This window comes from Salvelinus namaycush, chromosome 9 (assembly GCF_016432855.1).
Source record: "Salvelinus namaycush isolate Seneca chromosome 9, SaNama_1.0, whole genome shotgun sequence".
NCBI classification, from domain to species: Eukaryota; Metazoa; Chordata; class Actinopteri; order Salmoniformes; family Salmonidae; genus Salvelinus; species Salvelinus namaycush.
The window spans coordinates 28,078,979-28,348,348 of NC_052315.1; the positions used below are offsets into that span (position 1 = coordinate 28,078,979).

General features: G+C 42.2%; 2 protein-coding genes across 3 annotated transcripts; both read left to right on the forward strand.

The window, feature by feature from the left end:
* Nucleotides 1-11,064: 11,064 nt before the first annotated feature.
* On the forward strand, nt 11,065-137,478 carry LOC120053929 (myocyte-specific enhancer factor 2A-like). 2 transcript variants are annotated; one of them, XM_039001244.1, is made up of 10 exons: nt 11,065-11,202; nt 13,861-13,989; nt 52,994-53,186; nt 78,535-78,738; nt 107,057-107,191; nt 110,395-110,608; nt 131,391-131,575; nt 136,448-136,565; nt 136,725-136,848; nt 137,036-137,478. In XM_039001244.1, exons 3-10 carry the CDS (start codon nt 53,133-53,135, stop codon nt 137,442-137,444), a joined length of 1,443 nt encoding a protein of 480 aa, XP_038857172.1. In that variant the 5' UTR covers nt 11,065-11,202; nt 13,861-13,989; nt 52,994-53,132; the 3' UTR covers nt 137,445-137,478. The 2 variants fall into 2 exon arrangements, with proteins under 2 accessions (XP_038857172.1, XP_038857171.1); XM_039001243.1 differs by lacking the exon at nt 107,057-107,191 and adding an exon at nt 107,260-107,394.
* Nucleotides 137,479-151,324: 13,846 nt separating this feature from the next.
* On the forward strand, nt 151,325-191,676 carry mctp2a (multiple C2 domains, transmembrane 2a). The gene is given in 23 exon segments (XM_039000371.1): nt 151,325-151,640; nt 152,193-152,395; nt 153,288-153,347; nt 153,451-153,547; nt 163,941-164,083; nt 164,296-164,372; nt 164,492-164,603; nt 167,388-167,390; nt 167,469-167,630; nt 168,366-168,496; nt 168,600-168,786; nt 168,969-169,062; nt 169,190-169,292; nt 169,392-169,494; nt 169,641-169,742; nt 169,894-169,968; nt 170,283-170,402; nt 180,922-181,041; nt 182,068-182,109; nt 186,672-186,781; nt 186,950-187,059; nt 189,177-189,274; nt 191,575-191,676. Coding segments are annotated over 23 exon segments (2,670 nt in total).
* Nucleotides 191,677-269,370: the final 77,694 nt, after the last annotated feature.

Below are 269,370 nucleotides of genomic sequence, written 5' to 3' on the forward strand. Positions count from 1 at the left end.
TGGTTTCTTTCAATTGTCATTCATAAATTAAAGTCAACAATGCATTAGTGAATCATCTTCAGAAATATATTATATATACTGTATATAAAAAAATCCCAATAATGGGTAGAACCTCTTGTTTGCTCAGAGTACAACATCACACTAGTCAGACTTTTCAATCTGTGTTTATTGCATAGATACTGCTAATGTTACCTGACAACAAAATGTCAGAGTGAATTATTTGGTAGTCATTTTAAGTGATAAATGAAATGATACTTGAAATTAAGGCCAAAATGAATAATGGGAAGAAGAGTTTCATTTCTGACCGTGTTCAATTTTTAATGAGCTCAGTACTATGGCTGGCACATTTTGTAAATGAAGACATAGTCTGAATATTTGAGATAATTAAGGAGCTCATATTGTTGCCGGGAACTATTTACTTCTATCAGAGAAAGGGCCTGACCAAAACAAACAGACAATAAGTTGTTTTGGGCTCCTCAACCCTTCAGAGTCCGTAAACATCGAGCAGTGTGAAGAACAGAGCAGCATGGGCTCCTCAACCCTTCAGAGTCCGTAAACATCGAGCAGTGTGAAGAACAGAGCAGCATGGGCTCCTCAACCCTTCAGAGTCCGTAAACATCGAGCAGTGTGAAGAACAGAGCAGCATGGGCTCCTCAACCCTTCAGAGTCCGTAAACATCGAGCAGTGTGAAGAACAGAGCAGCATGGGCTCCTCAACCCTTCAGAGTCCGTAAACATCGAGCAGTGTGAAGAACAGAGCAGCATGGGCTCCTCAACCCTTCAGAGTCCGTAAACATCGAGCAGTGTGAAGAACAGAGGAGCATGGGCTCGAAAACCACAGCCCAAGGGGTTTAGAAATCCCCAGGGGAGATCATCTACTCATTAAAACAACATGCTTTACATGCCACCTCAGTCACTCCTGAGATAAGCACAGATGCAGGTACTAATTTCAATAACCTCTATGTACGCTGTTAAAGTTATTTCACTAGAAAAAACATACATGATACACTCCTGTACATAAATCAACAGAGGCACACAAATACCTGTGCTTTGTCTTTGAAGGTGGATCGTACAAATGTATTGTGCTCCCTTTTGGTTCTCCCCTGCCCCCAGGATATTCACCAATTGTGCAGAGGTAGTGAGGGCTTATGACTCCTCAACTATAGTACATGACCCTAACTCTCACCCCTAAACAGTTTTCATGGATCTGAAAGGATTGGATGGGTGTAAGCAACATGGTGGAATCTGTCTAGCCTGCAGGTAGCCTAGTGGTTAGAGCGTTAGGTCAGGTTGCTGGATCAAATCCCTGAGCTAACAAGGTAAACATCTGTTGTTCTGCCCCTGAGCAAGGCAGTTAACCCAATGTTCCCTGGACACCAAAGACATGGATGTTGATTTAAGGCAACCCCCGCACCTCTCTGATTCAGAGGAGTTGGGTTAAATGCGGAAGACAAATTTCAGTTGAATGCATTCAGTTGTACAACTGACTAGGTATCCCCTTACCAGAGGATAGGAGTTTATTTTGGACTGGGTATTTGGAAGGCAGGACTTTTGCTTTCATGAGTGACATGTATCTTGGCCTACCCACATGATTATAGATCTTGATCAGCCTGACCCGTGAGTCATGGTTTTGTATTCCCCTGTCTATGTGCTACGTCTCGTTCCTCTCCCTCAGGGAACTAAGATGACATATTGTAATCAGTCATTCTCATTACACATGTCATACCTCCACATAACAGTTGTGTGCTGCTCTACACTACTCTGAGTTGGCTGGGCTTGGTTAGTGTTAATTACAGTTGGTAATGAGAGAACTGATCCAGACTGAGACATTGGGTATTTTTAGATATTTGACAGAGTTATCTAACACATAGCTGGAGTCTGCACAGAGACAACGTAATATTTCCTTATTCAACTTACTTACTCCTTTATTCCATTAGAAATAAGCAGTGCTTTCACCTGAAGACTTGCTACCTGTGTTTTGTTGAATAATATTTTTGCTGCAAATAACATGCTGTAGATATGTAATAGTGTTAGTGATGATTTTACTGTCTTTTATAGGCTTTAATAAAAAATATTTGTGTATTGTTACATTCAGACATTACTGTATATACAAGTTCTTAAAGTTGCTTTATGTTAAAATATATATAATCGTTTGTTGAAAAATTAAAATCAAGACATTTGGAAAATATTCAGACCCCTTGACTTTTTCCACATTTGTTACGTTACAGCCTTAATCTAAAATGTATTAAATTATCATTTTTTCTCATCAATTTACACACACTACCCCATAATGACAAAGCAAAAACAGTTTTTTTTTTTTTAAATGTTTGCTAATTTTTTTAAATTAAAAAACTGAAAAACCTTATTTACGAAAGTATTCAGACCTTTGCTTTGAGACTCGAAACTGAGCTCAGGTGCATCCTGTTTCCATTGATCGTTCTTGAGATGTTTCCACAACTTGATTGGAGTCAACCTGTGGTAAATTCAATTGATTGGACATGATTTGGAAAGGCACACACCTGTCTACATAAGGTCCGACAGTTGACAGTACATGTCAGAACAAAAACCAAGCTATGAGGTCGAAGGAATTGTCCGTAGAGCTCCGAGACAGGATTGTGTTGAGGCACAGATCTGGGGAAGGGTACAAAAGGTTTCTGTAGCATTGAAGGTCACCAAGAACACAGTGGCCTCCATCATTCCTAAATGGAAGACGTTTGGAACCACCAAGACTCCTCCTAGAGCTGGCCCACCCGGCCAAACTGAGCAATCGGGGGAGAAGGACCTTGTTCAGGGAGGAGTTCCTCTGTGGAGATGGGAGAACCTTCCAGAAGGACAACCATCTCTGCAGCACCACCAATTATTTAATTTTTTGTTTTATTTAACCTTTATTTAACTAGGCAAGTCAGTTAAGAACAAATTCTTATTTACAATGTCAGCCTACCCCAGTCAAACCCAGATGGCACTGGGCCAATTGTGCACTGCCCTATGTGACTCCCAATCACAGCCAGATGTGATGCAGCCTGGATTTGAACCAGGGACTGTAGTGACACCTATTTTGCATTGAGATGCAGTGCCTTAGACCCCTGCGCCACACGGGAGCCCTAAAAAAATCGGGCCTTTATAATAGAGTGGCCAGACAGAAGCCACTCCTCAGTAAAAGGCACATGACAGCCCGCTTGGAGTTATGTAAATGTGATGTTTCAGAATTGTTTTATTTTTATGTTTGCAAACATTTCTAAAAGCCTGTTTTTGCTTTATAATTTGGGGTTATTGTGTGTAGATTGATGAGGGGGGGCAACGATTTAATCAATTTTAGAATAAGGCTGTAACGTAACAAAATGTGGAAAAAGTCAAGGGATCTGAATACTTTTCGAATGCATTGTATGTGGTTTGTTGACTGTCTGACTGCCCCATGACTGGGTTTGGAGAGTGCCCCCATCGAGAAGCAGAGATTGGAGAAATAAAGATTGGAGAGTCACAGATTTGAGAGTCACAGATTGGAAAGGGGCACTGACAGCGTTTTAGAGGGGCTGTTCTAATGAGCCATATATAAGTGTTATTTCAGAGCTGCATGGCCAGACGACATCTTGGAAAACTGTGAGACACGGGGAATTGTTTGCGGAGTCCTAATTTACCAAGTAAACATCTATCTCTTTCTTCAATATCATATACAAGTATTTTCTTCAATCCATTTTTTTATTGGAGGGAAAGTGTCTCTGGAGCTTTTTTGTAGTCTGGTGCAAAGTTGGTACTCTGATGGAACCGGTTGTTATCGTTTGTATTTGTCCAACTTAATATTAATGCAAAATATTATTTGTTATTGATACATAATTCCCAAATGTGGTGACCCTTGTGACCTAAATAATTATCGGCCAATTTTCACTGTCGGCTAAAATATTACAATCCTTGATTAATTCTCAGCTAGGATCTTTCAATTTCAAGTCTCATAGCAAAGGGTCTGAATAGTTCCGTAAATACGGTATTTCTGTATTTTTTTTAATACATTTGCAAAAATTTCCAAAAACTGTTTTTGCTTTGTCATTATGGGGTATTGTGTGTAGATTGATGAGGAGAAAATATATTTAATACATTTTAGAATAAAGCTGTAATGTAACAAAATGTGGAAAAAGTCAGGGGTTCTGAATACTTTCCGAATGCACTGTACTTTGGATTGTGATCATATCGATCGTGTCCCTGTTTACAAATATCTGGGCATCTGGATAGATGGAAAGCTGTCTTTTAAAAAGCATATTGATCGGACCGACGTTCCTATCGGTCCTAGACTATGGCAAGATCACCTATTTGAACGCAGCTGCCACTTCATTAAAGCCACTAGATGCAGTTTATCATAGCGCACTGCACTTCATTAAAGCCGTTATCATTGCGCACAGCTCTTTATTACGGGTGACATTTTAAGTACTCATCACTGCATTCTCTACCAGAAAGTTGGTTGGCCCTCTTTGATGTCACGTAGCTTGATACATTACTATGTTTTCATTTACAAAGCCCTTTTACAAAAAGTCCCACTGTACCTAACATCTTTACTAAACTTTAGACACACGAGTTACCACAACTGGTCTCAGGGATGGCTAACTCTGGAAATTCCTTTGGTCTCTATTGAGTTAAGTAAACCAGCTTTTAGTTTTTGTGGAACAATCTTCAAAATGTTCTTACATCTGTACTCTTGTGCCTCTAGGGCAATTCAGAAAGCTGATTGAGGACCTTATTATTGAAGAATGTTTTTGTTTTTCTTTCTTTTTGCATTTTGTATTTATATTTGAAGTGTGTATTTTCTGTAATTTATGTAATTCAGGGCTCATCTGTAAAAGAGACATTGGTCTCAGTATGACTCCCTGATAAAATAAACATAAAAAATACATATGTAGTTTTTAATACAAATGTAACTTTGTTTACAAACTTTTTTCATACTTGGAAGGCGTTGCACCACGCTTCTAATGCCATGTTGTAAAGATGAAGGATCTGACTTTCTGAACCTAACATTAAAAGTATATCTTGTTTATGGGTCAGTTTAAGCATAAGCTCATAAATACACTAAAACATAATTTATCTGGAAAGTCATTTTTTTACTTGATAAGTCATGATGTTTGCACTCCATCTTCACATTTATATTAATCACAATAACACAAGCAGAAAAAACCTAACACCTTCTGTGCCCATGACTGACAGCTGTGGCTCGTCCAGAGAGCCCCAGAGCCCTGTCACACAACGCATGCCCAGCATGTCTACGTCCATCTGGGGTACTACCCTTCCAACTGCTGTCGCCCCACTCCCACCCGGCAGAAAGACCAAGGGACAAGAGGAGGCAGAGGGTGTGAAGTCAGGCCTGTCAGGGGCAAGAAGGAAAGCATCCAAAGCCAGCTGGTCTGGCTTTGAAGAACAAGAGAGAAGACGTGATAAAAAGAAGAGAGAGAGTCAGATAAAGAGAGGAAACAAGAGATACAGAAAGTGAATCCTTGCAGGAAAAAACCTGAAGACCGTTTACAGCAGGTTCTGTTAAGGTATTTGTGCAACAACTCAAACAGGTGAGACACACAGCGACATAGGCTTGGTGTTACACAAAGTGTGGGGGTGTCATGAGTAGCGTCTCTGTCTTGACTCATGGAAGAGGAGGGTTGTATATGAAGGAGTGTTACCCAGGCAAGGAGCATTCATGTGGTGAGAAATGGCTCATTCTACTGAGATGTCAAAGTATTATGCATTATTATCAAGGTGGTGATGTATAGGAATATAACTATTTCCCAATCGTATCACAGGTGACTGGGTATATGCTGAGGTCTTCAGTGGTATATGGTGAGGTTTTTCAGGGGTATATAGAGAGGGTTTCAGGGGTATATTAGGCTGAGGTTACAGGGTTCCAGAGCTTACAAGTGTTTGTGGAATGGATCTACAGAATCTGCCTCACCCTGGCAGGACTATTTTTGTAGACGGCCTGGGTTTTGCTAGGACTGAAGTCTAGCTACGAGAGGGATAAATAAACCCACTAAAATCAATGATAGTCGAACCGTAGGAACAATCTAATGAGGGATTTTAACAGTGGAGAGCTTCATTTGAGGAATTCATTATTCAGACACCTGATGTGGTTTGGAGATCTGGGATGTAACTCTGTGTCTGTATACACCCTGTTTCCATCCACAGGTGCTGGTCCTTTCTACTCTAACATTCACAAGCTCTGACACAAATGCCATGTACATTAGTATGAAAAGGGCAATGTATACCTTACTCCCTGATCTTTAATGGGGTTATAGAATAAACTTATATAATAGCTAGAATGTGATACCCCAAGGGTAAAACTTTAACTTTCATGAGTAATCATTAATAAATTATGTATAAACTGTTAAAGAATAAGTATTTAATTATTTGTAAGCATGTATAACAAATAATGCATTTATACACATATATGAACATTTCATCCTTGATAATGCTTTATGAAAGTTATGATAAAGTGTTACCCAGGTCATAACAGAGTGTGTAGACAGTGCACCAAAGTTACTATAGTAAACTAAAACTAAAATGAAAACTAATCATCCAAAAACTATTTAGTAAATTCAAATACAATAATTAACAAAACCGTTTGAAAAACTAAAACTATTCTGGAACTATTATATTTGACTCCAAAATGAACAAAAATAAAATAAAAACATAATGTTTTGATTAGGACAAGGCAGAGCCAACATGAAATATGGCTCAGAAACATACTTAAATACAGGAATAGCATTGTACTCCAAAGTTTCCCATTATCCAAAAAGCTACATTGAGGCGATTGAAATACTGCTATTTTGTTTAATTAAACTGCCTTTGTCATTTAGGTAGCAGCAGCCACAGCAGCCATTTTGGAATGCATGTTGCATTGAACAACAAGGGGCCTGTGTCACGCGGGACTAGGTGTGTGAGGAAGAATCAGGCGCAGAGAGCAGAGAGTTCCACAGGGAAAAGTACACTTTAAAAAGTCACAAAAGCAAGCCCACAACACAGGGCGCGGAAATAAATGGACCACCCAAAACACAGGGTACCAGGTCTAGAACACGAACACACCTAAATAACGCACACACGTAACACAAGAATAATCCCGCACAAAACAAGGGCGGGTAAACGTACTACAAATAAGGGAGCCCATCAAGCACACAAATAGACACAGGTGCAACTAATAAGACAAAACAAACAGACAACGAAAAAGGGATCGTGGCGGCTAGTAGGCTGGTGACAACGACCGCCGAGCACCGCCCGAACAGGCAGGGGAGCCAACTTCGGCCGAAGTCGTGACAGCCTGATTGGCTGACTATTCTTTGTTGTTCAATGCAACATACAGTGGGGCAAAAAAGTATTTAGTCAGCCACCAATTGTGCAAGTTCTCCCACTTAAAAAGATGAGAGAGGCCTGTAATTTTCATCATAGGTACACTTCAACTATGACAGACAAAATGAGAAAAAAAATCCAGAAAATCACATTGTAGGATTTTTTATGAATTTATTTGCTAATTATGGTGGAAAATAAGTATTTGGTCACCTACAAACAAGCAAGATTTCTGGCTCTCACAGACCTGTAACTTCTTCTTTAAGAGGCTCCTCTGTCTTCCACTCGTTACCTGTATTAATGGCACCTGTTTGAACTTGTTATCAGTATAAAAGACACCTGTCCACAACCTCAAACAGTCACACTCCAAACTCCACTATGGCCAAGACCAAAGAGCTGTCAAAGGACACCAGAAACAAAATTGTAGACCTGCACCAGGCTGGGAAGACTGAATCTGCAATAGGTAAGCAGCTTGGTTTGAAGAAATCAACTGTGGGAGCAATTATTAGGAAATGGAAGACATACAAGACCACTGATAATCTCCCTCGATCTGGGGCTCCACGCAAGATCTCACCCCGTGGGGTCAAAATGATCACAAGAACGGTGAGCAAAAATCCCAGAACCACACGGGGGGACCTAGTGAATGACCTGCAGAGAGCTGGGACCAAAGTAACAAAGCCTACCATCAGTAACACACTACGCCGCCAGGGACTCAAATCCTGCAGTTCCAGACGTGTCCCCCTGCTTAAGCCAGTACATGTCCAGGCCCGTCTGAAGTTTGCTAGAGAGCATTTGGATGATCCAGAAGAAGATTGGGAGAATGTCATATGGTCAGATGAAACCAAAATATAACTTTTTGGTAAAAACTCAACTCGTCGTGTTTGGAGGACAAAGAATGCTGAGTTGCATCCAAAGAACACCATACCTACTGTGAAGCATGGGGGTGGAAACATCATGCTTTGGGGCTGTTTTTCTGCAAAGGGACCAGGACGACTGATCCGTGTAAAGGAAAGAATGAATGGGGCCATGTATCGTGAGATTTTGAGTGAAAACCTCCTTCCATCAGCAAGGGCATTGAAGATGAAACATGGCTGGGTCTTTCAGCATGACAATGATCCCAAACACACCGCCCGGGCAACGAAGGAGTGGCTTCGTAAGAAGCATTTCAAGGTCCTGGAGTGGCCTAGCCAGTCTCCAGATCTCAACCCCATAGAAAATCTTTGGAGGGAGTTGAAAGTCCGTGTTGCCCAGCAACAGCCCCAAAACATCACTGCTCTAGAGGAGATCTGCATGGAGGAATGGGCCAAAATACCAGCAACAGTGTGTGAAAACCTTGTGAAGACTTACAGAAAATGTTTGACCTCTGTTATTGCCAACAAAGGGTATATAACAAAGTATTGAGATAAACTTTTGTTACTGACCAAATACTTATTTTCCACCATAATTTGCTAATAAATTCATTAAAAATCCTACAGTGTGATTTTCTGGATTTTTTTCTCTCATTTTGTCTGTCATAGTTGAAGTGTACCTATGATGAAAATTACAGGCCTCTCATCTTTTTAAGTGGGAGAACTTGCACAATTGGTGGCTGACTAAATACTTTTTTGCCCCACTGTACATTCCAAAATGTAGCTTTTTGGATAATGGGTACATTTATAGTATTCCTGGATTGAGGTACGTTTTATGACTGGCGGCTCTGCTGTGTCCTAATCAAAACAGAAGCCATGTCCTACCTTATAGGGTAAGGTGTACTTAGAACAATTGGGGCGGCAGGTAGCCTAGTGGATAGAGCTTTGGGCCAGTAACCGAAAGGTTGCTAGATAAAAAGCAGTCGTTCTGCCCCTGAACAAAGGCAGTTAACCCACTGTTCCTAGGCCATCATTGTAAATAAGAATTTGTTCTTAACTTACTTGCCTAGTTAAATAAAGGTTAAATAAAATAAAGAAGATATAAAAATGAGCATATGGTTGGAATCTAGTCTGGCTAACAGTTAACCATACTTGAAAAATGTGGCTATAGCTAATAGTGATGGGGGGTAAAAATGTATACAGTTAAATATTGCAAGATTATTTTGGACTATATTATATAGATACTTTAAATCCCAAGTATCGATTTGTAGGTAGCATTAGCTAGTGCTAGTCGGCTGTACCTGCGCCAAATCTCTGGTATTTTTCATTCTATAGCTTGTTCTCCATCTTCTTTTTAAATAGTGAGCCAACATGTTTTCAGTACTTATATTTCCATGACTGATCAAAACTAATGTTCTCATGCTCTCTCTTGTCTCTGCAGCAGATATATAGTGAGTAATATGTCTGGAACATCAAATTGGAATAAAATTGCAGTATCAAATCGCAATACATATAGAATTGTGAAAATCGCAATACATATCACCTCGAGACCTAAGTATTGTGATAATATCGTATCGTGAGGTCCCTGGCAATTCCCAGCCCTAATATCTAACTTAATTCTTACATGCACTACAGTTAAAAAGCATTTGATTGGTGTAAACATGGGCGAGGGAGTTTCCTTTTAACATATTTTTTTTGCACCAGTCTCGCATGATTCCTTTTAAATCCAAGTCATATTGAGATTGACATTATAATGTAAATCTAACCTTTGACCTGACCCATCACCTTATGTATTATAATTTAAAAAACTATACAACACAAATGGCTCCTAGCCTCCCACGCAACACTAAAACTGAAACTAAATATTGTTATACAACTAGGTCTAAAACTAAATAAACACTAACAAATCAGGTATGAAAACTAACTGAAACTAAACTGAATTTCAAATAAAACGAATATAAATAAAAATGAATATGAAAACACAACTATATGAACCTTCCCGTGCTTACTGTGCACATTGATGGATATATGGTGCAAGATCATTTACTTGTTTCTAGATGCTTCCAAAACCCATTCTAGTAAGGCGCCTATGCAAAATATTATTTAAAAAAATAAATAAATTGAAACTAGAATTGACCTACGTTTTCTTTCACATGCACATGTTCCTTTAAATCCCGGTAAAAACAATCTGAGATCAGGATCTGCACCACACCTCTTCCTCAGATCCTGCACTTACACGTGACTTTGTCACATGCGAGTTATACAGGTCCCACCTCCCTTCTGTAATTGGTTCTGACCAGCCGCTGAGGATTTCTATTGGATCAGAAACATGTCCTTTCAAAATTAATCGTCCTATGCTGCTGTTGTCTTTTAGAGATATGACGTCAATCGTATCTAAGGGGTGTGAGGTGGCTGGGGCCAACAATCATTAACACCAGAAAAAATATATATTTGTCGTTGAGATTTCATACTGTAGTTTCAATTAATTTGACTGTAGTTTCTGCCACAAGTAAACTCTGTCAATCACTTACAATGTAAGATCATTTGTTGCGTTACACTACCCACGTGTCAACCACTTGACTGTAGCTGCCTACCTAAGAGAGGATCAGTAACAAACGTAGCCGAGTTTGAACATTTAAAGGAGTGTTATTTTGACACTAAGATTTCAAAGAATGAAATTATAATGCTAATATCATTGAACATGTATTACAAACCACAGATATCCCGCTCGGGAAGTGTCCTTTCCACATACTGTTTCACTTTTTAGAGTCAGCTTTTGGAAATCCAGATGATATAGGTAGCCTACCTACAAACCTACGTTTTTTGTAGTGATGATGAGACGAGTGGGAGGAGGTTGATTTCTACCTCGTCTGGTATTAGTCAGATAAGGGGAGGAGTCTCTCACTGACAAGAGACTGGCTCTTCTGAGTTTGTCTGCTCACTAAAATAGCAGTTCGTGTGTAAATGTGACTGAAATTACGTGTATGTCTATTGGAGCCCCTGATATAGAGTGTCTATATACAACGAGGAACTTGGGAGACAAGGTGAGTAGCAAAAATAGCAACAATATTGCACAGAGGGGCACTAGTGAGAGAGAGAGAGAAAGCGCAAGAGGAAGACGTAGAGTGAATGTGGGATCGAAAAGCCATCCCATACTGTAGCCTACATGTAGCGCTATGTGATTATGCCATGCCAGTTTCTGTGTCTATATTCTGGATGAATATAGTATGAACTATTGTTTATTAGTATGCCTAATAATAGGCGACACTTATTTTAGATATACATTGATTTTACCCTAGATGCCCGTGCGTCTTTGCTCTTATAGCTCCAATAAGTAAACAGTTATGCTTTATCTTATTTGGTAGCCTACAGTAATTCGATCAACTTTATCGTAGTCTGTCAATTTCAGGATATTTCTTAGAATAATAGATTATATCAATCGTCTTGAATTACCTAGCTATGACTTTACTATAACTTGTTTACTGATTATGTTTGTGAGCGCGCAATATCGTAGAGTTAACAGTGTCGTGGACTTCTCAGACAACGGGAGGAATGCGTTTGCTTGCAATTTTACTTGGTTTTGTATTACCTACGTTTAAATATATATATTTTTTACGTTCACATCAATGCCATCATATCACAATAGATTAGGGTTAGGGTTAGGGTCCGATTATTTTTCGGCTTTTTACTTTGGTTGCTCTGAAATCCTTTATAATTGTCTGTGTAGACACTAGGCTAATTAATATAACCGTCTATGGGCACTATAGCTGTATGAACAACTAAAACTTGACTTCATCCATTCCATTGCATACCACTGTAAAATCGAATGCATTTTCTTAGTTGTGGACTAGAATATTTCCTTATTTTAATAGGTTCACAATAATAAGTTAGTACCCTAAACATGTGATTACTTTGTTATAAACAAATAATAGTAGTATTTACAGTGTCAGTTTATTGGTAAAGATACTTTGCATTGTTAGTCCTGAAATCAAAATTTTGCTGGTCAGCTGGTGGTGGTCATTTGTCCATTTAGAACTAGGCTACTCCAACTTCTATTGTTGCTTTGCTTTTATCACTGCTATTTGCTTGAGTTAGAGCAATATCTCCTCTGCTATGGAGCAATGTATGTTTGCCACCAATAAGATGTGACGTATGTCTATTTTTGAAGCAATTTTGTTTTCTTATAGTAGGCCTATGTCTTGATCTCAGTTATAAGGGACTATTTTGATGATTTATTATATTTATAGTTTGAATCTGATGTTTTTTTTTTAGCCTGGGGCATATCTCCAGTAAGGATTCATCCCACAGTCAGGAACTGCATCAAACTCAGTAAAGGATTAATACAGCAATGCTTCAATCTTTTGAATGGAAGAGTCATTGCACCTGTTTTGTATGGTTTTATTTCTAATTACAAGCCTGATGAGAGGCAGTCTGGTCATAGTGAATAGTTAGGAGAATGACCTCAACACCAGGCTTTTTCTGCACTAATGACTGGATGGATTGAACTACAGCTACAGCTACAATATTATGAAGGAGCCATGGGGGTATTGACTGTATTGATTTGTTGTGATCATTTATCTGCTATTTAAAATTAACATACATCATTAAATGAAGGTTCAACATTATAACAAATTACACTTTTCTGATTCAGCATATTTGTTTTGGAAGTCCACAAGCCATATTGTACGTGTCAGTGTAAAGAGTTATGTACAATCACTCAAGAGCTCGTAAACTCACACAAGATGGTAAAATAATAAACCTCAGGACCTTAGTTTGTTGTAGATGATTTACTGGCACAGTGAACTTCAGTATGAGGACAAAAGTTTATGGCATCTCCACTTGATTTGACCCCATTGTATATAATTCCAGACAGATAACAGTAGAAAGTGTTTGGTTGACTGATAAATGTCTAACGTTCCCCCCGGTTTCCCCAACCATGAGGTATTCCTAGCTTGTTGATAATGAAAATAGCAACGTTTTTTAAGGGACGGCAGTCTTGGCAGCAATATAAAGGTATATCTGTGTGTATTTTTATTGAGTGTCTGTTTTGGTCCCATCTGGATTCATTTTTCCCCCAGCCGATTACTGCCCTAGCTTATAGAAAGGTGTTTTGCTGCAGTACAGTTAACTTCTTTAAGAACATATAGTAAAATTGGTCATATGCCACTCATAGTATGATAGTATCCTGATCTGTAATATACATCCTTGTCTGTAATATATTTATGTGTGGCCTTATTAACAAAAGAGCAATGCAATGTTTTGTTTGTTTCTCTAGTGTTATGTCAGGGTGCAGTAGATACAGTTATTCATTTAATATTGTCTTTCTCAGTACCATATTACATAATGTGTGTGTGTTTGTGTGTTCAGGCCTAAATGTCTCTCTGTAAATTGATAGATGTGTAAATACAGTATTTGTTGTGAGTGGAGAAAGTTGACCCAGGTAAAAGGGAGAAGTTCTGAGGTGGTGATTGGTGTGAGGAGTGGGGGTCTGGAGTGTCTCCCACCTCGCTTCTCTTCATAGCACCAGAATATCACAGCTTGGATTCAGCTCCTTCCAGGAGACACACAGGAGAAACGTTGAGTGTGTGGGCAAGTCGGATATGCAATTAACGCTGGTTGTCAGAAAGAGAATGCTGGCGTTTACACCATGCCTCTGAATTAATGAGCGAAACACTTTCTCAACTCTCCTCTCCCCCTCCCAGGACATTTTTCCCAAGGAGGAAAACGCAGCAGGAAGCTTAACGCAAGCGAGGGAAGCATTGAAGGGAAAGGAAGAGACAGACAGGAGCTGGATATTCCCATAAAGAGGATATCACTGCTTTGATAGTTGGGTAAGCCACTTGTTCTTAAAAATCTTGGTATTGTTGTTGTTTACCTGTTTATTTACTCTCCTGTTTTTTTAAGAGTCACTTAACTTACTTAATTGTATATGCCATGGATCTCCATAGGGTTGGATGATGTCAACCTTTGTCCTATGGTGATTAGGTACTCATAAAACATTGTGATATAAGATGGCATCGCCCCCTATTGGCCAACCCCCAAAATAGTTTTTGTGAAAAAAACTCTGTTAAAACAACTGTTGGGCTATAGCCAGAAATCGCATGCTACAACTTGACAAAAGATACGTTTGGTGAAAGCCTGGACAAAGCCTAAGTGGAGCAAAATCTTTGATAATATTTCGGGTGGAGCTTCAGTATGGCCAGGTCAGTGTGTGTGTGTGTGTGTGTGTGTGTGGCATGCACATGATGGAGTGACAGTCAACTGATGAGGAATGGGCTGTTTTACCATAGTGAGTTAGGTTATAAATCATGGGCTTGATAGAAGCAAAGCGTAGCGTCTTCAGAACTATAATTGTTTGTTATATTTCTCATAAAGCTGTGATTGAGAATAGCATATGCCTAGGCCTATAGATTCCATCTTTCATTCTTGTAATTTTTGATAGCGGCACATTATAGACAACTCCTTCTTAAGCTATTTGAATATTTAGGAAATAGGTTACTGTTCATAACTTCATAGCTATTTGAATATTTAGGAAATAACTTGTCTTGAAGCTTTTATGATAGACCTAGTAGGAGGATAGGTTATAGGCTATTTGGTTTTCAACCTCACATGGGGGGATTTTTCCTGGCACGCACAGAAAATGTATTTCTTAATCAGCTTAAACTTGATTGAACTTGTCATTTTATTTTTCTGTAGGCTATTTATATTGTTTGTTCTCTCTCATTATTAGTCCCCTGGCTAAGTTACGTTTTTAGAGAATTTAAATAATATTTTGCTCTCTCCGACTCCATTCTTTACTGCACGCTGCAAGTCAAGTTCAAATAGGCTAAACCATCGTCTGTCACATCACGATGTCGTCAACATCGACGATGGCTGTCAGTCATTGTTGATAGATGATGCTGTTGTAATATCGCCCAACCCTAGATCTCCAGTAATGTTTTATGCTTTCTTTGGTCCTTTTGGTTATTCTCTTTATCTGAAGTGGGAAACATCATTAAGACCATCTGGTTTCATGAGAGTGTCAGCTGTACATGGATTTTGTAGTGTTCACCATGTTACACCATTGTACTGTGGCACAGCACTTCCCCTACAGTACACTTGAGAGCTGAACTGGTGTCAACTGCAGCTGACTCATCAGGCACAGTTTTATAGCAAATTACATAGCCTTTTTTGAGAGTTCTACAAGGCTACTTGTTTTGAGAGAACCAGTAGCTAACACAATTAACCTTTACACTTCTTTAGATAGATACAATAACAAAGAAGAGAAGCAAAGAAGACAGGTTGTGTATCACACAACCTCCCCACAATCAACAAGTATCAGCAAAGGTCATGATATTACATTTTTTCATCAAAGTACTGAATGTGTTTATACATTGAGGTGTAAATTAGTAGTTGTTTCACTGTTACTCTCTCTTTATTCACTAGTGTGACTGCGACCCTATGTAGGAAGTCCTCTCTTATTCTCAGAGTTAGGTGTGAAGGAACTTTGGCAATTATGTTCAAGATATTTGTCAGAGCAACAACAGGAAAAACACTATGCTTCTTCTCTATGTCCACTTTGCTTAATTTTTTTGTTACAAAGCCCTCTGCACATGCTCTCAGCAACATGATTCATTGTTTAATGGAGCTCCATCATCAAACTGGAGATTCCAGCATTCTCCCGTGAGACCTGGAGGCAGGATGCAGAATTTTGAGCCCAGCAGATAATGACAATTGTGTACGCTCTAGACTATTTATTCTAAAGGAACGCTTCCTGAGTACTTTAATAAATAAAATGGGTATAAATGTAGTTATTCTATTCCAGAAAGGGCGAACCATGAATATGGATGTTCTTTCTTGTGTTTATACACTGCATTAAATCAACTCTGACTTCCCCTGCTATCGTGTGTGGCTACTGCAATGGCTGTGTAACACAGAGGAATGCACAGTGTCCTAGCAGTGTCACCCAACCCCACAATCCAACCCAACAGAGAGCTGAGTTCCAAACCCAGAACCCCCTGGCTGCCTCCTGTCTGACCACCAGGTCACAGAGCCTCACCTTTGATGCTAAATGGGTTAGTTACCCCAGGATACCAGCCAGTTTGACAAACACACAAAATCATCATTTAAAATGTGTATCAAAATATTAGCTCCTTGTTCGTTTTTTCTCTCTCCTCCAGTCTCACAAAACTGAGTCTGTGTTATTGTGCAAATACGTTGTGGAGTGTGCCAAATCAAACCGTCTATCATGTTGTGAGGCTGCACAGTTGGAACTTTATTAGGCAGGCCCTTAATGTGCTGTGATGATGACTTCCAAACCATTAGCCTGTGGATCAGGGACCAGCCCTGGCACAGGCTAATATACCACATATACACTTTATAAATACGGCTTAATATCCTACATGGCGGTGCGGTTTCAAAGTTAATATAATTAAAATATTTTGAAATCATATTCAAAAACTTATTATGCAGTTCTTAATTATTATTATTTTTTAAAGAAAAGCCACACTCAAATATATAATTTGACATGATTTTAAATCTGAAATTAAGAAAGATTTATACTAATAACGTACAGGGGTGCGGCCGATTGTCACTGTATACTTGGAAAAGCAAATGTAAAAAGCACCAATTTTTCCTATAGACCTATTTATAATTCTCATCACATCTGCCTGCTATGTCACTGTAGTATGTCAACAAAGCAACTCTGTTGACAATTAGCCCCCTATCATTCTGACCTAAATATCAATATCCTAAACTACAGTGGCTTATAAACATCTGATAGCCTGAAAACTGTTTCTAACAAAAGCATGAGTGAACCACTCACTAATGCACTGTTGTCTAAGGGAGCACCTAACAGTGACCTTTCAACTGCCCTGCCCTTGGCTGTGACCTCTGGTAGTAAGCCACCCCATACGGCCCACTCAGCACATGTGCTGCTGAGCAGGGCAGAGCGGCTTAAAGATAGACAGCTTCTTCCTGTCTTCTTTGCCTTTCCCCTTCGAGCCCTCAGTCAGACAGAGTTGTCCTTACCCCCTCAGCTCTCTCTGGTCATACTGAAGAATCAGCTGAACCAAAGCGGCAGCCTCAATCTGCAGTTAATCCTCTTTCACTACTATCATCCCTGTCTCTCTCTCCCCTTCACTGTTTAAGTGGCCCACACAGGGTTAAGACTGCAAGTCAACTTTGAATGTAAAAATGTTTTACTTGTTGAAGTGAGGAAGTTCATAGTGTAAGTTGAGTTATCAATGGTTTATGATAACCTTTCCTTTTTAAATCTATAAATCATCACAAGGATATTTTTTAAAGTTTCATAAGGACATTATGAACCATTTGTTACCAGGCATTATATGATCACAGCTGTCTTTCTATATGGCATTGATTTGGGCTATTGCCATTTGAATGTCTCCTGTAGGCTGGTTCAAAGCATTGACAGTAAAGCCTAGCTCTGATAAGAGCTCTTATATTTGCTTAATTTAGTCCTTTTCCATCAGATTTCCCTTTAAAAGGCTCAGCAGTAACAGAAAATAACGTATTCTACGAATCCAAATTGACACAGGTAGGGTTGTAGAAAAGGAATATTACTGGAAACTTTCTAGGTTTAACACTAAACTACAAGAATTTCAGTAGCTTTCAAGTTTTGGGGGGAATTTTATAAAATTACATCTAGTGGCCTTTTTGGATACTTCAGATTATCACAGATGTACCTCTGTGTGGCCTGATCACATAATACACAATAACATTGTATTTAAAAATGTTATGACAAAGCTGTAAAACATTATCCTAAATATAAACCATAAATTTAAACCATTTGGGTTTAATATGAGGGTTTCAACATGAAATTGTATTCAGCGCATGTGACAAATAAAATTGGATTTGATTTGAAATATCCTTTTACAAAGTGTTGTGTTGAAATGGTCTATGGGCGATTCCATGCCAGCATGTCCCGGAAATATTTTTGGTAATTCAGATTGTTCTGGCAATTCTCAAACAGAAACTTAATTAGGAGGAAGGATGTTTGATTTGCTTTCTAAATATGTATCACAAACCATTTTTTTTTTAATTAATGTTTAAAGTGGCCATTTTAGGCCCTTTTTAGACCTACCGTGCCTTCAGAAAGTATTCACACCCAGGGACTTTTTTCATATTTTGTTGTGTTACAGCTGGAATTTAGAATTGTCACTGGCCTACACACAATACCCCATAATGTTTTTCAGAAATGTTACAAATTAATAAAAGTGAAAAGCTGAAATGTTTTAACTATTCAACCTCTTTCTTATGGCAAGCCTAAATAAATTCAGGAGTAAAAATTTGATTAACAATTCACAGAATAAGTTTCATGGACTCACTCTGTGTCACGTTCTGACCTTAGTTCCTTTTTTATGTCTTTATTTTAGTTGGTCAGGGCGTGAGTTGGGGTGGGCATTCTATGTTGTTTTTCTATGTTTTGTTCTGTTGTTATATTTCTATATGTTTGGCCTAGTGTAACAGTATAACTTTAGACCGTCCCCTCGCCCCGACCTCGGGCGCGAACCAGGGACCCTCTGCACACATCAACAACAGTCACCCACGAAGCGTCGTTACCCATCGCTCCACAAAAGCCGCGGCCCTTGCAGAGCAAGGGGCAACACTACTTCTAGGTTTCAGAGCAAGTGACGTAACTGATTGAAACGCTAGTAGCGCGTACCCGCTAACTAGCTAGCCATTTCACATCCGTTACACTCACCCCCCTTTCAACCTCCTCCTTTTCCGCAGCAACCAGTGATCCGGGTCACGGCACCAATGTAACAGTATAACTTTAGACCGTCCCCTCGCGCGAACCAGGGACCCTCTGCACACATCAACAACAGTCACCCACGAAGCGTCGTTACCCATCGCTCCACAAAAGCCGCGGCCCTTGCGGAGCAAGGGGCAACACTACTTCTAGGTTTCAGATCAAGTGACGTAACTGATTGAAACGCTAGTAGCGCGTACCCGCTAACTAGCTAGCCATTTCACATCCGTTACACTAGTATGGTTCTCAATCAGAGGCAGGTGTCAGTCGTTGTCTCTGATTTGGGAGCCATATTTAGGTAGCCTGTTTTCTATTGTGTTTGGTGGGTGGTTGTTTCCTGTGTTAGTGTTTGCACCATATGGGACTGTTTTGGTTGTTTGTTTGTACTTTTGTTATTTTGTTCAGTGTTCTGTTGATTTATTAAATATCTCATTATGGACACTTACCACGCTGCACATTGGTCCGATCCTTGCTACTCCTCCTCAGACGAAGAGGAAATCTGTTATACTCTGTGTGCATTAATTGTATTTGACATCATTTTTAATGACTACCTCATCTCTGTTCCCCACATATACAATTATCTGTAAGGTCCCTCAGTCGAGCATTACATTTCAAACACATGTTCAACCACAAAGACCAGGGAGGTTTTCCAATGCCTCGCAAAGAAGGGCACCAATTGGTAGATGGGTAAAAAATAAAATAAAAAGCAGACATTGAATATCCCTTTGAGCATGGTGAAGTTATTAATTACACTTTGGATGGTGTATCAATACACCCAGTCACTACAAAGATACAGGCGACCTTCCTAACTCAGTTGCCGCATCGGAAGGAAATCGCTCAGAGATTTCAGCATGAGGCCAATGGTGACTTTAAAACAGTTAAATAGTTTAATGGCTGTGATAGGAGAAAATTGAGGATGGATCAGCAAAATTGTAGTTACTCCACAATACTAACCTAATTGACAGAACAAAAAGAAGTAAGCCTGTACAGAATAAAAATCATTCCAAAACATTCATCCTGTTTGCAACATTCATCCTGTTTGCAACAAGGCACAAAATTAATACTCCAAAACATGTGGCAAAGCAATTCACATTTTGTCCTGAATAGAAAGTGTTATGTTTGGGGAAAATCCAATACAACACATTACTGAGTATATTACTGAGTCCTACTCTCCATATTTTCAAGCATAGTCGTGGCTGCATCATGTTATGGATATGCTTGTTATCGTTAAGGACTGGGGAGTTTTTTAGGATAAAAAATAAACAGAATGGAGCTAAGCACCAGACTTTCCACCAGACACTGGGAGATGAATTCACCTTTCAGCAGGACAATAACCTAAAACATAAGGCCAAATCTACACTGGAGTTGCTTACCAAGAAGACAGGGAATGTTCTTAAGTGACCGAGTTACGTCAAGGGTTGTGAATACTTTCTGAAGGCATGGTACATGTAAGATTCTATGGCTGCGTTTAGAGGTAAGTCTAGGTTCTGAAAAAAATTCACATTGATTTATTCAACATTGAAAATAGTAAAATCAATATCTCAAAAGTACCCTTTTAGATGTCCGTATCCTGCACGGTTCACATATCATATGCTGCATTTAGACAGGCAGCCCAATTCTGATATTTTTTTCACTAATTGCTTAAAAAAGATCTGATGTGAATAGATCTGACGTGATTAGTCAAAAGACCAATAAGTGGACAAAAATATCTGAATTTGTCTCCCTGTCTAAACGCAGCGTATGATACGTGAACCGTGCAGGATACGGACATCTAAAAGGGTACTTTTGAGATATTGATATTACTATTTTCAATGTTGAATAAATCAATGTGAATTTTTCTCAGAACCTAGACTTACCTCATATTTTAGAGGACACTATAACGAGTATAATGACACCAAGATGTTGTCTGTATCATGTACGGTTCACAGATCAAAGGTTCTGACAAGAGGCATGTATAGGTCTCAAAATGCAAATGTAAAAAACATGTCAAACATCCTTCCTTCCAATGAAGTTTCTATGTGAGAATTGACAGAAAAATATATATTTGGGCCATGCTGTCGTGGAATCGCCCCTAAGTGAAATTGACTAGAGCAGTTTTCATGTTGAGTCATGTTGGATCAACAGTGCACTCCAATCTTTAGATGTCTTTCTTTCTGAGTGCATTTCTGACAGGCTCTCTACAGATACAAATAAAGCAGTGCCACTATGGCATTTGAAGTGGTACACATCATTAAAACAAACAGAGGGCTAAACTGACACGTTGTCATAACAAATGTGATGCAATTGTATTGCATGTGAACTTTAAGGTGTACTGCTATGTTACTTAATTGGAGTAGGACAAGAACAATACTTTTAGTTTGATATATTCACCTCTACCAAGTCAAGTTAAGTGACTTGAGTTATACTGAGGACTGACAAAAGATATAAACTGAGAAAAAATAAGTAGTAGATGCATGCTAGCTGCAGTGTGGCTTCTGAGGTTAGCGTGTTAAAGCGTCTGCTATGTGGTGGAGCAGAGGTGATGGCAACAAACAAAGTCACCATGCGCCTGATGGACCTCTGGTCTCTCATTCTACAATATTAGTGTCACTATTGATACGTTAGCAAAACCACAAACATGTTGTGCATCAGAAAAACAAGAGCCTTATGTATATAGTCAAGGAAGTCCATCCTGTGGTTCATTTGTTTGTTCTTTGTTTGCATGATACTATAGGTGTTAGAAATGGATCTCATTTTGTTGTTGAAGATTTGTTGCATCGTAATAGCAGATTTTTTAAAAAGAGGTAGCCTAACAGTTAACACTGAAATACATACAGTATCATAGATCAGAATTGTTTTAGGAATTTTCCCATTAATTTAAGGAAAACATCACTTTGCTGAGTTGCAGTTTGACTGAATTTCAATGAGACTTTGAAAAAACATTAAGGAATACATTATAATCTAATTTGTCAGATCAAAAGATTTCTTGTGACCGCTAATATGCTCACCTGTATCACATTTAAGACACATCCACTTAATCTTAACATAAAAAGTTTGGAGTCCCGATGGAGGACCTGAGTTGTCTTGCAGGGTCTATAGGTGTCACGCCCTGGCTATAGAGAGGTTTTTTATTCTCTATTTTGGTTAGGCCAGGGTGTGACTAGGGTGGGCAGTCTATGTTCTTTTTTCTATGTTTTTTGGTTTTCTATGTGTTTGGCCTGGTGTGGTTCCCAATCAGAGGCAGCTGTCTATCGTTGTCTCTGATTGGGAGCCATACTTAGGTACCCTGTTTCCCATTTTGTGTTGTGGGTGATTCATTTCTGTTTAGTGTGTTGCACCTGACGGAGCTGTTTCGGTTGTCACTTTGTTGTTTTTGCTTTTTTAGTGTTCAGTTTCTATTAAACATGACGAACACTTACCACGCTGCGTTTTGGTCTTCACCTTCTTCCGACGACAGCCGTTACAATAGGGTTGCACATTTTGGGGAATATTCAGAAGTGGAAACTTTCCATGGGAATTAACGAGAATATATGCAAATTAATATTAATACCATTTAAATGTAGATGTTTTTTGCATTGGATATATTTACCATATCATATGGAAACAGAAACAGAAACCTTTTACCATATCATAAGTAGACATAATTGGGGCGGTAGGTAGCCTAGTGGTTAGAGCGTTGGACTTGTAACCGAAAGGCTGCAAGATCGAATCCACGGGCTGACAAGGTAAAAATCTGCCGTTCTGCCCCTGAACAAGGCCCACTGTTCCTAGGCCGTCATTGAAAATAAGAAATTGTTCTTAACTGACTTGCCTAGTTAAATAAAGGTTAAAAAATTCTAATGATTAAATCCTTCCAGTAGAAATAAAAAAAACTATTTAGTTACGAATTTAACTTTAATTAAATGAGTTGACTCTTTACATGGGATGATTTCACTGAACAACAAAACAAAGGGAATATTGAATGATCCCCATTGCATCTCCCAAAATGTGTAAAATGATTTAGTCTAGAAACTAAAGCTTTGGTTGTCTTCCTCTCAGGCTTCCATGTCTTCTCCCTGGACCTCCTCAATGTCCACCTCTTGAACATCAGACTCTGAGGCCTCATCTTCACTGTCACTTTCCAACATTGTTGAGGATGGCTCGTTGTCAGGCTCAAAAAGCCTAAAATTTCCTTGGATGGCCACCAATTTTTCAACCCTTGTTGGTCAGCCTGTTGCGTGCTTTGGTGTGTGTGTTTCCAAACAACGACCAGTTGCGCTCTGAGGCGCCTGATTTTTGTGGGATTTGGAGGATGATGGAGGCAACAGGGGAAAGAGCCTCAGATCCACAAAGTCCCTTCCACCAGGTGGCTGATGAGATATGTTGGCACGACTGCCATATTGCATCTCCATCCCATAGCCCTTGCTTGGAAGTGTACTTCGCCAGACTGCCAAGCACTGTAGTGAGACACTGAGACACTGTAGTGATGACACCATAAGCCTTGTTGATCTCTGCACTAGACAGGATGCTCTTGCCAGCATGCTTGGGGTCCAACATGTACGCTGCGGCGTGTATGGGCTTCAGGCAGAAGTCTTCACGCTTTTTGATGCATTTCAAAACTGCAGTTTCCTCTGCTTGGAGCAACAGTGAAGTGGGCAGGGCAGTACGAATGTCTTCTCTTACATCTGCAAGCAGAGTCTGAAAATCAGACAGGATGGTATCGTTTCGCTCAATCCGTGCAATGGCTACTGCTATAGGTTTCAGGAGTTTCAGGCTGCTTACCACTCTCTCCCAAAATACATAATCCAGGAGGATCCACTTGATGGGGCTGTCCATATCGGCAGACTGTGATATGGCCATTTCTTGGAGAGACTCCTTCCTGTCAAACATGATGACAACACCACCCCAACGGGTGTTGCTGGGCAGCTTCAATGTGGTGCTCTTATTCTTCTCACTTTGGTGAGGTAGATTGCTGCTATATCTTGATGACCCTTCGCATACCTAACCATTTCCTTGGCTCTCTTGTAGAGTGTATCCATTGTTTTCAGTGCCATGATGTCCTTGAGGAGCAGATTGAATGCATGAGCAGCACAGCCAATGGGTGTGATGTGAGGGTAGGACTCCTCCACTTTAGACCAAGCAGCCTTCATGTTCGCAGCATTGTCTGTCACCAGTGCAAATACCTTCTGTGGTCCAAGGTCATTGATGCCTGCCTTCAGCTCATCTACAATGTAGAGACCAGTGTGTATGTTGTCCCTTGTGTCTGTGCTCTTGTAGAATACTGGTTGAGGGGTGGAGATGATGTAGTTAATTATTCCTTGCCCACGAGCATTCGACCACCCATCAGAGATGATTGCAATACAGTCTGCTTCCTCTATGATTTGCTTGACCTTCACTTGAGCTCTGTTAATCTCTGCATCCAGCAAATGAGTAGATAAAGCATGTCTGGTTGGAGGGGTGTATGCTGGGTGAAGAACATTCAGAAATCTCTTCCAATACACATTGCCTGTGAGCATCAGAGGTGTATCAGTTGCATACACAGCTCGAGCAAGACATTCATCAGCATTTCTCTGACTATGTTCCTCCATTGAGTCAAAAAAACTTCTGATTCCAGGAGGACCATGAGCTGTTGCTATCGATAAGGTGTCTGATTCATCATTTTCACCTTGAATAGAAGTAGAGGGACTTTTGTCAGAGGTTGCTTGTTGTGAGCACTGAGGGAACTTTATGCACTTGGCCAGATGATTCTGTATCTTTGTTTAATTCTTCACATATGATTTGGCACAGTATTTGCAAATGTACACTGCTTTTCCTTCTACATTAGTTGCAGTGGCATTTTCCTGCAAAGATGAGAAAAAATGTGTTTAAAAAAACCCAAATACAATTCCATGAACAGATAAATAGTTAACCTCTAACGAGCCTCAACCCCGGATCCGGGATCACCCCCCACCCCCCCCCACACTGATTAGCATCGCTAGCATAGCGTCACAATTAAATAGTAGCATCTAAATATCATTAAATCACAAGTCCAAGACACTTAATGAAAGATACAGATCTTGTGAATAAAGCCACCATTTCAGATTTTTAAAATGTTTTACAGGGAAGACACAATATGTAAATCTATTAGCTAAACACGTTAGCAAAAGACACCATTTTTCTTTGTCCACCATTTTTTCTCTCCACCAGTAGCTATCACCAATTCGGCTAAACTAAGATATTGATAGCCACTAACCAAGAAAAAACCTCATCAGATGACAGTCTGATAACATATTTATGGTATAGGATAGGTTTTGTTAGAAAAATGTGCATATTTCAGGTATAAATCATAGTTTGCCATTGCAGCCACCATCACAAATCTCACCAAAGCGACTAGAATTACTACAGAGAGCAACTTGTATTACCAATTTACTCATCATAAAACATTTCTTAAAAATACACAGCACATAGCAATGGAAAGACACAGATCTTGTGAATTCAGACAACATTTCAGATTTTCTAAGTGTTTTACGGCGAAAACACAATAAATCGTTATATTAGCATACCACATATGCAAACGTTACCCGAGCACTGATTCTAGCCAAAGAGAGCGATATCGTATCATCGCCAAAATATATTAATTTTTTCACTAACCTTCTCAGAATTCTTCAGATGACACTCCTGTAACATCATATTACAACATACATATAGAGTTTGTTCGAAAATGTGCATATTTAGCCATAAAAAACCGTGGTTATACAATGAAAATAGTAGCAAAACAAGCCTGGAAATGTCGGTCGCCATCTTTGAGTGATCTAGTTTAATCAATAGCTAATCATATACTTGACTAAAAAATACAGGGTTGACAGGAATCGAAAGACAAATTAGTTCTTAATGCAATCGCTGATTTACATTTTTTAAATTATCCTTACTTTTCAATACAGGTTGCGCCAAGCGAAGCTATACAAAACAAAATGGCGGCGTAAGCGTTTAACATTTTTCGACAGAAACACGATTTATCATCATAAATTGTTCTTACTGTGAGCTGTTCTTCCATCAGAATCTTGGGCAAAGAATCCTTTCTTGGGTCTAATCTTCTTTTGGTCGAAAGATGTCCACTTGTCCGTCGAAATGCCCACTAACGTACGACCGGGACCCCGAAACGTGCCCAGCGCTTCAAAGTGCATAACAAAGCAATGCCTCAAAATCGCACTAAAAGGATATAAATTGCTATACAACGGTTCAAATTAACTACCTTATGATGCTGTTAACACCTATAACGGGTAAAAACATGACCGGAGAAATATTACTGGCTAAACTAACGCTTGGAAGGAGGCGAGTCCGATGTCCTTCGCGCGCAAGGCGCAGGCAGCAAAGGGAAGCTACTTCCGGTATTTGCTGTTTTATACAGCCCCTGATTGCGCAATCGACTCCATTCAAAGCGTCATCACGCACTGACATCCAGGGGAAGACGTAAGAAGTGTCTGTTTCTTCATAGCATTTACACGGACCTTTAAACTGACTCCAGATCAGTGGCCAAAATGTTTGAAATCTGACTCCCTATCATGAAAAGTGCTGTAGATTGAGTTCTGTTTCACTCAGAGACAAAATTCCAACGGCTATAGAAACTAGAGAGTGTTTTCTATCCAATAATAATAATAATATGCATATTGTACGAGCAAGAATTGAGTAGGAAGCCGTTTAATCTGTAGTGCAAATTATGCTAATGCGAAACAGCACCCCCTATATTCGCAAGAAATTAAGCAGTTGGATTAAACAATTCCTTTGTAAGATAAATGTTTAAAAATGAAACATGTATGGAAATGAAGGTGAATTAACACTTCTCAGTTAGCAGGCTCAAGCAAGCTAACTAGCAGAAATTGTTAACAAGTTACAAATTATTTCAACACACTTTGCTGTAGGCTACTATTTACTAGTTATGTATGTCATATAAAATATATTCACCCAACCCAGTATTGTAATCAAAACTTTAAAAAGCATGTAGTCCTTGGATCAGACAGTGTAGTAGTGTGGGCTCAATTGCATCTCATTAGTGTGCAAGATCTTGAGAATCAGCTGTACATGTGATGGAAGAGTGCACTGCACATGTGATGGAAGAATGCACTGTGCATGCAGAAGGTTGCAATTCCATTGAATTGGGGACAGTTTAACCAAAATATGCCAGGAGACCTCACTGTTATAATCAAACTTTTTTGATGAATTTAAGCAAAATTCCCGAAATACCCAGGCTTAACATCCCATGGAAAGTTTCCGGAAAAATTCCAGAGCTGTCATCAAGGCTAAGTAAGGGTGGCTACTTTGAAGATACTGAAATATAAAATATATTTGATTTGTTTAACACTTTTTGGTTACTACATGATTTCATAAATGTTATTTCATCATTTGATGTATTCGCTGTTATTCTACAATGTAGAAAATAGTAAAAATAAAGAACAACTATGGAATGATTAGGTGTGTCCAAACTTTTGACTGGTACTATACATACAAAAATATAGAAATGAATCCGATTAAGTGTGTCCTGAATAATAAACAGATTTGCAGGTGTATGGCTTGTATTTGGGGATCTGGAGGTCATAGTCCCTAGTGTGACCCCATGCAGTCAGTAAGTACAGTTGCTGGTGGTGGGAAGAGTCAGGCCTCCTGCAGCTGGAGGGAGAGCGGCATTGTGGGCTGGAGGAAGAGCCAGGGGCCTGACTGTATCCTTGTTTTTCTGCCTGTCTCTGAAGCCGTCTGAACCTGGACAGCTGGAAGTATGTCATAATTCCCATTATCCTCCAGCACACGCCATGTTTATTGTCAGTGAAGGAAGTGACCTAACACCCTCTTCTGGTTTGAAAGCTGGTCGGGTCCACCTCTTTGAACTATAGTTCAAAGTCCCACCATCTCTCTGCTATGAGGGTCGTAGCAGTAGTTTTGTTTCAGTAGTTTTGTTTTCAAACTGAGCATTTTAAGTAATTAGGGACACTATGGGTAGGGGGTTTAAGTCCACTAGGTTGTTTTGTATTCAGCAAAACATGTAGAGTTGTGTAGGAGTGTGTGTGACGCTTACGAACTTGATCTTGATTTCAGAATGTCTTTACTCACCTTTGCTTTGACACTGTAAAATTATATCAGAAGTAGGTGCAGCCCAAAAACATTCTCCCCATCAATTTCCCCTATTATGCTCCTACACCAGTGTAAGAAAGGAGACTTGACCCTTGCCATATGAGGAGAAGTGGAAGGCGGGGCAGGGACGTGTCACTAATACTGGGCTGGGCATGACATCATTCCTTGGCCTTTACAGCCCTGGCAGCATCCAACCAGGGAAAACATTACACCACTCCTGTAGTAAAACATGTAGTCTCACAATAACAACTTAGTGCTGGGAGCGGTAATACATTACAGGTTATCACCTGGAATGGAAAAACATTTGTAGATGTCTGAAATGTTTGAGTTTGAAAGTGAGCTGTTTTGATATGGTGATTTATATTAGGGCACTCTTTGTCTTTCTTCATCCCCCCAAAATATATTTCATCCCTTTCCAGGCTGCAGTAGTTGTACCCTACTCTCCATCTCCAGAGCCCAGCTCTCTGAAGCCTCTGTGTGAAAGTGTGTTGAGGCTGCCAGCTGTCTGTGCCCTCCCTCCCTCCTCTTCTCCTTCTCTTTACCAGTCCAGTCTCTCTCTGCCTGGGAGCAGACTGTGTGGCTTGCGTGAGCTGCTGATCCAGGTGAAATGGTAGACAAAACCCACTGGTCTATCAGCTGTTCTCTGGCTGTACTCGGCCAGTGTCACACTCAATGCTCCCCAGCTTGTTCCTAGTCCCCTCCCTCCCCTCGGCCCCCCTGTCACTGACCCAGCTGCCAACAGTGTTCAGACCATGTATGGGGGAGAGGCATCCTTCACCAGCAACTGGGCCACAGGCTATCACAGAACAGTTAGGCTGAAAAGATTCCTGGAGAGGCAGGCAGCAGGGCCAGTGAGTTTATCTCACTGTGTGTTGTGTGTGCGTGTGCGTGCGTGTGTGCGTATGTGTGTGTGTGTGGTTATGTATGGATGTGAGGGTATGTTTGTTTGATGACCTATCAAACTGTTTGATGACCTATCAAAGTTTCACAATGTGTCTGTCCTATTGACTTTAAAAGGAATGGGTTTGATTTGGTATAATATCGAGTCAGAGGACATTTAGGGAATTCCAAAAGGCTGAGTTGTGCGTCTACAAAACATGTAAATTGTGTTAAAGATGGATTGTATCAGCTCTACTTTCTCCATCCATACACAATTCCTGTTGTTCCCCAGCACCGGTATGTTATGGAGGTACTGAATCATTATGCAAACTAAGTCAATTCTTCCTGGAATGCCTGGAAATATTCATAATATTGTTTATTTGATGTCGAGCCCTTTGCTTAAACAATACATTCTTGCATAATTTACAATACTTTTATTCTTGATCGTGAGACAGATTAGTTGGAGGAAAGTTTTCATGTTTTGTTCAGATTCAGTGTTCTGAGCAACAAACAACAAGTATAGAGAAAATACTTTAATCTGACTCATTTTCTGTCCTTTGTGTCCTGTAAGAACGTAGAGTTTCCAAGGATATGCCCCCATTCAAACCCGATTGCATAAACACCAGTCATGCACCAGGCAGACAATGTTTATATAAGAGCATATTTTTATTTCAAAGTGAAAATTGTTACTCAGCTTTGACTTGGTATTGAAGTAAAATTACCTTGCATCCCATGAACGTTCTCCCTGGTGCCTACATGATGTGGTTGTGTTTAATGTTATCTCTACTGTACATCTTTCCTCTTCTCCCTGTCGGTTTTAACAAGGACCCATTTACAATAAACGGAAGAGGTTTTATCATGCCAAAAACACTAAACAACAAATTGAAATCAGCAGACATAAAAATGAATTGTTGAAAATTAGGGCTTACGTTGTAATGGAAACAAATGGTTTCACCTTGCCAAAGTGACATGGATTTATTGGCTATATGTTGAAATCAGTCTATTAAACCAATTACAATTATGTTGTTTAGCATTAGAAAATCTTCCAACTGTTGTACTTTTACCTCAAGAGATTAGTGTTACATTAAGTCAGTTCCACAATCATCCATGTAGGCCTAGGTTTGTGTGGAGTCATATTTGTATTTTTTTATCTAATCAATGTTGAACCTTTCACAGTTATTCTTATGAGTCATAACCGTCCATGCTGCTTGGGTTGCATAAACATTTTATGTAATGGAACACTGAGCAACAGAGGGATGGAGAGCACAAGAAAAATGGGAAGAGAAAATCTAATTCCAAGCCATTTTTAAACTTCCATTAAAAGAAGCACCAGTGCTCTGTTGGTCAGGACAGGAAGAAACACACTAACAGCCAACAGAAACTAGACAGGATGTGTACAACACAATATGGTAAACTCAGAGCTGTTTAATTTGTTTGTATAGTTAAATCTGCCCGCTGTTGATCAAATAACATATTTGAAGGAGAATGAAATATCTAAACTGAATCGGAATGTCTCATCTGGATATTCAGTGAATTTAGAGAGGGGATGAGAGTGAGGAACTGTAGTGCTGCCGATACACATTAATGCATGACGTCCCTAACATCCTTACACAGCGTATTCCCCCAGGAGGAAGATCTTGATTCATCTGTGCTGTTTACCATTTCAGTGTTGTGTTCTATGGAACATCAAAAGGCTGCCATGCCACTTAGCACAGCTTGCAGGGGGCCTGGGGGGTAGGGGGCTGTCGCACCCCTCTGCGTTGGCGGGATTATCTCTCCCTGGTGAGAAGTCCCTGTGATGATGGACAACCGTGCAAATGGACACATACCACCACATCACACAGACAACAGGTTAGGATTTAGAATGCGTGAATTTGGGTGTGGGTGCATGCATGTTTACAGAAGACTCTGAAAGTGGGCTTTTCCTGATATCCCTGAAAAGTTGAGGTTATGATTGATGAAGAAAATCTACAGAACTGTACAGAAAAACGGAGGAATGTGTAGTCTGAATTTCTTTTAGACCTGTGTCATCTGTGACTCTGATTTAGAAAAGGAGAACGTGGTGCGTTGTGACACTTGAAGTGCTCATACAGAGAGAATGTCAGATTCTGACGCTAACTCCTGACAGGAAATCCACTGGTAAAATTGGTGTACTGTCATAAGAGATGTTGGTGATAAAATGTTTTTGGAGAGAGATTTTTGGCTCTGAGACATTAAGTGGCTGTTACTGTTTATTTTTAAATTTAACTAGGCAAGTCAGTTAAGAACAAATTCTTATTTTACAATGACGGCCTACCCCGGCCAAACCTTCCCCTAACCCAGACGACACTGGGCCAATTATGCACCACCCTTTGGGACTCCCAATCACAACCAGTTGTGATACACCCCAGGATCAAACCAGGGTCTGTAGTGATGCCTCTAGCACTGAAACTCTACGAGATGCAGTGCCTTAGACCGCTGCGCCACTCGGGAGCCCTAAAATTTTATGTGAGTAGTTAATTTGATGTAAGTAGGTAGACACTTTAGTCAGTAAAATTTTTGCAGTAGAATATTACATTTTGGTTGATTAGAAGTGATTACTGACTATCACATAACAAGGTATTAAGGATGATGGAACAATATTACATTTGGGGCTTCATCCAAGAACAGCAACATATTCAAGTGAATATACTTGCATATTGTTTGGGTTTAGCCTGTGGTTTGTTGACTATTGATGGAAAATTGCCAATGCCAGTATAATTTAGGATAGCATTAATGTACATCATGCATTTCTCAATTGCCAAAACCAGATCTTTTTAATCAAGAATAATCAAAGCTTGCATCCGTTTCTTCATGCTTAAACTTGTACAACAATTAGCATAACGAGATGAACCTTGAGAAGGAGAGTGGCCTCTGCACATGAAATGGATATACCCGTTAGGAGAGGGTCATCTGTTTATCCTTGAGAAACTGAGAATCCATTCATCGGCTAGGCTCGAAAACCTGATTGACACAAATGGATCATTGGGAATAGAATTGTCCCAGCAGTAATTATGTTACAACGCTGCGACTACTGCACACAACCAGAGTGCCGGGGCTGGGGGTGGGGAGAACTCTTCCTCAAATCCATCTCAAGGTTTTATCCCTGTTTACTCTCTATTTCATTTAAGTTCACACAGAAACACATACTCACACACACACAAACTCCAGCACAACAACATCTGTTTAGACTGTGAAGTTACAAAGTCTGAACTTCACTGCACTGTCAGTAGAAGTTACCTGAACAGTTCAGTGTAGCTGGCTCTGTCTGCTAGAGTGTACATGTTGGCAGTGATTACAGTACGCGGTATCTCCAGCTTGTTGCAGTTGTCTTACTGGCCTCAGATTCTTCTCACTACGCCTTCAAGCCAGAGGAAAATGTGTATTGGTTTTGTTCTTCCTGCTGGTTCCATCATACAGGTTTGTAGGACTCAATATGGTGATAAATGAGAAACAAATGCCATATTAAAGTCACTTCAATGGAATTCTCTCATGGACCCCAAGGCATTTTGTCAAAGTCACCTTGCATAGTCCTCTCATCCCCTGACATTACTGTGTGACTGAGAGTGAGGGTGTCTGTCTGCTAGCGCTCAGTTTCACTGTCAGCATCTGATGTCCTTTATGTTTCTGAATATGTAGCCTATTATCCAAACCTTACCACACCTTTGAAACCTGCTCAATTCAGCTGATTTCAGCATGCAATAGAGGAATACATTAAAAAGTAACAATAGGATACCTGTAGTGATTGGCAAGGGTGTATGTTCTGTTATTGTGCTCTCTCCTAAAGAGCTGAGTTTTTTGCATTTGTCTCCCAGGTTATTGATGGATGATGTATGATGTGGGGGTCTGAAGCTATTTTCCCCAAGAGAATATTCAGTTGATCCAGTGGGGTTTTCCTGATGATGTCATTGTGGAGGTGATACGTATCTTTGTCTCTGCGTGCCGCTGTCTGTAGCTCCATCGTCCCAGCCAGAGTTAGGTGCTAGCAGGATGGATCATGGTTTGAACTTGCGTTGATCCAATGAGGGATTACAGCTGGGTCAGTGGAGAGTTGGATTGAGGTAGCAGTCATCATTTGGAGAGATTAACCACTCGCAGCCAGGCCTGCTTTGGTTTGACTCCTCAACACAAACACTCAGAGCAAGATTCATGACGAAAAACGCTAACCTTTGCATCATTGTCCCCTACAAGTCACTCACTCATACATGTCAATGGATTTCTTTTTTTATCAACTTGATCAAGGTAGGTCTAAAATGCATGCTAAAATAGTTAGGAAAGTGGAGAAGCATTGCCATGCCCCAGTAGCCATAAGCTCAATAAACCATTATTGTTTACTATGCAAGCTGTGCAGAACATGCTCTGGAATGTTTGTGAGTCACTGTCCAACCCTGGTTGAACTCTGACTTGAATTACCAATGTACAGTATGTCAGGGCTGGATCTACTAACATCATAACAAGCCCTACTTGAGTATAACTATTCATTGAAATAAACAAAGGAAAATACTTTCTATTGCCTGTTGGTATCTCAAGGTCATCTAAAAAAAACACATTCACCATTCATTCCGTCAGTGACATAAAGCCATTACTCAATGTAACATTTTCATTATGAGTTCTCACATAGCTTTTAGTGGTTCAACGTATCACAGCTATTTCTAAGGGTGTGGGTTTAAACTCATTGTTCACACAATGGTTCCTAGAAGTTATCATTTGGTGAGATTTGCAAGTCAAATGTTTTTTTCTTCACAACTAAAATAACAGTACATTGCAAACCTCTTCAGAGTATAGCCTTCACTCGTCTTTCACATTCATGCTTTTAAAAAATCTAAATCTTAAGCCAAGCAATTCATTTTAAACTTACTGACCATATAGAAAATATCTACATATTTCAGTTCACCCCATAGGTTTATGTTTTGTTTTCTTTATAACAGTGTCATGGTCCTCATATAGTTATTGTTTTAGCTTCTCAGTACTGTTTTTCAAGTCATTGTCTAGGAAGACAATGTCACCCCAATAAATGTTTTACAAATAAAGTTAACAGGCTGTAGAAAGTCCAATACGAGCACATATTTAAAGCATTTTATTTAACTCACAAGGCAAGCAGCTCTCCCTCTTTTTCTCAAAGCCTATTTCCCACTAATTTTTGTTCACACAGCCCTTTGGTAGATCTTATTAATATCTCATTAGTTGCCTTGGAAACAGAGGTGAGGGAATGTACAGAGTGAGAGAGCGAAAGAGAGAGATAAGAGGGAGATCGAGAGGGTGAGAGATGGGGGAGTGAGAGAAAGGGAGATAGATGAGAAGGAGACAGGGAGAGGGAAAAAGAAGGAGAAGGAGAGAGAGGAATGGAGAAAGTGGTTTGTGAAGGATCAGCCTTGTGTCAGATTAGCATCAGGAGACATTAACACTAGTGATGCTGCTTCTGGGTCCACAATCCTCCGTCTCCCTGCTGGAGTGGGAGATAAGCGTGCAATCACAAAGGGAAGTGTAGGAGCGGGAAAGAGGCTGGCTCGCCTCCACTCACCCCCAGGCCAACAGCCCCATTTACAGGTACAGCACAGCCTGATGATAGGAAGAACAAAGAGTTGGGGTGTTCATTTCTTAATGCACTTATGTCAGGGTCTCATTGAAATTAAGCAGCAGAACCGTGAGGGTTTTCTTTGCTCTATGTCCCACTCTGTTTAATGCCTTGCAAACTGGAACTGAGCCATTTCCTTACACTTTCAAGTTTTGGAGTTGAATTTAATATTTATACTGTTTTACATGGCTGTTTTCTTGTTATGTATGAACTTGCATAACTCATCATTATGTAACTCAGGTTATGTTTCAAATCATTATCAGTATTGGCCAAAACAAGGAAAGGCCTAACGTCTAACTGAATAGAAAGTGGTTGTGTACTTGGTGTGGCAGCATGTGCCTGTCCAGCCTGTCTAATGGCCATGTACTGTAAACATAATAAAAACACGGAGAGAATCAACAGGAGATGGAGTAGTGTTGTTGTTTAGTCTCAGACTTACAGTCAGGAAGGTAACAAGCAGAGGGATCAGAGAGGAAGGGTGTCCCCAAGGCACACTCCTTCTCTTTTTTCTCTCCCTCCATTTTTCCCTCCCTCCCCTGCAGTGGGCATTTAGAGGGATCCTGAAAAACAGGAAGTAGAGAGGCAGGAGGTTGAGTCTTGTCTGCTCACGCCGTGGCCTGGCCCTGTGGTAGGATAGTCAAATGAGGTCATCACACACAGGAAGCACAACTGTCATGGCTATGCTCAGGACTTTGACTGATGTCCATCACAGTCAGAGGAATAAGGGAAATAGGGAAGGCTTTCCTCATATTAAACACTCAGACAGACAGCACAGTACACGTTTGAAAGTACAGAGTCTTAAGCAAGGAAGAGCTGAACATTCAAACCATTAGATGTTTTTCTTGGCTTTAAGTTTTTATAGATCATTGTAACCACATCATGCTCTGGATGTAGTTTTAGACTCTTGTGTTGTAGTTGATAACAGCATAATAACATGGTCAATAACAGGGTCCATAATAGCTCCTGTTCTCATCATTTTTATGAAATAAACCATGTAGGATGTCATATTTTGTGTTTGTCAGCATTGCAAGATGTATTGTAAGGTTAAGTAATGCTAGGCATACGTGCAGAGCTTATTCAGACTTACTGACTGAAAGCGAAAGAGTGAGCGAGGCGGATGTGCTGTGTTCAGTAATTACAGAGGTAGTGGACTATGTTTTATTGAGTGTGAAAGGGCCGACCCCGTCACCAACCCTGCCCGTGTTCCAGAGGCCTGTCTCACGGGAGGGAGGAGGGGACAGAGAGATGGAGAGTGGCTGCTACTGGGCTTGCCTCTCTGGGCCTGTCTCTCACACAAACAGTAACACACAACAAAAGTGGTCAAACATCACTCTGACTTAGATGAATACCAAGGATCTACAGGGGCTTTTTAAGCTAAACAATGCACAACATCGTTCCACTATTTTAACAGCTTCACTACACTCAAATGGTAGTCGTGAGTGAGGCTTGGTTTCATCTGGACATTCTGTGGGACATGTAGCTGGTATTGATTTTGATGTCAGCCTGATGTGGTCTCCGTAGAGACATTTTCACTGTACATTGATCTCTGTGGTGTAAATGTTTGGTAAGCAACCTTTCAGAATTGCTGGAGCGGTTTAAAGACAAAGTGGTGCAGGTGTACATTATCGAGGTCTTCTAAAGAGTACATGGTGAGATGTATATGTTTACATTCTTAAGCAAGGTTAAATGGACAGAATCATCCTATCAAACATCATTAGCATTGAGTAATGCTTTAAAGGGAGAGTTCAGTTTACCTCACCTTATGGATCAAATTGTTGTATTGGCCTGGAGTGCAAGGTTATAATAGTTGTATGTTTTTATATTCATTCTTTTTTCTTCTTCTTAGTTTTTCGATTTTTATTTGAAATTCTGTTTAGTTTCAGTTCATTTTCAGACCTGATTTGCTAGTTTTATTTAATTGTAGTTAGGATTGCAACGCTACCAGTAATTTACCAAAGTTACTGGAATCTTCAGTAATTTTGGTAATTAACAGAAAATCTAAGGCAATCTATTATAACTTTGGTAATTTATACTTGAATAAAAAATTCATAAATAAAATTCATTTTTTTTTTTATATCTGTGTCCATATTGTCAATGAGTTTCTAGTAGATAGACCATATGGTTCAAGAGAAAATAGCCTAATTCATTTTTAAAAAGCATCTAATCAACAATGGCATTATTTTCAATTATATACTGGGTGGTTTGAGGACTGAATGCTGATTGGCTGAAAGCCGTGGTATATCGTATGCCACGTGTATGACAAAAAAAGTATTTTTACTGTTTTTAATTACTTTAGTAACCAGTTTGTAATAGCAGTAAGGCCCGAGGGGGTGTGGTATAGACAATATACTATGGCTAATGGCTGTACAACTGTGTTGCGTGATTGTGTTAGCTGTGTAGTTGGCTAGCTAGCCAGGGGGAAAGACAGCCTCCATTGCAACCATTTTTGTTTAGCATAGCAACCTGCAAAGTTCTTGAACTATCAACAAGTGCTTTGGTAGTTTTGCTTTACATGGCAGTCAATACGAATAGAACTAAAGACCAGAGAACACCTAAAATTACACTAAGCAACCAGTGTTAGTGAATGTAGCATCACATTTTGTTGAAAAATGTATGGTTTGGGAAAGAATCTTACTTTTTAATGTTGGTAACCCGTTGTATAAAAGCAAAAATACATGCGAGTACATGTGTTATGACATTTTTGTCATGGCTGTGGTGGTCTACGCCATGCCCACGTTACAGCCATGTAATAAAACATTATTGCTTAAATTAACTTTGCAACTCTTCCAACTATTTACTTTTTTCACACACTACCACCAGTTTGACGACAAAACATTGACAAAATAAATACAAGTATTTAAAAATTGATGGAAAGGATATTTCATGCTGAAACCCTCATATCAAATCAAAATGTATTTGTCACATGCGCCGAATACAACAAGTGTAGACCTTACCGTGAAATGTTACTTGCAAGCCCTTAACCAACAGTGCAGTTCAAGAAGAGTTAAGAAAATATTTACCAAATAAACTAAAGTAAAAAATAATGAAAACACATAACAATAACGAGGCTATGTACAGGTGGTACCAGTACCGAGTCAGTGTGCGGGGGTACAGGTTAGTTGAGGTAATTTGTACATACTCATCTTCACATCACTCCAGTGTTAATTGCTATATTGTAATTACTTCACCACTATGGCTTATTTATTGCCTTACCTCCTTAATTTGCACACTGCATACAGATTTTCTATTGTGTTATTGACTGTACGTTTGTTTATCCATGTGTAACTTGTTTTTGTCACACTGCTGTGATAATCAGTATCACAGCAGTGATACACAGCAGTCACTGCTGTGACACCTGTGATAATCTGAAGTACCCAAAAGAGACACTAGATGTCTTGTGATAGATTACATAAAATCCTTGAACGATACCAAAGTTCTGGTAGTTTACTGGTAAACTTAAGTGTACAAATATTTATATTTAATTTTTTTCTATTTAGTTTTAGTGTTCGGGACAGAAAGGATGCGTGGGAGGCTAGGAGCCATTTGTGTTGTATAGTTTTTTAAATTATAATACATAAGGTGATGGGTCAGGTCAAAGGTTAGGTTTAAACTATAAAGTCACTGTCACGAACTGGCTCGAAGTCCATAACAAAAAGGGAAACAATGTGGAGATTAGGAATAACAAAAATATAAATAACCGATGTAACGTAAACACAATTAACAATGGTGTGTGTAGTCAGTAATCAGAAGTGTGAGTGAGTGGTTGCGTGCATAAATGTGATAATGAGGGGTGTTGAAAGGTGCCAAAGCAAGCAAACACGCAAAACGGTCACAAAAACGCCACAACCAAAATCTAACAGTGCGTCTGCATGTACAAAGTCTCCTCAATGAATGGGGAAGAGGTGTATTTATCCCGGGACACACCCGGGCCCAGGTGTCTCATGTCGCTGACGACCCTCTCGGCTCCGCCCACCGGGATCCTAATAAGGAAAACAAGAGCAAAGAGAAAGAATACGGCAGACAGGGTGGGAGGGTCGTCACATTTCCAAGATGGCGTATCAGTCAGACGTCTTTGTCTCTGTCTTGTCTCGTCCCATGTATATATCTTTTATATATTTTTCTTCGCATTCTTTTTAATATTTTTCCTAAACCTCAACTTCAAAATACTCTCCTGCAACCCGACTCACCCAATGTGGTGTGGATCTGTTTATTTTAATTTTTTCTAAAGTATTTCTATTTACCTCCGAACTGGAATACCTCAACTGAAGCTATCTAGCTAACTAGCTACCAGCTATCAATCAGCTAACCACTGCTAGCGGTCATCAGCTAACCTTTAGCTCAGAAAGCGCCAGTTCGTACAACGCGTTTCAAACCAGAGCATACCGGACCTATTTTTCTCTCCATATCCCCGGATTCCTACCGCAAACTCTGAACCTTTTCATCTGGATCATGGCAGCTAGCTAACCGCAACCCGGGTTGACTACTCCTGGCTAACGCTTCCATCCCGGAGCAAGCACCAACTAGCCCGGAGCTAGCCCATGCTAGACCCATCTCCCGACTAGGGCTCCTGGGCTACTCCTGAAGCCTACTCCTCGGCTACAATATCCGGACCCATTCTACTGCCAGTACGGGGCACAGAACCCGCCAATCTTTCACGACTGGAATACCGACGTAATCTGCCCGAGGATCCCAACAGGCCCCTCAAGCGCGACGTCCCCTGAAGGCCCATTCTGCTAACCGCGGCCTGCTAGCTATCTATAGCATATTGGACTGTTGGACCCTCATATTGGACCCTCTGCTACTTGGAACCCTACTAATTCCACGACTGGTCTATCGATGTCACCACACGAGGAGTCAAAAACAGACTTTCCCCCATCGCGACGTCCCTCTAAGGCCCTTATGCTAGCTTGCTAGCCCCGGCCTGCTAACTGCTAGCTTGCTAGCCCCGGCCTGCTAACTGTCTGAATCACTGTGTACCCAGCCAGCCCAACCACTCACTGGACCCATACGATCACTTGGCTACGCATGACTCTCCCTAATATCAATATGCCTTGTCCATTACTGTCCTGGTTAGTGATTACTGTCTTATTTCACTGTAGAGCTTCTAGCCATGCTCAATATGCCTTAACCAACCGTGTTTTATAAAAAAATTTAATATATTTTTTTCTTTCTTCCCTTAACCAACCGTGTTGTACCACCTCCCACATATGCGATGACATCACCTGGTTTAAACGTCTCTAGTGACTATATCTCTCTCATCATTACTCAATGCCTAGGCTTACCTCCAATGTACTCTCTTCCCACCATACCTTTGTCTGTACATTATGCCTGGAATCTATGCTATCGTGCCCAGAAACCTGCTCCCTTTACTCTCTGTTCCGAACGTGCTAGACGGCCAGTTCTTATAGCCTTTAGCCGTACCCTTATCCTACTTCTCCTCTGTTCCTCTGGTGATGTAGAGGTTAATCCAGGACCTGCAATGCCTAGCTCCACTCCAACTCCCCAGGTGCTCTCATTTGTTGACTTCTGTAATCGTAAAAGCCTTGGTTTCATGAATGTTAACATTAGAAGCCTACTCCCTAAGTTTGCTTTATTCACTGCTTTAGCACATTCTGCCAACCCGGATGTCTTAGCCGTGTCTCAATCCTGGCTTAGGAAAACCACCAAAAACACTGACATTTCCATCCCCAACTATAACATTTTCTGCCAAGATAGAACTGCCAAAGGGGGCGGTGTTGCAATCTACTGCAGAGATAGCCTGCAGAGGTCTGTCTTACTATCCAGGTCTGTACCAAAACAATTCGAGCTTATACTTCTAAAAATTCACCTTTCCAAAAACAAGTCTCTCACCGTTGCCGCTTGCTATAGACCACCCTCTGCCCCCAGCTGTGCCCTGGACACCATATGCAAATTGATTGCCCCCCATCTATCTTCTGAGCTCGTGACCTAAACTGGGACATGCTTAACACCCCGGCCATCCTACAATCTAAGCTTGATGCCCTCAATCTCACACAAATTATCAATGAACCTACCAGGTACCACCCCAAATCCGTAAACACGGGCACCCTCATAGATATCATCCTAACTAACTCGCCCTCCAAATACACCTCTGCTGTTTTCAACCAAGATCTCAGTGATCACTGCCTCATTGCCGGCATCCGTAATGGGTCTGCGGTCAAACGACCACCCCTCATCACTGTCAAACGCTCCCTAAAACACTTCAGCGAACAGGCCTTTCTAATCAACCAGGCCGGGGTTTCCTGGAATGACATTGACCTCATCCCGTCAGTAGAGGATGCCTGGTTATTCTTTAAAAGTGCCTTCCTCGCCATCTTAAATAAGCATGCTCCATTCAAGAAATGTAGAACTAGGAATAGACATAGCCCTTGGTTCACTCCAGACCTGTCTGCCCTTGACCAGCACAAAAACATCCTGTGGCGTTCTGCATTAGCATCGAATAGCCCCCGAGATATGCAACTTTTCAGGGAAGTTAGGAACCAATATACACTGGCAGTTAGGAAAGCTAAGGCTAGCTTTTTCAAACAGAAATTTGCATCCTGTAGTACAAACTCAAAAAAGTTCTGGGACACTAATGTCCATGGAGAATAAGAGCACCTCCTCCCAGCTGCCCACTGCACTGAGGCTAGGAAACACTGTCACTACCGATAAATCCACAATAATTGAGAATTTTAATAAGCATTTTTCTACGGCTGGCCATGCTTTCCACCTGGCTACCCCTACCCCGGTCAACAGCCCTGCGCTCCCCACAGCAACTCGCCCAAACATCCCCCACTTCTCCTTCACCCAAATCCAGATAGCTGATGTTCTGAAAGAGCTGCAAAATCTGGACCCCTAAAATACAGCCGGGCTAGACAATCTGGACCCTCTCTTTCTAAAACTATCTGCCGAAATTATTGCAACCCCTATTACTAGCCTGTTCAACCTCTCTTTCGTATCGTCTGAGATTCCCATAGATTGGAAAGCTGCCGCGGTCATCCCCCTCTTCAAAGGGGGAGACACTCTAGACCCAAACTGCTACAGACCTATATCTATTCTACCCTGCCTTTCTAAGGTCTTTGAAAGCCAAGTTAACAAACAGATCACCGACCATTTCGAATCTCACCGTACCTTCTCCGCTATGCAATCTGGTTTCAGAGCTGGTCATGGGTGCACCTCAGCCACGCTCAAGGTCCTAAACGATATCATAACCGCCATCAATAAGAGACATTACTGTGCAGCCGTATTCATCGACCTGGCTAAGGCTTTCGACTCTGCCAATCACAACATTCTTATTGGCAGACTCAACAGCCTTGGTTTCTCAAATGATTGCCTCTCTTGGTTCACCAACTAATTCGCCGATAGAGTTCAGTATGTCAAATCGGAGGGCCTGTTGTCCGGACCTCTGGCAGTCTCTATGGGGGTGCTACAGGGTTCAATTCTCGGGCCGGCTCTCTTCTCTGTATACATCAATGATGTCGCTCTCGCTGCTGGTGATTCTCTGATCCACCTCTACGCAGACGACACCATTCTGTATACCTCTGGCCCTTCTTTGGACACTGTGTTACCTAACCTCCAGATGAGCTTCAATGCCATACAACTCTCTTTCTGTGGCCTCCAACTGCTCTTAAATGCAAGTAAAACTAAATGCATGCTCTTCAACCGATCACTACCCGCACCTGCCCGCCCGTCCAGCATCACGGTTCTGACTTAGAATATGTGGACAACTACAAATACCAAGGTGACTGGTTAGACTGTAAACTCTCCTTCCAGACTCACATTAAACATCTCCAATCCAAAATTAAATCTAGAATCGGCTTCCTATTTCACAACAAAGCATCCTCCACTCATGCTGCCAAACATAAAACTGACCATCCTACTGATCCTTGACTTCGGCGATGTCATTTACAAAATAGCCTCCAACACTCTACTCAACAAACGGGATGCAGTCTATCACAGTGCCATTAGTTTTGTCACCAAAGCCCCATATACTACCCTCCACTGCGACCTGTATGCTCTCGTTGGCTGGCCCTCGCTTCATACTCGTCGCCAAACCCACTGGCTCCAGGTTATCTACAAGTCTCTGCTAGGTAAAGCTCCGCCTTATCTCAGCTCACTGGTCCCCATAGCAGCACCCACTCGTAGCACGCGCTCCAGCAGGTATATCTCACTGGTCACCCCCAAAGCCAATTCATCCTTTGGCCACCTATCCTTCCAGCTCTCTGCTGCCAATGACTGGAACGAAGCGTCCCACCGGCCAACATCCAATGAAAATGCAGAGCGCCAAATTCAAATAAATTACTAGAAAAGTGTAACTTTCATGAAATCACACATGCAATACACCAAATTAAAGCTACACTTGTTGTGAATCCAGCCAACATGTCAGATTTCAAAAAGGCTTTACGGCGAAAGCAAACGATGCTATTATCTGAGGACAGCACCCCAGTAAACAAACACAGACAATCCTATTTCAACCCTCCAGGCGTGACACAAAACGCAGAAATAAAGATATAATTCATGCCTTACCTTTGACAAGCTTCTTCTGTTGGCACTTTAATATTTCCCATAAACATCACAAATGGTCCTTTTGTTCGATTAATTCCGTCGATATATATCCAAACTGTCCATTTATTTGGCGCCTTTGATCCAGAAAAACACCGGTTCCAACTTGCGCAACGTGACTACAAAATATCTCATAAGTTACCTGTAAGCTTTGTCCAAACATTTCAAACTACTTTTGTAATACAACTTTATGTATTTTTAACGTAAATATCAATAAAATTGAAGAACTTATTTGTGTTCAATACTGGAGGAAAACAAAGTGTAGCTAGCTTTCAGGTCACGCGCCTGGAAAAAAGAGTACACTTCCCTCGAGCCTCATTCTGAACAGTGGTACTTCTTAATTTCTCAAAGGAAAAACGTGAACCAATTTCTAAAGACTGTTGACAGCCAGTGGGAGTGATAGGAACTGCAAGAAGGTCCCTTAGAAATCTAGATTCCCAATGTAAACCCATTGAAAAGAGAGTGACCTCAAAAAACAAATTCTGATTGGTTTGTCCTCGCTGTTTTGCCTGCCAAATAAGTTCTGTTATACTCACAGACATGATTCAAACAGTTTTAGACACTTCAGAGTGTTTTCTGTCCAAATCTACTAATAATATGCATATCCTAGCTTCTGGGCCTGAGTAGCAGGCAGTTTACTTTGGACACGCTTTTCATCCGGACGTGAAAATACTGCCACCTATCCAAGAGAAGTTAGGCACCAGTTGTCAGAGCAGCTCACAGATCACTGCACCTGTACATAGCTCATCTGTAAATAGCCCATCCAATCTACCTCATCCCCATACTGTATTTATTTATTTATCTTGCTCTATTGCACCCCAGTATCTCAACTTGCACATTCATCTTCTGCACATCCTACCGTTCCAGTGTTTAATTGCTATATTGTAATTAATTTGCCACCATAGCCTATTCTTTTGCCTTACCTCTCTTATCCTACCTCATTTGCATATGCTGTATATAGATTTTTCTACTGTATTATTGATTGTATGTTTGTTTATTCCATGTGTAACTCTGTGTTGTTGTATGTGTCGAACTGCTTTGCTTTATCTTGGCCAGGTCGCAGTTGCAAATGAGAACTTGTTCTCAACTAACCTACCTGGTTAAATAAAGGTGAAATAAAAAATAAAATAAATAAAACATCACTCAATGTGATTTTGATTTGAAAGGAATAATGCTGAGACTGGTGAAAACAAAATATGTTGTTAAGAAACTCTCTCGCCCATGTTTACACCAATCCAATGCTTTTTAACTGTAGTTAATTAAGTTACAGTAGAAGTCGGAAGTTTACATACACCTTAGCCAAATACATTTAAACTCAGTTTTTCACAACTCCTGACATTTAATCCTAGTAAAAATTCCCTGTCTTAGGTCAGTTAGGATCACCACTTTATTTAAAAAATGTGAAATGTCAGAATAATAGTAGAGAGAATGATTTATTTCAGCTTTTATTTCTTTCATCACATTCCCAGTGGGTCAGAAGTTTACATACACTCAATTAGTATTTGGTAGCATTGCCTTTAAATTGTTTAACTTGGGTCAAATGTTTCGGGTAGCCTTCCACAAGCTTACCACAATAAGTTGGGTGAATTTTGGCCCATTCCTCCTGACAGAGCTGGTGTAACTGAGTCAGGTTTGTAGTCCTCCTTGCTCCACATGCTTTTTCAGTTCTGCCCACACATTTTCTATATGATTGAGGTCAGGGATTTGTGATGGTCACTCCAATACCTTGACTTTGTTGTCCTTAAGCCATTTTGCCACAACTTTGGAAGTATTCTTGGGGTCATTGTCCATTTGGAAGACCCATTTGCGACCCAGCTTTAACTTCCTGACTGATGTCTTGAGATGTTGCTTCAAAATATTTTCCTCCCTCATGATTCCATCTATTTTGTGAAGTGCACCAGTCCCTTCTGCAGCAAAGCACCCCCACAACATGATACTGCCACCCCCATTCTTCACGGTTGGGATGGTGTTCTTCAGCTTGCAAGCCTCCCCCTTTTTCCTCCAAACATAACGATGGTCTTTATTGCCAAACAGTTATATTTTTGTTTCATCAGACCAGAGGACATTTCTCCAAAAAGTACAATCTTTGTCCCCATGTGCAGTTGCAAACCGTAGTCTGGCTTTTTATGGCGGTTTTGGAGCAGTGGCTTCTTCCTTGCTGAGCGGCCTTTCAGATTATGTCGATATAGGACTCGTTTTACTGTGGATATAGATACTTTTGTACCTGTTTCCTCCAGTATCTTCACAAGGTCCTTTGCTGTTGTTCTCGGATTGATTTGCACTTTTCACACCAAAGTACGTTCATCTCTAGGAGACAGAATGTGTCTCCTTCCTGAGCGGTATGACGGCTGTGTGGTCCCATGGTGTTTATACTTGCGTACTATTGTTTGTACAGATGAACGTCGTACCTTCAGGCATTTGGAAATTGCTCCCAAGGATGAACCAGACTTGTGGAGGTCTACAATTTTTTTTATGGGGTCTTGGCTGATTTCTTTTGATTTTCCCATGATGTCAAGCAAAGAGGACCTGAGTTTGAAGGTAGGCCTTGAAATACATCCATAGGTATGCCTCCAATTGACTCAAATTATGTAAATTAGCCTATCAGAAGCTTCTAAAGCCATGACATAATTTTCTGGAATTTTCCAAGCTGTTTAAAGGCACAGTCAACTTTGTGTATGTAAACTTCTGACCCACTGGAATTGTGATACAGTGAATTATAAGGTAAATAATCTGTCTGTAAACAATTGTTGGAAAAATGACTTGTGTCATTCACAAAGTAGATGTCCTAATCGACTTGCCAAAACTATAGTTTGTTAACAAGAAATTTGTTGGGTTGAAAAACGAGTTTTAATGACTCCAACCTAAGTGTAATTAAACTTCCGACTTCAACTGTAGATAGTAGGGCTGGAAATTGCCAGAGACCTTAGGTGCCAAGATGATATGTATTGCGATTCTCACAATTCTATGTATATTGCGATTCGAGACTGCAATTTTATTCCGATTTGATGTTCCAAACATATTTCTCACTATACAGTATGTCTTCTGCAGAGAGACAAAAGAGAACATGAGAAAATGAGTTTTGATCAGTGATGGAAATTAAAGTGCTGAAAACATGTTTGCTCAATATTTAAAAAGAGGATGGAGAACAAGGATTTAGGATAAAAAATGCAGAAGTTTTGGTGCAGGTACAGCCGACTAGCGCTAGCCAATGGTCTAGTGGTGCCTGGAGAAGTGGGTATACTCTAATTTTGCCAATTTCTTTTCCAAATGGCCCCCTTGGCAAAGGAAAGGCACCCTGTTTGAAAAAGTATATGAGAAACAGTGACATACACTTCGAATTAACTAAAATGATGAATCCCGTATTGGTCTTTCACAGTCAGGCCACCCCAAGCTGTTCTGTGCAGTAGGCTCATTCTGTAGTAGGCCTACTATTGAAACAGATAAACTGAGTCATAAATTCACAGGTTTCATATTTTCCCACATTTTTCAGGTTTTCATTCTTAGTCACACTTTCTTTCTTTTTTTTACAGAAAAACAACAAAATTATGTATGTATGTTCTAAGTCCATAACAATGCTTAAACCTGTCACGATCGTCTTTAGGTGAAAGAGAGGACCAAGGTGCAGCGTGATATAAATACATCCTCACTTTATTTGAAGATGAAACGAACACAAACTAGACAAAACAACCGTGACGCTACAAAACGAAAGTGCAGCCACACGCTACTAACGTCAAACATAGACAATTACCCACAATCTACCTAATGCCTATGGCTGCCTAAATATGGCTCTCAATCAGAGACAACTAATGACAGCTGTCTCTAATTGAGAACCAATCCAGGCAACCATAGACTACATAAACACCTACACTGAACACAACCCCATGAAATCTACAAAAAAAAACTATACAATACAAACACCCTATACGAGACAAAAACACACAAACATCCCCCATGTCACACCCTGACCTAAAATAATAAAGAAAACAAAGATAACTAAGGCCAGGGCGTGACAAAACCACATTTGAGGGTAGTTACTATTTTATTCCAGTGTGCTGGAACATAGTACTATTGTTGATTAGCAGTGTTTCTTTAGCTCAAAATATCATTATTATTTAACATTTAACTGAGAAGGTTTTGGGGAAAGTCTTTCCATCTACCAGAAGATGGTTAGGCCTATCATTAGCATGGCTATATTTTTCCTGTTCCTTAAAACTTCTCTAGGATAGGGGGCAGCATTTTCACGTTTGGATGAAAAGCATACCCAAATTCAACTGCCAGCTACTCATCCCCAGAAGATAAGATATGCATATTGTTAGTAGATTTGGATGGAAAACACTCTGAAGTTTGTAAAACTGTTTGAATCATGTCTGTGAGTATAACAGAACTTATTTGGCAGGCGAAACCCCGAGGACAAACCATTCAGAATTTTTTTTTTGAGGTCACTCTCTTTTCAATGGGTTTACATTGGGAATCTAGATTTCTAAGGGACCTTCTTGCAGTTCCTATCACTCCCACTGGCTGTCAACAGTCTTTAGAAATTGGTTCACGTTTTTCCTTTGAGAAATTAAGAAGTACCACTGTTCAGAATGAGGCTCGAGGGAAGTGTACTCTTTTTTCCAGGCGCGTGACCTGAAAGCTAGCTACACTTTGTTTTCCTCCAGTATTGAACACAAATAAGTTCTTCAATTTTATTGATATTTACGTTAAAAATACATAAAGTTGTATTACAAAAGTAGTTTGAAATGTTTGGACAAAGCTTACAGGTAACTTATGAGATATTTTGTAGTCACGTTGCGCAAGTTGGAACCGGTGTTTTTCTGGATCAAAGGCGCCAAATAAATGGACAGTTTGGATATATATCGACGGAATTAATCGAACAAAAGGACCATTTGTGATGTTTATGGGACATATTGGAGTGCCAACAACAGAAGCTCGTCAAAGGTACGGCATTAATTATATTTTTATTTCTGCGTTTTGTGTCGCGCCTTCAGGGTTGAAATATGCTTCTCTCTCTGTTTACTATGGTACTATCCTCAGATAATAGCATCGTTTGCTTTCGCCGAAAAGCCTATTTGAATTCTGACCTGTTGGCTGGATTCATAACCAGTGTAGCTTTAATTTGGTATCTTTCATGTGTGATTTAATGAAAGTTTGATTTTATAGTAATTTATTTGAATTTGGCGCTCTGCATTTTCTCTGGCTTTTGGCCAAGTGAGACAGTAGCGTCCCGCCTAAACTCAGATTTTTGGATATAAATATGAACTTTACCGAACAAAACATACATGTATTGTGTAACATGAAGTCCTATGAGTGTCATCTGATGAAGGATGTCTGGAAAAATGGCTGTGTTTTTCTGTGGCTATGTACTGACCTAACATAATCGTTTGGTGTGCTTTCGCCGTAAATCCTTTTTGAAATCAGACATGTTGGCTGGATTCACAACAAGTGTAGCTTTAATTTGGTGTCTTTCATGTGTGATTTCATGAAGGTTTGATTTTTATAGTAATTTATTTGAATTTGGCCCTCTGCATTTTTACTGGCTTTTGGCCAAGTGGGACGTTAGCGTCCCACATATCCCAGAGAAGTTAACCACCTGGCTATCTGCTGCCCCAAAAGAGAAACCAGATGGGAGACAGACAATCAACACCTTTACTGTTTAAATGTACTGTTTTAAACATTTTCACATAACTGCCTACACAATAACATTCAAAGTAAAAATTAAGTTAAACTTCATCCATAACGAAACTAAAAGAAATGCTTTTGGGTTGGTTAACTGCTTGATGGATGTGAAGTGAACTTGTTCACAGGTGTAAGAGTTAGGTAGGTAAAGAGCAGAGTTATAGTCTTGGCTATGAGACCTGTCCTAATCTTGTTGGGTGACAGAGCAGAGCAGGGCAGGGCCGGGGCAGCAGAGGGGATGAAAGTAGTGTAGTGGAGGTATGCGGCCTATCAATTAATAGAGCTGATGGAACAGATCGGAATGTTTGGCTTTAAATGTTGATAAACTGTCATTTTTTCACATTTTAGGCACAGCAATGCAATGTACACACGGCAGTAGGCCTACGCGTGAATGGTCCAAAATGCAATTTGCAGGAAAACACTGTTCTAAAATGTGCACCGCACATGCAAGTGGTTTCATGGACAGAGATGGAAATATCCGTTAGAAAGAGGGGGGACTTAAAGATGCAACTATTATGGGTTGCCAATTTGATTAGGATAATGCCTTTGGCTGCTAGACAATGAAAGAAAGAAATTATAAAAATAATTGCCTCCACGTTTCTACGGTGGGATTTTGTCTATATGCTACTTTGAAGCAAGGTAAGACATGCCTCATAATGAGGTAAAACATTCAGGTTTCAGACAATTAGAGCGTTGGGCCAGTAACCGAAAGGTTGCTGGATCGAATCCCTGAGCTGTCAAGGTACAAATCTGTTGTTCTGCACTTGACCAAGGCAGTTAATCCACTGTTCCCCGGTAGGCCATCATTGTAAATAAGAATTTGTTCTTAACTGACTTGCCTAGTTAAATTTAAAGAAAGTATGCCTTAACATTCACCAGTTATTATGTGTAGATTTTACATTGGGATTCACAACACCTTTTATTAGGATAAAATTGGTCTGCATTTTTGTAATGGCAAACAACTTGTACTGTGTTAATTATTACTCTCATTCAAGTAAAATGCTGCAAGTAAATCTAGGTTTACAGATAGAATAAGGAAATATATTTCTTCAGAGTGGCTGTACCAAGCGGAGTGCAGCACACCTGGTGTCTGAGGGGCCTCAGCTTGTCATCTCATATTTATGTAACAGAAATGTCATGACACAAGGCATTACACCACAAGAACCTGCACTGTCCTGCACTGCTATGACAGATCCTCTCACAGTTTAGAGACGTGGTGGAATGTGTGTGTTTTACTAGCAATAGATTCAGGCCTACTGTACAATTGTACAATACAGTGTCAAGACAAGCAAGATAACTTATTTTCAAAGTAAGAGACAGACAGACAAACACACTCATATAGACACACCAGTAGAAAGTGTCAGTATGAGTATTTGGAAACGGTGAATGAAAAAGTACACTGTCGTTCTCACTGGTGTGTTGTGATGTGGTTTAGGGAAATTCTTAATGGGTTTTTACGTGGTTAGTTTCCTTACTGTGGACAGCCATGCGTGGGTTGTTGGCGAGGTGAACTCATGTTGAGTTTGCCTAACAGTGGAGGTTAGATTCAGACAGCCAGACACTATAATGCCAGTGTCACAAATCCCCAAATTACTGTATGCCACTGGAACTGGCCATTTCTGGTCCCATGATGTTAGTCAGCTCTCAAGTGTAACCACACAGTAGTCTGTAATGCTGACTGTATCTCTGGACGTGGGCTGAATACTCTAACGTTAACTTCATTCAGAGGTTCAGCTCTATGGTGAAATGTAGTTGTATATGCATTTTTTTGTGTCAGTGATGAATGCTCCTCCAGGGAGAGGTATATACAGTGCCTTCGGAAAGTATTCAGACCCATTCAAATTTTCCACATTTTGTTAGGTTATAGTCTTATTCCAAAATGTATTAAATCGTTTTTTCCCCCTCATCAATCTACACACAATAGCCCATAATGACAAAGCAAAAACTTTTTTTTTAAACATTTTTGCTAATTTATTACAGCATCGATTCTTCTTGGGTACGACGCTACAAGCTTGGCACACATGTATTTGGGGAGTTTCTCCCATTCTTCTCTGCAGATCCTCTCAAGCTCTGTCAGGTTGGATAGAGAGTGTTGCTGCACAGCTATTTTCAGGTCTCTACAGAGATGTTCGATCGGGTTCAAGTCCAGGCTCTGGCTGGGCCACTCAAGGACATTCAGAGACTTGTCCCGAAGCCACTCCTGCATTGTCTTGGCTGTGTGCTTAGGGTCGTTGTCCTGTTGGAAGGTGACGCTTCGCCCCAGTCTGATGTCCTGAGCGCTCTGGAGCAGGTTTTCATCAAGGATCTCTCTGTACTTTGCTCCGTTCATCTTTGCCTCGATCCTGACTAGTCTTCCAGTCCCTGCCGCTGAAAAACATCCCAACAGAATGATGCTGCCACCACCCTGCTTCACCGTAGGGATGGTGCCAGGTTTCCTCCAGACGTGACTCTTGGCATTCAGGCTAAAAAGTTAAATCTTGGTTTCATCAGGTCTGAGAAGGTTTGGTGCTAAAGAGTTCAATCTTGGTTTTTCTCATGGTCTGAGAATCTTTGTGCCTTTTGGCTTCTGTCTGGCCACTCTACCATAAAGGCCTGATTGATGGAATGCTGCTGAGATGGTTGTCGTTCTGGAAGGTTCTCCCATCTCCACAGAGGAACTCTAGAGTTTTGTCAGACTGACCATCGGGTTTTGGTCACCTCCCTGACCAAGGCCCTTCTCCTCCAATAGCTCATTTGGCAGGGCAGCCAGCTCTAGGAAGAGTCTTGGTGGTTCCAAAAAACGTCAATTTAAGAATGATGGAGGCCACTGTGTTCTTGGGGACCTTCAATGCTGCAGAAATACTTTGGTACCCTTCCACAGATCTGTGCCTCGAGACAATCCTGTTTCAGAGCTCTACGGACAATTCCTTTGACCTCATGGCTTGGTTTTTGCACTAACAAGCACTGTCAACTGTGGGGCCATATATAGACAGGTGTGTGCCTTTCCAAATCATGTCCAATCAATTGAATCTACCACAGGTGGACTCCAATCAAGTTGTAGAAACATCTCAAGGTTGATCAATTGAAACAGGATGCACCTGAGCAAAATTTTGAGTCTCCAAGCAACGGGTCTGAATACTTATGTAAATGTGATATCCGTTTATTTTATTTTATACATTTGCCAACATTTGTAAAAACCTGTGTCATTGTGAGTATTGTGTGTAGATTGCTGAGTTGAAAAAAAACAAAATGTGGAAAACGTCAAGGGGTCTGAATACTTTCCGAAGGCACTGTATTTCCCTTAGAGCAGAGGAGCAGCGTTCATAAGGCCTGCTGAAGTCTGAACCAGTCGCCAGGTTGGCAGGTTACAGAGCACCTCACGTGGGAACTACCTCATCCACCTCAGAGGATTTAAACCTGAGGATGTCAACCTGAGACGAGGTGCACTCTTAATCATCTTAAGAGCAAAGCTGGGAGCAGCCTGGGTCAGATAAGGAAGAGTGAAGCTCTGTCTTCACAGGCATCTTATAGAGACTTTCTACTGACTTCAGGTGTATACAGTGAGAGAGAGAGAGAGAGAGAGAGAGAGAGAGAGAGAGAGAGAGAGAGAGAGAGAGAGAGAGAATAGGATGAATGTATTAGTTAAAGCTCTGTGATTCTGTCATCCTGTTACTGGTTATTAGGCTTTAAGATCGAAGAAAGATAAACCCAGTAGAAATGTACTTGGTTGGGAGTCATCACCAGCAGCTCTAAATGGCAAGGTTCACTTCAATAACAGCTCAATGCAGTAGTTTCTCACTTCAAATGGAAAACATAATTTCACAATTAAGTTAAAAATGCTTTTGAAAGTCTTTTCATTGGTTCTGAATCAGGCCTATTCAACACTAAGGACATAGCAATTGCGTTTCGCATTTTCTAAACAGTTTCCCCTTAAAGTCTGAAGTATTCTGCAAGTGGCTCCAGCTGCTGTGGAAGTGCATGTGGGGAGATAAGGAGACATCATGGTCTCCGGTCGTTCTCAGATCCTCTCTGTATGTGTCAGGGAATGGAATACAGAGTCCTTGGCTGCTTTGATGTGTCTGAGAAGAGATCACTCAGTGTTATGTTGCATATGAGTGCTACAGGCGTCACTAAAGACCCTGGTTCGATCCTGGCCTGTATCACAACCGGCCGTGATCAGGAGTCCCATAGGACGGCGCACAATTGGCCCAGCGTTGTCTGGGGTAGGCCGTCATTGTAAAAATAAGAATTTGTTCTGTACTGACTTGCCTGGTTAAATAAAACAAATATGTTGTTCTTTCCTCTTTCTATCTCTCTCTCTCTTTCTCTTCTGCAGATTGTGGTGTGGTCACAAGAAGGAGAGAGTAAAACCGAGTAGAGTGTTGTACAATGTGCTAGGAGTGAAGGAAAGAAGACAAGCTCTGTTGTTTTTCTGATATTCTTGAGGTGTCAGAGAGACCGAACAGGACGTAGAGATGGGACGGAAGAAGATACAGATCACGAGGATCATGGATGAGAGGAACAGGCAGGTCAGTGTCATCCCCCTACCCTCCACTCAACATAAAGAAGCCTCTCTCTCTCTCTTGCCACACACAGGCTAATGGCGGTAGGCTACTGTTGCCCTGTATGGAGTTGAAAACAGGAGTTAACTTCTCAACACTTAACCACCTGTTTTGAAATCTTGACAGGGACTCAGAGTGCCCACTGACTACACAGGACCAGGCATGTGCACAGATAGGGCTCTACCTGTGCAGAGCACATGCCCCTTTGCAATACCACTCACCAAGTGCCCTTTTGGGTGGGGGTATACCATTTTTTTGTAAACAGTTTTTGTTGTTGTTGTTCTGAACCCACTGCCCGCAAGTCGTTGTGACATTGTGAAGTTCGCCACGAAATGCATCAGTGATTCGTATTTCCAGAAACTTTCTGAAACGGCACGTATGTCTACACTTTGTGTAGCCGTTAGCGATGAAGCAAATTATAACAATCTTCTGGTAGAGATGGAAAGGCTTTCCCAAAAACCTTTTCAATTAAAATGTTAACTACAATGTAGCCTATGCCTACCTGACAGAATGATATTATGATCATTTAAATCAATCCAGTGGCCATTTGTTTTGCAAACTCTGAAATCACATGAGTCTACAGAAACATCACTAACCAAACAACGGTCTCTTCCTGGTTCGAATTAAAGGGTAACTACACACAAACTTTAAATGTTTCATTTTTCCCAGACCTCAAAAGTGGTCTCCTGTTGTGGTGTAAACATTTTTTTGGACTTAGAACATTCAATTTGGTTTTTGTGAACGGAACTGGGAAAAATGGAAAACGGAATTGATGAAAAAATCTATACGGAATCAGGCAAAATTAGGACAGGTGGAAAGGGATGGATCTGCTTGGGTAGGGGCTTTATGATTGGCTGAGGGGGACCCAGGAAGAGGAAGTGTTTGGGGCTGGTGATGTCACAATCTTCTTATCCAATGGCAAGGAAGAATGGGCTCTGAGGTTGACTTTTTGGGGGGGAGAGAGACTGGTAACTATCTCACCGATGTCTATCCATTAATTTCTCTGTCTCATGCTCTATTGCTCTGGCTGGCTCTCCCTTTTCCCCTAGTTTACTTCTCTCTTCTGGGGGTCGTAGAGAAAAACGGAGAACACCATCTTGTAGGTCAGACCATTCTGACGCCACAGACATTTCCATGATTAAATCAATTTTCAGGATGTCTCATGCTGTTAAAAAACACAGCTCTATCTTTGCCACCTTTCACCGCAGATGCGTAAGTGCGACACTGGTGGATGGAAAAAAAACATATCTCTAGCTTAAACTGACAGATTTTGGGGCCTCCCGGGTGGCACAGTGGTCTAGGGCACTGCATCGCAGTGCTAGCTGCGCCACCAGAGTCTCTGGGTTCGCGCCCAGGCTCTGTCGCAGCCGGCCGCGACCGGGAGGTCCGTGGGGCGACGCACAATTGGCCTAGCGTCGTCCGGGTTAGGGAGGGTTTGGCCGGTAGGGATATCCTTGTCTCATCGCGCTCCAGCGATTCCTGTGGCGGGCCGGGCGCAGTGCGCGCTAACCAAGGGGGCCAGGTACACGGTGTTTCCTCCGACACATTGGTGCGGCTGGCTTCCGGGCTGGAGGCGCGCTGTGTTAAGAAGCAGTCCGGCTTGGTTGGGTTGTGCTTCAGAGGACGCATGGCTTTCGACCTTCGTCTCTCCCGAGCCCGTACGGGAGTTGTAGCGATGAGACAAGATAGTAATTACTAGCGATTGGATACCACGAAAGGGGATAAAATAAAATATAAAAAATGACAGATTTTTGGGGGGATTTTTGTTATGTAACTTAGATTGATGCGCCGGTGCGTCAATCGACTCTAGGGGGTTAAAATGACCGATTTTTATAGGCATTTTTTTATTATGCTAATTTGATTTTCGCGAGGGCGCGGACATCGACCTTAAAGGGTTAACATGCTTTTTTTAATGACATCTCTGTACCCAGCACATACAATTATCTGTAAGGTCCCTCAGTTGAGGAGTGAATTTCAAACACAGATTCAACCACAAATGCCAGGGAGGTATTCCAATGCCTCGCAAAGATATGCCTCCTTCCGTGGCCTCCAACTGCTCTTAAACGCTAGTAAAACTAAATGCATGCTCTTCAACCGATTGCTGCCCGCACCCGCCTGCCTAGCATCACTACTCTGGACGGTTCTGACTTAGAATATGTGGACAACTATAAATACCTAGGTGTCTGGCTAGACTGTAAACTCTCCTTCCAGACTCATATTAAGCATCTACAATCCAAAATTACATCTAGAATTGGCTTCCTATTTCGCAACAAAGCCTCCTTCACTCATGCTGCCAAACATACCCTCGTAAAACTGACAATCCTGCCGATCCTTGACTTCGGCGATGTCATTTACAAAATAGCCTTGCAACACTCTACTCAGCAAATTGGATGCAGTCTATCACAGTGCATCAGTTTTGTCACCAAAGCCCCATATACTACCCACCACTGCGACCTGTATGCTCTCATCGGCTGGCCCTCGCTACATATTCGTCGCCAAACCCACTGGCTCCAGGTCATCTATAAGTCTTTCCTAGGTAAAGCTCCGCCTTATCTCAGCTCACTGGTCACCATAGCAACAACCACCCGTAGCACGCGCTCCAGCAGGTATATTTCACTGGTCATCCCCAAAGTCAATCCTCGTTTGGCCGCCTTTCCTTCCAGTTCTCTGCTGCCAATGACTGGAACGAATTGCAAAAATCACTGAAGTTGGAAACTTATCTCCCTCACTAACTTCAAGCATCGGCTGTCAGAGCAGCTTACCGATCGCTGCAGCTGTACACAGCCCATCTGTAAATAGCCCATCCAACCAACTACCTACCTCATCCCCATATTTGTTTTTGTTTTTTTCTGCTCTTTTGCACACCAGTATCTCTATTTGCACATCCTCATCTGCACATCTATCGCTCCAGTGTTAATTGCTTAAAATTGTAACTACCTCGCCACTATGGCCTATTTATTGCCTTACCTCCTTACTTCATTTGCACACACTGTATACAGATTTTATCCTGTGTTATTGACTGTACTTTTGTTTATCCCATGTGTAACTCTGTGTTGTTGTTTTTGTCGCATTGCTTTGCTTTATCTTGGCCAGGTCGCAGTTGTAAATGAGAACTAGTTCTCAACTGGCCTACCTGGTTAAATAAAGGTGATTTACATTTTTTTTTTTAAAGAAGAGCACCTATAGGTAGATGGGTCAAAAAACAAAAACATTGACATTGAATATCACTTTGAGCATGGTGAAGTTATTAGTTACACTTGGATGATGTATCAATACACCCAGTCACTACAAAGATACAGGCTTCCTTCCTAATTCAGTTGCCGGAAAGGAAGGAAACCGCTCATGGATTTCACCATTAGGCCAATGGCAACTTTAAAAGAGTTGCAGAGTTTATAGCTGTGATAGAAAACTAAGGATTGATCAACAAATTGTAGTTACTCCACAATACTAACCTAATTGACAGAGTAAAAAGAAGGACGCCTGTACAGAATAAAAATATTCCAAAACATTTATCCTGTTTGCAACAAGGCAGTGAAGTAATACTGAAAAAAAATTGTCAAAGCAATTCACTTTTTATCCGGAATACAAAGTGAATACAAAGTGTTACGTTTGGGGAAAAAACAATACAACACATTACTGAATACCACTCTCCATACTTTCAAGCATGGTGGTGGCCACATTATGTTATGGGTATGCTTGTTATCATTAAGGACTGGTGAGTTTTTCAGGATAAAAAATAAACGGAAGGGAGCTAAGCACAGGCAAAATGCTAGAGGAAAACCTGTTTTAGTCTGCATTCCACCAGACACTGGGAGATGAATTCACCTTTCAGCAGGTCAATAACCTAAAATACAATGCCAAATCTACACGGGAGTTGCTTTCCAAGAAGACAATGAATGTTCCTGAGTGGCAGAGTACAGCTTTGACTTAAATCTACTTGAAAATCTATGGAAAGACCTGAAAATGGTTGTCCAGCAATAATGGTTGTCTAGCAATAATCAACAACCATTTTGAAAAGAATAATGGCAAACGTTATGCAATCCAATCCAAGCTCATAGAGACTTACCCAGAAAGGCTCACAGCTGTAATCGCTGCCAAAGGTGCTCCTACAAAGTTTTAACACAGGGGTGTGAATACTCAGGAGAATGGCAAAATGACATCAATCTGTAAGTCATTGAGAGAGGACATCAGTTTTGTATGTGAATCCATGATAACAATGACGGAGAAATCAGATTATCTCGAGGGACAATCAAGGCGGAACAACATTGTTGTGGACGGAACTGCAGAATCTCCACATGAGACCTGGATGGAGTCTGAGGACAAAGTGAGGGAAATGATCTTGGAAAAACTGAAGTTGGACCACAGGAAGGTTGAGGTGGAGCGCGCCCACATGACTGGAAAACCCACCACCGGACCAGGTGACAGGCTCAGGCCGATAGTGGTCAGGTTCCTGAAGTTCAAGGACAAGGTAGCTGTTCTGGAAAGTGCCAAGAACTTGAGAGGAACGTATATCTTCCTCAATCAGGACTGTCCTGAAGCTGTGTGCCAGAAGAGGAAATAACTTATCCCAGCCATGAAAGCTGCTGGAGCCCGTGGGGACATTGCTTACATCTGTTATGACGGGCTCATTGTCCACCCTCTCTCCAAAAAGCCTGGAAGGAATGAGAAAGCCAAGCCTATGGGTTTGTAGCTTCAACCCCGCAGCACACACACATACTTACACACACCAACTGATTAATGGACTGCTGAATGTATATTTTTTTTCTCTTGCTTTGTTTGCTCTTTTCCATTTTATGTCTATCTTTGATAAGCTACCCAGGAAAGTGATGAAAATAGCCCATATTAATATATGTAGCCTTAGAAATTCATGAAATCAATAACTTGCTAACATCCGATAACATTCATATGTTAGCCATTTCTGAGACTCACTTAGATATTTAATTTGATGATACAGCAGTAGCAATACAAGGATATAACATCTATATAAGACAGGAATGCTTATGGGGAGGTGTTGCTGTATATATTCAGAGCCATATCCCTGTAATGCTTAGAGAATATCTTATGTCAAGTGTAATTGAAGTGTTGTGGTTTCAGGTTCACCTGGCACATCTAAAGCCTTTTATTTTGGTGTGTTGCTATAGGCCACCAAATGCTAACAGTCCGTGTCTAAATAATATGTGTGAAATGCTTGATAGTGTATGTGAAGTAAACAGAGAGGTCTACTTTCTTGGGGACCTGAATATTGACTGGTTTTCATCAAACTGTCTGCTCAAGAGGAACCTTTCACTGTAACCAGTGCCTGTAATCTGGTGCAGGTTATTAATCAACCTACCAGGGGTTTACAAACACTACAGGAACAAGATCATCCACATGTATTGATCACATTTTTACTTATACTGCAGAACTTTGTTCTAAAGCTGTATCCGTACCCATTGGATGCAGTGATCACAATAAAGTGTCTGTATCCAGGAAAGCCAAAGTTTCAAAAAGCTGGGCCTTAAACATTGAATAAGAGATCATACAAAATATTTTGCTGTGACTCTTATGTGGAAACTGTTTAAAATTATTTGTTAGTCTGATGTGATTAATAAGGAGCATCCAGAGGCTGCACTTGTTGAATTCATGAAATTGCTTCTTCCAATTATTGATAAACATGGACCTGTTAAGAAACGTACTGTTAGAACTGTTAAGGCTCAATGGATTGATGAGGAATTGCAGAACTGTATGGCTGAAAGAGATGGGGGAAAAGGAGTGGCTAATAAGTTTGGCTGTACATCTGACTGTCTGACTTACTGCAAATTGAGTAATCATGTGACAAAACTCAACAAAAAGAAGAACAAACTGTATTATGAAGCCAAGATCAATGATATAAAGAATGATGGGGTTAAAACATTGCAGCACTTTAAATTAAATGATGGGCAGAAAGACTAATTCAACTCCTTCTTTCATCGAATTAGATAGCTTATTCATCACAAAACCATTTGATATTGCCAATTATTTAATGATTACTTTATTGGCAAAGTGGGAAAACTTACGCAGGAAATGCCAACAACAAACAGTGAGCCATCGTACTCATGTATAAAAAACTAATAATGAAAGAAAGGCATTGCAAGTTTGAATTTTGTAAAGTTAGTGTGGGAGAGGTGGCAAAATTATTGTTATCGATCAATAATGACAAACCTCCTGGCATTGACATCTTAGATGGAAAGCTACTGCGGATGATATCTGACTCTATAGCCACTCCTATCTGTCATATCTTTAATCTGAGCCTAGAGGAAAGTTTTTGTCCTCAGGCCTGGAGGGAAACCAAAGTTATTCCGCTAAGGAAGAGTGGTATGTGGCCTTTACAGGTTCTAACAGCAGACCTATCAGCTTGCTGCCAGCTCTTAGCAAACTGTTGGGGAAAAATGTGTTTGACCAAATACAATGCTACTTCTCTGTAAACAAATTAACAACATACTTTCAGCATGCTTATAGAGAAGGGCACTCAACATGTACTGAACAATGACTGATGATTGGTTGAAAGAAATTGATATAAGAAGATTGTGGCAGCTGTACTGTTAGATTTCAGTGCAGCCTTTGATATTATTGACCATAACCAGTTGTTGAGCAAATTTCTGTGTCATGGCTTTTCAACCACTGCCATATTGTGGATTCAGAGCTATCTATCTAATAGAACTCAGAAGGCTTTCTTTAATGGAAGCTTCTCTAATGTCAAACATGTAACGTGTGGTGTACCGCAGGACAGCTCTCTAGGCCCTGTACTCTTTTCTATTTTTCCTTCTTTTCACTCTGTCAATTAGGTTAGTATTGTGGAGTAACTACAATGTTGTTGATCCATCCTCAGTTTTCTCCTATCACAACCAATACAATCTCTAACTGTTTTAAAGTCACCTTTGGCACTGTGCCATGAGGGAGGAAGAATTTTAAAAATTATGAGCATGGCCTTATTTCTATTACCGGATGTTGGATGACTGACATTCATATTCCATTCACCCAGTTCAATGTAGCATCGATAGGTTTAGGCTACTACATTATATTCAAATTTTCCCCATACCCATCTTGAGGTTGCTACAACCAAGCCTATGAATGAAAGTTTACACTGTAGGTGCACACAGGTCGAGAGAAAAATATGAGGTGACAGACAGTGACCGATGGATAGACTGTGACACATTCAGTACTGCCTTGCACACTCTTGCCTGCATCTAGCTTATCTAGGGTGTAATCATTAGTTCAACAGTTGCAAACGAGAGTTTCTATTGGACAAATTCTGGTGTTTTTATCCCCATTTCGTTTTCTTCCATTTAATAAAAGTTTTTCAACAGAATCGTCGGACGGAATACACCCCTGATCGCGCCTAAACACAGTTCACTTTCATAGCTGCCACGTTGTATTCCTTGTAGCCTCTATGCACTCTCCTCCTCTCACATTTTACATTTGTTTGTAGACTTCAATGCACAACACATCAGCTGTATGTGACCAGGCAAAAAAAATATTCCAATGCAAACCATGTCATAACCCCCTCACACATCCTACATCGTTGTCCCGATAGCTAACATAGTATCCCTCTGTTGAGTAGGCTAAACAAGCCATCTGCATTTGCTAGCTAAGTAAGTGAAACTGAAAGTGAAAAAAATGACAATCTCTCTCTTGCTTCACCTTTATTTTTGAAGAAATTAATTTGTTGAACTGTTCAACTATTGTCTTTCTCTCTCTATGAGTCAACTACTCACCACCTTTTATGCACTGCAGTGCTAGCTAGCTGTAGCTTATGCTTTCAGTACTTTTCTTTTGGGGTGTTGCTACAGGCCACCAAGTACGAACAGTCAGTATCTAAATAATATGTGTGAAATGCTTGATAGTGTATGTAATGTAAACAGAGAGAGAAAATTGATAATTAGAAGATTGTGGGAGCTGTACTGTTAGATTTCAGTGCAGTCTTTAATATTATTGACCATAACCTGTTGTTGGAAAAACGGTTTGTGTTATGGCTTTTCAACCTCTGCCATATCGTGGATTCAGAGCTATATATCTAATAAAACTCAAATGGTTTTCTTTAATGGAAGCTCCTCTAATGTCAAACAAGTAAAGTGTGGTGTACCGCAGAGCAGCTCTCTAGGTCCTGTACTCTTTTCTATTTTTACCAATGACCTGCCACTAGCATTAAAGAAAGCATGTGAGTCCATGTATGCTGATGATTCAGCCGTATACGGATCAGCAGCCACAGCTAATGCGGTCACTGAAACCCTTAATAAAGAGTTGCAGTCTGTTTTGGATTGGGTGGGCAGTAATACACAGGTCCTGAAACTCTCTAAAACTCAGAGCATTGTATTTGGTACAAATCATTCCCTAAGTTCTAGTCCTTAGCTGAATCTGGTAATGAATGGTGTGGCTATTGAACAAGTTCAGGAGACTAAATTACTTGGCGTTACCTTAGATTGTAAACTGTCATGGTCATAATGTTCGTAATGGCTGCTCAGTGAAACAACCGGTCCTGATTTTGTCATAGATGCTTGCTAAGAAACTTTAATGAGCAAGCCTTCCTTCATGACCTGGCCTCTGTAAATTGGTACAGAATCAGTTTGATCCCCTCTGTTGACGACGCTTGGACCTTCTTTTTTGATATTTTCAGTGATATTGTTAACAAACACACCCCATAAAGAAAATTTGTATTAAAAACAGGTTCAGCCCCTGGTTCAACCGTGAAAGAATTTGGCGAAAGGCTCGGCACACGCATACTCAGGCTGACTGGCTCTCGTTCAGGCAAATTAGAAATAAGTGTAATCGGGCTATCTGGATGGCCATAGTTAGATACTTTAAGGAACAGTTCTCTCTCTGTGGGTCTAACCCCAAGAAGTTCTGGAAAAATGACCTGGAGAATAAACCCTCCTCCTCACAGCTGCCCATGTTCCTTAAAGTTGATGATGTGGTTGTTACTGACAAGAAGCACATGGCTGAGCTTTTTAAATCACCAATTCATTAATCCAGCCGCAATGCCAGATTTCAAAAAGGCTTTACTGCGAAAGCAAACCATGCTATTATCTGAGGACAGCACCCCATCAAACAAAGACAGAAAATCATAATTCAACCCGCCAGGCGCGACACGAAACTCAGAAATAAAGATATAATTCATGCCTTACCTTTGACGAGCTTCTTCTGTTGGCACTCCAATATGTCCCATAAACATCACAAATGGTCCTTTTGTTCAATTAATTCCATCGTTATATATCCAAAATGTTCATTTATTTGGCGCGTTTGATCCAGAAAAACACCGGTTCCAACTCGCACAACATGACTACAAAATATCTCATAAGTTACCTGTAATCTTTGTCCAAACATTTCAAACAACTTTCCTAATATAACTTTAGTTTTTTTTTAACGTAAATAATTGATAAAATTTAAGACGGGATAAACTGCGTTCAATACCGGAGGAAAACAAAGTGGAGCGTGCTTTTCAGGTCACGCGCCTCTATCAAACAGTACACTTCACTCGACCCTCGTTCTGGACAGCCCTACTTCTTCATTACACAAAGGAAAAACATCAAGCAATTTCTAAAGATTGTTGACATCCAGTGAAAGCGATAGGAACTGCAAGCAACTGCCTTAGAATTCTAGAATTCCAATGAAAATCATTGAAAAGAGAGTGACCTCAACATTTTTCCCCCTGGATGGTTTGTCCTCGCTGTTTCGCCTGCCAAATAAGTGCTGTTATACTTACAGACATCATTCAAACAGTTTTATAAACTTCAGAGTGTTTTCTATCCACATCTATTAATACTATGCATATCCTAGCTTCTGGGCCTGAGTAGCAGGCAGTTTACTTTGGGCACGCTTTTCATCGGGACGTGAAAATACCGCCCCCTAGCCTTAAGAAGTTTTAAGTCAGGATTCCTATTTGACTCAGCCTCCTTGCCCATCCAACATTTTTTCATCTCCCACCCCTTCTAATGCGACTAGCCCCGATGCTCCTCCCTCTTTTTCCCCTGCCCCGCTACAAAGTTTCTCCCTGTAGGGGGTCACTGAGTCCGAGGTGCTAAAGGAGGTCCTTAAACTTGACGCCAAAAAACATCTGGGTTAGATGGTTTAGACACTTTCTTCTTTAAGGTTTCTGTCCCTATCGCCGCTAAGCCTATCTCTGACCTTTTTAACCTGCCTCTCCTCTCTGGGGAGGTTCCCACTGCTTGGAAGGCAGCCACGGTTCATCCTTTATTTAAAGGGGGAGATCAAGCTGATCCTAACTGTTATAGGCCTGTTTCTATTTTGCCCTGTTATCAAAAATGTTGGAAAAACTTGTCAATAATCAACTGACTGGCTTTCTTGATGTCTATAGTATTCTCTCTGGTATGCAATCTGGTTTCCACGCAGGTTATGGATGTGTCACTGCAACCTTAAAGGTCCTCAATGATGTCGTCGTTGTCCTTGATTCTAAGCAATGTTGTGCTGCTATTTTTATTGACTTGGCCAAAGCTATTGATACGGTAGATCATTCCATTATTGTGGGCCGGCTAAGGAGTATTGGTGTCTCTGAGGGGTCTTTGGCCTGGTTTGCTAACTACCTCTCTCAAAGAGTGCATTGTATAAAGTCAGAACATCTGCTGTCTCAGCCACTGCCTGTCACCAAGGGTGTACGCCAAGGCTCGATCCTATGCCCCACGCTCTTCTCAATTTACATCAACAACATAGCTCAGGCAGTAGGAAGCTCTCTCACCCATTTAAATGCAGATGATACAGTCTTATACTCAGCTGGCCCCTCCCCGGATTTTGTGTTACACAAAGCTTTTTTAGTGTCCAACAAGCTTTCTCTGCCCTTAACCTTGCTCTGAACACCTCCAAAACAAAGGTAATGTGGTTTGGTAAGAAGAATGCCCCTCTCCCCGCAGGTGTGATTACTACCTCTGAGGGTTTAGAGCTTGAGGTATAATACCTCATACAAGTATTTGGGAGTATGGCTAGACATACTCTGTCCTTCTCTCAGCACATATCAAAGTTAAATCTAGACTTGGTTTCCTCTATCGTAATTGCTCTTCTTCCACCCCAGCTGCCAAAATAACCCTTATTCAGATGACCATTCTACCCATGCTAGATTACGAAGATCTAATTTATAGATCGGCACGTAAGGGTTCTTTGCCATTCGGCCATCAGATTTGCCACCAATGCTCCTTATAGGACACATCACTGCACTCTATACTCTTCTGTAAACTGGTCATCTCTGTATACCCGTCGCAAGACCCACTGGTTGATGCTTATTTATAAAACCCTCTTAGGCCTCACTCCGCACTATCTGAGATATCTACTGCAGCCCTCATCCTCCACATACAATACCCATTCTGCCAGTCACATTCTATTAAAGGTCCCCAAAGCACACATCCCTGGGTCGCTCGTCTTTTCAGTTCGCTGCAGCTAGCGACTGGAACGATCTGCAACGAACACTCAAACTGGACAGTTTTATCTCAATCTCTTCATTCAAAGACTCTACCTTCTTGCCCTTTGTGCTGTTGTCTGTGCCCAGTAACGTTTGTACTACACTGTCTGAGCCAAGGACTACATGCTTTTTAAAGTTTTGATTACAATACTGGGTGGGGTGAATATATTTTAGATGACATACATGATTTTTTGTTAACTAGTAAATAGTAGCCTACAGCAAAGTGTGTTGAAATAATTTATAACTTGTTAACAATTTCTGCTAGTTAGGTTTTGCTACCATGTGGGTTTTAGCTTGCTTGAGCCTGCTAAGTGAGGAGGCTCCATACATGTTTCATTTTAAAACATTTATCTTACAAAGGAGTTGTTTAATCTAACTGCTTAATAACTTCTTGGTGCTACGGATCCCGTTATCGGGATCATTTTCCGAAACAACCACTGAATTGCAGAGCGCCAAATTCAAAAATAATCCTAAAAATATTTATAATCATGGAATCACAAGTGAAATATACCAAAACACAGCTTAGGTTGTTGTTAATCCACCTATCGTGTCAGATTTTGAAAATATGCTTTACAGCGAAAGCAATCCAAGCGTTTGTGAGTGTATCAGTCAATGCTAGAACAGTTAGCCTTATATTAGCTTGGTCACGAAAGTCAGAAAAGCAATAAGATTAATCGCTTACCTTTGATAATCTTCGGATATTTGCACTTACGAGACTCCCAGTTACACAATAAATGTTCTTTTTGTTCGATAAATATTAGTTTTATAACAAAAAAACGCCATTTGGGTTGCGCGTTATGGTCAGAAAACCAAAGCATCGTTCCGTTCCTGAAAGGCAGACAAATTCCAAAAAGTATCCGTAATGTTCGTAGAAACATGTCAAACGTTTTTCTATAATCAATCCTCAGGTTGTTTTTAACATACATAATCGATAATATTTCAACCGGACGATAACCTACTCAATAAAAGAGAGAAAGAAAATGTCGAGCTACCCCTCTCGCGCGCAGGAACTAATCAAAGGACACCTGACTCGTTTTGAAACTCGCTCATTTTTCAAAATAAAAGCCTGAAACTATGTCTAAAGCCTGGTCACAGCCTGAGGAAGCCATTGGAAAAGGAATCTGGTTGATACGCCTTTAAATGGAGGAGGGGCAGGCAACAGAACAGGGATAAAAAAAAGTAAAAAAGCACTTCCGGGTTGGATTTCCTCAGCTTTTCGCCTGCAGAATCAGTTTTGTTATACTCACAGACAATATTTTGACAGTTTTGGAAACTTTGGAGTGTTTTCTATCCTAATCTGTAAATTATATGCATATTCTACGACCTGGGCCTGAGAAATAGTCCGTTTACGTTGGGAACGTTATAAAAAAAAAAAAAAATATCTGGCCGCTAGCGTCAAGAAGTTAACTATTTATCTTTACATGGAATTGTATTTTTATTTTTTAAAATCTTTACAGGAAAATGGCACGGGCAGTATCTGATGTGTGGAGACATTTTACTGCAGCAGTGTACATTTGCAAATACTGTGCCAAATCATATGTGAAGAATTCAACAAAGATGCAGAATCATCTGGCCAAGTGCATAAAGTTCCCTCAGTGCTCACAACAAGCAACCTCTGACAAAAGTCCCTCTACTTCTATTCAGGGTGAAAATGATAAATCAGACACCTTATCGATAGCAACAGCTCATGGTCCTCCTGGAATCAGACGTTTTTTTGACTCAATGTAGGAACGTAGTCAGAGAAATGCTGATGAATGTCTTGCTCAAGCTGCGTGTGCAACTGGTTCACTTCTGATGCTCACAGGCAATGTGTATTGTAAGAGATTTCTGAATGGTCTTTGCCAGCATTCACCCCTCCAACCAGACATGCTTTATCTACTCATTTGCTGGATGCAGAAATTAACAGATTTCAAGTGAAGGTCAAGCAAATCATAGAGAAAGCATTGTATTGCAATCATCTCTGATGTGTGGTCGAATGTTCGTGGGCAAGGAATAATTAACTACATCATCTCCACTCCTCAACCAGTATTCTACAAGAGCACAGACACAAAGGACAACAGACACACTGGTCTCTACATTGGAGATAAGCTGAAGGCAGTCATCAATGACCTTGGACCACAGAAGGTATTTGCACTGGTGACAGACAATGCTGCGAACATGAAGGCTGCTTGGTCTAAAGTGGAGGAGTTCTACCCTCACATCACACCCATTGGCTGTGCTGCTCATGCATTGAATCTGCTCCTCAAGGACATCATGGCACTGAAAACAATGCATACACTCTACAAGAGAGCCAAGGAAATGGTTAGGTATGTGAAGGGTCATCAAGTTACAGCAGCAATCTACCACACCAAGCAAAGTGAGAAGAATAAGAGCACCACATTGAAGCTGCCCAGCAACACCCATTGGGGTGGTGTTGTCATCATGTTTGACAGTCTCCTGGAGGAGCAGTAGCCATTGCACGGATTGAGGGAGACAATGCCATCATGTCTGTTGTTCGGACACTGCTTGCAGATGTAAGAGATGAAATCTGTACTGCCCTGCCCTGCCCACTTCACTCAACAGGCTGACCAATACAAGGGTTGAAAGATTGGTGTCACGATCGTCTTGCTGTGAGAGATTGGACCAAGGCGCAGCGTGTGCAAAATACATCTTCTTTATTTTAAGAAGAGAGAAAAAACAAACAAGAAACGAACAACTAATCACGAACTAACAAAATAACAAAACTGACGACCGTGAAGCTAATAAAGACAGATAGTGCTGACACAAACACTACACATAGACAATTACCCACAAAAGCTAAAGCCTATGGCTGCCTTAAATATGGCTCCCAATCAGAGACAACAATAACCAGCTGTCTCTGATTGAGAACCAATTCAGGCAACCATAGACTTTCCTAGACACCTACACTGAACACTAACCCATCTACTCTACTTAACCCCCTAAACCATACAACACCCTAGACAATACAAAAACACACAAACTTCCCCATGTCACACCCTGACCTAACTAAAATAATAATCAAAACAAAGATAACTAAGGCCAGGGTGTGACAATTGGTGGCTTTCAGGGCAAATTTGAGGCTCTTTGAGCCTGACAACAAGCCATCCTCAACAAGTTTGGAAAGTGACAGTGAAGATGAGTTCTCGGAGTCTGATGTTCAAGAGGTGGACATTGAGCAGGTCCAGGGAGAAGACATGGAAGCCTGAGAGGAAGACAACCAAAGCTTTAGTTTCTAGACTATCATTTTACAGATGTATGTTATAAACGTTTTTGGGAGATGCGATGGATCATTGGGGATTATTCAATATTCCATTTGTTTTGTTGTTCAGTGTAATCATCCCATGTGAAGAGTCAACTCATTTAATTAAAGTTAAATTCGTAACCAAATAGTTTTTTTTTATTTCTATTGGAAGGATTTAATCATTTGCAATTATGTCTACTCAAGATAAGATCAAATGTTTATGTTTCTTTCTCCGTGTGATATAGTAAATATATCCAATGCAAAAAACATCTATATTTAAATGGTATTAATATTAATTTGCATATATTTCCATTAATTCCCATATATTTCTGTTAATTCCCACAGAAAGTTTCCACCTCTGAATATTCCCCAAAATGTGCAACCCTAGCTGCTGCCATGTTGTGTTGCTACCATGTTGTTGTCATGTTGTGTTGCTACCGTGCTGTGTTGTCATGTGTTGCTGTCATGGTATGTTGTTGTCTTAGGTCTCTCTTTATGTAGTGTTGTGTTGTCCCTCTTGTCATGATGTGTGTTTTGTCCTATATTTGTTATTTCATTTATTTGTATTTTTAATCCCAGCCCCCGTCCCCGCAGGAGGCCTTTCGCCTTTTGGTAGGCCGTCATTGTAAATAAGAATTTGTTCTTAACTGACTTGCCCAGTTAAATTTAAGGTTAAATGAAATTAAAGGGAAAAACAATACATATATATTCAATGGTTGTAAAGATGGGGAGAGGTCTAAAGGGATGCTCTGCTTTTTGACAACACAAGTTCTGCAGGCTCTAGTTTGGTCTAATCTTGATTATTGTCCAGTCGTGTGGTCCAGTGCTGCAAGGAAAGACCTAGTTAAGCTGCAGCTGGTCCAGAACAGCGCGGCACGTCTCGCTCTTCATTGTAATCAGAGGGCTGATATAAATACTGTGCAAGCCAGTCTTTTTTGGTTAAGAGTTGAGGAGAGACTGACAGCATCACTTCTTTTTTATAAGAAACATTAATGTGTTGAAATCACAAATTGTTTGCCTAGTTAACTTTCACACAGCTCTGACACACACTTACCCCACTAGACATGCCACCAGGGGTCTTTTCACAGTACCCAAATCCAGAACAAATTCAAGAAAGCGTACAGTATTATATAGAGCCATTATTGCATGGAACTCCGTTCCATCTCATATTGCTCAAATAAGCAGCAAACCTGGTTTCAAAAAACAGATAAAGCAACACTTCACGCCACAACGCCTCTCCCCTATTTGACCTAGATAGTTTGTGTGTATGCATTGACATGTAGACTACGTGTGCCTTTAAAAAAAATGTATGTAGTTCTGTCCTTGAGCTGTTCTTGTCTATTCATTTTCTGTATTATGTCATGTTTTGTGTGGACCCCAGGAAGAGTAGCTGCTGCTTTTGCAACAGCTAATGGAGATCCTAATAAAATACCAAATACATCAATCATCAACGTCAATGATCAGCTGATAGCCCACCCTTATTTCCCAATGTCAATCATATCTTAGGAGGCACTGTAAATAATAGCTTGCTTACAATTTGTATTTTGTTGCAGAAATAAATAGGCTTATGCTCAAAAAACTTTTAATTTTCGCTAAAGAGGCAATTGGTATGTTATGAATTCCTAGATATTGATTATGAAAGGGGGATGTGCACCCTTTTTTCATTTCGAGCACCTGCCCCCTGAAAGGTCTGTGCACGGCCCTGCACAGGACTGTATGTTTTCATGTTAGCAACCATTTCTATTTGAGGTAGCAATGTTCTCTGGTATTCAAGTGTGCTTCAAGTATTTTCAATCCAACAGATGTAATTTATTGTTTGTAATACATTACCATTATCCAGTACTGTAAGATAAAGTGTATCTATCCAGTGTAGGGGTTAGCTGTAAAATGATATACCTTCAATGTTGAGAAAAGATGGGATGAGCTGGCTTGAAATATGTTTATATTCCATATAAAGATAGATTTTCTAGGTATAAACTGGTGTTATGAAACAAAGTAATGTAATCATGTAATTTAAACTGAGTTTATAAATTAAGCCTAATCTCAACAGCATTTATTATCAGAAAAGATTAGATGCAGAAATAATGCAAAACATATCTAAACCATTATATTGACTGTCAACTGAAATACTGTTCACGCCGTTCAGAAGAGAGGCCATTTCTATATTGGGTAGTGTTTTGGATAGGTTACCTGTTTTATGGAACTGCAGCTCGGCTGCTGTCACTGACAATATGAATGTCCCCAAAGTCCCAGCCGGATAAACAGGCACCATGGCATTTTTTGTCAGTGCAGTCATATTTACAGACACGATTCCCCCGCCACCCTGCAATTTCAGCCAGAGAAGTTGATGAGGCAGCAGCAGTATAGCAGGCTGCAGCAGGGGCTTCTTGGCGTGGGAGTGAACCCAGAGCACTGAGCAGTGAGTGAGCAGGGCGAAGTGGGGTGACTGCGGCCTCTCCACACTGGAGGACTTGTCCCTTGGCCTGACAGGGCCCCTCGCTGGGCTCCGCGCGGCTCCATGCGGTTGCAGCTACTTGGTAGTAATTAGGGGCAGCCACTGCACCACAGCACCCTGTCATTAGCAGGGTGGGTCAGTCAGCCGGACACACAGCACCCTTCTGTCCCTCGACTCTAACTGCCATGGCTCTGGTACTGGCCAGCCACAGAGTAGAGAGGCCTGCCCTGGAATTCAGTCTGTCTGCCTGCTCACGCTAAATATAAACCCTAAATAGCACAACACATCCCAGTCCTGTCTACTCAACCACTGTCTCAGAGGCCTACTGTATAGCCGTGGAGAACAGGGATCCCTAGAGTTTGCATTACACTTTTGATAAAGTATGGAGAAGTGGTCTTTTGATCCCGATCCAATAGGATATATCCTTTTTTGGGGGTAAGATATATATATATATATATATTTAACAATACAAAACATACATGTACAAATGACAGCATACTGTCGCACATCAATGACATCAGACCTACCCAGACCCACCTGCTCACACCCTCTCTCCAGCGCCCGCATCACTCTCCGCCACTTGGCCTCAAACTGCACCATTTTGTTTCTCTCCGTTGCCCACGCACTTTCAACATTTAGCTAATAAAGCATTTGACCTTTCCATTATGTTAACAAGGGACGATTGGTTGATATCCAGTTTTTAAGTATACGTTTTTACAAGATGATTGACAAGAAAAGTACCGTCCAACCCATCGGGTATCTCACTGCACCCTCATATGCCATGTCTTGAAATATGTAGACAGACGGATTAAAAGTACCCTACTGTTCAAAAGTTTGGGGTCACTTAGAAGTGTCCTTGTTTTTTAAAGAAAGCACATTCTTTGGTCCATTAAAATAACATCGAATTGATCAGAAATACAGTGTAAACATTGTTAATGTTGTAAATGACTATTATAGCTGGAAATGGCTGATTTTTAATGGAATGTCTACATAGGCGTACAGGGGCCCATTGGTCAGTCCAAACTGCTTTTTAATTCTGTCATCGAAATAAATGTATTTCCTATTACCAAGTCATTTACGCTTTCTATGTTTTTAGTTTTCCATTTGGACCAATTTATCGGGGAATTCTGAAAAGCTATCTAAGGATTGTTCCATAGGGTTGTGTTTTTAGAATTGGATATTGGTTCTTGTAGAATACGTTTAATTTTCTTCCAAATATACTTTTATGACCGAGTATAGTTTTTCAAAGAATGTCTTCGGTGGTGTAATTGGTATTACTGAGAATAAATATAAAAATAGGATGTATCCTATTCGCACCCTCTCAAAATATCATTTGCACTCTCTAGCAGGTGAAACAACTTTCATGCCATGCGCACAGAAAGTTAATTGGGGTTTTGCTCACCCTCCTGAGGGTGATAACATGAGACCTCGTGACCCTGCCCCTCAGCTGCTCTGCTCGAGCTCCACCATGTCTCTGACAGTTACTGTGTGGGATGCAGCTCAGTCAAGTGAGATACCAAAATCTACACAATGGGCCAATTATCAGCATAACACCTGCTTCTGGGTGGGATCTAAATAGCAATCCAGGGGTGAGCAGACTCATGCCAGAGCATTAGTATCTGCACCATCTGCACTGACCTGTGACATCAGCATAAAAGGAAAAGGAAGGAAGCAAGAACGTACATTCAAGAACGTTGTTTCTGATTGCTGAATTGACAAGCTGGGAACCCTCTGAAAACTTGCGGCTTGTAGAGTAAAGTGTAGAAGGGAAATACACTTACAGTACTGTATTGTTTTACAGAAAAGTACAGGCGCGGAGACACACACTGCTTAGTCATTTATGTGTGTGTTGTCTTTCCATACGATTCTGAAATGTCACACTTCATCTCCCATAATGGTTATCAGTAGTGCCCAGGCGCTACCATTACTGTGGTTTCGCTGGCTCAGCAACAGAGACTCTTCTATGAGAATAGGGCACACTGTGAATACACTGGGAGTGCTGCTAAAATGAAGCTTCACCATGGTAATGTGATGTGTGTGTATCTTCTCTCCATGGACCTTGAAACACACAGTGGCCTGTCCCTGGGGTGTGCTCCTAACCAAGGGGAAACGACCATTAGCATACGAGCTCATTGTCGGAAGACAATTAGAATCGTTATCCGTGTGGCTTCACTGCCAGCAATCCGTATTCATAGCGTTAAAGTGAACGAATGCCTTAAGTAGGCTAATTAAATAGCGTGGTAATACAGGACGCTGCGCGGGGGGGGGGGGGGGGGTCGTCTTCTCATATCATCACTGGAAGTGCTCTGGAACGGCTGTTGACCTTTCACGATTTATGGCAGCGAGTGTGGCATGGGCTGGGAGGTCTGTAATTGCACTATCTATCAAAACAAATGGATTAGACTCAAGAGCCCATGCAGAAATGAGCTCAGGCAGAGCACGTAAAGTGTGTCATTTCTAGGATGTTTCTTTGATTACCTTTGGAGTGACTCGCCTATGAATTCTCTAAAATGTAATAAAAGCCAACGTTTTAGCCAAATCACTTTTTTATGAATAGATGTATATTTCATAACCATAGCATTATTTTATGATGCTCACCCTAGATCCCCTTGGTTCTACTGTTCTCTTCATCCTCTATGTGTATGAAAGATGGAGGCTGAGGTCCTGTCATGAGTACAGTACGCTGGTACAGAGAGCCCACCCCGTTCTAGACACCAGTCCCTGAGTGTGGCCCTTAGTGCAGGCAAAGGGAGGGAGAGAGAAGCTTCAGCTCAGCCAGCCTCACAGAGCAGAGCAGCCTGCCTGACATGCTAATTGAAAACCTGTGTAAGGGATGAATGCTATAATGGAGCTGGACAACAGGATCACTGTGGATAGATCCATCCTCAGCTCAGCACCACCCTACAATTACAACTCCTAATGATAACACTCACCTGTCTCATTTAGACAGTCTGGCTGGATAATTGAAGAGTAGGGGAATGTTCTGAGATGAATCCCTGAGGGCGAATCTGGCTCAAGTACGCTCACATGGCCTGATGAGAAGTGCCTTGCAAACAGAGAAGCTCTCTGTTGTGGCTTGACTGTGTTGTGACGGTCCTTGCCTCATGAATAGTACAACATAACAACGTGAGAGCCCATGGAAGAGCCGAGAAGGAGTTTTTAGCAGCAGCATGTGTGGGGTCTCCCTCCCAGTGAAAGGTACAGATTGGCCTTGTTTGGTAGTGGAGTGGAGTGAGGCTGGCTGTGGCTGGCCTAGAGAGCTCTGCGTAGCTAGCTCCTCATGTCTAACGACGTCCTCTGGATGCCATTAAGCAGGCTCACCGGGGGTAATTGCCCAAGTCATTAAAAGTTTGATGATTTTCCTGCTGGGTGGAGGGTTGCCTGCCCTTGCTGTGGCTCACTTTGGATTTGGCTTTGGCACGTCACATGCTCGTGGGCACAGTGCTGCTCTCTCCTTCTCTCTCGCTCTCTCTCCCCATCTCTCCCTCTCTCACCGGGGAAGCATCGGAGCACATCTCTATTTTTCATCCCTTTCTCTCCCCGCTCTGAAACTCTGAAAGCTCTCAGGCCAACTCCATTCTTTTTTGAACAGGTAAAATCTGTGTTGATAGAGAATGGAGAGAGAGACAACAGGGAAAACGGGGGATGCTAGATGGAGTGTACTGCCTATGACACATGTTTGAAAAGTAGAATCTTTAACTGCCTTACAAATGAGAGGGTAGCAGCTGTATGTGAAACAGATACTATTATGTTTTGTTTTCCCATATTTAAGTATTAGCAAGAGGTTAGTGAGGGAAGTTTAGTGGTCTGCTCCTGTTGTCAGGTTAAAAAGCAGAGACAATGTACCCATCAGGAGCAGAAAAACTGTAATGACTGTAGTGATTCAAATGACGTCCAATACTGAACAATAATTACATAATTTTTCTAGCAGCAGTCCTCTCACCGGCTCAGACGAGTTGAATAGTGAAATTGTTCAACTAAACTCTATACATACACTATCAATGTAGACCTAGCAGAAGAGCTTGAGCGGTGGGCTCATTTCATGAAGTTTAATGGGAAGAATCTTACAGTTAGGTTTCAAGGTCAAGCGCAGCTGGCTGGCCAGACCTCTGGGTGCTACAGTGATCCATTGGAATGGGGGACTTGTGGATGTCCATTTGGTTGTGCATCAGCACCCACTATGCTGTTTACTTTCTTCGTCTACGTCATGTCAATGAGTCTACCTTTAACATGTCATAAGTCATGGCACAATGTGTAGAATTGCAGGAAATTAACTTTTAAACTTAAATTCTTCTCTCCGCCGTTAAGACAGGGGCCAGTAAAATGTTTTGCCCGCGAGGTGGGGGGGCCCCCAACAAAATCTTGATTAGGCCCCCAGAAGGCTAGGGCCGGCCCTGGCTACTGGTATAATGCATTGTTAAGAGAGTTAATTAATTTCACTGCACAAATAGATTGATTGCACAAATCAGTTGAATGAATGTGTGGGTATGGACATAGACCCGTGAGCAACTGCGGCCCCTCATGATGAGTTCAGATTTATTGTGGCTCCACCTCCATCAAAGTTGCCCATCCCTAGTCTACATGCCTGTACTTTAGCCTATTGGAGTTCCTGTTATCAACCTATTGCCTGATCTCCCGTATGACATTACTAGCCTTTTCCCTGCCTGTACTGATGCCTTTTTGGACCCCTGTGTATGACCTTCTGCCTGCCCCTGGACCCATCTACCTGCCTCCTCCTGTGGTCCTTTACAATAAACACCTGCTGCGCACCGCGCTTGAAACCAGCTCTCTGTTTCCCATCGTGTTCATTACACATGAGAGACAGTTTCATCATTGAAATTCTTCCGTATTGACTGACCTTCATGTCTTAAAGTAATGATGGACTGTCGTTTCTCTTTGCTTATTTGAGCTGTTCTTGTCATAATATGGACTTGTTTTTTAACCAAATAGGGCTATCTTCTGTATACCCCCCTACCTTGTCACAACACAACTGATTGGCTCAAATGCATTAAGAAGGAAAGAAATTCCCCAAATAATTTTTTAACAAGGCACACCTGTTAATTGAAATGTCTTCCAGCTGACTACATTATGAAGCTGGTTGAATTAATGCCAAGAGTGCGCAAAACTGTCAAGGCAATTATTATTTTTTGGGGGTGGCTACTTTGAAGATTCTCAAATATAACATATATTTTGATTTGTTTAACACTTTTTTGGTTACTACATGATTCCATATGTGTTATTTCATAGTTTTGATGTTTTCACTATTATTCTACAATGTAGAAAATAATAAAAATAAAGAAAAACCGTTGAATGAGTAGGTGTGTCCATAGAATTTTGGAACAGCAATGCCTGAGACGTGCACTTCATAGGATGAGTGGTGGAGTCATGAAGGAAAAGTAGTTGGAGAAAGTTTTCTATGAGAGCAGAATTAGCACCCCCAGCTCGTCACTAGCAATGAGAGAGAATCTGAAAAGGTCAAGGTTTTCAGCCAGGCTCATAGTCAGGTGAAAAATCCTAATATAATTACTGTCTGTCTGGTAGGCATTGTGTGGGTTATTATAATAACCTTATCAAAGGCTGCAAAAAGATGGAGAAATAGATGCATTTTAAGTTCAGAGTTTAGAATAGTTTAGTCATTTTCTGTTTCCATATTTGCAGTTGAATGTTTGGTAGAGAGTAATAGTAACACACTAGTAACTTGTGGTACTCAAAATAAGTTTGTTTCACATGATTTACAGTGGATAGCACTTTTGCTGTCACCGTGAATTGCATGAATTAGACAGTGCATTAACTGAACATAATCATTACACCACCGAAAACCTTGAGGAACCCATAGAATGGTGTCTGTGTGTGGGGGTTTCTTTGCGAGCCATAGGAAAACACTACCTATAGACTAGCCCACGTGAACTCAAAGGTGCTTGTGGTTTTCCACTGAGAGGGGTGTCAACCCAAAGGCCCACGCCTTAGCAAGGTCTCAACTCTGCGGTGTAGGCTACTGACAGTCATGACACAAGCAGCTTGTTCTCGCTGCATCTAAGATATTAGTCGATGATCAAAATGTCGCTCATTGTACATTAGTATGAAGCACAGTATGTGGGCATGTTGTTTGACATGGTCTGTATTTTATTCTCTGATAAGAGAATACAGTACAGAAACCATTTCTGACATCCTACAGTATCTCCAGTCAGTGAAAGGATACAGACAGTATACTAGAATAGGGAACACTCCTCTTTAAGAGCAGCTGGCTCTGCTGGGGCGATGCGGGCTGATCCAGGTCTCTGTGCTCCTCTGGGTGAAATGAAGCAGGAGCCTGGGTCAGCGCAGCGCTGTGGCCCTGCTACTCCACTCAGCACACTGAGGGCCAGCCCAGCCAGGTGGAACAAAGTTCACCAGTTCAGTTCACTCACCCAGGGTTAGCTGCCTGCTTCCTGCTAAAAGGTGACTTCTCCCTCCCTCCGTGGCTTAGCTTAGCAGACACACTCATCTGCTAAAAGGCTGTCAATTTGTTAATTATTTTCCCACATGACAGTCAGTGCTTTCCAGACGGTTAAACAAACAAACAAGTAAACAAGCAAGCAGCTCTGAGGAGGAGAGTGAGTCAAGGGAGGTCAATGTCAGGTGGTTTGACTTGTCATATGCCGGCCCATTAACCTGCACCAGGAGCTACTGTAGCCTACTGTACTATACATTGTTATAGTCAGGTCTGATGAGAACAGAGTGAGGACTGGTCCTCTGTGGACCAAGGATACAGAGATGGCACATACCCTTGTCTGCCCTCATGAAGCGTGTTGCCTCCACAGCACAAATAAACACTATGACATGCACAAAAGCAATGGACAGAGAAACTGCTCTCCAGCAGGACTCGTATATATCCATATGTCAAAGGTCATTAACTTAACATGTTCTAAAACTTGCAACTCGTGCATTTAAACTGTGTCATTTTAGGAAATGTTATTCTGGTGTTTGGTTTTGTCACCATGTCCAAACCTGACATGTGGAAAGGGCCTGTGTGTCTCCCAGAGTTATAATGGACCTGTGTAATTACCTGTAGTGTGGAACATTTGAAATTCATTTTTCACAGTTGAAGTGACCCCACTGGCTCAGTTGAGACAGAGAAGCTATACAACTCATAGGATTATGTTGCATTATGCCATTTTAAATGAGGGTAGGCACAAGCTGTGACCAATTAAATTTGAACAAAGCTAGCTCATCTGCCTAGCTCCTCTTAGTAGGTCAGTGAAATTGGTGGAAGTGAATACAGACACATTCACTCTGCTTTGGCCTGAAGCACAGCTTTCACTGGCATATCCATAGAATAGCTCTCACTGTACTGTAACTGAATGCACTTTACATGGTGCACACACTGTGAGGATGATAAGCTTGCATAAATGCTATCGAGGAGGTGTTTCACATAAACAACATTACAGAACCGCTTGTACAGTCTCAAAGTACACTGCCTGTAAAATATACCAATGGAAGAACATCTGCATTCCTTGTTTCCCTGTTTGTCTGGATGAGGTTTTACAATAATAGAGGGTCATAGCATACATTACTGCATAGGCAATAAAGCAGTGCTACATAATGACGTGTGTATCGGGTACAGGCAACCACAGATACAGAGCTGAAGAGGTGCAGGACAGAAAGTCTGCAGAGAGGGTTAGGTTTCAGCACCCCTGGAGTGATGCATGACCTACAGTCCCGTCTGTGGGCTCGTGTTACAGGCAGAGTGATGCAGGGGCAGGGAGGGACCGCTGTCCGTACCGTACATGGAGTCAGGAGCTAATGTAATGTATGGATTCCTGTTCCCAACATCCTAATTCAGCTTACCTAGCCACTACATGACTTTACACTGCCTGACCTCTGGCCTGCTAACCAATCACACCAGCCTCATATCCTCACTGTAGTTTTCCTAAAGGGATACACTTATGACTTGTGTATTATGAGAGATGGAGATAGGAAAGTGTCTTATTATTAGTTCTGAAACTGTGCTGCTGCAGACTGACCCCTATCCAACCAGTAAGAACACCCCCAGGCTGCTGCTCAACATCATTTCCAATTCTGTTTAATCACCCTCTTTTATACATGCATACTAAATATGTGTGGATGTATCTATGCATATTTTCTGAATTTGAATAGTAATTTTTTTATCTGATTTTGTTCTGTGTGTAACTGATGATGATGGTCACTGTCTCCTCAGGTTACCTTCACGAAGAGGAAGTTTGGGCTAATGAAGAAGGCCTATGAGCTCAGCGTTCTATGTGACTGTGAGATAGCCCTGATCATATTCAACAGCTCAAACAAACTCTTTCAGTATGCAAGCACAGATATGGACAAGGTCCTGCTCAAATACACTGAGTACAACGAGCCCCACGAGAGCAGAACCAACGCTGACATTGTCGAGGTGAGTTGGCTTTACATTTTCACTGTATCAGGGCAGGAAACCATGCATATGCTTATACAGGGAAAAAATACAATGTTTGGGCATTGGAGACTGAAGGGCTTGTAACAGTTTCCTTCTAGCTACCAGACAGATAGGGCAGGGGACATCTGCAGCCTATGATAAGTTGAGCTTCAGTTCAGTCCAGCAACCGACAATAAAAATCTACCGCTGCACAGGCCTACACTCAGTAGCTGTCCAAACAGCATGGAAACTCTGTTTCCCCCAGATACTGACTGTACTGTCTATACCTGCATGGATGAATCCCAGAATCATTATACCACTGTTTAAGACAAAAAGCCTATACTTTACTCAGTTGTTAGGTTTAATTACATAGCATTATGTAATGAACATACTTTCGAGATTCCTATTGGCTCTGAGAGTGTTGGAGAGAATTCCAGCAGCACTTGGTCTCCCTGGCAGCTAGTGTCCCTCTACATGCCCAAACACTCACAGAAGAAGAAGAAGCCATTTGTTATGCCAGCCTATCAAATTTGTCGGCCAAGAGCATCACTGCAAAGAAAATGGGGGAGATTGTGGATCCATCGGGATCCAAATCCCTCCCACTGACGCACTTATCGTTTTTCAACCTATTCAGAATCTGTTTTCTGAAGCTAGTGTCTTCACTCTTGACTAAATGAAAAACAAACACATTTATGCCCAGTTTAAAATTCATGATAATAACAATAAAAGTGCTTTATTTGTTTTGCAAGCCAATATTTAAAGTGGACACAGACTAGGTCTTGTGTTTCAAGTTTGACTGATGTGTTTTCATTAAACAGGACAGACATTGCCCTGGTTTCTGCACTGCTAGCTGCATCGTAATACACTTGTGTTTTCACTGGCAGACTTCACTCAAACATACCTTATTATTAATCTGTCCAACAGAGAGACTTCATGAGTTTAAAGAGCATGATGAATACACAAATTCCAAGAATCCCACATTTAAAAAAATAAATTTCACTTAAAGAAATTAGTAAAATTGCATAAAAGGAGTCAGCTGTGCCGGGTATATTTTGTTCATGTTACTGCTGCTATTGAATTACCTGCTTGGCAGAGCTGCAAAACAGTGCTCTGGCATCCAGCAGTCTCAGTCCTCTATCAGAGGTCCTATGCTCTCTCCCTCTGAGCTGAGATGGGTCTCACCTGCATTAAAAATAAATGGACACACTCCACCCTTATGTAACAGTGACACCATGTTTGTTTTCTGTTGTGACTTGGGAGTCCTTGTATTTATCAAGTACAAAAACTGTTTCTCATAGATGGAATCATTCATTGATTCATTGTTTGCTATTTGTTCCTTGTTTCCTTTTTGTAGAGATACCCATAGAGATTCTACAGTATGGTAGTGTATGTGTCTATTGCTACAGTATTGTATATTATTGATGTACGTGTCAGCTGTATCTTGTAATTGGCATGTACTATACTCAGTACAGCACACAGTGTCATCTCTAGGGAGCACTGCCAATGGTCCATCACTAACTCAAGTGTAGTACATGCTGGTGGGGATCTGTTCATTTCCCACGTAGCCCCTCTAGCCATCTGCAAGGATACTGCCCTGCTCTTGCTGCACGAACGAAAGGCGAGAACAATGCAGCGTTGTCCCTGCTTACTCGGCCAGCATCTGTGCAGATATGTGCAAATCCCTCTAGCCCTGCTGGCTATGTGGCCAAGGTTCAGAAGTGAAGAAGCAGAGCAGAAGTAACCAGGCCTGTCCAGGCTCCACTTTTGAACATTTCCACACAAGCCACCATTCACTGGTCCAAAAAGTGCTGCGGCACAAGAGCAAACGTCAGAGCCGTTAGACTGAGCTCAGTGTCTGCTGTGGGCTTATCAGATATAGCCCAGGCTGTTGGCTGCATCTTGTTGTGGAGTGTTCTTATAGAGAAAGCCAGACGGCCTCTTCAATAAAAGACAAAGGATGTCCTTTTATTCTCACAGAGCACAGAGATTGCCGATAGATGTCTGCACTTTTAAGCATGATCTTTATCATTAGAACACGGACTACCCTTTCGAAAAGACAAAAACAGAAATTGTATTTGTGCCATGATATGAATGTCTATCTGGTTGGCTGGCTGCTGCTTTCCTATCGGTGTAGTCAGTGTCATTGGGATATAGGATGACTGCACTCCTAATGAGCCATCTCTCTCTCTCTCCCTCTCTCTCTCTGTGTTGATGTGTCTCACATGGAGACACTTACCCTGACACTTATCTAAATGTATAAATTGCATTAAACTGATAATTGCCACACAAACAGTTACTTGCTCATCTGCCTTGCTTGAGAGACCAAGCAAATCCTTTCTGAGTTTTCATTGGGCAGCATACGGTCCAATTCCATGTGCGAAGCCAAATCAAAGGTCACATTCCTGCTCAGTAGTACCATCTATAGATAAAGGCTGGGCCTTGCAGTGTGGGAGAGCATTTGCCATGTTTCCCACAGATGGATGTATGCCTGGGGCACCGTTTGATAGCCCAGCGGAGAGCTATGGACTTTGTCTTAAACTTGGCTCTGCTGTCGATACCAGAACAGCAGGCTCAGAGCGCTGTGCTTGAGCGTGAATGTGTGTCTGTGCATGTGTGTATGCGTGCGTGAATCAAATCAAACTTTATTTGTCACATGCGCCGAATAGAAGTGTAGACCTTACCGTGAAATGTTACTTGCAAGCCCTTAACCAACAGTGTAGTTCAAGAAGAGTTAAGAAAATATTTACCAAATAAACTAAAGTAAAAAATTTAAAATAATAAAAAGTAACACAATAACATAACAATAACGAGGCTATATACAGGGGGTACCGGTACCGAGTCAGTGTGCGGGGGTGCAGGTTAGAGGTCATTTGTACATGTAGGTAGGGGTGAAGTGACTATGCATAGATAATAAACAGCAAGAAGCAGCAGTATACAAAACAAATGGAGGGGGGGTCAATGTGATAGTCCGGTGGCCATTTGATTAATTGTTCAGCAGTCTTATGGCTTGGGGGTAGGAGCTGTTAAGAAGCCTAGACTTGGTCCTAGACTTGGCGCTCCGGTAGCGCTTGCCGTGCGGTAGTAGAGAAAACAGTCTATGACTTGGTTGACTGGAGTCTCTGACAATTTTATGGGCTTGCCTCTGACACTGGATTGCAGGAAGCTTGGCCCCAGTGATGTACTGGGCCGTACACACTACCCCCTTACGGTCAGATGCCGAGCAGTTGCCATATCAGGCGGTGATGCAATTGGTCAGGATGCTCATAAATGGTGCAGCTGTAGAACTTTTTGAGCATCTCGGGACCATGCCAAATCTTTTCAGTCTCCTGTGGGGGAAAAAGGTTTTGTCGTGCCCTATTCACGACTGTCTTGGTGTGTTTGGACCATGACAGATCGTTGGTGATGTGGACACCAAGGAACTTGAAACTCTCGAGCCGCTCCACTACAGCCCTAGTGATGTTAATGGGGGCTGGTTCGGCCCGCCTTTTCCTGTAGTCCACGATCAGCTCCTTTGTCTTGCTCACATTGAGGGAGAGGTTGTTGTCCTAGCACCACACTGCCAGTTCTCTGACCTCCTCCCTATAGGCTGTCTCATCGTTGATGGTGATCAGGCCTACCACTGTTGTGTCGTCTGGAAACTTAATGATGGTGTTTGAGCCATGCGTGGCCACGCAATCATGGGTGAACAGGGAGAACAGGAGGGGACTAAGTACACACCGCTGAGGGGCCCGAGTGTTGAGGATCAGCGTGGCGGATGTGTTGTTGCCTACCCTTACCACCTGTGGGCGGCCGGTCAGGAGGTCCAGGATCCAGTTGCAGAGGGGGGTGTTTAGTCCCAGGGTCCTTAGCTTAGTGATGAGCATCGTGGGCACTATGGTGTTGAACGCTGAGCTGTTAGTCAATGAACAGCATTCTCACATAGGTGTTCTTTTTGTCCAGTTGGGAAAGTGCAGTGTGGAGTGCGAATGAGATTGCGTCATCTGTGGATCTGTTGGTGGGGTATGTAAATTGGAGTGGGTCTAGGGTATCTGGGAGGATGCTGTTGATGTGAGCCAGCCTTTCAAAGCACTTCATGGCAACCAACGAAAATCCCTCCAGCTCTATATTGTCCGTGTCGTCGTTCAGCCACAACTCGGTGAAACATAGGATATTTCAGGTCTTTTTTATTTATTTATTTATTTTTTAATTTTATCCCCAATTTTCGTGGTATCCAATCGCTAGTAATTACTATCTTGTCTCATCGCTACAACTCCCGTACGGGCTCGGGAGAGACGAAGGTCGAAAGCCATGCGTCCTCCGAAGCACAACCCAACCAAGCCGCACTGCTTCTTAACACAGTTCGCCTCCAACCCGGAAGCCAGCCGCACCAATGTGTCGGAGGAAACACCGTGTACCTGGCCCCCTTGGTTAGCGCGCACTGCGCCCGGCCCGCCACAGGAGTCGCTGGAGCGCGATGAGACAAGGATATCCCTACCGGCCAAACCCTCCCTAACCCGGACGACGCTATGCCAATTGTGCGTCGCCTCACGGACCTCCCGGTCGTGGCCGGCTGCGACAGAGCCTGGGCGCGAACCCAGAGACTCTGGTGGCGCAGCTAGCACTGCGATGCAGTGCCCTAGACCACTGCGCCACCCGGGAGGCCCCGGATATTTCAGTTCTTAATGTCCCGTTGGTAGTATGATCGTAATCGTAGGTCATACATTTTATTTTTCAATGATTGCATGTTAGCAAGTAGAATAGATGGCAATGGGAGTTTACTCGCTCGCCTACGGATTCCCAAAATACAGCCCGATCTGCGTCATCTTTTCCTCCGTCTTTTCTTCAACCAAATGACGGGGATCTGGGCCTGTTCCCGGGAGAGCAGTATATCTTTCTCGTCGGACTCGTTAAAGGAAAAAACTTCTTCCAGTCCGTGGTGAGTAATCCCAATTCTGATGTCCAGAAGTTATTTTCGGTCATAAGAGACGGTAGCAGCAACATTATGTACAAAATAAGTTAAAAAATAAGTTACAAACAAAAAAAAACGAACAAAATAGCACAATTGGTTATGGGCATGTAAAACGTCAGCCATCCTCTTCGGCGCCATCTTAATATGTATGTGTGGGTGTGTGTGTGGTGGTCTGAACTCCAGCAACACTCCGGACGACAGGTGAACTATTGCATGAAATCTCCCTTTGTGGATCACGTCCACTTCTCCGTTTGATTAGAAGTGTCCCCGCTTCAATCTGATCCCATCTGCGTCTCACCTTTTAAAGACCCGGCCTACAGAGCAGCCTTTTATTTACTGAGTAGCTATGCTGGATAGATTGATTCACCGTTTCCTTTCCTCAGAGGTTAGGTCAAGCTTGTCTGGGTCTGTAAGGGCTTTATAGCAAATATCTTGCCAGAGCAAACTTCATTTGATGCAATGTCGTTTTCCTGTGCTGAGTGAACATGGGAACAAGTAGAGAATACAATTTAGCTCATTTTATTTTCTATACAAACAATTTGCAGTGGGCAACCTGTGAACCTTTTATCTGACTGATGTACAGAATATACATCAAACCTTTTATCTGACTGATGTACAGAGGATACATCAAATGCAGGTTAACTTGAGCAAGATCACTGCGATAAAGAAACAGATAGACTCCAGCTTGCATACTGTATGTCAGACTACCCTGTATAGTTAGACCATTGCTGTTCGTGTTGGGTGCTGTGGCAAAAGTCCTACAGTATAGTAGCTGTTGTTGCTTCTCTTATTGAATTTCATTTGTACCATAAATGAAAATGCTGCTGTTGGTAATTAAAATAATCAAATCATCCCTTCTCCTCTTCCTTCCCAACGGGAGATAATGAAATCTTCCTTTAGCTGTTCTATAACCTTCTACCGTTATTCTGAGTACAGACAGCTCACTGTCTAGCTGAGAATCCTTAAAATCAGATATCAACTTCACAGGAACGATTTGGCTTCCATCTGTGCTTTTCTTTAAAACATTTCAACACAATTACTGTTTGCAGCTATGCTTGGATTAATCAAGTTTGCATTTAAATGAAATTGACATGGACTGAACACATTTAAAGTAATCTCATAAAATAGGGGATGTGGATATAATTGAATGGGATTATACAGCTGTAATAGTTTAAACACGAGTGGTAGGCTACACTTTAGTCCATTGGTATTTATTAGGATCCCCATTAGTCCATGATGGGAATAATGGCTTTAATCAAATTTGGAGCTGCAGTTTTACTCAAATACCATGCCTGGGCTTGTAAAGAGCTGGACTACAATGGATATAAAAAGTTGACATTTTGCTTCTTTTTTTGGCTTTTCTCATGCCCTTCTTCTGGAGTAAACAAAGCTAGAGCAGTCATATGCAAATTCACGTTTATCTCCGACATTAGAGAGGCCGTATTTGTTAAATGTGGTTTTGGAAATAGAGCAATGTTCCTCATTGTTGAGTGTTCTATAGATAAAGAGCTCATTCAGTGAACGAAAATTAGCGTAAATAATACTTGCATCATCTCCATAGATTTATCAGTATTGTTACTTTCAATGATCATCTATTATTATGAATGGCACTCACTATTCAGAATGATAATCCAATAAGATATGTAAATCCTGACCATTTCATAATGTCAGGTCTATTGGGTCTGCTTTTCTCTCTTTACTCCACTACTTTCCATTTGAATCATTCCACTCTTTCACCACAAAGCCTGCTTATAGTAACCGCATTGGCAGTGGATCATGAAATAAATGCCTCTGACATATAGAAACGACTGTATTTTCTTTTTAGAAAAGAGTGAGTGTATCCAGGATTTGCGACAGGAGGTGTTTATGTTGTCAATCAAAGCCAGTACAGTGATTAAGACTCATCTCTGTCTTAATGAATGCAAATTGGCACATCTGCTATGGTGGGCTAACTGTCCAGACTGTTCAATTAGCCTGATTGATCAATTATCTTCCTCCCGGTGCTTCTGCGGAGGACGTGACAGGGAAGAAAATTGTCAGCACAGAAAGATCGACAGGAGGAGAGGGAAAGAAAGCCCTCTGTTCGAAACCCTTCACTCTACCGATCAAAATACGGATGCTTTATTTGATTAGGCAAAAATGATGATGGAATTTCTTTCATTTTATTATAGTGGAGCATTCAATTTAATGATGTAGTCCTCAAATAGACGTTGAATTGTGGAATTGAAAATCATGGAAATGTTCTGAGTACATTTCTGTGTAATGATATTAGATTTAAAAAGAGGAAGAATCAAAAGACTTCTGTCTTGAGCACTTTGCCACTCATAAGAGGTGGACCAGAGATCAGAGGATGGTTATCACCACGTAATAGATGCATTATATTACACATAAGTGGACTTGATAGGTTAATGGATGTCACTTTCAATCAAGATGAAGGGGTCATGATGTGTAATTACTTAAGTGAGTAATGAGTCAAATTTCAGGTCAGGTTGACACCGTGCGACAAAACAATTAGCAATCTCATTTACATGTTTATTGCTGGTGTTTTCTCCAATTCTCAATTGCTTGAGGAACAGCAGGAGGATATTTTGTGTCATATTTAAGTTGCTCAATCTGAGTCTTGGCACATTACCTGATGAATTCCTTTCATTTGGACCAATGAATCATGTTTCTCAGGCAGTGGACACCAGATCTCTTGCAACAACGTGACATGCTGTGTATTTATGCACAACACAACTGCACTTCAGTGACCCACATAATGCAGTAATTATATGATGGAAACCATTGTCCTTTAATTTTAGTGTCTTACTCCAGTTTGAAGTGACCCCACCAAGGCTTCCCACTAGTTCATACTCGTATAAACAACTGTTCCTCAAGTATAGGAATTAATCATCGAAATGATGTGCCTTCTAGTGTGTTATCTTCCTGGAATATTATGAACATAGTCATGTTGGCTTAGTGAGTAAGCAGATTTAATAAACATCATAGCCCAGTGGTGAAGGCTCCCTCTGTGGAGTATCAGACACAGATTCAGGCCTGAGTGCTGTGTATCTCTAATTGTGACATTCCAAGATAATGGGGACAGTCACATGAGGCTCTGGCTGGCACAGAGAGAAGCTTTCACCACTGAATCCTCTCAAACATACCACTCCTCTAGAGGGGCTCTCTGGAACAGATAGAATGTAGTGCATACTATGAAGTCTGCTGTAAACATGCACCTTACAGTATTTGTCTCAGTAAAACAAGAAAACTGTGATAAAATTACAAGCTTCAGTCTCAAATTGAATACTTAGTTTAAATTTCAAAGACATTTTGTGCGAGTTGTGAACAGTCAGCAATCACCATACTGTATGATAATGTGACAAAGTGTTGTATCGTAGGAGAACATGGAGCTGCCGTGTGCTGAGGAGATTCTTCTGCCTTAAAGTTACTGGCATCACACATGGATTATGGCACTTACCTCACGCTCCAGTGATGTTACTGACTCTCCCAATCCTGGATGATTAACCAAGTTTGAAAGATTAATCTAAAAGGGGTCAGGGGCCTAATTTATGTTTGATATGCACAGATGACAACACAAATGAAAATATTACATTTTAATTGGCAAGTGCTTAACTTAGCGACTTGACTTTGGGTTGGCCAGAAGCCAGAATCCCTCTGATCCACTAAAGTCTAGTTTGACATTTGAGATGGCTGAAGGGTACACATGGTTAGCTGCACTGGCTCGCCTGCGTAAGGTCGCTCTGAGGGAGAATCTAAACGCCCACTTCCCCTGATTAAAGCATGTTTTTACTATACTTATTCTTATACCACTAAAAAAAACTATCTTTAACAGAGTAGCCATACAATGTCCACACTATACATCAGGGTTACATACCACTGCCTGCAAAGTGATATAATCTGGCAAGATTTCAAAACCCATTGGGCATTTCAAAACCCATTGGGCAATACTCTCTTCCTCAGTTGAAACATCTATCTAACAAATTCATTTACACAGTCTCAGCAGCCTTTTTATCTTTATAGTGCCATGATTTAATTGTATATTTACCCATAAATTGTACTTTAACATATTTCGGGATTAGTTTGCATCATGGTCTCATTTAATTTTCCCGATCATTGGCACCACTTGGTATTTTCTTCATCTGTTTTCTTCAGCAGTACCTTCTCATTCTTACTGCTATGTCGCTATAGCTCTCTCTGAGCACCCACAATATTAGAAATAGATCAAGCTAAGACTAATGTCAGTTCTATTGACATATAATTATTGAATTAAAGTAGATTTAGGGCATTTATGATTTATGAACTGCTGATCCCAATGTTAATATTCCAGCAGCAAACCAAAGGTGTACCTTTTGGTCTCTCAAGCTTTATTAAAATGACATTCATTTGCTTTTCCCTTCTTTTTCATAACCTATGAAACATCAAATAGTTTCCACCTATGCCTGGTTTGTATGTTTATTCCAATAGAGGTGGTTTGGTTTAGTGGAGTACTATTCATGGTGAGATAGTGTATTGTAACTAATGCTCAGCTGAGTATCTGATAAGGTGTATTGGCACATTATCTTTGAATCCGTCTCTGTATTGATATATTTGTTGCAACCAGATTCTCTATGGAATTGGTCTGTAATGAGTAGGATATGAATAGAAAGGTCCATTTATCCATGCATTCATACTATAAAGACTGAGGCTGTCAGTGTCTGGGAATGTGCTCTGCATTTGTCACTGGAAATGGAACTGCACTGAGTGCAAGGGTCAGTCCTGAACATGTTTGCTTGGGCTTATCTGTAATCATGTAATACAGAAAAAAACATTTGATTTTGTTCTAATGCTCATATTAAAGTCATGGATTTGTTTTGAAAAACAAAGCAAATGGCTAGTTTCCTATTACTGTGCTGTGTGTATCCAGTTCAGTGCAGGTGTTGCTGTGGATTCCAGGAAAGGTCAGTTAAATTAACCTGTACTGTCAGTCAGCACTGTCAAAACAAACACATTATTCTGAGCAGGCCAATGAGGCCATGGATATATCTGTGGGAAAGTGTAGTGATGAGCCACCTAAAAATAATCAAGGAATCACTAATGTATACATTGAAAGCAGAAAAAGAAGTGTTTGTATTTAGTCATTGAGAGCAGGGTCTCATTTCTATGGTGCCCTGGGGACCTACAGGTTACAATTTTTAAAAAACGACCATTTCAACACCATAATAAATGTTTACATTTAATCAAAACAAATACAATTCTCATTTAACAAATTCAACATTAGACTTCTACACTGGCCTCGCAATAATAGCTCTAACCTCGTAGCTGATGATTATGTCGTGAGTGTTACTAGTGGCATATGTCTGTACATTCTGTCAAGTGTATAAAAGACAAGATAAAACACTGATCTACTTTTGTTGATTGTGGTTTTAGGAAATATGCTTGGCACTGCAATTCTCTTCCACCCGAGGCATTTCATCTGCTTCCACATGTGAATAGGGAGGAATACTGATATGTTGAGTCTGATTTCTAGTAACACACACTGTACTTTATTACTACATGATGAAAAAATGTCACACACACACACATACACACATAAAAACAAGTCAAGTTGTTAGTCAGGCTTTGTTGAACAAATGTTTCCGTCATTCTCAGAAGAGAAGCTAAAATCCACTTTTCACATGTTTTGATATTGCTGGATACACTTTTCAGAATTGTCTTTGTAGTTCTAGATGACAGAACGTACCTTTTCCCATGTACTGAGGTGCAGTACGTATTCTGGTTGAAAGCCATAATTTGCCATGCTGAGTGTAGGAGTACTAATGGTATTGTAGCCAGTCTCCTGCTGGGTTTCAAAGTTTATAGGACAAGGACTCCCTTTCCTCTGGGCTTTTCACTAGAAAAAAGGTCACCACTCTCTTTGGAGTTTTTTGCCTTCTATGAAAGCAACACTTGTGATCATTTTTATGCAAGTCTTTCATAGAACATCCTATTTCACACCACATTTATGAAACAAGCTGTGAATGGACTATAATTGTCTCTTTTTCCTCATGTTCACTATGGCTTGGTTGCTGTGGAAACCCATGTTAATGTTTCAGAAAAACAGGACACGGACAGTGAACAAATAAATCTTCCTCAGTTTATCACAACCAGAAGAGTCCCATTAAAGTGTGTGCATGTGTGTTAGCCCTTTGCCCCTGTTCTTCAACAAAGCCCCTGCACTCTTCACTGCGATGGTTGTTACCAGGTTACAGTCAAGAGTTTTTTGTTTTCAAGCTTCATTGACGTCAGAGCTTCTTTTCATCCTTCACTCTCAAGTGTGATATGTATTTTTCATTTCAAAACTAGGTCTTCTTGGAGAGGGTGAAAATAAAAGGAGAGAGAACAACAAAAGACCCCCAGCCATTGCAGTCCCCTGTAAACATTACTCTCCAATGACACTAATGAGCCATGCTCTAATCTCAAGTGCTGGAGCACTGCACTGGCGGCTTTGTACAAAAAACACTAGCACTCATTCAGAAAGGAAACAAGAGAGATGACACGAGTACATGTTTTTTAAACTGAATGACAAATTACACTAGCATTCTGGCTCTTTTTTTTGTGAAATATATATTTCCCTCTGCTGTTCATCTGAGTAGAATTTGTATTATGTTGCTTCTTTCTCATGTACAGTGTCCTTGTGTTAGAAAAAGGCTCCATATGAATGAAATGTATTACTAGTGTTTCAGTGGTTTATGTTCTTAGGTGTGTACAGATGTGGGATATTCCCATTGATGGTTTTTGCTGTTAATTAGTTAACACAAACACTCTTGTTGTCACGCCCTGGCCTTAGTATTCTTTGTTTTCTTAATTATTTTAGTTAGGTCAGGGTGTGACATGGGGAATGTATGTGTTTTTTGTAGTGTCTAGGGTGGTTGTAAGGTTTAGGGGGTTTATTAGAGTAGTTGGGTTTATGTTTAGTATAGAAGTCTAGCTGTGTCTATGGTTGAGTGTAGGTATCTAGGAAAGTCTATGGTTGCCTGAATTGGGTCTCAATTAGAGACAGCTGGTTATTGTTGTCTCTGATTGGGAGCCATATTTAAGGCAACCATAGGCTTTAGCTGTTTGTGGGGAATTGTCTATGTCGAAGTGTTTTGTGTCAGCACTTATGTTTGTATAGCTTCACGGTCGTCTGTTTTGTTGGTTTGTTTTGTTTTTTCCTTCTTGAAATAAAAAGAAGATGTACTTTCCACGCGCTGCGCCTTGGTCCTCTCTCAGTCCCTTTGACGATCGTGACACTTGTGTTAGATTAGAACTGGTTGGTGACAGTGTAGTTCTCTTCTGGTTTCTTGCTGAACCCGGTCTTGAGATGAGAGAGACAGATCCTAACCTGTCCCTAGGTTACCTGTCTCCTGGCAGGGGGACAGACCCTACTGGGCTGGATTACCTGGCTCATCATGGCCTGAGTCTGAGCAGCAGCATGAGTAGCAGCATCCCACACAACCAACACTATACTTAAATACACCAAAATATGACAGGGTTATTATTCTAAACATTCATGTGTGTTTCCCAAATAATGAGCTATCTGGGGCGTTTCTTAACCTATTAGAACCCTTTAACTTTGTGCTACACGCCACAGTGACCTACCCACAACAAAAGCCATCCTCTTGATCTCGTGCTGTCCTATGGTTTGATAACTTGGAAACTATTGATGTGTGTGTTTCTGACCAACTCAGTATTGTTTTAAAAATGCTTTCTCCTCCTCTTAAAAACGTCTGTCCCCACTCTCTGGCATCATTAACTCCACAACTGCTAGTACATTTACAGATGCTAAATGCTCTACTACTGATCATGTTCTTTGTCATCACACTCATGATTTGCCGAACATTTTCAATGACATGTGTCAGGCTGCTTTAGACTCAGTGGCACCAGTTAAAACCAAGAATAAACTGTATGCCAGTCTCACCTTGGTTAAAGTGAATTTAGAAAGCCTTAACGTAAATGGAAGGCCTGCAAACTTCAAGTATTCTATGAGATAATGAAACGTCTCCAACACTCAAATACATGGTTTAATGTTATTCAATAACACCAGGAATGAAGACCTTTACAGTAATATAATTATTTGCTTTCTACAGCATCTCATTGTTCTGGCAAATGTTTTCATATCTCGACTATGAATTACATGTTGCTGACATCATCCCATAAACACTTGAATGATTTCAACATTGCCATGATATATGATTCCTCACTGTTTTACTTGATTCAAATGTCTTAAGTGATGTATTCTTTAGTTTCTAGAGGCATGCCACTGATTAACTGGCACAGGCCTACCATGGCTTATGGTAAAACTCTTTGTAAAAGAAGGCCTAACTTGTAATAAAAAGTAATGCATTACATGTCGCTCAGCAGCAACATGCAACACCATGTTCATTTCATAGCCACTTTATTATGCGTTTATGTTCATGTAGGAAGAGCTACACATGTCAGTCAGAATACATCAGAATACATAAAATAGGTCAGACATGAGCTGCCCTAATTTGGTTTGAACTACACTACATTACCAAAAGTATGTGGACACCTGCTCGTCAAACGTCTCATTCTAAAATCATGGGCATTAATATGGAGTTGTTCCCCACTTTGCTGCTATAACAGCCTACACTCTTTTGGGAAGGCTTTCCACTAGATGTTGGAACGTTGCTGCGGGGACTTGCTTTCATTCAGCCACAAGAGCATTAGTGAGGTCGGGCACTGATGTTGGGCGATTAGACCTGGCTCGCAGTCGGCATTCCAATTCATCCCAAAGGTCTTCGATGGGGTTGAGGTCAGGGCTCTGCAGGTCAGTCAAGTTCTTCCACACCGATCTCGACAAACCATTTCTATATGCACCTTGCTTTGTGCACGGGGGCATTGTCATGTGGAAACAGGAAAAGGCCTTCCCCAAACTGATGCCAAAAACTTGGAAGCACAGAATTGTCTACAATGTCATTGTATGCTGTAGTGTTAAGATTTCCCTTCACTGGAACTAAGGGGCCTAGCCCAAACCATAAAAAACAGCCCCAGACCATTATTCCTCCTCCACCAAACTTTACAGTTGGCACAATGCATTTGGGCAGGTAGCATTCTCCTGGCATCCGCCAAACCCAGATTTGTGCGTCAGACTGCCAGATGGTGAAACGTGATTCATCACTCAAGAGAACGCGTTTCCACTGCTCCAGAGTCCAATGGCGGCGAGCTTTACACCACTCCAACCGATACTTGGCATTGCGCCCGGTGATCTTAGGCCTGTGTGCGGCTGCTAAGCCATGGAAACCCATTTCATGAAGCTTCCAACGAACAGTTCTTCTGCTTATGTTGCTTCCAGAGGCAGTTTGGAACTCAGTAGTGAGTGTTACAACAGACAATTTTTATGGTTTATGGTTCAGCACTCGGTGGTCCCGTTCTGTGAGCTTGTGTGACCTACCACTTCACAGCTGAGCCGTTGTTTCTCCGAATCCACTAATTTGAAGGAGTGTCCACATTATTTTGTATATAAACTCAGCAAAAAAAGAAACGTCCCTTTTTCAGGACCCTGTCTTTCAAAGATAATTCATAAAAAATCTAAATAACTTCAGAGATCTTAAATGTAAAGGGTTTAAACACTGTTTCCCATGCTTGTTCATTGAACCATAAACAATTAATGAACATGCACCTGTGGAACGGTTGTTAAGACACTAACAGCTTACAGACGGTAGGCAATTAAGGTCACAGTTATGAAAACTTAGAGGCCTTTCTACTGACTCTGAAAAACAGGAGAAGAAAGATGCCCAGGATCCCTGCTCATCTGCGTGAACGTGCCTTAGGCATGCTGCAAGGAGACATGAGGACTGCAGATGTGGCCAGGGCAATAAATTGCAATGTCTGTACTGTGAGACGCCTAAGACAGCGCTACAGGGAGACAGGACGGACAGCTGATAGCCCTCGCAATGGCAGACCACGTGTAACAACACTTGTACATCCGAACATCACACCTGCGGGACAGGTACAGGGTGGCAACAACAACTTCCAAAGTTACACCAGGAACGCACAATCCCTCCATCAGTGCTCAGACTGTCCGCAATAGGCTGAGAGAGGATGGACTGAGGGCTTGTAGGCCTGTTGTAAGGCAGGTCCTCACCAGACGTCACCGGCAACAACGCCGCCTATGGGCACAAACCCACCGTCGCTGGACCAGACAGGACTGGAAAAAAGTGCTCTTTTACTGACAAGTCGCAGTTTTGTTTCACCAGGGGTGATGGTCGGATTCGCGTTTATCGTCAAAGGAATGAGCGTTACACCGAGGCCTGTACTCTGGAGCGGGATCGATTTGGAGGTGGAGGGTCCGTCATGGTCTGGCGCAGTGTGTCACAGCATCATCGGACTGAACTTGTTGTCATTGCAGGCAATCTCAATGCTGTGCGTTACAGGGAAGACATCCTCCTCCCTCATGTGGTACCCTTCCTGCAGGCTCATCCTGACATGACCCTCCAGCATGACAATGCCACCAGTCATACTGCTCGTTCTGTGTGTGATTTCCTGCAAGACAGGAATGTCCGTGTTCTGCCATGGCCAGCGAAGAGCCCGGATCTCAATCCCATTGAGCGCGTCTGGGACCTGTTGGATCAGAGGGCTAGGGCCATTCCCCCCAGAAATGTCCGGTAACTTGCAGGTGCCTCGGTGGAAGAGTGGGGTAACATCTCACAGCAAGAACTGGTAAATATGGTGCAGTCCATGAAAAGAAGAGCAACTGCAGTACTTAATGCAGCTGGTGGCCACACCAGATACTGACTGTTACTTTTGATTTTGACCCCCCCCCCCCTTTGTTCAGGGACACGTTATTCAATTTCTGTTAGTCACATGTCTGTGGAACTTGTTCAGTTTATGTCTCAGTTGTTGCATCTTGTTATGTTCATACAAATATTTACACATGTTAAGTTTGCTGAAAATAAACGCAGTTGATAGTGAGAGGACGTTTCTTTTTTGCTGAGTGTATATAGTGTACTTTAATGACAGTCATGCCACCATTGGAGCGCCCTTGCCAAGTTTGTGTTTACTGTCTAATGTATAGCTGACATGAGAGACCACAGTGACCAATATGGACAGAGGAACTATGTTGATGGTTATGCTGAAGGCCAAACCATGAGTCCACCCCCATGTTCTCTACTGACCTTGTGGTCCCTGTAACAGAAATGTGACCCTTATTTCACATAGAACTGCTTCTGTATGTTAGCTCCGTTGGGCAACAATTAGCTTGCCCTCCTCCCCGTCTCACCATGGGCAGTGTGAGACCTCCCTCCTCTACCCAGGGGTGAGGACAAAGCAGAGCACAGCCAGTTGGGAGGAGAAGGAGGGGGGTTAGCTGGCATCATGCCACCCTCCCCTGCCTTGCCTGACTGAGTGAGTGAGGAGGTGGGGGGGAAGGGAGGGAGGGAGGGGTGCTGTGGCTCAGATTGATGAGGCCAGGTCTGTGGTCTGGGTATAGAGTGTTGCAGAACATACTTCCTGCTGGCATATCCTGCCCTCTCCCTCCGCTGTGCGCCCCCAGCCCTCCACGCCCGCCCCAGCCCTCCACACCTGCCCCAGCTCTCTACACCCGCCTTTTTGGAACTCCTAATTGTCCTTATGAATATTTTAAAGGCGAGCAAGTATGGGAGTTGAGGGCGGGGGTTTGGTTTCAAGGGCTCTGACAGCTAATGATCCACTCTGTGGGCGCAGGGAGAGGGAGACAGGGAGAGAGAGAGAGGTTGAGAATTAGAGAGCGGGGGAGGGAGGTGGGAGCGGGGAAAAAGATGTTAAGTGAACTTCTTGTAATAGTTTGTTTTGTGAATGGTTGTTTATACCTTTTTATCTTTAATGTAATTTCTTCTCATCTAAAATATATCCACATGGCGCTCTATAGCTGTCTAGAGCTAGTTGGATGTAATGGAACGTGTTCGTCTCATTTGTTCCCAATCTTTTAAAGATGTAGATAATGATGACATTGAGATGCCTTTATCCTCAATTTGGACTTCAATTCCCAGTTGACTAAATTGTCTGAAAATATCCAAGCCACTGATTGAAAGTGTGTTCTCTTTGACTGTGGCAACTAATATCTTTGCCACGTCCGTTATTCAACAAAGTCTCTGAGCAGCTGCCTGTTTCTCGGAGGGAATGGTATTGCTCTCTGCTGTGCAATTTATTCTTACTCAATAATATAGCGGCTATATTTATCAAAGTGACAATCTAGCCAGTCAACCACAATAATTTTCTGCTATACTGTAAATTGAGCTGACTTGAGACAGAGGCTTTCTCCTTCCTGTCTGTCCTTTAGGGACACGCAGACCACAGCTCAGTCAGGATTACTCTACTTTTATATGTTTGCATGTCTTACTCTGTTTGGTGTATCAGCTCAGAGCTAACCGTGGTCTCACCATTGTCCTGTTTTTGGAGAGGATTGGATCAGACTTTAGGATATATTGTTTTCCAAACAGCTTCAGTCCGGTCATAATAACCTAACAAAACACAGTCTGTCCTGTACAACTGAGAAGGAGCACCTCCTGCTGTATTTCCTGTCAGACAATGGGCTGAAGGAGAGGAAGGACATGCATGGGGTCATATCCTGATATCAGTTAGATCATTGATGATGTGGAATGGTCATGAGATTAAACCAGATATGTCTGGGAATCAAAACCAATTTCCTTATCTAGCCCTCCCTACTCCCATACTCCCAGACCAGTAATATGACCATTACCAGTGTGTAGAGAGGAGAAGCTGTTAGGGCCCTCTGTAATGGCATACAGTACATACAGCCACTAGCTGGAGACTTCACGAGAACAACCAACATACCCTTTTCCCCCTCAAGTGAAATCTACATCACCAAAGGAAAAATGGCAACATACTCACAGTGAAAGACTTGTCTCTTAAGATGTTATATAAAAGCAAAAATATTTGTGAGCAGATAAAAGCCTTGCTATCAGCCGCCTCCCCATGCTGATTTTCAACTGTGTTCACACTCAAAGAGGCCCTTTGATAACCACATTAGATGGAACGGGCCGGACACAATGGTGATGTCATGAGGATTAGCACGCTACCTTGCTTAGTGCGGCAACGGGCACAACAGCGAATTCACAACACTGCAGGGGGAGCAAGGTGGGGACACAGTTGAAATGAGGTGAGGAACACTACAGAAGCAAAAAATAGTTAAAATATACATTATTTATATAGACTATAATCAAATTATAATGTCTCTTAAAGCATTATTTTGGTGTGTGTTCTATATAGCTACCACTGGAAGACACTGACAGTTCAGCCACAACCTGCCTTCTCCCCACATTTGAGAAGTTTGGCTTTTTTAACGACATTTACTGTCTACTTCCAAACTCCCTTTTATTCACATTCAGTACATGAATAAGTGAAATGTAAAAAGCTCTTGACACAAGCGGGGGGCATTGGAGTGTAATGGTGTTCCATCTAAGGCAGACTGTGCAGAAATTGCTTAGGCCCATTTCAGTGAAAGTGCTTCACAAGGAGCAGGTATGGTAGGTGGCTTACGCAACAGCTTTGGCTCCACTTTATCTTTAACTCATTAAATAAAGTTTTCTTAAAAGTTCAATGTAAATGGGGCTATGATATAAACTCTGCGGTTGTGGTTAAATCATCCAATCCCCCCCAAAAAGTTGAGTCTTTTGAGTGTAACAGTCATGTTTATTTTCTGTGACATAAATATAGATCTAAATGGAACACTATATTTGGCTAAGATGGCGTCGACAGCGGGCACCTTGCTTCGTCTCGAGCAAGATGGCGCCGACAGAGAAGGTCGCCTCGCTTCTAGTCCTTTGGAAACTTTGCAGTATTTTGTTTTTTATGTATTATTTCTTACATCATATGTACACCACCGTTCAAAAGTTTGGGGTCACTTAAAAATGTCCTTGTTTTTGAAAGAAAAGCAAAAAAATGTGTCCATTAAAATAACATCAAATTGATCAGAAATCAGTGTAGACATTCTTAATGTTGTAAATTACTATTTTAGCTGGAAACGGCAGATTTTTTATGGAATATCTAAATAGGCGTACAGAGGCCAATTATAAGCAAACATCACTCCTGTGTTCAAATGGCACGTTGTGTTAGCTAATCCAAGTTTATCATTTTAAAAAGGGTAATTGATCATTAGAAAACCTTTTTGCAATTATGTTAGCACAGCTGAAAACTATTGTCCTGATTAAAGAAGCAATACAACTGGCCTTCTTTAGACTAGTTGAGTTTCTGGAGCATCAGCATTTGTGGGTTTGATTACCGGCTCAAAATGACCAGAAACAAATAACTTCCTTCTGAAACTCCTCAGTCTATTCTTGTTCTGAGAAATGAAGGCTATTTCATGAGAGAAATTGCCAAAAAACTGAAGATCTCGTACAACGCTGGGTACTACTCCCTTCACAGAACAGCACAAACTGGCCCTAACCAGAATAGAAAGAGGAGTGGGAGGCCCCAGTGCACAACTGAGCAAGAGGACAAGTACATCAGAGTGTCTAGTTTGAGAAACAGATGCCTCACATGTCCTCCAATGGCAGCCTCATTAAATAGTACCCGCAAAACACCAGTCTCAACGTCAACAGTGAAGAGGCGACTCTGGAATGCTGGCCTTCTAGGCAGAGTTCCTCTGTCCAGTGTCTGTGTTCTTTTGCCCATCTTAATCTTTTATTTTTATTGGCCAGTCTGAGATATGGCTTTTTCTTTGCAACTCTGCCTAGAAGGCCAGCATCCCGGAGTTGCATCTTCACGTAAAACTAGACACTCTAATGTACTTGTCCTCTTGCTCAGGCCTTATACCCTCGACACGGGTATAAGGCCCTCTCCCATCCTCCTTTCGGCAAATCCGACTATGACTCCATCTTGCTTCTCCACGCCTACAAACAAAGACTCAAGAGGGAAGTTCCGGTGGTCAAGGAAGGCAACAATACCTACTCGACACTGATTCTCAACATGGGGGCCCCACAAGGGTGCGTCCTCAGTCCCCTCCTGTATTCCCTGTATACCCGAGACTGCGTGGCCTCATACATTTCAAACTCTACCATCAAGTTTGCTGACGACACGACAGTAGTAGGCCTGATTACCAACAATGACGAGACAGCCTACAGGAAGGAGGAAGGCACTCTGATTGCGTGGTGCTTGGTAAACAACCTATCCCTCAAAATTAGCAAAACAAAGGAGCTGATTGTGGACTTCAGGAGGATCCAGGCTCGACACGTCCCCATCCTCATCAACGGGGACGCCGTGGAGACGGTCAATAACAATTCCCATGCGTACACATCTCAGAGGAGCTGAAATGGTCTAACCACACGGACACCGTGGTGAAGGCACGATAGCGACTCTTCAACCTCAGGATACTGAAGAAATTTGGCCTGTCCTCGAGGGCCTTCACAGTGTTCTACAGGAGCACCAACGAGAGCATACTGTCGGGCTGCATCACAACTCCACCGCCGCGGACAGATGGGCGCTTCAGAGGGTGATACGTGCAGCTGCCCCCGTGCACATTGCAGGACACCTACAGGACACCTACAATACCAGGTGTTGCAGGAAGGCCAAGAAGATCATCCAGGACCCCAGCCACTCAAGCCATGCCCTGTTCTCCCCGCTTCAATCACTCAGGCAGTACAGGAGCATCATGGCAACCCCCCCCCCCCCCCCCCCCCCCCCTACCCACAACAGTCACTTACCTTACCTGACATAGAGATAGAATTGATAGCTCCATTCTAACATAATATGAAAACAATTATTTTCTATATAACGTAGAATTGACACACTGCTTCAATAGCTCATACTCTTGCGTTTGTAAGTTTAATCTAAATGAACAACAGGTGCTCTGGAGGAGATGAGTGATACTGTAGATGTTATCATCAGTGTGGGGTTGGGCATACAGCACTATGAGTGAAGAGACACATTTCAAGGCCTCTCTCACTTTCGGAATATCAGAAAAAAGCCTGTTCTTTTAACATTACACTCACACACTCACTATGATGCCCCGCTGGTTTGACGTCAGACACCCAGATTTTAATATTTGGTGTATAGAGCCAAATTTCTAGCAATCCAGGTCTGGATGGCTGTGAGAGAATATCTGCTGGCCTGGTTCCCACTGCTCTTTATGAGCCTCCATGGCCCTTGTGAACAGATTACACAAGTTCAATCATCACTACTCTCCGTCTGCAGCCCCGTATACAGACAGACTCACCACCCACCCTCCATTATAAATGTTGTTGTTGAAAAGCCCTATAAGTTCTACTGTATTCACACCCCTCCAGCTTTGCTTTCTTAAAGGACTTTTGGTATTTGTTTCATTAGTCCACTATTGATACATATGACCTTTGAAAGTGAATTTCTGAACTATAGAAGGAATAGGAATAGAAAGGAAGAAATGGAATAGAACGAACACAGCTTTAATTTTGAATTCTGTTTACCATAATTCAGCGTTGGTTGGTTTTGTTTTGTTTATCTCACAAGAGTGTTTTTATGTAAACGTTTGTATGTATTACTGAACCAATAGTATAGAGTAAAAACCTTGGGTTGAGTGATGTCTGATGGCCTTCAGGGTTCCATGTGGCCCCTTCTAAGGCCATGTCAGTGTGAGGCTGTGTGTGATTGGCCGGGCCGGGGAGCCAGGGCCTGACAGGTGTTTGGGAGAGAGACACCTGTTTGGCCATGTGCTGATTTAGTGATCCATTTACTGGGAGCTGCGGGCAGCGTCTGTGGGACACCAGAAACATGCCAAGTCATTTAAGGAGGAATTACTGCCGTGCTGTCCCAGACCTTCACTCCTTAACGTGCTCAGCTAGGAGTACCTCGGAGAGGAAATCTGTCACTCTTCACTCTTTCTTAGGCATGAATACATTATATGTTGTCATAATGTTTAATTTCAATTCATCTTAGATCACAGAGATCAATATTAACTTATGAAATCAATTACCTAGATATGAGCACTTGCTGTTGGGCTTTGTGTTGTTTAGTCTCAGTGCAATATGTTCCATGGTTTGTTCTGTATGCTGAGTGTCCCTGGCACTGGATGTTTCCACTCTGGCCCCTCCCTGAGTGGCTAGCAGGGCACGGGGCCAGGGGCAGAGGGTGCGGCTGGATGGAAGTGCTGCCTGCGGATCTGCCCATCTCACATAGCCATGGCCGGCCAGCCCAACCCAGCTATTCCCATAATGAGCAGGTTTGGACTTTAATTTGCAGGTCCTGATCAGATCTGTGGCAGTCTGGCGGAGAAAGTGCATAGTTTCCCTGGTAAACATAGCCTTAACAGGAGCCTAACTGAAGAGCAGCCTCAGTAAACAGGAAATGAACCAGGAAGGCGTTTTCTTCGAATGAGAAGAATGCCCCGGCTCTGTAACACACCAAACACTAGTGGATCTAAATGCACATTTACACATGTTGTGTATCATTCATCTCTCTCTCCCCAGTAACATTATCAGACAGATATAACTGATATGATTTAGGTGCTTTTCAGAGTTCCCCTGCTTCAGATTTTAGCTCATACACTGTTTCATCAAGTGTTTAAGCTAGAGTAGAGTGTATAGTTTGTATTTGTATTATTAAGGCAGCAGCTACTCTTACTGGGGTACAAACACATTAAGGCACTTACATCAGACATAGAACAAAAGGTAAAACAGTACATCATATAACATTATTTCACCACTACATATCTACAATACAAAATGTATAGTACCACCATACAACAATATTACGTGTGTGCTAGTGTGTGTGCTTATGCGTGTGTCTATACCTGTGTGTGTGCCTCTTCACAGTCCCTGCTGTTCCATAAGGTGTATTTTAATATTTTTATTCTTCTGATTCTACTGCTTGCATCATTTACCTGATGTGGAATAGAGTTCCATGTAGCCATGGCTCTATGTAGCAGTGTGCACCCCCCATAGTCTGTTCTGGAGTTGGGGATTGTGAAGAGACCTCTGGTGGCATGTCTTGTGGGGTATGCATGGCTGTGTGCAAGTAGTTTAAACAGACAGCTCGGTGCATTCAGCTTGTCAACACTTCTTACAAAAACAAGTCAATCTCTCCTCCACTTTGGGCCATGAGAGATTGACATGCATATTATTAATGTTAGCTCTCCATGTACATTTAAGGGCCAGCCGTGCTGCCCTGTTCTGAGCACGACTGAACAGTGAACGACTGAACAGTGGTCCAGGTGGGACAAAACTAAGGCATTTGTTGATAGTGTTAAGAAGGCAGAGCAGCGCTTTATTGTGGACAGACTTCTCCCCATCTTAGCTACTGTTGTATGTTTTGACCATGACAGTTTACAATCCAGGGTTACTCCAAGCAGTTTAGTCACCTCAACTTGCTCAATTTCCACAGTATTCATTACAAGATTTAGTTGAGGTTTAGGGTTTAGTGAATGGTTTGTCCCAAATACAATGCTTTTAGTTTTTTTTTAATATTTAGGTCTAACTTATTGTTTGCCACCCAGTCTGAAACTAACTGCAGCTCTTTGTTAAGTGTTGCAGTCATTTTAATTCGCTGTAGTAGCTGACGTGTATAGTGTTGTGTCATCCGCATACATACAGTAGATACACTGGCTTTACTCAAAAAAAATTAAAAGTAAGGGGCCTAGACAGCTGCCCTGGGGATTTCCTGATTCTACCTGGATTATGTTGGAGAGGCTTCCATTAAAGAACACCCTTTGTGTTATGTTAGACAGGTAACTCTTTATCCACAATATAGCAGGGGGTGTAAAGCCATAACACATACGTTTTTCCAGCAGCAGACTATGATCAATAATGTCAAAAGCCTCACTGAAAAGCCTCACTGAAGTCAACAAAACAGCCCCCACAATCTTTTGATCACCATTTTGTGTAAGTGATTTGTGAGTCATTTGTGTAAGTGATGTGCTTGTTGAATGTCCTTTCCTATAAGTGCGCTGAAAGTCTGTTGTCAATTTGTTTACTGTAAAATAGCATTGTATCTGGTCAAACACAATTTTATCCAAAAGTTTACTAAGGGTTGGTAACAGGCTGATTGGTCGGCTATTCGAGCCAGTAAAGGGGGGTTTACTATTCTTGGGTAGCGGAATTACTTTTGCTTGTCTCTAGGACTGAGGGCACACACTTTCTATTAGGCTTAGATTGAAGATATGGCAAATAGGAGTGGCAATATCGTCTGCTATTATCCTCAGTAATTTTCCATCCAAGTTGTCAGACCCTGGTGGCTTGTCATTGTTGATAGACAACAATTATTTTCACCTCTTCCACACTCACTTTATGGAATTCAAATTTACAATGCTTGTCTTTCATAATTTGGTCAGTTATACTTTCATGTGAAGTGTCAGTGTTTGTTGATGGCATGTCATGCCTAAGTTTGCTAATCTTGAAAATGAAAAAATCATGAATTTCTTACGGCTGAAATCCCGTTAACGGGATCGATATGACAACAGCCAGTGAAAGTGCAGGGCGCCAATCTCATAATTAAAATTCCTCAAACATACAAGTATTATACACCATTTTAAAGATAAACTTGTTGTTAATCCCACCACAGTGTCCGATTTCAAAAAGGCTTTACGACGAAAGCATACCATGCGATTATGTTAGGTCAGCACCTAGTCACAGAAAAACACAGCCATTTTTCCAGCCAAAGAGAGGAGTCACAAAAAGCAGAAATAGAGAGAAAATGTATCACTAACCTTTGATGATCTTCATCAGATGACACTCATAGGACTTCATGTTACACAATACATGTATGTTTTGTTCGATAAAGTTCATATTTATATCCAAAAATCTCAGTTTACATTGGCGTGTTATGTTCAGTAATGTTTTGCTTCCAAAACATCCAGTGATTTTGCAGAGCGCCACATCAATTTACAGACATACTCATAATAAACATTGATAAAAGATACAAGTGTTATGCATGGAATTATAGATAAACTTCTCCTTAATGCAACCGCTGTGTCAGATTTCAAAAAAGCTTTACGGAAAAAGCACACCATGCAATAATCTACAGCGCTCAGTACAGCGCTCAGTACAGCGCTCAGAGACCAAAACAAGCCATACCCGCCATGTTGTGGAGTCAACAGAAGTCAGAAATAGCATTATAAATATTCACTTACCTTTGATGATCTTCATCAGAATGCACTCCCAGGAATCCCAGTTCCACAATAAATGTTTGTTTTGTTCGATAAAGTCCATCATTTATGTCCAAATACCTCCTTTTTGTTCATGCGTTTAGTTCACAAATCCAAATTCACGAGGCGCAGGCCAGACGAAAAGTCAAAGTTCCATTACAGTTCGTAGAAACATGTCAAACGATGTATAGAATCAATCTTTAGGATGTTTTTATCATGAATCTTCAATAATATTCCAATCGGACTATTCCTTTGTCTTTAGAAATGAAAAAGAACGCAGCTACCTCTCATGGGCGCGCACCTAACTGAGCTCTTGGCCTTCTGCCAGACCCCTTAGTCAAACAGCTTATTCTCTCCCCCTTCACAGTAGAAACCTGAAACAAGGTTCTAAAGACGGTTGACATCTAGTGGACGCCGTAGGAAGTGCAATATGACCCCATAGACACTGTATATTGGATAGGCAAAGACTTGAAAACCTACAAACCTCAGATTTCCCACTTCCTGGTTGGATTTCTTCTCAGGTTTTGCCTGCCATATATGTTCTGTTATACTCACAGACATCATTCAAACAGTTTTAGAAACTTGAGAGTGTTTTCTATCCAAATATACTAATACTATGCATATCTTAGCTTCTAGGCCTGAGTAGCAGGCAGTTTACTCTGGGCACCTTATTCATCCATGCTACTCAATACTGCCCCCAGCCATAAGAAGTTAAAGTAGTTGGCAATATCAGTGTTTTATTTTATTTATGAGCCATCTGATTCAATGAATGATGGAGCTGAGTTTGCCATTTTCCCCAAAATGTCATTGAAGGTGTTCCAAAGCTCGCTGTTGATATCACGTACATTATCAAGCTTTTCACGCATATTATTCAGATACTGATTGTTAACACTTGGTGGTCTATAGCAGGTTCCCACAAGGCTTTAGGTGAGGCAGATGAACCTTTAGCCATATTACTTCAACAGTATTTAACATGAGATCCTCTCTAAGCTTTACAGTAATGTGGTTCTGAATATAGACCCGCATCATGTTATAACCATGTATTGCTACCACTGTATCATCAAAGGTATTATATAAGTGAGTTTCAGATATAGTCTGAATATGAATGTCATCTCTTACTAGCAAGTTATTGATTTCATGAACCTTGTTTCTTAGCCTACATATTTTAATATGGGCTATTTTTAGCAATTTTATGGGATGCTTAATTGTTTTTATTGCTTTACTGGGAAGCTTATCAGATGTAGACATGCTTATGTTATTTATGTTTGATCAGGGTGAGCTTCACACAGTGGACTTCCTACTAGGGCACACCACCTCAGTGCTAACAGTATAACTCTGGTTCATAGGCACATGATTACTGCATACAATAGCTGTAGTTTGATTCAGTACTGGTACATTTGTAAAAGTTAGAGTAAACTGTGCCTTGGTAGACACGTACATTGTATAGTAGGAAATCATTGAAAACCAGTAAAGTTTCATATTTCAATCCTAGGAAATCCGACAGTAATGTGTCATACAGAGCTTGTCAGCATGCTGGGATCTGGGTCCTTCCACCAAATCGGCGCCTTTTAAGAAGTGTAACTTGGTCATAAAAAACTTTAGATTTCACAAAATGTTAACATTCTGTCATAAATAGCACATGTTCAACTTCATAGAAAAAACATGTTTTCCCATCTCAAATTACCATAGTAAGTGTCTATTAAGTGCCAAATAAAGTAACAGGGTTGACCATATTAGGGTTGAAGATTTCATCTTAAATGCCTTTATTCATATCAAAAATCACATTTATTGAATTCATCATGTGGTTTATATTAAAGGGCACTTAATTTAATATAACAGGCTTTAAAAATGCAATATTCAATATTGGTGCACAATACTTAAAATATAAAAGTGTTCTCAAAAGGCACTATTTTCGTGGAACGACCCAGTTACTGTAAGCAGGGCTGGGTAAGACATGTTGTTAGATAGAGATCAGCTCAAACACCACTGTACTGTCAGAGAGCTGTCAACAGATGCCAGCTGCTGCTGCAACGCCCATGAACACCCACACACACACCAGCGTTACCTCCTGCACCTCTAGGATAATGGAGATGGAGGCAGAGACGAAGGGCTCATTAGTGCCTTTGAGTCCTACTCCTCTCCCTCACACGGTGACCCCTCCATCCAGAGGAGTCAGTGACTGCTGTAGACATCCGGCTCAGAGGCAGCCCAGAGACAGGGTAGGTCACCGCTCTGGGCCTGCACCAGCCTGATAGGGGAACCTGAACAGCACATATATAAATCAAACTTGATGTTCTCTGACTGGCTTGATATCACATGCTGTCACGTGCTGTCATGGGTTCTCGTTACCACCATCATTCACAGTTTTAACAAAGCAGAGAGAACCGCTCCTTTGATAGAAAATTATAACAAGCACAACACAGTTTTCACTCTTTTTATTTAGTTAATTTGATAGTGTGCAGTCCTGTTAAGAGGTAAATTAAAGCTCATTGGATGTCTATATCACACCATACTGTGTGCTCTTTACTCTTACAATAATCACTCCATTTCATGCTCTAATAAGCGTATTTGACCACATACAGTATAGTAATCCATTTTATTTCCTACATTACTTAACATTGATAAAATCCCATGAGTGGCAGCCATGCTGAATTAAAGTCTGCAATGTTTTAAACTGCTGCTCTGTGGGATCCTCTTATACCGGGGTGTCTTCCAGCCGGGTGGCTTATGATAACTGAAAGATAATGAAATATGCATTGAAACACACACATGCAGCAAGAGAGGGGGAAGATAGAGAGAGAAGGGGGGTTGGGTAGAGGTTGAGAGGCGTAAGAGAGAGAGTGCAGGGAGAGGAGTGCAGAGAAATATTTAGTTTATTCTGTGATGGTCTCTAAAGGATGAAAGGATAAGGTTTGACATTTCAATTTGCCTATCATTGTTAACCATTGCATAGGAAGACAGTATTCATCCCGTTCCCTGCTCATACCAGCACACTGGCAAGCCCAAAAATAACAAATGAATTCAAATATGTTTGGATTATTTATAAATGTACATGTGAAGCCAGGTGTATTATAATTGATGTATTACAAGTCATTTAATATCTGTCATATGTATTCAATTAATTAGTGTCTTGACTTGAATGATGCCTTTTATTTATGTTAGTATTTTTGATCATGTTTTGTTATGGGAACAGGTTTGTAGAGGTGTATTATAATCTACCTAGACAGAGAGTCATGTGGTAGTAGACTGAGTATCCTGCAGTATATATTGTATGTGTGAATTGTGCAATTTTATTTCAGAAATTAAGAAACAAAGGCCATAATGACCTGTGTGCCAGTCCTGATCCAGATGACTGTTTTGGGCACAGCCCCCTCATGGACGACCGTTTCGGCAAACTAAGCGAAGAGAGTGATTTAATGTACAAGCGCTGTGGTGTAAGTACTTTTTTCCCTCTCCTGCCATTTTGTGTTGATTCCTGTTTTTATGTTGATGTTCACTACAGGCGCTAAACAAGAAAGAACACAGAGGCTGTGATAGCCCGGACCCTGACGCCTCATATGTCCTCACCCCTCACACAGAAGAAAAGTATAAAAAAATTAATGAGGAGTTTGATAATATGATGAGAAATCATAAAATCGTAAGTAAATGCAATGATTTTGCTGCTTGGCTTTGTGGCACAAAGGATTTTGACCATCTTTTGGTTTTACTTTTTCTTCTTTTTTTAATTATCCCCCCTGCAACCTCTGTCAACTACTATAAGCAAACATGGACTATTCAAGCATAACCTTTTTTCTGTTCATTGGAAGTGTATTTGTTTATTTTGTTGATTTGTTCTGCAACTTATATTTTGGCACACCCTGATAAGATCACATTGTTATGACAGGTTGAACCTTTTTAAAGCTCTATTAGGAAGATCATATTGAAAACTATAAGAAAAGGAAAGTGCATTTTTGTTATTGTGGAGAAGCTTCTTTATTATAAAAGACACATTTCCCCCTGAAAAAAAAGGGCAAGATTCCTCCACTGGCTTAAATATTGACTGGTTCTGTAGCTTTGGTGATTTATGTGTTTTTTCCCAAAACCCAATTTTCACCCCCAAGCAGATCGAGAAATTGAATCTCTTTCAGTGCCTGGATCATTTGGCGAGGGGGAGGATAATTTTTTATTCGTTTTTTTTATCTTCCCCCCCCTTTGCTCATTGTATGATCTCTCCTGGTTTCTCATCTTGGTGGGTCCTCCATTCACGTGGGCAATTCAATAAGTATTCGCCAAATCACAACATCAGTGGACTATCACTGTTTATTTTCCACTCTTTCATCAAGCTACTATCAGACTGGAGGTTACCAAAGTACCCTGGAATTACACAGAGCTTTACCTTAAGACAATAGTGATCTTATTGCGGGTGGCAATCATAGAATCCTGCATAAAGTATAGTGCTTCAACTGTTGTTTTCTCTCTAATTCTGACATGGAGAGCACCATTGTTTGCAATTAACACACTAATAATATCACTAACTGACTGCCTCACTGGACTATGCTGTGAATGGAGTGGTCTCACTGTCACCAGTTACTCTCACAAACTATTTGGATTGTCAGCACTGCACTGCACTGACATGCAGTTTTGATCCAAAATGCAAGTCGGAAGTTTACATACAACTTAGCCAAATACATTTAAACTCAGTTTTTCACAATTCCTGACATGTAATCCTCGTAAAAATTATCTGTTTTAGGTCAGTTAGGATCACCACTTTATTTTAAGAATGTGAAATGTCAGAATAATAGTAGAGAGAATGATTTATTTCAGCTTTTATTTATTTCATCACATTCCCAGTGGGTCAGAAGTTTACATACACTTAATTAGTATTTGGTAGCATTACCTTTAAATTGTTTAACTTGAGTCAAACGTTTCGGGTAGCCTTCCACAAGCTTCCCACAATAAGTTGGGTGAATTCCTCCTGACAGAGCTGGTGTAACTGAGTCAGGTTTGATTACATTGTGTATCCTTGCTCGCATACACTTTTTCAGTTCTGCCCATAACTTTTCTATAGGATTGAGGTCAGGGCTTTGTGATGGCCACTCCAATACCTTGACTTTGTTGTCCTTAAGCCATTTTACCACAACTTTGGAAGTATGCTTGGAGTCATTCTCCATTTGGAAGACTCATTTGCGACCAAGCTTTAACTTCCTGACTGATGCTTTGAGATGTTTCTTCAATAGCTCCACATCATTTTTCTTCCTCATGATGCCATCTATTTTGTGAAGTCCACCAGTCCCTCCTGCAGCAAAGCACCCCCACAACATGATGCTGCCATCCCCGTGCTTCACGCTTGGGATAGTGTTCTTCGGCTTGCAAGCATCCCCCTATTTTCTCCAAACATAACAATGGTCTTTATGGCCATTATGGCCATTTTTGTTTCATCAGACCAGAGGAAATTTCTCGAAAAAGTATGATCTTTGTGCCCATGTGCAGTTGCAAACCGGTCTGGCTTTTTTTATGGCGGTTTTGGAGCAGTGGCTTCTTCCTTGCTGAGCGGCCTTTCAGGTTATGTCGATATAGGATTAGTTTTACTGTGGATATAGATACTTTTGTACCTGTTTCCTCCAGCATCTTCACAAGGTCCTTTGCTGTTGTTCTGTGATTGATTTGCACTTTTCGCACCAAAGTACGCTCATCTCTAGGAGACAGAATGCTTCTCCTTCCTGAGCGGTATGATGGCTGCGTGGTCCCATGGTGTTTATACTTGCGTACTATTGCTTGTACAGATGAACGTGGTACCGTCAGGCGTTTGGAAATTGCTCCCAAGGATGAACCAGACTTGTGAAGGTCAACAATTTTTTGGCTGATTTCTTTTGATTTTCCCATGATGTCAAGCAATGAGGCACTGAGTTTGAAGGTAGGCCTTGAAATAAATCCACAGATACACCTCCAATTGACTCAAATTATGTCAATTAGCCTATCAGAAGCTTCTAAAGCCATTTCTGGAATTTTCCAAGCTGTTTAAAGGCACAGTCAACTTAGTGTATGTAAACTTCTGACCCACTGGAATTGTGATACGGTGAATTATAAGTTAAATAATCTGTCTGTAAACAATTGTTGGAAAAATGACTTGTGTCATGCACAAAGTAGACGTCCTAACCGACTTGTGAAAACTATATCCGGAGTGGTTGAAAAACGAGTTTTAATGACTCCAACCTAAGTGTATGTAAACTTCCGACTTCAACTGTATATTTTGGGAAATAACACAATTAGACTACCTGGAATAAAATAAGAAACGTTGATGATCTGCAGTGCTGACTATTACAATGCAAGTCTGAACACCTGGTACAAGACACTTGCTATTGTGCATGTTTTGATCTGTAATGTTTTTTAAATAGCAAAATTATTGTTTTGTGCATTTACAGAAATATAGTTGTCATCTGTACATTTTATACATTAGTATTTATAAATTATACAGGCATCCAATCAACCTAGATTTGGAACATTGCCATTAGTTAATATGACTGCTCTGTTAACCATACCAATGTGATTGATGTGGCACCATCACAGATGTCATCTCTGCCGTCTCCTTCCCCGTGTGACCCTCAGCCCAGCGCCAGGTCTTTGATTCTCTTCATGTCTCTGTGTTTCCCTCCTGTAGCCCACAGCGCTGCCCCAGCAGAACTTCCCCATGCATGTGGCAGTGCCAGTCTCCAACCAGAATACTATGTCCTACAACCCAGGAGGATCCATGAGCAGCCAGGCCCTGGCTCAGGCCGCAGCCTCTCTGAGTGACAGCGGGATGCTCTCCCCCCCTCAGGCCTCCTTACACAGGAGCGGGGGTCAGCAGAGGCCCCCCACTCAAGGCAATGCGGGTCAGTACCACTACACCTCACTGTTGTTTTCACTACACCTGACAATAGTACGTACATGGTAGTAACTATGTATGTACTTCTCCTATGAACTAGTGATGCACGACATACGCCTAGTTTCCTGAAAGTCACATATGAACACATTTATTTTAGGTTATATAAAGAACAGCTATGCATGATTTAATGAAAAGCAGCAAACAGACACAACATTGTTTCACATTTTTTAATAAACAGAAACAGGCAATAGGCTATACAGCTGGCTTCACAGTTTCCCCACCAAATAGGCCTACAAGGAAACTCGACATATATCGATGATGTTGAGTATGCGAGGTGGTCTGTGGGCTACTTATTACCTTCCACAAAAGGTTTTGCTTGACAAAAAGATGAGTAAGAATTCTACATTCCATGTATTCTGGAGCATGAGTCCAGCTTCTTTGGAAGGATTGAGTGCTGTATCCAGGCTGATCCCTGGCTCCCAGCTGAAGGATGCAGATGGTTAATCATATAATTTCATGCATCTTATTAGCTGGCATGCTGGGAAGGACAGACCTGGCGTGGGCCCCAGCCCAGCCGGAAAAGTATGTCCTCAGGAGGTACTGATTAGTTCACTGTTGCTCTGCCCGACAGGCCCTCAACTCAACCGGCTGCATACATTTTCCTACGACATGGTCAAAGGCCTCTCTTGTCAGTTTCAGTTGGTCATTCCATGCTTCTTGGCACACTTCATTGCATGCGAGGGGACTGTATTTGTTGTCTGTATGTGAGTATTGGGAACATTAAAGCTGCAATATGTAACTTTTTGGCTGACCTGACCAAATTCCCATAGAAATGTTAAGTTATAGATCTGTCATTCTCATTGAAAGCAAGTCTAAGACGTGGTATATATTTTCTATATGCGCTATTTCTATTCTTCCATTCTTAAGTTTAGTTTTTGTGTCTTTTACTTTTGGTTTTGTACTCCAACTTCATTTCGCTGAAAATACAATATTTTTAGTTATTTAAAAAAATTCTCTTAGCAGTTTAGATGGTAAAATGATTCTCTACACTATACATTGCTTGTTTTGCCACAAACTGAAATTAGTCAAACTATTAGAATTTTAGCAACCAGGAAATAGTGGAGCGTTTTCGACCGGCTCAAATCAGTCTTATGTAGCAAAATCTGAAATTGTGTGTTTTATATTGGGTAAAAGTATAGACTCAAAATGGTATATCATACACTACAGTCGTGGCCAGAAGTTTTGAGAATGACACAAATATTAATTTTCACAAGGTCTGCTGCCTCAGTTTGTATGATGGCAATTTGCATATACTCCAGAATGTTATGAAGAGTGATCAGATGAATTGCAATTTATTGCAGTCACTCTTTGCCATGCAAATAAACTGAATCTCCCAAAAACATTTCCACTCCATTTCAGCCCTGCCACAAAAGGACCAGCTGACATCATGTCAGTGATTCTCTCGTTAACACAGGTGTGAGTGTTGACGAGGACAAGGCTGGAGATCACTCTGTCATGCTGATTGAGTTCGAATAACAGACTGGAAGCTTCAAAAAGAGGGTGTTGCTTGGAATCATTGTTCTTCCTCTGTCAACCATGTTTACCTGCAAGGAAACACGTGCCGCCATCATTGCTTTGCACAAAAAGGTATTCACAGGCAAGGATATTGCTGCCAGTAAGATTATACCTAAATCAACCATTTATCGAATCATCAAGATCTTCAACGAGAGTGGTTCAATTGTTGTGAAGAAGGCTTCAGGGCGCCCAAGAAAGGCCAGCAAGCGCCAGGACAGCCTCCTAAAGTTGATTCAGCTGCGGGATCGGGGCACCACCAGTACAGAGCTTGCTCAGGAATGGTAGCAGGCAGGTGTGAGTGCATCTGCACGCACAGTGAGGCAAATACTTTTGGAGGATGGCCTGGTGTCAAGAAGGGCAGCAAAGAAGCCACTTCTCTCCAGGAAAAACATCAGGGACAGACTGATATTCTGCAAAAGGTACAGGGATTGGACTGCTGAGGACTGGGGTAAAGTCATTTTCTCTGATGAATCCCCTTTCCGATTGTTTGGGGCATCCGGAAAAAAGCTTGTCCGGAGAAGACAAGGTGAGCGCTACCATCAGTCCTGTGTCATGCAAACAGTAAAGCATCCTGAGACCATTCATGTGTGGGGTTGCTTCTCAGCCAAGGGAGTGGGCTCACTCACAATTTTGCCTAGAACACAGCCATGAATAAAGAATGGTACCAACACATCCTCCGAGAGCAACTTCTCCCAACCATCCAGGAACAGTTTGGTGACGAACAATGCCTTTTCTAGCATGATGGAGCACCTTGCCATAAGGCAAAATTGATAACTAAGTGGCTCGGAGAACAAGACATCGATATTTTGGGTCCATGGCCAGGAAACTCCCCAGGCCTTAATCCCATTGAGAACTTGTGGTCAATCCTCAAGAGGTGGGTTGACAAACAAAAACCCACAAATTCTGACAAACTCCAAGCATTGATTATTTAAGAATGGGCTGCAATCAGTCAGGACGTGGCCCTGAAGTTAATTGACAGCATGCCAGGGCGGATTGCAGAGGTCTTGAAAAAGAAGGGTCAACACTGCAAATATTGACTCTTTGCATCAACTTCATCTAATTGTCAATAAAAGCCTTTGACACTTATGAAATGCTTGTAATTATACTTCAGTATTCCATAGTAACATCTGACAAAAATATCTAAAGACACTGAAGCAGCAAACTTTGTGGAAATTAATATTTGTGGCATTCTCAAAACTTTTGGCCACGACTGTACAGTTGAGGAACAATGGGAAAGTCATTCTGCTTTGAAAGTTGATAAACTTGTAAACTCACTTTTGAGAAAATGGCCTTTGAATGATTTGGTACTATTTAACCATGGCAATGTGACTGGGAATATGGCAGAATACAAACAGAGTAGTCATTCCCTCCGCAAGGCAATCAAAGAGGCAAAACATCAGTATAGAGGCAAAGTGGAGTCGTAATTCAACGGCTCAGACACGAGACGTATGTGGCAGGGTCTACAGACAATCACGGACTACAAAAGGAAAACCAGCCAAGTCGCGGACACCAATGTCTTGCATCCGGACAGGCTAAGCACGTTATTTGCCTGCTTTGAGGATAACAAAGTGGCACCGACGCAGCCAGCTACCAAGGACTGTGGGCTCTCCTTCTCCGTGGCTGGCCCAGACGGTATCCCTAGCCGCATCCTCAGAGCAAGTGCAGACCAGCTGACTGGTGTGTTTACAGACATATTCCCTATCCCAGTCTGCTGTCCCCACTTACTTCCAGATGGCCACCATTGTTCCTGTACTCAAGAATGCAAAAGAAACTGAACTAAATGACTATCGCCCCGTAGCACTCACTTCTGTCATCATGAAGTACTTTGAGAGACTAGTCAAGGATCATATCACCTCCACCTTACCTGTCACCCTAGACCCACTTCAATTTGCTTACCGCCCCAATAGGTCCACAGACAATGCAATCGCCATCATACTACACGCTGGCCTATGCCATCTGCACAAGAGGGAAACCTATGTAAGAATGCTGTTCATTGACTATAGCTCAGCATTCAACAACATAGTACCCTCCAAGCTCATCATTAAGCTCACGGCCCTAGGTCTGAACCCCGCCCTGTGCATTTGGGTCCTGGACTTCCTAACGGGCCGCTCCCAGGTGGTGATGGTAGGAAACATCATCTCCACTTTGCTGATCCTCAACACTGGGGCCCCACAAGGGTGAGTGCTCAGCCCCCTCCTGTACTCCCTGTTCATCCATGACTGCGTGACAATACACGACACAACAGTATTAGGCTGGATTACCAACAATAACGAGACAACCTACAGGGAGGAGGTGAGGGCTCTGGGAGTGTGGTGTCAGGAAAATAACTGCTCACTCAACGTCAACAAAACAAAGGAGATGATCGTGGACTTCAGGAAACAGCAGAGGGAACACCCCCCTATCGACGGGACAGCAGTGAAGAAGGTGGAAAGTTTTTAAGTTCCTCGGCGTACATATCACTGACAAACTGAAATGGTCCACCCAGACAGTGTGGTGACGAAGGCGCAACAGCTCCTCTTCAACCTCAGGAGGCTGAAGAAATTTGGCGTGTCACCTAAAACCCTCACAAACTTTTACAGAAGGACAGTTGAGAGCATCCTGTATCATCGCCTGCTACGGCAACTGCACCGCCCACAACCGCAGGTCTCTCCAGAGAGTGGTGCGGTCTGCACAGCGCTTCACGGGGGGCAAACTACTTGCCCTCCAGGACACCTACAGCATCCGATGTCACAGGAAGGCCAACAAGATAATCAAAACCAACCACCCAAGCCACTGCCTATTCACCCTGCTGTCATCCAGAAGGCGAGGTCAGTGCAGATGCATCAAATTTGGGACCGATAGACTGAAAAACAGCTTCTATCTCAAGGCCATCAGACTGTTAAATAGCCATCACTAGCACAGAGAGGCTGCTGCCTACATACACAGACTTGAAATCATTGGCCACTTTAATAAATGGAACACTAGTCTCTTACATTTTTTTTTATTTTTTTTTATTTCAACTTTATTTAACCAGGTAGGCTAGTTGAGAACAAGTTCTCATTTACAACTGCGACCCGACCAAGATAAAGCAAAGCAGTTCGACACATACAACAACACAGAGTTACACATGGAATAAACAAACATACAGTCAATAATACAGTAGAAAAAGTCTATATACAGTGTGTGCAAATGAGGTAGGATAAGGGAGCAAGGGCAATAAACAGGCCATGGTGGCGAAGTAATTACAATATAGCAATTAAACACTGGAATGGTAGATGTGCAGAAGATGAATGTGCAAGTAGAAATAGTGGGGTGCAAAAGAGCAAGATAAATAAATACCTACAGTATGGGGATGAGGTAGTTGGATGGGCTATTTACAGATGGGCTATGTACAGGTGCAGTGATCTGTGAGCTGCTCTGACAGCTGCTGCTTAAAGCTAGTGAGGGAGATAGGAGTCTCCAGCTTCAGTGATTTTTGCAGTTCGTTCCAGTCATTGGCAGCAGAGAACTGGAAGGAAAGGCGGCCAAAGGAAGAATGGGCTTTGGGGGTGACCAGTGAGATATACCTACTGGAGCGCGTGCTACGGGTGGGTGCTGCTATGGTGACCAGTGAGCCGAGATAAGGTGGGGCTTTACCTAGCAGAGACTTGTAGATGACCTGGAGCCAGTGGGTTTGGCGACGAGTATGAAGCGAGGGCCAGCCAACGAGAGCATACAGGTCGCAGTGGAGGGTAGTATATGGGGCTTTGGTGACAAAACTAATGGCACTGTGATAGACTGCATCCAGTTTGTTGAGTAGAGTGTTGGAGGCTATTTTGTAAATGACATCGCCGAAGTCGAGGATCGGTAGGATGGTCAGTTTTACGAGGGTATGTTTGGCAGCATGAATGGAGGATGCTTTGTTGCGAAATAGGAAGCCGATTCTAGATGTAATTTTGGATTGGAGATGCTTAATGTGAGTCTGGAAGGAGAGTTTACAGTCTAACCAGACACCTAGGTATTTGTAGTTGTCCACATATTCTAAGTCAGAACCGTCCAGAGTAGTGATGCTGGACGGGCGGGCAGGTGCGGGCAGCGATCGGTTGAAGAGCATGCATTTAGTTTTACTTGCATTTAAGAGCAGTTGGAGGCCACGGAAGGAGAGTTGTATGGCATTGAAGCTCATCTGGAGGTTAGTTAACACAGTGTCTAAAGAAGGGCCAGAGGTATACAGAATGGTGTCGTCTGCGTAGAGGTGGATCAGAGAATCACCAGCAGCAAAAGCGACATCATTGATGTATACAGAGAAAAGAGTCGGCCCGAGAATTGAACCCTGTGACACCCCCATAGAGACTGCCAGAGGTCCGGACAACAGGCCCTCCGATTTGACACACTGAACTCTATCACAGAAGTAGTTGGTGAACCAGGCGAAGCAGTCATTTGAGAAACCAAGGCTGTTGAGTCTGCCGATAAGAATGTGGTGATTGACAGAGTCGAAAGCCTTGGCTAGGTCGATGAATACGGTTGCACATTAATGTCTCTTATCGATGGCGGTTTTGATATCATTTAGGACCTTGAGCGTGGCTGAGGTGCACCCATGACCAGCTCTGAAACCAGATTGCATAGCGCAGAAGGTACGGTGAGATTCGAAATGGTCGGTAAACTGTTTGTTAACTTGGCTTTCGAAAACCTTAGAAAGGCAGGGTAGGATAGATATCGGTCTGTAGCAGTTTGCGTCTAGAGTGTCTCCCTCTTTGAAGAGGGGGATGACCGCGGCAGCTTTCCAATCTATGGGAATCTCAGACAATACGAAAGAGAGGTTGAACAGGCTAGTAATAGGGGTTGCAAAAATTTCGGCAGATAATTTTAGAAAGAGAGGGTCCAGATTGTCTAGCCTGGCTGATTTGTAATAATAATGTTACTTTAATAGTACATATCTTGCATTACTCATCTCATATGGATATACTGTGTTCTATACTATCTACTGTATTTAGTCTATGCCGCTCTGACATTGCTCATCCATATATTCTTAATTCCATTCCTTTACTTAGATTTGTGTGTATTAGGTATTTGTTGTGAAATTGTGAGATACTACTTGTTACTGTAGATATTGCTGCACTGTCGGAACTGGAAGCACAAGCCTTTTGAAACACCCACAATAACATCTGCTAAACACGTGTATGTGACCAATAAAATGTGTATTTGATTTGATTTGATTTTTACTATTGGAGAGCCCTTTTTTGTCTACACCCATCATTCACACCCTCTTAAGCTTTATCCTCACCCATCTCTTTAAGGAGATGTACTAACAACAGCCGTCAAGCACCCAAGCTAACTTGCTATCTACTTCCAGACACAAATGAGGGAACAGCTCACTGAACATTACTCGCCCTAGCAGAGCTCGTTAGGCTGTTATGTTATCCAGAGCGTTGGTGACTGTAACTGTGCTGCTGGCAATAATTTAATTATCCTTTTTTGCCGATATTCAACGGGTTTTGAGCGTTCGGAAATTCATCAGCTATTCTGCTCTCTGACACACTCAGACGAGAGTGCTCTGAAATCTGAGTAGATGACCAGACTGAATTTACGAACGCACCCGAAGTGGTTACTTGCATAGTGGAGTCTTTTGTTAAGACATGTAGCTAGCTAGCTAGGTAAACAGTGAACCATAATCCCAACTCATGACATTACTACCCTGCATGAATCTGCAGGCACCAAACTGAACCAAACAGGTTCAATGTTAGCTAGCTAACATTAGGATATAGCTAGTCAAGCAAATGGTTCTGAGATATGAATAATTAGATCATACACGTAACGTTATATAGCGAGCCAGCCAGCTAATGTTAGCTAGCTAGCTAACAGTACACTTTAACTTTAAATGAAACCACTTTCTGTCAAAATTAGAAACGTGTAATATCTGAAAATGTAGCTAGCTAGACTATCTTACCCATATACATCATTCATGAATGGATCTCCTGTCGGATGCCATGGTTGCCCTTAATTTGAAGATGTAATCCGGAGACAGGTGTTTTCTCCATCTCCTTAGCTATCATACTCGAATTCAACTGATTTCAAAACACTTATGCAGTTTTACTACATGATACATTTTTAAAAAGGTGCGTTAGAGAGAATTACCTAGACATACTGACCAGCTCAAATAGACAGAAGCGTGCTATATGGCAGACCAATCCAAACTCATCTCTCGGCATGTCCAGCCCACTCATTATCTCAGCCAATCATAGCTAGCGGGAAGGTTGTGTCTTTTCTGTGGCTAAACCAACTAGGCTCGTAATTTAAAAATGTAATTCGTATTTACAGATTGGCATACAAGTTTGTTATTAACGCACATGAAAGTTCACATGTACAAGAAGGCATTTCTGCCCAAAAACATATTTTGATTATAATTTTTTTTTTAAGTTCACATTCAAATGGCTCTCCTGTGAAGTAGTGATCCGCGACATACGGCTAGTTTCCTGAAAGAGGTCACATATGCAGGTTCGAGTGATGGGACACTGTCCTTACTGTATAGCAAGACAACCAAGCAGAATGTCAGCATGTTCTTTTCTATCCTCAACACCCTGACAGTGTTCAGTATGTTATTCAGACTGCAGCTAGACATGTTGGAGTAATGATGCATCCAAGGCTCCAAGACCAGAGGGACAGGTCTTTATTTGGCAATTTTTTCCAAAGAAGAGGAATAGATGGTTGAGTACAGTAACCGAGAAAAATGGCGACAGCTGTTAATGTCTGGCCCGCCGCTATAGTAACACACAATCAAACCACCAAGGACACCAGGAAGGTCACACATCCAACTGTTCCTTCTGGATAGTACAGAACAAGACTGTCTCTTGTTCTCAATGGACTGCTCACTTTGTGTTGCTCCAAACATGTTTTGTTAAGGGTTTAGAGATGACAACAGTCACTATATTTTCTTAGGGGCTATTCCTTCATTAGGAACTTGTCTGTGTCTGAAAGAGTTAACATACTAAAGGGTAGTGTTGAGGCGGCTGATTCTCTTTACAACATTTCCTTTAAAACTGACACCTCCATACCACCATCCCTCCTCCAGTTTCCTTCCTCCTATTGACAGGTGCATCTGTTTTTCCCAGTAAGTAACAAGGCAGCCCTTATATGGCTGGAGAGAGCCTGCAAGATGCCAAGGCCAGCAGAACCCTGGAGCTATTCCGGCCATGACATCCCTCTAAGTCTTTTGTACACAATGACCGGACAGCCTGTCATGGCTGCTATGTGCTCTGTGAGAGGCAGAGGCAGGTGGACATTAACCACTTTCCTTGCCAGGCAGACCACTGTGTCTCATATGATACAATATTAGGGAAAGTGAAAGTGAATACCTAGTCAGAAACACAAGCACCTGCGATACAATCTGTAAATCTGTGTACGCGACCAATAAACTTTGATTTTTATATTGCTTTATATATATATACAGTGCATTCGGAAAGTATTCAGACCCCTTGACTTTTACCACATTTTGTTACGTTACGGCCTTATTCTAAAATGTATTCAATAGTTTTTTCCCTCAACAATCTACATACAATACCCCATAATGACAAAGCAAAAACACGTTTTTAGAAATGTTTGCAAATGTATTAAAAATAAAAACGGAAATATCACATTTACATAAGTATTCAGAACCTTTACTCAGTACTTTGTTGAAGCACCTTTGGCAGTGATTACAGCCTCGAGTCTTCTTGGGTATGACGCTACAAGCTTGACACACCTGTATTTAGGGAGTTTCTTCCATTCTTCTCTGCAGGTCCTCTCAAGCTCTGTCAGGTTGGATGGGGAGCGTCACTGCAGAGCTATTTTTACGTCTCTCCAGTGATGTTAGATTGGGTTCAGGTCCGGGCTCTAGCTGGGCCACTCAAGGACATTCAGAGACTTGTCCCGAAGCCACTCCTTCGTTGTCTTGGCTGTGTGCTTAGGGTCGTTGTCCTGTTGGAAAGTGAACCTTCGCCCCAGTCTGAGGTCCTGAGCGCTCTGGAGCATCTCTCTGTACTTTGCTCCGTTCATCTTTCCCTTGAGCCTGACTAGTCTCCCAGTCCCTGCCGCTGAAAAACATCCCAACAGTATGATGCTGCCACCACCATGCTTCACTGTAGGAATGGTGCCAGGCTTCCTCCAGACGTGACGCTTGCCATTCAGGCAAAAGAGTTCAATCTTGGTTTCATCAGAGCAGAGAATCTTGTTTCTCATGGTCTGAGAGTCCTTTAGGTGCCTTTTGGCAAACTCCAAGTGGGCTGTCATGTGCCTTTTACTGAGGAGTGGCTTCTGTCTGGCCACTCTACCATAAAGGCCTGATTAGTGGTGCTGCAGAGATGGTTGTCCTTCTAGAAGGTTCTCCCATCTCCACAGAGAAACTCTGGAGCTCTGTCAGAGTGACCATCGGGTTCTTGGTCACCTCCCTGACCAAGGCCCTTCTCCCCCAATTGCTCAGTTTGGCCGGGCGGGCCAGCTCTAGGAAGAGTCTTGGTGGTTCCAAACTTCTTCCATTTAAGAATGATGGAGGCCACTGTGTTCTTTGGGACCTTCAATGCTGAGAAAAAATGTTGGTACCCTTTGCTAGATCTGTGCCTCAACACAATCCTGTTTTGGAGCTTTACGGACAATTTCTTTGACCTCATGGCTTGGTTTTTGCTCTGACATGCACTGTCAACTGTGGGACCTTATTTATACACAGGTGTGTGCCTTTCCAAAAAATGTCCAATGAATTTAATATAGCACAGGTGGACTCCAATCAAGTTGTGGAAACATCTCAAGGATGATCAATGGAAACAGGATGCACCTGAGCTCAATTTTGAGTCTCATAGCAAAGGGCCTGAATACTTATGTAAATAAGCTATTTCTGTTTTTGCTTTGTCATTATGGGGTATTGTGTGTAGATTAATGAGGAAATTGTTTTATTTAATCAATTTTAGAATATGGCTGTCACGTAACAAAATATGGAAAAAGGGATCTGAATACATTCCAAATGCACTAAATACTAGAGACAGACCACTTGACTTTTTCCACATTTTGTTACTCTGAAATTGATTTAAAAAAACAATTTCCTCATCAATATACACACAATAGGCCATAATGACTAAGCAAAAACATGTTTTTAGAAATGTTTTTGAAATACCTTATTTACAAAAGTATTCGGACCCTTTGCTATGAGACTCAAAAAAAAAAAAATATATATATTTCACTTTAATTTAACCAGGTAGGCCAGTTGAGAACAAGTTCTCATGTACAACTGCGACCTGGCCAAGATAAAGCAACACATTGCGACAAAAAACAACAACACAGAGTTACACGTGGGATAAACAAAAGTACAGTCAATAACAATAGAAAAATCTATATACAGTGTGTGCAAATGGAGTAAGGAGGTAAGGCAATAAATAGGCCATTGTAGCGAAGTAATTACAATTTAGCAAATTAACACTGGAGTGATAGATGTGCAGATGGTGATGTGCAAGTAGAAATACTGCAAGTGCAAAAGAGCAAAAAAAAGTAAATAAAAACAATATGGGGATGAGGTATGTAGTTGGATGGGATATTTACAGATGGGCTGTGTACAGCTGCAGCAATCGGTAAGCTGCTCAGATAGCCGATGCTTAAAGTTAGTGAGGGAAATATTAATCTCCAACTTCAGCAATTTCTGCAATTCGTTCCAGTCATTGGCAGCAGAGAACGATAAGGAAAGGCGGCCGAAGGAGGAATTGGCTTTGGCGGTGACCAGTGAAATATACCTGCTGGAGCGCGTGCTGTGGGTGGGTGTTGTTATGGTGACCAGTGAGCTGAGATAAGGCGGAGCTTTACCTAGCAAGGACTTATAGATGACCTGGAGCCAGTGGGTCTGGCAACGAATATGTAGCGAGGGCCAGCCGACGAGTGCATACAGGTCGCAGTGGTGGGTGGTACATGGGGCTTTGGTGACAAAACGGATTGCACTGTGATAGAATGCATTCAGTTTGCTCTATTTTGTAAATGACATCGCCGAAGTTGAGGATTGGTAGGATAGTCAGTTTTACAAGGGTATGTTTGGCAGCGTGAGTGAAGGAGGCTTTGTTGCGAAATAGGAAGCCGATTCTAGATTTCATTTTGGATTGTAGATGCTTAATATGAGTCTGGAAGGAGAGTTTACAGTCTAGCCAGATACCTAGGTATTTGTAGTTGTCCACATATTCTAAGTCAGAACCGTCCAGAGTAGTGATGCTAGAAGAGCATGCATTTAGTTTTACTAGCATTTAAGAGCAGTTGGAGGCCACGGAAGGAGTGTTGTATGGCATTGAAGCTCATTTGGAGGTTTGTTAACACAGTGTCCAAAGAAGGGCCAGATGTATCCAGAATGGTGTTGTCTTAGTAGAGGTGGATCAAGGAATCACCCGCAGCAAGAGCGCCATCGTTGATATATACAGAGAAAAGAGTGGGCCCGAGTATTGAACCCTGTGGTTCCTCCATAGAGACTGCCAGAGGTCCTGAAAACAGGCCCTCCGATTTGAGACACTGAACTCTATCTGAGAAGTAGTTGGTGAACCAGGCGAGGCAGTCATTTGAGAAACCAAGGCTGTTGAGTCTGTAAGAATACGGTGATTGACAGAGTCGAAAGCCTTGGCCAGGTCGATGAAGACAGCTGCACAGTACTGTCTTTTATCGATGGAGGTTATGATATCGTTTAGTACCTTGAGCGTGGCTGAGGTGCACCCATGACCAGCTCGGAAACCGGATTGCACAGCAGAGAAGGTACGGTGGTTTTCGAAATGGTCAGTGATCTGTTTGTTAACTTGGCTTTCGAAGACTTTAGAAAGGCAGGGCAGGATGGATATAGGTCTGTAACAGTTTGGGTCTAGAGTATCATCCGCTTTGAAGAGGGGGATGACCACGGCAGCTTTCCAATCTTTAGGAGTCTCGGACGATATGAAAGAGAGGTTGAACAGACTAGTAATCGGGTTTGCAACAATGACGGCGGATCATTTTAGAAAGAGAGGGTCCAGATTGTCTAGCCCAGCTGATTTGTACGGGTCCAGGTTTTGCAGCTCTTTCAGAAAATCTGCTATATGGATTTGGGTGAAGGAGAAGCTGGGGAGGCTTGGGCAAGTAGCTGTGGGGGGTGCGGAGCTGTTGGCCGGGGTTGGGATAGCCAGGCCAGCCGTAGAGAAATGCTTATTGAAATTCTCGATTATCGTGGATTTATCAGTGGTGACAGTTATTCCTAGCCTCAGTGCAGTGGGCAGCTGGGAGGAGGAGCTCTTATTCTCCATGGACTTTACAGTGTCCCAGATCTTTTTGGAGTTAGAGCTACAGGATGCAATTGAGTTTCTTGTGCCTTGAATTCTAAATAAATCACAGACTGTCACCAGCAAAGCACCCCCACAACATCACACCTCCTCCATGGTTCTCGGTGGGAACCACACATGCGGTGATCATCCCCTGAACAAGGCAGTTAACCCACTGTTCCTAGGCCGTCATTGAAAATAAGTTTTGTTCTTAACTGACTTGTCTAGTTAAATAAAGGTAAAATAAAAAATGTAAAAATGTTGCATCACTTGAGGTGTCACTGCAGACCTGGGTTCGATCCCAGGCAGGCGACGCACAATTGTCCAGGTTAGGGAAGGGTTTGGCCGGCCGGGATTTCCTTGTCCCATCGCTCTCTTGCGACTTCTTGTGGCTGGTTGCCAGCTGGACGGTGTTTCCTCCGACACATTGGTGCGGCTGGCTTCTGGGTTAAGCTAGTAGCAGTGCGGCTTGGCAGGGTCGTGTTTCGGAGGACGCATGGCTTTCGATCTTTGCCTCTCCCGAGTCCGAAGTGAAGTTGGGACAAGACTGTAAACTACCAATTGAATATCACGAAATTGTGGAGAAAAAGGGGTAAAAAAACAAAAATGTAAGCCCTTTATCTACTTTGCCAGATGATCTTGTGGATACCATTTTTATGTCTCTCTGTGGAGTTTGAAGGAAGTTTCTTATTATCATTAGCGGAATTGCTAACTAGCGTTAGCGCAATGACTGGAAGTCTATGGTAACCAACGCTAGTTAGCGTCAGCTTGCGAAACTACCTCTAACTTCCTTCCAACAGGATGCAGAGACATACAAATGGTATCCATGAATTCATCTGACTCTGGGGAAGTAGATAGAGGGGTTCATTGCCAAAATCCCGAAGTATCCCTTTAAAGCTATAGATCTTAAATGTAATTCTGTCCTGAATCGTGACAGAAGCCTAGACATGCTGGGTATAAGTTTGAGTCAGAGGTTGGTGAGGTGATTGAATACTCTGAGTCAGTGCTGTGTGAAATGTTTGGTCTGTCTGTATTTGGTCTTTGGCAGTGCTCGGAGCCCTGACCCTGTGCTGGGTAAGCGGTAAGGTTGTGGGGTTGTATGTACCAAACTGGGTGGAACAGCAGAGACAGACTGCTTGGGAGAGAAACCTCTCTCTTCAATGCTGCTGTCAGATGGCCATTTCTTACATAGCTCAGATTTTTCACAAGCTGCAGCTATTGGGAGAAGAGAGGCCTTTTGGACAAAGCAGACGGAATGCTCCTGTCTTGTACTGGTTGCTCTCTTTTCTCCCTCGGTGGTGTGGCTTGATATCTCTACTAAGAAGAGCTTACTAGCATGGAGAATGTCCTGGGAAATGCTCAGGATCAATGATTAAGCCTCGGGAATGGTGGCCCTGATCCGAACACTAATCCTACCTGTCATGCCAGCTCTTGTCCTTGGAAAGAAACCTCTCTTAATATTGACATGCACAGACAAAGTGCAAAATAATCATTTTGTCCATGGACATGACATCTCATTGCACCTTAGCATTTCTCTCTTCCACATTGTGGAAGCATAAGTACTGCAGCTGGAAAGCTGTAGCTTTTTGGAGCCGTTGTCATAGTTTCCTTTCTGCAGCAGTGTGAAGGAAATACATTAGAGGTCTTTGTCATTTGATTGGAATTGAGTATGTATTGATTCAGAATGAACATGAGCCTGTTTTCAATCCGAGAACATAATAATATTAAAACAAAAACATGAAAGTGTGTTTCTGTTAATGCACCACATCTTACGTTAAGCCACAATGGGATTTTCTATTTTCATACATTCATTTCACCCTTAGAACATTACAGGCAGTGCTAAATGTACACAGTGTTTAACTTGGGTAAATGATGCTCGGCAGAGAGGGTAATCGAGCACATGAGGAGCACAAAAGCCAGTGTTTAAATAAGGGGGAAAAAGGGCTCCAATATTCCTCCTGGAGAGGTCTCGCAGTGGCTCAGTCCCAGTGCTCTGCAGACATGAATCATGATAGATAAGGAGATTGGACTGAGATTATGTTTGAGCCCCGGGGGGGGCTCCATAAAGTAGCCTGGGTCTTGGTGACCATGACAAAAGGCGAGTCAGGGTCTGAATATTCACTCACAAAGTACAGTATTTTGGTTTTGCAGGAAAATTGTTCTAGCTATTTTTAAATATATATTAAGTACATATTTTCATAGAGAGGTTTTTGATAGAATTTAACAAGAAAATTTCTTGTTAACAAACTATAGTTTTGGCAAGTCGGTTAGGACATCTACTTTGTGCATGACACAATTCATTTTTCCAACAATTGTTTACAGACAGATTATTTAACTTATAATTCACTGTATCACAATTCCAGTGGGTCAGAAGTTTACACACACTAAGTTGACTGTGCCTTTAAACAGCTTGGAAAATTCCAGAAAATTATGTCATGGCTTTAGAAGCTTCTGAAAGGCTAATTGATATCATTTGAGTCAATTGGAGGTGTACTTGTGGATGTATTTCAAGGCCTACCTTCAAACTCAGTGCCTCTTTGCTTGACATCATGGGAAAATCAAAAGAAATCAGCCAGGACCTCAAAAATTGTAGACCACCACAAGTCTGGTTCATCCTTGAGAGCAATTTCCAAACACCTGAAGGTACCACGTTCATCTGTACAAACAATAGTACGCAAGTATAAACACCATGGGACCACACAGCCGTCATACCGCTCAGGAAGGAAACACATTCTGTCTCCTAGAGATGAGCGTACTTTGGTGCCAAAAGTGCAAATCAATCCCAGAACAACAGCAAAGGACATTGTGAAGATGCTGGAGGAAACAGGTACAAAGGTATCTATATCCACAGTAAAACGAGTACTATATCGACATAACCTGAAAGGCCGCTCAGGAAGGAAGAAGCCACTGCTCCAAAACCGCCATAGAAAAGCCAGACTACGGTTTGCAACTGCACATGGAGACAAAGATTTGAAAAAATGTCCTCTGGTCTGATGAAACAAAAATATAACTGTTTGGTCATAATGACCATCGATATGTTTGGAGGAAAAAGGGGGAGGCTTGCAAGCCGAAGAACACCATCCCAACCGTGAAGCACGGGGGTGGCAGCATCATGTTGTGGGGGTGCTTTGCTGCAGGAGTGACTGGTGCACTTCACAAAATAGATGGCATCATGAGGAAGACAAATGATGTGGATATATTGAAGCAATATCTCAAGACATCAGTCAGGAAGTTAAAGCTTGGTCGCAAATGGGTCTTCCAAATGGACAATGACCACAAGCATACTTCCAAAGTTGTGGCAAAATGGCTTAACCTGTTTGGGGTGCAGCCCGACACCGGTACACTTATGACAACATCCAGCTCAAGTGCAGGGCGCGAAATTCAAAAGATATTTTTTTTAAATATTTAACTTTCACACATTAACAAGTCCAATACAGCATATGAAAGGTACACATCTTGTGAATCAAGCCAACATGTCCGATTTTTAAAATGTTTTACAGGGAAGACAGAATATGTAAATCTATTAGCTAACCACGTTAGCAAAAGACACCACTTTTCTTACTCCATCAGTTTTTTACTCCATCAGTAGCTATCACAAATTCGACCAAATAAAGATATAAATAGCCACTAACCAAGAAACAACTTCATCAGATGACAGTCTGATAACATATTTATTGTATAGCATATGTTTTGTTAGAAACATTTGCATATTTCAGGTATAAATCATAGTTTACATTGCAGCTACAGTCAGAAATTGCACCGAAAGCAGACAGAAAAATTACAGACACCAACGCCAAATAACTAAATACTCATCATAAAACATTTCTGAAAAATACATAGTGTACAGCAATTGAAAGACAGGCATCTTGTGATTCCAGACAATATTTCCGATTTATCAAGTGTTTTACAGCGAAAACACAATATAGCGTTATATTAGCGTAGCCACAATAGCCAGAAACACTTGGGCGCCGACGACCAGTTCACATGCACGACAGATATTAGAAATAGCATCATAAAATGTTTCTTACTTTTGGTGATCTTCCGTCAGAATGTTGGACAAGGTGTCCTTTGTCCAGAACAGTCGTTGTTTGGATCTGGAACGGCAAATTTCCCTCTTGATTTAGCATGGGCACTTGCCAAGTGGCACGGATCTCTCCAACGTCAACAAAGTCAGAGAACGGAACACGGCAAAACTCCCGAAAAAATTTCAATAATCTGATTAAACTATATTGAAAAAACATACTTTACGATGATATGGTCACATGTATCAAATAAAATCTAAACCGGAGATGTTAGTCGTCCATAACGACAGCTAAACAGAAGGCAAATCCATGTCCCCTTTCGCGCGCTCCAGAAACAGGAAATGGACGGTCACGTCATACAAAGAGCTTTAATTCCACCTCAGACCAAGATAAACACTAAATTTCTTCTCTCACCGCCTCTTGACAACCAGGGGAAGGTGTATGAAGTGTACGTAGACTCTTACGTATCATGCCCATGTATAGGCAGGAAGTTGAACAGAGCATCGATTTCTGACATTCCACTTCCTGGTCAGGAAATGTGCTGCAGAATGAGTTCTGTTTCACTCAGAGAAATAATTCAAACGGTTTTAGAAACTAGAGTGTTTTCTATCCAATAGTAATAATAATATGCATATTGTACGAGCAAGAATTGAGTACGAGGCCATTTGAAATGGGCACGATTTAACTGGCTACTCAATACTGCCCCTTGCAGCCATAAGAAGTTAAGGACAACAAAGTCAAGGTATTGGAGTGGTCATCAAGGCAAAGGGGGGCTATTTGAAGAATCTCAAATATAAAATAGATTTTGATTTGTTTAACACTTTTTTGGTTACAACATGATTCCATATGTGCCATTTCATAGTTTTGATGTCTTCACTATTATTCTACAATGTAGAAAATAGTAAAAATAAAGAAAAACTCTTGAATGAGTAGGTGTTCTAATTCATAAAAAATCCTACAATGTGATTTTCTGGATTTTTTTTCTCATTTTGTCTGTCATAGTTGAAGTGTACCTATGATGAAAATTACAGGCCTCTCTCATCTTTTTAAGTGGGAGAACTTGCACAATTGGTGGCTGACTAAATACGTTTCTGCCCCACTATATATATATATATGTACACCTAATTAGCATTCTAATGTAGAATTGTTTATGTGATAAAGTCACACTGCTCAATGCATTAGGGCTGCTTTGCACACAGTTCCACTCTTGCCATGCTCTCTCTATTCCCACTCTGTTGAGCATTCAGAATGAGAGCTTGTCAGTATGTAAGGGATGTCACTCTTCTCTCTGTTGTGCCATATGCCTGCAAGTTGTGCAGATTCTTTCATTAATGCTGGAGCGTTACAGTCTCATGAAGAGCAATTACAAGGGATGTTTGTGTGTCAAAAAGAGTCTATTTGAACATATTATTCCTTTATTTCTAGACAACCGTGGAAGCCGTAGGTGTTCCCAGTAGATTACCACTTCCAATGTGTATGTTTTTTCCTTTAAAAAGCATTCTAAACTGTATTTGTTTTATGTTAAGGGGACCTCCAAGTGAAATATGGATTGGCGTTCTTGGAACAACTACCGAGTGAGTGACTGTACTGTAATCTGTCACATACTGTGGCCCTGCTCTCTGTTTCCTGAGTCAAATCAATACCAGAGCACCCGCTAAAGAGTTTTTGTCCAGGCTCATTAATTATAATTTGCTCTCCTTTCCACTTAATCTATTAGAGGCTCTTGATTCACACCCATTAATCTTTTCTCATTAATGTGTATTCTCTTCCCTCACTGAGACTCATGTTCCTCTGGTGTTTGCTTAATGACAGTCAGGTCTGGTCAGATCTGCCTCACTTGCTCTATGGTTCATTCTAGTGAAAGCACAAGTTTATTTTGTCTTACGTTCAAATGAAAGCTAAATGTTTGAGTGGTACAGACAACCTCTTATGTAACTTTGCTCCCACAGTGGGCGGTGTTAATTACTTACAACAAAAAGTATATTTATTTACCCAAACAGAAACTAAACATAATTGTACATGTCCTGGGGTCATTCACTGAGGATTTGATGGCAGAAGAACCATTCTGGTTCAGAAAACAAATCCACAAATATGTTTCTGCCAAAAGGCTTGGCTCCCCTCTTGTGATCATTTTCTAATTTTAAAATTAACTGTGAGGTAAAAATAGTTGTTTCTGTCTTGTAACAGTGCCCCATTTAGAAACCATTTAAAGGTCTAAAAGGGATGCTGGCACTAATTACATTTAAGTATTTTCTTCATCAGCAATTTTTAGGCATGGTCATCTGTACCAATGTACACTACAGTTATTCTGCATGCTGCTTTTGTGCACAACTGGCTTTAGTCCATGTCAAATTAGCTTCAAGGAGCATGTTTCTCCTCCGTTAGGCCCTAGTTACTGCCTACACATCCACGTTTGTGCTACAAAAGATTTTCATTTTGGACGGATTCCTTACGATGATGTCATAGCCTCTGATCATTATCAGAGAGCTGTGTTGCTGCACCTTTTACAGTCATATCAAGCAAGATAGGACCCTCCCCCTCCCAAACTCCAGCCCAGATATTGCCTCACTCGATTTGCCCGCCCACTCCCACAATGGTTTCTGAGTAGAGCCGAGAAGAGAAGAAACCTCTGTGTGGAAATCCACAACCAGAGTTTGCCTTTCAGAAAATAATTTATCTATCTTAGAAATAAAGAATTCTGATTTGCACTGACTTATCAAATTTCGGTTGTTGACCCAGATGGTACTCGTCCTCCAATGAACCTATGCTTATGTTAACGTATTGGATGTTTTGCCATAAGCAATAGCAGTGTCTGCTATTTTTAGGGTTTGGGTCATTTACATGGCTAATTATATGCGTGCACCTTGGATTTTGCAGCAGTCACTTCCAGTATAAGATGAAAGCGAGTGCTGGGAGCTATAGTAGTTTGCATTGCGTATGCTGTTGATTCAGCTGTGAGATACCATTGTATGTCTCATAACTGTTTATTTGGCCATGTATTGTGGTGTTTCTTATCTGTAGCTAGAGAGGTGATTGTTCCAGTATTTCACAGAGCGAGGTCCTGCTTATTCTGCAGCTGGCTTGTGTTTCACTAGGCTCTATACAACACAATGGAGTACTCAGTTACTTGTTGAAGTGTGTCACTGATCTGTTGATGAAATAATAGATAGCATAGATTCTTTCATCCCTCTGTTTCAAGTATATATGTTTACTATCTGTAATCTTAAAAAAAAGCTGAATAATGGATCAAAACAAGTTAGAAACTGCTATTGAATGTGCTTATACTCTCACGTTGATACCATAGCATTTCATTGATTTCATTGCATATATACCTCACATCAGTTCCATTCCATATATGCATGGTGTGACATGCATTGTAATGGTCCTTCTCCTGATCAGCTCTGAGATGGTGTCATTGCCCTGTGCTTTCTTTCACTTTGTTTTAGAGCTGCTGCCACAGGAAATGACTCTGGGTGGGGGGTAAACCAGCCTTATGACTCGTTCACACAAATGTATATAGTACCACGAATACAGTACTATGAGTACATAGTTTTGTGTAGCCAGACATAGTATTCCCATATTGTCACTTTAAAAAAAGTAACAATCTTTTAGCAAAGTGTTTTACCCAACTGTAATGGCTTGCTATTCCCACCTTCAACAGCAGTCACAGTACATTTGTTAAGTGAATTGCTCCTCATCCCAGGATACAAGGAGTTGACTTTGATATCGTCACTCACAGCAAGAATGAAAGGCTCATCAATTCTGAAATGGACATTTTATTTTGGTAAATGTGCAGGATAATTATCTGAGACTATTAAAACTTCCCAGAGGGTTGGGAACACTTAACGTTGCGTGCCGTGGCAAGCTATGCAGCTTTAAATGGTTGGAGATTTGGCAGATGCCTGTTGTTGTGGTGGCTCACAGTCCCGTGATGGCGTTTGTCTCTGTGTGTCTCCAGGGAGTGGCTTTGTCAACTCCAGGGGCTCTCCGGGACTCCTGGGCACACCCAGCGGGAACGGCCTGGGGAAAGTCATGCCCACCAAGTCTCCACCGCCCCCTGGAGTGAACATGGGGATGGGAAATCGCAAGCCAGACCTGAGAGTGGTGATCCCCCCGTCCAGCAAAGGCATGATGCCCCCACTGGTGAGTAGCCTACAGTCCCCACTCCTCACTGCACATGAGCAGACTGTAGGAACACTATGTATCTCTCAGTCCTAGGGCTGGCTCAGATTCTGGCTTAGAAGCATTCTCCTTTCCCCTCACATGTGTGCAACAGAGGGAGTTTTATTTTCCCTACACAGGATCGTGACGGTATCATTGTGGTATAGCGTGCCATGCTGGTAATGTTTTGGAGCAGGAGACAATGTCCTGAGGATATCAGTGCTGTCTGAGGACCCCTTTCTTCCTGGTGGGACTGGTTTACGTGCAGCTTAGATTCACTTCCATCAACAGCAATCAGCAAGTGGCATTCGTTCTCATGCTGCATTTTTATTTGATTACCTACAGGAGCAAGATTCTGGACAGTGCCAAGAACACAAACAGCACTATAGCTAGTTGGTCTATATTTCTGAGGCCCAGTCACTCAATTATTCATATTGAAATGATAGGCCCTCTCTAATTATTATAATGAAGGTGCAGAGCACCGGAGGCTGCACTAGACTGTCTCATCAATCTAAATGAGAAGAAAGAGAAAGAGGAAAAAAAGTGTTCAGAAATTGGCCAGTAATAGACTCTTTCCAACCTGCATGTTGCTGGAGCTCTCAGCAACGGGAGTTCCTCCAAGACACAGAGGCGTTGTTTGGATCAGGGGTGCCCGTGGCGTGGGCACCCTGATCCATCCACCAGCCTGGAGCAGGGGATCAACATGTGTATGGTACTGTTACCATGCCAGCATCTGGAAGTGGTAGAGCTCCATAATGGTATTAAATTAATCACATCTCAGTGTGACAGAGTGGGGATGAAGGCTTAATCAGGGGCCCAGTGTGAGCCAGATAATATCTTGTCGCCCTTGTCGTGTCTTCCTGATGCTATTGATTGAGTGTGGTATTAAGACAGTCCTGGCCAGGGCACAGGGAAGTTGGAAGAGGGGCTTCCAGTTAGTTTCTTGTGTAGCAGAACAGTAGGCCTCAGATACAGAGAGACCCCAGTAATCCCTAGGTGAAACAAAAATGCACAATATGCAGGCTTAGTAGTACTGTATCAATATATTACATTGACTGGTACCTCGTTGACTACTTTACATGAGCTACAATGATGTTACTTTACAGTTTTTCATTGAGTTGACCTAACTAGTCAGTTTTAGTTTCTTGAACACAGTTTATTTGAAAGTGGAGAGCCTTCCAATTGAGTCACGTTTGAGCCTCAGGATTGATGAAGTAATTAGATTGACATAGTTATGTATTGATGCATGAGAGGTTAAGAACTTATTCAATGTGAGGTTAAGTCCAAGTCAAAGTGTGTTTGCTGACTTAAACTCTTCCCCTTAGAGTTTATCCATTTTGGTTTTACATCATTAACCTTCTGAGTAGCGAATAGTGGTGGATCCAAAATCATAGGTCAAACTCTGAAATGGTCACAAACACAATGCTAAAGTGTTATAACATGGTCATTTAGCAGACTCTTCTATCCAAAGTATTTCAGGGAAGTTCATGAGTCCACAAAGAAATTGATTGACATTGCATTTGACAAAGAGGGTTTCGCAAGGTAACATGAATAGCAGAGGACAGAGTGAATTTGTAAGTCTAGAGGTCAGGCACGTCTAGATGACTTTTAGTTGTGGAATACAATCAGGCAATTAGGACTTTGGATTTCAAAAGGGTGACTGTAGAAGCCATCCTGACCTTCTCTTGTAACCCTGCCTCTTCTTCTCTTCTGTTGAGAGCAGTCAGAGGAAGAGGAAATGGATTTGGTGAGTTTTAAGAAATGGCTGAATGAGCACGCTTTAAATCGTAACAACAACAGTAAGAGGCATATAGATCAGTAATACGTGGTCAGGAGTGACAGCTGTACTTGAACTGTAGATTTGAATAACTTGAACTGGGTTTATTGAATTTATTTGATTTGATTGAATGCATTTTATTTTTATAAAGACTAAATTGAGAAATGAACAGCAGCATCAGTGTGTCACTGCATGTTTTAGGCCTGGCCTGTTAAAGATGCCTCAACCTGTCTAATGTGCTGTTCCACTGCCACTCCCATGTGTTGTTCAGGGAATGCCAGACATCCTGCTGGGGTTTGTGTGTGTGTGTTTGTTTGTTTGCGAGTGAGCACACGATGCACATGTTCACAAGAACTATCAGACAGGTCCTACATCAATCTTGTGTCTGGTTACTTCAAGAAAGTAGTTTGGACAGACATCAAATATTATTTAGTCAAAACGAAAGGTTTCGTAATATCACAAAAATTCCAAAGTAACTTCCCAAGAAGAGATTTCAGATCTTGGATTTATTTTCCTAATGGGGAGCGGCAGATTACTTCATTGTGGATTAAGTCTCTGAAGAAGTTTGTTTTTGATGATGTCACCTCGTTGGAGAGAATAGGAGCTGCGGATATTTATCATACTGTCATGATGCAATATTGCCTCAAATGTAACCCTCAGCTGCACTATATTACAAGTAACCATATCATATCATAAGGATATGCCTTATGTGTTTGCTACACTGATTGAGTAAAGGTGTCTCTTGATGTTATTCCCACCCAGATCCCAAACATGCTGCTCCTGCTAAATGTAATTTTGCCTCTATCAGGTGCTAGCAAATACAGTGCATTCGGAAAGTATTCAGACCCTTGACTTTTTCTACATGTTGTTATGTTACAGCCTTATTCTACATTTTATGAAATTGTTTTTTTCTTAATAACTGTACACACAATACCCTATAATGACAAAGCAAAAACAGGTTTTTAGGAATGTTTGCAAATGTATAAAACATGTAAAACAGAAATATCACATTTACATAAGTATTCAGACCCTTTACTCAGTACTTTGTTGAAGCAACTTTGACAGTGATTACAGCCTCGAGTCTTCTTGGGTATGACGCTGCAAGCTTGGCACAGCTGTATTTGGGGAGTTTCTCCCATTCTTCTCTACAGATCCTCTCAAGCTCAATCAGGTTGGATGGGGAGCATCGCTGCACAGCTATTTTCAGGTCTCTCCAGAGATGTTTAATCGGGTTCAAGTCCGGGCTCTGGCTGGGACACTCAAGGACATTCAGAGACTTGTCCAGAAGTCACTGTGTTGTCTTGGCTGTGTGCCTAGGGTTGTTGTCCTGTTGGAAGGTGAACCTTTGCCCCAGTCTGAGGTCCTGAGCGCTCTGGAGCAGGTTTTCATCAAGGATCTCTCTGTACTTTGCTCCATTAATCTTGCCCTCAATCCTGATTAGTCTCCCAGTCCCTGCCTCTGAAAAACATCCCCACAGTATGATGCTACAACCACCATGCTTTACCGTATGGATGGTACCAGGTTTCCTCCAGACATGACGCTTGTCATTCAGGTCAAAGAGTTCAATCTTGGTTTCATCAGAGCAGAGAATCTTGTCCTTTAGGTGCCTTTTGGCAAACTCCAAGGGGGTTGTCATGTGCCTTTTACTGAGGAGTGGCTTCTGTCTGGCAACTATATGATGGAGGCCATTGTGTTCTTGGGGACCTTCATTACTATAGACATTTTTTGGTACCCTTCCCCAGATCTGTGTCTCGACACAATCCTGTCTCAGAGCTCTACGGACAATTCCTTCGACCTCATCGCTAGGTTTTTGCTCTGACATGCACTGTTACCTGTGGGACCTTATGTAGACAGGTGTGTGCCTTTCCAAATCATGTCCAATCAATTTAATATTGTACAGGTGGACTCCAATCAAGTTGTTGAAACATCTCACGGATGAACAATGGAAACAGGATGCACCTGAGCTCAATTTTGAGTCTCATAGCAAAGGGTCTTTAAAAAAAAAATTATATATACATTTGCAAAAATGTCAAAAACCTGTTTTCGCTTTGTCATTATGGGGTAGTGTGTGTAGATTGATGAAACATTTTTATTCAATCCATTTAAGAATATGGCTGTAACGTAACAAAATGTGGAAAAAGGGAAGTCGTCTGAATACTTTCCGAATGCACTGTATGTCTCACTTTTAGATCAGAACAAACAAATGTAGCATTCAAAGTTGATAGAGGTACATAATGGACAGAATGTTATATCCTCAGAAGATTTGAATAAAGCATGCATAGATCTATAAATTGTGGGAAATGAGTTCAGTGTGAGTGTGTGGGCCTGGTGAGTGTAGTAGGCTGCCTCAGAGCTTGTGTGGTCCTGTTGCTGCTGCATGAAGGCACTGCGTTGTGTGTGACTGTGCTTGGGACAGCATGCCAGCCACTGCAGCCAGGATTGCGGTTTTAAAGGAGTTAGTAGTAGCTACTGTATATTATCCAAATGTAGGACCCGTCTCTTTTTGTATTAGGCTTAAGAAATCTGCCATCTATAAACAACGTGAGTGCTGAAGAGCATTTGCCTTAGCTTGTAAGGAAAATTGAATATGAAAAAGATTGCATATCAGCACCAATCCCACTATTGTATATGGTAAAACGATATCATACTTCACAACTATATTCCCTTATCCATAATCCCTACATTGAATATCTGTTAAGAGATTCATCCACAAACAACAGCCCTCTTCTCAATATTGGACAAAAACATGCAATGTCTTTCCTTAATGGGATTGAGTTTTATGCTTATTGCGCATATTGTCAAGCCGTTGTCATATAACAAGCCTCAATATGTTATCTGGATTGTAGCTACATGTGACATGAAGCTACAATGCCACCTCTTGGTGAAAAGTAGTATCACAACACATTTGTTCATTGTCACAATAATAATGGTCTTTATCAAGTTACTACTTAAAAACATATCAAATGTAATCTATAACAACTGACATTTTGTATAATTTGGGTTCACTACAGTAAGCCCTATAGGGCCATACTGTTGCTTTGTTCATTACATCTGTGTTTTCCTGGTTCTGTTTGCAGAACACCCAAAGGCTAAGCAGCTCCCAGACACTGGCCACCCCAGTAGTGTCTGTCACCACCCCCAGCCTGCCCCCTCAAGGCCTGGTCTACTCAGGCATGCCCAGCGCTTACAACACTGGTGAGTCTACCCCTCTGTCCCCTGCCACGGCTGCCTCAGCCCTGCCTGCCTGGCTGTTACTGATTGGCCTGGTCTCCTGTGGTGAGAGGTGTTGCTGCAGTAGCAGTTGGAGGGGGATTGTGTGTAACTCACTGTTCTCTGGTGCTGTTGTTGTTGCAGAGTACTCCCTGAGCAGTGCAGAGATCTCCTCCCTACAGGGCTTCGGCTCTCCAGGGCTCTCTCTGGGCTCCATGTCGGCATGGCAACAACATCAACTGGGCCAGGCAGCTCTCAGCTCTTTGGTGTGAGTAACACACTAGCAAACACACGCACATACACATTAAGAAACCCACACACGAACACACATTATATACACATTCAAAGTACATAGCTTGTACTCCTTCAAATATCCCTTTTCCAACCACCACTCCAAGAACCTGATCTATGTCACTTTCCAAATGGCCACTGAGCCCGTGCTGTTTCTCTCACAGGGGTGGTGGTCACCTACCTCAGGGCTCCAACCTCTCTATCAACACCAGCCAAAACATCAATATCAAGTCAGAACCCATCTCCCCTCCGCGGGAGCGCGTCACCCCCTCTGGCTTCCACCAGCAGCAGCAACAGCAGCGGCATCAGCAGCAGCAGCAGCAGCAGCAGCAGCAGCAGCAGCAGCAGCAGCAGCAGCAGCAGCAGCAGGCGTCCAGCCGGCAGGACCTGGGCCGCTCACCAGTGGACAGCCTCAGCTCCTCCTGCAGCTCATACGATGGCAGCGACCGCGAGGACCACCGGCCAGACTTCCACTCCTCCTCCATGGGGCTGGGCAGACCCCCAACCGGCACCGAGGACAACAGGGCGAGCCCTTCTGTCAAGCGCATGCGCATGGACACCTGGGTGACATAGAGCCACCTGGTCAAGCCTCCAGTCACCAGCTACTCAGAGGGAGGGAGGGAGGGGGTAGACTTGGGGGAGAGATGGATGGGGTAGGAAAGGTCCTTATAGTTATCATTATAATATTATTATTTAACTCCATTTCATTTTGTAAGAAGGAGAATGGCAAATACAATTAAAGGACATATCTAAATGAAATACGTCTCACATGAATAAGAAGAGCATTCAAGTAGTTGGACTGATTTATGTACACAAACAGACGTTATCAGGTACTGGGTGCAATCAGATTATGTTTGCAGGAGTCCGATGTTCAAAGAAAAAGAAAATGAAACAATCTAGTTTATTGTAGTCACTGGTCTAGTCTGGCACTTACTTGTAGTTGCTGTTTTTGCTGTTGTGGTTGCAAGTTGCAAACAATCAAAAGAAATTCAGAGTGTTGCCTACTGGCTGAGGGCCCCTGCTTGTGGCGTCCACTGTTAGAGCTCAAGTTTCACAACATGATGGTGTAACCGCATACACCTTTAAGCTCATACAATGTTGACTCAATTTGTCTCTTCTATTAAGTTATTAAATCAAATCGATGTGAAATCTAATTTTAAAACAAAATCGACCTCAGAGACACTACAACATAGTTGTTTTTAATTTGAAAGAGGTAGAATTTCTCTCGTGGGGTTTGAGACAGGAAAAACTATCATGTATGGGAAGGACATGGCTCAGAGTCATGTGATTAGTTCTAAAAGAGAGGAAAAGTATATTGCAATAATAACATATTCATTTTATAATCTGATATGGGAAATTAAGATAATGGGAAATCGTCCAGTTGAACTGGTAGCATAGTAATAGTAAGAAATATTCTCATTGCTCCAACAATTCATTGGTAATGTAAGCCAAAGCTGTACTGTATGTTTATTTCTGTTATTTTGTAGCTATGTTTTCCTAGCAATTCTCTCAAAAACAATTGTTTATCTTAGCTATGTTTTTACTGTGCTCTGTTACAACCAATATGAAGACATGCAAGCCAGATCTTGAATCAATATCTAAAGCCATGAACACTTGCTGTTCTGTTTGTAAAATTCTAAATTTGAGCCAAATGTTTTCTTTTGTTATGTAAATAGCAACTTTAATATTTATCACCTTGGTGTAGCTAAGTACGTATGTATTGTACCATCACCAGATTCAAGAAAAAGGTATATTTTTGTGGATTACTGCCATGTTTACCCAGCGAGATCCTTATTAAGTAGAGTATTCACTGGTTAATATTTACTATTTTGTTAATTATACTGTGCTTTCTTAAAAATTTTGTTATTACCGTTTTAAATCAGTGGATTTATTTCCAGAGTCGTTTTTTGGGTCATTTTCCCTTTAATAGTGGTGAATGTCTGTCCCTAGGAAATTGTAATAACAGTGCTGTGAGGTTAAAGTTCCTGTATACCGTATGTTGTGAAGGAAAATCGCAATGCGAAGGATAACATGGTTCCTTCTATTGTGTTAACTATTTACCTGCAGCTGCTGGATACTCTGCCAACTTTCAAACCCAAGGTCCCATCTCAGCATTGAAAAACCGCCCATTGTGATTGTGCTTAGCTCAATCGAAAGACATGCCATTTCATGAACCATGCCAATAAACCTATTTATGGTTAATTAAATTGTCCATTGATAGATCACTCTGGTGAATTTTTTCACACTGAGTAAACTAAGTTACAAACGTTGTAAATATCATAGCCTAAATGTACATCAGTCATGATTATGTATAAAATGTATCCATTTTATAAATTGGCACAGTAAAATATCCTTTGTAAATGCCCCATCACTAGTAGGAAATGAATAATCCAGAAATCATGATGACATAAACAGGGTGTGGTACTGGTGAGGGGAAACAGCCATTTGCTGTTTCACTGTTGTATGTTTGCCTGTGTGAGCATATCAGACCATGCAGAGGCATTTAGGTCATTGTCTGTTACAGGTGGCCCTGGTTTCATTATAACCAATCCTCACAGTGGCAAAGTGTCAGAGAATTCAGCAGCTAAAACATAGTAGAGACAATGCAACTGAATTGACTTGATCTCACACTGCCGGATTGCACACATTTGTATGAGAATTGTGTTGTACAAAAGGAGTCTCTCTTTATATTTGCTATATTTTCCCTTGTGTGTTTCTTCTCCATGCCTACCTCCACCCCTTTCATCTGATCCATAGCAGTTGGCCATAAGCCAATAGTGATATATGTAGTTTACAACTCATACTCTGTCCAGATGGGACCCCAACAAAATGTGACTTAAAGGGTCCAGTCTACTATTAGATGTTATTGCAAGTCCCATATAGTCACCTCAGTACTAGAATGAAGATTTGCGGATATGATGAAGTAGGAACTATGTGCTTAGGGCCGACAGGGCCTGAGCAGATGAAAATATGACTGTTAACCTTTAGTCCTTAAGTGCCACTGTGTGAGGGAGCTTGATAGGCAGTTGCACATCAATTTGAAATCATGTAAACCTTTTTGAACACACATTGTTTTCCTCAGTCTTGATCAATTCAGAAATATTTAGAAACACAACATAACTTATTAATATCAAATTTAACATTTCAGGTTACAGAATAGCAATAATACCATTACACTATTCTTAAAAGGCAGTAGCAGTCTTTTTTTATAACTTCATCACACAATTACATGCACACTTTAGCACTTGATAGGATATCAGGGAATTTTTCTAGGTTCACTCTTTATATGCACGGTTAGAAAATAGCCTTATCCCAAAGAATTACTCATGTTATACATCAAGAAAAGCCTCACAAAGCTCCAAACGTGCACTCCTACAGCTAAAGAAGCTGACATACATTACAGTACATAGACTGGATAATCTTGCCCACCCTGCACTCCCCTGAAATCAGATTCACACAAGGAATGTATTGAGAATGTAAAGGGATAGACTTGCTCTTTTGGTCCATGTGCTGTGTAAAAACATGCACAACTATTGAATGTGAAAGAACAGGATTTAAGGAGACAACAGAACTTTGTTTGAAGTACTTTCTTCACTTTGCTTTGCAAGAGTAAGCCTACACTGCTTTGCTTTATGGCTTTTACAAAACAGAACTATGTGTTTGGTAATTGTTGTAGTTAATAGTTCACTTAAAGAAGCTGTTTGCGGTTTGGATGCTCAAACCGTTTGGCGGCACAAGCTGGACTTTGTTGCCATGAATGAAACAAACTGTTTCAAAATCAAGAGAGAATTTTAAGTTCATCTGCATTTTATTTCCCTTGAATGTGTTGTTTTATCTTCATTATACAATAAATATTCTAGTGAACTTTTTATTGAATGACTAAGATACCAAGCTAGAGATTGTTGTACACATTTGTATTCTACATTCACTAAAAGTAAAACTATTGGCTTTTACTGTGTATTTTAGGTTCTCTCACTCATCCTGTATGAAATGAAGTGAACAACTCCCTTACCTAGATTTTGTCCACCTGTGAAGTCCCAAACAATAGAGACTGTCAGCTTTATTAAACACCTAAATGTATGCTTGAACACTAACTCTATGTGCCTTCATATGGGAGTGATGGAGAGGAAAGTGTCCTAATTATTTACATGCATCATTTTATGTTCACAAAAGGTCAGCACAAGTTGGCTCTCATAATACAGAAGTGCAGGAAGTGCGTTTTCAAACCGAATAGTTCACATTGTCATTGATCTTTTTGGAAAACCTTCATGCAGACACTACAGGCTATTATACATTGAGTATACAACACCTTAAAAACACCTGCTCTTTCCATGACATAGACTGACCAGGTGACAGCTATGATTCCTTATTGATGTCACTTGTTAAATTGTTAAATCCACTTCAAGGGGAGGAGACGGGTTAAAGAAGGATTTGAGACAATTGAGAAATGGATTGTGCGTGTTTGCCATTCAGAGGGTGAATGGGCAAGACAAAATATTTAAGTGCCTTTGAACTGGGTAGGGTAGCAGGTGCCAGGCGTACTGGTTTGTGACAAGAACTGCAAACATTGTAGTCAACATGGGCCAGCATCCCTGTGGAACGCTCAACACCTTGTACAGTCCATGCCCCGACAAATTGAGGCTGTTCTGAGGGCAAAGGTGGGGGTTCAACTCAATATTAAGAAAGGTGTTCCTAATGTTTCGTATACTCACTGTACACACAGGCAGGAATGTTGAACTACAGTTGTGCAGTACCAATGCTTACTGGCAGGTGAATGTGAAAAATATTCTGGAACTCCTGCATAGCCTGACCATAATTGATACATTTATTAGCCATCATATGCTAACTTTAATACTACCAGTAAAATAGGAGGACCCTACTGTCAGGGTGTGTGAAGCATAAATAGTCAGATGGAATCAGGTGCAACATGCTGTTGTATATTTACAGGTTTTGGGCTAGAAGGTAAGCTGGATCCACAAGTATTTACAAGACATTGATGAACTCTGTCCTACGTAGACTTTCAAAATAACAAAGAATAATCGAAATAGCCAATAACTGAAACGATGACTGGCTTCTGCAGAGTGCCTCCAAACTAGGCAGATCGCCTATAACTGAACAGGTAGGCTATTTCATCAATAATATGTAATATAATATTTCTCTAAAGCCAATATACCAAATAGCCAATACATTTCACAATATCAGGATATACCCTGTAAAATCACAAGCATTCAATGGATAAAGATATTAGGAAAACACCCCACAACATAGCCCAAAGGCCGGCAGAAGGCGATATTGAGTCGTTTCATCTTACCATCCAAAGTTAATGTTAGTAACTGGCTATAGACTCATATCCCCCGTGAACTGGTTTGCAAATTCAGCATTCTCCATTCAGACTGCAAAGGCGTCGATTTCCTCCTTAATTCGATTTAATGGCGAGAAGGCAGAAGAAAACTTGGAAAATAAGCATACATTTTTATGAAACACCATTTTCCACCACAGAGTACGAGTGTATAGGCAGCTGCATAAATTCCTTTTCTACGATAAGATGAAATGACTCAATATCACCATCTGCCAGCCTTTGGGCTAGAAAGTGAGTTGGCAGCAGGTCGGTGATACAATGCAGTGGTGTAAAGTTAAGTAAAAATAGTTTAAAGTACTACTTAAGTATTTTTGGGGGGTATCTGTACTTTACTATTTATATTTTTGACAACTTTTACTTCACTACATTCCTATAGAAAATATTGTACTTTTTACTCCATACATTTTCCCTGACAACCAAAAGTAATTGTTACATTTTGAATGCTTAGCAGGACCGGAAAATTGTGAAATTCACGCACTTATCAAGAGAACACATGGTCATCCCTACTGCTTATGGTCTGGCGGATACACCAAACACAAATGCATATTTTGTAAATAATGTCTGAGTGTTGGAGTGTTCCCCTGGCTATCCGTACATTTTGTAAATGAGAAAATTATGCCGTCTGCTTTGCTTAATATATGGATTTTTACTTTTGATACTTAAGTATATTTTAGCAATTACATTTACTTTTAATAGTTAAGTATATTTAAAACCAAATACTTTTAGACTTTTGCTCAAGTAGTATTTTACTGGGTGACTTTCACTTTTACTTGAGTAACTTTCTATTAAGGTATCTATAAGTATGACAATTGGGTACTTTCCCCACCACTGATTAATAAAATAAATGTATTCACATGCCATTGTGTAATAACTGTGGGACATATCAACAGGAATATGTGCTTGTAATCGTTGGAAATATGAAACATTTTCAATCTTAAAAAACTACACACACTATATCAGGGGTACGCAACCCTGTCCTGGAGTGCCGCAGGTACTGCAGGATTTTGTTCAAACTAGGCACAACACCGGACCGACTGAGCTAATTGATTAGTTCAGTTATTGCCTAAATTCAACACACCTGGTCTTCCAGGTTGGTTAAATCAAAAACATGAAGCGCCTGCAGCACTCCAGGACCAGGGTTACCTACCCCTGCACTAAATATACTAAAGTAAAGTATGTGGACACCCCTTCAAAGTAATGGATTCAGCTATTTATGTTGTTGACAGGTGTATAACATCAAACACACCGCCATGCAATCTCCATAGACAAACATTGGTAGTAGAATGGCCTTACTGAAGAGCTCAGTGACTTTCAATGTGGCACCGTCATAGGATGCCACCTTTCCAACAAGTCAGTTCATCAAATTTCTGCCCTGCTACTTCTGCCCTGGTCAACTGTAAGTGATGTTATTGTGAAGTGGAAACGTCTAGGAGCAATAACAGCTCAGCCGCGAAGTGGTAGGCCTCACAAGCTCACAGAACAGGACCGCCGAGTGCTGAAGCGCGTAAAAATCGTCTGTCCTCGGTTGCAACACTCACTACTAAGTTCCAAACTGCTTCTGGAAGCAACATCAGCTGTCCGTCGGGAGAACTGTCCGTCGGGAGCTTCATGAAATGGGGTTCCATGGCCGAGCAGCCACACACAAGCCTAAGGTCCCAATGCGCAGTGCCAAGCGTCGACTGGAATGGTGTAAAGATTGCCACCATTGGACTCTGGAGCAAAAAAACAATAAGCCCTAAGACCTAAGTAAAGGGCTTTCCAGACAGGAAGTGGCAGCAGAGTTTCCCATTCATTCTCAATTAAGATAGGCGGAGGCGGAATTCTACCCAGACGGAGAGGTCAGCGGTGCTCAGTCAGTGGACTGCCATCAGACAATAATATGGTGTAAAAAAGGATGTCCTTTGTGAAGGTACTTAGAAATACATGCTCTTGCTTCCAGACAGGTTTGACGAATGGTGGAGAGCAACCACAGGGTCAAACAGGCCACACCAGTCCCAGGTTTCCATATAGCGATAAGAGTGTTTTAACGATGCATATTTCCCATGCATTGAAGATGATGCACTTAGCGACCGTTCTTGCTATGTTACGTTGGAGCATATGTCTATACGCCCCATTATCTGTGTATTAGAGATGTCGACGTAGATTATTTTTAGTTTTTTTATGGAATCTTTATTTAACTAGGCAAGTCAGTTAAGAACACATTCTTAATTACAATGACGGCCTACCAAAAGGCAAAAGGCCTCCTGCGGGGACGGGGGCTTGGATTAAAAATAGAATAAAAAAAATATATAAATATAGGACAAAACACACATCACGACGAGAGACAACACTACATAAAGTGAGACCTAAGACAACATAACAAGGCAGCAACACAACATAACAACAACATGGTAGCAACACAATGGTAGCGGCACAAAACATAGTACAAACATTATTGGGCACAGACAACAGCAAGAAGATAGAGACAACAATACATCACACAAAGCAGCCACAACTGTCAGTAAGTGTCCATGATTGAGTCTTTGAATGAAGAGATTGAGATAAAACTGTCCAGTTTGAGTGTTTGTTGCAGCTCATTCCAGTTGCTAGCTGCCACAAACTGAAAAGTGTATGACATGTCTCCTCTCTAACGCCCAGGAAGCTCAGATTCAAACTCCCATTCGAAAGCTCTGCAAGTGTTATGTCAAAATGCATTCGTTATTCTCCAAATATGAGGTTTTGCTGAGCAACCATCTTCATTTATTACCGTTTGGCCAGTATGTACTTCCAAAAAATGTATGAGTAAAATGTACAAGCGATCTAAAAAATGTATCTTCGGCACTTTCAATGTATTGCGCTGTTGTAGACTTCGGCCGTAAGAGTGCAGAAGGCAACTCTAATGAGTGCATTTTGTCCCCTTGAATGGACCAATGCCACTTGAAAGCGCTGTGTTACAGGCCATCTTTCATGGGCCTACTAATCTCTGTCCTCTACCAGCGTATATACCTCTAGTGCTCCACTAGTGCATGTTTTTGGGGTTCAGTGTTCTGGGCCACCTGTGCATGGTACTGGAAGAGGTCCAGTGTGCATGTGTAAAGTAACCAGGCAGGATTTTGGACTGTTTAAGATAGAGGGCAACAGGCCACCTGCAACAGGGGCTTGCCCACTCTGGGCCCCAAGTCCTCGCTTTTAACTGGTTGCCAAGCTGGGGCTTCTTTCATGTGTGCCTGAGCTCTAAGACATTGGCAAATATTGAACAAGGCTTGGTCCAGACTCAAATGCATCGGTTGTCACAGAGTCACCACTGTTATGCAGAGAAGATCAGTGTGTGAGCATCGCTAGGCCTGTTGTATTAACATCCGTGTGTGGACAAAGCTATTGTTGATTCTCAGCAAACATAAATGCTCACTTTTGATGAGCTTAGGCTTTACCATGTTGCACTGTAAACAAATGGAGATGAATGAAAGAAACAGAGCCTGGATATGTTTTCTACATTTACATTTACATTTAAGTCATTTAGCAGACGCTCTTATCCAGAGCGACTTACAAGTTGGTGCATTCACCTTATGATATCCAGTGGAACAACCACTTTACAATAGTGCATCTAACTCTTTTAAGGGGGGGGGGGGGGGGGGGGGGGTTAGAAGGATTACTTTATCCTATCCTAGGTATTCCTACAGACAAGTGATGCAGTGATTGGATGTTAGTGCTGGAGATCAGTAGTACTAGATCACAGCCATAGCCAGCATTCTTTACTCAGACTCCATGACTCAGAATCCATCTGTATCATATTGTTTGCCCAATAATAATACGTACATCAAAGCATTCCTGTGTATGTACTTTCCTTTTAATTTCTGTGGCTACAGAATGTACAAATGTTAGACATACTGTACAGTAACTCATCTTTTGGGTCCATTAGTGACCTACTGTTCCTTTGTTTTGAAGCACTTCCATAACTTGAGGATTTCCGTGTCCACACTGTAGGCCTGTTTGTTTGCTCAACAAATGATCTCTATTTATTTAAAGTGGCGAATGATCGTCATTGTGCCTTTACTTTACCTTTGTAAATGGTCTGTGAAGAATAGTAACGACTAGCCCAACAATTTACTCTTAAGGAGTGTAGGCGAGCCTACCGTTACGTCTTAAGATTGTTACGTTCCCCAATAAGAAACCCAAAATATCACTCCTCAACAGAAAAAGGTAACTAACAAATGAGCCACTGACAACCAGAAGGAAACAGGTGGGTTTTTAAAATGTGTTCCGAAAGGCATCCATGGGGGTTCCTCCTGACTGGGTGCTGGCAAAGCAACCTCGAGTAGGATCTTAAACACCATGGACGCCCACTCGCTTTGCCGGATATCAGACAAACTAAAGGAAAAGAAAACCCACAACAGGTAAGGGACTGCAAATAAAACAGGTGAGACAAGATAAAAGGCTTGGTTTCACAACTTAGAGAGAGTGCTAAACAGCAGTCGTTCAACAGCTCTCATGCCAACTAGAGCATTGGGTCTGCAGCTCTTAAATATCACCTGTTGTAACGATCGTTGTTGGAAGGATGGTCGGACCAAGATGCAGCGTGGGGTGGGTTAATCATTTTTATTTATGATAACCGGCACAAAACAAGAAAGAGTAACAAACTAAACGTACAGCTTTGTAGGGCGAAAAAGCAACAATACAAAATCAAGATCCCACAACCACAGTGGGGAAAAGGCTGCCTAAATATGATCCCCAATCAGAGACAACGATGGACAGCTGCCTCTGATTGGGAACCATACCAGGCCAACATAGAAATACAAAAACTAGAGTACCCACCCTAGTCACACCCTGACCTAACCAAAATAGAGAATAAAAAGGTTCTCTAAGGTCAGGGCGTGACAGTACCCCCCCCCCCCCCAAAGGTGCGGACTCCAGCCGCAAAACCTGACTCTATGGGGGAGGGTCCGGGTGGGCATCTAGCCTCGGTTGCGGCTCCGGTTCGGGACGTAGACCCCGCTCCGCTCCCGCTTCCGTGGAACTGGACCATGGATCGTCGCCGGAGGCTCCGGACCGTGGATCGTCGCCGAAGGCTCTGGACCGTGGATCATCGCCGGAGGAACCGTACCGTGGATCGTCGCCGGAGACTCCGGAACGTGGATCGTCGCCGAAGGCTCCGGACCGTGGATCATCGCCGGAGGAACCGTACCGTGGATCGTCGCCGGGGAATCCGGACCGTAGATCGTCGCCGGAGGCTCCGGACTGGGAACCCTCGCTGAAGGCTAGGGACTGGGAACCCTCGCAGGAGGCTCCATACTAGGAACCCTCGCAGGAGGCTCTGGACTGGGAACCCTCACTGGAGGCTCTGGACTGGGAACCCTTGCAGGAGGCTCCGGACCATGGATCATCACTGGAGGCTCCGGGCCATGGATCATCACTGGAGGCTCCGGGCCATGGATCATCACTGGAGGAACCATACCAGGCCAACATAGAAATACAAAAACTAGAGTACCCACCCTAGTCACACCCTGACCTAACCAAAATAGAGAATAAAAAGGCTCTCTAAGGTCAGGGTCTGACACCTGTGCCAGCACCGGTGAAACTAACAACTGACTAACGAGGGGCCAGGTGCAACACATCCTGACCAACGAAAATGACTCCAGTCAGTGCAAGTCCACACCCAAATATAACCAACCTCGAAATTGAAAACCAAAGCCTGTAACAATGTTATTATGTTATTTTATTATGTTATTTTCAGAGGTAGACTTGCTCTGGCAGCCAAAGCAGCCATCAAACGTGACTCGATTATCAATTGCAATATGGTTCTAGAAACATAAAGCCCTTTACTTTCATATCACTTCAAAATCATTTCACAAATGCAAAACATGCACTTCCTGTACACTAGTGGATGCTCCTCAGAGGAGGAAGAGATGACCATCCTAGTCAGTGAATTTAAGAAGAAAAATAAATAGTGAAACATTAAAAAACAAAAACAATTATGAAACTATACTAAATCTATTCACGTCACCAAAAAAACTGATTAAAACACACTGTTTTGCAATAAAGGTCTATAGTAGCTCAACAGCACTCTCTAGGTTAGCTCCATGGTGTAGCCAAAGGACAGCTATTTTCTGTCCTCTGGGTACATAAACTTCAATACAGTACCTAGGAGGCTCATGGTTCTCACTCCCTTCTATAGACTTACACAGTAATTGAGACGACTTCCGAAGGACGTCCTCCAACCCATCAGAGCTCTTGCAGCATAAACTGACATGTTGTCCATCCAATCAAAGGATCAGACAATGAATCTAGTATAATTATAAGTATAAGCTACCGCTAGCTAGCACTGCAGTGCATAAAGTGTTTTGAGTAGTTAACTCAAAGAGAGAAACACAATGGTTGAACAGTTTTGAACAAATACATTTCTTACATTTTTTGGGAGAAGCAGCAGAGATAGCTAGCTATATTTTGTTGTATTTTTTTCTTCTTCGTTTACCTTTCACTTGCTAGTGAAGCTAATTTAGTCTACTCAATAACCTGACACAAACAGAGATTAATGCTATTTTGTGTGCTCGAACAGCCGAAAGAACCCTCACCGAAGTCCAAAACTAACAAATGATTCTGAACTGTTTTGGCTCGGAAGAATGCGGATGCTTTTAGCAGTACAATCTTCACTAGCATACAGATTATGGCTAAAGAACTAGTGGAGGAATGTACATAAGCACATACCTTAAAGGTTATAGAAATCATACCTTGTGGTAAATAAGAACTCATGTGTAAGCAGTTACAACAAATTACAAATCTCTATATATATACAAATTGCTGGACATGAGGCCGCCACGTGCAAATCAATTGGCTAGCAAAAATACCAAGTCGGTGTGTTAAAGTAAAAAACGACATAACACAATATGCATTATGATAAGGTACACACACAATAGTTGAACAGTTTTGAACAAATACATTTCTTAAATTTTTTGGGAGAAGCAGCAGAGATAGCTAGCTATATTTTGTTGTATTTTTTTCTTCTTCGTTTACCTTTCACTTGCTAGTGCAGCTAATTTAGTCTACTTTGTTGCATGAACACAAACGTGTACAAAGTTATTGTAAGTAAGGAAATAACAAAGGCAATGTTGGCACCAGGGTAAAATTCCCTGCTGCTTTCAACAAGTTAGGGCAGGTTCTGCCGCAGAATATGCACATTTCTGCATATGCAGAAACAGGTGAGTGACGTAGCACCCAAAATGGCAGGGAATATTGTACGCTAACCCTAACCCTATAAAGGTGTGTAATAATTTAACCTTTTGTTTTTTGAAAACGATGCCTCCCTGGTATGAAAGATACATTCCTTATGTTTCCAAAACCGTACCACAGGAACACACAATGTGTGTTCAGACCGACTGTCGGAGCTCTTAACAAAAATTCCCCGGTAAGAAGATACCTTCATCAATATGCGCTAAAGGTAGTTTGCATCTATGAATGGGGTAAGTAAAGACATACAAGCTAGTTCACCACTTAAACCTGCTGTTGGTGGACAGGAAGCATTACCTTGTGATGAAACTCACCTGGTTGGGCCATGAACATTAAAAGGGTGGAACTGGTGTGGCCTGTTTGGCGTTGTTGTTTCTCTCCACCAATCGTCAAACCTGTCTTGAAGCAAGAGCATGTATTTATAAGTTCCTTCACAAGTGACTTCCTCATTTTCACCATACTGTTGTCTGATGACTGTCAACTCACTAGCTCTCTGGAAGATTCAAACAACATACTTGGAACATATTTATATTTCCTTTCTGTAAGGTCGTGAAGCAGCGGTGTACTGTCTAAACAGGTATGTGGATGTTTTTTCATATTTAATTATGTAATATGATGATAATTTGTTAAAGGCCCAATGCAGCCGGTTTTATATAAATATCAAATTATTTCTGAGTAACAAGTACATTCCTGTACATTTTAACATTAAAATTGTAAAAAGAAACAAAAGCAAAAAAGTATTTATCAAGCCAGAATTTTGCTAGGAGTGATCTGAGTGGGGAGGGGAAACCTGAAAACTAGCTGTTATTGGCAGAGAGGTTTGGAACTCGCTTTGTTATTGGTCTATTAACTTATTTACCGCCTGGTGATGTCACCAGGCAAGCCGAAAGTCCACCCATGCAAAACCTGCTGATTAGAAGGTCCTGTGTAGATTGTATTTTCAACCAGCAACTATCAGGAAAAGAAACTGATGAAATTGTTTCACACTTTTACAGTGTTGTTTCATGAACAGTTGTACAATAGGATACAAAAAACTGAATTTTGACTGCACTGGGCCTTTAACAATCTCTATAGGATACGCTATGAACGGCACTTCTTTGATGAGAACCCAGAAATGTGCGTACAGACTAAGCTAACATATGGAATTGTCTTAAGATGGTCATACCATGATTCTATTTGATTTTGCATTTTAGGACCCCTTTAGGTTAAAAAAAAATATATTTCAAAATTATTTGATAAAATATAGCATTTGGTCTTTACAACTATAGACCATATAAACACATTCAATAACACATTCATAAATGTCAAAAAAGACAGTTAGAAAATTAATCACAAGGAATAATGTTTTGAAGTGTCTGTCCTATATCTAGGACATATAATAAAGCCCAGGAAATATATATATATTTACACATATTTAACCCCTTATTTTTGTTGGCACAAACTATCTCCATACTTCCATTAATTTGTATGGGTTACCTTCAGACAACTCCCGTGACACTTGTGGGGGTCGTAAAGCAAAACGGAGAACACCATCGTGAGAGTCTCCCCTTTTCACAGTGTAGCCCAGACCATTCGGACAATACATATGTTTTCGTGAGAAAACGGAGTTTCCGGATGTCTCATGGTCTGACAAACATCGCTGTAGCTCAGCCATCTTCCACCACAGATGCGGAAGGCTGACAGGCGGATGCGGAGGATTGAGACACAGTCCATACAAAAAATATCTCTAGCTTAAACTGATGGATTTTGATGGGGATTTTTGTTATTATCTTACTTAGATTGACCAACGGGTGGGTCAATATACTGTCAAGGATGAACCAATAATGCTGTAATTTTATCTTGTCTTTGCAGTCTCTGTGTGAAAGGGTGTAGCCTGTCTTCTGCATCACTCAGCATGGGCCCCAAGAAGAAAACTGTCTGGGAGAACCTGCGTGAGAAGACCAAGACCCAGTTTAACAACATAAAGAAGAAGACATCCCCGGGGAAGCTGGAGAAGAAAAAGCACAAGCCCCTGCATTATAGACGCAGTATGTCAGTGCCGGACCTGAGGTTTGTTCAGGAAGCTGAATCCTCTGCAGTAGAAAGTGCATTCTCCACAGCCTCGGACGCCATCTTATTTGGCAGCACCTCAGGTTCAAGTGATAACGCCTCTTTTATCTCAGTCCCTCTATTCATGGACAGGCTGACTGCAACTGATGCAGGCCCCTCAGGTAGAAAGACTGTGTATGATTTGGCTTTCAAAGATAACATGAATGTGTCTGTTTCTAGAATGAGTGCACCTGTGGAGACACAAACTCTCTATGATGAATCAGAAGAGGAGGACATGGCAACCTTTATGGGCAGAATCCACATGCCATCAGACAAATGGAACACACCTGCAGAGAGATCAACTTCTTCTGCTTCTTCTACTTCAGCAGAAAGAGTAAAAACACCAGCGGACAGAGGGAACCCACCCATACCTACCCCGAGATCAAATGCTCCAAATATACATGTGTGCACAACAAGATTGACTTCATCAGTGGAGGAAATTAATGTTTCTACAGAAAGATTGCTCTTCTCTGAAGACAGAGTGGCCGCTAGGAACCGAGTGAGTACATCTGCTGAAAGATTTGCTTCTTCTGTCTCTGACCAAACAAACCTAGTTACAGAGAGACTGTCTGCTTCCAGGGAGGGAGGGAAACAACCAGCAGAAGTGAAATGGTCTGTTCCTCCAAATCCACAGGACAGATTGAACATCCCTCCAGATAGATGGTCTCTGCCAGTGAACAGGGCGGACAGGATGGGCACCCCGGACAGGATGTGCACCCCTGCTGACAGTGTGGATGGTTCTGCGTGTGGAACCCCATTAGAGAAAGAACCCTACACGTTCTGGCCCACTGACTCTGAGGACCTGGATATGCCAGAGCCCCCCGTATCCACAGACATCAGAGACATTTTCTGCAGGGAGCTTCAGGAAGGCATTGAGGTCAGATGACACACTAATATTGAACTTTATCATACCCTCCACAGATATAGTTATAGGCCTAGTGCATACAGTGTAAAGTCAAAATACGGGCTAAAAGACAGTTTTCACACACGTTTAGATATAAAATAAATGTATCTATGTCACAGTAAACTTTAGTGACCATAAGACAGTATGTTTGACGTAGTGTATTTTCACTGTGGTCTCATTAGCATGAACATTTGCAAGCTCTCTTTTCACATTCAAATGATGTGGACTGGTTCTTCACACTCTTGAGCTGTTATGCCTGCTCTCTGCCTCAAGGTTTTCTATGATCAGTCTCTAGATCCATTACAATAGAATTGCTTAAAGTCATGGATTGTGCTTAAGATAATGCTTCAGTGGTTCTTTGTCAGAAATGTAACCTTTATTTAACTAGGCAAGTCAGTTAAGAACAAATTCTTATTTACAATGACGGCCTACCCAGGACAAACCCGGACGACGCTTGGCCAATGGTGTGCCGCACTATGGGACTCTCAATCACGGTTAGATGTGATACAGCCTGGATTCGAACCAAGGACTGTAGTAACACCTCTAGCACTGAGATGCAGTGCCTTAGACCGCTGTGCCACTTGGGAGCCCGATATGATGTCAAATAGAAGCAAACATTTTTTCAAAGCTTTTGTGTAGACCTGAAGTCACTTCCAAGGTGTTATCTGTGGATCTGTCTAATTGATGTTTGCTATGCATGGCCGGAAACTTGCTGATCTAACTAGTTGCAGTCACAATTATAGTAAGTTCAACATTGGTCAAGAATGACGACCGAACATTATAACACGTAACTTTGTTCCATACTTTGTAGATGTCTTTTTGATATGCTTTCTTGCTTGTCTTTTTGATATGCTTTCTCCCGTAGTTACCCAACGAGCACAATGACTTCTATGCCCAGCCCTTGCAGGATCAAGCCGGCAACAATGTGAGTACTGGACTTGGACATCCAGACCTTGTTAATGATAATGGACAACACTAAGGCTGTAGACTATAGAGCATCATATTAATGTGATTCCTTTCATTTGCAGGCTATGGCAGCAGGAAGCCTACCTGGTCCTATTCAGAAGTACCTCCTCACTGTCAACCTGAAGGAGGGCAGGAACCTGGTCATCAGAGACCGCAACGGTAAGTGGAAGGAAAGTAACTGGAACTTCTGGAGGTCTACATATGGATGAATGTAATCTCTGAGGCATGCTGGGTATATTGATATATACAGTTCAAGTCAGAAGTTTACATACACCTTAGCCAAATACATTTAAACTCCGTTTTTCACAATCCCTGACATTTAATCCTAGTAAACATTTTCAGTCTTAGGTCAGTTAGGATCACCAATTTGTTTTAAGAATAATAGAAGAGAGAATGATTTATTTCAGCTTTTATTTCTTTCATCACATTCCCAGTAGGTCAGAAGTTTACACACGATCAACTAGTATTTGGTAGCGTTGCCTTTAAATTGTCTAACTTGGGTCAAACGTTTCGGTTAGCCTTCCACAAGCTTCCCACAATAAGTTGGGTGAATTTTGGCCCATTCCTCCTGACAGAGTTGCTGTAACTGAGTCAGGTTTGTAGGCCTCCTTGCTCGCAACGCTTTTTCAGTTCTGCCCACAAATTTTCTATAGGATTGAGGTCAGGGCTTTATGATGGCCACTCCAATACCTTGACTTTGTTGTCCTTAAGCCATTTTGCCACAACTTTGGAAGTATACTTGGGGTCATTGTCCATTTGGAAGACCCATTTGCGACCAAGCTCTAACTTCCTGACGGATGTCTTGAGATGTTGCTTCGATATAGCCACAACATTTTCCATCCTCATGATGCCATCTATTTTGTGAAGTACACCAGTCTCTCCTGCAGCAAGGCACCCCCTCAACATGATGCTGCAACCCCCGTGCTTCACGGTTGAGATGGTGTTCTTCGGCTTGCAAGACTCCCCCTTTTTCCTACAAACATAACGATGGTCTTTATGGCCATTATGGCCATTTTTGTTTCATCAGACCAGAGGACATTTCTCCAAAAAGTATGATCTTTGTTCCCATGTGCAGTTGCAAACTGTAGTCTGCCTTTTTTATGGCGGTTTTGCAGCAGTGGCTTCTTCCTTGCTGAGCGGCCTTTCAGATTATGTCGATATAGGACTCGTTTTACTGTGCATATAGATACCTTTGTACCTGTTTCCTCCAGCATCTTCACAAGGTCCTTTGCTGTTGTTCTGGGATTGATTTGCACTTGTCATACTAAAGTACGCTCATCTCTAGGAGACAGAACGCGTCTCCTTCCTGAGCGGTATGATGGCTGCGTGGTCCCCTGGTGTTTATACTTGCGTACTATTATTTGTACAGATGAACGTGGCACCTTCAGGCATTTGGAAATTGCTCCCGATGATGAACCAGACTTTGTGGAGGTTTACAATTTTTGGGGGTTTTGGCTGATTTCTTTTGATTTTCCCATGATGTCAAGCAAAGAGGCACTGAGTTTAAAGGTAGGCCTTGAAATACATCCACAGGTACACCTCCAATTGACTCAAATGATTGCAATTAGCCTATCAGAAGCTTCTACAGCCATGACATAATTTTCTGGAATTTTCCGAGCTGTTTAAAGGCACAGTCAATTTAGTGTACGGTATGTAAACTTCTAATCGACTGGAATTGTGATACAGTGAAATAATCTGTCTAAACAATTGTTGGAAAAATGACTTGTGTCATGCACAAAGTAGATGTCCTAACCAACTTGCAAAAACGACAGTTTGTTAACAAGACATTTGTGGAGTCGTTGAAAAACAAGTTTTAATGACTCCAACATAAGTGTATGTAAACTTCTGACTTCAACTGTACATACTTACAATTTGAGGAGGAGGATATTATGCTGAGTCAGATGATGACAAAGCAGTTAATCATATTTACTTTGCTGATCTTAAAAAACTATTGTGGAAGCACATACTGTACAAAGGGCATCTACCTGTGTCGAATGTATTTTTGACAGTGATTACAGCATGCTGTTCTTGTTCATCGTTATTTTCACCTGCGTAAAGACATATGTTCATTCACATTAGCTTCCCTAAACAGTATGTTTTCACTGTTTTAGACAAACTGAAGCAGAGCAATTGAGATTATACACTACCGTTCAAAAGTTTGGGGTCACTTAGAAATGTCCTTGTTTTTGATAGAAAAGCATATTTTTGACCATTTAAAAGAACATCAGATTGATCTGAAATACAGTGTAGACATTGTTAATGTTGTAAATGAATATTATAGCTGGAAATGACAGATTTTCATATGGAATATCTACATAGTGTAACGATTGTCGTCGGGAGAAGGAGAGGTGGACCAAAGTGCAGCGTGGTACGTATCCATAACTTTTAATCAAGATGAATACACGAACAAAAACAACAAAACGACCAACGAACAGTTCTGACAGGAGAAACAAACACTAACCAGAAAATAACCACCCACAAACACAAGTGGGAAAACAGGCTACCTAAGTATGGCTCTCAATCAGAGACAACAATAGACAGCTGCCTCTGATTGAGAACCATACCAGGCCAAACACATAGAAACAGAAAACCTAGACCTACAACATAGAATACCCACCCACATCACACCCTGACCAAACTAAAAATAGAAACATACAAAGCAATCTACGGTCAGGGCGTGACACATAGGCATACAGAGGACTTGTGAGCCATCTGTTTCTCAAACTAGACACTCTAATGTACTTGTCCTCTTGCTCAGTTGTGCACCGGGGTCTCCCACTCCTCTTTCTATTCTGGTTAGAGCCAGTTTGCGCTGTTCTGTGAAGGGAGTTGTACACAGCATTGTACGAGATCTTCAGTTTCTTGGCAATTTCACGCATGGAATACCCTTAATATCTCATAACAAGAATAGACTGATGAGTTTCAGAAGAAAGTCTTTGCTTCTGGCCATTTTGAGCCTGTAATCGAACCCACAAATGCTGATGCTCCAGATACTCAACTAGTTTAAAAAGGCCAGTTTTATTGCTTCTTTAATCAAGCACAACAGTTTTCAGCTGTGCTAACAAAATTGCAAAAGTTTTTTTTAATCAATGGGCCTCTGTACGCCTATGTAGATATTCCATTAGAAATCAGTCGTTTCCAGCTACAATATTCTTTTACAACATTAATAATGTCTACACTTTATTTCTGATCAATTTGATGTTATTTTAATGGACCAAAAATGTGCTTCTCTTTAAAAAAAATAAAATAATTCTAAGTGACCCCTAACTTTTGAACGGTAGTGTATATTTGGTGAAACTGTCCCTCAAATAGTTTGCTTTACTATGGTAATTTCCAATAGAAACTGTGTTCCACTTTCACTCAACACTAATCCCGCCCTGACTTTCAGGGTGTGTCTCATACACACAGAAGTCACACAGAGGGAAATGTTGTGGTCTAGAGTATGTGTAGGCCTAATGACAATGCTTTTGATCAATGCTACTGTTTACAAGTGAAGGTCCCTGTTAAATGTTGTCGGTGAAGAGCAGGGAGACACCAGAAAGGCATGCAGTCAGACCAGATTTGGTCTCTGTCGCCAAAACACACCTGGGAGCCTTTCTTCATGGAAGCACACACTGCTCCACTACATATTAGTAGTTACACTAGAGGTTACATGGGTCTGGTATCTTAGATATGTTTCTGTCACTTTGGAAAAGATGGATCATCTTCGTATAATGCAGAAGTTTATTTTGCCAGCCAAGCTCCACCACAGTATTCCTAGTGGTGTGCTGAATAGATTGCGAAGCACTGTGGCGGTTTCTATGTAAGCAAACATGTGTGGAGAAACAAATTATGTGGTGTGGTTTTAATAACCAATGCAAATTTTAGAGGCTAAGTTGTTAAGTCAGTTGGAGAGTGCATGCAATGTTTTGCAGCTGCTGGCAAACTATTTTCCTGCCACAAATGACAAACTGCCACCTGCTGGAGATTCCCTAAAATACATCCTAAGAAGTTCTCACCTTTTTGTGTGTTCTGAACCCGTGAAAGGAAATCCCTGATCTTACATCATTATAGTTTGAAATGTTTGTTTACTTTGTCATACTTATGAGTTCAGTCTGTATAGGACAGTAGATGTTGACTTGTTGGAATGTCATTATATAGCATTCTGTCATATTCTACACAGATTAGATCTGGGATGGGCAACTGTTTTTGGAACTCAGTCAGGGTCTCAATGTACTTTTGAGAGTTAGAATAGTAGAATACACAAGGTGCAATTTAGAAACTTGGTTGTGCATCAGCAGTTTTTCTCTTGTTTTATCAGTCACTGACAGTCACTCAATTAGCCATGTCAGCTAACAATTTTTAGACTGGTAAATTAGTCTAGTCAGCTATCTAAACTTGTAGTAATTATGGCCGAATCCCGACCGTTCATGCATGGCACGTGCCCAGGGGCCCTGACCTCCAAGGGGCCTCATTGATTTTGTTAGTCACTCTCACTCAGATATCACATTAACATGGCATAAGTCATGGCAAAATGTGTAGAATTGCAGGAAATTTACTTTAAAACTGCAAACATTTCTCTGCACTCCATGGCAAAATGGATTGAATTGCAGGAAATTAACTGGCTAAATAAATATCTGTCCCATGGCAAAATTTGTGGAATTGCATGAAATGTGTTATACAATTGCTCAATTCTCTGCCCCATGGCAAAAATTTGTAAAATTGCAGGTAATTAACTTTAGTTTTTTTTGATTGCTTAGCACGATTTTCAAAACAGGGCCCGTGTTTTCAAAACACTACACACAATTAGCACAACCACACACCCAATTAGCAAAACACTACAGATCCTTTGCAAAATTAAACACTCTTGTAAAAACTATACACTTCTTTTTAAAAACCACACTTTGTTACCATATGAAACACACACGTTTCACATTACTATACTCTGTTTGCACGAGTTACACTCTGCTGTGATAAACCTAAAACACTTAGCACTTCTACTTCCCTATGATTAGAGTAGGCTACTATCAACAAAGTACAAATATAATGTAAATTCACCAAACACTACACAAGACCAATGTTGCAGACTGAAGAAACTCATTTATTTCTCAACACGCCCAAAATGTTGACATGGAGATTCATAATACTGTAACCAAACGTCACTTTACGTATTGTAAGTAAAAAAAAATAAAAAAAACTAGACATTGTCTCTTCGCCTAGCTGGATCTGGCCAGAGAATTTCATCAACATCGCATGTTGTCATTAGCAAGACACCTTGGAAAGAAACGTCTTGAATGACGAATCCATCCTTGCATTGCTGCTACCTCCATCTGGTCACAGGCCTCCTCCATGGCTTGGATGAGGGGTACCTCAGCCTGGAGACAGAGATCATATACCTTCCACCGCCATGCCGAGAAAAACTCTTCTATAGGGTTGAGGAATGGAGAGTATGGTGGAAGATATAGGACGGTGAAATGTGGATGTTGCTGAAACCAGTTCTGAACCAGAGCAGAGCGGTGGAAAGACATTGTCCCAGACAACAATGTATTGCATATGATCGATTTGATGCTGTTATGTTGTGCAATTGGTCCAAGAATGTAAGTATGAGTGCTGTGTTGTAAGGGCATGGCGGTGGAGGACCCCATTCTGTGTAATGGCTGCACAGAGTGTTATATTACCCCCACGTTGCCCTGGGACATTGACTATAGCCCTGTGGCCAATGATGTTTCTTCCCCTCCTTCGTGTTCTCGTCAGGTTGAACCCAGCCTCATCTACGTAAATGAACTCATGCTGGATCTCCTCTCCATCCATTCGTAAAACTCTCTGAAAAACAGTGTCAGGCAAAATTGTGTAGTTCAGTGTAGATCTAGTATACATATTACAGTACAGTAAAATATTATGAGACAGTATGCAAGATCACACTGCTAAAGTGAATACATACCTCTGCATAATCATGCCGCAGTCGTTTCACCCTTTCGGAATTGCGCTCGAAAGACACTCGATAAATTTGCTTCATTTGAATATGTTTTTTTTTTAGGATGCGTGCCAGTGTTGATGTTGAGACCTGATGGATATCGTTGAAAATGGCGTGGTTATTGACAATGTTAGCTTGGAGCTGCTTGAGTGTTATAGCATTGTTGGCCAAAACCATGTTTACTATCTCCCTCTCTTGCTGTTCTGTGAACATAGGAGGCCTTCCCCCTTGTCGTCCCTGACCCTCAATCTTATGTAGAAAAAAAAACAGTATACAATAGTACAGTAATTTCACAGGAAAAGGTAACAGAAGTGCTGATAGTGCATAGAATACAGTACTGTAAGCAGTTACTGAAACCATGCAGATGTTTTTGATATGATGATATTTTTACAATACCTATTTTCCAGTCGTAATGTTCTCATCACACTTGCCACTGTATATCGGCTTAGATTTGGCTGTACTCGCAGTCCAGCCTCCCTCAGCGTCAGGCCGTGGTTGACAACGTGGTCAACCAGTGTTGCGCGGATCTCATTTGTCAGATTCGGTCCTCTTTGAGCACCTTCTTGTCTTCCTCTTCCTCTTCTTCCCCTTCCTCCTCGTTCTCCTCGTCCTCCTCGTTCTCCTCGTGCTCCTCCTCCTCCTCGTTCTCCTCCTCCTCCTCGTCCTCGTCGTCCTCCTCCTCCTCCTCGTCTTACTCTTTCTCTGACTCTTTCCATTGTGCTTGAAGACCGATGAACTCACCTGCTGCTTTTTATAGTGCTTATACACCTGATTGGTGTGTCTACAATTAAGCAAACGAGTGTTTGCACACCTGATGACTGTGTTGAACCAATTGGTTGGACGGTGTGGTAATTTGACAGTCAGTGCTTTGGTATTGCAAGGACGTGACTTCATGATAGATTTTTGTGTGTAATGTATGTTAAGTGTGTTTAGTGTTTTGCAAATCACTGTGTGTAGAGTTTTGCAACAAGTGTGAGGTTGACAATGTGCTTATAGTTGTGCAAATATGGGCTGATGTTTTGCTTCTTAAGTGTAAGGTTTTGCTAATAGTGTACTACTTTTAATTTTAGTGTGTAAGCAATCCAAAAAAACTGTAAAACCAACTTTTCTCTCTGCCGCCAAGACAGGGGCCAGTAAAATGTTTTGCCCGCAAGGTGGGGGAGCCCCCCAACCAAATCTCGCTTAATGGCCCTACACACCTACACGACAGAGCGTAGTTTTCACACGTAGTTTTAAATACTTTTGTTTGGCTCAAATTGTGGAACGGAACATATACGACGCTCCGTCGCTCTGTTTGCGTGAAGTGTGTAGCGGCCTTTAGTGCCCCCAAAAGACTAGGGCCGGATCCATCAAAGTTGCCCATCCCTGAATTATACTCAACGACTGTGGAATACAAACTGACTGTTTGGGGTCTGGATCCAAAAAAGGATTGATTGTTAGACATAACATTTTCTGAATATGAATGATCTAATCTCACCTCCAAAATATAACTCAAATGCATACCTCCATTTTTTTTATTTCCTCAGTCATCTGTCAATTGTCATTGTGGACTTGTAGGGATGCAAAGGGGTTTTGTTTGGGGAAGCAGCAACCTCAAGTGTCAATAGACTGAATTGCTGTTTGAAAGTAACTTGTGGCCTTCATTCATTTCTCCTCTGCTATTGAAAACCAAACATCACTGCAACATTTTGTTTGTTTGATTTTATGAACAGTTTAGATCTCCAATCTTAAGTTTCACCTCATCGCCTGACTGACCATCGCTGCGATATGTAGGCTTTTTATTTTCTCCGTTTCAAATCAAATGTTATTTGTCAAACACATCAATTTTATTTTTTAAACTAGGCCAGTCAGTTAAGAACAATTTCTTATTTTCAACAACAGCACAGGAACAGTGGGTTAACAGCCCCTCGGGGGCAGAATGACAGAGTTTTACCTTGTCAGCTCAGGAATTTGATCTTCCAACCTTTTGGTTACTAGTCCAACACTCTAACCGCTAGGCTACCTGCTGCCCCAATACAACAGGTGTTACTGTAGACCTTACTGTGAAATGCTTACTTACAAGCCCTTAATCAACAATGCCGTTTTAAGAATAATAAGAGTTTAGAAAAATATTTACTAAATAAACTAAAGTAAAAAATTAAAGAGCAACAATAAAATAACAATAACGAGGCTATATACAGGCGGTACCGGTACGGAGTCAATGTGCGGGGGTACAGTTTCGTCGAGGTAGTTGAGGTAATATGTACAGTACCAGTCAACATTTTGGACACACCTAATCAGTCAAAGGTGTGTCTTAACGTTTTATTATTATCTACATTGTAGAATAATAGTGAAGACATCACAATATGAAATTGCACATATGGAATCATGTAGTAACCAGAAAAGTGTTAAACAAATCAAAATATATTTTGTATTTTAGATTCTTCAAAATAGCCACCCTTTGCCTTGATGACAGCTTTGCACACTCTTGGCATTCTCTCAACCAGCTTCATGAGGAATGCTTTTCCAACAGTATTGAAAGAGTTCCCACATATGCTGAGCACTTGTTGGCTGCTTTTCCTTCACTCTGCGGTCCAACTCATTCCAAACCATCTCAATTGGGTTGAGGTCGGGTGATTGTGGAGGCTAAGTCATCTGATGCAGCACTCCATCATTCTCCTTCTTCTGTGGATCTGTTGGGGCGGTATGCAAATTGTAGTGGGATGATGGTGTTGATGTGAGCCATGACCAGCCTTTCAAAGCACTTCATGGCTACAGACGTGAGTGCTATGGGTCGGTAGTCATTTAGGCAGTTTCTTGGGCACAGGGACTATGGTGGGCTGCTTGAAACATTTAGGTATTACAGACTCGGCCAGGGACAGATTGAAAATGTCATTGAAGACACTTGCCAGTGGGTCAGCGCATGCTTGGAGTACATGTCCTGGTAATCCGTCTGGCCCTTCAGCCTTGTGAATGTTAACCTGTTTCAAGGTCTTAATCACATTGACTACGGCTAGCATGGTCACACAGTCATCTGGAACAGCTGGTGCTCTCATGCATGCTTCAGTGTTGCTTGCCTCGAAGCACGCATAGAAGTAATTTAGCTTGTTTGGTAGGCTTGTCACTGGACAGCTCGCGGCTGGGCCTCGCGAGCATCGGAGCCGGTGTAGTAGGATTCAATCTTAGTCCTGTATTTAAGCTTTGCCTGTTTGATGGTTCGTTTGAAGGCATAGCGGGATTTTTTATAAGTGTCCAGGTTAGAGTCCCACTCCTTGAAAGCGGCAGCTCTACCCTTTAGCTCAGTGCAGATGTTGCCTGTAGTCCATGGCTTCTGGTTGGGGTATGTACGTATGGTTACTGTGGGGATAACGTCATCGATACACTTATTGTTGAAGCCAGTAACTGATGTGGCATACTCCTGAATGCCATCGGATGAGTCCCGGAACATATTCCAGTCTCTGCTAGCAAAACAGTCCTGTAGCTTAGCATCTGCATTATCTGACCACTTCCGTATTAAGCGAGGCACTGGTCCTTGCTGCTTTAGTTTTTTCTTGTAAGCAGGAATCAGGAGGATAGAATGATGTAGCCCTCCGCTTGTGCTGAGGTTTCCTGTGTAACTGTGGCCATGGCTTCCCTGGCCTTGTTGTCTCGAGCTACAGCTCCCTGCTAGTTGAGACCTTACTTTTCCTGACAGGATGTCACCATGATGATGATGCAATCCCCACACGCCCGCTGCCTCTCCACCGTTTTCCCAACAATCAACATGGTGCCAGAGACCCACCAACACCATCCACTGTCATTACATATTCTAAAAGGACCCTTGCCACCAGCCCCCACTTACATGTTTTTGTTCTCCCTTTTTTTCACCGTTAATTTCCATCGTCACCGTTCTCAGTCATGCCAGAGCTTTTCTTCTCACTGGCTGCCACATTCTCCTCCTGTCAAGTTGCCTGGAGGTTTCCCTGTCACAGACTGGCAGGGTGGAGCTGCTGTGGGTCCTGCCTGCCTTTGGGAGATGTTCATTTGGAGTGGGGAGCTGACAGGCCTGACAGCCCATCCCCGCAGGGCTTTGTCATGTGATTCAAGCCTCCCTGCAGGCTCTCTCAAGCACCCCTTTATTCCTCCATACAAATGAAGGCATGGGACTGGCTTTCATTTTTCAGCCAATCTGCATGCAATGGCTGAAACAAAGACACCCCGTCCCCCCCACCCCACCACCAGGCAGACTTTCTTAACAGGCTTGGGAGATTAACACCGGTTGCTCCTGGTTTCTGGACTTTATTTGCTGGTGAGAGTTTCTACTCTTTCACAATTAAACAGCTACATCCCTCTGTTTTCTGAAATAAATGTGGGGTGCACCTCCTCCCTGCATATCTCAGTTTCTCACACAACCGCTCTTTGATTTATCTAGCTGGGGAGAGGGTGTGGATCTGTCTTGTCATATATATAAAAAAATATATATGTGATATATTTTTTTTATACCATTTTTGTAAATTATGATACTCACCCCTTAGCAAGTATGATTTTGTGTCATGATTGATTTTGTTGATAATGTTGTTATCTTATAATGGTTTTTATCTGCTATTATCTGAACATTCCATTTTCCTTAATTTTCTCTAGGTACAAGTGATCCTTATGTCAAGTTCAAACTGGAAGGAAAGACGTTTTACAAAAGCAAAGTTGTGTATAAGAACCTGAATCCAAAATGGAGTGAGTCCTTCTCTTTCCCCCTGCAGGATTGGGAGCAGGTTGTCGACGTGAGGGTGAGTATCCCATTAATCTGTTGTTTTGACTTACGTTGTCTAAGTAACACCTACACATGCACGACAATGTACTTATATTGTCTTAAAAGTGTCATAGCTATGGCCTGCATAGGATACACAACTGGCATACAATAAGAGTTAATTGTGCCAAAGCCTGATTGACATACAAAAAACATATTTTATACTGAGTATGGTGTTTCTAATTGCTGTAGGTCTATGATAAGGACCGTACCACTGATGAATTCATGGGTTCCAGCACAATTGTGATCAAAAACCTTGAATTAGACAAGTGAGTAATACACACACTACTAATCACTCAGCCTGTATATCATCTAGTAAACTGCAGAACTTCTTGTGTAGGCTCAATCTGGTAAATTATTGTATGTGTCTGTATCTCTCTCTGTCCAGGACCAGTGAGATGGTGCTAAGTCTGGAGGACCCCAGCAGTCTGGAGGATGACATGGGCGTCATCGTCATTGACACATGCCTAACTTTCAGAGGTTCTACGATCAAAAGACCAGTAAGCCTCATTTGATTGGAGTCTCTAAATAATGTTGCATCTCAGATTTTCAATCTCGATATTTTCAAGTTTGTCCATAAATGTTTATATCCATTACAGAAACGGCACCAGAAAAATATAAGAAGATTTAGGGTAGGACATTGAATTTTCTACTTTCTACTTGCATATTTTTGTTGTGTAATTGTAATTCTAGAAAGTGTTCAATGCCAATATCTGGCAATGTGTCTATTGCTAGAATAGATATTCACAATACTAGTTATACTAACACTATACTCCTCATTACTCGTCAGATGAGAAATCCAAATATTGCTGATATTGTGCCTAATTTCCAGCAGCAGGGGGCAGTATATCACTGCATTATAAACGATGATCATGACAAAGAATGAAGTCAAGTTCTAGGATTTTTGTTTTTGTGCATGCGTTTTCAATCTTTATTGTGTGAAATAATGTATTTCTTAGTTAATGGGGTTAACTTCCTTGTCACATTGCCAACGACAAGTTTTGTTTTTGGAATTGTATTGTGTGAACAATGTCAGACTAAACCAAACATTAGAATGATCTAAACATTTTAACTTCATATTTACATGTTAAATAAGCACATTTAGGAGTAGAGCCTCTTTGGGATTTAATATACAGCTCTATCTCTTTTGAAGCATTGCGATTTAGGCTGAAATTGGAGGCAGTTAAAGTGTTTTGTTTTTTAGACTGACGCTTCTCTCATTACTGTGATTGTGGGTTTATTCTCACACCTATTCACTCGCTACGTCTGCCACAGTTTTATCTCCTGATAGGCCAGTAGACAATCTCCATTTGATGTTAAATAGATAAGAAATAAAACACATTTCATATACACATTGTATGCTCTGCAGATGGACAAATGAACAGACAAAGAGACAAAAATGTGTGATCCGACTCTCCCGATGTTCCTCTGCTCAAATTATGGTACAAATGTAGACTTCTGCAGAGGCAGGCCAAGATTTGTCTGTAGCAGTATGACTATGTTAATTTTGTGACACAATTGAATTAATATTTTTGATAAATACAATATAAAATCCTGTTCCATTTAACACCTATCCTGGTGTCTGGGACTGAGCACTAAGCTCTTAGTCATTCTGCATCTCCCAGTGCTACTCCTCACTCCTGTTCACTCTCAGTACAACTACCACAGAGACAGTGAATAGAAAATGCCACAGTAAAACTCTGTCTCTGTGCGTTGTGTGATAGTGTTTCTGTCTGGAGGGGACTGTGTGGGAGAGCGGGGGCTCTGCTGTTTGAGGCACGTTGCCAGTGTGAGATGCCGAAGATTCGTGACGCTGATAATTCCCAGGCATAGTGGGCAATAACCCAGATGTTAGGATGTAATATCACAGCTGTGGATGGACAGAGCCGAGTTACCAGCCAAATGGACGTAGGTCTGAGCCCATCCTGCTCGTCCCCATGCTGTCCTAGCATATGGAAGCAATCGCAGACCCTTTAAGGACCAGGAATAGACTCTCTTTAGGGGCCACTTACAGTTAAGTGGAATTGTTTTGTTGGCCGCTGAGATAGAAATGTGTCCAAGATAAACACTTGGCGGGCACTGCCTCATGTCGCTCCTCCACTCCGCTGTGTTCCCCCTCTTTAAAGAGGAGATGAGGGATATTTATAGGGCCGAGCAACACTATGCCGTGGTATTCCATGTTAATACAGATCCCTGAGACATACAGGCTTTGATCCCCAGTGGCCTGGGCCCTGGGTGACGGTGTGGGCAGTGACCCCGGAGGGGAGGGGAGGGACGGGGTGGCAGGGGGGCCATAGCTGGGGCTGGGCTGGGCCGTTTGAAGCCGTGGGGAGGGCAGCAGAGGGAGACAGAGTATCAAAGAGGTCGGAGCAGATTACAGTCCTGCTCTTTAATTACAGTCAGCCCCACACATCCCCTCTCTCTCTGCTGTTTGTTTTGAAAGAGATGGCCTATCACTGCACAGGCTCAAGGGAACTTTGAACACATAGATGCGTATCAAGGCCTGTTTCTCCCACTCTGTAGAGCCTCAGATCTATCTCTTTTTAAGCATTGTGATTTAGGCTGAAATTGGAGGCAGTTAAATTGTTTTGTTTTTTAGACTGACGCCGCTCTCATTATGGTGATTGTGGGTTTATTCTCACGCCTATTCAGTCGCAACATCTGCCACAGTTTAATCTCCCGATAGGCCAGTAGACAATCTCCTTTTGATGTTAAATAGATCCTCCCTGTCTTCCCCTGTGGCCCGGAAGGACGGTTAGATTTGGGAAAGGCTGTCCTTGATGTCTCTGTGTTCTGACATCCTGGACATCTTGTTCCTCTCATCCCCTTCTAGCTGATTTTAGAGATTTGATTGGATAATTGAGATTTAGTGAAGAATAGACCAATGTGTACAATGCTGTATATGTCATTGCCAGGCTTTATGTACATCCATGCATAATTTGCTGATGAGAGGGCTGTGTGGTTGGTTTGCATCATTACTCACTGCGGCCGGCTGTCTCCTGTGCAGTATGCCAAGTGTCCTGCCTCCCCACACTCTGTCTCTAGGTCTGTGATGAGTGGGACTGTCACAGCCAGGGACATCTGGCGGCTCTGCTCACTGACACCCCCCTCTCTCCAGGAACCTCTCCTCTCCCCACTGACGTGGCTCTGCTACATTCACTGGAGAAAGGCTAATGTGCTCAAACAGATAGAGGCTGTAGCCCATGCAGTCCATGCAGATGAGGTGCCAGACTTGAGGCGCCGGTGAATAGTGGGGTAGCCACTCAGAGGGTTTTGTCATGGAGGGTGTCCTAATGCAGCTGTGTGTCCATGTTTGTGTCTCCCAGGGAGGCCAGAACCAGAAGGGGGACCAGACCCAGCCCCAGGATAAGGACCAGACCCAGGGTTCAGCTGAGGCCACCAATATGAGCCAGCTGTGGGGTGGCGTGTTTGGTATCACCCTGTTAGAGGGACAGGACATGCCTGAATACGGCCAGGGGGACGTCTATGTGCGTTACAGACTGGGAGAGCAGAAGTACAAGAGCAAGGTGAGCTTATTTCTCAATCTATTAGTCCTTTTGCCTCCTCCCTTCCTTTTGTCTCTTCCCTTCCCATTTGCACATGCTCTCCACCCTCCTTTCTGCTGCTAATTTCTTCTCTCTCCCCTTTCTCTCCTTCTCACCCTCACTTTCTTTCTCTCTCCATATCTTTCTCTGTCCCTCCCTTTCTCTGTCCCTCCCTTTCTCTCAGCAGGTGTGTGTCAGTGTTTTTCCTACACCTTCCTACACCCAGCATGGCAGAGCAGCTCATTAGACTGGGCATCTCTCTGCACCATGCTCTCCTTCAGGTGGAGGGCTTCACTATGCTTCACTTGATTTGCATACCCAGCAGGCCCTGCTCGTCTACCTCTACTTGTTGGCCTCCCTCCTGATGATTCTGCAGCGCGCCAGTCTTGTGTTCTCATGTAATTTCTTTGTAAACCTCTCTGGTTTTGTTTCGGCTTGTTTGTTTGTTGAACAAAGCTAATTCTAACTGGATGCTGTCAGTAGTTACAATCCTAGAGAGGAGGCTGAGGAGCGCTCACACAAAAACCCCTTCTCTCCTTCCCTCTCCTCTCCCCCGCCCCGTCCTGGTCGCACTGAATGAAAACTAAATCCACCTGTCATGTAATGTCTGCTCACTGTTTAAACCTGACACCGCTTTGCATCAGGCCGTGTGTGTTCCAGTGCCCACCCACACTACAGTACTGTATCAGCACTATGCTCTATCGCTCTCTCCCTCAGAACCTGTGCGTTCAGGCCAACCCTCGGTGGAGGGAGAAGTTTGACTTCAACAAGTATGAGAACTGGCTGGAGCCACTGAAGGTGGAGGTGTTTGTTAAGAGAGGCAGGAAGAGTAAGGAATCCTGGGGAATGTTAGTATGGCCTTGATTGTCTGATTGTTTGTTATCTTAACTGTTCTTTTAAATGGACATTGTTCAGCCGTGATATTGAAGGCTGATACCGTCTTGTGTGCAGGTTTGAGGTGGACCTGTCCAAGCTGCCAGTAAACACACAGCAGCTCTACACACAAGCCCTGGACCCAGGCAAAGGCAGGCTGATATTACTGGCCACCTTCAACCCCTGCAGTGAGGTCTCCATATCAGACATTAACAAACCTCCCCTGGAACAGCCAGACGAGAGGGACCAAATACTGGAGAAATATGTTAGTATCTTTAGGGAAATATTACTACTTATTCATGTCACTGTTGACATTTTACATGCTTGAATTAGTAAGTACAAGCAGACAAGTAAATACATTTCAAAAGCTATCTATACTAACTTGTGGAATACTAACTTGCGTTTATACATTTAACTAAGACTGATGGTATCATTTTACCTTTGCAGAGTTTGAAGAACTCTCACAAAAGTGTGAGGGAGGTTGGCTTCCTTCAAGTCAAGGTTTTCAATGCAACAGATCTCACATCAACTGATCTCAATGGTGATATATCACTCCACTTTTAACCATTCCACTTTTAACCATTCCCCTTTGAACTGGTGACTTTCTATGGCTGAGTCCATCTACAATTGCACACACAATGTAACACAGCTTTGTTCTTTCTTTGCAGGGAAAAGTGATCCATTCTGTGTACTGGAGCTGGGGAACAGCAGGCTACAGACTCACACCATCTACAAAACACTCAGCCCTGAGTGGAACAAAGTCTTTACATTGTACATGCGTTTTTCCTTGGTCTTATAGTGTACTTTGTAAACATTAATGCAAATGAATGTATTCATTCAGATCTGGACTAACTAGTTATCTGTTGACAGCCCAATAAAGGACATCCATGATGTGTTGGAGCTGAAGGTCTTTGATGAAGATGGAGACAAAGCCCCAGACTTTTTGGGCAGAGTTGCCATTCCACTACTCTCTGTAAGTTGGGTGATCCTTTGATTCATAATAGTTTATTCATTGACATTGACAAGTTGTAAAACATATCATGGGTCAGAGAGGAAGGAGCATCTTCACTAAATACTAATGTGGTGCAATTGATTGACATGCATTTTCTAACGCTACAGGTTCAGAATGGACAGCAGGTCACCCGAGGGTTGAAGAATGAGAACTTGAGGGGTCCAGCCAAAGGTACCATCTCACTGGTGATGGAGGTCCACTATAACCCAGTAAGAACTCACTGGCTGATTCTAGCCAAGCTCATGCTCTTTGACAATTGACCCAATCATTTAACTTACTGATTCTATAATGATTTCTCCCATTGCATTGAGTTTCCTTTTCATTGGATATGTCTTTGACAATTTGTAATATCTTTCTCAGGTTAGAGCCGGCATCAAAACCTTCAAACCAAAAGAGGAGAAATTCATGGAGGACAATCAAAAATTCTCCAAAAAGGTTTGCCTTCGCAATGAATGTTAGGCATATAGAATCTAAAATTAATGATTTATACACATAGAGCATGGTAGATACAGTTTGTTGGATGAAGGAGTACTGGAACATGCTCCTTAAATCACAGAAACAAAGCTTCCATAGGCAAGCAGCATATTAGCTTTGATTGGTCATAGTCTAACTATTTGGCTCAAGACAACAAACCCGAAAAGCCACACAGCAGCAAATAAGGCCTTGAATAATCCTGATTTTGAATCATACACATGAAGCTTTTATCAAATCATGCTAGCTGCCATTTTGTTTGGATTATTTCCCATTAGGTCCTTGCCCAGAATATCTACAGAGTTCGAAAAATCACCATGGCAGTGCTGCATACGTTACAGTACATTAAAAGCTGTTTTCAGTGGGAGAGCACACAGCGGAGTATAATAGCCTTCCTGGTAAGTCATTGCCCCATGTTAATGAACTAGTTCCAAGCCTTGGGCTCTGCAATTGGTGTATCCTATTTCACTGCAGCACTATTTTAACACTTTCTTCTGTTCATCTGCGGTAGATGAGAGACCAGTACAATATGTTCAGGTATAGGCCTACTTAGATTCTTGTTACTATTTCTCAGTCACATGCTCCCAAGAATTGACACGGCTAGTCTTTATCTCCATTCTGAATTTGAAAGTAAAGTACAAGCTGTGCTATATCCTTTAATTCAAACCCCACTTGGCTTCCTTCAGTGTTCTTCTGGCACTAGGGCTTTATGTGAAGGCCTTGGGTCTGGCTGTTTGGTCATCTGACTTCTTAGCTGAGCTCTCTCCTCCTGGGGACGGTGTCCTCTGTGTGGAGGAGTAGTGACAGTTGGCCTGGGAGATTTGAACCTTGTTTAAATGTCTCTGTCTAGCTGTTTTAATGAGGCATTGTGATCTAATACCCTAAGCTGAAATAATCTTAATTTCACCCTGTGAATCTCTCAACTTAAAGCACATGTAATGTCATCATGAATAAGAGCATCCTCGTGCCATAAAGCCCTGGCAGGATCAAGTCAGGGTGAGGAAGCGGTCACAGACAGGGTGTGTGAAGATTCCTTTCTTCACAGCCTTCATTCCTCTCTATGTTCTGTTTCGGGGGCGACGTGTATTTCATACCTGGTGTATTCTATAAACTCTGCTCACTGATCCTCAAGTGGATATCCCCTCAGGCAATGGCCAGTCTCACGGTATCAGTACAGGTATGGACACAGACAGACAAGGAGACAGACTGGCAGACAGGAAGCTAGTGTGTGCAGGCAGATAGACAGAGACTGGGAGGGAGAAAGGCAGGTAGTCAGCAATGCGGGCAGGCAGGAGGGTAGGCGGGCTGACGGGTGACAGGTCAGCGGGATAGGGCCATCTCCTGGCCCCCACCTATAATTAGATGCTCTGCAGGCCACCAGAGTGTGTGGTGGCACACTCTAATCTTTCATTTCCACTTCCACTACACCTGCTGTTCAAGACCAGCCCACAAATAGGAGATCTGAGAAGGGAAAAACAAGGCTTACTCTCTGGCATACTGTGACCAAAAATATGTACTTTTTTGTTGTTGCGTATTTGTACCTAAAGATTAACAGTTTGAAATGTTTTGTTGAATTTGTGTAAGAGGTGAGTGCTTCTCTTGCAGGGATGAAATGGTGTGTAGTTTTAAAATGTGTTATCTTGATTGTGAGTAAGATGGACAGTTTGTGGACAGCACAGCTGTACCCATGCAGTTCTATTTAGAGACAGACACACTGCAATAGAGCAGTCTGGCTGTCTGCAGTCCACTGAGCCCTATGCTTTCCTCTGGAAAATGCTTTCCTCTTTCCTCTGGAAAGCATAGCGCTTGTGTTAAAGGTGTCTGCCAAGACTTGCCTGAGGAGAGAGTGAATCAGCCTGCTGATAAATATGCAGTGTTTATCACCCACTCACCAGCAGAAAGGAGTTAGACTGGAGAAAAGTTCTGATTTCTAATCAGGCATCGCATCCTCAACACCTCACTACATGAAGAGCAGCAACAATCAAAACCTGAATATGGCCTTTGGAGCGACAGTCAAAGAGAACTATTGAGTATCAACACAAACAGACAAAAGCCTTGCCATGTGAGACAAGTGTGCAGCCGAGGGGCCTTTACAGCCATTGCAAGCCCAGTGGCGTACCATTACACACGCCATTGCCCTGGCCCTCTGTGGGGTCAGCCACAGCACAGCTACACGAGGACCACTCTTCCTCCCAATTTGCAATTAAGTTTGTGTTTGGAGCTGTCTGAAGCAGCATGCCACCGTGTGCCTTAATGAAACGAGCTACCTCTCCTATATTTATATCTTTAGGCCCTGCTAATAGGTAACTGATTCAGACACTGACAGATGGCCTCCGCTTGCCTCTAAGATGTGCATAATTAGAGGATTGTCTTCTCTTTTCTACAGCAGCACTCTGCCTCTGCTGCTTCTCAGAATATGCTGCTAGGAACGGCTGCAGTGTTGGCTCAGCCTTTAATATACATTACAATACATTATTTATCAGCCAGACAGACCATTGCTGCCGTTTTACACCACATGCATCCTGTAATGCATTACCGCTGATGTGGTTTCATCTCTGGACTGTGGGATCCTCCGCTAGTGCCTTACCAGAAAGCCTTAGCCGCCAAGCCGCTGTAAGTCCCATAGGCTAATGCTCTGACCTGCTCAAAACATGCAGTCAATTCAGGGAATGTGGATCTTCGTGTGTGCATTATGAAATACCTTTTGGTATATGTGAAGTATTTTTTGTTTGTATGAGAGATTTGTCTCACAAAAGGAACAGTGCAATCTAGTCTCCAATGAGCTGTATTGGCAATGTTTCGACCCTTAGGTCTGCATCAGGTCTGATCCATGTTAACAGAGGGAATTATGGAGAATATAATTTAAAACAAAAACGTCTCAGTCACATAACTTTTCCCTTCAATTGGCCAGCAGCATATCACCCTGCATCGCACTGCTGGCTTGCCTCTGAAGCTAAGCAGCGTTGGTCCCTGGATGGGAGACCAGATTCTGCTGGAAGAGGTGTTGAAGGGCCAATAGGAGGCACACTTTCCTCTTGTCCCCACCCCCAAAAAAAGAAATACCCCAGGGCAGTGATAGGGTGCCGTCTTTCGGATGGGACGTTAAATGGGTGTCCTGACTCTCTGTGGTCGCTAAAGATCCCATGGCATTTATCATAAGAGTAGGGGTGTTAACCCTGGTGTCCTGGCTAAATTCCCAATCTGTCACTCATACCATGATGGCCACCTAATCATCCCCAGCTTCCAATTAGCTCATTCATCCCCTCTCCACTGTAACTATTCCCCAGGTTGTTGCTATAAATTAGAGTGTGTTCTCAGTCACTTACCTGGTATAATAATGGTTAAATACAAATTCCCTCATGTTTGGCAATCAGAAAAGTGAGTATTCTGAGTAGACTATTTAAATTGGGCATACAATGTACACTGTTTTAAAATTAAGATGGCTCATCTTATAATTATAATGCGAAGAGGAAGCCTGTGAAGAATGCAAACTTCTGCAGCACTGTCATTGTTTGCAGGGCTTGAGGTTACTGATTCTGATTGCGTAATCTCCTTTGTAAGTGGAGTCTATACTATTTGAAGTTATACCTTGGATTTTCCACCCATAGGTTTCAGTTTCAAAATAGCAACTTTCTAATTAGGTAATGTTCAAATAATATTTTGCAAGCATTTAAAAAAACTTCTGGCAAAGCCTCATAAACGTCTTCATCGGCAAACAGAAATACAAAGAACAAATTTGGATTTCTTTCAGCGCTTGTTTATGCTACAGTAATGAGCCTAGGATGTGCCTTTTTCTAAAGTTTGTCAATGACCTGTTCCCTTCTTCTGGGAGAGAGAGAGAGTGTGACAGCTAAAATCTTCATCAAATAACTCCATTTTGAATGTGCTCCTCCCCAATACTGAGCTAGATGAATGTGCCATACATCAGCAGCAACTGCAGAGAGAGGGGTCACCCAGAGTTCTTTCCTGTAGATATTTCCAGTGCCTGTAGATGGAGCTATAGCACTGCTGAACTATGTAGTGGAGAGCCTGATGGGAGATAACTCTTCTCCCAGCTAGAATTCTTCATGGGAAAAACTGTAAAAGTGAAAGCCTCCATTCTGTGGATCTGCTGGACCAACAGAACAGAAGTTTCTCAAACATACTAAATGAGCATGTATTAGCCAGACATATTAATCTGTTTCAGACGTTTAGAGTTGAGAACAATTTAGATTTAGATGAAATGGATGGAGGTCCTCAAAAAAAGAAAAGGGATTATTTACACATGAAAGCTGATTTTGAGCTTTTCTGTCATTAGAGCGCTTTAAGTATTTAAGTAGAATTAATATTTTAACATATTAGGTGGTCTCGTCTGTTAGGAATTCTGATTAGAAAGAAACCTGTATACCTTATGTGAGTATTTGAACAGCTTTCTTTATGACACTGCCAGGTAGCAACTGGTTTAGACATCATTTGACAGCCTGTGAAATGCTGATTGCCTCACATCACAGACTGTAAAGATGGCTGTTGATGAATGTTTGATGCGGTGCAGCTGAAAAACACTGTTGGCAACTGCCACGGCTGCTTTTTTTGGCTGATAGAATCCTCATCTCCCAGATGAGAGCAGGATAGGGTCAGATCTGGATCCAGAGGTCCCAAGGGACCACCTGTGAGGTGTCGCGCACCACGCCCGCTTGCCCCCCAGCCGGGCCCATTACCCAGAATACCAGGACGGCCAGGATCAAAGCCATAGTCAGTGCTGTCATAATTATTCTATTTAACACCGTCCCCAAAAATGGCATGTTTGGTGAGCACTGATCTGTCCCTTTTTGGTTTACTGCGATGCAGTAATGCAGTATGTATGACCAGAAGAGTGTGATAGGAGTGTAAAGTCAAATTGTATACATGCCTGTGAAACCTCTCGTTCCTTTCTCTGCATTTGTTTTCTTTCTGTTGAAAAAGTTGGAGGACTGTGTGTGGCTCGGCTGGCCTTAAAGGAGTGGGTTCTTGCGTCTCGGGGGTTACACTCTTAAACTCTATGGCTGTGGGAGTTCTCACAGAGTTTGCAGTGGGAATATAGCAGGGAGGGAGAGGGAGACAGCCCTTCATGGTGATGTGTGCATGATTTTGAAAATAGTCTATGATGTATTCATTCTTAAAGAATGGGATATCAGTATCCACAATTATTGAGAGCCGCCTTCCTATTTTAAATAGTCGGTACTGCTATTGAGGTGCCACATTGGATGGCAGTGTGTCAGTTGACAGCTCTAGGGGCTAGCTGGTAACCGTAACCTTGAGACACGTTCTCTTATTATACAGAGAGCCTTTCTCTGGCAGACAGTTGTCCTCTCTCAATTAGAGCGTTAAATAACATATTTTCTGCAAAATAATACACTTGTTATTTTCAAATTTATTTTAATAATTAATTGTCTTGTATTGTATAATATATTCATTTTCATTACAAATATAAAGCAGTATGAAATGATAATTTCAGAGGATGAACAAGATGATGTTGCTATGAATAACACTGCAGCCCTCTGTGTTGGTGCATCCGCCATGGTGCTTTGTCTGTCCCTCCGTAGCGCTTTAATATTGTGCTTATTTTGGCCCCAGATGAAGTGTGCTCTGTGTTTAACCCTGTGGTGTGTGCCGTATCGTAATGACTGCCTCTAACATGCTCACCGCCTCCCCAGTCACAGAGGACACCTCTCCCTAGAGCCTGTGACCTGACCGTGTCTGTGTGTGGCTGTAACGGGGCAGACCTCGGCCCGTGTGCGCTAACATGTCTGTGAGCCGAGCTGACAGGGAGGGAAGGGAGAGAGAGTAAACGCTACTCCCTCCCTCCCCACCTCCTCGGGGGAAAAGTCTCTCATGAAGGATCTGTCACCCAGGAGGTCGTTCAGTGTTAACGCTCCCGACACGGATTAAACACTTGTGGCCAGTGCTGGAGCTTGGGGTTGGAGTGGTCACTACTGACAGGCACCACGGGGCCCCTACTGACCGCCCTGGTACAACCCTGGCCCAGCCCCGCTCCACCCTTACTCCAGACCTGCTTCAGCATTGGCATGTGTCAGACAGGCAGGGAGACAACGGCCAGCACCGGTCTTGCAAATAAATGCTAATGCCCTGCCTAGCGCTGATGATCTTCTCTTGTCTTCCCTTCCCTTTGATAAGGAGCCCGCTATCGCTATACTGTACTAGTACTGGCATCCTTACTAGCAGCCACTGAATTTTCTTAACATTCCTTGAGTTGTAAGCTTTCAATTTCCTTATTTATGAATCATTATTGAATTAAACTCAATTAGATTCATAACTGGATGTGAAATTAATTTCCAGATTCATTGTTCGAATTAAATTAAATTGATGGAGTTTACATTGAAATGTATTGCCTTGTTTCATGGCATACTTAAAAGCCATTGCAGTAAGTAAAACTCGGGTTCATATTGTTTTATTTTTTAGATATGGCTTGGATTATCAGAAACTTGTCTATACCAATGGTTTATTTGTGTGTACTGTGTATACATTCTTTAGTGGTCCGAGCTGCTACAGATGATACATTCATTCTCAAGAGGGATATGAGATTTCCCCTCTCTCTCTTTCTCTCTCTCTCTCGCTCTCCCTAGTCAATATGACTTGAGCTGAGCGTATGTGAAATATTTATTTAGCGTTAGCTCTGAGCACCATGGCTGCCCACACCATCTCTACCTGCCCTGCAGAGAAATCTCATCTGTGCTTCCTCTCTGCCTCCAACACCCCCTGAAAGCCTGTCCCCTTATTGGCCCGAGCTCACCACAAATGACATGTCTAATTTCTCTGCGTTTACAGATGCTTTAAAGCCTGCCGCCGACTAGCTTCCCCAACATCAGCCCTCAGCTAGACTCTCTGTTCCAGCCTGGCTGAAAAAAAGGCCTGCGTGAGCCGAGCATCCACTGGTGCCTTTGATTCATTATTAATCTCTTTTTTTTGTATTTTAATTTGAGGAAGCAATGCAGATTACTCCCACTGCCCTTGATTTCACCCAGAAAATGTACATCTATATCAGAGTGGCGATTATGCAAGGTTTTTACCCCTCTTTACATTACACACACACACACACACACACACACACACACACACACACACACACACACACACACACACACACACACACACACACACACACACACACACACACACACACACACACACACACACACACACACACACACACACACACACACACAGGAAGAGAGAGACAGATACCCCTGGAGCCTGTAGTCAGCCTTGTTAAACTTATTCAGCTACATTCATGTAATCTGGCATCCATCCACAGCCCCACTGACTGACCCCCATAATGCTAGTTGGCTCTATCCTCTCTCTGCTCTGTTTTTCTCTTAGTTTACAGTAGCTTTCCAAGCTCAACCAAAGATAGACACAGAAGAGATAAGAATTGCCCCTTTTTATAGATTTCCTATAGTTACAGTATTAGAGCTGCTTAGTATTGTATTTGTAATTACGGTGTCCTCTTTAATGCAAGCTTAATGTCAGGGTAATAATGAGTGATACACTATTGGTAATAATTGCTATAATTGTAGGATTAAATACATTCAATGATATGATTCTCCATAACATCACATTTCATTAGTTTGGCACATACAGTATATGTTTACATGGAGCTGTGTATATGTGCAGGATTTGGCAGCCCTCCTGTCTAGTGTTTAGTCAGTCGTCTGGTTGGTAGAGTGGGCCCTCTCTCTCCCATTAATCAATTTGCAGGATGGTAGAAACTCTTGGAGAAGGCGTCTTCGACCTTTTGTTCCTACTGCGGTCCCCTCTCCCCCTCCTGGGAGAGTGTGGGTGGTGTGAGCTGCCATGCTTGCTCAGCTTTAAGAGTTATTTTATTCACACTTTTAATCGCTGAGTGCTTTATTATTAGGTGCTGGATTGTGCTGGCCAGGGGATCTGCATGAGAAGGCGCAGAATGCATTTACTGAAATCATATTAATGGCACTATAAAACAAATCTGTCAGCCTGTTGTTAACCCCGCTGGCAGAGTGGCGCTGCCCAGGGTCGGCCCTTCTCCAGGCGCTTACAGGTGGCTAAGGAGAGTACATCTCCATCACCTAATCCACTGCGCGCTAATATTTTTGATTCATTCATTGTTAGACACCCCATGCATAATCATGTAGGCATTTTTCAGTAAAATGGTGTTTGTCAAGGGAGGTTTCCTACATTAAAGACACTCCTCCCAGACACACATACTAACACTTGTTCAATTACAAGTCGTTCATTATCCAATTCTGCTGTGTGTAAATGTACCGTTCAGGTAGATCATTCATTATTAGCTCCCCTGCTTTCTGTTTGTTGCTTTCTATCCTTTTAGTGAAATAAATGACTGCTTTACTGCCAATGTAACATATCAGTGTTGTAGTGTTTTGGACTTTAAGGTTCCCGTTGTCATGTGTAATTTGTAGTGGGATAAAAAAAACTAAGATAGGACTGAAATGAAATGGAGCCCAACTTTGAGGCCCATTAAAAGGTGGATTATTTTCAATATAAATGTACACTTAAGCCTGACAGGTTGCACTTTGTCCACCCCGTCCTTTAATCACTCATGCTCGGCACTAATAAAACATAAACCACTTAGCGAGGAATTAGTTCTGTCTCCATTTCACAGAAGCCTCAGAGAATGTGAGGAGACGGGGGAAAAGGTATACCTTTGCCTCTGCTCATTAATGAGAAATATCTGATGGTGAAGACGCAGCTCTGTGAGCCTGAGTGAAGGAATTCCAGCGGCTTTCCCAGATGTTCACAGTTACATTTTTATTAGTGTTTTTTTTTAAAGCATGTAAATTCTCTAAACACGAACTGACACACCGCGAGGGAGGAATTGTGGAGATATTTCTGACAGTTTTGGTTTATACCCTCATTTAGGTGCTCAGTTTAGACACAAGGCATTGTATTTCTCTAGCCTTTTATCTTGTCCACCAAGCCAGAGCGTGGTGAGCAGAAACTTGCATTAGTGGGCGATTATGAATACCTGTGACAGATTCTCTCTACTGACTCCCTGGGAGGAAATGAATTGGCTCCCATTGTTGACTTGCACAGGAAGACAGAGACCAGGCAATTAGACTTTAGTGGTTAATGTAGCAGCTTTTGCAAGGAGGGCAAGGGGGTTCAACATTCCTGCTGGGCTCATGTCAGTTTCCAGGCATTTCTTTTTGCGGGAATACTCTCAATATGACAAGCTACCTGTCCAGTAGCCTGCTGAATTCCTCTGGGGTGAAAATTGTGTTGGTTTAGAATAGCCTCATGGGAATAGAGGTGACAACATATGACGTAGGTTATTCATAAATAGAAGCAGACATGCTGAAGCTACCTCCGCACATCATGCAAATTCATAGTTTACCTTTAGGTTTTCCCACCAGCGTTAGTTGTGGATGCGTAATTCAAATAATTTGTTATGGAGAAATTGCAGTAACATATTGTTCATATTATGTCCTCACATCTTGGTCATCCCACGGTGTTGTTCCTACACTTCTCATTACCCAGATATTATTGAACGATAGTAAACCTATGTGATGGGGAAGCCTAGGGCTGGGAGAGACCAGTGTTTGGAGCATTACTCATGGTTCACATTTCCCTGGAGGCAGTTTGAATCCATTGAGCCCAGGCCTGGCGTGGAAGTAGGTAGACTGCCCCAGAGCCAGTAGGGCTGGAAACAGGCTGATATGACAGGACCAGTCTGCTGTTTACAGGGCTCAAATGGAGGCCTGAAGGCCCAAGCGGTTCACATCCTGTCTAAGGTCTAAGTCAAACATATTGTTTCTACTGTAACAAGCCCCCAGCAGTCCACACTCAAATGGCACAGCATGCTATTGTAGAGAGCTAGTGTAATGTTCTGAGAAACCATCCCACTCCTCATTCCATTGGGTGTTGTAGGTTACTAGGTTTGTTTTCTTCTAGCCTTATTGTTAAGTTCCTCCTCTCATGAAAACAAAGTTGAAGAAAGAGGGGAGTTTTTGTACCTTTCAAAGAGTAAATCATATTTTATGATATAGAAGGGAGTACTTATATCCATTACAAAAGAAAATGGCCTCCTCAGAAACGGGTAAAATGTATGTCTAGGCAGAGTGTTACACAGTAATAGATATAAAATAATACTAACTTTGAGGACTTCATTTCTTCATTGTCAACTTGCTGGTGTGCTCCTCCTCACACAGTGGATCATTTCAGCTAGAGCCAAACTCATTAGGCTGTCACTAAATGGGTTTAAATGCAGCCGTCCAATTAGTGCTCTGCTGTGAAGTGCAGTGGGTGTTGTGTGCTGTGCTTACCACCGCTTCTTTACAGAATTATGAGGGATTACTCATTCAGTGTGATCCATCTTATTTCTACCAGGGGTCTTGGCTTTTCTCACTATCATCACTGTGGAGGGGTAAACGTTGCAAATGCTTCTCCAGTTGCCATATGTTCCTAGTCACAGTCAGTCAGACAGCCCAAATTCTTCCCAGTATAAGAGGGTTTGATATGCTGTATAAAATACAGGATTCCATGCCTACCCTTGTCAGACTTTCCCTTCTGCATAAAGGCACACTGCCAGCACTGTTATTGCTGTAAATAAATGGGATTTTGGAATATAAAAAATTATCCCCAAATGCCTCTCTTACCTCCCAGCCACTAAGAGGGGAAACTGATGCTGTGTAGTGTAGTGGCGTAGCTTTGCATTCTGCTGTGCTCTTCATGGGGCTTGGGCGGTAGGTAAACCCATTATGTTTATTTGGAGAGGTGCATGCTGGGATGTGTGGGGTGAACAGGACATTGTGTCTGGGCTTGGGTTCTAGCCCATGTTGTATGACGGCGATGCCACCCTTCGTGCTGTATTCGTGCTGTTTGTGAGTCTCACACCCCACTTTCTCCCACACTATGCCTCTCCCCGACCTTCCCCTGTCCTTCCAGACCTTCATGGTGATGGTGTGGACCTGGGAGCTCTTCATGATGCCCATCTTCCTGCTGCTGCTTATCGGCTGGAACTACTTCCAGGTCACCCCGGGGAGGTTCAGCAACAATCAGGATCTGGTGAGTGTCTCCTCCTACTGTACTGTACTCTATACAGCTCTGGTCTATCCTACACACGTCATAGCAGCTCTTCATGTCCCCCTCGCCCACTCACTGGTCAGAAGCATACAGAGCAGAGCAGCCTCTGGCTGTCAGGACATAGATTGGCACTCCCACTAGAATTTGGCTGTGTCGAACTGCCCACAATGCTCTATAATAGTGAATGAAGAGTATGCCGTTAACATAATTTTTTTCAAAATATTAGCAAAATGCATTTTTCATTTATTTACTTTGTTGAGGCATATACAGTATTATTTGAGCATACAACATTGCATTGATGCTGTGTTGATACTGTTCTAGACACAGGGTATTGATTACATTCTCAAGATGGTAGGGCTATCTCCTCTGTATCAAAGTTGAGGTTATGGAAATCAAGTCTCCCCTAGCCATGTCTGTAAAGGTTAATGCTGTTTCCACTTCTCAATGTCCCCCAATTTCACTGTGTTGTAAGCTATCTTGATGGCCAGGGCCCTGGCCTGCAAACATCCCTAACACCAACCCACTGATTGTGTTTGTGGCTGCTGGCAAAGATGCAGTCCCTGGGCAATGTTAAAGCCCGGGTTCACCCTCATATCAAGCGTGGAGCCTCTTTCACCTCTCTGTGACCCTGTGCCCAGCAGTAACACAGCCTTGTTCACAGGCAATGTCACAGTGTGCACCATGTAGGCGTCAGGGATGAGTTGACGTAAAGTAAACTAGGCAACGGCATCCAAATTAAATGTTTGTTTTTTCCTCTTTCTGTTTTTCTGTTGTGAAGAAATGAGATTGCTTTGCTGTGACAGTGCTCTTGTGAGGAAGGCCCTCTTTCACCTCTCCTTTTGTGTGAAGTCACCCCTGTGATGCAGTCTATGAAACAGGCCTCTCCCAATAGAAGTATATGTACTAGAGCAGAATTTCATTACTAGGTGTTTGTTCAAAATGCTCCAGTGCCCGCGTGTGTCCCTGTCCATTTGAAAACACACTCTACCTCTCTCCATTCTCTTGTAGACGAACATGAACATGACCGATGATGAGGAGGAAGATGAGAAGGTATTATTCTGTATGCCAGTTATACAAGTTTAAGTTGTGACTTTTGCATAGTTCCACTGGAAATGGTCTCGCAGAAACTAACATTTAATGCATTCAAAATTAGGGCAGAATGTAGGAAAGAGTAATGCCATGTGAACAAACACGTCTCTTTCAGCACTTACTACATTCTATTCCATTGGGTATTCAGTATCACTACAAATGTGCTTTGCCGCAGTATCCCAGTCCTTTGAAATTCAAAATCTACGTTAAACTGCATCATTAATTGAAGTTTGTCTGCCATTGGGGATATTAGTAGCGAGTGAAGATGTATTCACTTTTCTGAATGGGATGGTTACTATGAGATTTACCTTTTCCCTACCCTAACAAATTAGGCTAAGCGCAACGGTACAGAAGTATACATATTTACAGACATCTGTACAGTATGTACTTATCTATTCTATAAAGATTATCACTCACTTAAACAATTGGACCTCTGTATTCATAATTATGTCATATTTCTAATTGTTAATCTGAATGTGATTTTTATCTCTTGACACCCAATACCAAAACAATTATTTTAATGCACGCCAACACCAAAAGGAGAAGACAAAATAGTCATGGTCTTTATTCCTTATTCCTCCTATCTAGACATTTCCTTTCATTTTAGTCAGGAGAGCGAAGAGTTAATGGGATGTGCATTATTGCTTTATGGTGGGGAAGTGTGGATCTGCTGCAAAGCCTCCAAGCAATGATCCCTCTGCAGTATGTCTAGACCCAGGAATCATACCCATAATATGCTCAATATATTCTGTTGTGATGACCAGGGGCTACCTTCATATGGAGAGGAACACCCTCCGCTAAAAAACAGGCCCGTCCTCCAAATCCTGCCTGAAAGCAAAGGCTAATTCATGGATGAAACTCTCATGATATGTGTGGATACACATAACGCAGCGTACGCTTAGCTGCACTGCATTTGTAATAAGAGCTTAGAAGAGACAATCCTGCGGCCAAATATATATAGCAATGATATGACAATTGTGTGTTTGTATGAATAGTGAATGAGGATGTGCCGCTTTTATGGTGTTCCTTTTAATAACGCCACTACTGAAATAGGATCATTAGAAGCAGGTCTTTATCATCTCAATGATTTGACAGTTTTTGGTTTCCTTTCACCTTAGTTTTTTTCTTTAAGAGTAAAAAAGAAATATGATTTTCAAAAAGCAGGGAGGAGATTTTTCTAAATACATGTGCATGTATTGCGGAGTAGCAGTTGAATCCAAATCCTTCCTGTTCCTTGAAGTCCTCTCTGAAAGGTTTAACATGAGCCAGCTAAGACCATTCACACTCTCTTCTTTCATTTACTAATGAAGCAGTTGCCTGTGTTTGTTTTAAGCTGTCAGATTTAATTTAAAGTGGCTTATTTCTGTCGTATTATGGTTTTGCTGTCACTTAAATGTGATATCATGCAGGCAGATCAAGCAGTGTAGCTTTACACTTCATATCAAAGTCTTTCAAACTATTTGGGGTTAAAGAGTGGTCAGTGTTAAAAATGTGATGACTTCAAAGGCACTACTTTTTTCCCTAGTCCTTTTGAGAAGATGTGAATGAAGGCTATCCCCTCTGAGAAGGTTACCATTAACACTCAAATATGTGTTTCCCCTGTTTTCCCCTGGAGGAAGGAAATATGTAAACCTCCGCTAGAGCACTAGGAATGTGAAGGCATGACGTTAAGGAGAGACGAAAGGCCCGGCTACGTTACAGCAGGATAATACACAACAGATCTCTCTCTCTCTCTGTGAACAAATCTGTCCTCAGGGAAAGAGACAGCGTACAAATTATGTGTGGCCAAAGTGACTTCCTTTTAGCCTTAGGTATCAATTGTGCAGATAGACAATATTTAATCATAACATAAAAAATACAAAGCAAAACAAGCCCATAGATCTCCATCATAATGAACAGAGAAGATAAAACAGGTCTCCTATGGCCTTTGGCTGGTATGGCTGGTCTGGGGGTGGGAGAGGGGGAGCGTTGTTCCTCAAGCACTGTCCAGGGGAGCAGGGGGTTGGATTCGGGGGGTTGAGGAGGTGGCAGATTGAGCTGGAGGGGTGCTTTCGCTTACCCCCTCAGACCGTAGTCACCACTGGGTCACCTTCAGCACACCGGCCAGACCGACTGCAGACTGTGATCAGTTATGTGCATTATGGTAGGTATGTACCCTCTAAAACGTACTGCTTCTGGGAGCTGCTCACACGTTTGTTTGTGTATCCATTTGTTTGTTAGCTTGTTTTAACACCATACCAGAACCCATGCCAAAATCACAGGTGTTTTTCATTAAGATGTGCATTTTCGCGCCTTTGTGGAATAAGTCACTAGAAAATATTCAGTCAAGCTTTGAATGAATATTCAAATTTGATGCCATTTATTCAAATTAAAGCAATGTTAAATGAGCTTTCTTAAGCGTTTGATTATGCCCAACATGCCTGTGAAACCATATTTGCTATTTACCTTTGTGCAGGAGATCAAATCTGTTCCCATTACGGCGCCTTAAAAGGTAGCGTTTACCATTTTGTCTGAAATGAGAATATGATTTGACACATGTTTTCTAATCAGTACACATTTACGATTTATGTGGTCCACCCCCCTCAGTATACCCATCCCTATCCAAGCTGTTTTATTTTTTTGTTTGCCAGGAGCACAGAACAGTTTTGTAAGGGGCTAAAAAGGGAAATGAACAAAGATAAATAATATCATCAAATGAGTGATGTAGTAAAGGACTTCCAATTTTCATCACTATGGAGATGGAGTACTTCAAGGGTCTTAAGGAAGATGAATGGTGATAATCAGGAGAGCTTGTTGATGCGTACTTTATAGTACATATCTTTTGGACCTTTTTTTTATTCAAATGAAAGCTTAATAATGTTATCTTTGGATAATCTTTGTCTACATTTACCTTGTGCACACAGGCCTATCTGTTACAGTTAAATAAGAGTTCATATCTCTTATCAGGTTTGAATCCTAATTCATGTTTACGGGGCCTTAAACAAGTTTAGATAGAGATATGAAAGGGAATCTGAGCCTAACTGATGAGGCTCCATATCCAGTGAGCTCTAATTTCCCTGTGCGCAGCTCTCTCAGTCCATCAGGAGCACACAGACATGGATCTTAATGGCTTTTAGCAGGCAAAAATCTGCTTTGAATGAGAGCTCAGGAGAAAGAGCTCAATTAACATCTAATGTGAAGTAAAGGATCTGCATTCACATTAGACTGAGGGAGGTTTTCTTTATGCCTTGCTGCAGACAGTGCCGTGTCTCTTCTATAGGATGATAGGCTACAGTACTATCCCTCCGTCTCTATTGTATGACACTATGGGATAATAATCTCTTCACGAATCTCTCAGAGAAAGCATATTTGAGATATTTCCAGCGGCCTGGTTGGGGAGGCTCTCTACAGGGGTTGGAATTACTCTCTTCCTGTGTTTGTTGTGGAGGAGACTTGGGACTGACAGTGGGGAGTCTATCTGTGCTGGGCTGGCGGACAGCGTGTTTTCCCAGGGGCTGCCTCATGAGACTCTGATAAAGGCATTCTGTCTGGACGCTGTCACTGAGCCCAGGCTGGTGCTGGAACTGCCTTCTAACACAAACATATAGACATCCTCAAGCCTCCTGTTAGACTCCATCAGATATCTTCCTCCCCCTCTCTCTCGCGCTTCTCTGTCATCATTTCTGTCATTATTTCCTCCTTTTGATGTCTTCTCAGCTCTCTTTAGCTCACATTACTGGTGTTATCATCTGCAGCCTCTCCTCTCCCTCTGGAAAGCTTCACAGTGCTGCTTCTTCTCTGCCGTTACCAGCACTCATCTGATCATGTCTATTTCAACTGAAGAATATCCATTTTTTTCCCCACACTGAAATTGGCAGACACCTTACCATGTCCATCTGGTCTATATAGGATGTCTGTATCATATCACGGCTTTTGCGCCATGATATTAATTTAGCAATACAAAATGAACAATATAACACTATTAACACTACCTTGGTGATGAAAGTGGACATAGCCGAAGCCGATTCACATGAAATGTGAGTCTTATATGAGTGAAAATATATCCAATGATTACAACCCTGTGATCTGGGATGGCTGAGCCACTGCTCTCTCACACACAGAGGTGTGAGGACAGAGAGCCAAACAGAGTATAGAGGTGGGTGGGATAGAACTGGCAAAACAAGTCTAAACCCGCCCCGTGGATTGGTTGCACCATGTAGCCTCTTTCTACTCTTCCTGTCTGGGTCATCTGGGATGCTGCCTGATTGCTGATGGCCATTTTATGTCCGTCTCATCCTCCAGTTAATCTGTGATTTAGATGTAGAGCACTTCCATTGTTTGTGGCGGACAAAAGCAGAAATCATGACAGCTTTCCAACGTTGAATCTGCCTCATTTTCACAAGCATAGTCTGAAGAGACATTATAGGCCATTCAATAGATTAATTACCCATGATAGTACGGCAGACATGAACTGGGCTTTGTTTGCTTCCTCAAACAATTGACATTCAGTACAGTAGATCTCATCAGTGCCTGTGTACTTTTAGGAATCTGGGAAAAAGGGACTGATGGAGAAAATCCATATGGTCCAAGAGATTATCGTCACTGTCCAAAACATTTTGGATGAAATCGCATGCATCGGGGAAAGAGTCAAGAAGTAAGTTTGACATTTTATGTTTACAGTATACTGGTGAGTTCAATGTTCTCTTTAGCAGTGGGTGTATAATGCTTTGGCTAGCAACTACATTATTGATTGTGCAGTATCTTGTAACATCCTAGTCATAATGATATTCTGACTTTATTTGATGTAATATTTCATCCACAGCACATTCAACTGGTCTGTGCCCTTCCTGTCCTGCCTGGCCTGCTTGGTTCTCTTTGTGGCAACAGCAGCATTATACTACATCCCACTGCGCTACATTATCTTCATATGGGGTAAGTCAAATATACACCATTATTTTTATTATAAATACTGTCATTTGTAATGAATAGCTCCCCTTCGGCAAAACGTTGTTGAAATAAGACAATTACAGTAAATAGCGCTTACACCCATTATATAACAGTCATTTGAACACTCACACCTCTTGAATGCCCAGAGCTCAGGCTGCTAGCTCCAGAGGCCCATTGTGCTCAGAGCTCTGCTCAGTGTGAGATGTAAGCAGGCCAGTCTAAGGCTAGGCCCAGGGTCTGTGAGAAAACAAAGTCGAGCAGCGAGGCAGGGAGAACATCATGCTGTATATAAAACAGGATGTCCTTGGGCAGTGTAGGCTCCTGGTGTAAACCCTCATTATCGGCTCCAGTCCTACAGAGATAGACAGTTGCCTCAGCAGTCAGAGGGAAACAGACACTCCTCCTCCAGCTGTTAGCCAACAACAAACTCTACTTCTACACTGCCTCCAACACAATCGATACCAAAATCATATCAAACAACAGCACTGATACACTCTCCTGACTCCACAGTTAACCCCCATGTCTGGTTGCAAGGCAAGCCTTTCATGTAGTCTGCACACATTTAGGTCCTTAGGTTCTTTGTGTACACATCGAGGTAAGCGCTATAGCTAGCAGTGAGTATATGGTCCCATTATGGTCTGTTTTCTTTCCAGAACTACTGTGGAATGGAACCAAATGGGGAGAAATAACAGTATTGAGCAAAGAATAAACTTATTTGATTGAGTGATATGGAAAGGTAGTTGGGAGTGGGGTGGTGATAGGGGGAGGGGAGGTTGGTGGTAATCTCTGCTCTGGGCTATTGTACTGAATGTGTACTCAGAGGACCTGAGTCGCCTTTGGATACAGACTAAAGTGTATGTTCTGCAGTCAACTATCAGGCTCTGTTCAAAAGCTGTCAGGGATGTGTGTGTGTCTGCCTGCATTATAGCATCCTCTGTACGGTTGTGCTGACAACTTCTACGTTTGGGATGATACATATCCATTGCACTGTCCATACAACCCTTCCACCTTATTGATGTACTGATTCAATTTAGTTCCTGGGGATCAATTCAAATAGCATCACAGGGTGCAATTTCATACAGTGGTGAACATAGCCGTGGGAAGTAGGGGTGCTGAGGGTGCTGCAGCACGGGGAAAAAATAAAATCATACAAAAATAATTACAAATATACAGTATTTTTTTTTTCTCACAAAAGTAGTGCACTGGGCCTTTACTAGTATTAGCAGACCGATATAGACGTCTGTTGCTTTGCTTTGGCAAGAAAGGTAGTTGCATAATTAAGAACAGTATCTTGCAAGATTCAATAATTGGAATTGTAAGAGTAGTTGCCCTGTCATGTACATCAAAACGTGCAAAGTTATGGGCAAAGACACAAAACATCCACATCAAATTAAATATTTGTCTTGATCAAATAACATGGAAAACAACCACTTTTTGTGCAGTATTATTTTACCATCCTTACAAACCACTTAAAGCAAATGTACATTACTGTGTTGTACATAGGCTGGTCCTCTAGGTTTGTACCTGCAGACTTTCCATCAGCCTGAAGAAAAACAATGCACAATACTGTAATTGAGTACATTGATACATCAAGTGGTTTGTGATGATGTGGCTCAGTTGGCAGAGCATGGAGCTTACAATGCTAGGGTTGTCGGTTTGATTCCCACAGTGCTAAAAAGTATGAAAATGTATGCATTCACTACTGGAAGTTGTTCTGGAAGAGCGTCTACTAAAATGGAAAAGGAATGAATAGACCATTTCAGTTTTCACATAGAAATACAGTGTAAGTTCCATTTACAAAGTATTTCAAGAAACTGGAAAACATATCAAGTATTTTTATATTTCACAAATATTATCAGATTAACTGTTTTGTACAGATAATTATCACACTTAAGTTACAAATGCTGGTAAACACTCAAATACATTTAGTAGAACATTTTCCACAAAGGCTTTACTACTGTAGTCCTGTATTAGTGGACAGATATAAAGGTAGCTATGGAGGTGAAAGAGCTAGCGATGGGGTCGCAATATTTTTTTATCCTTATAAAAATATGCAGGTCTGGATGACACCTTTATTTATTAATGTGTTCTTGTTTTCACAGGCATTAACAAATTTACCAAGAAGCTGCGCAATCCGCATGCCATTGACAATAATGAAATACTGGATTTCATCAAGAGGGTGCCTTCTGATGTTCAAAAGGTAAGGGTCCAATTTTCCATACAGACAGAGGGAGGGAATTCCCTGAAGATATCTGCATTATTTGCTCTAACAGAATTCCCAAGTGTTGGGGAAATATATCCTCTGGCTTTGTTTGATTATTAATGGACTCACGCCTTTAAAGCACCCATGGCCCAATTATTTCTGGCAGTGGTTTGATGCAGTCGCCCCGGTGCCTGGATGTGTTCTACTCTGATCTGTCCTCTGCCATATCGCTCCAGCCTCGTTCCTGATTAGCAGTTTTGTCTCTCTGTGATAAAAGTGCTGTGGCATCCGGGCCTATGATTGGCCAGGGGATGGTGGAGGGCCCCTGATGGCTGTAGTTGTGTGTGGCTGGTGTGCCCAGCTCTGAGTCAGTTGAGACACTCTGACGTGGCCCCTGTCACATCAGGGTGGGGGAGTCAATGAATGTAGTCGTGAGCCCCTGCCGTCCTGCTGGCTGCCATATGTGATCATATATTAGCCATGGCTGATATGTCATTTGTGGTTACATCACAGGGCTGATAGTAAATAGCTGCCAGGGCAGGGTGCTGTACTTTAAGTGGAGCTGGGTGTTCATCCTGTTCACTCTCTGTTCTGTTGTCTGACTGAGAGAGAGGCTGGGTGTGGGCAGGAAATAGAGCAGCACTGCTCCTTCCTCTCCCAGGTACTTTACAGACAGTATTCAGCCAGGATATGTGACTGTCTGGATCTGGAAAGACACTCTGAACCCCAGTCTCTTTCTCTGCTGTCCCCTTGATGTCCCTCTAAGAGTTATTGCCAAATATTCAGTGATGTTGTTGGAGAGAAGCCTATGTGATTTTTCAGCTGAGCAAGTTGACAAAACAACATGAATACATTTAGTTTCACAATCTTTTATATGTCTCACATCTTTTATATGTCTCACATCTTTTATATGTGACACATTTGTTCAAGTTTTGAAAATGACCATGGGGACAATACTTTTTAGTTTATGGTTCAGCTATGTCCTGGATGATGTCTACAAATCATTCATGATGACTCACCACTACATAAACCTCTGTGAACAATAACGTTGCTGAATAATACCAACACAATAACCATAACAATACACCACAGATTGCTGTTGTTACCTTACAACTTCAGCCCTTAGAAAGGCCTAGGTATGGACACAGTCGAGCCATATTACAAAGGCTGGAAATGGACTCCTTTCTCACAGCAAAATGACTTGGCAATTAGAGCCTGTGCAAATCTACAAAGCCCCCCTCAAACCGGGACTTCTGACAGGAGTGTCTGTCCTAAAATAAGAAGCATCTGTCAGTTCTGAGAACAGTTTCATGTTCTGATGCAGACGGCAGTCACTTTGTTCCCTCATTCATTCCATCTCCCATTCTAATAATCAGGGTTTGGTAATTAGTATGGAGTCTCTACCTTGATTCAACAGAATCATGTTATTGCTGTAGCAAAAAACAAATGCTTTTGAAAGCAAATGTTCTTAAAACTTCATCTTGTTGAGTTTCTAAATCTTTTTCAAACTAATGTTTCACATAGTTTTTCTTTTATTTCATGTTTTTTGGCCTGTTACTTTCACTACACACATTACAAAAATTACACAATGATACCAGATATTTTAGATACTTATGTTATTTAAACCATTGGCCATAGTAAGTTCCAATTTGGAAGTTTAATTCTATATTTTCCGCCTTAATTCCCGTTACAAATATTTTTGGACATATAGGAATCTGTGTTAAAGAATGATTTCCAAAACATTGAAATGACACAATCGTTGATGTTGAGCCTCATAATTCTACAGTGCAAACATACTGTAGCTGAAAGGAAAAAGGGGTTTAAGTTCAAATGCCAAAGTGGCAGGTCTCTTTTTTCGTATTAAATCTGTCATCTTTGAGTTCCCATTGAAGCATGTCAAAGTCGACATCCCATCGATGCTAGTTGCTACTTTAGTCAAGAAACCTGGCTGAGGCTATTCTTTGCTACGTATAAAGTTTTCTCAGAAAGGACACAATTTGCACGAGTGATTATGCAGTTTACTCCCTCACTGGCAGGTTGTCTCAAAAGTTGATGACAGCTTCTAATATTGCGATTGTGGCAGAGGAGGGGGGCGTACACTGGTACGGAACCCTTGACTTCTCAAATCCTTCCTCTCTGTGATTAATCCCCTCTGCTCCTGTGTTTATAAAATGATTCATTACAGGCGAGCCCGCCTCGCTTTCCTCTGCACCAGCTTTCCTCGGGGGAGCCATTACCGTGCGCTCTACTGAGCTCAGATTACCTGTCTCCAACCAAACTCCTGTTTGTTTTTACAGGTGCAGTACAGCGAGCTGAGAGCGCCCAGTGTCCAGAGCCCACCACGAAGGAGAAGGTAAACCCCTTGGACGTGCTGGATGAAAGGACCAGGCTCCTTCTGAGAATGGCATAGCCCAGTCTGCTACGATGACAACGCTCCGGTGCCAGCAGAACCTGCGACCCCTTATCCCCCTGCTCCCCCCTCTCCCGTGCCCCGTGCTGCGGGGGTGCCATCAGCCGCTCTCCCGCTTGTGTGTCTGCCACCCCTCTGACAGGGGCTGTGCACTGCACCGGGCTAGGAGGGCAGCACATGGAGCTGTCAATCACAGAGCCAGAGACGCAGTCCGCCCACTCCAGCCCAGCTTGCATCCATTCATGCATTTTATAAAAAGAATGAGAGGTAGAGTTTGGTTTAACTCAAACCACTGCTGTTTTGCTTTTATGGATTTGAGTAGTAACACCTTGATCAGACTTGACAGGCTCATTGCATCAAGGCTGTGTAAAATATTCTGCAGTCAAACTCTTTTCATTATGTAATCCAATATTTGTGCTGGATGTGTGTGCAACATAAGTTAAACATTCCCCTTTTGCTACTATTTTTGTCAAGTCTATGCATACAATTTGATGTTTACGTTGGATTTATTCAACATATGCACCACACGAAACACACTGCAACTGCCTCTGCAACGCAATGCTGCAAGTCAAACACAGCGTTCCATTGGAAATTAATGTACTTCTGGCGTACAAAATGCACCTTCGGTCAGATCAAGGCGTTCAACTGAACTGCTGCAATGCTTTGACTCATTTACATTTTAATTTCATATAAGGGCAAATGGGTAAATCAAATACTGTAACTGTGCTAAATCCAGTTATTACTTTGTAGTCACATTTATTTATTATTATATATTTTTATTTATTAACCCCCCTCTTCGGAGGACACATCTTGTTTGTTTTTTTACAGCGTTTCTGCTACATATGATCAAATCAAATCAAACTGTATTTGTCACATGCGCCGAATACAACAAGTGTAGACCTTACTGTGAAATAATTACTTACAAGCCCTTAACCAACAGTGCAGTTCAAGAAGAGTTAAGAAAATATTTACCAAATAAGCTAAAGTAAAAAATAATAAAAAGTAACACAATAAAATAACAATAACGAGGCTATATACAGGGGATACCGGTACCTGGTCAATGTGCGGGGGTACAGGTTAGTCAAGGTAATTTGTACATATAGGTAGGGGTGAAGTGACTATGCATAGATAATAGCAGCCGTGTACAAAACAAATGGAGTACCAGTCTTTATTTTTACTATTTTCTACATTGTAGAATAGTAGTAAAGACATCAAAATTATAATATCACACATATGGAATCATGTAGTAACCAAAACAGTGTTAAAAAAATCAAAATATATTGTACATTCTTCAAAGTAGGCATCCTTTGCCTTGATGACAGCTTTGCACACTCTTGGCATTCTCTCAACCAGCATTACCTGGAATGCTTTTCCAACAGTCTTGAAGGAGTTCCCACATATGCTGAGCACTTGTTGGCTGCTTTTCCTTCACTCTGCGGTCCAACTCATCCCAAACCATCTCATTTTGGTTGAGGTCGGGTGATTGTGGAGATCAGGTGATCTGAGGCAGCACTCTATCACTCTCCTTCCTGGACAAATAGCCCTTACACAGCCTGGAGGTGTGTTGGGGGATTGTCCTGTTGAAAAACAAATGATAGTCCCACTAAGCCCAAACCAGATGGGATGTGCCTTGAATTCTAAATAAATCGGTGTCACCAGCAAAGCACCCCCACCACATAACACCTCCTCCTCCGTGCTTTACAGTGGGAAATACACATGCGGAGATCATCCGTTCACTCACACTGCGTCTCACAATGGCACAGCGTTTGGAACCAAAAATCTCAAATTTTGACTCCAGACCAAAGCACACATTTCCACTGGTCTAATGTCCTTTGCTCGTGTTTCTTGGCCCAAGCAAGTCTCTTCTTATTATTGGTGTCCTTTAGTAGTGGTTTCTTTGCAGCAATTTGACCATGAAGGCCTGATTCACACAGTCTCCTCTGAACATTTGATGTTGAGATGTGTCTGTTACTTGAACTCTGTGAAGCATTTATTTGGGCTGCAATTTCTGAGGCTGGTAACTCTAATGAACTTATCCTCTGCAGCAGAGTTAATTCTGGGTCTTCCATTCCTGTGGCGGTCCTCATGAGTCAGTTTCATCATAGTGCTTGATGCTTTCTGCAACTGCACTTGAAGAAACTTTCTAAATTCTTAAAATTTTCTGTATTGACTGACCTTCATGTCTTAAAATAATGATGGACTGTCATTTCTCTTTACTTATTTGAGCTGTTCTTGCCATAATATGGACTTGGTATTTTGCCAAATATGGCTATCTTCTGTATACCCCCCTACCTTGTCACAACACAACTGATTGGCTCAAACGCATTAAGAAGGAAATAAATTCCACAAATTAACTTTACAGAAGGCACACCTGTTAATTGAATTGCTTTCCAGATGACTATCTCATGAAGCTGGTTGAGAGAATGCCAAGAGTGTGCAAAGCTGTCATCAAGGCAAAGGGTGGCTATTTGAAGAATCTCAAATATAAAATATATTTGGATTTGTGTAACACTGTTTAATTTACTACATGTTTCCATATGTGTTATTTCATAGCTTTGATGTCTTCACTATTATTCTACAATTTAGATAATAGTAAAAATAAAGAAAAACTAAAACCTTTGACCGGTAGTGTATATCATTATTTTAATTCAAATGTCAATTCACTGTACAATCATTTGTATAAATGACCAGAATATTTTTTATAATGAAGAATACATTTTCGGAATCGAGCCAAAGGAAAGTTTGATACATGTAACTTTGAGTTTCCAGTCTACTGTGCAACTTCTCAGGTTTCCTGTTTTGGTATGTTCTTCTTTGTATATCCTCAAATCCATTTTTTTATGAATTGTAAAATATAGAAACAATCCCATCTCAGACTGGAGTTGTTGCAGACTGATTTTGTCCCTAACTACACTGTACTGGGGATGGATTAGGCCACTTCTATCCCTGTATACACAGTAAACACATCTGATTGCACAACACACCCATTGGATCAGAGCTCATGCATTGGCCACCACTGTGCCTTGGTTACTGAGCTCACATCAAAGCACTGTACGTCGGTCCAGTGCGGTGGCTAATGCAGCGCTTTGTTGCCTTCTCACAATAACAGGGTCCACATGAGAGAGAGCTCATCTCTCCCAGAGAGTACTCCCCATCCTCAGCACTTAGTGCTTCACATTTCCATTAAAATCACCTCCACTGCCTAATGGTGGCTACACAGACACACACGCACAAACACAACTCCATGATAGTCTTTCTCTCCATGATGGAGTTCTTGGAAGAGTAACATATGGTTTCTTTTCCATCAGACATAATCCTCAATCAGAGGGTATTTTACGGTTTGCTTCCAGGCATCTTCAAGTTATTCACAATGATTAGCCTCAAGCACTGATGTGATGTTACTTAGAGATGATTATTGGTGTGTTTGGAAGATTGTTTTAGATCTTATATGTATTAGATTTGAGTGTGATGATTTTCAAACAGTTTTATCCTTGATGGGCCTACATTAACTGGCTCTTTCATTGCCTTTGAGAAATTACTATCTCTTTTCAATGGGAAATAAATGATTCTCATGACATTTATAGACTAAGAACATATTGCTTGATGGATCAAATCCATGTGGAATACTTTTTTCGCACATATAACAGTGGAACTTTAATCATATAACATGTTGTTATCAGAGTTCTTAGAGATTGGCCTTTTTTATCATTGGCTCTCCAAACAGTAGGCCATTAAAATAACTTATTGTTAAGTTGGTGTGTTTTCTCAGTTAAATAAATAAATAAATAAGTAAGCAACACTTAAAAATAGCCCTAGTTTAAGAAGAGTTTGGGCTACGGTGAGCCCTGGACCTCAGCACTGGGAATTTGTTCCTACTGATTGGTGTGCTGAGCATCCCAGTCGGGCTGCGGGCGCTCCCCCTCCTCTGCAGTAGCAAGCTGGTGAAAGAGCATCCGTCTGTGCTTTGTGAAGAGTTTGATTGGCTCAGGGGGACCCGGTGGAGCCCCGGGCTATCTCTTTTGACAGCCTGATAGAGACATCACTGGGCTCTCCCAGGAGCTGCCACCAGGGGTCCATTTCAAAGTGAGAGGGAGTCGAGGTGACCCTGAGCTTCTGACGAGCTAAATCCCACACACAAGCTGAAGCCCTGCTGCATTCTGGGCTCCACTGGGGGCGGGTGGGGCTGGCATGGAGAATGAGGAGGGGTGGGGTTCCCACAGACCACTAAGGAGACCCAATGAGGTGTCCCTGAGAGGTGAAACCAATTAAGCTTCGCTCCCAGGGTACTGTTAATCATCATATTTTAACACTCCAAAAACGCCACACCAGAACGTCTGTATCTCACACATACAGTTAGATGTGTTCTGCAGTATCTTTCATCCTACAGACTCTTGTTTGGATTCAATGCAGAACTTCTGAAAATACAAAACAGAACTTTCCAAAGAGAAATACTGCAATTGCTTACTGATGATACATTTTTTCTGAAAGAAAGGACCAAATTACTATAAAAGGTGACATTTTGTCTTGACGTTAAAACCACTTCATGTACCATAATGTATGACATGAGCATTGTTGGCCAATATTGATGAATTGAGCCTGGCTCTGGGGACTTCTGGGAACTAAGAGGTTGGAGCGTTCATCAGTAAAGATATTATCGAGGCAAATTACATCATTGGCATTGAGCGGTCATAGTGAATAGGCTGTCTGCTTTGCAGATGTCAAGTCAATAGCTGAGCTTTTGGGCTTGGACACTGTGTAATTTTGAGTAATTCGAAGTCAACAAAATAAAGACAATAAATAGATAGGATTAGAACTGCCATTGCATTCTCACAGACCATACTTTCTCTCTCCTTTTTATAGAGGTAATCATATTTAATAAATTATTTATACATTTATTTCCTCCAGGGAAAAGCCCATATCTCATCAGAGGAAGCCACCATGCAATCTGGTCCCTGAATGCATTAGAAACTCCCTGGATATTTTACAAGCTCGCTAATGAACATTTGAGCCAGTTAACATTGCCTGGATCATATTTTTTCCACTAGTTGTTGTTGTTGTTGTGCACTGCGTGGCAGTGATGTCTTCATCAGCCTGTCAAAAAAAAGTGCCTGCAGCTGTGGTAGATCCCTCCCCAGAGCCTGTCACACTCCTTGTTTCCATGGTAGTCCTTCAGGCAGCACCACAGGCAGGCTGTGCGCAAGGACCCCTACAACCTGTTTTTTCAGCAGTCACTTCTGTGATGTGTAGCTCCGAAGCGGGCGTCTAACTAGCAAGCGCAAGCGCAAACACATAGAACACTGATCCCTTCTGTCCTTCACAGGTGTACCACCCTGCCTTTCAGAGGATGCCAGCAAGGGCTTCATTTTAATATTCCACTACACTCCGCACCTCTTTTTAGTCATTGTTATATGAGTGATTTCATGATGGTTCTCTGACCTCCCATCATGGAGACACTGTATTACCACAGTGCAGCAGAGTAACAGAGCACTACGCTTGGTTATACTTAAAGGTGTCAAATCTATTTGGTTCTAGTCATTTGTTCTAGTTGTACCATTTGAAAAACGGGCCAAAGAGATTAGCACTAATGCCCTGAGTCTGGGCTGCCATGAATTAAAACGCCAGAGGTCAGGGCCTATCCTAAGAGGACCTTGACACCAATAAAGTGGCAGGCTTTCCTGGAATCAACTCAGTAACGAGATCCAAATGAAGGCCAGATTGTGTTGCTACAGTCCCAGATTGTTCAGCCTCCATAAGCATGTGCCTGAGGAGACTGCATGGAGAGCTTTTAAAAAGACGTCCAGGGCTTTATTCAGGTGCCAGTTTGCATTGTAGGAGTCGGTTTATCCTCAAAGTCAACTAGAAAAAAGCCAATCAAACAGTTTTTATACTGTCAGTGTCACTCTTTATTCAAGAACCAGCTCTGATGACAGGGATACTAGAAAGTGCAAGAACAGGGACTGATATGGTCTCTAGGATTAGGGGTGAAAATATGACTATGTTAACAACAAAGAGAAACATGACTGTTAATGGTGGCTGTTTCCAAAAGTCACAGTTTGCTAATAATTTATACCGTGGTCCACTGTACTCTGTGGTGTAAAGACATTTCAAAAGCCATAATTCTTTGTAACATATCAAGAATAGATGGTAGCCTTTAAGATATTAAATGAAATCATTGGCCTTTAAAAGCATCTCTCCGGGAGCAGCCTGCATTAATAAATTCAACTGATACTGCTTTAATATTATTCAGAGTGCATTAAAATGAAGCGAACAGCTGGGTTCATGGCCGGTCTCTGGAGCATTGCCTGGGTCGTGAGTGGTGGTTGAATGCAAAGCATGTCTGATGCAGTGCGGCGGCCCTGTGCGCTGGATGCAGGGCCACAAGGTCTCTGTGTTACAGGTGCAGTCCTGACAGGCGCTGCTCTAGGATCAGGGGGTCCTGGGTACTGACATGGGCCTCAGGGCAGCGACCGTTCTGCCTATCTCGGAACAATGTCACACGTAAACAGAAACCAGGGCCTTGCAGCCAATCAGGACAGCCTTGCTGTTATTACTGTGCTACTGTTACTGAGAGAATAAAGTGTTGACAAAAACTATTTCAAAATACTGTCTGTACTTTAATTAAGCTAGCTAGGGCAATGTCATTCAGAGGCATTTGCACTGGTTTCAACCTTACTTTCTTATTCTTCAAAATACATATCCCAAGACTCCCTGAAAAACAGTGGCAAATGTTACTGTGTATATCCTGGTAAAATAAAAAAATAAAAAATGAAGCTAAACAACCTTGACAAAGAACCTTTAACATATTTGTAGGAAAAACACAGGGCTGACTTAAAAAAAAGAAAAGCAACAGAACTGTAAAGCCTTTGTTAACTTCTTGTGTTACCTCGGTGCTCTGTACTTAGTGTGAGCGTCAGGCAACAATACACAGAATAATCTAACTGCATATTTCATTTTAATTAACAGTGATATAACACATTGTGACTCTAAGCCTCCTGAGGAAAGAGCACAATATTTGGTTTGATGAATCTGCTAAAGCCACCGATAGTCTCGCCCGTTGTTAACCCCAGGGGAATCCGTATCATTATAGATAAGGACAGATCTCCTTTTTGTCTCACTGAAAGAGAGGGAGGGAAAAACACATTTCCACAGTGGCTGGCACATGTGTGACTGCAAAAATGTTCAATATTAATAGCCTTTCATCAAGGACACAATTAGGACACCTCTATTTGACACATTCTATAGCATCAGAATGAATATGTATATGCAGTCCCTAGGAAGGAGACATAGCATAATTACAAAGTGAAATCACAGTGGACAAACCTAGTAAAATGAAGAAGCCCACAACATGACAATCAGGAGCTGATATATTTTGATCTGCTGTGAATTTAAAAGAACCAAGAGACTAAAAGTATATTATAAGCTCTATTCATAATTCACAGCCTAGGACAAGTTGTATATTTACACAAATTAGCATATATTTATACAGCTACACATTTGAAATATCAACAGCCACACAATCACACACTATACAAACATAACATGGCCATACTACTTTCATCTTATAGAGAAACCAACGGTATTGCAGGAACTACCTCTCGTATATCTTCAATCAATGTTTTTATTCAAAGCTACTTGTGTTTTTTCATTCCTCTCCTTCTTCCCCAGCACAATGCATATTGCATTTGGCCATGTATATTTTCAATAGGTGTCACGACTTCCGCCGAAGTCGGCTCCTCTCCTTGTTCAGGCGGCGTTCGGCGATCGACGTCACCGGCTTTCTAGCCATCGCCGCTCCATTTTTCATATATCCATTTGTCTTGTCTTGTTTTCATACACCTGGTTTTCATTTCCCCAATCAATCAACTTGTATTTAACCCTCTGTTTCCCACCATGTTTTGTGTGTAATTGTCTTCATGTCAAGTGATGTTCGTTAAGCGCTTTACTTCATTGTTCCGTTTTTTGAGCGTGTTTGTTTTGTTGTGCTCCCGGTTTGGAACTATAATAAAGTGCGCTTTATTTAATATTACTCTGCTCTCCTGCACCTGACTTCACCTTCATACACATCTTGACAATAGGTTTATCCTCTTGCTTATTCATTTGATGCTTGAATTAAAGTGGGAAATCCTAATAAACATAGCTTTATAGATGATGTATCACTCTTCTAAATCTGATCAACAGTTGTCCTTTTAAGTTTCTGAAATGACTGCAGGTAGGCTACACATGACTGTGAAGGTTCTGTGGCAAAACCCTTTGTTGCTGAGTTTTAACCGTGAGTGAAGTAATGTTTAAGCCTGGACAGTGTGTGTTTGTTTGGCTGGGCAGTTGAGTGAAGAGAATAACCCCATGGAGTTCACCTCCAACACAGCAGCAGCCTTCTCCTCAGTAGTAGTGTCAGAGTGACACCAGACCAGTGTGCCAGGCAGCAGCAGATACCATCAGGCCCACTAACCAGGCCTGCTAATTACTGTCTCCTAACAGGTCCTCCAGTGCTGAGGCAATGTATGCTCTCATTTCAGATTAAAAAATAAATGCATATGGAAAAAAGGATCAATTACAGGAAGGGACAGAAAAAAATCCATCCTCTAGCAGAGTAATTAGACGTAGACTTTCATTGGAAGCGCTTGCTCTCTGATGAAGGTTTAAAGAGTCCAGTGGCAGAGACACTAAAACGGTGTTTTATTTACGACGCTGCCGTGTCACCCACCGGGGCCCAATTAGGCTGTGACTGATGCCTCTGAAAGCTCCTTGCTGCTCCTCTTTGACAGGAAATGAAAGCTCCAATTGCTCACGTCCTTCCACTGACCCGCAGGCTCCAGACTCTGGCTTCAACCTGTTTCACTGCAGTCTAGGCTGATGGGGAGCAATGACTTCAACACGCCGCCACGAGAACAGCGTTTAGTTCCTCTGTGTCAACAGAGCAGCGCGTCGTGATGATGTGAACGTTTAAGGAATACAATTCTTCAAGGCAAGTTCATAAGACACAAATTGTCTTGTAGGCTTAACCTGGACTCAGGGGTAGATGTAACATATTAAATGTAAATCTGTCTCCCTCCATATAGTATGATACAGTATGTTACGTTTCATATGGTATATTTTAGTTTGTGGATGTCCATCATCCATTTCATATATGTTATGAATTGCAATTCATACAATATGTTACGAATTTGCAGTAAGTATGATATGTTACGAATTCCAATTTCTTGTGCCTAAAGTTAGCTAGGTGGCAAATGTTAACTAGGCTAGGGGTTAAGGTTAGGATTAGGAGTTAGGGTTAGAGGTTAATGTTAGGGGAAAGGTTATCTAACATGCTAAGTAGTTGCAAAGCAGATAAAAAGTAGCAAGTAGTGGCAAAGTTGCAAATTAGCTAAAATGCTAAAGTCCATGATGTGATTAGGGGAACCACATGTCCCGGATTGTGCAGATCAGTCACGCATTTTAGCCCTTTGTCACACATTTTATCAACAAATTTTAAAACCACTAATTTGCAAAAAAAGTTGATTTGTCCCTTGTTTCAGTCAGACATTCCAACCTGTCTCTTTTGCAGTAAAGTTATGCTTTTGACAAGATATACAGTATATCATAAGGATGTGGTACTGATGATGTTAAACACGTTTCTAATCGTTCTTGAGATCTGATATTCTGCTCAACGGAAGATGCGAGGTAGGCCAATGTCATATCATCAACCAATCACTTTTATCAAATCCTTTCGGTCAAAATTCCAGCTAAACTTGGAAAAGACAGCTAACTAAAGCGTGCGTCTGACAAAGAGCTAAAAAAGTAAGTAAATAGCTGTATTAGAGTGAAAATATATAAGGTGATTTTGTTAAACTTGTGAGGCTCTCCATGCTCATTAGTTGCTCATTCAACATATTTTCTGCTACTTTACTCAATGCAGTTTTCAATGTCTCCCTTCAATGTCTCCTTGAGACCAACCAGAAATGTTTCCTTGGCCAAATATTCCCAAATGTTCATAAAACAGCCACACATTTTTTCTCTCATTTCTGCTTTACCAAGTTTTGCATGGGGCAAAAGAGTAGGCTTCAATTAGCTAGTTCGGTGCAGCGGGCATTCTGTGCAGCAGGAGGAGGATTTTTGCGACAATACCCAAATTGTCCTGCATTTGGGTATCTTAAATGTGGTCACACTAGAAAGTCCCGCAACTTCATCCCTTTCTCCCGTATTTGGGTATTGGAAATGTGGTCACCCTATATGTGATTCTAACACGCAACCTTTGGGTTGCTAGACGTTGGTGTTATATGCCCACCCATTCTCCCTGACTAACTATCCTCCTTTATTTTTGCCTTAAGTAAGCTTCTGTCTTATGTAACCATACCAAACGTAACATATACAAATTTGAGTGTCACAGTTTTACATTTACTATGCTACGTCTTTGAGGCTAGGCTGGTAGGCTATACATTTACTATCATGCATGGCTACCTCCTGTACTGTTTCTTAGATTGAGATGTTAAACAACATCTACTGTACAGTGCTGCAGCATAATGAATGAGCAGGTCTCTTACCTACATGAGGGAGCTGTGTGGCTGTTCCACAAGAAAAGGTCCTGATTGCCATGTTGGATTGCATTCTTATATCAGCTTCAGACAGTTTGTCAGAGTAATTTTCTTAATTAACTGTGATGTGCTCTGATTAAACTGATATTTACCAATTTACATCCTTTCAGGCCGTGTTGAGCTTTGAATTGCCTTTCATTGTAACGGCTTTCTTTTGTGGACGAAGGAGAGCACCAAAGCGCAGTGTGGTTAGTGTTCATCATGTTTAATAAAGACAATAAACGTGAACACTACAAAATACAAAACAACAAATGTGAAAAACCGAAACAGTTCTGTCTGGTGCAGACACACGAAGACAGAAGACAACCACCCACAAAACCCAACACAAAACAGGCTACCTAAATATGGTTCCCAATCAGAGACAATGACTAACACCTGCCTCTGATTGAGAACCATATCAGGCCAAACATAGAAACGGGAAAACTAGACACACAACATAGAATGCCCACTCAGCTCACATCCTGACCAACACTAAAACAAAGAAAACACAAAAGAACTATGGTCAGAACGTGACAGTACCCCCCCCCCCCCCAAGGTGCGGACTCCGGCCGCAAAACCTGAACCAATAGGGGAGGGTCTGGGTGGGCATCTGTCTGCGGTGGCGGCACTGGCGCAGGACGTGGACCCCACTCCACCATAGTCTTTGTCCGCTTTAGTGTCCTCCTAGGAACGGCGACCCTCGCCGCCGACCTAGGATTGGCAACCCTACTAAATGGCCCCACTGGACTGAGGGGCAACTCCTGGCCGAGGGGCAACTCCGGACCGAGGGGCAACTCCGGACCGAGGGGCAACTCCGGACCGAGGGGCAGCTCCGGACCGAGGGGCAACTCCGGACCGAGGGGCAACTCCGGACCGAGGGGCAACTCCGGACCGAGGGGCAACTTCGGACCGAGGGGCAACTCCGGACCGAGGGGCAGCTCCTGACTGGCGGGCGGCTCTGGCGGCTCCTGACTGGCGGGCGGCTCTGGCGGCTCCTGACAGACGGGCAGCTCAGATGGCGCTGGGCAGACGGGCAGCTCAGATGGCGCTGGGCAGACGGGCAGCTCAGATGGCGCTGGGCAGACGGGCAGCTCAGATGGCGCTGGGCAGACGGGCAGCTCAGATGGCGCTGGGCAGATGGGCAGCTCAGATGGCGCTGGGCAGACGGGCAGCTCAGACGGCGCTGGGCAGACGGGCAGCTCAGGCGGCGCTGGGCAGACGGGCAGCTCAGGTGGCGCTGGGCAGACGGCAGACTCTGGCCTGCTGAGGCGCGCAGTAGGCCTGGTGCGTGGTGCCTGGAACTGGTGGTACCGTATTGGGGACACGCACCACTGGGCGAGTGCGGGGAGGAGGAACAGGGCGTACAGGGCTCTGGAGACGCACAGGAGGCTTGGTGCGTGGTGTTGGCACTGGTGGTACTGGGCTGGTGCGAGGGGCTGCCACAGGCGGACTGGTGCGTGGAGAAGGCACCTGATAGACCGGACCGTGGAGGCGCACTACAGGTCTCGAGCACCGAGCCTGCCCAACCCTACCTGGCTGAATACTCCCCGTGGCCATGCCAGTGCGGCGAGGTGGAATCAGCCTCACTGGGCTATGAACACGTATGGGAGACACCATACGTAGGGCTGGTACCATGCACCCCGGCCCAAGGAGACGCACTGGTGACCAGATGCGTAGAGCCGGTTTCATGGCACCTGGCTCGATGCCCACCCTAGCCCGGCCGATACGAGGTGCTGGAATGTACCGCACCGGGCTATGCACACGCACCGGGGACACCGTGCGCATCTCTGCATAACACGGTGCCTGCCCGGTCGCTCTCTCTCCACGGTAAGCAAGGGGAGTTGGCTCAGGTCTCCTACCTGGCTTAACACCACTCCCCGTGTGCCCCCCCCAAGACATTTTTGGGGCTGCCTCTCTGGCTTAAAGCCGCGCTTACGTGCAGCCTCCTCATACCACCGCCACTCCGCTTTCGCTGCCTCCAGCTCAGCTTTGGGGCGGCGATATTCACCAACCTGAGTCCAAGGTCCCTTGCCGTCCAGAATCTACTCCCAGGTCCAGGAGTCCTCCGATCGCTGCTGCTGCTGCTGCTGCCCGTTACCACGCTGCTTGGTCCTTTTTTGGTGGGTGGTTCTGTAACGGCTTTCTTCTGTGGACGAAGGAGAGGACCAAAGCGCAGCGTGGTTAGTGTTCATCATGTTTAATAAAGACAATAAACGTGAACACTACAAAATACAAAACAACAAATGTGAAAAACCGAAACAGTTCTGTCTGGTGCAGACACACGAAGACAGAAGACAACCACCCACAAAACCCAACACAAAACAGGCTACCTAAATATGGTTCCCAATCAGAGACAATGACTAACACCTGCCTCTGATTGAGAACCATATCAGGCCAAACATAGAAACGGGAAAACTAGACACACAACATAGAATGCCCACTCAGCTCACGTCCTGACCAACACTAAAACAAAGAAAACACAAAAGAACTATGGTCAGAATGTGACATTCATAGACTCCAAGCATGTGTTTTATAACCAGGAGATACAAACAGAGCGTAAAATTATCTACTCATGTTTCTACACAACATTAAAAGAGTTGTGTGTTATTTTGCATGGACACATACATGTGGAAGATTGTTATATTCACCTTTTTTTGTCAACCATCTACACAAAATACTCTGTAATGTCAAAGTGGAAGACAAATTCTAACATTTGTAAAAAAATATATATATATTTTTTAACTAATATATCGTGATTAGATAAGTCTCTAAGAGCTTTGCGCACCTGGATTGTACAATATTTGCACATTATTCTTTTAAAAATTCTTCAAGCTCTGTCAAGTTGGTTGTTGAACATCGCTAGTCAGCCATTTTCAAGTCTTTCCATAGATTTTCAAGCCGATTTAAGTCAAAACTGTAACTAGGCCACTCAGGAACATTCAATGTCATCTTGGTAAGCAACTCCAGTGCATATTTGGCCTTGTGTTTTAGGTTATTGTCCTGCTGAAAGGTGAATTTGTCTCCCAGCGTCTGTTGGAAAGCACGTGGGTGATTGAAAGATGAACTGAGGTCATCTGAACTGAACCAGGGTTTCCTCTAGGATTTTGCCTGTGCTTAGCTCTATTCCGTTTCATATTATCATTAAGAAAACTTCCTTGTCCTGGCTGATGACAAGCATACCATAACATGATGCAGCCACCAACATGCATGAAAATATGAAGAGTGGTACTCAGTGATGTGTTGTGTTGGATTCGCCCCAAACATAACACTTTGTATTCAGAACATAAAGTACATTTCTTTGCCACAGTTTTTGCAGTTTTAGTTTAGTGCCTTATTGCAAACAGGATGAAAGTTTTGGAATATTTTTATTCTGTACAGGCTTCCTTCTTTTCATTCTGTCAATTAGGTTACTTTTGTGTAGTAACTACAATGCTGTTTATCCATCCTAGTTTTTGCCTATCACAGCCATTCAACTCTGTAACTGTCTTGCTGTTGCTAGCTAATTTGTCCTGGGATATGAACATTGGGTTGGTATTTTACCTGAAATGCACACGGTCCTCTACTCTGACAATTAATCCACAGAATAAAGGGTAAAAGTTTGTTTCTAGTAATCTCTCCTCCTTCAGGCTTCTCCTTCTTTGGACTTTATATGGCAGTTGGCAACCAACTTTAAGGTGCATTACCACTACCAACTGGACTGGAATGTGGACCTCAGTTCATCTTTCAATCACCCACATGGGTATATGCTCCTAAAAACCAATGAGGGAGAGGCGGGACTTGCAGCGCGTCAAGTGTCACAAATAGAACCAAGTTATATTTTAGCGACTGGCTACGCAGACGCTCATTGACGTGCACGAGCAGTGTGGGTGAAATTGTTGAATAATATGTATGTGTACATTTATTTTTATTTATTATGTTAGCCTCATGGTGAAATCCCTGAGTGGTTTTCTTCCTCTCCAGCAACTGAGTTGTAGTGGTTGGGTGTATTGATTCACCATCCAAAGTGTAATTAATAACTTCACCATGCTCAAACGGATATGTCGGCTTTTAATTTTTTTTTTGTTGCAGTCTACCAATTGGAAAACCTCCCTGGTTTTTGTGGTTGAATCTGCTCGACTGAGGGACCTTACAGATAATTGTATGTGTGGTGTACAGAGATGAGGTAGTCATTCACAAATCACGTTTAATACTATTATTACGCACAGAGTGAGTCCATGCAACTTATTATGTGACTTGATAAGCACATTTATACTCCTGAACTTATTTAGTCTTGCCATAACTGTAAGGGCCGACGCCGGAGATGAGAAGCAAGTACGGGGAGTTGAACATTTAATGCGGAACACACGGGTATACAAAGACATACGAACATTAATGCAGAAGCAGAGAACAGAGCGGGGAACCAGACAGATATAGGGAATGTAATGACAGAGGTGATTGAGTCCAGGTGAGTCCAATAATCGCTGATGCGCGTGACGGGGGGAAGGTAGGTGTGCGTAATGATGATGACAGGAGGACGCAATGCTGGGGAGCCTGGCGCCCTCGAGCGCCAGTGTCACGTTCTGACCTTAGTTCCTTTTTTATGTCTTTATTTTAGTTTGGTCAGGGCGTGAGTTGGGGTGGGCATTCTATGTTGTTTTTCTATGTTTTGGTCTGTACGTTATATTTCTATGTGTTTGGCCTAGTATGGTTCTCAATCAGTCGATCGTTGTCTCTGATTGAGAATCATACTTAGGTAGCCTGTTTTCCCACTATGGGTTGTGGGTAGTTATTTTCCGTTTCAGTGTTTGCACCATACGGGACTGTGTCGGTTTTCATTTATTCTCTTGTTTTTTTGTATTTTGTATTCATTCTCGATTAAACGATATTATAGATACGTACCACACTGCATTTTGGTCCTCCTCTCCTTCCACCAACGAAAGCCGTTACAGCCAGGGGGGAAGTGTGGGAGCAGGCATGACAATAACGAAGGGGTTGAATACTTATTGACTCAAGACTTTTCAGCTTTAAATGTTTTATTAATTTGTAAAAATTTCCACTTTGACATTATGGGGTATTGTGTTTAGGCCAGTGACAAAACATATTCAATTTAAAAAAATGTTTTTACTCAGGCTGTAACACAACAAAATGTGGATAAAGTAAAGGGGTGTGAATACTTTCTGAAAGCACTGTAGACTAATTAATAACTTCACTACCAGTCTTTCACACATGCCACTGTGCACTATAACAATACATTATACGTTTATGTAATTCCTGAATTACCATACACAAAGTATATGTCATTTACTAGTTTCAATAGACATACAACCCCTAGAAAACCCCTGAATGCCTATGGATATTTAAGCATGCAGCAGGAGAGAACCAATTAGCAACTATCTCTTTTATATTCCTCCCTATCTGCAGTAAGTGAGTGTGAGCGTGAGAGGGAGAGGTATGGGGGGAGGAGTTTGAGCAGCACAGACAGACAGAGAGAGAAAACAAAGCCATCATCTCCCAGTGCTTGCCCTCCTCTCCCCTCTCCTCTGTAGCTCCAATTACTGCCTCCTCTCCCTAGCATCAGTATGCAGCAGGGCTGCTTCTCTCCACCACTCGCCCCAGGCCATTGAATATGTTACCTCAGCTATGGGGCTAGGGGCTCAGGGGCACCGCACCCCCTAACCCCTTGGATAATTTGGGATTCCTGCTCCTGCCTTGGAGAGACGAAAACAAATATAACACCCAAATAAATAAAGAAATAATGCTGCCTCTCAAATATCCAGAGATCTACTGATTTATTGATTTGGTCATTCTTTTGTTTATTGTTCTTTGTAAATAATTACAGAGCTGCGACCAACCGGCCCTCCATCATCATCCAATGAGTGTGGGTAACTGGGGTATAGTACACAGCAAAAGTTATGTGAACCCAGTTTGTGTTTTGTTGAATTTTGTTGTGTGGACACCAATAATACATGTTGATATGGTGGCTATGGGGGAAAATATGCATAATGCTTCATAATTCAATATAATTCAATATTCAACAATATTATATTTTCATATTTTCCGTAATGAACTATTTAAGCAAAAAGGCCCAAGGGGGTGTGGTATATGGACAATTTACCATGGCTAAGGGCTGTTCTTAAGCATGACGCAACGGGGAGTGCCTGGATATAGCCCTTAGCCATGTTATATTGGCAATATACCACAAACCCCAGAGTTGCCTTATTGCTATTATAAACTGGTTACCAACATAATTAGAGCAGTGAAAATACATGTTTTGTCATACCTGTGGTATATGATCTGATATTGTAAACCACTGCTTTCGGCCAATCAACATTCAGGGCTTGAACCACCCAGTTTATAAATATCCTTATGGACTGATGAGGATGCATAGATACTAAACTGGTCCAATACTATTGCACCAACCATTACTAGATAAGTATAATTTTTATGTCCTGTTAAACCACAAGGGTGTACAATGTACTCGAGGCAAGCCTAAAAAGCTGTTCAAGCTGTTGGATTTGGAAAGCCATAGTCAATCAATTAACAATATACAGTAAAAATACACTTAGCAAAAATTGTAATCTTTAATTTACAATCTGTGGATACTATGAGATCAGAAAGGTTCAGAATTCATGTAAAACATCACAGCACAGTTGAAAAATATGTGGGACATGGAAATCAAGAGAGGGTGGTCTGCGGAGATAAGTGAGATGGGCTAAGAGTATCTGAGGAGGTGATTAAAGCTCATGATCTGTAATAGTTAGGAACAAAAACACTAAATATCATGTATATCAGATACTGTATGTCTGAGTACCATTTAATGTATATCGAACTGTATTTCTGACATGTAATACTGTGTATAAAATACCATTTATTTAAAGTGTATATGTAACAAAATAGCTGTAAAAAAACAAAAAAAACAAAGTCAAACAAAGTTACCTTTGTCCTTCATAAAGGACGGGTGGTGGGTGGGCCAATGATACAAACAATTATTATTATTTAAAAAATTCAGATTTCGGTTCCATCTCTGTGTCTTTGGGCTAGGTTTCAGGTATAGCTGTGAAGACCATACAGTTCTTATTAAAGAACTTAAGGTGAACCCGTCGTCCGGGTTAGGGGAGGGTTTGGCTGGCTGTGATGTCCTTCGTGCTCGAGCGAGTCCTTGTAGCGGCCAGGCGCATGCGGTGTTTCCTCCGACACATTGGTGCGGCTGACTTCCGGGTTAAGTGAGCAGTGTGTCAAGAATCAGTGCGGCTTGTCGGGGTTGTGTTTCGGAGGAGGCATGGCTCTCGACCTTCGCCTCTCCTGAGTCCGTACGGGAGTTGCAGCGATGTGAAAAGACTAACTACCAAATGGATATCACGAAATTGGGGAGAAAAAAGAGTTAAAAAGTGCCCCAAAAAATAAATAAATAATATAACAAAGGCATATTTGTGTTTCAATTCTGTGATAATAGTCCTGAAGCTACTGCATAACTACCTTGTCTAACTATGTAGTACAAAAAAAAAAATATATAGCATTCTAGTAAAGTGGATGGGGAATATAATAGTGTACAACAACAATGAAACCATCTTTTTTGTGACCTATATCCCATCGAAAACCTTGAATAACAAAGCTGTGTTCCAGTTCCACACTGTATTCTGTAAAAGTGTGTTATAGCACTGTCTCCGCCTTTCATCTTTGAGTTACTCCTACACTGTGATCCTCACACTGTCTTCTTTGCCCACAGCTGCTCATCCCACTCGCCGGTGAGAGCAGATGCAGGCTCACTTACTGGGTAACCTCACCACTGAATTGTTTTGAAGATGTGATAACAATAGTGGGGGATTCGATGAAATGGGATAGAAATGGTAGCGTGAAAAAGAGACCTTCCACTTCACTGTGCTGCTCGGGTTACCAACTGAGCAGGGGCTCCGAGAGCTCCCAGTCAGATACAGCTCACATTGCAACCAAACCATTTTATTCCTCCAATAGTGACATTAATGCCTCTTTAATATGCTTCTGTTTTCCCCCCCAAAAAACACTTTGAGTAATTGATTACTACATTACTTAATGTAGCGATGAATCAATTCTCCAAAATGTCAGTCCCTGCTATGGTAGCAGGGGGAAAGAAGCCATGTGAGACATTGAATGTGATGGAGCCATAGGGGGAATTAGGAGACGATTAGGAGACGCTGTTGTTACTCTTGGCTTCTCCCAGGATTTTGTCACTGGATGTATCTCCCTGTTAATAGTTGACAGTGGGCGGTCAGGGGATGTTAAATCAGCTGGCCAAGGGGTTTTATATTGTGATATCTTTAAATAATGTGTTCACAAATTAGAGGATGAGGTAATGTGAGGTGAGGTAATCCACTTACTATGATTAAATGGGACACTGCTTTTCCACCACAGTGCACTGGTCAAATTCTAGTTCAACATTCACCACAGCCATTGTTTTCTTCAACGTGATATAGCACATCTGATGCAGTACCTCCAAATGAGAAATACTGAACAAGATCTAGTGCAACTACTGAGTAGTATGTTAAATTGAAACTATCCTCTGCGTAGATATCCTATGGCAATGTTAGACTAACAACATTCCATTCAGTTAAGCAGCGGTGCGTATGACACAGCAGTAGAAGAGGCACCTGCTCCTCAAAGACCAGCTATAATCACTCTCATCTGCCCCCACTGACACACTAACCTGGTGTTACTTAGGAAAGGAGATCTGCCTGCGAGATCCTCAAACACTTTTTCATGGCCCAACGTATTACCTTCCTAATTCAGGCCAGATGTGACGTTCCTGGTCCGCCACCCTGTTTTTCCCTCTCTTCTCCATCTCATACCCACCTGCTAGCTGACCCGGAGACCCAGCGCTCCAGACTTTCATTTGGTCTGCCTCTCCTGAAGTAAAGTTCTTTGGCTCACTGCAATCCTTCTTTCTCTGGCATGCCACTGCCTGGAGGGTCTGCTCTCCAGTGAAGTGCATGTAGAAAAGCACTGGCATCTTTCCTCTGTCACAGCCCCCATCTCCTTTGTTTCATCCATCAACGTCTTAATCCGAATCCCCATGTCCATGACCCTGAGTGACCAACCTCCCATGTAGATGGCTGAGAACCAGGGCTTCTAATATACAGGCTACATACAGGCTCATACAGGAACCTTTCTTTACCAGCCACTCACAGCCATACTGAACCTTATGCAGACAACCTTCATGAATACTGTACTCATACTTAACCTTGGATAAACATAATGTAATCATATGTGTTTTAATGTATTGTAAGGATTGCTTTATCAATGCAAACTATTGCTGTTGCGCAATCTTGGACTGAATAGAACCCTTTTGTCTTGAGAACACATTGGATTTAAATGAAAAACCAAAGGAATGTCATTGTTGGATGATGAACACCGTTGGCTAGTGCTGACCGGCTGAAAGATCTGAGATTTAATTGGATTGGTTGGCAATCCCATCCCATGCTGACGGACATGTCCGTATCCCAGAAGCGCCCAGCGTCTGTCTCCTCTGAATAGACCCCAGTTAATAATCTGTCTACCCTAAACACTTTACTGTTAATTGTGTTTCTTTTTTTCTAGGGATAATTAAGACAGCGCCTTTGCGCTTCGCTTTGGAACGCAGATTCCACCAGGACTGAGGCAGGTGCCTCTTACTAAGAGACACTTACTGAGAAGAGCTGTCAATCAAACCTAAACAGCTCTCAATTTCCTTCAGCTCTCTGAAGCTCTATTCCCTTTAGTGAGTTCATTCCAAACACAATTTTAAAGAGTCAGGGATTAGGCAGGTAGCAAGCAGAGGGAATCAGAGGGAATCATTGCTCCCCAGCCTAGAGTCTAGTCTACCCTGCCTCACTCCATCCGTAGGCTACTGGGATGGTGGACAGCTTTCCCTCACAGATGATAAGTGCTCGTGCATAAGGGACTTGCAATCATATTATCATCATGAAACTTATCACAGTTATTATGGCTACAGACATATTTCATTAGGCATTTAGAGGTAACTGACTGGACTTTTACATAGGCTTTCAAAAACTTGCATGCTTTGTCTCTGCATCATTGTGAGGCCAATTTTTGTTTCATTCCCATTGCATACATTCCTTACATCCATCCCTGTTTGCCAGTCCTTTGTATAAATGATGGTCAAAGGGATGCATTTGATGCACGTCTTTCTGAAAATAAATCTAAAGGCCTATATCTCTGTCTGTGTCCTCTCATATTCCTTATTCATGCAGAACGTTAGCAGGGAGAGAATGAAGCATGCTAATGGAACAATACAGAGTCTTTGAGGAACATAGAAGGAGACGCCTATTGTTAGTCTTATACCTGACCTGGAGGGCATTGTCAAGCAGCGCAGAAACAGGCCGACATAAAGAAGCGTATAGTAAAATAACACAATCAAAGACTATCCACAGTGCGTGGTAATGGTGCCCATTCTATGTGTTCAGACTGTGTCCTGATCTGGGAGACAGGCCACAGAGAGGCGCCAGCAGCTATTCACGCAGGAGTCGCCACAGCAGAGCGGGAAAGCAGGTCACAGAGTCACGGCTACTAAGAGCAGCCGTGCTATAGAGTCCCACTGACAGGCTGGGCCAAGGCTGGGGCAGCAGCTGGGTGGGTGGCTGAGTGAGGAGCAGAATTTGCATGTATTTTGCCTGCTCTCAAAAATAGAGAGAGGATTAATACTACTTGTCTGGATGAGAGAAAAGATAATACATCGCTCTGAGGTAAAATGTATTAGCTATTGTACAGTTGGTTGAAGGAAGAATGGTGTTTATACTATAATACTATATTCAATCACACTTGGTGCTGCACTATTTTGTAGTCATTGAAGGTTAAAATATTATATTTTGAGCATTGCAACAACAAAAATGGATCAGTTAAGTTTCTAATCTTTATATTTGAAATATGTGCTGTCACGTTTTGTAAGTGTGTAAAATGCATTGAAAGACAGAGTGAATCTGAGCTTCTCCCAGCAGCCTCGCTGCTCGTCACACACAGACAGGAAATGGACAGGCACTTTGGGGGAATTCAATTCACTTGTCGTCCACTGTGAAAAAGATTGAATCAATAAGACATTTGAGGTGATTTAATGGTGTTAACATACCCACAGCACGGCACAATGACTTAAGCAAAACCGGCTTCATGGATTATTGAGTTCAGTGTAAAATCAGTCACTTCTCTTAAGTCTCTCAGTCCATTTCACTGAGAGCAATAGATGGCATTAACTGTACATTTGAAGGTGATATTTTCTGTGAACAGTCTGGTGATGGATTCTGAAACAGATAACATTATAACCACTGCTATACAATTCACTGTCATTTTTCAGATGTGCTTTGAGAATTGTGAAAGTAGGGTAGCTAAAGGCTAGTTTTCATAATTCTCAGAATCCTGGCAAGGGAAATGTGTTCTGCCACTGATCTACAAACACGAGCAAAAAGGCTTAAAGAACAAATTATACAGCTAATAATAATAATATTTCATTATACTTATCACATGGACTATCCTCTAAATGAGTGGGTGTACAGCATGCTGTGGTATGTTAGTACAGTGATACTGTCTGTCTGTCTGTCGGTCTGTCTGTCTGTCTGTCTGTCTGTCTGTCTGTCTGTCTGTCTGTCTGTCTGTCTGTCTGTCTGTCTGTCTGTCTGTCTGTCTGTCTGTCTGTCTGTCTGTCTGTCTGTCTGTCTGTCTGTCTGTCTGTCTGTCTGTCTGTCTGTCTGTCTGTCTGTCTGTCTGTCTGTCTGTCACTGCTGTCTTAAACAGCTGAATAAAGTTTGAGAGTTGACCACTAAAGTCTTGCTACAGCTCACCAGCTGAGATGTGAGATGCATACAGTAGGTGGTGAGTCCAAGACTTCCTCACAACCACTGCATGAACCGTGGGAGGATCGGGGATCTGGAAACACACGTTTGCCTTTCTTCACTAACTACAATAACATCCTCTTCTTATTGCCTCATGCACATGTCCTCTCTCTGTGTGCATTATGACCCTGATGAGCTGACCACATCCTTGGAACACTTCACAAGATAAATAATTGAACTCTCAATAGCCCTTGATGGACAAAAATTGCTCCTCCAGCTGCCTCTTCTTCTCCTTTGTTCTCAGGAGGAGCAAACAACAAATGTGGCTTCACAAAACCTCACACTAAGAAAACACATTTCACTCTCATATCATAGCAGATAAGGAGGTGAAGTTGCATTATCCCCTGTTCTGATGATTAGTGTTATTACAGGTGTATGTTGTACAAATAGTGATGAAGGAAGCATCAAAAGAAGTATGTGATCTTAAAAAGAATGTTTTATCTTACCAGCTGACTGATGAAACTGGCATCAGGTATCTGTCACTACCTAACCTCCTCAGTAATCTGTAAGTAGACAGACAGACAAAGGTTTGTGGTTATGAGGAGTATTGTGGTTTGAGCTATAGGTGGCAGTGTGCTACCACAAAAACCAATAGCAGCATACTCAGCAGTGCTGAGGATCCAGCTCTAGGCAGAAGCAGGTCTGAGACTGCTCTCCGTATTTAATTAGACAGAAACCGATACTTACATGTTCATTTCTCAGCTGCCTCCCATCCAGTCTGATCGGGGAAAACGCTTTATGGTCCTATTGTAAGTTTAACTGCAACCACAAAAAAATAACCACACTTTCATTGCAAAAAGCCAAGAGTTAAGACCTTGTTTCACACCTCCTACGAGTAATCATTATAGCAGGTAGCTCTGTCAAAATCATAGTAAAGCTGTGAAAATCCTGAATTGAGAGTACTGAGGCAATTACATTGAACAAAGAAACCAGTTGGAAAAATGCCTCAGGTAAGCCTTTGTCTTATGCCCATGTCTCAAAGCCATGAATCTGAAATAATATAGCACCATATCCAACTTTTAGTCACCTGCTGTTACAAATACTATATGGCTGTGAATGTCCTAAACAGAGGACAATGATGTGAAGAATAGATTGAATGATACTGAAGTTGGCTAGATCTTGGGTAACCCTTTTGCCCCAAGAAAGCCATACGGCTTAAGGCTGATAAGTTTACTCTTGAATGAAGATTGTATCTGAGATGATAATGGTACTAGTGATGGACTATGCACCACCATCTGAGTAAAATGTTAACTATGCAGGAGGTAGCAGTAGGATTGAGAAAAAAAAGGCAATGGTTCCTCTATGACATGAAGCATGTGGGCTGAGAAATGCAGTGAGGAAGATGAGAGGAAGCAGGATCTGATGGTGTGAGAGAGAGGGGAAAATAGAGAGGAGTTGGACGTCAAACGGGGGTCTGAAGCTTGGCTTACCACTAACCCATGTATCCTTATTAAAGGCATACTAAGGCGATTGCATGTAAAGCACTGTTAATGAACCCAGATGTTGGGCGTGTATATAGCAGTGCCTGCCTTTAGACAGGTGTTCCATACATACTGTAGTCCATTTGGCAGAGTGCCAGAGCGAGGGGCTAAGGCAGAGTTACTAACAGTAGGATAGGGCCTTTATTATGTTATGACGGAGGGAGGAGACCATCAGACAGGATAGAGATATGGGCTTTCCTTTCCAGATTAATTAAAGGAAGGATCAATTAACAGTGATGAAAACCACAGCGGCATACTGACTAGCTGATAGTCCAATCAAGCCTTGAAATGCAGAGCAGTTGGCATGTTTTATCTCTCCCAACTTAATTGCAATTTTCCAGAGAGAATGACGTGATCAAAATGACAGGGTGTAATTAGCATCATATGAATAAAGTATTTACACCGTCTTGCACCAAACAGTTGCATTTGTTCATCTGTGGTTTCTGGATGAAGTGTGTCCAGCTCCTCTCCATATACATACAGGAGAAAAGATTGTGCCGTGCAAACAGAGGCTCTTCATTTTGCAATTTATTCACCTCTTCCTCTCTCTTTATGCTCACCTTTATCATGGAGATTCTGAACAGAGCTGTGCTATTAAGAAGATCAGCATTAGCTTTTGCCCTCAGTCGCAAAACGTCTTGGCAGAGGACAATTTGTCCCTCTGTACCCAATCATACCAGTTGCATTTGGTTATACAATATGGAGAATACATTTAGATTCAGAATCCTCACTACTTAACAATAGATATTAGTGAAATTATGACCTTGCAATGGTCAAAAAGATTAAACAGATTTTAACTGGACTGGTTAAGCGTGTGTGGGAGGAAAGATTAATAAACATTGCTATCTAAGTATAAAAAAGGAACTGCTCACTTATGATATGATTTACAATAAATTGCTCTCTAGTAATGTTTATTTATTTTATAAACCTAAAGAATAACAAATAGCGAAGATGGGCTTTGCAAAGTAACCATGACCTTCGACCCCAGCAAACTAAGGTTGTGTTCTAGTTCCTTAGAGACCATGGCCCCCATTCTGTGGTACATCAAATCAAATTTGAGCTAGCTACATCCACGGTAACATTTGATCAACGTAGGCACTGTCTGACCCTGCTCTCCAAATGATCATAATTATATTACCTCACAACCAAGCTTCACTGTACTGATAGAACTAGTAGGCTAATGCAGAATCTACGGATCCCTCTCACATTGGTGGTCTTTAGAATGTAGCTATTTGCTTGTTTTCTTATAATTAATTCAGTTATTATAACAATATTAGCTAAGATTAAACACACACACATTGCTCATTACCTTGGGAACACAGCCCACCAAAAGCTAATTTCCTGTTGAGGAAGACTGAGTAACCCCGATTGACCTCTAGATATTCCCATTACCATGGCCTAACGTTGAAGAGGAGAGCAGACTTATTGAGCTAGCTACCTCAGCCTCAGCTGGAGCTGCAGCCATAACAGCCAACCACTGATTCATGAGCCAAACATACCTCCTCTTTTAATTATTAAGGAATTTCTTTCCCTAACAAATCATGTAAATCAACAAGGTTATGGGAAACATTTAGACATTAAAATGTATATCAAGTGTGATTCAAAGTAATGGTGCCTTCTGCTTAGTGGGAAGATTCTTTGACAGATGGAGGAAAACAAGTTTAGGTCAAAATCCTTTTTTGTGCATTTGAACAGGATATTTTGAAGTCAGTTCCTTTTTGGATGAGTACTATCATCTGGGGCTTTGTCACCAACCTGTTTTTATAAACTTTGGATACAGTAAAGGTTTTCAAAGGAACGTCAAAATGGTCGCCTGACTTTGGAGTATGTGACTAATTTATCTAATCCCTTTCCTTCTTAAAAGCTGTCCCAGTGGAATACTATTCACCTGTCATTATACAAAGTTAGTTTCCTTTCCACACTGTACATATCCAGCCATTATGTGGTGGACTGTCTGTAAGGCTCTCTCTCCCCACCACAAAGATGCTGAGATATATCCATGTCGATAATGCAGCTGGATGGAAGAGCAGCCTAAGTGAGTCTGTCATAGTAATTATGGAGGACGGTCAGGTCTTCAGCTAGCTCTGAGGTACACTGATCTATATACTGGATGTAAAGAGTCTCCTGAGCACTGGAATATTGAAAATACATACAGTACTTTATCTACCTAAAAGCACTGGCTGAGTGGCTGAGGAAAACCACGCATTGTATGCAATGAAAATAATGTATTACAAACACACTATCAGTGTGCCCAATGGTCAAATGTAGTTTCCATATTAGATCATCTAGTTGGTTTATGTCAGAACTGGAATAAAGGTTACCAGCTCAGTGGTTAATAAGGCAGATGTATTGTTACAGGATTGTCATTCATTCGAGGCTATGTTAGCTGACAATCCAGTGAGTTCTTGACAGGGAGAAGATGTGAAAGCTGCAGCCAATATCCATCAGCACTCTTATGAAGCATCCAGACTTCTTTTCTTTTCTCATTTCCGTGCCTCTGTTGACAGATTTTGCAGCAGAATAATGCTTACAAAAAATACAGCACATATTATAGTGAAATGCATAAATAGCACCTGTCACTTATGACTTATGACTGTGAGGGAAGAATTAGACTTGGGTTGAAGTCCTTTGATTTCTAGTTTAAATGGTATAAAAATGTCTAACTATGTCACTGTTAATAATCTTTAGTAATGGACTTGACAGGTAGGGAGATGATATTCCAACACAGTCCATTATCTAGAGTTGGTGAGTTAGCTGACACAGACAGTTGGACTCAATGAAACAGGAGTCAGGCAGCAGTAATTGTAATGTGTTTGTGCATGGACTTCTCCGATGAAGCGGAGCCAGTTCACAGTCATTTGGTTCAAAATGGTAACATAATGCAATAATGTTTTGGAGGCAGTTGTTTTGATTGGGAAGGGATACCCACTAAAACCGCAGTTACAAAGTGAGAACATAATATTAGTGTCCATCATTCGAGGTAGCTAACAGGGTCTCAGTTTCAGCTTTTCAGAAATCAAATTAGTCCACCAGACATCCAATTTGCGTTTTTGTTTAGTCAAATGTACTGCTGCTGCTTTGACTGCTGTAGGGCAGAGAGAGAGAGAGAGAGAGAGAGAGAGAGAGAGAGAGAGAGAGAGAGAGAGAGAGAGAGAGAGAGAGAGAGAGAGAGAGAGAGAGAGAGAGAGAGAGAGAGAGAGAGAGAGAGAGAGAGAGAGAGAGAGAGAGAGAGAGAGAGAGAGAGAGAGAGAGAGAGAGAGAGAGAGAGAGAGAGAGAGAAGCAATTCAATCCCATATCCATTCTCCAGATTATTACAAGGTGGTGATCAGGCAGGCATAAGGATCACATAAGGAAAGATGCTCTATGAGACTAATGTAAATAATATATTTGAATTTAATTTCCTCGTAAAAAAATCTTAGTTTAAGGTCAATAAATCAGTCATAGTACATGATGGTTTACCAATAGTGATTGGGATTGTGAAGCCACTAGGCGCTGTCTAGACTTGACAGTTCATGCAGCTTTAGTATTGGGATCATGGAGTTCTAATCATGTCGTGATCATAATCGTGTCCACCATGTCCACATTGTGTCCGGATTCCCTTTTCTCGCCGTATATTCAAATGCCAGTATGCATTCTGCAAACGGTGGAATAGGCTAAATCTTATAATAACACAACAACAACTTGATGGCATGAGCTATCTACTGTTACTAACTAGCCCGCTAACCTCTGTAGCTAGCTAGCAAGCAAAGCTAAAAGGATTGCAAACGGGTTACCATAATATTTTTCGAAATAACAGTTAGCTGGCTAGCATTTATGCGGCCAGCAAACATGTTTCTCACAAGCTAGTAACGTATTTCCTCCAATGTTATAATGAAAAGATGTCTCTCGCTCCCAAAACACACGTTTTCTGGAGACTTGTGGGCAGAGTGCTTACGTCGCCCATTGTATGCGCTTTTGGTAGCCTGACTGCGTCCAGACTGAGGAGAAATCCGTACACAATGCATCCCTGACCACCTCCTGAAGCGGTCAGCCAGATCTGAACACAATCAGACCACAATGCGACTTTCGTGCGTCTAGACCTGTCTTTTCAATGCGATCTTTGTATTCTGATGGCAGAAGTCGCATGTAAGTGTCAAGTGTAGACACAGCCTAAGGTGAGCAGCTAGTTCCTCCACAGTTAAATCATATCAAATGGGCTATTGACAGCATCCTGTCAATGACTGAGCCCTTGGAGGGTTGGCTATTTGCACATTGACTGATTGACTGTTTCTTAATAGACACATAATTGGTTTCAAAGACCTTCCAATGGAGTGTCATTTGCCAGAGCATTTGTGATAATTCACAGCCTGTCTAATTTTCTGTTGGACACAATCCCAAATTAAATGCTACGATGAGAAATACGAACGCCTGGCGAGTGTTATATTGGCTAGAGAAAATACATTTTTAGCTCCACAAAATATCTTAATTGTGATTGAATCCAAATAAAAATTTCAAAGTAACTACTTCCTCGCCAAATGCATGCCTGTAACTATCAAAGTTTCGAACATAAACAAAACACATTCAATGGGTTAGCAATTACAGAGGAGGTGTTTGGGTTGGGTACCTACGTATACATTCTATACGTGGAAAAGAAAAATGTGGGGAGTGCAATTTTCTGCATCTTGAACTCTAACCCCCAGTAACATTATTCATGAGCAGTAATATTACAAGCTGTTTTTCTTCATTCCAGGCCTTGGACAATGTTGATGGATAGTCATTTTCACATGGCGGTTTTGTTTGCTTTATTTATCTGCTCTCCTGTCTGACATATTGCACATGCACCCATCATCGCCTCCATCAGTGAGAGAGAGAGAGAGGGAGAGAGAGAGAGAGCACTTGCAGGAGGCTGTAGTGATAATAGCAGAGACATTTAAAGAAGAAGGGTAAAAAAACGACCCCATGATCCACAAGCATTTCATAAAGGCTCTGCTTTTCAAACCAGCTGCTCCAAGGATTTTTTAACATCTATTAATGCAGAATTACTCCAATTACAAGCCTTCTTTGCACCAAGGCACCCACCGCTGCCTGCGTGAGATGGTGCACACCTCTGAGAACCAATCACAGCCCTCCCAGCCACCGGCAGCAGATGTAAGCAATTTACTTGTGATTTCTTCATATTCAGTGTGAGACGAGCTCCTGATGACCCTCGACCCTGGAGCCTGCAGGATTCTAACCCTATCAAATTAAAGCTCTCTGCTCACTTATTCCCTAGCGCTCCGCCGGTGCTAAGCAGCCATCTCGCTGCATAGCAACGCCGGTCGGGCGTGCTCGCTCATACGCCCTGCCTCATCAGCCGCTATTAGAGAAAATATACAGTGCTCTAATTGGATGAGATTCAGCTAAGGAAGTGCAGTTAAAGGTCATTTGCCACCGTGTGTCTCCTGCTCTTCAGAATCATTTCTGTGTCCTCTGTCTTTGGGAGCTGTTAAACAATAGGCCAAAGTTACAATCCTTTCTCTCTCCTCCTGACAGAGAGTGGCAGCGGCCGTGATGAAAGGAGAGTCCTAGGAATCATGTCAACAACATGGCGAGGCCCTGACTGTTGGTGCTCTGTGCCGACTGCAGATCTCCTCGACTGTACTGCTCAGTGTCCTGGAGCCCACGGCCACAACCTTGTAGTTAGCCAATTTCATACATTCGCAAATGGTTTGTCTCCTATTCTAATCAGCAGTCCTTTTGTTGTAATCTTTGGTCACAGTGTCAATTTCCAAAGGATGCACTTCGGTGTATTTTCACACACATATTCTAAATCACAGAATTATAGGCCAAGCCTTCTAGGAACTACATGCTAACAAGATGCTACCAAATATCAACATTATGAAAAGCTAATGGTTGTGTTTGCTTTCACATAGACACCATCATGACAGGCTGAGAGACTGTTATAATAGCTAGCTAGAAGACAGAATCTACTGGGACATTACCATTGATTTTTCTTTCCTCTTCATTCTGTTAATAGGCTATCCCTATGGTTTCAGAGATAAATATTTTCATCCTGCACTGATAAAAAATGGAAATCAATATGTTTGCAATGTGTTGTCCAGGGAAATGTGTATCACTCATCTTTGGTCCTGTAGACACATTTCCTCAATTAGTGTGATTTCATTTTCTCTGATTATCTAAAATCGATCTTTACAAAACTTAATGGAAGCTTATCATTCATTGCTAATGTATATATATTTTTGTTATATTATCATAAACTATGTAACAGTGGATAGCTTTAGTTAAAATACCACTATGATTCTAATCATGATCATCATAACATTTGCCAAAACAGCCCATGAAGTAATGTTTAATTTTCAGTCGTTACCTGGGTGAAATATCATCCTGATGAAAAGCTTGGTTGCTTCAGGACTCAATCGGCCTGAGTAAATGCTGCAGTTTGTGTGGATTCATCTATGAGTGGGGGGCTTTAGAGGCTCCCTGTCAGCCAATTTTACAGCTGGAAGGGCAAAGGCCTTTTGAGCTCCACTGGAGAACTGAGGAGCATTCAGCGAATGAGAGGGCTGGGCCGTGCAGTCCCACGGCTTCTCCCACCTTTTGTCCTGGCTGAAAGGCCTTGCCGCCTGAAACGCTTCACTTGACGGTCCACTGTTTGCTTTTGGAAAGCCTGATTAAAGCAGGCGATACACACACACACATACACCCCCTAAGCCTATCAATGACTCCTACCACCCCCCAAGATACTGTATTTGCCCTTGCGACTCGGGCGCTCTGAGAGAATGCAGGCGCCCATTGATCTGTGCCTGATAAAGCCCTTGGCATGGTGTGCATGGTGCCTTATGTGCTTCATTCCGCTCAGGCGAGTCCATTTCAGAGAGCTGTGGCTGAGCTAATGTGGGCCACGCTGCGCCAGTCACGGCCTTTGGGACTGGGCCTAAGTGCTGTGAGTCCTGACGCTTTGCTCTGAAATTCTCTTGCACGGTCAGAAGCGCAGCACTTTCACACTTCCTTTGGCAATTCCTTCAAGCTATTCCTACTGAATGTCTAGACAGGTAGGTAGGTATAAGAATGAAACACTAGATACATGACATGGAAATTTGTAAGTTGAAACTTTAGCGTCAGAATAAAGGAGAGTTTGAAAGATCTCCCAAGCTTTATGGGAGAAAAGTAAACAACAAAGTAACATGGAACGTAGTAAAAGGTTAAACAAAACTCAGTGCTAGACAATAGTGAGGTAACACCTGTCCATCCATACAATATCCATGTCTCTTTTCAAGAGTGCTTTGTGATTGTTGAGCACACACTTCGGTCTGTGACATATAACAGATGCTCTTTAAGGTCTATTGGCTGAGATCCTGCTGTCTGTCACCTCTCACCCAGAGGTGACTCTGTTGCCACTGAGCTCCATACGTTATCGGCCCTAACACAATCGAATGCACGTTCAGCGAAAGGGGGTCGAAGAGGAGGCAGGCACAGAGGCACCCTCACGCACATAGAGGGCCAACCCCTGTGACCTCTAGCACCTGAACCATGACCCTCATTTACAAGCAGGTCAACTCTGCAACAACTGCATTTACACAGGGTCAGCTAAGATCTCTGTCCTCGAAAAAGCTCTAAAAAGCAGAGGGATCTTAATCATATAGTGTTCCCTGAGACCTGGGACATTGGTGCACACCGGCAGCATATGCGAGAACGGTCATGACCCCGGTCTAGCAGGAAATACAGTGCATTATTTGGACAACCCCACACACAGACACACGGCAGTAAATCTACACACAACTTTCATCTCAGCCTATTAGATGATGCATTGTCGCAAGCCTCTGAAGTATTAGCAGTAGCAGTATCTCTGTAAGTGGGAAAAATAAATAGTTTCTCAGTTTCTCACAAACTCTCCAAAACAAAGAGCCTAAAAAAGGAAAACATTAACAAAAATGTCTAGCCTTAAAATGTAAGTCATGTTTTCATTTACCCGCCAAAACACTGTATACAGCATACTCCTGACATTTAATCCTAGTAAAAATTCCCTGTCTTAGGTCAGTTAGAATCACCACTTTATTTTAAGAATGTGAAATGTCTGAATAATAGTAGAGAGAATGATGTATTTCAGCTTTTATTTCTTTCATCACATTCCCAGTGGGTGAGACGTTTACATACACTCAATTAGTATTTGGTAGCATTGCCTTTAAATTGTTTAACTTGGCTCAAACGTTTCGGGTAGCCTTCCACAAGCTTCCCACAATAAGTTGGGTGAATTTTGGCCCATTCCCCATGACAGAGCTGGTGTAACTGAGTCAGGTTTGTAGGCCTCCTTGCTCTCACATGCTTTTTCAGTTCTGCCCACAATATTATATAGGATTGAGGTCAGGGCTTTGTGATGGCCACTCCAATACCTTGACTTTGTTGTCCTTAAGCCATTTTGCCACAACTTTGGAAGTATGCTTGAAGTCATTGTCCATTTGGAAGACTCATTTGCAACCAAGCTCTAACTTCCTGACGGATGTCTTGAGATGTTGCTTCAATATATACACATCATTTCCTCCCTCATGATGCCATCTATTTTGTGAAGTGCACCAGTCCCTCCTGCAACAAAGCACCCCCACAACATGATGCTGCCACCCCCGTGCTTCACGGTTGGGATGGTGTTCTTCGGCTTGCAAGCCTCCCCCTTTTTCCTCCAAACATAACAATTGTCATTATGGCCAAACCGTTATATTTTTGTTTCATCAGACCAGAGGACACTTATCCAAAAAGTACGATCGTTGTCCCCATGTGCAGTTGCAATACGTAGTCTGGCTTTTATGGCAGTTTTGGAGCAGTGGCTTCTTCCTTGCTGAGTGGCCTTTCAGGTCATGTCGTTTTACTGTGGATATAGATACTTTTGTACCCATTTCCTCCAGCATAATCACAAGGTCCTTTGCTGTTGTTCTGGGATTGATTTGCACTTTTCGCACCAAAGTACATTCATCTCTAGGAGACAGAACACGTCTCCTTCCTGAGCGGTATGATGGCTGCGTGGTCCCATGGTGTTTATACTTGGGTACTATTGTTTGTACAGATGAACGTGGTACCTTCAGGCATTTGGAAATTGCTCCCAAGGATGAACCAGACTTGTGGAGGTCTACAATTTGTTTTCTGAGGTCTTGGCTGATTTCTTTTGATTTTGCCATGATGTCAAGCAAAGAGGCACTGAGTTTGAAGGTAGGCCTTGAAATATATCCACAGGTACACCTCCAATTGACTCAAATGTTGTCAATTAGTCTATCGGAAGCTTCTAAAGCCATGACATCATTTTCTGGAATTTTCCAAGCTGTTTAAAGGCACAGTCAACTTAGTGTATGTAAACTTCTGACCCACTGGAATTGTGATACAGTGAATTATAAGTGAAATAATTTGTCTGTAAACAATTGTTGGACAAATTACTTGTGTCATGCACTAAGTAGATGTCTTAACCGACTTGCCAAAGCTATAGTTTAATAAAAAGACATTTGTGGAGTGGTTGAAAAATTAGTTTTAATGACTCCAACCTAAGTGTATGTAAACTTCCGACTTCAACTGTACATGATGAACCCAAATTAATTGATTATCATGTTACTCAAACTAAACATCATTTATTTGATATTTGGAACTGGTAACATGGGCCAGCATTCCTTTTTATAAAAATAAATAATAATAATAATACACATCACATATTCTTTTGGACAGTTAAATGTCTTTAAATATGATGTCACAGAGGAGTTCATTGTAGTTGATTGTGCCTTCTTGGCATACAGCTGTACTGAAACAGTACCCTTATTGCTGAGACATCTCAATAAAACTGAAAAAGCTGTCTTTTTTGATCTGACCTTCTGGCAATACTAAATGCCCCTAATAGGGGTGACATAATGTACCATTTTATGGTTAATCAAATTCCCACGGAGCTCAAGAGCTGGCAAATCAGCCCTACAGTTGAAACTTGACAGATGTTGGGTAATGTTCATCTGCTTCACATTAAATGGATATTGACTTTTTATGCCAAAAATTTAACATTTTCATTTAAAATTTCCTTACCACACCCTCACAGTGAAACCAATTTCTGCATTTCTATAATATTAGTATGAACTGACGTTAGTATGAAGAGCCAACAAAAAATGATAAATGCTTTATAATATTGAACAGTTCTGAGCACACGCTGGGATCTCTTGTACAAAGACCAGTTGAATTCCAGAGACATCAATATTCTTGCAACATATTATTTCACCTCACATATTTCAGCTGCACATTACACAGCACACACTACACCTGTCAACTGACAACTCTGCTCTCATAATACATTGATATGGAAAACGAAGGAGAGGGAGAGAGAGAGGGAGAGAGAGGGGGGGGAGGAAGAGAGAGAGTGAGTGAGTGAGTTAGTGAGTGAGTGAGTAGAGAGGGAGAGGCAGGGAGAGAGGGAGAGGTCACAGCAACCGCGTGATGGTCGCTGACACAGGAGTTCAGCCGGCGGTCGGGGAAGCGGTTGAAGATGAAGCAGCCACACAGGCCAGGCTCTGTGTGCAGGTGCCCCCTTGCTGCCTCGCATGCTTTCATCCCCCATCCACTCCCATTGCCCCGCTAGCCCCGCCTGCCATCCACCAATCAGGGAACAGGGGGGCGGCGGCCCAGCGGGGCCACATCAAAGCCTTCTCAGGGCTGATGCTGGCACAACACAGAGGAGCACAGAAGAAAGCAAGGACGGCCAGTTAAAAAAAGGGAGTCCAAATGGACCCTTTCTTGAAGAAGGGCACCACCAGAACAAAACATTTCATTCTCTTCACAAACCAGCATTATGCCAACCTTACATCCCAAAACCCAGACACATTTTTCTCCATGCCTTGAGCCAATGTCCTCCTTGAGTGTGTGAACAAGAAGGATAATTTAATAAAGAAAATCCAATCTTCCAGTTTGGGGAACAAAGTTAGATTTGAATAAGTGCAATATGTCCCTTACTTTTTAAAATTATAATTTCATAGCTGAAATTAAAGCATCTCTGGAGAGAAGGCTTTTCATTGGGGGCATGCAGACACTCAGAATTACATATCCCTTCAAAACCTATTAAACATAGTTTTTCCATAAAACAGAGACAACAATTACAGGACTTCAGTTTCAAACATGTTGCTTAAAGTGTGTGGTGGGGGATTCAACATATCATGATGATGAACAATAAATGAATATAACAATACTTTAAAAAAAGAAAGAACAATTATTAATTAACCTCATGCTATGAAAATCTAAAATGTTCAAGTCACTGTAAAGTTCTTGTTGATTAACAGTAGTGAGCTCAAACTCTGATCAGCTGTGCTCTTTAGTACTTTAAATGAAGAGGGTCAAAAAATTACTAAAATGTTTTGTATTGTGCAATATGTTCTATGTTAGAACTGATTATGTGACTCCAAATCAAATAGATGGAGACTCAATGTGCCATGAAACTAGTGAGAGAAAATCCCCACCTAGGGAGTATTGAACTAGCTAAAAATATAGGGATCATTCTGAAGTACTGTACAAAATGCATGGTTTCAGGTAAAGCTAACAGCTACAGCCTACAAGCCATTGCACACTTCGACAATTAGCAAATGAATAGGTGACAGGTGCAAACAAGATCTAATATTTTCATCAAGTTATAGTTTCTTTAACATTTAGGAAAATCAAGCCCATGCTTCAAATGAGGTATCCCTGCCATTTCGCCTTCATTCTATAACCCTTCATGCTCTCGCCAAACTTAGTGCGACTTTCAATATGAACACTTTCACATTGAGTAGGTCTTTCAGAAGGAGAATCACTTCTACGATAGACATGAGCAAACTGTACACAAGCATAAGCTCTACAAAACAAGTGTGTCAAGTCCCTCAGAGAGTATGATGCACAATCCAGCGAGCTCTTGCATACGTAAAGGATATTAATGGGTTCCTATGGGAGAAGACGCGGATGCCCATGAGTGAGCGTGACTAAAGTAGGACTATGAAAGTGTTCCTCACCACACTGTAGAGTACATGAGGCAGGCCATGATAAACAAAACAACAGATATCCAATTATGTGCCACAACAGGGAAATAAAGAAAAATATGTCTGTACAATAACAATCGTTTAAGTTCTTCCCTGCCCCTATGGTGCAGTAGCTATGTAAATTGAGCAAAATGTAACCAAAAAATAAAAATATCCTTGCCTGAAGAGTCTCTTTTGATTTAGCTAAATGCACTCTTTTCTCATTCTTTCCCCCAATGAAAGCAAACACAAGCTTGTGATCAATACTGAACACAACAACAGCAACAAAACAAGTAACTGAGTGCTAGGGTGAACTAGAGAAAAGGTTTCACAGACTGCATTCATGATCCACTCATGTTTTGGGTCATATCAATAGGCTAACCTACAAAAACTGCTAGGGAGTTTTTCCTAGCCACTGTGCTTCTACATCTGCCTTGCTTGCTCTTTGGGGTTTTAGGCTGGGTTTCTGTACAGGACTTTGTGACAACTGCTGATGAAAAAAAGGTATTTGTAAAACATATTTGATTGAATATCATTGAATATATTTTCAAGTCAAGATGTTTGAATTCAAGCTATCTCGAGCATGTCATAAGGCAACAAAACATGACATTCACTCAGGGCTCTGTGTACATTACAGTTAAGTCATATCTGGAGAGAAAGAACAAAGACAGTTTCCATTCTCTTTTTCCCCAGGAAGTCACACTTGTATTGACTGATACATAGCCCTTGTTGAGCATTACTCATGTGGTGAAGACATACACCAATTCCGTCTGTCAAAGTATCACTGGAGAAGCGAAGCTTACGAGGGAGTGAAAGTAAAGCCTTATTGGTGGACATATCAGAAACAGACAGGTGCTGCTGACCCTCAAGTGGAGTTGGTCCAACACTCTGCCGTTGGGCGCTGTGTGATGATATAGACATATAGCTCACCATAATGAAGACTTATTGATGACTTGTGTTGCTGTAATGATGATATTGATTGAATGTGCTGAGCTATTATTTGTATTATTCAAACGGTTTGACATGTGTCAATGTCTGTTTGCTGAGGAAAGTTCTATATGACTGGTGTCAGAAAGAACTTGTATATAGGCAATTTACAACATCTTGTCAATTTTATTACATGTGCTAATAATATATATTTTTTAACAGAACAACACATGTCTGGACTTACTGTAACACTGAACAACAAAGAGCTACTCTGCAGTAAGTGGGAACATTGGAACACATGTTACTGGTCCCCGGAATCTTGTGTAAAGACATGGCTGACATTTTGGCATCATCCTCCATTCTGTTTTCGCTCTGTTCTCTGCTCCTGTGCCAGCTCATCCTGTGTGTGTTATTTGCTGTGACTTGGCACTCTGCTTCCCCTGCTCACATTACTACAGCATCAGAGACTGATTTAATCTATCTACAGAACCTAAACAACCAACTCCGGAGGTTGGGAGGACAATCTTGACAACATGGGAAAAAGTTGCATCTGAAAGAGGCGGGCGTTTATCAATGCACTGTGTGACTGTAGGAGTCAGTATGATGCTGTTGCAGTGGCTTTCTGCAGCATGTGTTCGGGATGACCTTCCCTTTGTTCCTGAGAAGAGGCCTTGTTGCCCCCAGTCTGTCCCTGCTCTTCTCCTGGTCTGGGATGTGTCTGTGCCTGGGGCCACACTCATCAGTAGCTCGGCACCACCTATCCGTCTTCCCTCATTGTGCACAGAGGTGACAGCTGGCATTCAGCAGTTTGTAAAAGGCTTTTAAAAAGCACGCAGGGCCTCCATCCTCGGCTACATTAAAGTAATTAGCTGCCAAGCTAGTAGAAAGCACCCCCCACCAAGTGCCAGCAAGACTGTGGATTGAAGTCAGCATCCTGTTTGACACATCTGGGCAAGGGAGAGTAATGAAAACAGCTGCTTCTGCCCATATGGCATCCAAAGGCTGGCAGCGCGGCGGTGTGCTGTGCCAACCTTAGGCAAATTATCCATCATTAATCCGGGGATCTGACCAGCATACGAGTCGCTGCTAATCAAAACATCTGGGGGTGGTGGCAGAAAAAGGGGGGAGGGCTCACTTGAAAGGACCATATTTTGCAAGTAGAGGGAATGCAAGGCGACTGTTCAATAAAGGGCCTGGCTAAATTAAAGGTGTGAGATCTGATGCACCCGATGTCACAGTAAGGCCAAAATGATCAAGGACATCAACGACCTGAGCCACGGCCTGTTTACCCCGCTATCATGCAGAAGGCGAGGTCAGTACAGGTGCATCAAAGCTGGAATCGGGAGACTGAAAAACAGCTTCTATCTCAAGGCCATCATACTGTTAAATAGCCATCACTAGCCGGCTACCACCCGGTTGCTCAACCCTGCACCTTAGAGGCTACTGCCCTATATACATAGACATCTAATCACTGGTCACTTTAATAATGTTTACATACTGCTTTACTCATTTCATATGTACATACTGTATTCTATTCTACTGTATTTTAGTCAGTGCCACTCCGACATTGCTCGTCCTAATATTTACACTACTGTTCAAAAGTTTGGGGTCACTTAGAAATGTCCTTGTTGTTGAAAGAAAAGCAAATTTTTTGTCCATTAAAATAACATCAAATTGATCAGAAATACAGTGTAGACATTGTTAATGTTGTAAATGACTATTGTAGCTGGAAACAGCAGATTTTTTTATGGAATATCTACATAGGCGTAGAGGCCCATTATCAGCAACCACCACTCCTGTGTTCCAATGGCACATTGTGTTTTGGGGGTACTATTTAATGAAGCTGCCAGTTGAGGACTCTGTTTCTCAAACTATACACTCTAATGTACTTGTCCTCTTGCTTTTGAATGGTAGTGTATATATTTCTTAATTCCATTATTTTACTTTTAGATTAGTGTGTATTGTTGTGAATTGTTAGATACTACTGCACTGTTGGAGCTAGGAACACAATCATTTCGCTACACCCGCAATAATATCTGCTAAATATGTGTATGTGACCAAAAAAACGTTGTTTTTTTTGCAACCACACAAAGCCTGAAGACATGAATGTGCTGATGGAACAATATCTGATAGAAGACAGTTGTCAAAAACAATGGGCCTCATAAAAAAATGATATCCTCAATCCATTATTTTACAGGTCTCTCCCACAATATAATAACTGTATACTGTATCTTTCTCTGTGAATAGCAATACACCATTTCACAGTAGCCACTCACAGTTTAAATGATTAACCATGGGAACACAGCATTCACTGCTGCCAACATTTGAAATCCATGCACGATAAACATTTACTTCGAAAATCAATGCTCAGATACAATTTGATTAGCTGCAAATTGCCCTCACATTTGTTTCTGCGTTTGTCTATTGTGTGTCCTTTTCACTCATAGGCTAGCCTGTTCAAACCCGGCCTTCAAATTCCCTCAGAAAGTCAGTGACATTAAAATGTCCTTTGATGTGCCTTTGCCAAGCAGGGAGTATTAACAGTAATAGTGATTCTGTCACTTAATGCTTTTCCGGCGATCAATAGCTCTTAAATGCTACAGTGGGACAATTAAAAATAAATAGGAGGTTGCTCCAGTCTAAATCAGATTATACATAACTGCCCCTAGCTGGCTCTCAAAAGCACAGTATGGCTTCACCACCAGTCATCCTCACAGCATCCTGGTTCAGGAGTGAGGCTGAATTTAAAATACATAGCTTTTATTCCCCTCTACAGCGACCACAGCTTCTTGCTTCAATCTACCCTACAAACACAATGATATATTTAAAAAATGGAAATAAATGTAAGGATCTAAAGCTAAAATGTAATCACTGAATTAATCACAACATTACACATTTAAAGAATACTTCGATATCAGTGGTCTTTTGGAAGCCTGTCTGTCTGACATGGTAGTGTGGTCGCAGGTTACCCAGAACCCCCCTGTGGCTGCTGCTGTAATGTCAACGCTGGTAATAATACAGATGTAACTGGAGGCAGAGCATGATGGGAGCCCTGGCTGACAGACATGACCAAACTCAACACAATTAGCCGGTGACAGCAGGTGCTGCCTGACTTCGCCGCGTTAACACATCTCAGGTTTCCCTGTAATGGTCACAAAGTGATCCTAACTTTCAATTAACACATCCCCTGCCTCCACACACAGCCCCAGCCAGCCAGTCATTTCCGCATCGCAGCCATTAGGCGTGTGGGCAGGAGTGCTTTGGCAATTGGCACACCACCCATCTCTATGCCGGCTGACTGAGAGAGAGAGTGAGATAGGCATTTCTTATTGCCATAAGGCGACTTCAACAGACACACACAAACACACACACACACACACACACACACACACACACACACACACACACACACACACACACACACACACACACACACACACACACACACACACACACACACACACACACACACACACACACACACACACACACACACTTGCGCACACACACACTCTCCAGAGTTTCACACCACCGACTCGAGTCATTTGCCACACCATTGTTTAAAATAATATCTATCAGAGTCAGTTTCTGTCCAGCCTCAAAGAGAAGTACTGATGTTAGCGCTCCAGTCTAAATCAGGATAAATGGGAAGAGAAACCCTCCTGGAATGAAGAAGGAGGAGGTGACACTGTAGAGTGGAAACACACACACACACGTGCGCATGAACGCACACACACCACACACACGCACTGTACACTCTCACACACAGGAAGAGGGTGATCTTCTTTCAATACCCCACCATCCATCATGTTGTGACTCCCCAACAACAGTTCTACGGCTGTCTTCAGAGCAGCACTCTGATACCAGGGGAATTACAGGCCACAAAAGAGTGCACAGATAAGGAGCCCTGCTGTACACTACAGCTATGTATTTTAACCTGCAGTCCTGTCTCCATCAGACCAGGATGAGGTACTGTTATGGCCTGTCAATGGAGTCTATTGACCTTTAACGATTCACTGACTGTCTGTACCTGAGACAACAGCCAGGCCAGGGGATGAAGGGGTTGGGCCAGACCAATACACCAGCACTCAGAATCAGCCCGATGAGAACCACTGCCCTGCTCCATTGAGTGCAATTTACCAAGTCACTGAGCAGCCTCACCATCCATATGGATGATCAAGTTCTCATCTCGGTCATCCATGCCACGCATGCAGAAGTAATGTAATACCCACATGAACAAATACTGTACTATACTATGGTATAAATACTGTAGTATTACTATATTTATAAAGTATACTATAGTATTTACTGTAGTGTTTTTGCGGACATGACTGTAGTATAATGTCTTTGCAATGTTATAATGGTATGTATCATCATCTGAAATAGCATTTTTGTGTTGAAATAATATCACTACACCACCAATAGATTTACTGCTGTAAACTGCTGAATAATGGTAAACTACAATGACAGTCATGCAATAAAGTCCTCAGGCAAAGTGCACATTTAGAATCCCTTATATAATTATTGGTAATGGTAGCCAAAACTGTTGCTGTGCATTTATAATTTTCATTAAGTAAATTGTGTAGGCCTACAACATGATGTAAGCCGCTGGGCATTGCAAGAAGCAGTTATTATATACTTAGTCATTGATTACGAGGAACAGTACGAACAACATTTGCAGCAAATGATGCAAAACATATATTTATATTCATAACGTATTATATATTCGTAACATATTTTAAAGCTATTCTAGGAAAAGTAAATATGTGCATACCCCTAATAGCATCAACTTTTGGACTATAACCTCCATATCATATGGATGACGAGCAGGCCTCAGCAAAGACCTTTGTGATGACATGTTGATTTTCATGTTTTCCTTTAGGTATACTGTACAAAATGACTGTAACTGAGGCCAAGATTCAATCAGATCAAGCGTTAACCTGCGATAGCCGACACCTGCATAGCTGATGTATTGGTAGTGTTGGAGGTGTGGGCAGTGTTACCCGTTAGCCTAGTGGTTAGAGTGTTGGGCCAGCAACCAAAAAGTCACTGGTTTGAATCCCCGAGCTGACAAGGTGAAAAATTTGTCGACGTGCACTTGAGAATGGCACTCAACCCTAAGGTGTAGATTACATCTCACATTCCAGTGTTTGAAAGTGTAAATAAAGCTGCATGGGTTTTCTCTTAATGCGACCCCCTGCAGCCAATGGCAATGTCTGCTTTAGGTATAATGCCGGGAGCTGCTTGTGGATTTGACACCTGTAACACAGTTCCACCTCCGCCCTGTTTTCCCATGTCCGGATACTTTGTATGTAACATTAGAATTATGGTGTATAACACTGTGAATGAAGTCTGTCCTCGGGGGAACCTAACCCAGTTGCACATGTTATCCAGGCTCTATCACCGTTTTGACCTTGTTTGAGGTGCAATGAAGGTCGTTGTGCGTGCTCTTATCTTCCTGGGAACTGGATAAAAATGACAGGTCCCTCCAGAGCCAAGATAAACATGTGCTTTAATGGAAGTTGTGTGTAATTTGCTCTTTGCCATCTTAACTGTAGTTGTTACTATTTTAAATGGATACATCTGTCTGTGTGAAGTCTTTCATTACCTCTACTCATTACCAGTGCATCACAGGGCTCCCTGTGGACACGCCTTTTACGCGCTCCATCCGCTGAAATGCACTTTAACGTTGCCGAATTTGACGCTTGTCTCAAAACAAATTTGTCTGAAGCAATTCAAAAATATCACTACACAAACAGCCAGTGCAACTTAAACTGTGTGGTTTACATTCCTCATTCTCTCTTTGTGTCTGGAAAACCATTGCAGCATCATTGTGTCACATAATAAACAGTATATTTGGCTACAAGCATATATCAAGCATGACGCTGAAAACTTTGGAGTGTCGTGTTTAATATTAATATTACTTTCACAATTCCACTGGCTATACTGCGCTGGTGTGTTTATGTAAGAGGCCAACGTTCCCTAATCAGGGTGTTAAACATAACCTATGCTCTGCAAGATCACAATATTTGCATTTATATGATCTTCATATTTACCATTAGTTAGAATACAGTAATCCACAAGGTTCCATGGTTCCTTGAGATGTGTATAGGCTGTGGGCTCTGCCCTGGTCACTCCCTAGCCACACCCATAGTCACTTACTGTGGCGTAATCAGAAGGACACAATGCTTTGGCACGTTCAGATATAAATATGTTATGTAGAACAAACATGCCACTCCGACATGTAGAACAATTAATCATGTCAGCTCTATTGATGGAATTTCTATCTGCAACGTTCCACTACGTTTGGCAACTGAACGTGGCCCTGGGGTATATTCATTACGCTGATTCTGTTGCAAAACGATCTGTTGCAAAACATTTACTCTAACCGGAACAAATTATGCAACAAAAACAAGCACTTCTATTGGACAAATTCAGGTAGGTCCCTCCCTGTATCTTTCCATTTGCTCTGTTTGCTTTTGTTGGGTTCTTAAAACGGTAAACGATTTCCATGCCAAGACGTAATGAATAAACCCCTGATTTAAGTGTCAGGAACATGGTCAGAAGGGGAAATAAGCTATCTTGACGGCAAGACATTTGATCAGAAATGTTTGTAATTAGAAAACTCTTTATAATTTTAAAACCTAGTTTTCTGACTCGATACAAGTGAGATATTGTCAGGGATATTGTATTGGTCAAGAGAAGGTTCCTTTGTGTAGTGTGTGGACTATTGACTTCAAATAACCAAAGTGGAAGGCCTTTTCTTAGGCCTACTTACATATATGTTGGTATTTCTCTGTGGATTATTTTTCCTTCAGGTTATTACATAGACTAACAATTGAACTGGTAAGATCATCCTATACATTTGAGTTTACTTGGGCGATTTCTGGTTTGATTCAAATGTGAATACACATCTTTACAATACATTTCTGCCCACCTTGGTTTTTTATTAGCAGCGTTGAGTGTAGCTCTAATTAACCCTTACAACAGTAACATTCAAGATTCCATACTTTCAATCCATCATACAGTAAGTATGTCATGAAATGTACAGGTAACTACCAAAATAGAGGAAACACCAACATAAAGTGTCTTGATTGGGCTTTGGTGCACCACGAGCCAGAACAGCTTCAATGCACCTTGGCATATATTCTACAAGTGTCTGGAACTCTATTGGAGGGATGGGAGTATTTGGTGTTTTGTTGATGGTGGTGGAAAACGGGCGCCACTCCAGAATCTCCCATAAGTGTTTAACTGGGTTGAGATCTGGTGACTGAGAAAGCCATGGCATATGGTTTACATCATTTTCATGCTCATCAAACTTTTCTGTGGATGGGGGCATTGTCATCCTATGGGGGCATAGCTATGGTAACCAAAATAATGGCCTGCCTAGCATTTTTAAACGATACGATATACTTTATAGTCCATTTACATGGAAATTCATTCTGTGACGTCAGCATAAAAATACACAAAAACAACATATGACATGCTGTATGGAAAACTGGAAGATTAGTACAAGTCATACATTTACACCTACTGTCTGACTGTGTATTAGGACTACATCTGTCCTATGTCCCACTGTTCAGCAGCCCGATGGCTGATGGAATGAAACTTGCCTTGCTCCGTACTGAACAGTGGGAACCTGAATCCATTATTTTGGCAGTTACCTGTATGTACAATTCTGTTCCATTTCTGTTCCAATTCCATTCATGACATACAGAGAGGCATTATGAAGAGGTACCATTTGTAGTACAGCCACAGTGTTAACCACTAAGACTGACTGACTGACTGACTGCCAGTGTTGTGTCATGCTGGGTGGAGGTCAGGAGGCCTGGGAGAGGGAAGTCTCTGCTGATTGGAGGGTATCTGAGAAGGCATTCCACTGTGACTACTGAGGCTATGCTTCCCTTCACTTCTGATCACAGCTAAAGGTCCTGTACCCCGAAGAACACTCCATTTTGTCAGTCAGATGAACACTCTCATGTGTGCTGCTGGCCTTAAACACACTGCTATGCTCAATGAAGGCCAGTGGAGCATTATGACGTTTGATACTGCAGGGAGAGGTAAGGTGTCCTGACTCGTGCAAGAGGCAGGGACAAGCAGAGCTTCTTATGAATTAAACTATTTTAGACATTAAACAATTGCAGCTGATGCTGATGATGTCAGTTTGCTCCTGACCTCGTTTAGTGGTCAGAGTTGACTGAAATGTTGATTCTACAGAATAGGTCTGTGCCTGCACTTACCATAATTACATAATGTTTGCCTTTTGGTCTGTGTTTATATTTGAAAGAGCCACATGAGCACAGGCTGAGCCAATGGCACTAAATCACCTCGTTTGAACCTTGGAAAACATACTGGAAATGATCTAGGGCAGAAGGTGGAAGAGGGCAGGGGAGAGAGAGAAGGCTTTACCTTTCCCTCGATCTTTACGGCGAATGATTTGCTTCCTTTTGAGTTATTATATATTAGTTATATAACGTTTGCACAGCTGTGTTCCTCAGCTGGACACATCTCCTGACACACCATAGTTTCCCTTCTCCTCTAATCTACAGAATCATGAAAGCCATTGGCCTTGACATGGCTTAGATCTGAGCCCCGGGACTGATATACTGTATGCTGTAGACCCTGGAAGAGGAGGGAGGTAGGGGGAATGGGGGAAGAGGAAAGAGGGAGGGGAGAGGAGAGAGGAGAGAGGGATAGGGAGGAGAGAGGGGGGAGGCGGGAGGGGGGAGGAGGGAGGGAGGGGGAAGGGAGGTGGGAGGAGCGAGAGCGGACTGAGCACTTGCCTTATTGTAGTCAGGATGCTAGGTAGGAGGCTAGGCAGCCTACTGCAAGTCAGTGACATCATTCATATGATGTACTGTACATTATGTTATACTCTCTCCAATGTGATTGGGGTCTAAAACAAGCTAAAACTGAGCACTTTTACTGTAATGGACGTTTAGACTATTACTACTTTCACATTCAGATTCTGCAGTGTGGTGTCTACCCTGCTTTCACAATGGCTGTTCTATCTTATCCTTTTTCTTACTTTCTTTTGAGTTTTCACATTTTCATTAGACAGCTTAATTCTGATCTATGCAGAATGGATTAAAGTGTCTGAAGGGACTGCTGTGACGTATCCGCCAGCAATCTCATGCTGTCAGGCGACTGTACCTCATTGGAGAAAGCCTGATGAAATAAATGCTGGCTGCTGACTCCTCCAATTTCACGGCTCTCCTCAGTGTCACCCCGAGTGCCTTCTCCCAGATTGAGATATTTGCAAACTGTCATCTCCGATAAATAGCTGTCTGGAGTGATGCTGCTTATGGCCCCTTAGGTCCGATTTTAAGGAGGTTTTGTGAACATTTCCCCATCTCCTCTGTTGTGCTGGTTAGAAATCCAGAGTGCTACAAAGCACTGTGACAATGGAGGCCTCCCCTCTTAAAATTAAACAACACACACACACACACACATACACACCCGTCTCTGTCCTGTCTCTCACTTCCCATGACTCCTTATGGTTATTAGTTATCTGACATGCTGCAATCATTGAACTCCATTAGTGGAGGCAAATCCCTCTCCCTGTCCGCCGGATGAAATAGGCTTTGGCATAGTTTCGTGCTCAAATTAAAATGTGTCATGTCTTGTGCAGCCACAGAGACGGGACATGTCGGGATGGTCCCTCCGAATGATATCTGGCAGCTCGTTATTCCATGTACATTTTCATTAGTATCAGATTTACAAGTAAAGTTTTCTTATTTAGATAACATAAGCTACACACTTTGAAATATTCCTTAATAAATCTCAGCCAGTTATAATGATTACATCTGTTCATTATGCTCTTGCCGTACCTTACCCCTCTAAACATAATTCAAATTGCCTTATTCCAATGCAAAATCTCTTCCCATTAGCCAATCCTGATGGGGCTCTGATAAGGTCATTGGTAAGTTTGAGGACCCTGTCGTTGGCTGAACATAGAAACCCTATGGTGATGAACGTAGATCAATGAGTGAGACCAGGTATAGGTTAAAAATAACCCCATACTATTGCCACTTTATATACAGGAGTTATACACTTACATGTGTACCTTAACTTATTGACAGCTGCCCTTGGCATTATGAAGCATATGGCATTAATGAAAAGGAAATGGCAAGGTAAATGTACAGGCTAATGAACATGCTCAATTTGCGATAGGAATCTGTACAAATAGTTTGAGGCTATTTGAACATTTCAAATAGCTTGTATAAGAGTGTGAACCCTAAAAGACGTTCATATCGGACACACACTTTACTGCTGGCCTCATTAGCACTGGCACCATTGAAATTGAGCAGAAATACTGTATCAAAAGTTAAAGAGGGGGTTAATGAGAGGTTTAACAGAGCACTATGGAGCCATGAAAAATAAACCATAAAATGTTGCTTCTGCATCCATTAAAACGGCTGTTCTTTCCTACTTTTCCAGCAGTCCTCTGTCAGTTACAACGGGAAATGCAGGCAGGCTGTTCGACAGCGTCACAGGCCTTTATGAGCTTAGTTATTACCACTGCTGTCCCACATTTAATAGCCATCTGATACACCCTGCGTACAATGGGCTGCTCCTGATAATATCATAACCAAGTATTTACCATAGATGTTTAGGATTTCCCAGATAACGCTGAAACACTAGAGCTGCAAATTTGTTAATATCATTAAATTATGTTACCAGGAACTGAAGCTGACAGAATATGATCCCACAAGGCCCCAGTCTGTGGAAATAATTTATAATGTAACAGCGATAAAACATGTACAAGTTATCAGGTTCAAGACCTCTCCCAGTATCTCAGGGCTCCAGTTACACATCTGTCTTTAGTACACATGTTCAAACAATTAAGGAAAATGGCTCTTTCACTGGCTGCAAATAGGAAATCAGTTGCCTAATGTCAATTTTTAGCACCGATCATTCACTATTATATGATCGTCAATATCTAAAAAATCTGACCAACAAATGAAAAATATGTAAAATGTCATTAAACCATTCTTTAAAAATGTGTTAGTGTGGTCAAACGGTGTACATAGTCTAGATGTTTATCTGTTAAACATGAGACAATGCTCCCAAAAGTAGATGCCCTGTGGAATCTGGGCAGTAGTTCTGCTGCTCCTCGCAAGCAATTGATGCTGAACTTTGTGCAGCACAGTACTCATTTTGTGATACTATCAAAGAAATTAATTTCATAATATCACTATGGCACCTAAGACACCAGGATGCTTGTTACCATCAGCACCAATTACTCAAGTCATGATATGAATTGATTGCTTATCTGGCATCAACATGGTTCAAATCTGTCTTAATCTGTGTTTGTGTGTGTGTTTTGTGTGTGTCAACGTCTATATTCCAAGGTGACAGTTGGAATCAACATATCAGCTCTAGTAAATGGGACGTAATGGCCCGGCGGGAGAGAGAAGAGATGGCTCGTCTTTAAAGCTGCCATAGTGTTTATTATCTCCTTTATTATATTCACAGTGGTAATGTGATATGTCACACTGTTGCTAATACACTTCTGTACGCTGTCATCTGGCTGTAATGCTTATCAGGCCTGTGCTGATGACTTGCCCTCTTGTCAGGGGTAATTATCCCTGAATGTGGCAGGGTGGCGGGCTCGCCAGGCTGGGGACTGCTATTAATGGTGGAGAGGGATGACGTGAGGCTGGCTGTGTCCTCTCCACCTAGCCCTGGGTTAGCAGGTGCTACAGTATACTGAAGCTCCTCTAGTCTGGGGTCAATGAAGGGCAAGTGAAGGACCCATTTGAGGCTAAACTTAGCATGAATTGTTGAAAGTGTATAGTGTTTTTCCTGCTCTTCATGCATGCAATTGGCTAACCTGTTCTCTGGGTTTGTAATGCACAAGTCCATTAAAGGGACATGGTGATACCGTAGGAACAGGGGAACAAGCTATACTGTATCTTCAAGAGAGGCTGTTTTACATGCATGTCATGAACATTTTATTTTATGCATTTCATCAAACTTACAATTGATCCTTTTTGAAAATAAGCCTTGCTGCTGACCTTGAAAGGCTGAAGCAGGGCACAGACATTATAATCTTTAACATGTGACTGAACTATTCAGTGGTGCTTGATTGAAGTGAAACAGGTTTGAAACATTTCCTCAGAGCTCTGATTACTCAACTTCAAAGCGTCTATAAAATGTCATACATATGCAATTTTGCCAAGTACTAGCCCACATTACTGTAGGATATTTTAAAGTAAAATCCCCCCATGTGACATTCCATACTATAGTCAGGGTGAGGGTAGTCTCCACAGCTGTCAAATCTTTTTCTATGCCGTTGTATTTCCGATGGACAACCACAGCCCTTCCCGGTCCAAGGCTTGTAGTGTCTCCCTTCAAGCTTTGTTTGGTTCAGAAACAAGACAGTTTCCCAAAATAAAACTCCTCTCATTGACCTTCCTGTTCCACTGAGGAGTGAAAATCCCTGTTCTCTGTGCCAACACAGACTCATTACTCCCCTTTTAAAAGAGAGCTCTGTGGTCCTGGAGGCCTCATTACAGCTGGAAAAGACACCCATGGGACACGCTAGGAAAACAGTGAAGACCGCCACCCCTCCCCTCCCCCTTGAGTAATAAGCCCGCTAAACTTCCACAAAAGAGTGAAGAACGTACAGTGCATACTGTAAAGTCTGCTGCAGCCCCCCGCTGTCCCATAAGTAAGATGTCTTTGAGGTGTGAAGACTTAATGGCTCTATAACTAATGGATGTTTTATAAGCTTGCCAACTGATTAAAGCATTTTACATGCACAATAGTACATGGCAGAGAATAAGTAGACCCGTTTAAATCACTGCTGCGGTACAGCTGACAGAATGATGCACTGTGAAGTTTCTCATTTCCACTATATGTCATCATGAGTTCAATGTTCAGACAGCAATACTAGTTCAACACCAACTCTGGGGAAATCTTTCAAAAAGACAGAACAGAACTTAAACATCATACTCAGAATCTTTGACTAATGATATTGACAATGACAAAGCCACAGTTAGATTCAAATACAAAACATGTATTGGGGTGCATTGACTTCAAAGTGAATTGGTATTAAAATATTAGTTTAGTTATTTTTAGTGATAAATGTATGTTGGACGACCTTGTGGAAAGGACTGAAACAAAGCTGATCTTTCTTCGGACTAAAATGTTATCTGAACTAACAAACTTTACGATATAGCCAATTTTGCCTTTGCAGCTGGCCCATCTAGCGGAAATCGCTCAGACCTGCCTCCAGGGCAAGATTCATGACAATAAACTTCAACCTGCGAAACAGACAGGGACCCAAAAACCTCACAATTAAATGTTCCCACAAAATCCTGCAGACGGTTTTGTTTTAAAATTGCTGCAAGCTGTGATTCCCATGTGAAAGACATCAGCAAGCTGCCTCCTCCTGTCAGTCACTTCTAAGGACGGAGGGCCTGGTATGTCAAAGTCACGACCTCAAGCTCCAGGCAAGTGTTTCCACTCACAATTATCTCCACAGCTTCTATTACACAGGCTGTTTCTGATGCCTATGATAAACTTAACCCACCTACATTGCATCACTGTGCAAAACAAATAAATACATGTAAACAACAGTGGTCAGTTAATGTAAATGGAGGAGACATGTGGTTGTACTCAGCTATACTCTGTCTTGGCTAATAGTGGTGTAACATGCAGAAAAGAGCACTTTGCTATTTTAAGTTATTACAATATTATTATTTGTGTATATTTACACATTTGTATAACGTTCATATTTAGAACATTCCATTACGAATATTTGTATAGAAAAAAATCTGTTAGAATGCACCATTAGTTTAGCCTGTGTGACATCATATCTCTGACATAATTGCTTAGCTCATTAGGCAAGAAGAAGTCTATGGAGCAATACATTTTTTGACAGTGTTAAATAAAAAAAATTGTAAACTTTTCATTACTATATAAAAGTTAAAACAGAGCTTTTAAATGTTTTTATTCGCATCAGACTCACTGCTTTTTACATAGACTACTGCGGTTGCATTTTTTGAGAAGGCTGCGCCACTAAATTTGTCAAAAACTATGCTCACGTTGCAAGCCTTGAAATTGAGGACCTCAGACACACTGTGTAGCCCCACGAAAGAAAAGGACAGTATTTTCACGCCTCATTAACGACAGAAAATTCTGCGATTGGAAAGTGAAAATGATACAGTGCCGGTTGTTGTTGAAAGAGATTTACATAGTTATCAAAACGTCATGCCAGGGCTAGCCTACACGAAACACAGCCCTTATTTTAAGTGTTTCTAAAATCCCCATGGGAAAAACGATTGGAACCATTTCCCTGTTTGACCGCTAGGTTTTATGGGTATTATGACACCTCCATTGTGGGGCTCTTTATGGAGAGTTTAAAACTTAATGAAGAAGTACTACTGTAGCTCTCTTACCTGAAGATGAGAAGAAAGCTGATCAACTTAACTGGTTTAAACCTAAATCAGCAAGCACCAACAAGTTTGTCCGACATACTGAGAAATAGACCACAAAAGTACACAAATGTACAGGTGGAAAAAAGGATGAAGATAATGATGATGATGTTGATCCAGGTGACAGTTTTTCAGAAGTTTCAGTGCTGCGGCGCAAGAACAAAGGCAAACATGGCTCTGTTACTGGACGCAGATTAGTAGCTTCCTCCACCAGCTCCTCAGGTTCAGCACGCTTAAAAGAAGAGTCAGAACATGCAGCACTGGTAGCATGTGCAGCATCTCGAAAGAAGAAGCTAGCTTTAGAACTTGAAAAAGCACAGCTGAATGCTAAGAAGGAGCAACTGATGCTAGAGACAGTTATTGCAGCATCCAATGCTAAGCTGAAAGTGTTTGAAGTCAATGATGACACTGGATGACATGGATGGATTTTCCAAGGCCAAGATAGAATCCAGAGGAGCCTCAAGACAGAGCGAGGAGTACAGAGTCCATCCCTATGCACCACCATATAGAAGAAGGCATGGAGGCATGGAGGTTGGCCCAGGTACAGAACGCTGCAGACCAGATCCCAGTGAAGAGCACCAAAGGCCTGTGATGCACGTACAGGATAAACCAAGATATGAGACAGATCTCAATCAATTCATGCAGCGTCATAAGGAGATTATAGAGATGCTCGTAAAGCAGCAAGATTTGTCTAATTTCCAGCAGAGAGAAATACCTGTGTTCAAAGGTGACCCGCTCGTCTACATGTCCTCCATCAGAGCATTCGAGCATTCCATCGACAGCAAGACAGAACGCAGCCGAGACAAGTTGTACTACCTGAAACAGTACACCAGTGGAGAACCTCAAGGTCTTGTCTGCAGCTGTGAACTCGAGACCTAAAAGCTGCTATCAAGAAGACAGGAAGCTACTTAAAAAGCATTATGGTGATGAGCTAAAGATAGCCATTGCCTACATGGATAAAGCTTTGAAGTGGCCACAGATCAAGACAGAAGATGGGAAATCATTGCACATGTATACGCTACTCCTGACTGGATGTCGGAACACCATGAAAAACATTGAGTACATGGACGTAATGGATAATCCCACAAGCATACGTGTTGTCATCTCGAAGCTTCCGTACAAAATGAGAGAGCGGTGGAGAGGGACAGCCTTCGATGATCAGGAATGACAGAGGAGAAGAGCCGGGTTTACAGACTTGGTGAACTTCATTGACATGCAAGCTAAAGTTGCTATAGACATCCTGTTTAGAGACACGGTACCTTCAGAAAGTATTCATACCCCTAGACTTATTTCAAATTTTACAGCCTGAATTCAAAATGGATTAAATATATTGTAACGGCAGTCTAAGTCGTCCTCCTCCTCAGACGAGGAAAGGCGAGAAGGATCGGAGGCCCAATGTACAGCGTGGTAAGTTTCCATGATTTAATAACAAGAAAACTAGACAAAATACAAAACAACAAACGTACTAACCGTCACAGTCCCGTGTGGCACAAACACTGACACAGGAAACAACCACCTACCAAAATCCCAACACAAAACAAGCCACCTATATATGATTCTCAATCAGGGACAACGATTGACAGCTGCCTCTGATTGAGAACCATATTAGGCTGAACACAGAAACAGACAAACTAGACACACAACATAGAATGCCCACCCAGCTCACGTCCTGACCAACACTAAAACAAGCACAACACATAAGAACTCTGGTCAGGACGTTACAGTACCCCCCTCCTGAGGTGCGGACTCCGAACGCACCCCTAAAACTCAAGAGGAGGGTCTGGGTGGGCATCTGTCCGCGGTGGCGGCTCCGGCGCAGGACGAGGACACCACTCCACCATTGTCTTTGTCCCCCTCCTTAGCGTCCTTTGAGTGGCGACCCTCACCCGAGACCTTGACCTAGGAATCCTCACCAAGGTCCCCACATGATTTAGGAGACAGCTCAGGACAGAGAGGTAGCTCAGGACAGAGAGGTAGCTCAGGACAGAGAGGTAGCTCAGGACAGAGAGGTAGCTCAGGACAGAGGGGCAGCTCCGGACAGAGGGGCAGCTCCGGACAGAGGGGCAGCTCCGGACTAATGGCAGCTCATGACTGGAGGGCAGCTCATGACTGGAGGGCAGCTCATGACTGGAGGGCAGCTCATGACTGGAGGGCAGCTCATGACTGGAAGGCAGCTCATGACTGGAAGGCAGCTCATGACTGGAAGGCAGCTCATGACTGGAAGGCAGCTCATGACTGGAGGGCAGCTCATGACTGGCTGGCGGCTCTGGCAGCTCCTGACTGGCTGGCGGCTCTGGCGGCTCCTGACTGGCTGGCGGCTCTGGCGGCTCCTGACTGGCTGGCGGCTCTGGCGGCTCCTGACTGGCTGGCGGCTCTGGCGGCTCCTGACTGACGGACGGCTCTAGCGGCTCCTGACTGACGGACGGCTCTAACGGCTCGGGACAGACGGGCGGCTCTGACGGCTCGGGACAGACGGGTGGCTCAGATGGCGCTGGGCAGACGGATGGCTCAGACGGCGCTGGGCAGACGGATGGCTCAGATGGCGCTGGGCAGGCAGGCAGCTCAGACGGCGCTGGGCAGGCAGGCAGCTCAGACGGCGCTGGGCAGGCAGGCAGCTCAGACGGCGCTGGGCAGACGACCGACTCTGACCTGCTGAGGCGCACAGTAGGCCTGGTGCGTGGTGCCGGAACTGGTGGTACCGGACTGGAGACACACACCTCAAGGCTAGTGCGGGGAGCAGGAACAGTGCGTACAGGGCTCTGGAGACGCACAGGAGGCTTAGTGCATGGTGCCGGAACTGGAGGTACTAGGCTGGAGACACGCACGACAGGGAGAGTGCGTGGAGGAGGAACAGGGCTCTGGAGACGCGCTGGAAGCCTGGTGCGTGGTGTAGGCACTGATGGTACTGGGCTGGGGCGGGAAGGTGGCGCCGGATATACCGGACCGTGAAGGAGTACACGAGCTCGTGAGCACCGAGCCTGCCCAACCTTACCTGGTTGAATGGTCCCCGTAGCCCTGCCAGTGCGGCGAGGTGGAATAGCCCGCACAGGGCTATGCTGGCGAACCGGGGACACCATTTGTAAGGCTGGTGCCATGTACGTCGGCCCGAGGAGACGCACTGGAGACCAGATGCGTTGAGCCGGTTTCATGGCACCCGGCTCGATGCCCAACCTAGCCCGGCCAGTGCGGCGAGGTGGAATAGCCCGCACTGGGCTAAGCACGCGTACTGGGGACACCGTGCGCTCCACCGCATAACACGGTGCCTGACCAGTACGACGCCCTCTCACTCCACGGTAAGCCCGGGAAGTTGGCGCAGGTCTCCTACCTGACTTCGCCACACTCCCCTTTAGCCCCCCCTCCCCCCCCCCCCCCCCCCCCCCCCCCCCCCCAAGAAATTTTTGGGTGAGCCTCTCGGGCTTCCAGCCACGCTTCCGTGCTGCCTCCTCATACCACCGCTCCTGGGCTTTAGCTGCCTCCATCTCTTCCCGAGAGCGGCGATATTCTCCAATGTGGGCCCAGTGTCCTTTTCCCTCCAAAATTTCCTCCCATGTCCAGGAGTCCTGTGTAGTTGGCCGCTGCTGCTGCTGTCCGTAGCCACGCTGCTTGGTCCGGGTATGGTGGGTGGTTCTGTAACGGCAGTCTAAGTCGTCCTCCTCCTCAGACGAGGAGAGGCGAGAAGGATCGGAGGACCAATGTACAGCGTGGTAAGTTTCCATGATTTAATAACAAGAAAACTAGACAAAATACAAAACAACAAACGTACTAACCGTCACAGTCCCGTGTGGCACAAACACTGACACAGGAAACAACCACCCACCAAAATCCCAACACAAAACAAGCCACCTATATATGATTCTCAATCAGGGACAACGATTGACAGCTGCCTCTGATTGAGAACCATATTAGGCTGAACACAGAAACAGACAAACTAGACACACAACATAGAATGCCCACCCAGCTCACGTCCTGACCAACACTAAAACAAGCACAACACATAAGAACTCTGGTCAGGACGTTACATATATGTTTTTTTCCCTCACCCATCTACACACAATACCCCATAATGACAAAGTGAAAACATGTTTTTACACATTTTTTCAAATACAGATATCTCATTTACATAAGTATTCACACCCCTGAGTCACTACTTTGTAGAAGCACCTTTGGCAGCAATTACAGCCTTGGGCATGTCTGAATCAGCTTTATACATCTGGATTTGGGGATTTTTTCCCATTCCTCCTTGCAGATTTTCTCAAAATCTGTTAAATTAGATGGGGAGTGGAGGTGAACCACATATTTTTGGGGCTTTGGCTGGGCCACTGAAGGACTTTCACATTCTTGCTCTGAAGCCATTCTAGCATTGCTTTGGCTGTATGCTTGAGGTCATTGTCCTGTTGGAATGTAAATCTTCACCCCGGTCTAAGGTCGTTTGCAATCTGAAGCAGGTTATCATCAAGGATTTGCCTGTATTTTACTCCATTCATTGTTCCCTCTATCCTTACCAGTCTCCCAGTCCCTGCTGCTGAAAAGCATCCCTATAGCATGATGCTGCCACCACCATGCATCATGGTAGGGATGGTGTTAGACGGGTGATGAGCTGTGCCTGGTTTTCTCCAGACATAAGCGCTTTGCATTCAGCCCAAAGAGGAACATTTTTGTCTCATCAGACCACATAAATCTTTTACCTTATGCTCTCAGAGTCTTTCACATGCCTTTTTTCAAACTCCAGGCATGCTGTTATGTGCCTTTTTCTCAGGAGTGGCTTCCGTCTGGCCACTATCCCATAAAACCCAGATTGGTGAAGTGCTGTGGAGACTCTTGTCCTTCTGGCAGGACCGAGAATATGGAAGAATGTGGTATATTCCTCACCATGGGGTGTACCACCCAAAGAAAAAGAAGATCTGAGTAGTCTTTGACTGCACTGCGACTTACCAGGGAACCTCACTGAACGAGCAGCTACTCCAGGGACCCGACCTCACCAACTAACTCATTGGTGTCCTGACAAGATTCAGAGAAGAGCCTGTGGATACGATGTCAGACATTGGGTTGATATCTTACCAGGTCAGAGTTCCAGAGGAAGATGCTGATCTACTAAGTTACCTGTGGTTGCCAGATGGCGTTCTGAGTGAAGCCATAGTGGAGTCCCGAATGGTTGTGCACCTATTCGGGTGCCACATCATCCCCAGTTGTGCATTATATGCACTGAAAAGAACAGCTGAAGACGGAAAAGACAAGACAACACCAGATGTGGTTGGCACAGTCTTCAGAAACGTCCATGATTGCTTGAAGTCTGTGTCATCAGAAAACCACGCCGTTTCTCTGTCAAGGGATTGCTGAACTCTGTATTCCAGTGGAGGATTCTGCTTGACAAAGTGGGTGAGCAACAACAGAGTTGCCCTATCATCAATCCCAGAAGAAGAAAGAGTCACTGAAGTCAAAGACCTGCGCTTCATGGAGAGAGGACAGTGTCTATTCATGCCCTCTCGGGCACGTTTAAGTTCCAGATGCACGTACAGGATAAACCAATCACAAGACGAGGTATCCTCTCTGTGGTCAGCTCTGTCTACGACCCTCTTGCTTTCTGGCAGTGTTCATTCTAACAGTGAAGCTGCTACTGAGAGACCTGTGTAGAATGAAGCGAGGCTGGAAAGAATAAATCCAATATGGGCAGGCTCAGAAGTGGCAGAAATGGTTGACAGACCTGCAGCAGCTTTCTAGCTTTAATGTAAGCAGATGTACCAAGCCTGCAAGTTTTGGACCTCTGAAGACAGCACAGCTTCACTACTTTTCGAAAGCAAGTCAGGACGGCTATGTCACAGCGACAAACCTCCTGCTGACAAACAAAGAAGGCAAGAAACATGGTTCTTTCCTGATGGGAAAGTCCAGAGTATCACCAATGAAACAGATCACTATCCCCAGGATATAGCAGCTGTCATCGCAGTTAAAGTTGACAAGATGATGAGGCAAGAACTTCGAGTTCCGCTTGAAGAGTTTATCCTCTGGACAGATAGTACTACAGAGCTGAAGTACATACAGTAGGTTTCAAGACCTTCATTGCCAACAGAATCGCTACTATCTGCGAGGCTACAGAACCAACCCAATGGAAGTATGTCAACACCTTAGTGAACCCAGTGGATCAGGCTTCAAGAGACTTGAAACATGAAAACGAATAATCAAGAGTCAAGATTGGATTCATGGACCGAAATGAAAGGCCAGACGACCAGATCAAACGAGTCAAGTTCGAGTATGACGTCGAGATTAAGAAATCTGTCACAGTCAAACTTATCAGTGCAGAAAATAACTCTGACACGGTGAACAAACTCATCATTCACTACTCAGGTTGGCATCAGCTTAAGAAAGCGGTATGGTATCTGCTGCACCTAATCATGCTGCACCTGAGTGGTAAAATAAAATAGTTTCAAGCTTCAATCAGTCAGCCTGAGAGTAACCCTTTACAAACAGAAGACGCTTCTAGAGCAGCACATGAATAAATACAAAGCAACACTGGATAAGAAAGCAGTTACAGTGGAAGACTTGGCCCAAACTAAGATTGAGCTAATCCGCTTCAGCCAGAGACAGAAGTATCCAGAGGAAATCAAAGCATTGCAGAAAGTCCAGTACACTAGAGCAACCTATCACTCAGCTCTGCCTGCCACAAGAACCAGAATGAGAGCTCACTGGGGAAAAAAGTGACAAAAAAACCTATTCAACAAGTGACAAAAGAGAAAACCAAGAACACTCAAGTATTAGTTCACAATTCAGGAAACTAGGCGTATGTCGTAAGTCACGACTTCACAGGAGAAATGCGTTTTTGGGCAGAAATGCCTTCTTGAACATGTGAACTTTCATGTGCCTTAATAACAAACTTGTATGCCATCTGTAAATACGAATACAATTGTTAAATTACAAGCCTTGTTGGTTAAGCCACAGAAAAAGGTAGCAACCTTCCCACTAGCTATGATTGGCTGAGATAATGAGAGGACTGGACAGGCCGAGTAAGGAGTTTGGATTGGTCTGCAATAGAAGCTCATCAGTTTGTGTTGGTAGTCCTGTCGAACATGGCTTTTAATTTTTTTTATTGTGTAGTGGAGCTGCATAATTGTGGCTCTCCACTTTCTGGAGGATCACACATTCCCGACAGGGAGACACGTCCATGCACAATGATGTATACAGGGAACATTACATTTTCAGATATTACACATTTTCAAATTTTTTAAGAAAGTGATTTCATTTCAAGCTAAAGTGTACTGTTAGCTAGCTAGCTAACATTAGCTGGCTGGCTCCCTAGCTGATGTTATTATTCATTTCCCAGAGCCGTTTGCTGTTCTAGTTGGAGCCTAATGTTAGCTAGCTAACATTGAACATGGTTGGTTAGCTACCAGCACTGTGGCATTGTAGGCACTGTCCATTGTTGTTCAACTAGCTAACGTTAGCTGGCTGACTCAGTAGCTAACGTTATGTAACGTGTGTGAACTTACACTTTGTTTTTATTTTTTATTTTTTATTATGAACACAACAAATACAAAAAACAGAAATATACAAACAAGAGTACATAAACCTAACAGACAAGGGTATTACATATCAAGATTCATTTTCAATTTGTTAAATACTTGGTGCGTATTGCTTTTTTGTTTTTACATTTACTGATCATTTCAAAATAATATTTAAATTCTATCTTAAATAATGTGAAGAGGGGTTTGTTCTCTGTCCACTTCATTTTATGGACAAAGAATCTTCCATGAATGATAAACAAATTAACAATGAAAATTAAATCAGGGTCCATATAATTTGGATCAAAATAAAACATAATATCAGAGTCTTTTAAATTAACATTAATAGTTGTTTCTTTTAAAATAAAATCTTCTAACTCACAACAAAATCTTCTGACATAAGAACAGTCCCAAAATAAATGGTCAAGAGTCTCTGGGTCACAACCACAAAACACACATTTGATATCAATAGCTATTTTAAATCTGTGTATAATAAAGGTCTTTACAGGGTAGATTCTATGAATGAGTTTGTATGCTACTTCTTTCACCTTATTATATATACAATATTTACCACATAACAACAAAACTTTGTTCCAGTTCACTTGTCCTAGGGCTGCATTCCAGTACATTTTAGCAGAGGGAATAGTAACATATTGACATAGTTTCCTTATATACATGTTATTACATTTATAGTTTAAAATGTAAATTCCTTCTAATTGTATTGAGGCTACAAAATCCTCAACAGTTGCACTTGGAGTATTGTTATATTCTCCTAAAATAAGAACAGCACCTTCAGGGACAGCTCTAACAAAAAATTGATACTCCTCAGGAGTGAATGTAACATTGTGTGTTCTAATACATTCTGGATAATCATATAGTTGTCCATCATTATTCAATAATTGTTTAACCCAAATAATGTTGTTGTTGGATACAAAACTATTTAAGAAATAAGTATTGCATTTGGAATATCATCCCTAATTTAATATTGCAACAGATTGGTGGTCTAGAATTCTTACTCAAATGCAACTTTAATATGGGTAAAATCCCTATTAAGCTTGCAAACTTTCATAAACAAGTACTTCTAACTTGGAACATCATGTACAAACACAATTTTTCCCCACATAGGTATACAATCTGGAATAATAAAGACATAAAATACAAAAACAAGTCTTTGTTTTTCCAGAACTGGTATGACAACTTACACTTTGTTTACCTAGCTAGGTACATTGTTTACCTAGCTAGCAAGCTAACATTATATGTCTTAAGCTAAAGTGTACTATTAGCTAACTAGCTAACGTTAGCTGGCTGGCTCCCTAGCTGATGTTATTATTAGTTTCCCATAGCCGTGTGTTGTTCTACTTAGAGCCTAATGTTAGCTAGCTAACATTGAACGTGGTTGGTTAGCTCCCAGAACTGTGACATTGTTTGCACTGTTTATTGTTTAACTAGCTAACGTTGGCTGGCTGGCTCATTAGCTAACATTACGTGACGTGTGTACAACACTCGTTGAATACGGCCGGTGTCAGTAAACGTCTGCAAAAAAGCATAATGAAATTGTTGCCTGCAGAGCTGGTTAGGCTGTTTCATGTTATTCAGAGGTAAAAAAAATCAGTGGCCAGAGCGTCAAGTGTGCGCTTTGAGAGCGAAACGAGATGGGTGGGGCTAAAGCTTAGGGTGAGGTTGTGAACGATGCTTAATAATGGATGTAGATAGACAAAGAAGAGCCCTTTACTAGATAGCAAAACATTCAAAGGTGATTTTCTCAAAAGTTGATCAACTTTCAAAACAGAATTACTTTCCCATTGTTCCTCAAATGCAGTGAATGATATACCATTTTGAGTCTCTACTTTCATATCATGTAAAAAACACAATTTCAAATGTTGCTACATAAGATCAAATCCAGGTGGTGAGTCACATATTTGCTCATTTGTGAAATGTTAATATTTAGAACATTCCATTATGGACATTTGTATAGGAAACACCTCATTAGTTTAGCTTCAAAGCTTCATTAGTTTAGCCTGCCACCACAGTTTAGCCTGCCACCACCGTCATATCACACTGTGTATGCCCACGGAAGAAAATAACAGAATTGTCGGGATTTTCATGCCTTGTTAACGACTGAAAACTCTGCGATTGGAAGGAGAAAAAGGTACAGTGACAGTTGTCCTTATGGAAATGAAGTATTGATGGATAGAAGATTTCTGTGAAGCTCAGGTTTGCTAGCAACAGGCAATGACAAAATGAATAAGTTACCATTGAGGCCTACTAGCCAAAAGCTAATGCAACTGTGTGATACATCTGTGTTCAGCATGTTTAGGTTGCAGGAGGTCATTGCTGTCCAGTCAATAGCAAGAAGCAACACCCTTAATTTACAATGAGCTGGAATTACCTGACATATTTGCTTCAGTAAGGAAGTTGTATACCGATCGAATGAGTTGAAGTCTCAAAATAGCAACATTAAGAAAGTATAAAACTTCCGTTTAGCATCCCTGAGGATTGTGAGTGTGCCACTCAGGATTTAATCAGTTCTGGATGACCTTATTGCCGGCAGAGGTCAGCATTCCCAGCAGTTAACACGGAGGCAGATGGCAGCTCTGAAAGATTTAGTAACACATGTCAAGTAAGGCTCCCTTAAGGGATCGGCCCATTTATAGCATCCACTTCCAACTCATCTCCCTACCACACTGATGTGAACGCAACTCCCGCTTCACTCCTAAAGTGGAGTAGATTGTTCCCTAATAAAATCAGGATTTGTATCAGTCTTTAATGATCTGTAGTGCAGTACAATAAGATTACTGTTTAATTAGATAAAACATCACATGGAAAATAAGCCAGAATAGACCAGTCAATAAGAAAATAACTATACTGTATGATATGAATTCCATAAACAATCGGCTGCCTTTTTAATGAGCTTCCATAGCCTACTGTAAAGGTGTGAACAGACTGAGGAGAGAAGAGCCCTTCCTGGAGACATGAAGACTGAAAGTAAATCAACATTTAGCTCCCATGTAATGGATCCCTGGCTGTGAATTTGCTTTGTTTATGACATTGAAGTCAATTGATTGGAAACAACTGACTCCTCACATGCAAACCAAATGTAGGCAAGAACTGTTGAGCCAAACGGGACTGCTTATTGATTGGCCTGTAAATGATAAAGTTATTTTAATTGATCAGCCTTGGCGCTGGAGCGCTGTGAGTTGGAGGGGGGCAAAGGGGTCTGGGGCCAGGGAACTTAAGAGCCATTAAGCACAAGTGAGTGCACGGTTGTTGATGTGAACAGATTATTGTGGCTGGTCAAGCTGTAAAAGAACACTGATCGCAGTGATTATCTTTTCACTGGGAGCACTCTGAGAGCACTGACACAAGTCCAACGTTTAAGAGATGTTCAGCAGGGTGACATGTAACTGGAGAGCGTTCCTCTCACCACAGAGGATAAATGTGCTACTGCCTGCCTGGGCGTGTAAGTGGCTTGTTGTGCCGACAGCAGGTCAGCACATCTTCATTTTCTTAATACTTATTAACCCATGGGCTGTGACTCGGAGGCCAATGGCTTTCAAATGTCTAGGAGTAGCCCTTGCTTAACTGGACTGAAAATCATCATGGGTTGTTAATGTTGGCATTTAAACAAGCTTTTAGGAACTGTTGCCTACACCAAGACTGCTACTGAGGACCTCCTCCAAAATGGGGTGAAGGAGGAAGATTAACATTTCACCACAATAAAATGCTTAAAAGACATAAGGAGGACTTGATATCTACCAGCTATTGGGCCTGGTTTGTGGAGTTGTTTTTCCCGCATACTGCCTCCATCTTTTTTAATCAGATTGTGGGGATAGAAAGCACTGTATGTTATTTCTGGAATAAAGACACTTTATGTTTTCTACACTGTGAAGTCTATATTTTGTTCATTGATACCATAGCAAATCCTGCTTGAGTGACAGAACATTGAAAAATGCCAAAGTTGGAGAGAGCTTTCAAGTTTAGGGAAAATTGACTATGCAAGACTGACACTGACTGATTTAGCAAATGTCAAGCAGTTATCTTGAGCAACAAGAGCCTCAATCATAATCTGAGTGACTCACTTTCAAGTAGTTGTTGAAAGAGGGGATATTTTGAAAAAAGGAAAATATTTAATATAGTTTCCTGTTCTCGTCATGTCCATAATTCTGAAGCTTTCTGCAGTTATGTTTTCATAATGATGAGATAACCTTGATATTCCATCTCTGAATCACATGATGAGTAAAGAATACCTGCGTAAACTTTGGATGCTACAAAGATAAAAGTGCACAACAACATCTCTCAATGTATTTGAGCTGTCTCAGAGTTGTCAGAGTACAATGATGTTGACAATTGATTCATGTGCAAATGTCTCTATTCCCCGGATGGCAGTCAGGGTGTATAAAACTCACTTCTCCCTCTGTGAGAATGACAGGATGCAGCGAGTCAAGACAACAAAGCTTTCACAAACAGCTGTCTGCTCTGACAATTATCAGATGTATTTATTGACAATGATTTAGAGGATATACTTTGTGAAAAGCATAGCTGAAGTACTTGGACATATTTGCCAGTTAAAAATGAGGGACAATTATGACAATACACTGTACCATTTTCTGTGAGCGGATGTTGCCAATCATTCTCTCAGGTTAAAGTATAGCCATCTCAGCTAGATTAGGTAAAACAAACTCTCCTGACTGCAGGATGTTTATGGAAGTTTAGTGACAAAATGAAAAAGGTAAGATGTGTAGGCAGTGTCTAGCTATAACATACAAAGGTCGTGGCCTGTGGTTAATTTAATAATCTCTCTGTCTAAAGCCCTTCTAAAAGGTGAGAGTAATAACACTTGTAACCCTACTTGTGCTCCATAGACAGGGAACTGCATGGAGCTGCATGCTACTTGGCTGTGGGGGACATGTGTTAATCCCAGTTGTGAGACAGCACTACCCTCCATCTAGAGGCAATGGGCCTGCGTGCTTCATAATAATACTGCCATGCCCCACTGCTATCCATTAGATAAGAACCCTGCTCAGTTTGTTCACTGCTATAAGCTATCATCAGTTTGCCGAACCTAGCCAAAGGAGTTCATTTGTATTAGGGGATACACACAGCATGTTCTGCACTCCTGACTTATGGGGTGGATGTATACCAAGGACCAACAACTGATACGGGTAACAGGTTTTTCTAAGAGCAAATGTTTGACTTGAACTAGATGTAATGTATGGGCTTCAGGGTTGTGAGGCGATATTTAGGATTATGTTTTAGTGTTACATGAGCCTTTGGGAAGATTTGTTGATCAATATCAGGTGATATCAATGCTAGGCATGTGTCCTTCCCAAAACAAAATGTACATGTAAATGTAAAACAAGCTTTCCATAAAATCATTATAATCATTTTGTTGTGGCCAATAAGGAAACAAACAAATTGCAATAAAAATGAATCACAATTCATCCACAGAACCATCCAAGGTTGCATAACCTACTAAATGTAAAACTTACGAATGTTTTTTTGTAGAGAGTGAAGGATGTTCTAGGAGACTGCACTCTCATTCTCTTTACGATGGCTCTAATTTGCTATCTGTTCTCAGCAATGCAGTGCAAATATTTTTTTTTAATTAGGGGTCATGTTCATATTCTGTCCCAGAGTAAGTGATAGTCAAACAATGAAGGCCGAGGAAGGAAAGCGACGTGATTTCATTTCCTTATTCAAATCAACCTAGAGTTGGCTTAACCGGTGATGAGGCTATTTATTGTCTGAATGTAAAATTCAGGACTGTAATGAGACATGATGAATGCAAGGAAAAAGACCAGTAGAAAACTAACACAAACCTGACATTCTTTGAAAGTAGAGAGTAAATTAAAGTTCATGTAAAATAGTTGGTCCATTGCTAGGATATAGTCTAGCTTTATTTGCATCCAATACTCTGGATTGCTGGGCAAATGTCAGAAATTGTGAAGACCTTAGGTTTGAATAACTCATCTCATATTTTGCACTGAAATACTCACGCAAGAGTGTACACCTATTTTCTAGATTTGACCAAGAAATATATTCAAGCCCGGAGTCAGAAACCAGCCAATAGCCTCTGCATGCAGTCTCAGACTGACATCTCTGTTCTTCTGTAGCATTCTATAGGCCTATTGTTCCTCTGTCTTCTTCAACTTCCACAGACTCTAAAAACAGAAGCATCTCCCATTATCCATCCATCTTTATTATCAATCCATAACCTGTATATTGTCTCCTGTCACAACCTGACATTATCACCTATGTTTCATGGCAAACTACCAGCTGTTTCTTGGAACAGAGGCTCTGAACATCCCTGACCCGTGTCTATGTGGCTCTAACATATGTTTACATAAACACTCCACCCACACAGATGACAAACTGCACACAGATAGAACATTTTGACTTACACAAATTGTCTCAATACACAAACAGCCAAATACATACCACCCATAAACAAACACAAATGGCTGAAACTGGAGAAAATAAAAAAAAATTGTAACGGCTTTCGTCCTCTTCGTCTGAGGAAGAGTAGGAAATGTCGGACCAATGTGCAGCGTGGTACGTATCCATAATAACGTTTAATGAGAATGAATACAAAATACAAAAAGAATAAGAGAATCAAAATGAAAACTGAAACAGTCCCAAATGTTGCAAACACTGAAACGGAAAACAACTACCCGCAACCCATAGTGGGAAAACAGGCTACCTAAGTATGATTCTCAATCAGAGACAACGATCGACACCTGCCTCTGATTGAGAACCATACTAGGCCAAACACATAGAAATGTAACGTATAGAACAAAACATAGAAAAACAACATAGAATGCCCACCCCAACTCACGCCCTGACCAAACTAAAATAAAGACATAAAAAAGGAACTAAGGTCAGAACGTGACAATAATAATTATATGATATCTGAGCCAATACAATTGCAGTAGGTGGAATAGAAAACATCTGTTTTCAACATGCAGAATAGACACCAAAAACATTTCAATATAATATGAACCTAGAGAATGCTCTCAAACCCTTTCAATTCTAGGGTGCATTCATCAGTTTCATCAGTTTCATAATGATAAATCAGTACCATTTACAACTCTTGTGGTCGGACCTTGTGATCAAACTATGCAAACCACTACTGTGTCATCGTAGACAACAAGAACATCACCTTGCAAATACCTCATACCCCTTCACATTGATCTGGTACTGGTACACCCTATATACAGCTCCATTATTGTGTATTTTATTCATTGTGTTACTATTTTTCTTTTTATTATTATTTTTTTAACTGCATCGTTTGGCTGGCGTCGTAAGCACACAGTTCACAGTTAAGTTTACACCTGTTGTATATGGCACATGTGACAAATAACATTTTATTTGAGAACCACACTGGTGATAGATCATGCATTAGCACAGAGTGAGCTTACCTGCTATGTATTAACTGTTGAACACATGCAGGAGAGCAATTCAGGAAGTTTGTAATGGCTGAACGTAAGAACCAACTGCATTTAATAGATTGCACTTCAGTGACTTTCTTCTACGGCTGTATAGATTGGTAAACAAATCATTCTCAAATTATGCCGGGATGGCTCATTTTCTTATTGACTCCCAGGTGCCGCTATTTTAATCATTACCTAATTGTCCGGCTGCTCTATCGACATTATAGAGGCCCTCCCTCACTGATTCTGCTGACACTGCCAGGGGCCTCCTAGATCTGGGTTAACCTTTCGATGTCCATTGACACTCCAGGGGCTGATGATGATTGATCGAGGTGGCCCTTGCCGTTAGATAATACCTAATCAGCGTTCAGAGTAATTTGTGTAAATGAGACCTCATTATTGATGGTAGGCAACTTTAGGAGCTTTCATGCACACTGAATCTGTGTAGGGATTGGATCAGCAAAAAAACTTTGCTGGTTTAGGTCTACAGATGTTGGATCTTAATTTGACCTAGAGTATATTGTCATAGCAAAATAAACCTGCAGCAACAGTATTTGTCTAGGGCTTTCAAACAAATATTGTCCTCCGAAACACGAACCTGCTAAGCTACACTGCTTCTTGACACACTGCTCGCTTAACCCGGAAAACAGCTGCACCAGTCGGAGGAAACACCGTACAACTGGCGACACGAGTCAGCGTGCATGCGCCCGGCCCACCACAAGGAGTCGCTAGAGAGCGATGGGACAAGGACATCCCGAGCAGCAAAACCCTCCCCTAACCAGGACGACGCAGGGCCAATTGTGCGCCACCTCATGGGTATCCTGGTCACGGCCTGCTGCGACACAGCCCAGGATCAACCACGGATATGTGACGCCTCTAGCACTGCGATGCAGTGCCTTAGACGGCTGCGCAACTCGGGAGGCCCCAAAATGACACATATTAATTTCCTAGCTGCAAAACAGTATATTTTCAGATACAGTGCATTCGGAAAGTATTCAGACACCTTGACATTTTCCACATGATATTACGTTACAGCCTTATTCTAAAATGGATTAAATGAAAAAAAATCTAAATCAATCTACAAGCAATACGCCATAACGCAAAGCAAAAACAGGTTTTTAGATTATTTTGAAAATGTATTAAAAATAAAAAACAAATACCTTATTAACATAACTATTCAGACCCTTTGCTATAAGACTTGAAATTGAGCACAGGTGCATCCTGTTTCCATTGATCATCCTTGAGATGCTTCTACAACTTGATTGGAGTCCACCTGTGGTAAATTCAATTGGACATGATTTGGAATGGCACACACCTGTCTATATAAGGTTCCACAGTTGACAGTGCATGTCAGAGAAAAAACCTAGCCATGAGGTCGAAGGAATTGTCCGGGTAGGGTACCAAAACATTTCTGCATCATTGAAGGTCCCCAAGAACACAGTGGCCTCCGTCATTCTTAAATGGAAGAAGTGTGGAACCACCAAGACTCTTCCTAGAGCTGACCATCCTGCCAAACTGAGCAATCGGGGGAGAAGGGCCTTGGTCAGGGAGGTGACCAAAAACCAGATGTTCACTCTGATGGAGCTCCAGAGTTCCTCTGTGGAGGTAGGAGAAATTTCCAGAAGGACAATCATCACTGCAGCACTCCACCAATCAGGCCGTTATGGTATATTGGCCAGACTTAAGCCACTCCTCAGTAAAAGGCACATGACAGTATGCTTGGAGTTTGCCAAAAAGGCACCGAAAGGACTCTCAGTCCATGAGAAACAAGATTCTCTGGTCTGATGAAACCAAGATTGAACTCTTGGGCCTGAATGCCAAGCATCACATCTGGAGGAGACCTGGCACCATCCCTACTGTGAAACATGGTGGTGGCAGCATCATGCTGTGGGGATGTTTTTCAGCGGCAGGGACTTGGACTAGTCAGGATCGAGGGAAAGATGAACGTAGCAAAGTACAGAGAGATCCTTGATGATAACCTGCTCCAGACCGTTCAGGACCTCAGACTAGGGAAAAGGTTCACCTTCCAACCGGACAACCACACTAAGCACACAGCCAAGACAACTCAGCAGTGGCTTTGGGTGGCCCAGCCAGAGCCCGGATTTGAACACCGATCGAACATCTCTGGAGAGACCTGAAATAAGCTGTGCAGCGACACTCCCCATCCAACCTGACAGAGCTTGAGATGATCTGCAGAAAAGAATGGGAGAAATCACTGCCAAAGGTGCTTCAACAGTACTGAGTACAGGGTCTGAATACATATGTAAATGTGATGTTTCAGTTATTTTTATACATTAGCAAAAATGTCTAAAAAACAGTTTTTGCTTGTCATTATGGCGTATTGTGTGTAGATTGATTAGGGGGAAAAAACGCTATGATCAATTTTAGAATAAGGCTGTAACAAAATGTGGAAGAATTCAAGGGATCTGAATACTTTCCAAGTGCACTGTATATCGATATCGTTAAGTTTTGTCCCCCCCAAAAATCGGAATTGGTATCGGACTCCAAAAATAATTTGGGGTCGGGCTCCATTTGAAAGTATATGTTTATATAAAAATTAAACATTCTAATATAGACTGCTCAAAAAAATAAAGGGAACACTTAAACAACACAATGTAACTCCAAGTCAATCACACTTCTGTGAAATCAAACTGTCCACCTAGGAAGCAACACTGATTAACAATAAATTTCACATGCTGTTGTGCAAATGGAATAGACAAAAGGTGGAAATTATAGGCAATTAGCAAGACACCCACAATAAAGGAGTGGTTCTGCAGGTGGTGACCACAGACCACTTCTCAGTTCCTATGCTTCCTGGCTGATGTTTTGGTCACTTTTGAATGCTGGCGGTGCTTTCACTCTAGTGGTAGCATGAGACGGAGTCTACAACCCACACAAGTGGCTCAGGTAGTGCAGCTCATCCAGGATGGCACATCAATGCGAGCTGTGGCAAGAAGGTTTGCTGTGTCTGTCAGCGTAGTGTCCAGAGCAAGGAGGCGCTACCAGGAGACAGGCCAGTACATCAGGAGACGTGGAGGAGGCCGTAGGAGGGCAACAACCCAGCAGCAGGACCGCTACCTCCGCCTTTGTGCAAGGATGAGCACTGCCAGAGCCCTGCAAAATGACCTCCAGCAGGCCACAAATGTGCATGTGTCAGCATATGGTCTCACAAGGGGTCTGAGGATCTCATCTCGGTACCTAATGGCAGTCAGGCTACCTCTGGCGAGCACATGGAGGGCTGTGCGGCCCCACAAAGAAATGCCACCCCACACCATGACTGACCCACCACCAAACCGGTCATGCTGGAGGATGTTGCAGGCAGCAGAACGTTCTCCACGGCGTCTCCAGACTCTGTCACGTCTGTCACATGTGCTCATGTGCTCAGTGTGAACCTGCTTTCATCTGTGAAGAGCACAGGGCGCCAGTGGCGAATTTGCCAATCTTGGTGTTCTCTGGCAAATGCCAAACGTCCTGCACGGTGTTGGGCTGTAAGCACAATCCCCACCTGTGGACGTCGGGCCCTCATACTACCCTCATGGAGTCTGTTTCTGACCGTTTGAGCAGACACAAACAATTTGAACTTCTACTTTTAAAAAATCCACCTCTCTGAAAACAAGTGTCTCACCGTTGCCGCCTGCTATAGACCACTCTCTGCCCCCAGCTGTGCTCTGGACACCATATGTGAACTGATTGCCCCCCATCTATCTTCAGAGCTCGTGCTGCTAGGTGACCTAAACAGGGACATGTTTAACACCCCAGCCATCCAACAATCTAAGCTTGATGCCCTCAATCTCACACAAATTATCAATGAACCTACCAGGTACCACCCCAAAGCCGTAAACACGGGCACCCTCATATATCATCCTAACCAACATGCCCTCTAAATACACCTCTGCTGTTTTCAACCAAGATCTCAGCGATCACTGCCTCATTGGCTGCATCCGTAATGGGTCAGCGGTCAAACGACCACCCCTCATCACTGTCAAACGCTCCCTGAAACACTTCAGCGAGCAGGCCTTTCTAATCGACCTGGCCCGGGTATCCTGGAAGGATATTGACCTCATCCCGTCAGTAGAGGATGCCTGGTTATTTTTTTTAAATGCCTTCCTCACCATCTTAAATAAGCATGCCCCATTCAAGAAATGTAGAACCAGGAACAGATATAGCCCTTGGTTCTCTCCAGACCTGTCTGCCCTTAACCAACACAAAAACATCCTATGGCGTTCTGCATTAGCATCGAACAGACCCCGTGATATGCAACTTTTCAGGGAAGTTAGAAACCAATATACACAGGCAGTTAGAAAAGCCAAGGCTAGATTTTTCAAGCAGAAATTTGCTTCCTGCAACACAAACTCAAAAAAGTTCTGGGACACTGTAAAGTCCATGGAGAAAAATAACACCTCCTCCCAACTGCCCACTGCACTGAGGATAGGAAACACTGTCACCACCGATAAATCCACTATAATTGAGAATTTCAATAAGCATTTTTCTACGGCTGGCCATGCTTTCCACCTGGCTACCCCTACTCCGGTCAACAGCACTGTACCCCCGACAGCAACTCGCCCAAGCCTTCCCCATGTCTCCTTCTCCCAAATCCAGTCAGCTGATGTTCTGAAAGAGCTGCAAAATCTGGACCCTACAAATCAGCTGGGCTAGACAATCTGGACCCTTTCTTTCTAAAATTATCTGCCGCAATTGTTGCAACCCCTATTACTAGCCTGTTCAACCTCTCTTTCGTGTCGTCTGAGATTCCCAAAGATTGGAAAGCAGCTGCGATCATCCTCCTCGTCAAAGGGGGGGACACTCTAGACCCAAACTGCTACAGACCTATATCTATCCTACCCTGCCTTTCTAAGGTCTTCGAAAGCCAAGTCAACAAACAGATTACCAACCATTTCGAATCCCACCGCACCTTCTCTGCAATCTGGTTTCAGAGCTGGTCATGGGTGCACCTCAGCCACGCTCAAGGTCCTAAACGATATCTTAAACCGCCATAGATAAGAAACAATACTGTGCAGCCATATTCATTGACCTGGCCAAGGCTTTCGACTCTGTCAATCACCACATCTTCATCGGCAGACTCGATAGCCTTGGTTTCTCAAATGATTGCCTCGCCTGGTTCACCAACTACTGCTCTGATAGAGTTCAGTGTGTCAAATCGGAGGGCCTGTTGTCCGGGCCTCTGGCAGTCTCTATGGGGGTGCCACAGGGTTCAATTCTTGGGCTGACTCTCTTCTCTGTATACATCAATGATGTCGCTCTTGCTGCTGGTCAGTCTCTGATCCACCTCTACGCAGACGACACCATTCTGTATACTTCTGGCCCTTCTTTGAACACTGTGTTAACAACCCTCCAGACGAGCTTCAATGCCATACAACTCTCCTTCCGTGGCCTCCAACTGCTCTTAAATACAAGTAAAACTAAATGCATGCTATTCAACCGATCGCTGCCTGCACCAGCATCACTACTCTGGACGGTTCTGAGAATATGTGGACAACTACAAATACCTAGGTGTGTGGTTAGACTAACTCTCCTTCCAGACTCACATCAAACATCTCCAATCCCAAAGTTAAATCTAGAATTGGCATCCTATTTCGCAACAAAGCATCCTTCACTCATGCTGCCAAACATACCCTCGTAAAACTGACCATCCTACCGATCCTCGACTTCAGCGATGTCATTTACAAAGTAGCCTCCAATACCCTACTCAATAAATTGGATGCAGTCTATTACACTGCCATCGGTTTTGTCACCAAAGTCCCATATACTACCCACCACTGTGACCTGTATGCTCTCGTTGGCTGGCCCTCGCTTCATACTCGTCACCAAACCCACTGGCTCCAGGTCATCTATAAGACCCAGCTAGGTAAAGTTCCCCCTTATCTCAGCTCGCTGGTCACCATAGCAGCACCCACCTGTAGCACGCGCTCCAGCAGGTATAACTCTCTGGTCACCCCCAAAACCAATTCCTCCTTTGGCCGCCTCTCCTTCCAGTTCTCTGCTGCCAATACTGGAACGAACTACAAATACCTCTGAAACTGGAAACACTTATTTCCCTCACTAGCTTTAAGCACCAGCTTCCAGAGCAGCTCACAGATTACTGCACCTGTACATAGCCCATCTATAATTTAGCCCATACAACTACCTCTTCCCCTACTAAATTTTTTTATGTAGCTCCTTTGCTCCCCATTATTTCTATTTCTACTTTGCAAATCTACCATTCCAGTGTTTTACTTGCTATATTGTATTTACTTCGCCACCATTGTTTTTTTTTGCCTTTACCTCCCTTATCTCACCTCATTTGCTCACATTGTATATAGACTTATTTTTCTACTGTATTATTGACTGTATGTTTGTTTTACTCCATGTGTAACTCTGTGTTGTATGTGTCGAACTGCTTTGCTTTATCTTGGCCAGGTCGCAATTGTAAATGAGAACTTGTTCTCAACTTGCCTACCTGGTTAAATAAAGGTGTCACGCCCTGACCTTAGAGCCTTTTTATTTCTCTCTTTGGTTAGGTCAAGGTGTGATTTGGGTGGGCATTCTAGTTTTCTAATTTCTTTGTTGGCTGGGTATGGTTCCCAATCAGAGGCAGCTGTATATCGTTGTCTCTGATTGGGAATCATACTTAGGCAGCCTTTTCCCACCTGTGTTTGTGGGTAATTATTTATTTTCTGTGAGTGTTTGTGTGCGCCACGGTTGCGTCACATTCTGATTCTGGTTACCTGTTTTTTTTGTGAAAGGTTTCACTTCGATTAAAGATGTGGTAATACATGCACACTGCGCCTTGGCTCATTTATGATAGGGAGTTTGAAGACAGCGAACGTGACAAAAGGTGAAATAAAATAAATTAAAAGGTAGGCGTGTCCTTGTTTCTAAATATCTCCCAGAAGCAATTCTCCGTCCCAGTATTGATAACCGTGAAGGGGTATACCAAGTACGTAGATGGCTTGATAGATTCAGGAGCAGCAGGTAATTTTATAGATCACCAGCTAGTACAAGAGCTTGACATTTATTTAACACCTGTCACCCCTCCCTTAAGGATTAACACCCTGGACGGGCAGCCATTGGGCACAGGCTTCATCGCGCACCTGACACAGACCATCACCCTCCAGATTGGAGTCTTCCACACTGAAACCATTCAACTCATGGAACTCTCATCCCCCAAACAGCGACTCAGCCTCGGACACCCCTGGCTTTGTCGTCACGACCCTGCCATCTCGTGGCAACAAGGTGAACTACTGTCCTGGTCTTCTACCTGCTTCTCCAGTTGTCTCAGCCTACCCTGCAGAGCCACCACCATTGAGGCCCAGTACAGCAATGGTTTCAGCAAAACCAAGGCCTCCACTCTGCCACCACATCGCCCAGGAGACTGTGCTATTGACTTACTCCCTGGAGTGTCCCCCCCGAAGGGCCGTGTTTACCCCCTATCTATCCTTGAAAATGAGGCAATGGAGAACTACATTGATTAATCACTCAAACGGTTGAATTCGTCCTTCATCCCCGGCTGCGTCCAGCTTCTTCGTTGGAAGAAATGACAGTTGTCGCCGTCCATGTATTGATTATCATTCCCCAAATGTTGTCAAGAACCGTTTCCCTCTTATCCCAGCGTCCCTTGAACAAGTGGGCCGTGCCAACATCTATACTAAACTCGACCTGTGAAGTGCATATAACCTTGTCCGTATACATGAAGGCGACGAATGGAAGACGGCCTTTATCACCGCTCGAGGGCACTACGAATACCTGGTCATGCCTTACGAACGCCCCCGCATTCTTCCAATCCTTTATAAACGAGGTTTTCCAGGATATGATCAACCGCTGTCTCATTGATCACATTCTGATTTACTCCTACTCCCTGAAGGAACACATACAGCATGTGCAAACGGTTCTTCAACAGCACCTTGACCATAACCTTTATGTGAAGACTGAATAGTGCCTTCCATGTAACCTCGGTAAACTTCCACGGCTTCGTACTGACACCTGGAAGGGTCAGCATGGATGAGAATAAAGTCACTGCCATCAGTAACTGTCCCAAACCCACCACCGGTTAAGGAACACCAACGTTTCATCGAGTTCTTCAACTTCTATCGCTGGTTCATTTGGAACTTCAGTTCTACGGCCGCTCCCCTCACTGCCCTTTCCAGCCAAAAGACCTGGACCCTTCAATGGACTGATACCGCCACGACTGCGTTCAACAACTTGAAACGCCTCTTCACCTCAGCTCCTGTCCTTTGCCAACCTGATCCAACCCTTTCACCCTGGAGGTGGATGCCTCGGACGTAGGAGTAGGAGCCATAGCGGGTGGGAACACCTCCCAAATCACATACCTGTGCCTTCTCCAGGAAGTTATCCCCCGCTGAGAGGAATTACAATGTGGGGAACAGACCTCCTCGCCGTCAAGCTGGCCCTCGAGCAGTGGCGCCACTGGTTGGAGGGCGCACAACATCCCTTTCTCATCCTCACAGATCATCGTAATCTGGAATATATCAGAGGGGCCAAGAGGTTAAACTCCAGACAAGCCCGCTGGGCTCTTCACACGCTTCCATTTTCATGTTACTTACATTACATCCCTGGAAAGAAAAACGTAAAAGCTGACGCTCTCTCCTGCCAGTTTGACCTTCCGACCAGTAACTCAGACCTCAGACCCATTCTTTGTTCCTCTTGCATTATGGGACCGGTACAGTGGGAGGTTCACTCTGCCATACAAGAAGCCCTAACCTCAGATCCGGCTCCTCCTGAGACACCAGCTGGGAAGAGTCACGTACCAGCAGCTGTTAGACCCCAACTGACGCAATGGTGTCACACGTCCTTGAGGTCAGGACATCCAGGCATTACACGAACCACTGAACTTCTAGCCCGGAAGCTCTGGTGGTCTTCACTGGCATCCGACTTAAGGATGACGTACTCTCCTGTCCAGTCTGTGCCCAAACCAAAAGCCCTCTTCATTTCCCTTCTGGGAAGCTTCAACCTTTGCCAATCCCTCTCAGACCCTGGTCCCACATAGCTGTTGACTTCATCAGACCTTCCAGAATCCTTGAACCCCACCATCCTTGTCATAGTAGACCATTTTTCAAAAACGTGTCGGGTTCCTCTTCCTCATCCACCTAACGCCATGGAATTGGCGACGTGTATGTTCCAGCAGGTGTTCCGTCTGTATGGGATTCCAGAGGACATTGTCTCTGACCGCGGGCCCCAGTTTGTCTCCCGGGTGTGGCGAGCCTGGGGGGACTGGGGGTGGCCCTCAGCCTCTCCTACAGGTACCAGACCAATGGGCAGACAGAACGCCTGAACCAAGAAATAGGGAAGTACCTCCGCCAACAATGTTCTGCCTCTCCACATGCCTGGAGTCGGTATATGGCCTGGGCCGAATACGCTCAGAACTCTCATGCACTCATCCCTCAGCCTTACTTAATTTCAGTGTCCGAGGTGGAGCCCGGTACTGTCCCAGCTGTTGACGACTGGTTCTGGCGTAGTGAGCGGGTATGGGAGACTGCTCACCGGCATCTGCAGGAAGCCTCTAATACCCAGAAATGCTTTGCAGACGCCGCCGACCTACGCCACTCTTTCACCCCAGACAGCGTGTGTGGCTCTCTACCAGAGATATCCGCCTCCCCTGAAAAAGATTCTGTCCTTGCTTCATTGGTCCCTTCAAGATAACCCTGTTACATACCGCATACAGTTACTCCATCAGTTTAAAATCTCTTTGTCCTTCCATGTGTCTCTGTTAAACAACATGAGGTGAGCTCACCAAGATAATAGCAACGTAATACATTTTGTGTGTGAATGCGCACACAAACACACACACGAGGTTGGTGACACCTTCATTGGGGAGAACGGGCTCTGGGTAATGACTGGAGCGGAATCGGTGGAATGGTATCAAACATGGTTTCCAGGTGTTTGATTCCATTTGATCTGTTCATTCTTATGAGCCGTCCTCCCCTCAGCAGCCTCCTGTGACACACACTTACTTTCTCTAGTCATCCATCACATACTTCATCACATAATAGTTCCTAATCACCACAGGGATTACTTTTGTACATCTGCATATTCTCCTTAATATTACTTAAATTTGCTCTATTATGCGAGTCTCTTATCTTCATAAAGCTATCTACGACGAACCATGGGCGTAAATTACTTCCCTTTCCGTAAGACTACTTACTTTAGAAAACCATTTTGTCAGCAACTCAGATTGAAGTAAGTGCAGCAGGGTATTAGAATGATAATAGGTGGTGCAAGTGCTCTATTCTATAAAAGTGGGATTATAAAAAAGTAGCTATTCAATTCATCGTTTTCTTTCAAATTCAATTTAAACTCTGGCAATAATAAAGGCAATATCAAGAGCTTTTCTCCAAAACGTTTTGATTCATTATGAACATAAACGCATAGCAAATTCCATGGATTAGGATTTACTGATGAGCACTGACCCAAATTAATCCTGACTAAATCCTCCATACAATAATCTATCAAATACAATTACAGTATCTTCTACTGCAGTATGGGGCTGGTGAGTACAGTTAATGTCAGCTTTCCAAAGTTGCTGTGTCCCAGACAGTCAGAGGTTGATCATGGAGGATGGATGTGTGCCCCACAGACATGCTCCAGCCTGGCCCCTGTAAATAGAGCCCTACTCCCTGCCACACTAGGTTCCACCCTGTACAAGGCCTGGGCTCACACATGAGGGCCAGGGCCCTTGATGATGATTGATCATGTTGTTTTCTTCATTACTTAAACCCAATCAGTGCTTGTTGTGATTTGAGTAATGATAGTTTATTATTAAGGCTTCTTAATTTGACTTCACCAGTGGACCCTTTGGGACAGCAATAAGGGATCAATGATTTTTCTCTCGTTACATACATACTGTCGGATTGGAATTCTTATCTCAACTGTGAAGTTCAAATGCATATATTCAGTCTAATAGATGCTGAGGACTACTTTACCTTTTAATACAACAGTGAGTTGTCCCTTTATCTTGAGTTCATGTGCATGACACATTGCAAAAAAACTATGCATATTATGCATAAAACGGACCAAATGTTATAATTATTTTTATGTGGCATGGTGACTCAATTTACCCCAGGGCCAGTTTGACTATATTAGCCCACACAGCTACAAAGATGCACTGACCTCATATTGTAGCTTATAGAGACGCCAACTGATATATAAATCTAGCATTGAAAACAAGTGATAAACTATAAACAATAATTTGACAGTAACTGTTTGTTTGTTTATACAGTATTTTTAAAATATAATAATAGCTTCTTTAACTGACTTGAGACAACAATTATACAAATGAATTCTTGAAAAACAAACACTAAATTTAATAAATAAAGTTAAATGCATTGCTGATATGACTTTCAGGACTCATGGGCTATGTGTTTTTAAGCGTGGACTAAAAGTATAATTAATTTTTCAAAATGATATAGACTGGGATCAAGCATTCTGGGACGACAAAAGACCAACGCCTTTAGTAATGGATAGTCTGTAGTTGTTTAACAAAACAATCACAGAAGAGAGCTATTCCAATCTGTTTCTATGTCAACAATCAATCATAGAG

What these genes read in the sequence shown, in the direction of transcription:
- LOC120053929 (XM_039001244.1), top strand. Translation starts at nt 53,133, where the DNA reads ATGGGACGGAAGAAGATACAGATCACGAGGATCATGGATGAGAGGAAC. An exon ending in CCCCACTCAAGGCAATGCGG is followed by an intron (nt 110,609 to 131,390) that starts GTCAGTACCACT and finishes GTGTGTCTCCAG; the next exon opens with GGAGTGGCTTTGTCAACTCC. An exon ending in AAGGCATGATGCCCCCACTG is followed by an intron (nt 131,576 to 136,447) that starts GTGAGTAGCCTA and finishes TTCTGTTTGCAG; the next exon opens with AACACCCAAAGGCTAAGCAG.